The sequence below is a fragment of the Aulostomus chinensis genome, chromosome 21 (assembly GCF_037954235.1).
Source record: "Aulostomus chinensis isolate RoL2024-O1b breed Wild chromosome 21, RoL_Achi_v1.0, whole genome shotgun sequence".
NCBI lineage: Eukaryota > Metazoa > Chordata > Actinopteri > Syngnathiformes > Aulostomidae > Aulostomus > Aulostomus chinensis.
The window spans coordinates 6,112,177-6,400,534 of NC_141340.1; the positions used below are offsets into that span (position 1 = coordinate 6,112,177).

At 43.4% G+C, this 288,358-nt stretch overlaps 8 protein-coding genes and 2 long non-coding RNA genes across 25 annotated transcripts; 5 read left to right on the forward strand and 5 right to left on the reverse strand.

Moving 5' to 3' along the window:
* Positions 1 to 2,340: 2,340 nt before the first annotated feature.
* On the forward strand, positions 2,341 to 11,431 carry LOC147241458 (uncharacterized). The gene is made up of 17 exons (XM_086190731.1): positions 2,341 to 2,536; positions 3,234 to 3,340; positions 3,433 to 3,548; positions 3,954 to 4,114; positions 4,262 to 4,420; positions 4,501 to 4,948; positions 5,031 to 5,126; positions 6,507 to 6,597; positions 7,292 to 7,515; positions 7,591 to 7,833; positions 7,925 to 8,023; positions 8,182 to 8,375; positions 8,458 to 8,632; positions 8,706 to 8,862; positions 8,970 to 9,123; positions 9,639 to 9,750; positions 9,885 to 11,431. The coding sequence occupies exons 1-17, from the start codon at positions 2,516 to 2,518 to the stop codon at positions 10,058 to 10,060; spliced, it is 2,733 nt and encodes a 910-aa protein (XP_086046857.1). The 5' UTR covers positions 2,341 to 2,515; the 3' UTR covers positions 10,061 to 11,431.
* An 8-nt stretch (positions 11,432 to 11,439) lies between these two features.
* On the reverse strand, positions 11,440 to 17,640 carry abcf2b (ATP-binding cassette, sub-family F (GCN20), member 2b). Of its 2 annotated transcripts, XM_086190735.1 has the most exons (16): positions 17,534 to 17,640; positions 16,818 to 17,375; positions 15,955 to 16,105; positions 15,619 to 15,831; positions 15,308 to 15,490; positions 15,058 to 15,229; positions 14,725 to 14,820; positions 14,548 to 14,650; positions 14,331 to 14,426; positions 13,515 to 13,634; positions 13,331 to 13,420; positions 13,142 to 13,252; positions 12,992 to 13,054; positions 12,760 to 12,888; positions 12,073 to 12,276; positions 11,440 to 11,985 (listed from the first exon to the last, which is right to left on the reverse strand). In XM_086190735.1, exons 3-16 carry the CDS (start codon positions 16,091 to 16,093, stop codon positions 11,869 to 11,871), a joined length of 1,836 nt encoding a protein of 611 aa, XP_086046861.1. In that variant the 5' UTR covers positions 16,094 to 16,105; positions 16,818 to 17,375; positions 17,534 to 17,640; the 3' UTR covers positions 11,440 to 11,868. The 2 variants fall into 2 exon arrangements, with proteins under 2 accessions (XP_086046861.1, XP_086046860.1); XM_086190734.1 differs by having other exon boundaries at positions 16,818 to 17,591.
* Positions 17,111 to 23,414, forward strand: chpf2 (chondroitin polymerizing factor 2). Of its 2 annotated transcripts, XM_086190733.1 has the most exons (5): positions 17,111 to 17,514; positions 18,217 to 18,456; positions 18,911 to 19,475; positions 19,563 to 19,745; positions 20,933 to 23,414. In XM_086190733.1, exons 1-5 carry the CDS (start codon positions 17,507 to 17,509, stop codon positions 22,202 to 22,204), a joined length of 2,268 nt encoding a protein of 755 aa, XP_086046859.1. In that variant the 5' UTR covers positions 17,111 to 17,506; the 3' UTR covers positions 22,205 to 23,414. The 2 variants fall into 2 exon arrangements, with proteins under 2 accessions (XP_086046859.1, XP_086046858.1); XM_086190732.1 differs by having other exon boundaries at positions 17,112 to 18,456.
* Positions 23,415 to 25,757: 2,343 nt separating this feature from the next.
* On the reverse strand, positions 25,758 to 68,013 carry smarcd3b (SWI/SNF related BAF chromatin remodeling complex subunit D3b). 6 transcript variants are annotated; one of them, XM_086191657.1, is made up of 15 exons: positions 67,687 to 68,013; positions 46,544 to 46,761; positions 42,563 to 42,652; positions 39,646 to 39,688; positions 37,399 to 37,521; positions 36,452 to 36,577; positions 35,772 to 35,867; positions 32,676 to 32,777; positions 32,400 to 32,561; positions 30,973 to 31,070; positions 30,543 to 30,678; positions 29,904 to 30,026; positions 29,066 to 29,167; positions 28,419 to 28,472; positions 25,758 to 28,138 (listed from the first exon to the last, which is right to left on the reverse strand). In XM_086191657.1, the coding sequence occupies exons 1-14, from the start codon at positions 67,696 to 67,698 to the stop codon at positions 28,419 to 28,421; spliced, it is 1,485 nt and encodes a 494-aa protein (XP_086047783.1). In that variant the 5' UTR covers positions 67,699 to 68,013; the 3' UTR covers positions 25,758 to 28,138. The 6 variants fall into 6 exon arrangements, with proteins under 6 accessions (XP_086047783.1, XP_086047784.1, XP_086047780.1 ...); XM_086191658.1 differs by lacking the exon at positions 67,687 to 68,013 and adding an exon at positions 66,382 to 66,482; XM_086191654.1 differs by lacking the exon at positions 67,687 to 68,013 and adding an exon at positions 55,082 to 55,244.
* A 1,586-nt stretch (positions 68,014 to 69,599) lies between these two features.
* nfx1 (nuclear transcription factor, X-box binding 1) lies at positions 69,600 to 82,424 on the reverse strand. Of its 2 annotated transcripts, XM_086192134.1 has the most exons (23): positions 82,136 to 82,422; positions 80,565 to 81,431; positions 79,623 to 79,784; positions 79,219 to 79,296; positions 79,015 to 79,120; positions 78,140 to 78,211; positions 77,900 to 78,039; positions 77,616 to 77,715; positions 77,317 to 77,534; positions 76,517 to 76,614; positions 76,405 to 76,435; positions 76,223 to 76,305; positions 75,189 to 75,297; positions 74,831 to 74,950; positions 74,671 to 74,750; positions 74,361 to 74,591; positions 73,823 to 73,896; positions 73,643 to 73,744; positions 72,828 to 72,965; positions 72,644 to 72,710; positions 70,665 to 70,810; positions 70,472 to 70,576; positions 69,600 to 69,971 (listed from the first exon to the last, which is right to left on the reverse strand). In XM_086192134.1, exons 1-23 carry the CDS (start codon positions 82,152 to 82,154, stop codon positions 69,896 to 69,898), a joined length of 3,222 nt encoding a protein of 1,073 aa, XP_086048260.1. In that variant the 5' UTR covers positions 82,155 to 82,422; the 3' UTR covers positions 69,600 to 69,895. The 2 variants fall into 2 exon arrangements, with proteins under 2 accessions (XP_086048260.1, XP_086048261.1); XM_086192135.1 differs by lacking the exons at positions 69,600 to 69,971; positions 70,472 to 70,576; positions 70,665 to 70,810 and adding an exon at positions 70,824 to 71,617 and having other exon boundaries at positions 82,136 to 82,424.
* Positions 82,425 to 84,406: 1,982 nt separating this feature from the next.
* Positions 84,407 to 147,849, forward strand: asap1b (ArfGAP with SH3 domain, ankyrin repeat and PH domain 1b). 7 transcript variants are annotated; one of them, XM_086192128.1, is made up of 30 exons: positions 84,407 to 84,809; positions 85,092 to 85,218; positions 105,855 to 105,927; positions 109,513 to 109,658; positions 113,114 to 113,188; positions 113,711 to 113,760; positions 114,895 to 115,024; positions 118,254 to 118,339; positions 120,423 to 120,498; positions 121,479 to 121,565; positions 122,615 to 122,715; positions 123,413 to 123,482; positions 128,218 to 128,305; positions 128,501 to 128,549; positions 132,458 to 132,624; positions 134,837 to 134,970; positions 135,241 to 135,332; positions 135,423 to 135,609; positions 137,702 to 137,787; positions 138,497 to 138,612; positions 138,700 to 138,767; positions 139,483 to 139,590; positions 140,203 to 140,431; positions 142,493 to 142,561; positions 143,129 to 143,290; positions 144,399 to 144,477; positions 144,569 to 144,633; positions 144,711 to 145,240; positions 145,714 to 145,836; positions 146,524 to 147,849. In XM_086192128.1, exons 2-30 carry the CDS (start codon positions 85,093 to 85,095, stop codon positions 146,596 to 146,598), a joined length of 3,447 nt encoding a protein of 1,148 aa, XP_086048254.1. In that variant the 5' UTR covers positions 84,407 to 84,809; position 85,092; the 3' UTR covers positions 146,599 to 147,849. The 7 variants fall into 7 exon arrangements, with proteins under 7 accessions (XP_086048254.1, XP_086048255.1, XP_086048256.1 ...); XM_086192129.1 differs by having other exon boundaries at positions 84,407 to 84,615; positions 85,067 to 85,218; XM_086192130.1 differs by having other exon boundaries at positions 84,407 to 84,615.
* A 753-nt stretch (positions 147,850 to 148,602) lies between these two features.
* eef1a1l3 (eukaryotic translation elongation factor 1 alpha 1, like 3) lies at positions 148,603 to 151,532 on the reverse strand. The gene is made up of 7 exons (XM_086191959.1): positions 151,298 to 151,532; positions 151,050 to 151,229; positions 150,310 to 150,606; positions 149,666 to 149,816; positions 149,308 to 149,564; positions 149,005 to 149,239; positions 148,603 to 148,934 (listed from the first exon to the last, which is right to left on the reverse strand). Exons 1-7 carry the CDS (start codon positions 151,439 to 151,441, stop codon positions 148,834 to 148,836), a joined length of 1,365 nt encoding a protein of 454 aa, XP_086048085.1. The 5' UTR covers positions 151,442 to 151,532; the 3' UTR covers positions 148,603 to 148,833.
* Positions 151,533 to 153,901: 2,369 nt separating this feature from the next.
* On the forward strand, positions 153,902 to 188,589 carry cyribb (CYFIP related Rac1 interactor Bb). 2 transcript variants are annotated; one of them, XM_086191613.1, is made up of 13 exons: positions 153,905 to 154,054; positions 156,283 to 156,363; positions 164,298 to 164,389; positions 175,192 to 175,275; positions 176,623 to 176,744; positions 177,588 to 177,693; positions 181,200 to 181,339; positions 183,287 to 183,364; positions 186,712 to 186,828; positions 186,907 to 186,986; positions 187,111 to 187,237; positions 187,312 to 187,382; positions 187,786 to 188,589. In XM_086191613.1, exons 4-13 carry the CDS (start codon positions 175,203 to 175,205, stop codon positions 187,847 to 187,849), a joined length of 978 nt encoding a protein of 325 aa, XP_086047739.1. In that variant the 5' UTR covers positions 153,905 to 154,054; positions 156,283 to 156,363; positions 164,298 to 164,389; positions 175,192 to 175,202; the 3' UTR covers positions 187,850 to 188,589. The 2 variants fall into 2 exon arrangements, with proteins under 2 accessions (XP_086047738.1, XP_086047739.1); XM_086191612.1 differs by lacking the exon at positions 156,283 to 156,363 and having other exon boundaries at positions 153,902 to 154,054.
* A 13,964-nt stretch (positions 188,590 to 202,553) lies between these two features.
* Positions 202,554 to 264,778, forward strand: LOC147241466 (uncharacterized). The gene is made up of 6 exons (XR_015110984.1): positions 202,554 to 202,647; positions 252,878 to 252,999; positions 253,964 to 254,014; positions 257,274 to 257,371; positions 263,355 to 263,529; positions 263,715 to 264,778. It is a non-coding gene; the product is annotated as an uncharacterized LOC147241466 (long non-coding RNA).
* Positions 263,071 to 264,328, reverse strand: LOC147241467 (uncharacterized). The gene is made up of 2 exons (XR_015110985.1): positions 264,181 to 264,328; positions 263,071 to 264,051 (listed from the first exon to the last, which is right to left on the reverse strand). It is a non-coding gene; the product is annotated as an uncharacterized LOC147241467 (long non-coding RNA).
* Positions 264,779 to 288,358: the final 23,580 nt, after the last annotated feature.

Here is a 288,358-nt window from a genome sequence, read left to right on the forward strand (position 1 = left end):
TTTACTCAGCGGTACCTGGTACTCACCTCAAACTCTCGCTGAATGACTCGCTCAGCCGGCGTCACATCACCTATATGAAAGGAAGACGCACTTCCGGTTTATCGTTCATATTAAAACAACTTGTGTCGAGACAAGTGACATTTATCGGCGTCAAAACATAAACTTGGGCTTGAGGATTTTTGAAAATAAACAGAATCATCAAGGGAACCTCATTTCAAGGTTATACAAACCTTGTCATCTGCAAGATGGCGTTTTGTGCTTTTATTTTGATAGCAAAACAATGGGATTCCGGTTTATCGCTGATAGTTTCAAGCAGCTCGTCACCGATTCCTCCAGACTGAGGTCGCTTGCGCCTGCGTAAAAAAGATGATTCATATTTCTGATGAGGGCCGGATGGAAGGCGGTCTCGTTCCGTTATAATGCCAATGACCTCCTCTAAAAATGGAAAACCTTATTGAATATCATCCAAGGGGGGCAGAGTTGATGCCAGCTAGACTTTGGAGGAGATACTTGAAGACATTTGCCCTGCAATTCAATCCTCCTTGGTTATCCTTGACTTTGGTGACTGAGAATGTTCACACACATCTCATCTTATCGTCCAACTGCATTGCAAGAAACATGATTTTACAAGGAGTTATTCAGGAGGACAAAAAAAAAGAACACCTTCTTTAACGTGCAGGTTCAACTCAAGCAGCAAGATATATTTCATAATTCACTGATTTTTAACATTTCTTGAACATCCCTTTCTCCCTGTTTCTTCTTTTGCACATTCAGGATTAAATGAAACAATTATTGAATTCTTGGCTTAGAAAAAGAAGCAGTGTCTTCATATGAGTTATCATTGATATTTAAAAAAAAACATAATTCCAATTTTTAACTACTTCTTGTTTTGTTGATCACCCGTCAGCATGGCTGGACTATCAAACAGGAGCTCCAGTGAAGCTAAATGATCATGTTATATTCAATAATGTACATAGCTTAGACCAAGTGTGTTGGCATAAAATTGACTGGCCAATGTTCCAGAGCAAAGGTCACTTTTACTGTTGTTGCTCAAATTTTAGCCATGCAGATACTTTCCAGTCGAAGAGCAAGCATTTTTGAAATAAGCCTGAATGATTGCGGAGATGTGACTCTTTTTCATTCTGTTATGGATTAAATAAAATGTGACAAAACAAACTGTATCAACACTGAAGGAAGAAAGAAATAACCACTTTTTTTTAAAAAAAAATGCACGTTGCGCTTTGAGGAAGGTTAAAAGGACCTAAACACACTTAAAGACACTTCTTTTTTGGCACCCTCTTCCATTCGTGTTATTACTTTTTGGAGGTATTGCAAAAAAGATTTATCAAACTATTTCTAACTTAATATACTTAAAGTTGGAATTTTTTTTGTCCGTTGGAACCGATCTGTAACAGTCAGAAGGGAAAATTCAAGGACAAACTCTTTAATATTTGTATTTAATAAGTTTGTATCTTTCTTCGTGTGCTTGTGTCTCACTTACAGTTCAGTACATGCACGTTAAACATACGCTGTACACATTCGCGCATCACATCGGCATGCACAGGTTTATAGTGACCCCTACTGGTGACTTGCTGACACTGAAACCAGGAGCTACACACCTGATCAAGCTGTAATTAAAGGGATAGACCCTCTCATTAATGACCTTCAGTTACTAATAGAAACATAAACATTAACATAGAAATACATAATAAGATAATGAAGTGCCTCCATACAGCTTGTCTGGAGGGATCCAGGCATCCTGAAGCCTTAGCAACATTAAATCATGGCGTCAGTGACATTTTGAGGCTTCGGGACACTCGGATCTCTTCAGATGTGCAGCTTTGAGACATTTTATTGTTTTATTAAGTATTTTTCAAATGTTTGAAAACTGGTCCCCTTTACTTCAATTGTTTGGGAGATTAGTGAAATGTCATCTCTTTTGTAAACTCCAGCAGGTGTTTTTTTTGTTGCTGCTATTTTTTTTTTAAAACTTCACCTTAACATCCATTGTCACGACAGCCAGCAGACAGTGACTTAATTGTCTTATTTTTTTTTTGGTGAACTATCCTTTTAACACAACCTTGACTGGACATCTAGTTTGAGCAGCCTGCTTGCATTCTCACCGCTGTTTTCCTGATGGAATCGAATGCTAGGATCATGCCTCTGAGTCACATACTTGTTTTGAAGAGATCAGTATTTTTTTTTTTTTGTTCAAACCTAATCTATGAAAATATTTTGCCACGGATAAATCAAGTTATTGTCGGTCCCTGGGATTTAGATGGGTTGATCATTATCTGCGATTGAGACAAGATCTGTTGTGGTGAAAGCCAGCTGAGTGTTGGTAGGCTGGTTTGTTGTTGTAGTCCTGTCAATCCACAAATCACAGGGGGGGGGGGGAGAGGTCAGCACAGCTAGCTTAGCAGGTTGCGTAGGACATCCAACCAGGAAGTCAAGAAAGTTGCTAATTAATATCGGTTTCACTTTGTATTTTGTACCGTGAGGCTAACACGGCGCCATGAATTCTCCTGCTTCTCCGGTAAGCTCCAAACAGCCCGGCGGATATTTTAACGTAACATCGTAAAACACAGTATTAGCCAGCTAGCTAGCAGTCTGATTTAGCATTGCTAATCGTCTCCAGCAGCTAGCCGTTCGCCTTCATGCTAACGTCTTTTGACAGCCCTCATTGCCAGAAAGCTACAACAACATGTACAGGCTAGCATTCTAGACGATCGTTGAGTTTCATTTGGAAGACTTTTTTTTTTTTTTTTTTTTTTTGCAATTTAGTGTATAAAGCATGACGGAGGCTAACTAACTTCAAAGTTTAATACCAGACATTAACAGAGCATTTGGGAGTTTAAAAGCTAAAGTAACTCGCTTAATCAGTTTTGGTTCCGATTTACAGCAGGACACAGAAAGACAAATGGGCTGTTCTTGTTATTAATAACGCCAAGATTAAATCAGTTGGTAATGATGCATAAAGCTGAAGGCAACAGCTTGATAATCGCGTCTTTCTCTTTGTTAGACTGTGGATAAGCAAATCAATAAACACAGTCAATGGAAGACCATTGATACTAAGAGATATGCATTTTCGTTTTAGCAGCAGACGAAGGTGGATAATACAGACAAATTGTTCCCTGTTCTTGCCTTGGTGATGGCTGATGAAGTGTAAAGCAACATCTGAGGCATGTTTGTGCGACAGCTGTCCACTTCTCTGTCTTTGTTTTGTGTTGCAGACTATTGGGGAGCTTTTCCTGACCCTCAGGGAAATGGGTTTCACTGAGGAACAGATCCAGGCTGCTGTACAGGCGGGACATTTCTCTGTGATCGAGGCAGCCGAGTGGTGAGTTGTCCCGTCAAATTATCTTACAAACGGTGTTTCAAACCGGCGGCCCTCTTGGGTGACGCTTCTTTTCATCTCTCGCGCATTGACAGGCTCTTACAGGGTCAGCATCCCCGGCACAGGTTGGTCAAGCAGTCATCGCAACCAGCTGAAACTGCATTTTCCGCCTTCAACCCTCCCAAAGAATCAACAAGCACCTCTGAGTCACGTACGTCTCCTGCTGATATTAGGGGCATGTTTCCAACACCTACGACTCTGACTCATTTCCAATTTACCAAAATGTAGGAATGAAATAGAACTGGATAATTCTGTTCATTTTAATTGTACTTATTAGTGCGGTGCTTGGTGTTTGAGGGGCCATTGCTTGTGTGATTCTGATCTCACCTCACAGCAACAAAGCTATCCAGAATCTTACTTGGACTCTTGACCCTTAGATTCTAGACCTTCAAACTCAGTACTGGGTGCTAGCAATGCTAAGTTTGAGATCATCAAAAAACAGCCAAACATACAGAGATTTCTTGTTTTAATGGATGGATAAATAGTTTATGTATTCAATAAGGCCTAAAAGAATAGCTAATTAAAGTCACTGATTAGCTTGTTTTTATCCCTACAGCCAGTGCTTCACTCGTCCTGAGACCATCACAATCCTGCAACCTGTCCCCAGGCCCCCAGCCAGTCGAGTCCCGCATTAAACAGGATAAAAGTGACTTTGAGGAGCAGCAGAGACGGCGTGTGGCTCAGGAGGCCCGGGCAGAAAGAAGACAAAAGAAACAGGTCAGCAGTACCGACCAGTATAACTGTGTCAGTGCCAACTCAGCCACACTGGCAGTTTATCACACAGAGAAGAAAATCTCTCAGTCAGTTGCTTGATTCATAATCTTAGAAGAGAACATCTTGTTTTGTGTTTTTTCGGTCTACCAGGAGCGCGAGTTGGTGTTAAAGCGGATAGCTGAGGATCGTAGGAGCTTGCAGGAGAAGATCCAGACGAGTGCTGCTGCAGAGACGTCTCAGCCGGGGGGTCAAGCCCCGAAACTTGGAGGAAAGGTTCAGACTAATGTGGATAACAACTGTATCCTCATGGTGAGGCTGTGGAGAACCTGAATGTCTGGTCATGTCAGGTTGACACAGCGTCGTTACCGTGCTCTTGTATTTTGCCGCAGATTCGACTCCCATCTGGCGAGTCCATGCGAGAACGTTTTCCAGCCGACGCCCCTCTGCGTAGTGTTGTGGAGCACATCGCAGGACGTCACCCCTCCCTACCCACCTTTTCTCTCCTCCAGGGGTTCCCACGGAAACGCTTTGGAGAGGCAGAACTTGCATGTTCTCTGCGTTCCCTTGGGCTTACACCTAATGCTGCACTTTGTATTCAGACCACTCCCCCAGAGACACCCCAGTCCCCCCCCAGTCCAGCAGAACCTTTGTCAGCGGGACAGAACAAACCGGCTCCGTGTGCTGCGCTTCCTCAGCCACACATCCCTGTCCAGGAGGGGGCAGGACAGCCGGACCTTGATGTACCCCCTCCGCTACCCAACGATCTGTGGGAGGTGGCAGTGAATTATGCAGGGATTCCTGGGGTTGGTCCTCTGATGGGGCCATCTCACTCCTGGGGTGAGGATCACATTGAATAAAACCAGCATAGTGACACCAACTGAGGCTGATTTTCTGTTGTATCTCACTAATGATTGAGCAGGGCGAGGTCAGCGATTGGTTCCTGGCAATCCTGACGAAGCTGCTGGCGTAGAGGTCAATGAAGAAGAAGAGGGCGAACCACCTCATCTGCTAAATGGTACTGCTTTTTGTCTATCAGCAGGATCACACAAAAACCGTAAGGCTGATTGTATCAAACTTGGTGGTGATGTGTAGTCTGGGCCAAGGAGGAACCATTAGATGAGCAAGCGTCATGTGATACATCAAAATGACACTGTTGTCCTTATGTGATGTAGAAGCAACATGATATTTAGAAAGTGTGCATTCTGTAGCGCCACTTAGTGGACACAGGAAGTCATATTTGCGCCACAGCGCACGTATCAGTTGCTGCTTGCAGCCATAATAAGGGTCAGAGCATGAAAGTGCTGGGGACCAGAAGAACCCCTCAGTGGAGGTACGCATGCGCTGAGTGCTTTCTAGGTTTGCATGCGTTTTCTCATTCTCCTCCCCACTAAATGCTCTTCTGGCTTCATGTATCCATTCATTTATGTAACTTTTTGTTTGCTCGTGTCAAAAACAGATGACCTTTGCCTCCCTTTCTTTCAGTTTCATGCTGTACATTGCATAAGTCTCTACTGTACTGATCATTAAGCTGACTGCCCGGGGTGGGGGTTCACTGTACACTTCAATTCAGGGGACCACAATTTTGCTAAAAGTGGTGTGTCTTGATGCACTCTAGTCTTTAAGTTATTCCATAAAACATGTAGTTTTTGTGTTGCGAATTGCGACTTTTAAAATATGGTGTATCGATATTGATTTATCGCTGAACACCGTCGTCCCGAGTGCCTTGTCAGATCCCAGTTGTTTGTCACATTAAAAAAAGAAAAACTAATCACACTTGTTTGAATTATATTTGAAGGCGTGATATTATTGTCCGTTGGAGAGATGCTTTGCCAAGCTAGACATGTTGAATCTCTCCATCTGTGGGTATTGCAGACTGTCGGTTTTCAGCTACGATGTGAAACAATATCATATTTTGTTTTCTGGCCATGCAAGCTGCCCTCAAACACGCCGCTCTGCTGCCAAGCAACTGTGGAATTACGGTCAAAAATTTCATGAATCATTTTAGGTTTATGATTATCGACTTTTTTTTTAATGGAGAAATAATTTTTCAAGTGAGAATCGACCCCCCCCCCCCCTCCACCCCTACTGACTGCCCTGTTGTTGTATGTTAGAGAGATTAGGATTAGGAAATATGTAGGTTAATGCCCCTTTCTCTCAAACATACAGTACACAGGGTCAGAACTGCTTACAGCCAATCATACAGCATCTTCTGAAGCTTGTGAGGGTGATGTAGTATTCTAAATATGACCAGAGCTCAATCCCATTACAAGTTAGTCAAGACCCAGAGACCCAGAACCCAAGATGTTGATTCGAGGTGTGTAGTAGGATAATGGAAGAGTGTGTAATATATTGGCTGGTTTGGATGTTTTCTTGACCATTTATTTGATTTTGACAGGAATGCAGAGGCTGCCTTTCTTCCCAGAGAACAGGATCCGTGGAGGGTTTGAACCCAGGCATCACTGGCCAGAGCAGGGCAACCGACTTAGGTGAGGGCCTCCTCGCTACGGCACTGATGCACATTGCAGTTTAGTACCATTATGGATGGGAGGGTTGTATTCAAACTTTGAAATGAATACGTCTATTCAATCTCCTCAAGCTTAGTTGGACATTAAAAATGGCTTCTAGTCACAAAATAATTCTGTATTTTAGTGTTACTCAGACGACGTGAACGCGCTGATGGATGGGCCTAATTTGGCAATACAAATTAAATGTGGTGTTTGCTCAAATCTGAATGCAAGTTCTTCCTTAAAAGTTATCACGCTGTAGCGCATTTTCCGCTGTCCGTTCACTTTGTGCTGCCGTTACACCTCGTTATCTGTATAAAAATGCAGAATAGCGGGACAGAACGTTCTGCCATGAGCTGATGGGGCTGGAGTGTGGTTATAAAAGCCTTTGCTATTCTGTTCATACGTCACCCCTCTGGGGCATGCTCACACACCGGGGTGGCAGGGGTGACACCAGTGTTGCTCGGTTCGGTGTTTACCCAACCCAGTAAAAGCTCTGCAAGTAAGAAGAATTTCAATCCAACTGTCACACCAACAGCAACGTCAAGGATGTAACGTCCTTGACCAATTCTTGTAGATGTGTCACTACTGACTAAGTTTCCCTCCACTGAAATTTGATTAATTCATCCCGAGTTGTCTTATTTCTGTTGAAGCAATTCGGGTCTTTGTGTCTTAGAGAGGCCCCGGAGGAAGCTCAAGCAGAGCCAGAGGACGAAGGCGTCCGGGTTGCGCCCATAGCTGCAGGCCTGGCTGCGGTTGAGCGACTTCAAAGAGCTGCGCAGCAGGAAGACGCCCATGCCTCGCAGGGGCAGCCGTTACCCCCTAAAAGACCCTTCAGAGTGCCCAGCGTCTCATCCCTGTGTGACCTGGCCACCCACGCCACGGTCCAGCTCATGACTGGTGAGAGAAAGATCTTCTTACTGAGCATGAAAATGATTTGTTTACATTTTTTTTCTACTCCATGTATTCTTCCAGCTCCCAGCATGCAGTACGCAGGCAGTCTGGCAGGCCTGACCCCAGAGCTAGCACAGCTTCTGCTCAACCACATGTCCCATGAGAGGCTGCTACGTCCACGCACCCTGGAGCTCTTCTTCGGTTGCCCGCTACAGAAGTTTGACCTGGACTGCTACCCTTACACCACCAACGAGCTCCTGCGGCAGTTACGGGCTTTCACAGCACTGAAGCATCTCAGTCTGGTCAACTCGCCTCTTATCACGGGTAAAATATTACCATCATAGTGTCAGCTGATGTGGATGCAAGCTTATCAAGTTGATGTGTAAACTTTTATTGATTTTAATATCCTGTCCAGACTCAGGCCTGTCAATCTTGTCCAGTCTGGTCAAACTCCAGTCTCTCAACCTGGCCTCCTGTAGCAAACTGACCGACTCCTGTCTGCAGCATATCACAGGTCAGCCTTTTGTCTGAGCAAGGCTCAGACTGCTACGACAAGCGGATTAAATCATAGATTACACAACACTGCTGTACGTGCAGTTACAAGATTGTGCATAATCTTTGAAGTCAGAGAAATATTGTTACTAATGTTTTCTTTCATACTGCGTCCTCAAGGTTTAAAGAGTCTGCGTTTCCTGTTCCTGGACCAGACCAAAGTGACCGATGCTGGGATGGTGCTGTATCTCCAGTCAGCTCCTTCTTGCCTCTCTCAGCTCAGCCTGAGCCAGACGGCTATAACTGGAGCCACGTTGGCAGTGTTGCCCAGGTGTGTGCCGCAGTTGCGACTCCTCAACATCAAGCTAACGAAGGTACGACACTTAACGGAGCAGTCGCCTCTTACGACGGTTTGTCCATTTCTTGAGCTTTCCTTTGTCTCAATGGATTTGCCAGGTTAAGGACGTGTCAGCTTTAGCAGAGCTGTCCAGCTTGCAGACCCTCAACCTTGATAGGACAAGTGTGACGGAGGCGTCTTTAACACAGCTGGCCACACACCCCACACTGTCGTCTCTCAGTTTAGCCGGCATCCCCGTCGCAGATGGCAACCAGGCCTTGCAGCTCGTCTCAGGTTCGTAAATGGGATTCTTGAAAAGCAGATGAGACGGAGTAAATCTCAACCAAGATGTCAACCTTTCCCTCAGGTCTGAAGTTGACTCAGCTGACCCTCCCCGGACGCCACCTGGTGACAGACAGCGGGCTCTCCTTCCTCTCTAGATTATCTCTGCTGTCAGAGCTGGACCTGACTGACTACAGACAGGTCACAGACCAGGGGGTCGCCCATCTCTCCACCCTGATCAGGTCACTCCTACATTTATTCCCACCTCAACTACACAAGTTTGTACATAAATATATACATATATATTACAGCAGGTTGTTCTAATAGGAATGTTGTTTATTTTGTGTAGTTTAAAGAAGCTGTCACTCAGCAACACTCAGGTGACGGACGCAGGGCTTCCGTCTCTACGGGGCCTGCTGGAGCTGCAGGAGCTGTGCTTGGACCTCACGGCGGTCACCAGCCGAGGAGTGGCAGCCCTCGTTACCTGTCTGCCACACCTCCAGGTGACTTTATTGATGACGTCTCAGCTGCAGTCATCCATGAATCCAGAGTTAAAGCTGCTGCTAACCTGCTTTCCAAAGAAAACATTGTACTCTATCTTTGAGCGTGTTGAATGGGGGTTCACAGAGCTGCCTGGAACGCTTCTCTTCATTTTGTTAGCAAATTCAGTAGCTGGTAATGATGGTGTGTGTGTGTGTGTGTGTGTGTGTGTGTGTGTGTGTGTGTGTGTGTGTGTGTGTGCGCGCGCGTGTGTAAAAAGGAGATACTCGTAATATGATAGCATATCGATTCCTCTACAGGAAGCATTTGTGATGTAAGCTTGCTCCTATTGATAGATTAATAGCTTAATTAATGTCTTCTTAATGACTGGTACAGTAAATTCTACCCCGCTGCTGCAGTAGGATCTTGACTGACTTTTTTTATTGCCATTGCAAAGTTCTAGTAACTCGTCAAGATGCCTGGTGTGATCCTCTGTTGTCTGCATGACATTTGAGTGACATGAGTCTCTGTTTTCTAGATGTTGGGGTTAGCCAGCACTCAGGTGGGAGACACGGTGGTGAGGAAAGGTCTGATCCACTGTCATCAGCTGGTTTCGCTCAATCTCAGCCGCACGCGGATCACAGATCAAAGTAAGGTCACACGCTAAAACGCTTTATTCTATGAGGCTACGTGAAGTTGCCCAATTTATGGATTGGAGGTTGGTGACCTGTTAAGTCACTGTCTGGATCAGTAATGTGGATTATTCACGGTTTCTCCTCCTCAGGTGTGAAGTTCCTGAAACACATGCATCTCTCTCAGGTGAACCTGGACGGCACTGGTGTGAGTCTGATGGGAATCACAAGCCTCCTCACGTACACCAACATCAGAGGCATTCGGGCTATCAACATTCGCACCATCCCCCTGGATGAAGTGTCAGACAAGGAGTTTGATGACCAGTGAGCACTGAAACCCTTAGCTTGGTACCTGAGCTCTGGCTGCTGTGACCATCCCCTTGTAACACCCCCACCCATGCTGCCACCAGGAAGGCCTGACAACAGCATGTACGAAACACTCCTCCTCCTTGCACTGTTTCAGCTGCAGCTTGTGCCACTAATTGGTCAATCATGCACGCCAGCGAGTTGAACCTTGAATGGGAGTGCTTAGAAACTTGACCATTTACATGAATAGAACCAGTCAGTATTTAATCACATAAACTTCAGCTCTTTGTCTCTGGAAACCTCCACCTGACGAACTATAGCTTCACATGCAGCCTCATCGGTTGGAAGACGCCATGTTTCCTTTGAGCGGAGCCAGCAAGCAGGAACGCTAACATAACGTAGAACAGCGCGCATTTCAAGACTTAGCGGTCAGATAAAGGCACCTAGAGATAAAACCCTTATTAACAGCTTGTCCATTCAGCCAGATGAAGGAAGCCTTATAGAGGTAGTAATGATGGCTACTTCTCCTTGAAACTAACAATCTCAAAATGCGTTCATGTAACAGAATTAATAGCCTGCTGAGGTTTTGTTAGATTTAGTTTTTCATTTGTGAGCTCCACGGACAGCAACTGTGCAGTGTTGCTGCAAATGATGTCCAGCATCGAAAGCGATTACAGAAAAATTGACTTTCAGTACACAGTCTGAAGCTGGTGTGCGATTTTCTTCGAATGGCTTTAAAAAATAACATTCGCGTCGCTCCAGTATGGCAGCACATTCGTGCCACCGTGACAAAAATGTGTTTCAGGCAATGATTACGGAGCCTCGAAAGGGATATGAACTAAAAATAAGCTTCTTTTTTTTTTCCCCCTCAGCCATGTACTTTAGAGGCTCCTCAACATTACCACATTGTTTATAATTTCTTACTCCAAGTCTTAACAGCGAAACAAATCAAGGGTTCGTGTTTCATTTCGGGAACTTTCATAATTTGACAATGTTTCAGTTTGTACTAAAATGTAGTTACGATAAGAGAATTGCATTAAAATGACAATCTAACTGATTTGTTACTAGTTGTTGCAGCAGTTGTACTTCTGACTTGTGTCCTAGTTTCCTGCAACTAACAAAGGTTATTAAACTGCGTCCTGGCGATGCACTGAGCAGTTTGTGAATGGTTTTTTTTTTAAACTTTTTGTTGTACCAAGAATATTCTTGGAGTAGTTCTGCCTCCATGATGTAGTGGTTGTTGTACTGAGGTGGGATCCGTGCAGCCGTCATTCTCACTATCCAAAGCAGCTTATCCTCTTGTTTACAGAGTTTATTTTCTGTAAAAGCTTGTTGATTTTTTCAATAAACATTGTATTCATTGAGTTTAAAATGAAAATAAAAGTCTTCTCAACCCAAATATTTTGATGTTCTGTTTATTCAGACAAATTTTTTTATTGCATTACATTGTTAAATAAGGCAGAAAAAAAGTCAACTCTTAAATATCATAAAATATGACCTAAAAGCTGCTGTGGACATGATGGGATAAAACAGAACATTCGGGAAAAAAAATAAAAACTTTTCTATAAAGACAGCACAATGGAATGCATTCCAAAATGCACTGAGACGCTTCAGGTGAGTCAGCCAATCAGAGTGCAGCCTGAGGTGAAGGGGGTGGAGGGGTGGGGGCCTGGGTCAGCGTGGTGCAGCACTGTCAAACCAAGATGAAATACAGTATAACATGTACAACAGACATGTCCAATAAGATGCATAAGAGATTGTATCAGTTCTAGTTAGTTAACGTTTCCTGCTCATCGTGTCAGGAACGGCCCCCCGAGTGATGCTGCTGCTTTAGATATCATGCGTTTGCTTCTCAATCTTTGATTTCAAGTGCTCCTTATATCCCAAGATGCCGCTGCTCCACTTGGTGATGGTTTGATTCTCGCACACCCAGATCTCCTGAGCCACCTGGAGGACGGAGACCAACATTAGTTAGTAGACTTACGTCGAAATACAACCCATTCATTAGAAATGTCCAGGAGCCGCCGTGTGTACCTGCTGGATGAGCCTGAAGTCGTGGCTAACTAGCATCATGCCGCCCTCAAAGTCGTTGATGGCGTCGGCCAGTGCGTCAATGGTCTCGATGTCCAGGTGATTTGTGGGCTCATCGAGGAACAACATGTGAGGGTTCTGCCAGGCCAGCCAGGCAAAACACACCCGGCACTTCTGACCATCCGACAGGTTTCTGATCGGACTGACCTGCAAGACGTTGAACCACGAGTGAACGCTGAGCAACGAACGGGCACCTGACAATAACCTGTACTCTGCAATTAAGAGTAAAAACCCTCAAGGTTGCCCGTCTGCAGCACGGAGAAGAAATACGACACGACTATTCAGACTGAGGCAGCTCGACAAACTACGTTGAATCGATTTTAAAACCAAGAATCTAAAGCTGTGAGATTTAAGTTTAACAAAAACTGAAGGATCAAAATGCTCTTCGCCGCATCTGCTACGTTCTCATTTAATCCCTGCTTTGTTTTGTAAAGGATTTGGCAGAAATCGGCAAATAATCCGGCCTGACTCCACTCCAAGTTGCTGTTTACTTCTAATTGAGGCATCAGATCATGAAATGAGCATTACGAAGATGCCCGTCAGCGACGTAATCATTCATAACCGTAAAGCAAATCTGCTAATCTGGTCAACAACTCCACTCAGTTGTTACCATTCAGATAAGAGTCCAACCTGCTGCTTTCCTGTGAGACCATAGCGCCCGATGATCTTCCTCATCTCCTCCTTCTCTTTGATCTCAGGGAAGCACTTCATCATGTACTCCAGAGGTGAAAGGTCCAGCTCCAGCTGCTCCGTCAGATGCTGCAACGCAAGAGACGTGATTGGAGTTAGCGTAAGATGGTAATCTGGGTTGTGTCGAGGTCTGGATGAGCCGGTCCAGAGCTGGGCGAGGTTGTTCTCTTACCTGGTGATATCTGCCGATCTTGACGTGAGAATGTTTGCGGATCATGCCGTCGGAAGGAAGGAGCTGCACAGAGGAACAGAATGGGAGCAAATATGAATATCCTGATGTGCGCATGTGTGTTGCTGCAGGCTGTTAGGTGAACAAACCTACCTCTCCCATCAGCAGCTTCAGCAGTGTGGATTTCCCTGCTCCGTTGGGCCCCACCAGAGCCACTCTAGTATCCAAGTCAATACCAAACTCCAGGTTTTTATATATGTACGGCTACAAGAGAGAGAGACGAGTGTGAGATGAATGAAGCACTGATGGGGGGGGTTAATGCTGACTGTGGTGAACACTCACTGTGTTGTCGCTGTACTTGAAGCTCACATTCTGAACCATGATAACAGGAGGAGGAATCTTCCCACAGGGAGGAAAATAAAATGACAGAGTCTGGGGGTGGGGGTGGGGTGATAGGGAGGTGTCAGTATCATGATGACAGTGTCGGCTCCACCATTTCAAGCCCATTGACTGGTCATTACGCTACCTTGTCATTCACAACTTTCTCAGTCAAGCCTGAGGCCACCATCTTCTGCAGTGTCTTCTCTTTGCTCTGAGCCTGTCGCGCCAGCTTCGCCGAGCCGTGACCGAACCTGGCTATATAATTCTGGAGGAAGTCAAACAGATAAAAGAAAAAGACTCATCAGGGCTGTCGCACTACTACAACATGCTCAGCAGTTGCCAAGTTCAAGACTGGAACTTGACTCTCACAACTGCCCTGCTCTGTTGGAGACTAGGGGTGTGCGCTCTGCCACAACTTCTCCAGTGACTCCGCCCCCATTCAACGTGTTTATATAGTGCTGAAGTTATATCAGGCAGCTCTACAAATAGAGCAGGTCTACGAGGACAAGTCATCACTGGTCACCGGGTAACCAGATAAGCAACTATGCCCTACGGCCAGTGTCTAATGGTTGGCAGAACTCTGAGATGCACTACTGCCATCTCCTGGGAGCACTGACATGCTACTATCAGGTACAGGAGGAAAAGGTGTACAAGACCTTTAGATGATACACAAACTACCATTTCTGATGGGTAATATGGACCAAATATCACAAAATCTTTAACCAAAGGCCTTGATTTGGGGGCTCTGATGTAGGGCTGACTATTGGTTCCTTCACAAAACATTAAAACAAAATATCAAATTCGATAAATAGTCCTCAGTCATGTTGATATATTGGCTAAGTGGGGAAAGGCAAACAACTTCAGGTTCTTGTGACAACCTTGCAAGTCTCAGTTTGACTGGTAACAATGGGACTTTGTCACTTTTTTCCAGTACTTTTCATTCATTGGCATTGTTCTTTACCTTCATGTGTGCTATCTGGTCCTGCTCCCAATTGAAGCGCTTCATCTGGTTCTCTTCCAGCTCCTCTCTGGTCTTCACATACTGGTCATAGTTACCCTTCAAATAAAAATAGATGCTGCATGTCATCCACCGTGGGCAGACTCAGCTCCAGACTGCCCTGCTGTTTAAATTTGCTCTGGCGAACTTTGCTGTACTGCATCAGCAGCAGCCTTCTTACCGTGTAGTATTTCAGTTTCCTCTGATGCAGGTGGATGATGTTGGTGCACACACCATTCAAGAAGTCTTGGGAGTGTGAGATGAGCACAAGGATACGCTTGAACCTGACGACAACAAGCGGGAGGGTCAATATATTTTTACCATTTGGGACTATTTTTTTGTTCAAGTGCGAACTCACGATTTGAGCTCCTCTTCCAGCCACACACAAGCATCCAGGTCCAAGTGGTTAGTGGGCTCGTCCAGCAGTAGCATGAACGGCTTGATGAACAGGGCCCTGGAGCAAAAAAAAAAACAGACTGTCAAGACTCATTTTACTGCATATAAATGTCACTTTTCCAACTTAGTTGATTTTATATGAACTTAGCATAACTGAGAAAGAGGAAACTGTTAAACTAAATCCACAACCAGCACCTCTGAAGCTCACTGAAACACACTGTTTAATTTCTGCAAAGATGAACGTCATTTTACATTCTTACGCAAAATATGAAATTAAAGTGTGTTTTGTGTTCACCTGGCAAGAGCAACACGCATCCTCCACCCTCCACTGAAGTCCTTCAGCTTTTTCTGCTGCATGGCAGAGCTGAAACCCAAACCATGGAGGATCCGAGAGGCTCGTACTTCTGCCTTGTCGGCATCCAGCTCCTCCAGACGCTCGTACAGCTCCATCAGCTTCTCACACTCCGCTATGTGGAAATTGGAGACAAACATTTATGACAAATTTGTGTGTTTTGTTTTTAAGTGTGGCGCTTCACGGTACTCACAGTCTTCATGAGCAAGCCGCTCTGCCTCCTTCTCCAACATGATTCTCTCCTCATCTACCTCCATGACACACTGCAGGGCTGTCTTGTCGCTGGGGGCCATCTCCCTGGTCAAGTGATAAATATCTATGTGCTCTGGAATGGGAATTTCACGATGCCCGATGGCTGACAACAGCATGGACTTTCCTGGTAGAGATAAGATGAAAAGATGATCATGTTCTATTACAGAAATATCAATAATGAACTCATCCAGCATCCACTCCTTTACTCCAGGAAGCTGCTGTCATTGGGAACACATGTTCTGCTTTGGCTACCTGTGCCGTTGAGACCGATGAGGCCATAGCGTCTGCCCGAGTTGAGCTCCAGGCTGGTGTCTGCTAGCAACTCCTGGCCGTGGAAGGTGAGGGACAGGCTGCTGATATGGACATCAGTGCTGTTGGGGTGAGAGGCCAGAACACCCGTCACTGCCCGAGCCTCTGTCTTCCTCAGCTCAAACTCATCCAGCTCCTTGGTCAAGCTGGCGATATCTACGGGCCGACAGACAGATGGAAAGGTGAAGCTCAAGCATGACCTAATGACCTAGGATCCATCTTGGGTGAGGGACAAATACAGATTGTTTTGAGAAGTCAAATGATCCATCGTCCTCTCACCATTGCTCTCTGCTCCATTCCGCTGGGTCTCTGGTTGTTCACTCTCCCCATTCACCTCATCGGGTTTCTTGGTACGCTGGCGGGCTTTGGCTGCCTCCTTCTTCTTTGCTGCCTTCTTCTTGGCTAAATCAGACGGCATGGCTGTATAAGGCTGTTCAACAACAAGAAAAAAAAGGAGACAAAATCAATAATATTAGTCTAAAATGATCCATAGGGAACCCCAAACGCAGACTCGAACGTTTTCAATACTTTGAGCTCCCCTTCATTACATAAATGTAATTTATTCATAGCACACATCATGGTGAACTGATTAGAGACTTTGACATGAGGAGAATAGCACAAGCAAGTCAACCAGGAACCACTTACACTTCATATCATGAAAACATCTACAAATTTCGGTCTTTTTGTTAAGGCAAATGATTATTTCAGGTACCACCTGCTTGCACGTTGGGCTAGTTCATTAGCCAGAAAGCCTGATAGCTCAGCTGTTAGCAGCTAGCTGATGCCGCTACACTGAAGGTACATACAACATTTTCAGAGTGAACCGGTCGATGGCAATGTTCAAAAAGTATAATATTAGACTAAGACACGATACTGAACATAATAACAGATCATAAAATTTATCATACACTCGCTGTTGACTAACCTCGAAGCTAACATACGCTAACAACGGTAGCCCCAAATGACAGGCCTGAGCCTGGGAAGCTAACTTGACGCAAGGCCCAACTACCTTAGGTCTGAAGCGACTAATTCAGCGATAACTAGTCGTTGTTTTCTTTCAAGCCAGTGTTTATTTTAACTGAAACCCCCGTCTAATATCTCTTTACGCCGTAGTTGTCAAACCCAACCGATGTCTCTCTTACCGGGATAATGAATTGCTGGTCTCTGGAGCACACCGACGTCTCGTGTCCACTTTTCGCCGGGTGGATGTAGCCGCTCTCCGGACCGCCAGACAGACCATATATGGTCAAGAAGGGCGGTGAAAATAAATGTATCCTCCCCCTCTCATGGGACTGCAGTAAAATGACTCTTTTCTCCTAATTTAGATACAACTTGTTTGTAAATTTAGTAAAAAAAATAAAATTATATATTGAAGCTGCTGGTGGTCAGTCTGAAAACACTAGAAAAAATTAAGCAAGGGTGAATAAAAGTGGCACTAAAATGAAAGCTGGCTAACTTTGTTCCTCCGTGTTTATAAGGGGTTAAAGGCACTATTTTCAGCTCATAATATGAACTCCTTTGTTGACCTAACGTTTGCTCTTATGCAGTGGACTCGGGGTTATTTTCTTATGCCGCCCGCTACGTCTTGTGCTAGCGGATCCAGTTAGCGGTGATGCTCGGCGGCGATGAGGACGACCAGGATGTGAGAGGAGGGTCCAACGTAATTTTCCTCGCTCGAGTGTGCAGTGTGGCATCCGATTCTGGAGGAAGTCGAGAAGAACAACTCAGGAAAATGGATGACACATTCATCGTCAGGGTTGATGACTTTTCTGACAGCCCGAAAAAAATGATAATTTTGAGATAAGATGCACTCCGGGATTCCTGCGCGAGGATGCAAAAGTGAGATATGTGGACTAACATCTGAGAGGCGATGCTAGCCTGCTAGCTTGTCCTTTTGATGTTCGCTCATTGGGCTTAAAATGTCAGAGAAGGCAAAAAGTATATCGCGATTGTCATTTAAAAAAAAAATTTTTTTTTAGAGCAATGTAACGGTCAGCTTCACAATATGACACATATTTACGCTAGTTAGCCGACCGTTGGAGTCGCTATCAGCGCCGCCGCTAGCCAAAATTAGTTAAGCTAATTAACGTCAGTTAGCTCAGAATGTAACGCTGTTTTACACTGAGTTGAGCAACACCAGCCTTTTAGTTCCTTTTTAATCCTGAAGTCAGGGTTGTAACTTATTTTTCGTGTTACACATTAATAGATGAAGCCTGACATTCACGATGACGATAACGGGAATATTTGAATCATATTTAATCTGTCGTTGAGCAACTTTACCACGACTACCTCTCGAGTAGGTTTGAGAGGGCAGTGAATGCACCTTTCTGTCTGTTTGTAGACAACTTATCCCTCATAAAGGTTCCTCATTTTTTATATATATATAAATTGATTTAAAGGCTTATCGGGAAATTTTGACACATCAAATGATTTTGAACAGTTTAGAGAACAGTTTAGTAAACTTGCTTAGATCGACCTCATCCACTGCAGCTCCTAGCGCCTAGATAATATGCGTCTGTCCTCGTTTTTGGCCGTGTTCAGGCCTGCTCTGCCCCTTATCCTCGGGCTGTCTCTGGGGTGCAGCCTGAGTCTTTTGATGGTGTCCTGGACTGAAGGGGACACCGATGAGTCCTGCAGAGATGAACTGGGGAATGGTAAGCTTTTCCTGGGTAGAGGAGATGCTCAAAGGGACTCGAGGGACGGAGCTGGAGAAGAGGACTTCCAGCCACGTATAGTACCCTACCACAAAGACCCAAACAAGCCTCACAAGAAAGTCCTCAGGTAGGTGTGGAGGACAGGTTTTCTCTCCTTTGTTCACAGGTGCTGACAAGTTAAAAACGTTCATACTTTCTGTATATAGATGCCAAGAAAGGCTCTGTGTCAGAGATGTATGCGAGATATATTTGAGACTGATTTAATAGATAGATTGTACTTTTGAGACCATTGCATAAAGAGAATATTCTTTGTTTTGTTTATCTACTTATCTGTTATTTCAGTCAGGTTAAAAACAAGAATTAAATAGAACTGTCAAATTCATAGGCAGGAAACTAGTTGAAGAGACAACAGTTACAAAGTAATTAACCCGCTATTAATTAAAACATGTAACTTGAGTGCTGGCAAATGAAGACCCATCAATTCACTGGGAAGTAATTGACAGAATAATCAATGAAGAGTTTTGTCTCGTCAGTAGTTTTGTCTGTAACTTGTCTCACTGTTTTTTTGTCCACCTGTCCAGAACGCGGTACATTCACACTGAGTTGGGCATCAGAGAGCGACTTCTGGTGGGCGTGCTGACCTCTCGGGCAACTCTCAACACGCTGGCCGTGGCTGTGAACCGCACAGTTGCCCACCACTTCCATCGCACCTTCTTCTTCACAGGTCTTCGCAGCCCCAAGGTGCCTCATGGCATGACTGTGGTTGCCCACGGTGACGACCGTCCCGTCTGGCTGATGTACGAGACGGTGCGTCACCTCCATCAGCACTACGGTTCAGACTATGACTGGTTCCTGTTGGCTCAGGACGACACCTACATGCAGGCGGATCGTTTGTCGGAGCTAGTAGGCCACCTGAGCGCAGGTCAGGACTTGTACATGGGCAGGGCGGAGGAGTTCATAGGTGGGGAGGAGAAGGCACGTTACTGCCATGGGGGTTATGGCTACCTGCTGTCTCGCAGCCTGCTGGCACGTCTGCAGCCACACCTTGACACCTGCCGCAATGACATTCTCAGTGTGAGACCTGACGAGTGGCTGGGTCGCTGCATTATTGACTACCTGGGGCTCAGTTGTGTGGAGGTGCACCAGGTAAACCAAAGCCACTTGTGTACCAACAAAACTACACATCAAAATAATTCCTTTCGGTCTTAATGTTTTCTTTCTTTCGGCTCACAGGAGATGACCTATCGTTACTTTGAGCTCGGGAAAAATGCCGATCCAGAACGTGAAGACAGCACTCAGTTTAAAAACGCCTTCACGGTCCATCCGGTGTCAGAACCGAACCTCATGTACCGCCTGCACAAACGCTTCAGCCAGATTGAGCTGGAGTGGACTTACTTGCAGATCCAGCAGCTGCAGGTTAGTAAGACTTTAAATACTTTGAGTCAACTACAAGTTTGTGTTTACAACCCTCCACCTGTGTGAAAACACACCGCACCCACTTTTGGATAATGGCTAGAATTCCTAACTGATACTGATATTTATACTTGTCAGAAGAGGCTAGCTTCATATAAACGATCAGCCGCTAACGGTGGCTGATCAGGTGTTGAACAGCGTTTAAAGCCAGCGGTCGTATGTACTGGATAACATCAGTCTACTCCTCCGTCCCTGCTGCCGCTCGGCAGTCTGACACCCTCGTAAATCAGCTGCCACAATCAGAGTGTGTTTGTTTGTATGAGTTTTAAACCATCTCAGCGAAGACCATCTGAAAGTGGAGACATTTTGGTGAGTTCAAACTTTCCGAGAAATCTAGAAAGGTGGGGTAGAGTGAGAGTTGGCACAGGCTCTGAGTTGGGATGGTTCGGGTAAACGGCTAAGGAATGCATTATGCCAGTGACTGTCCTCACTAAAATAGCTGTGCAAATGTCTGTGTGTGTGTTTTATGTGTGTTTGCACTGACTGAAAGTCGTCGGCTGCTGTTATTTATTTTCTCCTTGGAGACGATTGCTCATGCCGCATGATTCTCTCTCTGTGCTAAATAAAGCTTCAAAAGCCAAGTCAAGACAATTGCTTATTTTTTTCATTTGGCGAATGAGTACGTGTGTTTTCCTGATGTGAGGAAAATCAAGTTATTGTGTTCGTCCGACCACAGCTGGACTTTGGAAATACTTGTAAACATGGTGATCTGACCCATTGTGTACTTTTCAAAGTCGGACAAATATACTTAGCTAATGTTGTGAATCGGTGAACTCCGGCACATTTGCTGTTCAGCCAGACCAGAGTAGCCTGATGTTCTGTGCGTGTTCCTGAGGACCCGCCGCTGTATTTAACCTGGAGATTGAACAGCACGCGGTCAAGGGAGGCACCGCCATGGCGGCTGCTGGGCAAAATCAACACATTCTTCAACAGCCGGCCATTTGACAGGGACCTTGTTGGTTAACTCGTTGTGTTAGTGACGCAAAAGGTGAACCGGGAGAAAGTCTGATTGAATCCAGCTTTTGGGGGGGGGATCGTTGCTGACTGTGCATTTGCCAGTGACATGACCTGTAGCTGGACTGCGACTTTGCCCCCACCAAGTGATGTTGTGGTTTGTTTGTCCTCTCCAGATGCAGATCAACAACCTGAGTGACTTGACTCCCGAGGGAAAAGCTGGAGTCACGTGGCCTATCGGAATCAACCCCCCCTTCAAAGCAAGAACCCGTTTCGAGGTTATAAACTGGGAGTACTTCACTGAGGAGCACATCTACTCCTGCGTTGACGGCGCCCCCAAGTGTGAGATGAAGGGGGCTGACCGTGCTGATGTCAGTGCAGTTCTTGAGATCGCAGTGGAGCGTCTGAACGAGCGCTACCAGCCGCAGCTACGCTTCCGCAAGCGGCGTCTACTTAACGGATACCGGCGCTTTGACCCCACGCGTGGCATGGAGTATGTGCTGGATCTGGCACTGGAGGCCTATACCCAGAAGGGCCACAGCCAGGTTATTGCCAAACGGGTTAACCTGCTGAGACCGCTAAGTGCAGTTGAAATCATTCCAATGCCTTATGTGACAGAGGCAACACGGGTGCAGGTCATCCTGCCTGTCACGGCCCAGGACCAGGACTACGTCGGGAATTTTCTCGACATGTATGTGATGAACACATTGGACACTCATGACAATGTTTTACTCACATTCTTGTTCATCTACGATCCGTTCGATGCTCAGCGGGTCAGCCAGACGGATGTGTTCGCTGGCATCAAAGCCATGATCGGGGAAGTGGAGAAGCGGTACGGAGACGTGAAGATCCCCTGGATCAGCGTGAAGACAGAGGTTCCCTCGCAGGTGAAGCTGATGGACATCATCTCTAAGAAGCATCCAGTGGACACGCTGTTCTTTCTGGCCAGCGTGTGGACAGAGGTCAACGCTGACTTTCTGAACCGCTGCCGGATGAACGCCATCAGTAACTGGCAGGTCTTCTTCCCCATCCACTTCCAGGAGTACAGTCCAGCTGTCGTCTACCGTGACCAGCAGCCCTCCGCTGCCTCCTCTTTCTCCTCAGAGTCCCTGCGCGATGGCCACTTTGACCGCCGTGTCTTTGACGAGGCTTGCTTTTACAACGCTGACTACATGACCACGCGGACCAAGATGGCTGTTGACATCTTGGACAACGAGGAGATGCTGGAAAGCATGGACGTTTACGACATATTCGTCCGCTACTCTGGCTTACACGTGTTCCGAGCCGTAGAACCAGCGCTAATCCAGAAATACGTACGGCGGGTGTGCAACCCGCGCTTCAGCGAGGACATCTATCACCGCTGCGTCCTCAGCAACCTTGAAGGTCTCGGGTCACGCTCCCATCTCGCTATGGCTTTGTTTGAGCAAGAGCAGGCCAACAGCACCTAGGGGGTGGATGTCTGGGGTGACGTGGGACCACTGTACTGTTGAAACCTCACACATGCTGCCTGGAGCCGACGCTCACGCAGAATAACCCTAAAATAACACATTTCTCATCCGTATGCTGAAATCCTTGCCCATGTTTAGGGCAACAGGGTTCCTGGACGTCTCAGCGGTGAAGCCTGAGGTCATAGTTGCAGCTTGAGCTCCCGTGTTCAGAGGCCTCCTGACAGGAGGCTGTAACTGTGAAAGTGTCACGTCAGGAGGAAATGAATACTAAGTCATGGAGGCGTCATCTCTCACAACTCCCTGAACAGACCAACAGATTACTGAGAAGCTGGAGATACAAATAGAAAACATCTGTCGACTGAAATTCTCACTGTTGTTACAGGCAAAACTGCTCAGTTATGCCTCGTTTCCACACGCGTCTGATGTCTGTAGTCGTGGGTTCTGTACGGAGCAGGTCCCTGCAAGGCGATAGACCCGCCCACTGACCAGCCCGGGGTGAAAGGCTGATTCGGACTGTTTTTGTCACGAAGGCAGAAAAAGCATAGCTTGTTAGCTTGTTTTTGCTAGCGCGCGATTCATTGGCTATCCAGAACTCACCGCCAGTGTTCAATCTTTTTTTCTTTTTTCAATGTACTCGAGACAAAGTGGTGTGGGAGGAGCTTCACAAAGATATCAGAGGCTTCCACAGCAGACAACTGGACTAATTACAGCGATTCAGGGACTCCGGACGTGTGGAAACGAGACATTTGCCCAGCGTCTAAATCAAAGACCGCATTGACACACGAGCGCGTAGTTTTTATCTGCAGCTCTCAGCTCAGCACTTTTGGGTGCTTCTGACATCTTGAGTCTATCTGGCAGGATGTGAGTAATGAGCCTCAGAGGCGTCATCTCTCACTACCGACTGAACAGACCCTGACAGATCTCTGAGAAGTAAGAAGTTTCTTGTAGTCCTGCCATTGACGCGCAGGGGCTGAACAATAATATTCCAATCTTATAAAGTACAGGACAATCTGTCTTGCAATATTAAACCATTGTATTTTGCTAATGTTAAAAAGTCACTGAGGTAAAAAAGAAAAAGAACTTGAGCCATAAGTCTTCCTTCGTGAAGATGATTTCAATGATACTGGAAACAAGGCTGCCTTTTCTTTAAGACGTTTTTCTTTTTTTTAATTTTTAAAAAAGACATTAAAGAGGGACATGTCTGCTCAGAGTTGTTTGGTCATTCGTGCTGTTGCTCAGAAACCTGCATGCTTGAAAATATCCTCTCAGCAGAGGTAAAGAAAAGGCAAAATGGCAGAGAAATCTGAATATCTTGTATTGGTTCCGGGTTTCCTCAGAGCTTGAAGCGCAGCAGCAGGAAGCAGCGAACAGTTTGTTCCAAAGCAGCCTGCCCCACCTCGTCTCCCAGCATTGAGTTCTCCACCCCTGCCCGGGCCTCCCTGGGTTTTTGACGAGCGTTCTAATCTGGATGTCTTCGGGGAGAGAGGTGTCCAGAGGGAGGGTCGAACTTTCCCAGCCGGCTGTGGCGTGGGTGGATACAGTGGGACGGTTGAATAGTTTGCTTCACGTAGCCTCCTCCTCTGTGAAGGAGGAGGGGTAAATACAGCACCCTTTACCACCCCCAGCCCCACCCGCAGGTCCTGTCCATGTGAGGGTTGTCTCAGGAGAATAGCAGAGGGGCTGAGTGAAAGGGGCTCTTTCTGAGGTAGGAGCACCACCTGCTTCCAAGTGGTGAAATCGGAGGACAATGAGATGCCTGTCCGCCACCTCTGAGCAACGCCACGCCGGGGCAGAGCATGAGAGCGTCCTTTGAGTGGACGGGACGCTGTACGATTATTTGTATAATTGGATACTGCACTTTTAGATCCCGCAGTCAATAGTAGAAATCAGTGGAGTTCATTAAAATCAAAGCAGAAATTCATTCTTGCACACCGGGATTTTTCAAGTCTTTTCAAACGTCATCAGACCATGCAGGTCATGTGACACTCAACATGATCGACCTGCTGCTTTTCAAAGCCCCACCGGTAACAGCGGAGCCTGTGATGAGATGTTCCACACCACAGCAGGGAAGTCTTTGCCAGCCTGGATGACTGACAGCTTGGAGATACAAAGTAGGTCACAAAGTTCCAAATACCCATCGGGCTTTGCTTCACATCCGTAAGATTAAATTGAGGGTTAAAAAGGAAGATAAAAAAAGACCTTTTGTGTGGAAGAACAGTTCATGAATGACACACTTGGGGCTGTTACTAGCTCGCTGGACTTGTTTCAGCTGAAAAATAATGCTTTAAAAAAAGAGAAATTCATTAACTTGAAAGTGTCAAGTTTGATTTTGAGGCCTCAAAATAGCAATCGAGGGGGGAAAAGATGTATGTTGTGGCTATGGATGAACTCGTCTGAGGGAACAAATAACATCTTTTAGCCACAAAATGAATCCGTTTTTCTCCGCAGCATCTCCAGGGCTGTGTCGTATCGCTAATGTCAGACCACACAATCCAGAGCCATCGCCCTCAAATATAAATGACAGAACTTACAATTCTTCATCCAAACTAAAAGCATTTGAGTGCAGAAGCTTAACAACACAGGGAAAGGGATACCGTCGACTGAAAAACTGCAGAAAATATCGACAATAATAAATATTTACTGCAAATATGCCATCATGTACCATATGTGTGTTGTGATCTTGAAAAAGTGTGTGTGGGGGAAAAAAGACACTTTAGATAGCATGGCATTTACAAACTTTGGCAAGCGCTTCTTTATTTACATCCAAGCTGTCTCACAATATCACAGCTGTTTTCCCTTCCCCCCCCCCCCTTTTTTTTTTTAATCAAACGGCATCACCAAAACAAATCTGCCCTTTTCCAGATAAACAGTGTCATGGATACTGTTTCTCATCCTGTCGCTGACTCTCTGACAACAGTGTAAACAGAAAGAGAGAGAGAAAGAGAGAGAAAGAGAGAGTAGTTTTCACTCTTCAGGAACATGCAGGGAGTGAGACACACATGTCAACCATATGTATGTATGAACGTTAACAGACAGCAGATATTCTGTGGTGCACAAGTCGGTCACCCAGGAGTTGCAGCTTCTAGTTTCCTCCACAAGAGGGTGCTAATGAGTCAGTGATGTATGACAACAATGTGAATGCCCTGGCCATACAACAACAACAACAACAACAACAACAACAAAAGAATAAACACTCAGGGTCAGACACAGGACTAAAATACTACTGATAATCACTCCCCTATAGAGGTCAGTTAATATAACTTAAGAGTCCTGTCCTAGTAACAAAAACACAGTTCAGAGAAAATCACACCTACAGTTAGTTGCTGGTAGGTCGTATTATTTTTGGCAAAAAAGTTACAGAAGGCATTTCAGCAAATGCGATGTGTCCTGCGTTTGTCACACAGGCTTCTATGCCCACATTTGTATATTTACACGGTTTCATCAGATAGATCAGTCCATGGAGCATGCATAGGTCATTGTGAAGTCATCCAATCACGTTTGTGTATGCTGGGATAATACAGAGGCTCTCTCCCCCCCCCCCCCCCCCCCCGTCATTAAGAGAGTCCCCACAAAGAATTACAGCACAGTGCAAAGAAACCCCGTGAGGTTTCAGCGAGAGACTGACCGCTGAGAGAGAGAGAGAGAGAGAGAGAGAGAAAATCCATCTGACAATACAACACATACATACAAGTCGTTAAAAAAGTGTAAAATGAGTTTGGTGTGGATTATATTGTGTGTTTACAGCTACTGAGATTCCACGTAGATTGAAGGAGACGGAGCTCGCAGCTTTCCAGCTCCCATCACAGATAAAGAAGATAGTACACTGAGGAACACTCACGTTCCTCCCCGACGAGCCCAAAGCTCACGGTGCTCCCACCCCCCAACCCCCACCCCCCTGACCCGATACTGTACAGTTGACCCTCGTGAGGGGAGAAAAAAACAAAACATATTTACATTCACATCTCTAGAAAAGAAAAGAATCTTCATGTAACATAAAAAAGGGTAGAAATGGACAAAGATCTACTCACCCGGGCTCAGGTTTTACTGCAGTGATACATTTAGGGTTTGGAGAACAGTACTACAGAGGGAGCTAGAGGGCACCTGGAGAGCGCATACCTCCGCCAGACTGAACGTAAAAACAATGTCAGTCAGGACTACTTTAGTCCAAAACAACATGTGATTGCTTTTGTAGTCAGTTTAATTTGGTGGTATGGCTCTGTTGTGAGAGCCAAAGGCAGGGAGAGCAGCAGGTGAGGTGCAAGACGAGTACTGAAGCAGCTTATTGGGTGTCTTAAATGACACTTTCTGAAAGAATATTTGGACAGTGACAAATGGCTCAGCTGGTCCTCATGAGGTCGGACATGTAATCGCAGCCTCCTGGTGATGGAAGTCTGAAAATTCCAACTTTATGAGGAGCACCCGAATGCAGCATGTGGACTAATCTTGGCACAATCTTTTAGCAATGCTAAGAAGATTTGTCCCCATTTGTACTGGGTTCCTCTTTGGCCCACCCGAATAAAAAAGTCACACCCCTTGTTTGTAGATAGCATCACTGTCCAGTACGTCACGCTACTTTGCTGGTGTAATGAGAACAAATGCAAGCAGTCACGTTTGAGCTCATGAAGGAAAGTTAATTGCCGTTGCAGTAATTTGTTGGTGTGTTCAGAAACTTACTGTCCTTCCATGAGCGCACACGGAGAGCAGGGAAAGGCAGGGAGAGCAGTGGGGGAAGCACGAGGCAGACGGCAGCAGCTTAAATAAGGCGCCTTGACTGACCTTCTCCAGTAGAGGTCACTGGTCTGTCAGCCAAGGTGTGCTCTCTTGCACTAATTAGTAATATAACATGTAGTTCCCACACTTTGTACCACACATTCATCAGGCAAACACTTTTTCTTCATTATTTTTTGCCTAATGAAGGTCAAGTACTGGACAACGTACATGAATATTATATAGCAGGAAGTTGCAGGACTCTTTTTTTTTGCAGCTGCTTGGTCTCCCACGCACCGTCTAATAAATGTGCAAAGTCTTCTTTTGTTCTAAAAAGGATTTGCCACAAAACTGAATGTGTTCTTCCTTGGTCTATCCTACTTCGCCCCACCAACTTTGGTGAAGAGCAGCTGTGTAGTTTTTGCGTAATCCTGCAAAAAGTCAGAAAAACAGCAGCAGAAATATTGGCTAATAATTTTGGAAACTCCACCCAGATGCGTTAAACGCGTCTACAAACGCGTTCCCTAAAACAACATTTTGTGCAGTTACTTCCGAACTGAGGTTGATATTTTTGTCCATTTCTACTGAAGTGATCTCTTCTTCTTTTCTAACCTTTGGTAACACCATCATGACATAAAATACTACGCAAGGAAGAGGCAGTGAGTCTGTCCAGTCGCAACATTTATCGGCATGTTTATCACAAGCCTTCATTAGGATGATCGGAACTTCTCTCCATGGCTCTACTTCTACACAGGCAGCTGCTTCGCTTGACTAATACTGATGTACTGTAGTGAATGGAAGATGAGTGATTCACTCAACCCTAAAAATAAAAAGTCACACCTCTGGTTTATAGATAGCATCAGGACCCAATGTGTCACACTACTTTGCTGGTGTAATTAATTTAAGAACTCTGCTAATGAGAACAAAATGCACGCAGTCACACTTACCCTCAAAACATCTCTCCCATGAATAAAATCAGTTCAACAAATATGAAGATGATTGTGACACTGGGTAATCTTCCGCGATGAGATGCAGCGGAGGAGTGCAAGCAGCTGGTTTGTCTTCAAAGAGAGGCGGCGTTCAAGTGACGTATTTACAGAGGAGCGGCGAGAGGGAGTTCGGTCTATTAAGAAGTGAGTCTGAGGATGCCTGCGGTCCCAGAGGTCGACCTCGGAGGTTCCACCATGCAGCTGAACACATGCGGTGAGTGACGACGTCCCCACAGTCCTGAAACAAATAGGCAGTACAGCGTTGAGCTTCCATCCATGAACGTTGCTGTTGTCTCACTCTGATTATATTAATGTGTCCAAATTTGATGACCTCTACGACCTCTGGGATTTCTCCAAAAAAAGGGAAAATACCAGAAACTGTATTTTCATCTCTTTTCTTGAGCTATGTACTGTAAATAACTTTTAGAAGGATTGTCACTTGACTGCACCCCCCTCCACACACACACACACACACATACACACATAAACAGACACACAGACGTCAGGAGGGTCTTTACTTAGGTGTTGCGGACAGCTAAGGCCTGTTCCAGCTCCTGTCTCCTCTGCTGGATCTGTTGGGACAAAGAAGACAAGAACATCAAAAACACGCCATGAGCGTGCTTGAAAAGAACACGCCAACTTCCTGGGAAATTTTCTTATAATCCATCTTCCCCAGAGCCGGACAATCAGAAAGAAACCCTTCCCTCATCTGTATGTGCATTAGGGAGCTGAGACCCAGAGGCTGGCTCACCGCTAGTTAGCGTAGTGCAATGAATGATGGGAAGTCTTAGCATACTTCTATCAAAAGTGAACAAATACACTTCTCCAAAGCTGTCTTCAGTATAACTAGGGTCATACATAACTTGCTTTACAAAATCATTTTCAGATGACAAGGTACTGTAATTCTAAAATCAGACACATGATTGGAACTACTTTCCTAACTACCAGGAATCAATGCCACCTGTATGCTAACACTTCCCATCCCCTAGCATTCATTGTGCTAAACTAACTAGAGGTCTTTCTCGGTGGTCCTCTAGCTGAGAGAAGGGTAATTATCTTCTTGTCTGGCACTAAGGAAGGTGGCAAAAGAGTGTATTTCCCAAAAAGTTTTACTTTAAGGATTTGGAGGGCAAAATCCAGAGGCGCTGAGGTGCTGTTTCCTCACCTTACAGTAGAAATAGCGGCTAACAGCCTCCTGGGACCAGGGCTCGTGGTAGAACGCTGCCCTCCTCTCCTCTTCAGGGTTCCCCACCACATCCGTCATTAACTATGAGAAGACAATCATTAATGACAGGACTAAATATTCACCACCGTTAATATCATATGGGACAAACATGAAGTTTGCAATAAACAAAACTTGTCTTCTCTATGTTCTGCCAGATAGTTTCAAGCTTTGTATGTTTAACTGAAGTAAACACAATTAACACTTCTTGATCCTCCACAGATATTCTTCAAGCATTTCCACCTCTCCATCCATCCATTGATTCATTTTATACTGCTTATTTTGTTAAGGGTCGCGGGGGGGGGGGGGGTGGCGCCTATTCCAGCAGCCTTCAGGTGAGAGGCGGGTTCACCCTGGACAGGTCACCAGTCCATCGCAGGGCCAACACATAGAGACAGACAACCATTCACACTCACAGTCACACCTACAGTCAATTTAGAGTATCAATCAGCCTCGTCCCCTCTTGATGTCTTTGGACTGTGGGAGGAAGCTGGAGTACCAGAGAGAACCCACACAGGAACAGGGAGAACATGGAGACTCCACACAGAAAGATCCTGTGCTGGAGCCGGGGTTCAAACCCGGAACCCTCTTGCTGTGAGGCCACAGTGCTGACCACTGCACCGCTGCACCGCCCCATTTCCACCTCTCTCTTCTTTTCAATCATTTACCTTCATTTTGCATCCCTACATCTAGAAATCCTGTCAGATAAAAGCAGCCAGTTGTCATTTCAATGGGACTGGAAGCTACATCACATGAGTGGATATAAATAGCAGGATGGAACCTTAAGGTCTCTGCTCTGGGATTTAAGCCAGTCCTGGATGTAGCCCTTGGGATCTCTGGAAAAACTGAGCATGAAGTCCCTCTGGATCTTCAGCTGGTTGATGGACTCGATGGTCTCATGGATCTGAAAAAGAGGAAGTTACAGTGTATAAATCAAAGGAAAAAAAACAACAACCTAAAACAAACAGACAGCGTCCATGTGCCTTTGTTGCCAATAATTCACAAAACTGTGCTTAGAGCTGAGTTGGTAACACTTCCTGGATGCTGGACCATACTTTGTAAACCAGTTTGACCGCATATGTGCTGCAAAATGCTGCAAAAACTCTGGTAGGACTTCGTTGTAGGTTGTTAAAAGAAAACTGTTAACATGGCGGCGTCTTGTTCAGAATATGACCCTCTGTATAAACACAGTCCCACCCTCTCTTCCTGCTTGCTCAGTGCAGCCAACTCAAAACAACATTGTTAAAAAGAGTCCGTTAGACACAAATCTTGTTCCAACATTGATAACTTCCTACTACAAACGAACAACGGCCGTAACATAAAATCAGCGGTTCCCACGAGGCAGCTCGCCTGTCACCTCCAGGTGATATACAGCATCAAAGATTTGGCTGAGTTAATCCGGGGCTGTCGGTGAGCTCACCTTGTTGTCGAGCGTGGCGATTTCCTGCTGGTTGGCAGTGGAGAGGAGGAAGCTGCTCATCTGGCTCTTCAGGGGGTCTTCCACCTCCACGTCGATGTCGTAGCATGCGGTCTTTTTCTGGTCATTGGGGTCCACACTGACGGCGGAGAAAGCATTGGTGAAACATTCATTTATGCACATCATGTGTTTAAGAAATTCCTCAGAGAACCTGGAAGGAGATCTTTGAATAAATCTTTGATAAGTTATGTCTTTCTTTTTTTTTTTTTTTTTTTACAAAAATATTAACAGTTTCAACTGCTAATTAGCGCACGAATATGAGTTGATGAGCGTCCCGAGGGAGGGGACGCCAGCAGGCATGTTTTGAATATTTTGAAAGAACCAGAGAACTTCACAGAACGTTCCAGAGGGGAGAACACGCTGGAGGATCTACCTGATAACGTGGTTGATGACGATGGGATCGGGGGGCAGGAGGAGGTTGGTGAGGCGCTGGGGGATCTCAGAGAACTTCAGCCGAGGGCAGTCAAAAATCTGAAGGGGAGCGGGTGAGAAAATGAGCTCTCAAATTAACACTGACGTAATGAAGCGAATGACAGAAGGACATGTTAGCGTCTTTTGGTTCGTCGTTACTGCCTACAAGATATTTTCTGACCTAAAATCTGACGTTAATACTTCTATGATGAGCGCATTTGCATGGACTGGAGCATCCCAGTTATCAGGACTGTGCATTATTGTATCATCTCATATTTGAGCTTCACATAAATATTCTTACAACATTTCCACCTGTTTTTACCAGGGTGATATTATTAGATTTTTCCATTTTCCTTTGAATTTTGATTTGTAAATCAGGGTTTAATTCTAATTTTCGGCAAACTTTATGCTGTTGTGCATTTGGCAATAATTAAAATGAAGAGTTGCTTTGTTAGATTCTTGTTTGTGTGGCTCTCAAGACTGCACTATACTTTTTTCCATATTGCATATTATATTGTTACGAAAAAAAATGCCATAAAATATCCAAGTACAGTAAAAAAAAAAATATTGCTCACCTCTGACAGTTCTGATCTGGTCTTCGAGGAACCCTGTTTTTGCATTTATACATGTAAACAACATATCCTGCCTTTAGAAACCTGAATAAGCCATTACCGGATTTTTGAGGGAACTGGTTATGTTCTCTGGACTAATCAGAAACCTGGATACTGGAGTATGTATATATATATCTCATTGCAGATTCTGACAGCTGATAAGTACCTGCACAGGTGTGCCTTCACACAAGTATCATAACAGAGACGGGACAGCAAGTGACAGAACTGAATATACCTGGCGGTTTAGACGGGAGGAAGCATCAACACGCTGACCTTGTCAAGACAGTAGTACACAGGCGACAGGACGCTGGTTTCCCAGCAGTGGAGGGAGTCGGGTCACGATGGAAAAGATATATTACAAGATCAAAAAGAAGGTTATGATCCAGCAACTTTCAAATGTAAAAGGAAATCCCCCTCAGAACCACTGATCTCAACGATGACCATGACTCTCTACCACTGTACTGCTTCCTCGTCCTGCACAGCAGCAGAGACAAGGTCAAAGGTGAGGACGTCTTTAGTACAGCCTCTCACACTCGCGGATGAGCTGACCGGGGCTTTGTAAGCCAAAGTGGTCTCATTTAGGGGCAGTTCAGAATTATCGGATTGTGTTGCAAACATGGCAGGCGCCTGTTCCCAGAGCATACAGGATACCAGGATACTATCCATGTACTCGCTGTATCCCAAATATGATCAAATCCAGGATGAACCTGATAACCGGGATACTGAAGTCCATGTAAGCGGAGTCTCTGTGACCCGTGGCTGTGAGCGACTGCTGTACCTGTTGGAAGTACTTATCACAGTTGATGTACTCCTTGTCATGGGAGTCCTGCAGCTTGTTAGTCTTGACGTACTGCCAGAGAGCCTGGATGATGCAGGAGCGAGTCTGCGTGTGAATGCCGAGCAGGCGAGCCAGGCGGGGGTCCAGCTTAAACTGGGGTGGCTGAGGAGATATAGCCATTTACCTCAGAGTCTTTACAAGAGCCCCATCTAACCTGACAGCTACAAAACACGTCTAAATGTGGACAGTCTGCTAAAGTGACATCCTCCTCCTCACCTGGTAGTCCAGCATCAGCAGCAGAGTACAGCGCACGCTCACGTCTCCCGGCCTCTTCACCTGGAAGCCGTCCGTCTCCTGGGTGGTGGCCGTGCGATGCCACTGAAAGACCAAAACATCCACTTAGCTCCCAAAATCGCATAGTTTTTTTCTGGGACAGAATTTATTCATCAGAGTGGATTCTTCCATCTTTAAACCTGCACTTTTGTCTCCCCCTACTGGTACTAACAGAAATTACAGGCACACTATTGATGCTAAATTTGATGACACATTTTGAAATCAACTCAGGTGATCTTTTACTGATGTACTGATTTTATTTTTTTTATCTATTCTTATAAACTCGGCAGCAGTTGAGGAGAGGGTCTCAAACCTCGGCGTGTCCCCCGAGACAATAGTTGTAAAGTGAAATGCAAAGTTGTCCTTGGCAACACATCAAACCTGGGGAAACATCTGGTCAAATACAGCATCAGCATCTCTAAAAGCTGAGACCTGAAAGGTGCAGCTACCATCAGTTTTGGAATTAACAATTAAAATGCCTTTACTGTCCTGGAATGATCATCTTAAGACTTTTAAAACAACATTCCTTCAGCATCAAACTTTCATCAGCGTGTCAAACAAAAACCTCAGAGGTCAGAGTTTTTTTCAAAGTCTAAAATGATCGTGCCACTCCAACAAAAGCATTTTAAGTTTTTATTTTTAAATAGACATGAAATATCTAGCATGTTTGTGTCTATGAGCCTCTCAAATAAACCTCTCTACTCAAACATTCCTGCATTTTTAATTAGAAAGACAGTGAAGGGCCTAATACAAATAACTTGGAACACCAAATTCCAGGCACTAGCGCTGATGTAGATTCAACCGTGAACGTCAGAGGTGCTTTATAAGAGTTTACATTTCTGCAAACAAGTCATGCATCATGTGCCGAGTTACCAAGATAAGAAAAGTTCAATCAAGCAGCCGCACTCAGCTGAGACTCCTATTTAAGTCACAGTAAAACCGAAACGTCAGTCGGCGTGTCTGTATCCTACATTTAACAGAGGCTCTCCTTCCTCTAGCTGCATTTGAAGAGTTATTTACATACCCATATTCATTTTACTGCTCAGAATGCTAAAAGAAAAGCACTTTAAACAGGAATTACATACAGGGTAATGTTTCCTCCAACTACCGGCTGACTCAAAACAGATTAAGTGCTGATTGTACCTCAAGGTGGAGAAAAGTGATGGAAGACTATTCAGGATGGAGCACTTGAGTGCCTTGTTAAAATACCCTCTTAAATGGAGGAACCTTGAGAAATCATAATTTTCTCTCTGAACTCCCTACAGTGCCTTTTTTTTTTAAAATGTCGATACATTTCGTGAGGATACAAAGTGAAAGGCAGCCGCCGGTTGCTTTTAATAAGCGTTTGTTTTATCCTGCGTTCCCACCTGCACGTTCAAACAAAACTGGATTATTGGGAAATAAAAACACCTTTCCAGTTCTCTACAATGGCTTTTAAAAAACAGAAAGGGAGCAGGTTAGTTGGGGTGAGATGAACCGTTCCTCCTCGGCGTGGTTGACCCTGACTGCATACCTGAACACAGACTCGCTGATTGTGCAGCGTACAAAAGCTCCGCGTTTCTAATGTGATGTGATGGAGGAAGTAAATAAGCGCTTATCCTTCCAGTCGACTGCAGAGAGATATTGCATACTTGGACATTACACAGTTTCAGTTACTCTGAAGATGACAACGTTACTACAGAGAAAACAGAAGTCCTGCACACTGTAAAAGTTTGCAGATAGATCTGGCTTTTGTAAGTTAAATGGACAGTGTTTCAACTGGAGCTGATCTAATTTAGATCTTCGTGAGGGACGTATATCTTCTTTGCTAGCCGATCTGTTTTCTGAGTCAGGCTTTCCCAGAATTTTTTTGGCTCAGAACCACGAAAATAAAGATGATAAAGACCCCCACTACCTCCAGATGTGGTTAAAGCACACACACACACACATACACACTAGTAGCCTAGTCAAATTTAACTAGTATTTTCTGTAGTAGTTATACTCATATTTTCTCTTTTGAAACAATTATTGGCTTTTTAAATCAATTTTGAATCTTTTTTTCATTTCCTGGAAATCATCTTGCAGCCCTTCATCCGTGTCTGGGTCGTGACCGCCACTTTGGGAACCCTGATCTAATTTCTACATGCAAGAGTGCAGAGAAATCCCCTTCTTGTGGCCAGGATGGAGCTTTAAAACATTTTTACAATTTCTTTGACCACAGTTAGTCATGTTAGCTCCTCCCACTGTACCAACTTTTCAAATCCTTTCATACTCAAATGACACTCTGTCCTCCTTTTAGGGGAAATAACAGTGTTAGCAATGTTAGCAGTGGGAAATGAGTGCCCATGACAGCAGTAAAACCATATGTCTGTGGGGGGCGCTAATACCTTACTAATTACTAAAATTGCAACTGTATTGCAATTATTAATCATGCCTTTTTCAATTTAATGATTGTTATTAATTATGATAATGACATAGTGTGCTTAGAAAATCCTGAAATCGTCTGCTTATCAATAAGAGGCTGCCTTTTTATTTTTGCTAATTTACTGCATGTGAGTTTCTCTGTTTCAGCTTTTTGTTTCCATCTAGAAACAGCCAAACCGACAAAATTATTGGCTGAGTTGCATGGGATTATTAATAATCTGTTGTTCCTGTGTGTGGTCAGTCGCTTCATTCTGGCAACAGGCCTGGGTTGGCCTATTTCAAGCTGTTGAAAATTTGTTTTTGCAGTATTGCAGACATGTCGGGTAGTTTCGGGTTGCTACCATCTACTTGTTACAAATGTTACAAGTAATGGAAACTCCTTTTTTTTCTCCTCTTTCAAGGAAATAACAACCATTAGATTGTTGTTTATTCATTTTCCTCAAAATACTACTCACAATTAAGCCCCCCACAAGGCAAAAATTACAAACTGAGAATTTCAATTATTCGCATGTAAAATTAAATGAGAACCATGTAGAATGTTGTTTATCTATGACCGTGATGATAAATGCTAAAATGTCAGCTATCATTTTGGAGGAGCAGGCTAACGGCGTGTGCAGCCGCCATGTTGGAACTGACCTCCACCAGGTGGTTGTCAGGACCGTACAGGTCCTTGTCCAGCTCGATCACAAGGCTCTTAAAAAATGAAGAGAACTTCTTCTTCTGTTTCCCCGGCTGTGAAACAGAAACAGCTGGTTGGTTAACATCTAAAATCAGACGCAGACGTACATACGTACGAAGGAACAAAAAATGCAAACATTTTACTTATAGCAACATTACTCATCAAAAAACCACAAGGAGCTGAGTGAGATTGAAAGAAAGTGAGACATAAGACATTCTCAGGGTCCACTTCCTCTAAGCTCAACCAGAAAATATTTGTGGTTTGAGAGACCTAAATGGTTTCTACCGCTGTGAAATGATGGCCTTGCCTGGACTGCTGAGAGCATCAGAGCTTTTTGAAGCAAAATGGCGCAAAAATAACATCTTCCTTTTCATGCTGCATCTACAGTCCCTGTTAACGCTCTTCAAAACATCAATCATTCATTACTATTCCAAATCAGCTGATCATTTTTGAATCTGTCGAGTCTGACAAGGGGCCAAAAACACCCCCTTGTGTGGCTTTGATTCTAAATGGGAAGATTATGATCTCAGTTATTTTTAGAAGAGGAATTTATTGGACTTGACGTGCACCAGAGATGACATAATACTAAACACTACACCTCACAGGAGAGCACAGATGCTATATTATAATCACTCACATCATCCAGCAATTTCCCCTCTACTCGAAGCTCCCAAGATGCAATGCTGCCATCGGAGTCATCAGCGTCGGGTCTGGCAGGGTTGAAGGTGTTGGATATGTAAAGCCTCAATTTACGCTTTTGCTGCTGACACAAGTGCACATGAAATATCACAGTTTAAAGAGATTTGAAATGTTGTCCAGTCTCATCAGACACTAACAGCATGACAGCGGATCAAACCAGACATAATTTACAGCCTCTGGGTTTGTGCCTGTCACAACGACCTTCACCTCTGACCACCGAAAATGTCGTCACTTCATCCTCGAGTCCCAGTGGTTGGTTGTGCCAAATCTGAATAAACTCCATCAAGACAGAGATATTGCTTTCACGAGAATGGACTGGTGACAGTGACCTTGACCTTTAAGACTTTGACCTTCGACCACCAAAATTGCTTTAGTTAACCCCCCGAATCCCATTGGACGTTTCTGGCAAATTTTAAGAAACCACTTCAAGGTGTTCCTGAGTTTTTGCTTTAGGGAGAATGGGACAGATATCGCATACATGAGAGGTGACAGTGACCGTGACCTTTGGCCACCACGACCTTTCTGTTCATCCTTGGGTCCCGGTCAACTTTTGTGCCAAATATACTAAACTCCATCAAGGTGTTCCTGACGATGACTTTGACTGTTGACCAACAAAATCTTTGCAGTTCATCCTTCATCCTTGGATGTTTGTGCCACATTTGGGGTAATCCACCCGAGAATTGACTGAGATTTTGCATGATAGAAAAGGCATGGACAACCCCATGTTAAAAACTTTGTAAAAATCAAGAATACGATATGGCCGCCACAGAAAGTTATTTCAGCAAGTGAAACAGAGAGAGAGAGAGAGAGAGAGAGAGAGAGAGAGAGAGATATCCATGGGGGAAACCTGTGAAGAGGTTACCTGGACACATGAATGATTCTTACCTTCATTGGTCTCTTCAGTGCTTCCTGGATGTCCACACGTTTGCGCATGATGGTCTGGTCCAGTTTGCGCTCAAATGCCAGCAGATCCATGTAGGCCTGAGACTCGGGGACTAGCTCGCGGATCTGGGGAGGAACATTAAATTCATCAGATCAGTCAACAGCAACATTTGCATAAACACAGCTTTTACAAGTCAGATTTTCTCCACAAACACTACCTGAATATCATGTTTAGTTGTAAGCAGATTAGGTATCTGTAGGGGTCCACTGTCTTGTTTCAAGGACATTTCACACCTTAACATGATTAATTTAATTTCCCCTTTAAGCAGCTTTAAATCTAGATACGATAATCCTGCTCCACACTGACTGTATCATCTTGTTCTTATTCCTCATTTAATCAAATCCAAGACCTTGTGCTTTAGCTGCAGCATTTCATCAAATGTAAATATTCTAAATGTCATGTTGTGCTCATACCAGTAATTTAAAGCTTAAATCTAGTAGTGGTTCAGTGAGGATCCCTCTTCAATAGCTACATGACTTCTGTGTCATACTAGCAAGTATGAGCAAATGCCCTCAGTAGTGTTTTACTCCGTTTGTTTTGAACTCAAACCAAAGTGACTGTGGATTACAACGGACAGTGTCTTCCACTTTGTACAATTTTTGGATGTAGCTGGTTCTTTCTGTTTTCAGAAGTCACAAAGAAGTAACGTAATGAAGAGAAACATCTTCATGAGCTCAAGACACGTTCTTGAGAGTACTTGAAGGGCAAAGTACAATGGAAGTATTGCTTTAAGAATACTGTGACTTTGAGGAAACTTTCTCCTACTAAAGATGCAAGTAGGTGCCTTTATACCAAGCAGTTCTAGGAATGCAGTCATGAGGACTAACCAGCAGGGAACTACTTTCACTCAACGGCCTGTTTCAGTTAACAGCAGGGGCCACCAATATGGGGGTGTAGCAGGGTCTGTTGACCCAGGCTCTGGTACAGGGGGAGTCCACAACTGCTCCCTCATCTAACCTATAAATAATGTACCATAATAGCTGTCAAAATTACACGGGGAGTCATCTTCCCCCAGACGGTGAGCGAAAAAGGTGGCAGCCCTGGTTACCGGGGCTGTGCTGGCTTGTCCTCAACCAGTCAACCAACACTTAAATCACTCAAGGTTCAGATTTTGCCGAGGAAGGACTCTGAGCTAGGAGGGTTCCCTTTAATGGGGTTTCTAGAACTAAAACAGTTACCAGCTTCTGCAATCTGGACACACCAGGAAAGAGGGGAACTGTCTCCAACAGTTGCAGGAATTATGAAAAAGTTCCCTCAGTTCCTAAACCAGCTATATTTTATACATAACAGTTAGTGATTGACAGTGTTTGCCCTGCATGAGATGTATTTCCCTACTGAGGTCGTTTCTATCCTTAAAGAAATCAGCTGCCCGATCCGTCATTAATACTGGAGGTCCACACCATCCTGAGGGGATAACAATGAGATGCATGTTATGCAGCCGACCAGCCTGCGCTGAGACATTACCATACCGATGAAAGTCCTCTGAGCATCAAGGGCTTCTGCTTACCAAACTATGCACCTACACTCCTAGTTAGCTCCTTCTCCTCCCTCCCTCCTCTTTCATGTTTCTTTCTAAATGGCTGCCTTCATTGTTCCCTCTCATTGCTCCTCTATCTCACCGCATTTCAGCGGGCCGAGATGCCAAGCAGACAGAGGAGGGTGGCAGACATTCCCTGTCCCTGACTCATTCTTGTGGCATACTGCTATCTCTCTCCCGTCTGGGTTATGTTAGGGGATAAGACCTGAACCCAGACGCGCCAGACCTCCACAGTGTCAGAGTGTGTGCTGGCCAGGACGTGGTGAGGTGATGGCGTGGCACTGGGCTGAGACCGCGGGATGAAAATCATATTCGGCACGGACTCACCTGTGGTAACGTGGTGAGTCCACTGTCTCTTTTAGTTCTACTTGTGGTTGCGGCCATTTCCAGCTGACTATTCCAGTTTAAATCAATGAGCACATCCAAATATATTAAAAAAAATGAACCCTTCAAAAAAATACCCTAAAACCTCCGGATCACTCCCCTCACCCATCTCATTTGGAAAAAACACATAATCATCTGGCCCTCTGCGCCTTCCAAGAACCCCTGACATCAAAACCGAGCAGGATTTTTTTTCCGGCTCTGCACACAAAATATAACAACAAACACAGAGAAAAAACAGAGCAACAAAGGTAAAAATATGCAGCCTCACCCTTTGCGGAAGAATCTTGTCTGCCATTTTCCTTCTCTTAGCACTAGAGAGAGGGAGAGAAAGACAGAGAGAAAGAGGAAAAAGAGAGCATGTTACTATGGTGACTGATAGCGTAGCACCCAGGCCATCTGCTAAAATGCTGGGCCATATCCAGCACCCCAGCGTCCCAGCTGTGTGTGTGTGTGCATGTTCGAGTGTGTGTGTCTTCTCTGAAATGCAGCAGTCCACCTAGAGAGTGAGAGCCTCTGACGGCCAAAAAAGTGTCATCTCACACATGTTTTGCCTGACATACGCACACACACGCACACACACACACGCATGCACGCACACGCGCGCACACACACACACACACACACACACACACACACACACACACACACAGGGGCATATCACTGGGGGACGCTGCAACAGGACTGGAGTGGTGACAGGATGTGTGTTCAAGAGCCTTCATGAATGCATTGTCTCCAAGATATTCACTTAAGAACATATATACGTGTGTGTGTGTGTGTGTGTGTGTTCATTCATGAATGCCAGACATTTCCTGCTGTGTGAGGACAGTTGTTTACTGTTTTTTTTCTCTTATACTTACCAGGAAGGTAAAAAGGACAAAAGCTTTTATCGTGACTTTTTAACATTCAGCTCACTTCCTATTCTACCCAAATTCCCTTTAAAATTCAGTCAAAAAGAAAGAGGGAAGGAACATCTTGTGATATGTGAGCCACCATTAAAATTCATGCAAGTGTTGCTGTCTGCCGAAGGACGCTGCCTAAAAGCAGCTGGATGACAACGCACTGCAAAATGGTCAATTCAAAAAAAGAAAGAAAGAAAGAAAAAAGTTGTGATTTCTTTCTCAAGGACGATTTAGCCACATTTTTGTGATCGCCGTTAAAAAAAATCTTTTCTTACGTGTTACATAAACTCGTGTGAAGAAGATGTAAAGAGGCAGTGAGATTCATGATTTATTTCAAGGATTTTGGCCTATTCTCTGCGGTCCTAAATTGAGACATGCGGGCTACTTTATCTTAAATTTTTTAACTTTAAATGCTTTTATCATCGATGTTACTTCACTAATTCAAAGCAGCGGTTCAACATTTAAGGACGTAGCCTATGCTTATTTGCTGAGCTGTGGATGAGAACGTCAACACTACTCCAGCATCTCTGAAGCATGCAGGAAGCTAAAGATGGTTCGCTCAGCATAAAAAAATAAAAACAAGCGGTCAGAGGAGCATGTGATATGTTGCTGGTTTCAACATATGTCTAACTATTGGAGGAGAAATACAATATTTCTCAACTAATTCCCTAAAAATCTGACTTCTTCACAATGAAAGTATCAAATTGTTTCTAAATGACATGGACTAGTATGGAATCTAGCCTCACTTCCGATTTTAGTTTGTACAAATTTATCCCCATGCATTTTAGTCTGCTTTACTTCCTGCCATTGTTCAGTTTCCCGCCAGTGTTTCTCATCACCTGCATCAATCAATCAGATTTCCCAGGACCCATACTACTACATACTCACTCCCCAGACATTGTAGTTCATGTAGTTCTCTTGTCTAGAACCTCAGCTTGTTTAATGCTAGTGACCCTGAGTTTTCGATTGCTTCAGTCTGCTTTTCTTGTTTGTTTTTTGTTGTTCTTGTTGGTGGTGGTGGTTTTTTTCACCTGTTACTGCAAGTAAACTTTGGAATTCAGTGATTTTGTTTGACCTTCACTTTTTGAGTGAATCTTTGGGTAATCACAGATAATAGGGGTGAGCTATACTGGGGAAAAGAAAAGAAAAGAAAAGAAAAAAGTCCATGACAGACATAGTTTTATATTCTGTGATGATATTCAAACTGTGATAACAATTTTTGTCTAGTACAAGATTCAATCGCATGAAAATCAACAATAATAAGCAGCTGATACGAGATTTCAGTTCGTGTTGACTTTGGCGGCCCCTCTGGCCGAAAGTGGCAGTTTCTCCTGCACTTAAGAATGCATGATGCGCCACTTCGGACACTTCCTGATCTCTCTGGCTTCGGCTGGTCAGGACACACATTTTTTTTGTGGGAGTGAGTGAAAACTGAACGCAAGATTTTTAGCCTGGTGACATTTTAATGAGTCTTACTTTTTGACTGTGCAAGATAAATAATATGACGGTGACATGCAGCTTGTAAGCTTGTTTATTTTTATTTTTGTGCAACCAAAAAACAGTTACGTGCAAATTAACTCCTGCTTTGTTTATGAATGGTTCAATTTACATGCCTTTTGTCAACAGGAGGGGATAAACATGCACACCCTAAAAACGTTGATGGGCCGGGGGGGGGGGGGGGGGTTATGCTCTTCCGCACTTATCGCTCTCATTTTTTAAGATTTTGGTCACACCAGGACTTAAGGACTTTAATCATCTATGTGTGTGAAAAAGCTGACAAAAAAAGTGAGAGCAGTTTCTTTTTGTTGAAGATGCATCATCACACTGTATTGCCAAGCCCTGTTTCCTGCCCTGCAAATGTCTCTAGATTCTTTTCTAAGAGTGTAGGGTGAATTCCTATCACAGAACACAACAATTGTCTGTGAAACAGTAAGTTACATCAGCATGCCAAGTACTGAAACAAGCCTGCTGCAAGGAGAACTCAAGGATCTGGGGGTGCATTGCAAAGGAAAACACTGCATCACAACATCAGCCATTTTACAGAGTCTTACAAGGGACTGATATTGGATTCTACTTTATTTTTCTCTTCTAGCTGCAGAGAATGGTTCCCATCATGCCATGCTCCAGTCCAAAGCATGCATCACTACATTTTTAGTTGTCATCTAGGAGCCTGTATGTATTTTAGGCCATAACAGCTCATTCAGGGAGTGCTGGGCTCAGGTGAGAGACTAAAAAAATAGGCTATCAAATGTAAGAAAATGGACATGCAGCAGAATAAACTCCTACTTTGATCCGAGCGTGGGATCTGATTGGGGCTCTCTCATGTCCATCTGCCTCGCTGGCATCTCATTGGCTCCGGGGAATCCAACCGGCTTCCTAAGAATTGGTGAGGATTCGAAGGTTGTCCGATTAGAGTTGCGGTGAGACACACACTCAGTGGTAGAAATGTCAGAGGGGTAACACCTGGTGGTCCTGGCTGTTATCTGTCTGTATGTGTTGGATGTGTGTTAAGTTCAAGGGTCTGTTAGCAGGTGACAAGGGCAGGCACTGGGATGGGCGTGTAATTGTGTCCATGCACTCACAATGTGTAGCGGAGGAAGACCTGGGAGTTGTCCTCCTTGTCTGAGGGACACACTCCTTCAACAAAGTTTCTCCGTGAACCAAAACAATCATGCTTCACACACAGACAGACAACACACTGATAATGGACACACTGAAGGGGTGGACCGTCGACGAGCAATGCGAGGTCTCTTTTATTCAACTCAGGGTGGCGTTCCCCGTTACTGATGAATATACAAACTACTTTTTTTTTTGCCAGCACCCAGACCAAATCTCAAACATTTCAGTCCCTTTCATTAGCAATAAAAGTAGCCCTTGATCAGAAAACCTTGAACCAGCAAGCACCAAGAAGCCTGTTTCATCACCACATAAATTTTGCAATGTTCCTAAGTAACCTGAAGTGCTCTGGTTTGGTTGAACCTCAAGGACAAATATGACAAACAAGCATAAAAGAACAAAGCTGAGGGGAGAAAGATGAATGGATCGTGTTGCTTTGGCTGATTCACTCTAGGGCGTGGTTGGTTACAGGTGCAACTGAGCTGATGACAGATCAGAATATTTCAAAATCACCAACTTCACGGCTTTAAATCAACTGAGGCTGTAAGGAATGGAACAGACGTGAAATTCTAAGACGAAACATCGATTCAAATGTGTAAACTACTATTCGAACGTGACCTGATACTGCAAGACTGCCACAGCCAACTGTGTTTTGAGTTCTCGTGTGAGTCGGAGCTGCTGTCATGTGACATCTCTTGTTAGTTTGATGACTGTATGTAGGTCAAATGAGGGAAAGTTCATAACCAAAGTTACCAAACGTATCAGCAGCAGATGCAGAGAGAGTGACCTGCAACCCCGAGCCATCTAAAGACCCCGTATTAGACAGTATCGAGATGGGAGTAGCGATGGTGTTCGGGTCAAGTCTTTTATTTACTCCCAAGCAGCGGCCTGCTGGCTAATCTTCAAAGATTTTAGAGTTTTTCTCTTTTAATTCGCCTTACTGGCCCATCCAGTGGACTCCACGACTTTTCCTCATGTGTGTTACTTTTAAACTCGGTGTGCAACAGTTCAGCAAACCCATGTTTCAGTGTGCACTGAGGGTTTTTTTGGGGGGGGGGGTCACTATTTCATTTTTATTTGTTTTGTCTTGTACATTAAAAAGGAGAAAACATAGTTGCATCTGTATTTTAACGTTATATCTGGGAACTGTTCCTCTGGTATCTGTACTCTTATCAGCACTTTCTCAGTGAAGGAGGAGGAATATTTGTTTAAGGTTGATTGTGTATCACAATACCACTTTGAATAAATATTGTGGTGCTGCGGAGACGTCCTGCTGATACATCATATTCTCTTGGCTTGATGCATATTACCACAAAAATCACACCTTTTCTGTTTTAATGGGGTTTTCATTGAAATGAGAATAATGCTGTCAGAACTGCTATTACCTCTAATATTACAAATCATATTGCATTTACAATATCAGTCAAAATAATCTCAAGTACACCTTTTTTTGTTTTCAAAACGGTGCAGCCTTTGCAGCTGTAAGAAAAAAACAAAGCTTATTTCTTATGGTTTTATGGTTCTGACACCAAACCGATCCTAGCAGTTAATGCAAAGAAAACAGAGGTGAACCATATTTTTAGTATGAACTCGCTGGGATGGTAAGGTCTCAATGACACTGCAAACACAGGTGGCCTGCTCAGCTGGCAGCTGTGTGGGGTCCAAACAGGATGAAGGAGTGCAGGGAGCTCGGCCATCAACTTGTTTGCCAGAGGACGCGCGCTCTCACAACGCAACCGAGAGTGAAAGAGACACCTGGATGGGTCACCCTGGACCATCGATCAGATGCTCCGCAGCCAGTCCGGCCACTCTGGAGGTTGAAGCCCAGACACGGGACAACATTTCCCCTGACCTGTTCGACAAGCCTGCTTAATTGCGAGTGGATCAATGGTGCTGCAGATACTGAGAGAATGAAAAAGCGAGAGAGAGACGAGGTCCAGCGAGTGCGCATATTGATCGTCTTTTTAATGACCGTACCTGCCACCCACTTGTCTCTGTACAGACCTTCCACTGTGTTTGTGTCTGGGATGCCGGTGTTCAGATCTTATTGAATAGACGACAAAAATCTCACTAGAGATTGAAGGAACAACTGAGTGGATATGCCAGGGATGTACGACAAAGCGGACAACAAGAAGAGGGTAGCAGACACACTCGTGTCATGGTGACAGGGATGCACAGAGCAGTGAGTAGGATGCAAAGAAGCCTCTGAACAAACAAGACAATAGAACTGAAAGCAGAACACACATTAAATTAACAGTGAATTGATGTGATTCTGAGGATTAGATTGTAGGAGATCATTGTTCAGGAATGGCTGTTAAGCATACTGTGTCTACTCTACTATTTTGAACGATCCATGATTATAATCCATTAAATCTCACAAAAATTTAAAAAAAAAAATTCCTAGGGCTACATGAGGGCTGGAAGTAACCGTTCATTTAATCATCAATTTATCTGCAGTTTATTTTCTAAATTAAATATTTAGTCTTAAATGTTGTTGGGATCCAACCAACATTCCAAAACCCCAATGCGCCAACTTTTTTATCATAAAAGCAGCAAAAAGTTGCAAAATCCTTGTTTTTAAGACTCTGAAACACGAACGCGACGAACTGAGTCATTAATTGCTGCACCTCCGCAACAGACCATTCCCTAAAATATTCAATTTAAATTGGTAAAAAGTCGCATGCCCAAAATGATCAAGTTTGTGGCTGGAAATGAAAAATATTTCACATTTTTAATCAGCAACATTAATGGTCGCTTCACTACCTCGGAGTCAAACAGTGCATGGTAATTACTGTTGATTCATAACTCTCTTTCATAGCTGATGATTAAACATCTACCACATTTATTTATTTATTGTCTATTAATTTCATGTCCATTTCCTCACTAGTTAGCCCACAATTCATTTTAGCTCAACTGGAAAACTGACAGCCTGAGTAGCAGAGCTGTGTTTTGTTTCAAATCACCTGATGTCTTTATTTTCAACGAGAATGTGGCAAACTTCTCAAATTAAGCGCATTTAAAGTAGAATTAATGTATTTTTGGACATTATTCTGGTTGAAATGATCAACACGGAGGGAGATTCACAGATGCGTGATGGAGCGAAAAAGAGCAGCGTACTGCAGAGTAATGATACCAGGCAGTTGTACACTAGTACATCCTGCAAAAGTTTGTATCTCTACTGCGATCCTTCTTTAAAGTGCCACTAAAACTGTGTTGATGTTGTGGTGGGAAGCTAACATGTTTACAGGAGAAGCAGAAATTAATCAGAGTGGGAAATTTAGCAGCCTGCGCTTTAAAAGAACTGCTACGAATGTTTATTTCAAAAGTCGTGGATGAATGTTGAGCAGATGTAGCAGCCATACGAAGAAAAAAAAATGCATATCATCAGAAAACTAAAATTGGCAACATTTTGAACCACAGTGCGTGATCAAGGAATATTGTTACTTTTTTATTATTAATGAAAAAAGTATTGAACGTCCATATTAATCATTCATGATTCTTGGTTGTTTTATCTTTAGAGCAAAATATTGGGTGTTTGGTTCCAGTATAACCACAGCCGTTGCACACTCCATGATCTTTTCCACAAAAGCAGACACACGAAGATGCGAGCCATGCAGGGTTCCGAGAGGAGTTACAGGTCGACAAACTCACTTTCTGGCCCGGTTCTGGACGGCCTGCTGCTGCTGCTGCTGCTGCTGCTGTTGCTGCTGCTGGACCTGCTGGGAGGGGGCAGGCCTCTTACGACTGGGCTCCATCACCGGGGAGGGCAGTCCGGGCCGCACCGCCGGGCTCCCTCCATACGGTGGACCGGGGGGGCCCATGGGAGCTCCCTGGTGGGGCATTCTCGCTCCAGACGGCATGCCAGGACGCTGGTAAAGAGAGACCAGAAGGAGGCACATGTTTGTAGGAAAGACTATCAACTGTGATTAATTATAATCACAAACTACGACTCTAAAAATACAACAAAGGCGAGCGACATGAAACATCAGTTCAGCTTTTATTTATGTCTTTTGTCTAGAACTTGACAAAATCGTGAAGGAAAGCTGCAACAAAGAGCTTCTTCACATTTGAAATGAAATTCTTCTGTTTGCTGGATACAGTCAAAAAACAAACCGTGTTCGGAGCCATAAACACACCATATTATACCAGATATTCTCCCGCCTCTGGTAACGTATCTTAAGAGGAGTTATAAACATGTATTTGCTCTGCACGATTTCCTGATGTGACTCTTCTATTTGGAGCCGCAGAGTCTCCCCAGTGAAATTTTGACAGGAAGGTCGTGCGTCAACAAGATATATGGAGCACGTAACTTGGAAAGCTCTGAAACTGTCAAATACATCTCCCAGTTGTGTGAAATCCATTAATTTCAGCTGGAATTAAATCATTCAACATTTTAGAAACTAACAAGGAGCTGTCAACTGCTTTTATTTCCTCTTTTAAGATACGACCACAACATGCAGAATTGTAATGTTTCTTTCTCTGTAAACAAAAACCCGGTGGGAAAAAAAAAAGACGAAATGAAGATATTTCGCAACTTGTTGGCTCACACACACACACACGCACGCACGCACGCACGCACACACACGCGCGTGCACACAAACACACACACACACACACTAAAACAATGCAAACAGTGTCAGAGCCCACAATCCCACACTACCATTGAGACGCCTGGGAACAACTGGCGAACTCTCACCTGTGCTTGTCACTCCCATGGCAACAGCTGCCTCCCGCCTAACTTTAGTGCCTGACACCAAGCAGGCGTTCGCATGAAGGAGAGAAGTCTTTGACCTCATACTGTACATAAAAAAGCCAAACAAAACTCAAACAACGCCACGGAAAATAATCAATCCTCTTATTCAATACTAAATAAATCCAGACGCTATGTTAGTAAAGTCAAAGACCCATTCTAGGATGGTAAAAGTAGTAATTCTCTATTAAACGTACTGCATTCAACATTGTACTTCAGCCCACAGAATGTGATTTCCACGGCTTGGAGCCTCTCAATCAAAAAAATTGAAAAAGACAGCGTGGGATCATGGGAGTTGCTGTCTACACTGTTAAACACTCCCTGTTGGTGATTAATTTATCAGAAAATGTGTTTAAGTTGTTTCATTCTAGAGAAATAGATGCAAGCAGTGTAAGCTAATGGTACGTCAGCTCGCTAATTTACAATTAGCTAGTACACGATGTGGTGCTGGTTCAAATGCAGGGTGTCTCACCCAGGGCTGTTATCCATGGCCTTTACAATCATTCTAAAAATAACTTATACATACACGCGCACACGCACACACACACACAAATGTTCTACCAGCCAAATGACAGATAAATGTTTGAGCCACTTAAACCAGAATTTTGCCTTTTACAAATTTTACACCCTTCCAACAGCTCACTTTGACCATTTAAGACAAATCTAGTGTGACCTGTCCAGATTCATAAGACAAAGAGAGTTTATGCGTGTCATTTTAACCTGTGAAAGGGTCATAGTGGTATAGCTGTTTGGGACAATCAGGAGTTTGAGTTTTTCAAAGTTTCATGCTGTTTGTCACTTCTGGACGGAGATCTCGGCACGTATGTCCACATATCTGATTTGATCTTTAGACTGTCCACAAACACGTGGAAAAAAATAATCAGCGAACAAACAAAGAACGGGGTGATAAACAGTAGGGAAAGCAAAAGAAAACATAAAGCGGTATGAATAGGGATATTTATTAACTTGAGCAGCACCAGAGATTATGACAGCATACAAAAGGCTTGCGTTATGTGACCAAGCAAGAAGAGATCCAGCGAATAGAAGCCTAAGCAGGCGCTGCTGTCACTCTGGCTGGCCGTTTGGTCAGTGGGGGGCGGGGATGCTGGGGTCAGAGCAACTTAGAGGGGTCTCCACATGGGAGAGGATAAAACAACATATGGTCAGGGCCTCCGGCTCAAATGTCGTCACCTCGTGGAGGCCCTCTTCTTTTTGTCTTTACTTCCTTCCTACTTAAGCCAGACAATGACACCCCTGTATCCTCAGAGACATCAGAGCCAGACCACTACAACCTCCTGACTGCATGGAGAACCTATTAGATGACAACAAAACATGCAGCTGAATAATATATAAGATTAATATCCCCTAACAAAATAAGAGCTACTCCACAGTAGAATCTGACCTGCTGAACTGACTCCAACACTCTGCCCGGAGCCCTGCCAGCCAGCCAGCCAGCCAGCCAGCCAGCCAGCCAGCCAGCCAGCCAGCCAGCCAGCCAGCCAGCCAGCCAGCAATCGAATCTGCCATGTGGATGGATATCTGAGAAGTGTGCTGGCATCTATGGGAGGGCTGGAGGGATTTCAAGGAGCCAAACTTAACCCGTAGGTTGTTGTGTGGACGGGCACTCAAAAGGCTTCACCTGAAACCTTGAGACCTTATTAAACTGAGCATGAAGTGGGATATTTTCCCAAAAAACTATGTTGTAATTCTAATATTCAATGGTATATGTATGTATTAAAGGCGGCATGGCTCAGAGGTGGTGGCCGTCTAGCAACCAAAGGGTCACTGGTTCGATCCTCACTTCCCCCGGTGACCGTGTCCAAGTGTCCTTGAGCAAGATACTGAACCCTAATTGCTGCTGATGGCCCTGCGACCGACTGGTGACCCATCCAGGGTGAACCTGGCCTCTCACCCAATGTCAGCTGGGATAGGCTCCACCCCCCAACCTTTAACAGGTAAGCTGTATAGAAAATGGATGGATGGATGGATTTTTTTTTTTTTTTTTTGGTGTGTCAATGATGATGTGTCATCATCTAAATTTTTAAAAAAGGTGTCTTAGTTTTTAAGAGAACCAAAGTGTTCGTATTTCTCCCATTCAATTAAATCCCCAAAATGATATTATATAGGGTCATTAGTGTTAATATCATCCACGGACACACTGAAGGGGTAATTCTGGGTCACGGATGTTTAGTATAATAATTTCTTGTTGCAGTTCTTATCAAAACTGATGTTTTTTTTTTTTTTCAAATACCTATGTTGTTTACATTAATCTTTATTTCCTCTTTTGTGCCAGGGTTATTGAAAATCCCTGTGAAAAATAAGATTCAAGAATTGTATCATGCGGTAAAAAAAAAAAAAGAAAAAAGTGAGAATAAAATTTTTACATTGCTTTTCTCTCCCTTCATGCAAACAGTAATAATAGAAAATGGAAATAAAAATAGTAAAAAAGGTTCTCGGATAAAGTCAATATAATCTGAGTTCAGTAAATATAACTGCAACTATTTATATTAATGAACTGCTCATTTATTTATTTTTTAATTTTCATATTATTTGTGCTCATTCCCACATGTTCAACTAAGTTCTCAATGGGGCTGGGAGATATGACCTCTTATATTTTAGGACAACTGGAATCCATTTATACTGACATAGTTTGATCGTTTCCATTAATCAAGAAGCAGGACGCTTTCTATGGTTCAATGTTTATATAACTATGGTGTCAGTGAAACCGTGAAATTTCAGTTGCCTATTTTCTGATTTTCTCCATTATTTTGCAGTGGTTTTTGTGTGCTGAGATTCTGACACTTCTATTTGAGCTGCCTCCCCCCACGAACACAATGAAGGTGAATGGAATGTCAACTGCAGAGCGCGCATCATTGAAAATTTATAAAAATTTCAGCAGCAGCAGCTCTGCCTCAAAGAAAAAGAAAAAAGTGTCCCTGTTACTCTGATTAATCTGCAGAACACAGTGTCGACCGTTTTTATGGAGATGTTACTTGCTAGGCAGTCAATTCAATGAGAAGTGACAATAGCAAGGTCTTGAGATGAAGCAGGATGAGGACGTTCATGACAAGTTCTTATTTTCTGTATTAAATTTTGAACCACAGCTGATTTTCTATTCACTTCCAATGTATTGGGGTGGAGGCAGAACTCTCTCTCAAAAGAGAGAAACTGCAGTATTGACTCTGCTTGATACTGGAGGTATAAGGAATGTATAGTCGTTTATTATGAAACCAAGTAATACAAGTAATGACAATACAGATACGAGCTGGGGAAAGGTGATGTTTATGCTTTTTTCCCCCTCAAAATATTGTAAGAACTTGTCCAGCTAACTAGCATGCAACATCAGATGTTTGTAAATGGACAACTGAGGACATGACGTCAAGTGACTGAAACTCACCAAATGTTGACGCCCAGACAATGACGAACTACAATGTTTTTGGATGTGATATTTTGTCAGAATTTAATGCTGCATTTTCATCGGACCTCAGGGGGTCGGTAATGGGAATGAGATCCTGTCCGAGGTATTGGTGTTCCTGTCAAAGTTATAACATAGCAGCACATGGTATTATGTGCATAAAAACCTCACAGCGACAAGTCTGGAGATAGAAAATATAAAGTACTATGTGCACAACTGATGAAATGTGACAAAATAAGAAAGACACGCAAAATACAGTATTTCATCCAACGCTCTAGCTCTTGTCTTGAGTTGAGATCTCGGTGGTTTGTCAGGTATCGCAAAATTTCCGAGCAGGAAGCCTGCCCTCAGCAGGGGTTCCAGTTAAAAATTTCCAACTGGGAACTTGGAAATTCTGAGTTCAACTGGAACGCACCATTAAACTGGTATTGGGGTTTTATGCCAGACCAACACGAACGTCAACCCAATTTAAATTTTCAACTAAAATTCAACGTCTTTCTGACAGTAAATTGAAATCCAGTTCCAGCTGGGAATTCTCCAAGGGGGTGGGGGGGGGGGGGGGTGGGGTGGCTTTTCCAATCACCACAACCCTTGCTGACCTCCGAGTCAGAGAAGAAACACAGCAGGAGGAGGTAAAGAAGATAATGAGAGAGAAAGAGGAAGAAACCTCAGCCCACCCATCAGTAGGAGAACCAGTCCTGAGTTGGACACTCCCCCATTACACACACACACACACACACACACACACTGATGCGAGGCCAGATCACTACGACCTTCAGTTACCACAACAATTTTTACATGTACTATACCTAATATCATACAGAAGAAAAGTTCCTTTCCTGGATGTAGGGTAACATCATTTCTTGCCGCAAGTTAAAGAAAAAAACAGCACTGAGTCACCCCCTTATCCTGAAGTATAAATATTTCTCCATTCTGTAGTACACACAAGGAGGAACCTGCCGCAACTATTATAACAAGACTTTTCCTTCTTCAGATGTGGCGGGAGAGCAGTGTGGGAGACGCAGCCATGAGAGAAAATAAGCGGAGGTAAAATATTTGGCTTGGAGCAGCCACAGTCTCATCAAGGTTAATTGGTCTGTTGAGAGGACACACTCCTCTGGCTCATCAATCACCTGGTCCATTGTTGCCGAAAGTCAGTCTCTCCGCGCGTGGCTTCGGCACCAAAGCCTCCGTGATGACCGCTTCTGTCACAGACACAATACCTCATCCTGTTTCGGTATATAAATCTAGCTGCTTACCCTACACGCAACATCAGCACTGATTATAATGGAGTTATATCTAAAAACCAGAAATGTTGTGAAGCCAGCAGTGTGTTGTTTTTTTTGTTGTTTTTTTTTTTTTTAACGGTCTTATAAAGTTTGCCAAACAAATACAGTGAAGTCTTTTTTGACCTTCCTGATACACTTGAGGTTTTACAAAGCCATGCCAAGTTTCAGGATCCGTGTAAAGGTGAAATTCAATTGAGCTGAACCAAAGGTACAGTCGGGGTCAGAATTATTGGCACCTGTGAATTTAGGAGACCTAATTCAGAATATATTCAGACATAAATGCGACTTAACCGATTTTGCTGAGTATTCAATAAAATGCCCAAACAAGTAAATGCTTCCTTTGGTGGGAAAAAAAATAAAAAAAATAAAAAATCTAAGAAATATTCAAGGTCCTGAGGGTCTTGTTTGTAACGTTATTAAAAGGTTTCACACCGCTCAACAACTGGAAGTGTTGCTCTGAAGCAATTCATCGAGAAGTCTGCAAATGTTGGAGAAGACTGTGAGAAAAAAACACCTTGCAAGATACCCGTAGAGCTGTTTTATCAAATAAATACACAATCAGAAATAGAGGTACTCGTGTATATCTAGAAGAGTGTAGATGCTTTTCGCTTGGGACCTTTTTCAAGACAATTTTGCACCTTTCACTGAGTTTTAAATAACTTTGTATTCATTCTGTTACTCAAAAGCTGCACTTCTGACCTCTTGAAGGCCATTATTGTATGTTTGAGGGAACGTTTTCAAAGGCGTGCCTGTCCTGCACATCCGTCTTTGAGAGCAGGCTGTACTCAAAACCAAGAGAGCTCCATGTGTGAAGGTCCAGGAGGGCTTGCCTATTGGAGGAAGGGCTCAAAAAGGCAATAACTTTCCTAGATAAGCAACAGCCATTCAGGGCTTGTGTTCTATGGACAAATTAAACAGAAATAGAACTCTTCGCAGCACATCCGTGAAGAAATGATGGCAGTGAGGAAAAGTACAGTCCACGTATCCATAGTGAAACCTGCTGAAGGTTGTATATCGCGGAGCTGCTGAGCTGCCTCTACTACTCGTGGTAGTGAATGTATAAAAGAAGGTTAGAACCAGCAGATTATTAAGGTGTCTTGAAGCAAAATGTGTTGCTCAGTTTCAGAAAACTAGGTTTGAACTGAAGGTCTTAGGTCTTTCAAGAGGAAAACGAGATACAGCAGCATAAAAGGACGGTTGTAAACGAAAAGATGGGCTGTTTTGAACTGGCCAGAGATGAGGCCAGACCTGAAAACCTACTGAAAACCTTTGGGGATGAAACCTGCCGTGGCAAAAAGGAATTCTACAAACCTAAAAGAGCGTGATGGAAATGAAAGCGATTACTGGCAGAGTAGTACAAGAAGCTTCTACAATGCTAACAAAGAACATTAAGAGGCACCAAATGTTAGCAAGAAAATATCATTGAATGCTAAGTATATTTTATGATGGTATTATTGTAGTTATTATTGGCAAAGTTAACTTCATGGAAAAGTTACTGATAATTGTATACATTGAGCATTTTAGCATTTTTTGTTATTGTTATAAATAACTGTGGGCGTTTTGTAAGATATTTTGATTACAAAAGAATTGAGGTACTATTTGGATTTACTCCTGAAGATTAGGAGCTTGAATTTAAATGATTCCGACACCTACAGAAGAAGCATTTTCCAATGGAGCAACATGAGCCAACTGCGCCATTCAGCTGCATGTCAGTTCCTGTCATATCTGTACTGTCAATTCAACCTGGCTTGATAAATGAACTAGTTTTTTTCCAAACGTACCGGTCAAATGAAACAATCACACATTCTTCTTAACTCTGTGTTGAGGAGGCACAAGAAAAAAATAACACGGGGAACCGTTGCCATAATGACCGATATATTTACCCGCCTGAATGAATGTCAAAGTCACATCTGTAGGAACTTAAAAGTGTCAGTGACATCACTTTTGGAGCCTGAATTCTCTCATTAATCTTGTTAATTACCAACACAAACCACTAATGTATTCCATGAGCAGTAAAGTACACTACTGTATGAGGCTTATGGCAATAGTTGCCTAACCTCTAACCATAAGCAACACTTGACTTGACATTTCACGCTAGCTCCACATGAATGGACTGATTGTTCTGCACGATTTCCAGGACTGGCCGTCTGCCTCGGCTCTGTCTACAATACTACGTCCATTTGTCTTGTGACCTTACAGGTTCAAATCCTTCCACCGACCAACAACACGCTGCCTGGGAGGCTACTCTGACTGAGTGTGTTGTTTTGAGTGGACTCGTCATTTCCCCCCTCTGTCTGTGACTCCCAGGGAAGCATGCTCAGTGAGCTCCTCTGTTAGCCAAAGGGGGAGCTGGCTGCTTTTTTGCTGCTGCTGCTGCTGCTGCTTAGCTTCTACATCTACAATTATCCATTTTGATGTGAGAACCCTTCCGCTCGCCATCCTTCTCCTGCTCAACTCCATCAGTCCATGATGCACAGCTTCTCATGCTCTCAAGCCATCTTCCTAGCAGGCTGGGATCCAGGGGGCTGGAAATAACCTTCACATGGCCAGCTTACCCAGCTATCTCTCACACACAGAGCTGCTGCTGCTGCTGCGCCGACTCATGCACACACACACACACACACACACACACACACACACACACACACACACACACACACACACACACACACACACACACAGATGCATGCCAGAGCCCAGCTCCCTTCACGGGAATGACGGACAGCGCCACTCACCACTCCATGGACCAGGAACTCAAACAGTTTGCTCTTGGTGGCTTTCCTGGCTCCCCCCGCCGTCTCCTCCGTAGCCATTTGCTCAGTCCCCTCCGTTCACCCTGCTATGTCTCCCCTCTCCTTCTTTTGTCTTTCCCTCTCCCTTCACCCAGCCTCCTGTTCCCCTCCCCTGCTCCACTTTCCTTCTCTTTGTGCTCTCCTTTTCAGCACTGCCTGTCCCTGACTCTCCTTCTCTCTCCCTCTCTCTCTCGCTCTCTCTCTCTCTCCTCTCTCTCTCTCCTCCCTCCCTCTCCCACTATTTTGAATGTGGAGCAGCCCTGCCGAGTCTCTCAGCGTGTCTAGCTCACTTTTTAGTTGAGCTGCCTTTCAGGAGCCCGGAATGTCGCTTAAGGAGGGGGGGGGGGGGGGGGGGTATGCTGTACGGGGGTCTGGCAGGGGGGTTTCAGCCAGCCCACACCGGCTCTCCCCCACACAGCTGTTGCATTCCATTGGTAGATAAGGACATGCTGAGTGGTGAGGCTGCCGTTTGGTCTAAACGGGGGCTGGGGAGGTTAGAATCAGTTAGCCCTTCCTCTGCTGTAGTTTCCCCCTGGTGACCAACCCAGAGGCCATGGTCAGAGCTCCACGACTGGGCTCATTCTCAAAAAAAGGACATTTGGCTCTTAAAGGGGCCATGCTTCATATCATTAACACATGGCCGTATGATCATGAGGATTTTCCTCAATTGAAAGCCACTCAAGTCAAAGAACTGCACCTTTGGCTTTGGAGTGCAAAGTAGTTTTCACAATGGGTGAGCTAATGTGCTTAGAGGCCACTTCACAAAAAGAGAAGGCCATGTCAAGAGCACCTTCGTTTCCTGTGTTTCAGCACTGGCCTTTGTCAGAGTGCATTCATAGGTTACGAGTGCTTCCTCCACTCGCTTCATTAGCTTTACCTTTCACCCACTAGCCAGTCAAGAGGATATGTCCAGGCTGCATGAAACGGCAAATAAACACAGCGAGGTGACAGCCTCTTCATACGCGTAATTAGCTGTTGATTCCTTGCAGGCTGCTTCTTTTCGTCTAAAAATATAGGAAACCATAGGTGGAAAAAGCTGATCATCTCCTCAAGGATAGAAGGATGTGATGTGAGGACTTATTGAGGCACTGCAGAATTACACGCACAGTAAATACTGGTGATTTCTGGGTTGAGATGCCTGTCTCACACAAGCTTCGCCCGTCAACACACATGTCATTACTCTGACTAGAACTATGCCACGGCGAAGATTATGATTCTTTCATGTCTCTGTGCCTCCACATCCTTCGTCTACAGACCTCTTTCTCGCTCCCGTCAGATCAGGATGGCTGAAATATTCATGAGGTTATTTGAATGACAAAGGAGGTGAAGTCGGGGTAGATTCAAAGGGGGCTTGTCTTGTGACACATGGTGGCAAATTGCCACCGTTATTGTTTCCTCTTCCTCTGACGTGCTGGTGTGACAACAACAGAAAAGTGTCAAAACAGGTGCTTGAGTAAAGAGAAAATCACCTTTTAAAGTTTTAGAGTTAAGTGAGAGATATTTAAAATTTTAAAAAGCACAAAAGGCGGAGAATATTTTGATGTTATTTAACAAATGGCAAAACGAACTGATGTGATGAGGAGGTGTTGTTCCAGGTCTGATTACAAGAGTGTGCAGACAGCTGCTTAGCGTGCCTGTGACCTCTAGAACAGAGGTCACGACCTTCTGGAGGATGCCTTAAAGACACATACACGGGTGGATTTACAGAGTTTGCACACATATTCATCATCACTTAATGTGACCGTCACAAACAGAACATATTTATGGCAACAGTCTCAATGTTTGTCCTTCAAACTTCCTTCACACCACTGGTGATTGGAACTGACTTATTGAAAGGCAAATGTTTGGCCCTCCCCTTTATTGCTGGCGGTCTCGCAGTATTAGTTTGCTATCTGGTGACACCTGCTGGTGAAACAAAACTACTGCCGCTGTCATTTATTCAGGGATTCGAGGAACACTAGGAAGCCAAACCACACAGCAATATTTCTTACTGCCGCCTCCATGTGCGATCTCTCTGCGGCTAAAAGCAGCAATAATAACAGTCAACGTTATATTAGATTAACCTTGTTATTACATAATAGATGACATGGCCTTTAAATCTATTAGTCACACACACACAGACAAGGTAGGAATTTTCTGCAAGGTCACCAGCTCAACACGCCAAGCTATATCCATGCAGATTCAGAGTTGGTGTCAATCCCCGTTCCTCCATCAACGGCACGTGGGCGTTCAATGATAACAAAGAGATCTGGCGGCTCAGGCGATGCAAAACAAAGCTTTGAGCGCAGGAGTACCCCCTGCAGGACCCCCACCGTCTCCCTCACCAAAGCCAGTCAGTCTCACCAAATGGTAATGTCCCAGTGTGTAGCAGACAGGGGGTAAAGGGGGGCTAACAGGGGGTAAGGGAGCAGCAGTAGTATAATTAACGACCAACAGAGGGAGCAACCAGGCAGCTGGTGAGGTGTTGCATGGGAGAATGAGTGAAGAACAATGGGAACAAATGATGCATTATAGGGTGCAGTAAAATAATTTAAATATCTAATATCAGCAATTACACTTGTTCCTATCACGGGTTTGAATTTCTAAGCATCAACCAATGTTATTTGCAACATATTCACTTCAATATATGACCACAAGAGGGGAATAAAGAGCACAGAGAGAGAGAAAAGAGCTTTGCTAAATGTAAAGTCTGTTTTCTCCTGTCATCATTACTCCAGTTTCTAGCAATTACAGGCCACAGGGGATTTAAGAAATATCAACCGCCTGATTCAGCCCTTCAAGCCTCATCCAGCCACTAAAGGCCAAATCTTTGTATCAGCCCAGATCATGTGACGAAAGGTCACAGGAAAACTGAGGTCCACTTTAAGGAGCATCGAGCCAAACCACTGGGTGAATAGATCCCAAACAAGTGTAAATATCAAATTAAATTCTGTATAAAGTCTAGTGGTAGTTCCTATAAAACCAAGTGGTAGTTTTCTCTGTTTTCTTGCCTGTAGGCGATAATGCAAAGCAACAAAAGGCTGAGCTGAATACAAGACAGAAGTGGAATTCTACAGACTGAGAGAGAAAGGGAAGGGAATCAGGAAATTGTACACAAAGAATAAGAATTCACCCTCATGCTGATGTACAGTGCACGGCGTCAGTTTACATACCAGAAAGCACGAACCTGCCCTCGTCAACATTATTGTCACAGACAGATGGGGTGCACTAGGGGGAATATGGGCCGTACTGTGGGCAAGGAATAAAGTCGGACTCCCTCCCGCTACTGGGCCCCTCTCTTTCTTCAGTTTAAGAGCTGCACACAAAACCCAGCTCAAGCAGCTTAAAAGGCCGGGGCTAACGGAAAGCTACTCCATGGCCATCAGCCACCGCCGAAGGCCTGCACCTTCACTGAGGCAGATTAAGGAGAGGTAGATTTTAGGGCCGATTCTGATTCTAATTACCTGAGGAGAACCTGATATTTTGAGGTAATTTTGCATTTTAAAGATAGTTGCATAAATCAACAGCGCCCCTGTGGAAATTGTTATTCTGAAGGCATGATCAGCACCTAAGAAGAATCAGATAAGGAGTTTTGGGCGGGGCGACCTTGTATTTAAGGGCATGCTTGGTACAAACCATCTATCCCCACTTGGACAACACTAAAAAATGAGGAAAGCAAACAAAACTCAGCAATGAACTGATTTTTCCCTGCAGCAGCAACTGAACAGCCCCTAAGCATTACCTGCTTGGGGGCATTTCCTGTTTGTTGTAGCCATGACAACGAGATAATCTGCCTTGCGTTGAAATCTAGCAGCCAATCGGGTGAGAGCAAAGCAGACTGCAGTGACTTAAAAACTGGAGCAGCAGCTGGTGAACTGAGGGAGGAACTATTGCAGAGCTTCAACTGTAGGGACTAAAGAGATTGGGGCTTCAGTTAGCCATGTTAGCCTGCGCTGAGGTCACCAGGGTCGGCTTTGACACAAATAAAAACAGTCACTCGCTATGAACAAAGTGAAGCCAGCTACCATGTAAAACGCCACAAGATGAAAAACAAACCTGGCAACATACGCTCAATAATTCCTCTAAACTCTCTCCCCTCGCCGCCAAGCCCCTCCTTCCTCTTTCCTACTCTGCATCCAGGCTACGTATTAGCCATCTTTCAGCCCCGCTCTGCCCATGCAGGATGAGAGAGCGTGCCGACAGAACGAGGGCAAGATTGGTATGTGCAGGGGCATATCAAGACGACTGTGAGTATATGAGAATCAGACACGGAGACCCACAGCGGGGAGGCCGAGATGAGCACTGCGAACTATGAATCATCCCACCACATATGGCTGAACACGACAGTGAATACAGGAATTTGATCTAAAAAAAAGTAGTCCTACAGGGCTTCAAAGGGTTACTTAAAAGTCAGGGGGGAGGAAGGTTCACAGCCATCTAATTTTAAGTTTAATTTTAACTTTTGTGTAAATGCTTTAGCACAAGAAATTCTATTATTAGTCCTGTAACAACTAGTGAATCACATGTGACACTTGAGTTTCTGTGGCCTTTATATCACCAGTGAGATTGTTGGTTTTTGGGTTGTTTTTTTTGGCGAAGTTGTAGTTTGTTTGAAGACGACATGCTGTGAGCAATAAAATCTGGATGTCAACGAAAGGATACAAAACAAAACATATTTCCAAGTGTTTTTTTGTTGTTGTTGTTTTCTGAATATCCACTAAACCTCCAGTTTCAAAAAATTTGAAGTTTGAGGTCGATCATCTTATGGTTCAAGTTATACAGGGTTTTTTTGGGGGGTAATTTTATGACCATTTATTTGGAACTTTGTGCAGATTTACAGCTGATTGTAAGGTAATATTTTGACCATTTGGCCTTTTTTTTTTTTTCAATTTTTCTGACACAAATGCGAACTTGGTCGGGAAAAATGATTAGTAAATTAGAGAAAATTTACAAAATTCCTAAAGAAACAAAAATACCAAGACAATTAGCAATTCAATATGACAGCAAAGAAGACAAATATTTCTAAATATGATAGATTTCTTGTATTATAAAATGTCAACCAAATTATTAGTAGATACTAGAGTTCCCTATTGAATGCATTTTATTCAAATTTGAGAGTGTGGCATGGAATGGTTTGAGAACCCCTGCTTTTGGGACATGGAAGATAATAAGATGCGTGAATTTAACACAGTTATATTCAGGTGTATAAATGTGGAAATAAAGAAGAAATGCTTTATTTATAATGTGTTTTGGGTGAATATGAAAGCCATTTCAAGGTGTCATTGCGCAAAATGGAATTTCAGAGCCAAAAACAACATTAAAAACACTCCTCTTTTTTGGGTGGATGATAAAATGTGTTTTAGGAACTTTTGCGTGTTAGACTTTGTGAAATCTAACTAGGTTATAAAATGCTCTTTTTACCCGTGTCAGCATTAAGTAGTGAAGTCCAAACAACTACTTCAGCACAAAAACAGGATTATACAGTATATTCAGCCATAGGCTTTTGAAAGAAATTTCCAAACAGAGGTGGTATAAAACAAAATAAAATCCTGCTTTCTCAATGCCCACATAATGTACAATTACTGATGGGAACTGCGCATTTAATGAATAGAGCTGAATTAATACACAAGTAGATCACCAGAAAATTATCTGTAATTATCTTTAATTAATTTACAGCAGATTCTAGCTTCTCAATCACTCTAATTTGCGGCTTTGTTTTGTATAATGTGATAGTATATTAACAGGACTTGATCTGATGATCCGACTTGAGTATTTTCCATAATTTTCTACACATATTTTAGAGAAAATGTTTGACTGATTAGTCCAGGAAGTGTAAAAATAAAACAGATCTTGGTGGTCATGAAACATGCATGAATACATCGCTTTCAGGAAAAAATATTCACGATGAGGGAAGGTAAAACCTTCAACAACATTTCTATTATAATTCTTCTGTTGCTATCCTTTAGTTAAAGCTTCTACCACAATAAAGATGTGAAGAACCATCTCTGTGTTATCACCATTTCAGAGGGTCAGCTGCAAAAGTCTACAGCAGAATCTGGTGCAGTATTGAGCGTTAATATCTAAATGGGTCAGCCAGCTGCTCGGCGAACTGTAGCTCAATTTGGACCCGGACAATTTGTCACAGAGTTGAGGGTAGAATCTCATTAGACATCTTATAAATGAGAGTAATATGCGACTGAAGAAAACACAACCAGTGCTTTAGGTGAGATCCCAGTGATTAGAATCACCGCTGTGATCAATCAGTGGGCAGGACATGAGCCTTGTTTAATTAGGTTACTGCACTCTGTTTAAAAGCATGAAAATCCATAATGTCACTGCGCAAATGACACAGCACTGGTTTAGAAGGAAGCTTGGAGACTGTGCACCCCTTTTCTGTAGTGAGGCTGTACGTGTAGGTGCAAAATCTGTTGCATCTCTATATTCAGCCAACATAGTAGCGAGTCCCTCCGTAGGCTATTCTCACTGCTGACATCTTGTCTTGTAAAAGCAGGAATAGCAGAGGCAGAACTACACAGCACTCAGAGAGCGTAAACCCCCACCACGGCAAACTCAGCCTCCCCTAATGTAAAACTAGATGGCACTAGAGAACACACACCATACTACATGTTGCTGTACACAACGTGAAGAATCAAATGAGGTGTGACGCTCCCTGTAGCCACTAAGTAGCGCTAAGACTTCAGCTCAGCTTGTCATCAAATGCGTCAAGTTTGGTAAAGAACTATCCACGTGGAGTCCGGTTAAGACGGTTTTGTGTGCTATGGCAAATGACCAAAATTGGCTGAATTGCCATGGTAACAGTGTTCATGAAAACTCACAGTCTTCACAATAATTTATCAACAAGTTCTGAAGGTGTTTCTGACCAAATCTGAGATGGATCTGGTTGGCCCACTTGGAGGAGTGCAGGGGGGGAGAAAAAAAACTGTTATTTCCTGTTTCCACCAGGTGGCACTACGACTGCTCTGCCCCCAAGTACAATGGGCTCCTCCTTGGTGCACACTACACCCCTACAGCATGTTTGGTAGAAATCTGCCACATAGTTTTTGCATAATCCTGCGGACAGACAGACAAACAACAGTGAATACGTGAACTCCTTGGTAGACGGAAGTACAGGTATCGGATCAGAACTCCTCATCAGCGGATTTGCAGATTCAGGTATCAGAATCTGACTCAGGAAGAAAATAAAGGATCTTATCTACCTAACTGTTTAAACCCTTGTATTTAGTGAAACCACTGCATTCATATCTTTTACCGTGCACCCGTTTGTTTCCGGGGTAACAAACAACCAACGAGCCAGCACATTCTTTCCCAGCTAAAAGGGGAAGTGCCCCATTGTCCATTTATCCCTGCAAAATAACACAAAACACAAAGCCAGGGAAGGTTTAATTTGGGTGTCCTGCTATTAGGAAACAAAGCTAAACTTGTACAGAGTTCAGTCTGCCTGATCAATGGCACTGCTGGTGGAAAAAAACAGCATGAAAAATGAAGTTTGACAACCTTATGAGAACTCTGTAAAACACTGGCTGGCCTTGATGAGACTCCCAAACATCAGTGAATAGAGTGAGTGAGTACTGGGGGGGGGGGGGGGGGGGAATCCTGTGCGGCTTTCCTTAAAAAGCCAGGTCAAGCATTCAGAGGCAGACTGAAAAAGGAGCTGATCCTCTGATCAGACCTCAGGAGCTGTGACGGTACCTTGCATACTAATGGGACTGTTCTCCTTTTTTCGCTGCTGAAGGGAATATCTGTGTCAGCAGCAGAACCAGGGAAGACTGCACTTGGAATTCAGCTCGTTTAGTTTACATAGAGAGAGCCAGACTGCTTGGCTGAGGTACGGGAGCCAAGAAAGGCCCTACTTGTTTTACTTCACTAACGTCGTTGTCTCGTGATTAATTATGTTGTTACTTCAGTATAGCAAAGCTCGTTATCTCGAGGTAATTTACGGGACAATGGCACAACTAACTTGTGACCGAGAGAAACTGGAGATTCTCCTGATCGAACAGGTATCTAAGTAGGACAAAGTATCGTAAAGGGCATCACCATACAATACGAATCCCGATTTTATTACGATATATTATGATACCCGATATAATTTACGGAAAATTGCAAAACAGAGATGAAAGGACAACTTGCTGTCTTACAATACGTCACATGATGCTGTAACGATAACAGAAGATTTAGCCATTAATTTCCAAGTTTCCACTCCAGTTTATCATGAATTCGTATGCAGAGTGAAAGTTTTACTTAGCTAATGAACACACTGAATATAGCTGCCATGACGTCATACAGAGAATAAAGTGCATGTAATTTCTTGTGGCAGTCACTGAAGAATAACACACAACAGGAGCTGCCATAAGCTTCAGGGTACAATTTTATGGTGATATCAATATGATATCGATATTAGGGGCTGGAATATTGCTATACTAATATTTGGAAAAGAAAGTGTGACATTTTGCTGTATCATTATTATTGTACAGCTCAAAACAGTAGGAATCCACAAATTCTCAATTGGGTATTTCTAATGTCCCACATTATCAGTACTGCCACATTTTTATCGGCCAGCCAATCTCTTTTCATGATTTTGTGATGTCATACCAAAAAAACAAAAAAAAACCTTAAAAATTGTTCTGAATTAAGTCTGTAAAATTTGCAGATAAAACATTCTCATTTCTCATATTTTCCAAAGATTATCTTCACTGAACATATTATTGTTATCTTAAAAAAAAACCCCAACAACTTTCAATTGAACGTTAATTAGGGGCAGCCTTGTGTTGGAGTTTGTTCTGCAGTAAAGCCCCGGACTGGAATTTTAACATTTACTGGATATTGGCCACAAGTATTGGTTATTGCCACAACAGAAACTATCGGTCAATTTCTAATCACAAGAGCAGCTATCACAAGATAACGAGATAATTAACACCAGATAAGGAAACTGGAACGGCTGCTACAATTCCAGCAATTCTCAGCTTCGGTAGGAAGAGTCAGGCACTGGCGGGACAAAACTGCATTGAAAGTATGTCTCAGTATTTATGCCTCATCATTTAAAAACTAAATTATTCAAGTAGCAAGTGAAAGAACTGAGAGTTTAAGAAAAAAGCGTTAACCGCTCGAGCTACACCATCATGCATGGGAATGTGATGTGGAAAAGGCCAATTCACGTGGGAAATATGAATGGAATCACTCAGAAATGTTAAAGCAAACATCCATCCAGGCAGGTATTTTCTGTAATACGAGTGTTTGTGCAGGATTTTTTTTTTTTTTTTCCTCTTGGCAAAAGTTCCTTTTCTCATACCGAGCATCAAACTGAAGTGCTCTTCGAAATCAGCAAGCAGCTGAGTCACCGAGTCCTCCATAACTCAGTAGTTCTGGTCGTGAAACTGGAGGAGGAGGAGGAGAACGCGAGGCTGAGATCTGAGAGGCCTGTAAAATGTGCAATGAACTCAGTGACAACACATTTACACTTATTATATGAGGATGAACGCCTCCTCAAATCAACCACATGCTGACTGGAACTTTTCAGCACTCTCAAGCTCCTCTAAGGTTTCAGCTTTTCAGACCAGCCACTTACACAGTGGGAGAAAGAATGTGATGATGGAATAATTAAATAGCAAGAAAAGAGAGAAATAAAGAAAGAAAAGCATTGGTAGTTCTCTAATGAAGTGAAATGACACCTGGCCCAACAAGTGCTGAGCAGAAATCACCAAATCAAGCAGCTTGGTCAATGATTCTGCGTGCAATTCACTGATAGGAGAGAATAAAATGCATCTATTTTACTGCTACAGGCATACCAGCATTTTAGCTTAGCTTATCATAAAGACTGGGAATAATGCATTTAGGCGGAATTAGTAAAGTTCCCATTTAGCAACATCTAGATATCTAAAACACAAGGCAACGTGGAAGGAATTAAATGTGCTATATTTCTGTTGCAGAATGTATTTAAGTGACTTTATTGGCCATAAAAACCAAGACCAGGACAAAATGAAGCTCAGGGATTCAAATTCTGAACAGATTTCTGTCACTTACAATTTTGAGAGCTAGTTAACGTTAGCTAGCCAGAAAGCTAACATTACATTAGCAACACGAAAAACTAGCTGTATGACAAATTAACTGAAGTGCTAAGGGCTGTTTGACATCATCCGGACTGAACAAAAACGATAGTGACTTCAGGAGAACAGAAAAAGTCCATTTCTGTTTAAACAAACGGCACACTCATGTCAACTGACTTCAAAACTTCTTCTCAGAGCTCTCTAAATCGTTCCACTTTCCTATTGGGATATTCCAAGTTCGGCAGGCGTGCTCCACCTCCGAGGTTGGAACTTTCCCACTTTCCAGTTGCTCATAAACGTGAAGTTGGAGAGGCAGACGTAGCCTCCCTGACGGAGTGTTTGGAAACTTCAAGTCTGTCGTTCAGGCAGTCGCCATCTTGTTTTTTGGGGGGGGCAGAAATAACCTTGAAATGGTGCCCGCCTTGTTGCCTGCGCAGGCAGGTGTCAATTTCAAGACAAAATGTAAAAGCACTGGATTCAAGCAACCTGTCAGGATAGCAGGCCTTTGAGGATGCTAAGCTAACATTCGCTAGTTGCCAAAAAAGGTGCTTCTCAAACATATAATGACTTTTTTTTTTTTTTTTTGGTAGCAGGGTTAAAAGGAAACACATTAACAAACGTAGCAACACAAAAAAAGTTTCCAAAACATTTAAGTTGAAAACAAACTCACTTTTCCCGGAGTTCAGTCCACCGTCTTTGTTAGCTATTTTTTTTAGCCTGTGGAGTAACCTATTTTAAATAGAAGCCAAATCAGACATATAGCTAAAATGGCCCAAAAAGAGTTTTTTTTCTCCCATGAGTTTCCATAATGAAACAATGGATACATTGTATGTTCCACAGAATAACTTAAGTCATTAACATTTTGAGAGTTTAGAGTAGCCAGCGGATTAGCATTAGTTAAGAAGTAGCGCCATTTTCTCATTGAATTCTGCGCAATCTGCCGACCCGCTCCGGTCATTACAAATAATGCAGATTTACTGTATTTACTGCTTCGCCCTCTCTTTCCTGAGGCGACCGACATCGCAGGAGGAGGAGAAACACCAAGCTAGCACCTCAGCGTCCCAGCTAGGCTAACCGTTTCACCGACTGCTGCTAAGCCAAATTAGCTGACAGTATCTTCATAGCCTATTAATGACACTGGAGCTGAAAAATAAGTTTATCCGCAAAACATGTATCACTCGAGGGCATTAGGAGAGCACACACCTCTCAGCGAAGTCAAACTCAGCCCAAACTAGTGTAAAAACAATTTTACTCTGGTTAAGTTCAAGGGTTACTGGGTTCCTCCTTGGCTAACGCTACACTCCTCCACCTAGTTTGGGGAAATTCGGTCTTGTAGATTTTATTATCCTGCTATGATGTGAGTTAATGACATTGCTATTTTACGGACATCACCATATAAATGATTATTAATGCCTTTAATTTTCAGCGGAAACAATATTTCATTTATTTATTTTTGCAGGGGTTTGCAACAGTAGCCTACGGTCCCTTACATCTAGATAATAATATTTGTAGCCCCAATGCTTCAATCATGTGTTCTGACCCATTTTACCTTTAAAAACTCCATCTCCTACAAGTAGGATATTGCACTTGGCCATGCTGTAAATACAAGAATATTGCAATCAATCATGCAGCCCTCATATTTACCATTTCTGCAGATTCATCTTTTAAAAGTTATTCTCCACGCATTACTGACACGATTCCATCCCTCTTTTCTTTTTAATAAGCATTAAGGTTCTAATAACAATAAAAAAATGAGATTTATGTCCAATGAAGTCAACATTTACAGCAGCAATATAAAAATAAAAAATAATATTTTTCCTTTGGATCAAAGAGAGCAGAATTCCTCTCCCCCCCTGCTGCGCCTACAGATTTAACACAAACTTTTCCTGCAAGATCCCGACTTCATTCCTACATGAACACCATTATTTGAGTCAAAGCGAGAAAGTGGGTGGAGGGGTGGGGGTAATGGGGAATGAATTAAAGGCATGAGGCGAAGGGATGGCGCACACTCCCAGAGCTTCGCCGTTCATCCCCCCCTTTATTACTCCTCAAGTGTCTGTTTCCCACACCAGTCAAGGTTAACAAGCTGGTGTCTGCGTCGGCTGCAAATCGGGGAGGGGTGGCGGTGGTGGTGGTGGTGGTGGTGGTGGTGGAGGTGCTGCAACTGATGATGCAGACAGACTGGAAGAGAGGGGGCTAACTGTAGCCTACAGCCCCCTTAAATATTCCCAACCACGTCCCACTCCCAGCTCACTATTCCCAAATACATTGTGCACCATGCGGCTGCACCTCGGAATGAGCCAGCCCCAAGGTGGAAAATAACCCTAGCAGGTTTATTTTATTATAATTATAATGATCATAATAATTATTATTTCTAGATGCACAGTAAATTACGGCAAAGGGGGAGTTAAAAAAAAAAACTCAGAATAAAGAACAGCTTTAATGATGAAGTGATGAGGAATGAAACAAATGTGCTAATGTATCATAAGGTAGCATAACCATCCATACCTTTCTCTCCATCACTATGCGCTTTTTAGGCTACTCAACAACAGCAGGATGTGTCTCAGTGGAGCGGTCCGGTCCGGCGCGGCGCTTCCGTTCACTCCTCAACTTCCTCACGGCGTTCAGACACAAGAGTCTGCCTATCACTTCCCCATTATACTGGACAGCTAGGCGACTTATTAGCGTTGGCCTGTGGGACGCCGAGCCGGGGATGGAGCCTGAGCCAGGATTGGTGAAGCCTTGTTCGGAAGGGAGCAGGAGCGCAGGCGCGGTCTCTGCTGGAGAGTCGATAAAATGAAAAATTACCAGTGGCAGGCAGGGAGTGTCATCAAATTATCCTCAGGAGCGTTTTGTTTGGGGGGGAGGAGATGATTTTATTTTATTTATTTATTTATTTTTTTACAAAGAAGTTAAATGTCGACTACAGGTTTGTGTTCAGGAAAGGTTGTGATTTATGCGCAGGAACAAAGAGATTTTTTTTTCTTTTGGGAGGGGGGATACAGAAAGCTGGTGAAGTGAATGAAAGCTCTTTAGTACAAAGATATATGGAGCCCTAGAGAGGCCATAAAAAGAAAAATATGGAGTGGTGCCGGACAGAAGAAAATAGTAGTGTTAAAAAAAAATACAACAACAACAAAAGACTAATTACGATTAGTTAATTATAGACAAAAAAAAAACAGGTTAAAAAATAACAAACGTGATTAATCGCACCCTTGACCTCATACAAGGATTTAGCTTGTAAATAAAGAGCTGCAACTAACCAATGGAGGGCAGCAACAGACATCAATACAAGAGGAAACCTGTAGGCCATTGAACATGCTTTTCTTTTTTTTCTTTTTTTAAAAAGTTGATTCATTTATTCAAACATTTACTAAAATGTGTTCAAAGGAAATCTTTTAAATAGCTGTCATAGCCAAAATGAATCAATGTGATGAATCTAGATTAATAAAAAAAATGTAAGTATATTTCTTAAAATTGATTGCACAGAATGCAAATTATAACTTGTTCCCTCAAATTATTTATTTACAAGTAAGGTCTTTCTTTCAATTTAATCATATTGAAGTCATATAATACAATTATATATATATATTTTTTTTTACCAATCTTTGATTTTGTGAGAACTAATTGTAGTGTCAAAATGACTACATTACTAAACAAGGGATATCTTTTGACCATACATTATTAATTAAATTGAGGTGAAAAATTATATTTTAAGGCAATAAAATTATTCCCCCCCCACTCTATGGCCACCCCCCGGGCTCCGTAACATTCAACACACACAGGTTTTGACATTTTAAGCATATGTAACAAATTGGCATCTAAAAATCCAGATTTTCCAAAATAGTATCCACAGACAGATGTATTCACCTTAGATGAACTTCAACTCATGAGGGCTTCTGTCCAGTTCATAATCCCACTTATGATGTAAAATATTAGATAATGTTTGCACATTTTGAAATAAAAAGTCAGTGCCGAATCTTGTACTCAAATCAATACTTGACGGTACTGCAGTCCAAGTGATTCAAGTGCGAGTCAGCCTTTAAACCATACGTCAGCAGATGTCAGCAGGGTCCAGGCATCACCCCGACTAGCTTCCACCTTGCTGAGGCGTCCCAGCCCCCATCAGGTCCGGAGGTGCTGAGGCTGTAGAAGAACTTTCAAAGTGCAGCACATCTGGGTCGTAGCTGTGTTGCAAACAATGATTTCTTAGCGCAGTGCAGCCCACTCCCAGCCACCCACTCAAAAAAACCCTCCATCTGCAGGGATTTGCTACACAAGCCTGGATTCAATACCAAAAAACATCACACGGCCCCAAAAAACTGCAGCCTTTCTGAATCGGACTCTTCTGCTGAGACACCTCTGCAGCCACTGCAACAAACAGCCTGGATACTGAAGACCATTTAATAACTTCATAGCAACTGAGACTACAAATTGAGAAGAATTCACTCTTTATTGGCTTCAATGAGGAAATTGTTGCATACAAGAAGTAAACAAGCTTTCCACTAATTTGTCTTAAGTTTAATATAATAAATCAAGAGCGTTTCATTTATTCAATTCATTCTCCAAGAATTACCAAGAGTGGGTGCTTCAATGCAGCAATAACAGGAGTATTTAGTGATTTTTTGGGGGTTTGAAAACAAAACCAAAAGAAGCTTTCAGATGCTTTGGCAGATGCAGAGTGGCGTTTTCCAGTAGAGGTGCCGAGGTCTTCATTTTAGTCCTGGACATCAAAATAATCAATCACAGGTTCTTCTTTCACCAGCTTTGACCAAGTGACGCCGCTGACAACCCTTCAAGGAGGAGGGAGAGGAACAGGAGTCATTAACCAGCAGTTAGAAGCTATTAATTCCGTATGACGCATTCATGAATTCATCCACGACCTGAGCAACATGAGGTGAGCAGGACGGAGTTCTAAGTCGCATTCCAGTTACAGAATCTCTATCGCCGCCCTCGTTTGGACCTTAGGTTTAAGCAATCCTTACAACATAGAGTTGGCTAACCTCCACATTCCCCGGTGCGCTGCGAATGTTAGCTGCGTCTGCAGCTGCTGCAGCGAGGAACTTCCAGACATGAGACACTCTTACTCATTTTGAGTTTGACCAGGTGTTTCCTCAGGTTAGCTGTGTGGCCAGGCCAGATTTACATTTTGAAATATTAGAGGAAGTGTTGTCGCATGATACCTGTAAATGTACTGAGGTTGGTACCCAACCCTTATAAAACCTACAGCTATCCAGCTGCGCTGCCAACAGAACACACACCAAAGATCCGATAACTGGGGCCATAGTCTTACTTGCTGCTGTGCTGTTTAATGTGTGCAATGGGAACTGGGGCCCGTACGGCCGTCTCTCTCTCGATCAGAGATGTCAGAGTGGATTTAGGACAGACAGACTTCCCCCTGAGAATGAGAAGATATCCTCAACTTATTTGTGAATGGCTGCATTGTGCATGCCACCATCTTCCTGTACGGGCAGATTTGGTCTTACTTGATCGCTGTGATGACAACACTGCGTTTGGGCTCACTATCGTAGCTCACGCTCTCCATGCCGTAGACCTCGGCCAGCTCATGGATGATCTTCCGGTGTTCTCGGTTCATGGGTTGGAAACAGTGGGTTCTCTTTGGCTGTTTCCCCTGCAGGGATCAGTAAGGAAGGTCCATTACTTAGTCCATGAGGCACCTAACCCAAAGCCAGGCCCTAAAGGGAAATGGATTTCCCTGTTTGAACCCCTTCCAAAACTTTTAGAATGACTTGGAGCAATGATTCAAGAGCTTACTGCCCTACAAAGGGGCGGACGTCGCTAATACGGCAGTAGCAGAATGTGAGAAAATCCCTACAATCAGTTTAGAGAAACAGAAATGTATTTTAATGACTTTCTAAGGCTAACATACTTTTATTTTGAGCATGGTTATGTTTGTGTGGCCTGTATACAGGGTCACTAAGCCTGATTTAATATAATAGTATAGTACAGAGGAAGAAGAGGGAAAATAACTAGTATAGAGTCGAAGCCCACACAGGAAAACCAAGGGCAGATGAAGTCAGCGAGGGCAGAGTAGTATGCATGCGGCAAGAGAGAGCCAGGAGACAAAGAGGCTGAAAAGCTTCACCCACGTGATTCCCAAGAACTGGAGATAAACAATCCTTTACATTTAGTAAAAAAATCCACAGCAGCAGTGACCTTGACAGCTTCGCTCCTGATCGCCTCAATGCATCAAAAACATCTGAAAATAGAAAAAACACTGTTCTTCTGGCTACTTCATAAGGTAACTACCAATTTAGTCTGGTTACTAAGGAGGCTTTGCCAACCTGTCAGAAAAACCCACAGCTGGTTCCATACTACAGGACCACTAGAGAACCGACAGGGCTAGGAGCAGAATGTCCCGAGTCTCTGAATTTGGCACTAAATGTGCGTTTTCTCCTGGTTTCCTCCTCCAGCTCGACTGAGTCCAAGCAAGTGAATGGACAGGTAGTGACACAGAGCAGAAACAGTGGTGATCAGACAACAACTTTGGAACCAAACACATGCAAAAATTAGAAGGCTTTGGCCTTTAGTTGTGCGTCCCCGTGGTAATTTAAATCCTGAATAATATCCAAAGATATTATGTGACATGCAGCATCCATACACATTCCTACCACTGAATTTCAATAACCATTTGAAGAAAATTCTGATGACCATCCATTGTACACAACATCGGTTTACACATGAAAAATTAACGGAAAGCCATCAAATGTTTGTAAGTTAAAATCAAAGCCTCCAGCAACGTGGTTTGCCAGCAGCAGCAGAAACGGTCAATTTCAGGATTGTTTTCAGTACCGTATGAACTCTTGGACTCAACAGAGGTGGAGGTTTGCCGTACTTGTTAGCAAACAAACAACAAGTTATTAAAGTGCTTCAGTATCTCCATGATGAGTTTAAATCATTGTCCCTTAAGTTTGGTTTGTTTTCACAAAGAAAAGCTCAAGCGAACCAACATGCGTCACTACAAACCACATGAGAACGTTGACTTAGCTTATCAGTCAGACATGTCTCATATGGAAGCAAGACAGTAAGTACAGGGGGAAAGGCATGTGTTTGGTCTGGTGCATATTTCCACAAGGTTTTTAGGGCATATATTTTCTGTTTTCTCCAGCCGTAAAGGCTGTGTACTCATGTGCTCTGCTGCAACACAATGAAGAAAAGCACGATTGATCCTGGGAGCTGCTAGAACCTGGTAGTCGGGTCATGTTTGGTTCACGTAAATAACACAACCATACACAGGTTCCTTTCTAACTGTCCTGAGACCACAAGATCTCGATCCAGTTTATTTCAAACCCGATCACACTTGCAGGTGTCACACCCGCCCCAAATGAACCACACTGGAGGCGAAAATGCAGTTTTAGGTGGGCTCCCTAAAAAGCCACCAGAGGGAGCATCACATGCTGAGAGCCGAGCACTAAGTCAGGACACACACGCTGTACCATCTTACCTTATTAACAAGCTCAACCAGATTCTTGATCTCCTCCTCTACCTCTGTAACAAATTTCAGGTCTTTTCTGGGAGACAGAGGGATACAGAGGCAGGTTTGCTGGTGGTGAGGAAAAAGTGCACATAAAACAAACCAGTGCAATAAATCAATGGTGAGTAATAAACGCTTGGGGCTATAAACGGACCTGGCGTCATCTTTCAGGCTGTCGCTGTATACAGAGGTGGAGCGCACGTTGAAGGGGTCGGACGATGGGTCGATCTGTAGAGCCTCCGCCAGGCGCCGGTTTCTTTCCAGTGTAGCGCACTCCTGGTCACATTCAAGCCTGAGGAACCAAACTAGATCCTGTCAAGACACTTATTGGATAGTTTCTACAATGAAAATCTACACCACAATTGTCTCAACTCAAAGAACCAAAAAAATAAATAAATAAATAAAAAAAAATCCCTCCACAGACAACAAACCGATCTTGGATGGCTGAATCATACGAGTGGCGGCTAAAGGAAAGCTCGCTCAAATACTAATGCAGCAGCAAATAAAGCCTTCAGTCGCAGTGAGCAGGGAATCCATTAAAATAATGCTCCCTCATTGATTAAAAATAATTGCCTCATCTCAGGCATCAAACACCTCTTACACTGGGGGGTTCCCAGTATGAGGGTCAGGACGTCTGCGGGGATCGCAAGATCGGAAAAAGATACATAGAAAAAAAAAACACTTTTCTAAAAGGCCTTAGTTTAAGTAGTAAAACTGCTATGAATTTTAGATCAGTTTAACTTTGGCTGTTCTTTGACAGGCCTTTTAGTCGGTATGTGCCAATGACAGAATGGTTCTCACACCTCTGGGGGATATTAGGGTTCTCTTGCACCTTTATTTTTGAGCCCCTGAGATGAGAAGATTAGGAATCCCAGTCTGATACTATTGAAGTCACTGCACTCATTTTCCTGTAATGATTTGCAGTAATTTCTTGTCATTTCCATCAGGTCTTCTCCTCCATTCCTCTACCTGGTCTGTTTTAGCTCTTTCTTCGTGAGGAGAGGGCCAATGTCCATCGATTCACCGAGCTGCATGTCCGACAGTTTACTGGCCATGGCGATGGCTGCATACCTGCACCATAGAAATGTGAGGAAGTTTTAATGGCATTGTGTTGAAAACCCACCCAAAGAAACACAAAGTTCAACTGACCTCTGATACGAACTGGCCGCCTCTGTGCACACCACTGTCTCCTTTCTGCGACCACAATCACACTGCAGCGCCACCTAAGACACGGACAGAGAATTAGACTCCAGGTTTTTAGAGGAATATACGCTGCTTTCAACACCGCTCCTGTGAGGAATTCCTGCAGCTGTGTCTCATTATGTGTAGAGTTCTTGAATTTCGAAGGACTTGCCGTATTATTATTATTTCATTCAAGTTAAACATTTATGACAGTTACGCTCTGTTGCAACGGATTGAGTCGACTGCTGGAAGCCTTCATGTGGCCAAAATGAACAGAGAGAACACACAGCTGGACCTTCTCTTGCTACATTAATAGAACAAGATTTATGACTCAATAAGATTCTTTTTTTTGGTAATCAAGCTAATAATTTAGAACACTGAAGAGAGCCGTTTAACGCTGAGTAAATATGTCACATGAACCCATGTCTTAATGTAACGCAGACCATCTGCAAACACTTTGTAAGCCCTGTTTAAGCCACTGGAGGTCCAGCTGCTGCCATCGTACCTTGGCAGTGCAGGTGGTGCGTGGGCAGCTGCTGCCTTTATGACAGGGAGCAGAGCACAAGTGGCCGCAGTCTGGACGAGGCAGCGTGCAAGGCTGATGGCAGCCGTTGTCTGCCAAGCACTCCCCCCGGTGGCAGATGCGTTTGCAGCGGTGCATTTCACATGCTAGCACTTTGTTGCACGTTAGGCCGCAAGAAATATCTTGGAGATGACATGGGATGTTGCTGCGTTGCTGTGGGTCAAAGAAAACAGTTTGAATGTTATCCAAAATGCATGAAACAATAAATTATGCAAATGTGTGCTTCAGAGACCTCGTGCTTCCCCATGCACCATTTCTGGGTGAGGTACGTGCAAGGTGGACACTTCTCTTCACTGTGGCAGTTGTGAAACACTAATGAGAAACAAACGTGAGGAGCATATTCTTTTCACCAATGAATAACGGCAGTGTGGAGGCTCATTATTACATCTTACCTGGATGGTCACACTCGTGTCTCCTCGTACACGTGTTTTTGCACTCAGGTGGGTTGGTACCACAGGGGATGGGTGGGTACAGGACAGACAGCCCACAGTGACACGTCAACTCATCGAAACCTGCAAAACACGGGGGGGAAAGAAAAAAATCAGGACACCGCCAAGGATGTGAGCAGTGCGGCAACATCACGGCACATTAAAACCAGACATAATACCACACGGGGGAAAATATGAAGTGATGTAAAAAAAATAAAACAATCTCAAAAGAGTTTGTTTTCAGAGGAGAATAACAAAATGGTACTTCTGAGAGTCGTAAATATAGCTCGGGTGGACAGGAGCGAATGACGGCGTGACTCACTGGATTGCCAGCAGGGTTCACAGTTTCCACGGTGACAAGGCTCCTGGCAGCGGTGGAGGCCACAATTGAGCTTGTAGCCGCAGATCAGAGGGCACTGATGATCCACATTCTAGATGGAGAGAGGGGAGCAATGAGTGACACCACCTCTTGTAAACATTCCTTGTTCATATGACATATTAAATCATTTTGGATTGATTGTGAGAACATTTTCAAAACACTTGTGGTGAGCACATGCTGCAAGCTGAAATTGAGTTTTGGTGGAACATCCAGATGGCGTAGAGGTGCAGAGTGCGATGATTAAAAAAAGACCACAATTGGCTCTAGACCGTAAACAAGTCATCATAACCTTCCTTCACAGTCAAATTGAATCCAGATCCAATTAAACTGATTGAAAAAACAGACAGCAGCAATTTGATCACATGATGAAACTGAGAATAACCTGGTGACAGACTGGAATTGGTGATGATTGTTGTTTACCTGCATGAAGTTATTTCACCGCACTGTCTTTATCTTCTTTGAGCACTTGGAAAAGCAGTATATTATGCAACTTATTTTTGTTATTAATTCTTTATCATTATTGTTTGAACTGTTACAGCCGCTGCTGTCTTGGTCTTATCTTTTCTTAATTTAGAGCAATTTGTAACTCAATACTAGATTTCAATCCCTAAGCAGTAAATATCCCCCATGCCGTTCATGTGTCATCTCATTAAAAACTGCTTTGAGTGAAACTCTTGATCAAACTTAAGACTTAAAATGGACAAATGATAGTTAACCACATTTTGGTGAACTGGTTCATATTTTAGGTGACAAGATCATCTTAAATGTGTGAAAATGCCAAAGGTTTTTAATGTATAATGCAACTTTGATGTTGTTGAAATTGGCACTGAGAAAAGTATCATTACGGGGTTTGGGTGTCGAAGTCAACATTTTAAACTGTACTCAGTTGTAGCTTGACAGCTTTACATCCATTTGTCAAAACTACTGAAGGTGTTAAGACTGCATTAACTGCACCGGTCTGACACAAACCTACTCACCACACAACACAGCTTGCCACACTTGTGTCGGCCACAAGAACGTTTCTTGTTGCAGCGCTTTTCACAACTGAAGACGAGCTCCTCTGGAACACAGAGTGACAGACATTTAATACACAAAACCCCTCAGGTAAGTTGTCATGATGCATTCGCTTCATTTCCCCTCGGACATTTGTTAAACTCACCCTCTTTTTGGATTGTGGCACATGGAACCTCCTGAAATATAAATTGTTTGAAGTCAGAACAAACAGAGTGGCAGCAAGACAGCAAACAGATGTTGGGAGTGTTCTGACCCACCTTGGTTTTGGACCCACATCTGCATCTGACCGTAGAGGTCAGGGAGCAGGGCCCACAGCTGCCCTCATGGCACAGCTTCTCACACAGATGGATGGTGTCTGGAATCAAACATGCTTGTTAACTTCTGACTCCATGGAGGAACAATGCTCTTCAAAAACATACATGAACACGATACTTTAAGAAAGAAAAACAGAAGAAAAACAGCGCCCTCTACTGCCACAGGTGGTAATTACAGGACACTTCTGAAGCGGGACAAGAGAACAGACTGAGGTGAAATTTTGTTTATACTGTTACGACAGCACTCTTCTGGATTTGGGTCAGTGATTCGAGACGTGAGCATCAGTGGACCTGGCAGCATCAGTGCCTTCAAAAACCGACATTGCCAAAGTGCAAGAACTGTTCGGGGCCCTTCTCCCCGTTACAGTTATTATTTTACAGTAAAAAGTAGCATAGTTTTACTTTTAGAATAAGAAATCTACAACAGTTTATTTGTTCCAGGATTTTAACTGTCAAATAGTCGGTGAACAAACAGAAAAAGGGAATCAAGATATCTCAGAAAAAGAACAGCATAAACTCTTCTGTGTGGTATGAAAATGCATTTGTTAAAATAAAAAAAAGGATGATGAACATGTTCTTCAAATAAATGTTCAAAGCTCAGGCTTGACAAGACATCACAACATTCGGCAGTGTAAGAGCCGAACACACCGCTGGGACAGTCTGAGTTAAAACGAGGCGTACAGGTAGGAGTGTATCCATGTTATAGGTTCCTTTTTATCATACACACATTTCCTCTTTCTTACCACTGGATCCACAGGCCAAGGGTTTGTTGCATGTCTTCCCACAGGAAGGGATGGGGTCGGAGCAGCTTTGTCGGTCCGGGTGGCCCAGCTCCAGGAGTTTGATCAGCGGCGTCTGACCACAGGGACAAGTCTTCACCGCGCTGGGCGAGCGAGGGCACGGCTGGCATGGACCAAGGTGGCACACCTGCTGGCAGCGATGAGCTTCACAGTTCAACATCCTGAATGGAGGTGAGTGTTGTTAAGTGTCAGCAGGTGCTGTCAACCATCCAAGTGAAGGTAGTGTAGTAGGGTAATCTTACTTTCCACAGATTTTTTGACAGGAGAAATTTCCCACACCATCAAATCCGTCTTTGTCTGTGCCACACAGAACATCCTGAGTACTGACGCCACAGTAACAAACTACAGGAAAAAAGACAAAATGGAACATTCTGTCAGTATTTTATGAGAACTTGAGGAACTTGAAGCAAAGGGAACACATATACACATTATATAATGTATGATAATGCTCATATTATCATTATTAACAAGGTCTATATCTATCTATCTATCTTTTTTGAACTAGTTTAGGCAAAAAGAGACGGACCCTGCTGAACCTGTAGCTGGCAGGGCTGACACGGCCCGCTGTGGCACACCTGAGCACAGGTATGTTCAGCGCAGTTGAGTACAGCCCCGCACACCTTATCACACTGGAGCACCGAAGCCTGGCCGCAGCGCATCGGCTGGCTGCAAAGACACAGTTCAGTCAAATATGACAGAAATCCAAAGGAGGAGAGTCTACAGGTACCAGGAGAAACACGGAGAGAGACGGATATAATCAGAGTACCTGGTCTTCCCACAGATGCAGGATTTTGTCACAAAGGCGGGACACTGAGGGCAGGGTCCAGGGTGACATAAGCTGAAGGAGACACAGAAGACACCATTTAAGAGCTCAAGGACACATTTTTACCTCTATGAAGCAGTGGGGGCTTTTTAGTCATTAGTATTAGAGATGGAGCGATATATTTTTTCAGGGCTAATAATGATTATTCTAAGATCAAGGAGGTCGCCAGCCGAGTTTTGTTGGTAAAATATTGAGTTGCAGTAAAGTACATTTCTATGCCATAATTATTTACAAGATCATAATCCCCACACGGGGCTGGCCTTGAACAAAAGTACGTTTCATGAAATAATGTGTAAAACACAAAATACTTGGAAAAATAAAGTGTGACTTTAAATGCACCAGGATTCTTATTTAAAAAGAAATAACATCAACAACATTAAAAAAAAACCTCAGGTAGGCTGTTTTAGTTATGAGAAAATTAATGCATGACCGGATTTTCTTCTTCTTTTTAAATTAGCCAACAGATAAAACATGTGCCAATATTTAATTAGGAAAATGACAAACATCCAAACTGATTTTCAGGCATTCAGGATAAATTTCATAACCACAATGAGTACGGGTGAAAATAAGAATCCATCGAATCCTACACTTCCCATAATGCAACTCCATTTTGATTTTTCTATAACTATTTCACACACCTCCTCAACCATCTCATCGCATAAAAACAGCAGCTTGATAAAATCAAAGATGCCTGAACCGGCAACACAATGAAAGGCTTCTTTCTAAAAGCTCGAGAGCATGAGCAAATAGTGTCGGTGAAAATCTGAGCCGGGAGCTCCATCCAGCAGATCCTGGAGTTCCTGGGATGTTTGTCTCACATGTTACAGGGGTGGTTGCAGTCCACGCCGCTCCTCTTCTTGCCACACATGTCACCGCAGCTGTGAGGAATCTCGCTGCGCTGCCACTCTGGATTGGTCACTTTACCTACCCAACAAATGCATGAGATGTAAAAGGAGCCATGACACTTTTAGTCAGATTTTAAAAGGGGACAGAAGTATTGCATGAAGTAAACAATCCCTCACCACAGAAGCAGGTGTAGGAGGTTGGGTGTTTCAGAGAAACATTCTGGCAGGCTGGACAACGCCACCCCTCAGTTGAATCTGAAAGACATTTTCACTTTAACGTCAGTATTCTTACCAGCAGATATGACGAGTGGCCTCCATGCAACACAAAACAGTGTTGATGCAGCAGGAACATCTAACGCATGACAGCTGTGCTTTTGTTATTTTGTCAATGGGGTCACGGCGACCTTTGAAACAGCAGCTGTACCATCCAGTATATGAGTGTGTGTTGTTCTATTGTGTTGTAGCCGCACACACACACACACACACACACACACACACAAACACAGACGACCACACTGAAAAGAGTCGAGGTCAGTGCTATCTAAACCCATAGGTGCTACACATCCAAATAAGCCTGTTACCGTCTGCCTGAGAGGCCGGGGATCGAGCCCATTTCTTGATACAGTTCAGGTGGAAGACGTGGAAACAGCTCTGACAGCTCCACACCGGAGCCATGAGCCGGATGACATCACAGCACACCATGCACTCGTACTTCTCCTCCGACAGCTGTTCAATCAGACACCCTGGGGTGAGAGGAGATGGGAGACTTAGAGCTTCATTAATGCAGCTTTCAATTCACTCAAATTTAAGATCACTTCTCATAAACCTTGAGTAGGTGTGGGACAAAATACCGATAGAGCAATTTATGCTACTTCCTGTGTAGTCATCGACACACTTGTGCCAAATCTAAATCTTTTTACGACAGCAACTAGGTGTTCGAAACGGAGTCCCTCATCTATGGCCGGATACCAATTAGGGAGGCAAAGTACTATCAGCACATTATCTGTAAGAGTAGATACTGGTAATTCATTCATATATTGGTATCGTTCCCATTAGCAAAACTAGGCTGACCCCTCAAGTCTCCTCTTCTTTGGTCATCATCTGTTGTCTTCTGTAAATATATCATTTATGGAATTATCCAAATGCTTTGAGAGTAAAGAAACAATGTGTACAACATGTAAACATATAAACTTGTTTTTATAAGGATATCAACATCAGTAAATATCAGTTATCGGCCAGATATCGACCAAAAAAATCCAAGACTGAGCTTCCCTCCCTGGTACCAAACTGTACTTGTGACTGCCACCACTATTCTTATGACACCAGTGTTGAATTTCCCTACAACTGAATAGACACGGAATGACGCCATTTTTAACATTTTACATTTGGCAACAAGCAAAACAAAAGAGCTTTAAATTTTCATTCAATTAGGTGCTCCAACAAGCACAAATGAAACTGAGGGTCAACATGAGTCCTGTGTGGTTAAATAGCATCGCAGACCAGGACACAGGACACAGACTCACCAGTCTGGGTCTCCTTGCTCTCTGGCATCTTGTCCCAGTTCCTCTGACCGGGCCTGTGGTTTTGATGCAGGGGTCTTCGCTGCCCTCTGGAATGGGGGGCTGGTTGTTGTCCCAAGCCTCGCTCAGATTTACAGCTAGGATTCTGTCTCCTGCCATCCTGGAAACCGGCTCCTTTCTCTGGACACACTTCGTCTTGAGGTGGCCGTTTGTGTGGTTTGATCGGTCCGTGCCGTCGTTTGGTTTCAGAAGGATTCTTTTGATGACGGTCGTCGTGTCGGGAGTCCCGATTGCTCCGCTGAGATGTCTCTCTGGTTTCTGCAGTTTCGTTGTCATCTGACTTCTGACAGTCTGTTGTAGATTTGTTCTCCTTTTTATCAGCGTGCTCTCCTCTCTTCTGCTCTTTGTTAAACCTCCTGGGTTTTTTAGCCCAGCCATCCTGGCCTTCGCTGGCAGAGTCAAGATTTTTACCCGTGTCATCTCTCCGCCAGTTTGGCCCATCAGGTCCGTCAGAGGGATGTGGACCTGACTGGTAGCTACCAGGTCCTCTGTTGTTGCCAAGGGACCAGTCGCCTCCAGGTCTTTGCCATCGTGGGTTTGAACCACCAAAATTCCCATTAACGCCTCTGTACCCATCCCTCCTTCCTCGACCTCGCCTTCTGGCACCCTGGTCTCCTTGATAGGGAGGATGCTGATGCCCTACATAGTGTGAATTATTATGGCCAAAGCCCTGGTGGAAGTATCCATATTGTTGAGAAGGATCTGAACTATTCAAGCTTCTGTCGTTGTTGAGTCTTGGCTGATCCCTTTTAGATTTGTACTGGTTCTGCTGTTTAAATGGTGGGGCCTCAGGATTGAGGTCAGGTGGGCCTGCAAACAGAGAAAGTGACAGACCTCTAAATAAATACATGCGCAAATACACCAACTTAAGGGGATAATTGATTTTAACAGTGGGGATGGAAACATTAGGCAAATTCAAGTTTTATATGACACAAACACTATCACACAAGCCGTAAAATGTGTATATGCCTCTTTGATATCTGAATGACTGTTCTTTTATAAAATTGTGCATGTTGACAATACAAAAACAACACCTGGATAAATAATTAGCCAGTAGTTAGGTAAAATTCTGCACTGACATGCAGTCTCAGCTACTTTTAAGTTTCAAACTAATATGAGCTCACACACTGGTGCCACCTATCACCTGACAGAGTAGTTGCATGACTGTTAGCTCCAGGCGTTACTGTATAAGATCAGATATGGCTGTGCAATTTAATTGTCACATGTTTTCACGTCACCCAACAGGTCACGCAGACAAGCTAACATGAAGAACCACTCAGCTGCGATGTCATGACGTTGTAAATAAACAGCTGATAAAATCCCAGGTCGTTAACTAAAAGTTAAAGCTAGGGTTAGCTGGCTAACACAAAATGTGAGCTATTGCTTACATGTTAGCAACGCGCTAATAAGGCAGGCTAACCCTTTACGTGTGAATTTAACTGTTTAACACTGGTTAGGTAACACTGGTGACCACTGGCCTCAGGTTTAATTTGATTTACGACACGTTCACTTACCCGAGGAGCCTTCAGCCATTCAGACTCAGCTGTGTTAGCTTCCACACCAAAAGTTTGGGGTCAGCAGACTGTTTTCCTGAGAGGTGACAACCGTTGTCAGGAATTCAGCGACGACGCCCCCGTTTTTCCACCCGAGTTCTGGTTCTTAAACCTGTGACGAACTCTCCCGAGGACAAAAACGGCAGACCGGCCCCTGACTTCTGCTCACCTTTCTGATGAGCTAGCGGCTAACTCAGTTGAGTTAGCTAAAAAGTCAAACTTCCTGTCCACCTTTTTTCAAAATAAAACGCGATTGTTACATATCGCGAGACATCATAAAATATAATTCAAGAAAATATACTTAACCCCCAATGAAACCCTAGCTAAATTTATAATGGTTGAAAATATCTATAGTACTACAGGTTTGACTGTGAAATAAAGATATTTGTCAATAGGAACCGTTTAAGGAACCTTTGGTGAAAAGATGCATTTGACGGAAAACACAATGAGAAAAAACACCACAGGGTGGCGCTTCATGTTTGGATTTGTGTGACAAAAGGCAGAAAGCTTTTCAAAATATGGAGAAAAAAACAACACAATTTCATGCCCACTCGTAAAACATTTGCATATATATTGTTTTGTATTCTCTAATTTGTTTGTTACAGTACCATGTTGATCTTTGAGTGTAATCAGTTGCTTCAAAAATCTGAAATCGGATGAAATTAAAGAACAGGATTGGTTGATATGACTTTGAAGCAAACTCAAATTCACTTTTTGTTTGTAATTTGTATTAAAGTGCACGTTTTGGTTGCAAATAGCTTTGCTTATCTGGATGCAAACCTGACTTCGAAGGAGAGATGATATATCTGGGCACAATTTTGGAGGGGTATCGGTTTTACCTGAATTCTCTATTGTCATTTTAAAGCTCAAACTCATACATCACACTTGGTCTGCCAACAGAAACTCTCTTATGATGAATACAGCAACACTGAAACACCATGCAAATGAATGTCATGCCCATGTTCATGTGGGAATTGGGATAAATAAATCATTTAGTTTAATACCTTATCAGACCGCGCTCTGTTTAACACAGCCAACACACATTAACAGCTATTCAAATATAAAAAAAGACTATGATGAAGCAGCAATCCAAGCAAATCCTTTCAGTGGTGTTTTTGACATATTAAATGACAAAACAAAACAAAACAAAACATACTTCAGCCATAAGGGAGGGTTTTAACCTTTGGCATTAACAATCATTTAAAGCAATGTAAGAAACTAGTGTTGATTAAATAACTGGGAAGTAATACCCTCAACTGTAAAATTCCTCCTAACTGTCCCTAATAGCAGAAATAACTGAAGTATTTTCTCAGTAAAACGCTGTTTTCAGTGACAGTATCAGATCAGCTAAAAGGCAGCTTTCTCTGCAGTGAGATTCCAGATCACGCATGCGCAGTGCCCGTTCCCGTCACCCGGGCGAGGTGGGTGGGAGAGAAAAGCGACAAGTTCCTGTCAATTAATAGGAAATACCAGGAGACGCGTCATCTAATTTACATAATAAGAGTTAAAACCACTTTTTATTTGACTTCTGATTTTTATAAGTAGTTATATTACCACTGCTTGCCTCCAGATTTCAGCAGAGTCTTGTTGATTTATGCTAGGGTAGACAGGGTCTGGATGGATACTAAGGTGTGTTACTGGATATGTGTTTGGATATTTATTGTGGGTTATAGCTGTTTTTACAGTTAAAGTTTTGTTTTAAATGTATTTGGTACAGATATTTAAAGAAAAATGTTAAAATGTATATGAGTGGGTACGAAATCATAAATTCACTCTTCCTCCTACCCTTTTTTTTGACTGTGATTCTTGTTTTGTCTCTTTTCTTTTTTAATCAGTTTTTTATTGTTCATGTTCCAGGAGCCAACTTATTATTTTAGTCTAACACATTGTAATATTCTGTTAGAGGCAGAATCTATATTTATAGAAACTGTGACTTTAATATAATGTTTAACACCTTATTTTCCAACCCACTGTGGCTTAATACTTGAGGTACAGCTGAACTATTTTGAGAAAAAATATTGAATTGAAATTATTTCAATCGTGATGCCGATACAGTTTGCGACCACTGGCCTTAATTAATGCATTTTACCCGTCATAATCACCTGTTACAGTGCTATTTATCCATATATTTACGCCAAATAAGTACCACATTATTGCGGCAACTGGTTCCACCTTTTATTTTGAAACCCTTAACCGGATGTTGTGCCCGTCCTCTGCGCTAGCTTGACGGTGGCTCTCGGGGCAGCAGCTTGAGCGCGGCGGAGCAGGGAGAGAGTAGCAGTGGATGTGTGTGTGTGTGTGAGTGTGTGTGTGCGAGGCAGCCTACAGCGTTAAAAAACACCAACTACGGCTGAAGAAAAGAGGACCAAAAGCCCGCTGCGGTTCGCGATGACCTCGGCCGACCGTGGACTATGATCAATCCCGAGCAGGGGCCTGTAACGGTGGGCTGTTTTGACGACAAGCGGCTGATTGAACATCTGTAGAGCATAATGTGGGCATCCGCTATTCTTGACGGTGGTTTTCTCTGCGAGGTTTAGTCTCAGACGCAGAGTGACACTATTTATACATGCGTCGTTTTTAGACATCCTCTCAAGGAATAGGACGCGGCGAGTGGACACAGCCCGTAGACATTTAGGTAATTCCCTCCTCCCATGGCCTCTGGGGAAGAGTGAAGTCATTTGAGAAGTCACCGGAGAAGAGACACGTCTTAATAATCTCCATAGTTTTGCGAGGAAAATCCTCTCTCTCTCTCTCTCTCTCTCTCTCTCTCTCTCTCTCTCTCTCTCTCTCTCTCTCTCTCTCTCTCTCTCCCCCCATCGGTCATTTTCATCTTTTTCATTTTTTTTAAGTCTTACATGGTTTTGTCTCTTTGATTATTAATCACCCAAACAGCCGGTGGGTATTTTCCCCGTTAAAGGATGCCAGATCAAATATCGGTGTCCGAGTTTCTCTCGGAGACAACTGAGGATTACAATTCCCCGACCACATCCAGCTTCACCACCCGACTGCAGAGCTGCAGGAACACCGTGAATGTGCTGGAGGAGGTAAGGCCTGCAGGATGGAGGATGCTTCATCTAACAACACAACACAACACAACACAACACAACACAACATACACACACACACGCACGTGTTATTGCAGGTGAAAATCCACGTCATTTTGACAGCATTCCAACATCTTAATGCTTTGTTATCCTGCATATTTACACACTGAATGTGACCTATTGAACTCTAGGCCACTAAATGCATTTTTTTTAATGTTGCACTATTACCTCCACAGAGCTGTGTGTGTGTGTGTGTGTGTGTGTGTGTGTGTGTGGGAACCTACCTCTTCTTTCTTGCAACATAAAGAGTAACAGTAACAGAGGGGATGGGGTGGCTTTGATGGAATAGTGATGGAAAAGGAGGATGTGCACTCAGGCCTGCAGCTCTATGTGCTGGCTATTACATAACACAGCTTCAGAGCATGCTGCCAGGCTGTAGCAGTGTGTGTGTGTGTGTGTGTGTGTGTGTGTGTGTGTGTGTGTGTGTGTGTGTGTGTGGCAGAGAGAAAGACCTCTTCTAGTCTCTGCTTGGCTGTCAGATCTGGATTTAACTGTTAAAGGATTACAGAGAGTCTTGTTGCACTTATAACTGATCAGTTTCTTCTGGCTGCAGTGAAAATACTGCGCACACACACACACACACACACTGACACTCAGGGTCACCTTATATGATGCTGCTGCGTCTGCTTTGATCATGTCAGCGGAGTGTAATCAGGTCAGGCAGGTGGGCTGTGTGTTTCCCCACCTCCCCACCATAACCATCCTCCATCACCATCCTCCCCGGCCTGATTAAAGGGAAGCGTCAAGCCAGGGAGGCACACACCTTAACTGTTCTGCCGATGCCTAAATTTGACCTCGTTTTAAAACACATGTGCCTCAGGGTTGACTGGTAGGAGCGAGTGATATTCTGCGATGTCGTGCTGGAATACACAAAGAATTCTGACTTCATTTTGCCAGCCATGTCTCTGAGAAAATAAATCGTAATTTAGAGAAAAAAAAAGAAAATACTCAAGTTTGAGTTTAAAGTCCCAACTCTGAGGAGGAAAAAAAGTCAGAATGCTGACTGTATTCTAAAAATTCAAGTATTTTTAGAATTTCACATGTTGGTTGTGGCCCTAATCCTCTTCTGTAAGGATGGAAACCAGAGATGGTAAAAAAACAACAACACAGGCCTTGTGCTGAATCAAGTTCCCTCCTCCGTATACTAACAACTACAACACTTCAGCCACTGCTCTCCATCACTTCTTACTTCTGTCCCTTGCATGTTTACTAGATCATAAAAATATGAATCGTATCAAAACAGAGCCAAAGCTGTGTTTATTTTCAACGTGGTGCACACTTTCTGTCTGCTGACTCTAACAAGGAAAAGGCTCGCATCATGAATCACCTCTCTGGCTCCGTGCCTCTGTACCGAGAGACTGCAGCACAAACGAAAAACATCTGTTGGAAGGGCGGCCATGTGCGCTGGGCTTCAGTAGCCGCTCTGGAATTTTTGCAGCGATCACATGACAGGGAAGACCATTATACTGGCACCAAAAGAGCCAGCAACATGCTCTTCACTGCTTAAACACAGGCGAGATAACCCTTAAATGTAACTCAAACGGGGATACACCCTTCAGATGTAGGCGAAACCCAGGAAGCAGACGACCAGCTTAAAGCCATGATTACTCTTAGATTAGAGTGCCTTTCTTGAAATTAGCATACAGGGATTCGCTTGCATCATCTACCCTGTAGTGTGGCTTTGCCTGAAGAGACTTCAAAATGTCCTGGATTTCTGTAAGTGTCTGTCCTCAAATTTGGAGCATTCACACCCACTTTTTTTCTTCTTCTAACCAAGTTATTTCCTTGGTATGTTGACAAACTAAATTATGTAAAGGGAGGCCATGAATATTTAATACAGTAACCTGAGGAAGAGAGCTGACCACGGGAGAGATGTCGTTCTCTGCGTGAGTCATCAAGAGATGCGAAGAAGGAAGAAAAAGTTGTCCCAGCAACATATCATTTAAATTCAGCACCACGTAATTATTGATCTCTGCATAAGGACACAAATGTACTCATGAGTCACCACCACCACCACCACCACCACCACCACCACCACCAGTCTCCGCCTCGTAATTTCTCTCTCTGTGGCTGCAGCAGAGCTCTCAAGGATGTTTACTTTTGGATCAGTGCAGAAATGTAGAAAACAATGGAGAGATAACAGCTGAAATATAACCTCGCTCCTTATCTCGATGGCTGGAGACACAAGAGGTGAGGGCATCTCTGTGTGTGGGAGGTATCAAGGTTTTATTTTGGTGCCTTTTTTTGGTGCCAAAACTGCATTTCCCAGAAAGCACTTGGTTTTAATTCTGTAATACTAGTGTTTATTCCTGCAAAGCACATTTTTTCCCAACCAAGGGGATCATTTTTTTGTCTTTTTGACCTCCCGCCCTATTGTCAAGTACTACCTCAGGATAGATTTTTAGCCCTACCCTGCTGGTGAACCCTGAGGCGTGTCATACGCTGGTTACTAGTCTGGTTTACTGGAACAATGTTGTGGATACAAGCTTGTCATTGGAGGTTCTTTCGGTTGGTATTCTCAGTCCCCTTCAGTCTCCTGCATGCTGCTGTTTCCACCTCTGCTTTGTGAAACAACAAACTGCAAGCTAGCTAGCTAGTAGGACCCTACACACTGAAAAGGTTGACGAAAATGTGGATTGTAAAATAAGGCGGTCTGTTTTAAGTGAGGGAGCGGCATGAGACCAGTGTACAAGTGCCTGAATAGAACAGGGTTTCCCAATTTGATGTGACAAGCAAGGGCGCCATGACTGTCGCTACATCCTGGGCTAAATGCTGCTAACAACAGTCATCAAATCAAATCAAAAGCCTTGTGTAGCATACAATGAAATTGGAGTGCAACTCCCTTTGGTGCAATTTTTTAAACCACAAGAACACACAAAAAAGTATAAAAAATATGCACCAAACTGGAGAGCTAAGAGCCGCTGCATCCATGCGCACCGGCATCTTGCCTCGAAGCTATGATTATGATATGTTGTGATTAGCTTTCAGAACCACAAGCAAGCAAAAGTGTTTTTCTTTTCTCCCTAAGCAGAACATGAATGGTTTTGTACAACGGAGGGACGTTTAGCAACACGTTACTGCCTGGTTACTATATCTACAGCGTAACCAGGCGTGCTACTAGCTATGTGAGGCTTTACTTTCAGCTAAATGCTAATGTTAGCATGTGAATGTGATCAAAAGTGCAGTATTTTTTCAAGGTTAAGGGCTGGGGGGGGTCAAAGGGCCAGTCCATCTGCTCTCATGCCAGTTGAAATTAATTCTTAACTACATGTAAGAAGTGTATTTCTTCCTAGGTACCAGAGGACCAAACACAGTAACTTGTGTTTTCTGTTTAGCAGTGGAGACTAGTAGAACTGACATTCGCTAATATGAAAATGTCAGAGGTGATTAATCTTAAGACGCCGCTAATTTCTTCCCTGATTTGACTCAATATTAGCTGCAGGCACTTGCTATTCCCCCGTGGAGGGTGTATTGTCTCTCTCTACCCTACAGATGGTACTCTGCGTCATTGGCTTTGCGTTCCCTAAACCACAGAGAGCCATCGGCGCAATACAAGGGAAACCCTCACTGCATTGGCATTCCTTTGAGCATGCCTCTCGCACCACATCACATGGGCTGGACCAGAAAAATGTTGACTTTTCACAGTCATTCTATTCAAGCATGGCTGGGCTTGACCTAATAGGCAGAGGCCTTTTATATTTTTTACTTTTATATAACAGGCTTTTCAGTCAAAAGCATTTTAATTCACAGTCTGATACTTCAGGGGGGGAAGTGAATGAGTTTTATTCCAAACCGCTGCATATATATATTGTGAAAATCATTGCCTGAAGTTGCGCTAGGGTTATTTTTAGATTATAAAAGACCCTGTTTGTTAAATGTTACACATGTGAAACATTCCTACTGTTCTTGTGAAATCTAGTGTGTTTATAACATTTCATCCGACTGGGTGAATCATTTGTTGGCTCTTCCACTTTGGAATTTTCTTTTTATAAAGATTCCCCCAAGAGATAAACTCAAAGAAGAGTCCAAAGGTGACGACATCTTCTGCATTTGGTGATTGTTGGTTTGAAAATCTTTAGGATTCGCCAAAGATTTGTCACTCTGAAATCCAGACGAGTAACAGGAAAGTGTGTTTAACATAACAGTAAACCCATTAGATGTAGCCATAAGCTACTAGCATGGGAGCACTTGACTCCCTCAGCGATTTAACAAACACTAGCTTAGGAAGAAAAATCATAACAACGACTGAAATTTGAGATTGACACCCACAATCGTACTGCTCTCGTGTCGAAATAAACAGGGGCACATAACGTCAGCAGGGCAGTGCAGGTTTTCTTTACCTCCTCCACTGCGGGGCAGGCAGAACAAATGGAGCCAGCTCCATGGCGTTTCTGTCATTATAGAGGCCTGGGGGAGCTGTGTGGTCACGTGGCGAGGGGAGAGGAGGGGGAAAAGAAAAAAAAAAGACCAGCCAATCCATTGCACAGCCTCACACTTGTCTTGCATGACTAATGTGATCAGTGTAACTGCTCCAATAGATAACAATGATTGCAGCGACTGCCGCTACGCTCACGTTACTCTTCCTTCCCTGCTCTCTTTCTTGGTCGAGGCAGATGGCCGCCAGCATAGGTTCGGTGCCACTTCTGCTAGCTTAAAAGCTTAAAGCTAGGTTTTTCTGTTGTTACTGTTGCATAACCCTGCTAACAAATAAAATGACCTCCATCTGAGGAAATAGTCAGAGAGCTAACTTTTGGTCGTCCCTCAGCTTTCACGAGACTTCCTGTTGATCAGTGTGTCTTGTAGATTGTTTAAATATAGAAAAAAGGATACGCGGCAGGGTGTCAGCTCTGAGGCAAAAGCTGGTGCGAAAACTACAGTAAAATGTGTATTCGAACAAACTGAGAAGATGTTTCCTGTAGTAATAGTCGTGCATGACATGTTGCTCCTCTCTCTGTGATGGAGGTACTTTATTTTAAGGTTCTACTTTACTCATCTTGTAATGGCAATTAGAACAAAGTACAAAACACTTGGCTCTCTGTTGTCATGTATCGTGCTGATTATTTTCGTGCATGCTGTGTCTAAGGAACTGAAAAGACACGGTTTGTTGGAGGAACGGCTCGACTAGTGATGCTTCGGAGAGCAACATTTTTATGAGTGAATTGAAAAACACTCTTTTTGTGTTTTGAGTTTTTGCTGTCACAAGGACAACCATAAACTAAGGTGCCACAAGTGTTCACACCTTACACATTTAGGCTCACAATAGATCATAGAATTCTTGACTTTTTAATTTGGGAAATGGGCTGAGCCAAAATATCAGTACTGCAGTATACCGCAGTACTTCCTGGGTGATACTTTACTGACCTGCTGGAACCAAATATTGATTTTTTTTTTACTGAAACAGCTGATGTTTATCCCTCTCACCACTTTGACTCATTTCTTGTCCATTTATGGTTATGCACTTGCCTTTTAGTGGTATTTGTACTTCAGTTACGAATACAGCATACCCTGATGTAGATTAGATTCATTGTCTTGCAATACAACGTGATAACTGCAGAAATGCTGTGTCTGCCCTGCTTAAAAGCGATTTAGTGTTCTTAAAGTTCTCAGCTTTTGGAGATCTCATGAGCTCATGTTTTTGGTAATTGATTTGTTTTTTAGGTTTCTTCTTGTGTTGATTTACAAAATGTTGCTGTTTCTTGAAGGATTCAGTGGCTCGTAAAAGTCGATATAATAAAATCGACTGTGACAAGGATAATCTGAGCATCTTCATCGTAAAACAAATACAGATTGTGTTTGTTGTAGTGGCTTTGTGTTCGTCTGGAAAGTCCACAGCACCTGAGGCTATAACCTAGATGACGCATCATGTGAGCCTTCAGCCCCGTCACATGTAACATCCAGTCCACCAACAAGGAGTTAATTGTTACTGTCCACACAGTTTGTACACAGAATAGTGGCTCATTTATGAAGAAACGATTTAAAAGTCATAAATGACCAAAGATTTTCAATGTCACTATTCAAAACTTAAGGGCAGTTGTGCTATGATCAACACAAAATGCATATCAATATGCACTTGAAAAGATGAAGTTATTATATTTTCCACTATTGTAGGTCAAAATCTGAATTACTAATATACACTGTAATAGATTGGATCATTATTTTTGCTTTTTCCATGTCTTTGCGTCATGTGGTTTCATATTTTAGGGCTGCTTTTAGAGTTGCCCCACCAGAAACGAGGCAAAAACAATGAATAATTCAATAGAAAGAGACTTTTAAAAAAAAATCATAGCCTGCTTGGCTTTACATAACAAAACTGAATGCAAGCTATTTAAGGCTCCATTCTGCAACAACTGCGACTGAGGAGCACAGCTGTGTCAGATTCACTTATGAAAGAAGGTACGGCTTTTTATTCATCATTTGTCCCTCGTGTCACTAAACCATTGAATTATACGGTATGGGAGAATGGGAGCATTTGTTGTCTCTTGGCACTGTTACTCACATGACATCCTGTTCCAGTTACTTAAAAAAAAAATCATGGTCATTTACAGGATTCTCAGACTTATTTTAAATGACATTTTCAGGGCTGACTAATTTAGTCATTGTCAGTGTTGATACTGTGATATTATGTGTCTTTGGATTTTCTGTTACATAAATTGGATTTGTTTAGGTGAGTTTTTATCTACCTGCTGCCATGGACATACTTTTCCATCACTCGTAGTCAAGTAGCAAAACTGACCTACTTTACTTGGAATTGTTACAGACTGCAGGCTGCATAGCCAGGCAGACTTTCAAAACGATTTCTCATTAGCAGAGCTGAAACACTCAAAGTGGAGTAATTTACTCAATTCATGGTTTTTAATTACATGCGCTTGCCTAGATAGAAGCCTTTTAGTTCAAGCCAATGAACAGTTGATCAAAATTGTCCACCGAATGTGAAGGAACAACTGTTTAAATGATGAAAGGTACCTGTTGTGCTATAGAGGTAGTTAGCCGGTTAGCATGCTAACACGCTACAAGATGAATACAAATCCAAATCAATCAGGAGAATTAATTTGGTTTCATTTGGAAACAAATGGCTACAACAATAATAATTAAAAAATGGCTAATATTGGCTTCATTTCAGTTTAGCTGATGTGACTAGCAAGTAAACAATAGGTGTGTTGGAGGAAAATGACTGCTATGAAACAATGAGTTTAGAAGCCCAAGAGGGGAAACTGGAGCATTTTTAACAACAGTGCCGCTACCATTTTGGACTGAATATGTCAATAGAAACAGCGTAACAATAGGATGTGACCAAAAAGGAAGTGTGTACTCAAAAGTGGAGTCAAGTTTTTGACAAGTTTCTGCATATTTGCCCTTTCATCTTGTAAGATTTTAGTTCCAGAATGTCTGAGAATGCTGGGTGCCAGTACTGAAATGGAGCAATCAGTTAGCTTGTTAATTTAAGTTTGTTGGTATAAATGAAACAGTTATAACAGGCCAACCAGCTAGCCCCAGTCTGTTCCATATCATAATACCTCTTTGTTTGTCAGGAGGAGATAGTGAGAAATAGTTAGCTGGTCAGTATGCTTACCAGTTAGCCTTTTTATCTTAATATCCTTTTGTAGTGTGAGAGGATGTGGTGATAGGTTAGCTAGTATAACGTGGGTGCTACAATTTTAGGTAGCAAAAAAAGCCTGCATGCTAACCTCATTAAGATAATTCAAAACCAATATTTACAGCAGCAAATGACAAAATAGAACAAATAAACATTCAGAATGATACTGAAGCTGAGCAAAGAAAGCTGTAAAAAACGTTCCGCTGACGCTATAATTAAAGATTCTAAAACGGCAGCATGGATCATTTGCTGTCAGATTTCTCGTTTCTCCTTAGTTGGTTTACATAATTATTGATTTTAAAATTAGGTTGTTAGTAATGTATGTAATTAATTGACTGCTGCCTCTTTTTTTTGTACAAATGAAATGATAAGCCAAATCTTACACATAGTGTCTTTAGAGCCAACATCCTTGAAACAGACATTTATTGTTGTGTGTTGAGTGAAAAGCAGACAAAAGCAGAAGAGTGACATAAAAAGACATAATTTTTAAATACCAACACACACACACACACACACACACACACACACACAAGTTTAACCCATCATTTAAATCTGGCAGTATTTGAACTGCTGTGTTTCAGCAGGACTAGCAGCTAATGCAGTAATGCATGCTAAAGTGCTGCTTTTAGCTGTGGAAAACCCTGGCTTATGCTGATTTCCTGTCATGTCAGCAGATTGGAAAGAATGGGAAAACCTCACATTATTCCATGGGGACCTTCAGTCGTTATTCCCACCTTGTAGTCAGTTAACCAAATTGAAGCCTGTATTAGCTTATTTTATTGTGCAACACATTTGTAGCTGTTTCCAAATGAACTCAATAGCTGAATTTATTACATATGTGTTAATAGTGGAATTTCTTTCATTTTAACTGCCTACAATAGCTCCATGCCAATGTCTGACACGTCTGCGGCTCTCCTCAGTAAATTCAGGATAATATTTCTGTCAAAGATTAAAGATCTCTGACTCCTATTGTCATTCATATGAGCCCATGAATGAGTGTGCTCTTGTATGACACATTTCATTAAAGGAGCATAATTCATACCATATTTACTGTACTTGATCTCAAAGAACTGCAATTCTTATCCAGGTTTTCATTAACTAAATGGACATTTTTTTTGTAAGGTGTTGTTACTATGAAAGACCAAGTGTCAGTTGTACCACGGTGGTTGCTGCACCGCGGGCCTGCTGCTCTCCATCAGAGATTAAAATGGCTGTCGATAGAGGCAGACAGATGTGAACACTGGCCCACTCTTCCTCGTCTAAATCTGGGGAAGAGCAAGGGATCAGGGTGCCAGAGCAGAGTTTGGGTTGGGGGCTAATCCACTGCCGGCTAATAGCCCTTGATGATATACGCAGTGCAGCTGTGGCAGGACGGCAGGCCAACAGCTGTGGCCCACAGACCGATTATCAGATTTCACCCACAGACGGCAAACAAGCAACATAACGGTGGCACCTCCTACTGTGGGACACAGAACAAATTAGAAAATGGCTAGAAGGTTTGTTTGTCTCTACATTGAGAGATTGAAACCAAAATCCTTCCCCTTTGGATGTACTTTTATTGAAGATTTCATCAATTCTAGTGCGATGCATGATGCTTTGGGATGTAGCAATCTAGTGAAAATGGAGAATAATGCATTTCACAATCGCCTGAAGACCCAGTCGACCTGAAATGGTTTGATTTGACACAGTGGAACTTCAACGCTTAGTGTTTTTCCTTGGGTGTCAAAGCAACCGCTGGAATTCTGGTATTAAATTTGTATTTTTCCACTGCTTTCTTAAAACCTGCTTTGATATTACTGATCAATTAATCTGCAGTGGAAGCCATTACACTCTGTTAAAATTGGATTCAGTCATGTTGTTTTTGTTTTAGCGAGTTTTTAGTTTTTGAATAGATCTTGGGCACTGTGCTACCAAAAACAAGCTAATATGCTCAGACCAAGCTACCAGGCTCTTGCTATCACTACATACTTCATATATACTGAATTATAGACTCCAGCCGTGCATATATGCAAATGAGGCCTATATGTATATGTGCATAAAGATGTACAGGGTTCAGAACAGAAACTTAAAAAAGGCCCTGGAATTTGAAAGTAGTGGGACTGACCTGTGCCGAGATGTTTAATATAAAGTGAAAATTCTATACCTCATGATAGGAGGATTTATTGCAGAGCTGCATTCCTTCGATCTGGTTATGATCTCGGCAGCATCTGTCGGTTCGTCCACGTGCGAACAGGACTGTTGCAAAAACTACTTCGCTGGTTTTAACAGTACTCGGTGGAGGGTTGAAACACCGGACAGACATAGAAGAAGATATTTGGGTTTCAGATCTGTTTGACAGGATGAAAAACTGCGTTTTTTTTTTTTTTTTTTTTTTAATAAAGTGGCCTTGGTCTGAGGTATCTTTCACTTCAGCTGAAAGAAAACAACCACACATCCTCGTCATTCTCTTTGTTCATCTTCATCTTTCGATGATAAAATCTGTGCTGTTGTCCTGAAGGACCATCCTGCCGGACCAGGAGACAGTGCTGTGCTGTGACGGCTGGCTGTTTTTGTGAAGGCCTGAGGGGTAAACAAAGCATCTTTCTCGGTGAGCTTTGATGGTGTTTGGCCCTGGACTGTGTCTTTTGTGTAGCTGTGTGTTTGTGCGTCCCACAGCACTTGATTCAGCTCCTCAGTGTCTGATTTTGAAAGCCACCTTTCCTGCAAGTGTCCGCCGAGGTTGTTAAAGCCAGCCAGAGCCGCACTGAGAGTCCTTATTTTACCACTTCTCCAACTGCAGGTGACCGTTAGCAACAAGAGTTACATCACTTCCTTTTCCACCCTGAGACAACGCCCATCATAGCACCAGCATAAGTTGCGAAAGGAGCAAATCTGAGTGAAAATGTGCATCTACAGATGCGGTTCCATTCCTTTGTATCCCTGATGGTTGGCCGATGGGAGTGGATACACCTGTGGTTTCTCTGGTCTTTCACTCACGAGTCCCGTAAAGTGTGAAATTCAAGACGTGCCTGCAAAATAAAAAGACCCCCCCCCCCCCCCCCAAAAAAGATTGAAAGAATGCTGTAAAGCACCCTGCAGACTTCAGCCAAGGACTTTCCAGGAACTTTACTGGGAGGCTTGAAAAAGTACTTCTAACGCTGCATGTTTATCAAGGATCCTATTATTTGGCTGTGTGCCCTTCAGCTTTACTCTTTAGGTGGCTGGTGTGAAGGAGCTGGTGCAGGCTTATCAGCTGATCAGCGATAAGCAGAGAGATCAGTGATTAAAAAAAAAAAGAAAAAAAGCCAGCGCCTTTTGAGTAGAGTTGTTTGGTCTTTGATGAAAGTGCAGAGCGCTGGTCGTCTGCCAACACCACTTGAACACACAATCGGTGTTAAGATTGGATGGAAGCAGCTCTCATGTCATGTCGCAGCAGCTTCACTTCAATGGGGTCACTGAGTGCTGAACATATATTATGGTACATTTTGACAATTAATTGTCATTTCACGTCAAAGGCTATGAATCTCTATCCAGCAGCAGTCTCATCTTGCAGCACACGAGGCATAAAGGACGTGAATATTAAGAATGTGTATGTATTTGGTGAGAAGTCTGATAATGATAATATGACATGATAACTTGTCACCACTTATTGATTGATGATACTGTATGTTTCCAAAGTAAGTCAAATGGCTGGGTAAAGTCTCGCAGGACTAATATCTATACATGAACCATGGCCCCCGTCCATTTAGTTGGGCCAGGGGTCTGGAAATGTACCGACTGACTCCAGATAATTCATCTTATCAGTTTATGACATGTCAAAATCTGACTTCATGCAATAGTTAATCAGGAGCTTTCAACTGTATTGGCACGTGGAGTTGTCAGGGATAGATGATAATATTTTTAAGAACAGGCCAAAAGCATAAATGTAGTGGCCAAAATACACTTTTTTATTATCCAAGAAAAAGCGCTGAGTCTGATTTTATCACATTCACAGTCGCGTTTAAGAGCTTCATCAATTTCTCCTGCCGTCTTCTTTCCATTCGACATGTTTTCCAATTTTTTTCCTCTCCATGGGTGCATCAGGTGACGCAACCTCCCGATGGAGGGCGATATTTGCCCGTTAACACATGCAGTTACTTTGATATCAACTTGCAGTGAACAACTGCAATTTAGTTCCACAATTTATTCTCGATCTCTGAAAAAACATGAACTTGAAATCATGAGCAGGAAGATTTTTGAGGTTAGCGTGTTCCACTCTCAGCAGAAATGACTAATGGAAGATTTACACATGCGCTGGTGACTGTTGCTTTGTCATTGAGTTCCATTCCTTTCGCAAGAGTGTTTAGACGATTGTAGCCCTACGAGAACAATCCTTATCCAAAATATTTGAACTCTTACATCTGGATGATTTAAAGTGATGCGTCCTGATCGTCCTACTCTTGATTCTTTCGTTGAAATGATCAAAATGTCAAAACTGAAAATGGAACTTCCCCTTGTGTTCAGTTAGTTTTAATCACTTAAGGTAGGAACAATGAGACTCGTACTTTATTAAAATTGGCATAATTGCGACAGCTTGGTGTGTGTGTTTCTGAGAGGATTCGTTCTCATTTTTCGCAATGGTTTGTGAGTTTCTTCCCTCTGTTCTCCTGTCAGAGGCCCTTAACAGACATATCACACCTAACAGCTGTTTCACATGAATAATGACTTCCTGACTGGTTAACATAATGCCGATAAAGAACATGCTGCTTGTGTGTTGTTAGTTGAGCGCAATCTAATGCTGCACGTGTGGGTGTGATGGCGAAAACATGCACGTTGCTCAAAACAAGCGGTGGGCTGAGTGTGCATCTCGATCTAGGGGAAGCCGCCAAATGATGTGTGAATGTAACACTGCTGCATGCGAGGCTCGACTTTTCGCCGGCCGGTTGATGCTTGTCAGTTCCTGCGCTTAGTCTCTAGAGGTCTTCTGCAAAAAGCTATCATCTGTTCAGCTCAGGAAATTGGATTTTTCCGCTGTGTGGCCTCACCAAACTGGCCAAAGACGAGCTGAGAGTGTGCTGTTCTGTCTGAAGGAAGGTAGAAAAGGACTTGTTTCCACGTGACATCTCCAAAAAAGACAGTGCTATATATTTTGTTGAATTCTGTACCTCTGTTTTCTGCACATTTTACATTGACTTTATTCCGTCACTTTGCAGACGGCCCCTGCCCCTCATTTCACAGCTTGCTGAGGAAAATATTGTCTAGTTCAGGAAGTTAAAACTAGAGAGTTCACACTTTAAGCTCACTGCTGCTACTGCAATGTCTCTGTAATTCACACAATAGAGAGTTTGCGTTTGTGGTGATAGTTCCACGCTGTCGGGGGGATGCACACTGAACACGCACACTAGAGGATTTGTACCGGCGGAGTTGGCTACCACCTTTAGCTGCCTGCTAACTTGAATGTGGATAAATAATTGAATCATGTTGCTTTTCTTGACTTTCCAAATGTAATCGGACAAAATTGATCCCATTTAAATGTTGAAATAAGTCATTTTGTTGGGGTTGTTTGACCCTTCAAAACAATCCCTGTTTTACAGCCACAACGGTGACGACAGGGAAGCCTACGGCGGAGCCCGTGACCTAAGTGGCCGGTAGTTTTATCATGATTGTAACTGCCAGAAGATTCAGAATGAACTACAGCACCTTAGTTTTAAAGAGCAAATATACCACCAACTCCAGCACCTGTCCTGCAAATTGAGAACTCTTCTTGTCGTGTATTAGCATTTTTGAGTTTATGGTGAGGCTTCATGGTTGAGGTTGCAGCAGCACTGAGAACAACAACCCTTTGCGGTTGATGGTGCCGCTAAAGGGAGAAAGAGACTCGAAGTGCTTTCAGTTTTGGATGCAGTATTTCCAAATAACTTGCTTTCTTACAAGCCAAGTTTCTTTTCCTGCAGCGTGCACACTGTTTCCCATTCTGAAGGAACATGTTAGTAAGTTTGTGCGCAGAAGGAAGGTTGTGGCGCGGATGGGCAGGTAAAGGAAATTTCCTTCACTTTTTTTGGAAGAAATGTGTTGTATAACATTATTTTAACACAATACCAATCTGTATCAGTCGAGCCAGTATTGGCTTGTATATTCTGTTGGAAAATGCATCAGTATAGCTTAAAAATATGCCATCACACCCAACTCTTATAGCAATGTATCAGCTGGCATTTTGGACAATTCTGGGCATCGCTGGTTACAATGAACCTACAGAGGATCCTCACCCTACTCTGCTGCTCGCTTCAGATTTGTAGCGACTAAATTTCAGCTCATTGTTTCGACTCTCCCAGCTGCAAACGTGTGCTTCACTCTTACTGCTCTCAAAGTGTCATTTTCATCCACAACAGGCAGCTGTTTTCAGAGGAAAAGCTCTTAACACTACCCTCTTAACACCAAATGGCAAACAGACACAGTTAGCTGGTGGAACATTTAGCTGGAAGAAAGCGAGATATTTCCGTGCAGAGCTTAAAGACACAAACTCTTTCCTGCAGTGAAATACTTTGCTTTAAGTAGGCGTTAAATGTAGTGTATAAAAACATGTAATTTTCTGTTTTCTATAAATTTGTCCTTTGGTGTCAGCCAGTTAAAAAGGTTTAGAAAGTATTGACAATAGACATCGTTAACACGCTCTTGACCCTCTTCCGTTTTCTGTCGTCTAAGTCAGAGTTCACATGTGGTAGAAGATGCATCATTTTTTGGTTTCCATGTCATATACGCTCCAAGTGGGCGTCTTGACACTCTTTTTCTATCAAAATCACTGGCAGTTGATGGCTTTCTTAAGAGCTGTGTGAGAAATAGGCCATCTGACCTCAGCTGCTTTTAGAAATGTTTCGATCGTCTCATTTTTCCCATTCCACATTGAGAGCTGAAGTCTTCTCCGGCTGCAGGCCCGGAGAAAGGGATGTGCATTTGTTTCCTGCCAATGAAAACGGCTCCCCACCCTTCCTGCTTGAGTCATGTCACATAGACTCCATCGACAGACGGACTGACCTAATCTTTTCTATGAGTTTTTCATTCTGACATAACTAGAGGATAAACTAGTCCGCAGATGCTTCAGTACCTTTATTATGCTACGTACTGCCATTGTGCAGGAGGAAGTAAAACACATTGTTCATTCTAAAAATACCCATGAAGATGTTTTTAAGGTCTTGGCACTTGGGAAGTCGTTTCATAATCATGCTCTTTCCTGTTTTCTTCTTCAAGGACCTAATTGGCATATTAGCAATTCAGAGCGCTTTGGTGTCTGCTTTCGGTCGGTTGAATAGTAAAAAAATCTGCCACTGTGGCACAGCTGAGTCTTAAAACAGAGAGCTGGCTGGTTAGTCAGAGCAGCTTCCCGCAAACTCCACGGTGGAGAATTTGGAGCCAGCGCGTGAGATGGCCTGATCGCGTCTCCTTGGTAACCACACAGTGGGATGCCAAATGCCGGGTTGGAAGAGAAGAGTGTGAATCAAGAAGCTGGGAAGGATGAATTCTGCGAGGAAAGTAGAGAATCTTCATGAAAGAGACAGCAAGAATGAAGACAAACACCTCTCAGACAGCCGGCCTCCACGTTGTTTTCATTCCTCAGCTGTCAGCGAGAGCAGTTGGTGTCATTAGACGGAGTGTTGCCGACCCAGGACAGGACACTGACAAGCCTGGCCGCTTCCTGCTTCCTGTCAAAGCATGGCTGCAGGGGAAACGGCAGGGCTGCTTTGGGAGGATAAGGCCTCAGGCAGGAAGCGTGAAGCGGAGACAACCTCCAGTCAGTCATGCTTAGTCACTTCAACCTCCAATTTCCTCAGAGGCTTTGACCTTCTGGGCATGACTGGGTGGGTGGTTGGCGGGGGGGGGGGGTAGGTTGTGTGGTTTTATGACCTACTGGTCACATCTTTTTGTTGTTGTTTCCTTGAGGAGATTTTTCCGTCTAAACACAGGAATAAGAACTTGCTTATAAATTCAGTTTGCACAAGTGTCACACCTTTTACCCTCCATGAGCATTATCACGTTGATTAAGTGGACTGCGTGGTGAGTAACTTCTCTTTAGGTCACCCAACTGCATTTGATCAGGGATTTGTTCGATCACTCAACCACTGAGAAAACTACTGAAATCACATGACAATAGAATACCAAGGACCTCCTCCTCCTCTGCTAGCATGCTAGCTGACTGGCGGCCAGCCGTCTGGTGGGGGTCTGGAGCTCCACAATACACCAGAGAGGAGACAAGTGCCTTTGGTTACAGCCAGCTGCCACAATAAACTGAGTGATAACTTGAGTTTTAGCAGTTTGAAGCCAACCCAACAAGTATATATGCACAGAAAGTGATCAACGGCGGGACGAATGTGTTTTTTACGAATCAATCCCGTTGAAAGACATAAATCCAACCACCCCACTAACAAAATACCGCCCACACAGACTGTGATTGACATTTCTTGATTTCAGATGTGAATATTTAAACCAGATGAAATGGCTGATCGTTTATTTTTGAACTTTTAAGGTCATTAATCGACTCCCATGATGACTTTTGGAAAAAATATGATTTTACTGGCCGCCAGCCTTTACTTGACCCTTGATCTCGCTGGCTTCCTCCTTGACCGACTTTCTACTTAAAAGCATTCTGATGCTCACATCGACTTTCACAGCCCAAATGTTGTTTTTTTTTAGGAGGGATGTTTCTCGAGGGAAGACCATGAAATATACTTTGCTTCCTTTTCTCAGCAGCACTTAATAAATAGTCCATATGCATCACACTAACTGTTGAGGTGGATAGACGAGCGGCCGCAGATGTTTTGGCATTGTCACACTCCTTAATCCCCCCGGGGCGAGAGGAAGCTTGCCATTGGTTAGAGGCAGATAAAAACAATCCTTTGACTTTATTCAGTAGTAGTCGGCCTTTTAGCGAGCAGCATTTGGATGCATTCTTGCTGTTGCCAAGGGTTTGCTAAGACAGTGTGCCAAGACAGAGCTGCTCCATTTATTCGTTTTCTCGTCTTTGAAAAGCTGATATAAGAAGTCCATCTCGGCGCGTTACATCCACCGCGTATACCATGATAATAGAGCTGCCTGGTGTAATCAAAATCAAAGATTAAATATGAATATGTAAAGGATTGTTTAGAGTAAACCTGAATATGTAATTAAGAGCAGAGACATAGAGGATTATGGGGTGACCCTTGGGTGGCGGCGGCGCCAGCTGCTCTCAACATGAGCACCAGCAAAGGTCAATCTGCTTGCGCGGCCTGTTTTGTGTTCTTCATCCTAATCAGCACAGCAACACTACAACCCCTGAATTATCACAAATTTGCTGTGAAGCTGCACACCCAATGACGGAGGAGGGTGGAGCTTGGTGTGTCGCAACACGGTTGCCCTTAAGGAGGAGACACGGGTGTTTAATGACTTGAATGTCTTGGGTGTTACAGCAGAGACCAAATCTACAGCTTTTGCAGTAGAAAGTGCCTCTATGTTTGGACGAAGTCTGGTTGAAAACAAGTCGTGCGTTTTGAATATTTTTATTAGTTTATTAATCGCATCTTCTTCAAGCGTGTGATGCTGAATGTACAATGTCAAAACTGCAAATTGGACAGTGCGTCACAATCACTACACTTAATTTGAAGACTAAAATCTTCTATTAAATGTCACTTTTTTGTGACAAAAAAGTACCATATTACATCATTGTTGATTATTTTCTCCTATCATGGTGTCAGGATTACTACAGTTCTACCCCTACACCCGTATATAAGCCAAAAAAAAGTCTATGATTTTATTGAAGGTATTTTTGATCCCCACGGAAATCACACCACTATCATTTTAGTCAAAAAGATGTAAAAATGAACATTGGACCCTACATTGAAACATCTGCTGTTGGTTTTGCCCGTAAAACACGCATACCTGTGACAAGACAATATTCTTGTTTTAAAATGTTAATTGTTGTGTGACAACACTTTTACTATTATGCCATTCTGTGTCATCTCTAGGTAATTATTGTTAGCATTTTTTTTTTTGCGAGGAACCTTTCTTACAGCAAGGACCAACACTAAAGGGATACAAAAAGCCATTTCATGATTTGAATTGCTGCGATCTCGATAATTCTTTTTTTTGTGTGTGAGAAGAAGAGTTGTGCTCAATGAGGGTAATTGTATGCCGGCATCTGTATCACTCCAGAGCCCAGTATAGTATTGTTTGTCCGGGGAACTCCTTACTCCTTCTAAATGATAACGACGTAACGAGATTACTCTGGGGTCTGGAGCTCATCTCTTTGCGACACTTATCTTCCAAAGTCTCACATTATGATTTAGCAAAGGCTTCGATCATGATGTCAATTCAGAGCTCGCCAAAAAAAAAAAGAAAAAAAAAAGAAGTAGTACAACAACAAACAACCAACAACGACTTCGCAAAATTCGTCTAGGCTAGTCCGGACCAAAGCAGATCTAGCTTTTCAAAGCTGCTCAGACACACCTACACTGATACCAACACTTGTTCCCCCCCCTCTAAACAGCCCTGAAAGAGTTCCGACAGGGGTGGGTTCCTGTGGTGGAGCACCACCTGCAGCAAGACCCCCTTACTCATGTTATCTGAGAACAAGGATTATGGGAGAACTCTGAAAGTTTCATATTGGTTTTCGTTATCGATAATTTCATACACAGAGACCATATTGCCCGAGTTAATGGCGCTATACGAGTATGAAACAGTGACAGACAAAGGGTTGAGTAAATGAGCCAGTGGGGGAAGGTACTGGGCTGCAGAGGGATCAAAGGGCTCGGGCCCTGGCAGAAAAGACCCTCTGGCAACAAACTGCTGCTGCTATAATTGGAGAAGAGCCATGTAAAACTGTCCAGGGGAGGCCAAGGACGGCTTAATTATGTTGTGAAATTTAATTAGCCTACTGTTGTGTGTGTGTTTCTGCTCTTAACCAACTGACCTTGATGTAATGGTGCTTTGCTGGTGTTTATCAGCTATTATGAGCGAACATGGCAGTTATGCTGGCTTTCCCTATGGTTACAGTGGGCTGCCTGGTAAATGTTCGGACTGTCGGAATACATTATGGTGAAAACCACTGATACTGGCTCAGTAATGAGTCGTTGATAATTAGGAACTAATCATGTGTTTCCTAATTGTGTTAGCTTTCATTGCTAAACGAAGTCCTACAGACTGATGGCATTCAGGACGACAGGCGATTTTCATACCATCGTTGTGTTGGAACTCTTTCCATGTAAAAGCAAACGAAAAGGTCAAGTAGCACTTAACAATGTAGTCCTCTCAATAAAGGAAAGGCTGTTGTTTAGCACGCCACTTGTTCTTTCCATCAACGTATGCGCGTTTGCACGTATAAATGTGCGTTTGCACGTATAAATGTGCGTTTGCAAGTATCGATACGCGCTTGCAAGTATCGATGCGCGCTTGCAAGTATCGATGCGCGTTTGCAAGTATCGATGCGCGCTTGCAAGTATCGATGCGCGTTTGCAAGTATCGATGCGCGTTTGCAAGTATCAAATTAGAAAAGGGTGATGGGCATGAAAACATTTAAAAGTTTCCAAGTGCTTGATGTGTTGTTTTTTGTTTCCTTGTGCAAAAAAAGGAGGGAATGCTTAGAATGGGAGATGGAAACCCCCTTTCTTGAATAAGCTCTGACGTAACAAATCTTTCAATCAAATGACTGACCAACTGATCCCGCAGCAAGTGTGTCCCCAATTATTCCTAAACTTAGTTTTTAATCTCTGGACATCATACAACCTGGGAGATACCAGCTGGCACGACAGCACAATGACAGCGTGCCCAATAGAAAGTAATTTTCCTCTTCCACCGCTTGTTCCACAGCCACACGCGATGTCGCCAATACTGCCAACATCATGGCATCATTATGGTCCAAACCAGTGTACAAAAACGCACCTGATCACATTTCTTTCTGCTTAAGATTTCACTCGCCAATTAATCGAAAACACAGCTAATAACAAGCAGAAAAAAAACCCTGTGAAGACCTGATAAGGATCACAAATGATGAAAAAAAAAGAGAAAAAGTTTCATAATGTTAGCGAGAAAACTGAAGGAAGATGAAAACAAAGCTGAAAATAAAAATGGCGGCTAAAACAACAAAATGTTAAAAACATAGTGATTAAAAGCTCTGGGGAAGTGAAGGAGAAGGCTGTAGAAGCTGGAAGGCCGTTTCACAGTGGAGCATTTCTCTTCATCCAGGATCGGAAGAAGCCTCCCTAATGAAGTGTGTTTAATCAGGCCACAAATCAAACACGCCAGCACTCTGGCAGTTTCTTCACCGCTTCAGCCCGCTGCAGCTTCCTCTACAGCTCCGTAGATCAAACAAATGAAGTGTCGCTCATTCATTTCTGTATGAATGAATGACGAGGAATGTTTGAATGTGCCGTAACTTCCATGTTTTCTCTGGCAACGGGTGAGTTCGGCGATAACCAGCCACGTGACGGGTTTGGTCTCGTCTGCTGAGGATGTTAGCGATGATGAATTTTCCTTGTGTGTAGTTGTTTTTTTGTTTTTTTTCCAAGGTTACGCTGGCACGCCTTTATACAGTTTTCTCATACAGTATACATGTATTAAATGAGAATTCATACTGCCTGTGTTTCTTCATTATTTTAATTACTTTGGATGTGGAACTCTTTAGAATTCCTCAAGGAAGAGACTCAGAAAGGTCGCAGTGTTTATTCTTCATCGTGAATGATAAATAGCAGGAAAACTCCATACACCACCGGCCTGTTTGAGAACACAAGGGCTTCGCTGCAGCAGGCAGCACTGTTGAAATAATGATTTATGCCACATTCAGGTCAACCGCTTTATCGCGAGCTCTCTGTCTACGCTAGCTTCATAGAGGATTTATGCTTTGAATTACATTGCAAATATTGTTGTTTTTATGCTATAAATCCTTCAGGTTCGCTGTACCACTAGATGAAGGAAAAAAAAAAGGGGCTGTCTTGCGATGGGAATATTTCCGGTTTTCATAAAGGATGAAACCACTTCAAATGCATCCTCTGTCTCCCCTCAGGCGTTGGACCAAGACCGAACCTCCCTGCAGAAGGTGAAGAAGTCAGTCAAGGCCATCTACAGTTCAGGACAAGGTGAGAGGGACTTTTATCTAAAAGCCTGTTCATGCTTCAGCCTAGTGCTCACAACTCCTTCCAGAAGAAATCCCCGGAGGAAAGCCCAGGATTTCTTTAAATATATCTAATAAAAATGAGGTCTGGAAAATTTCCTTTTGTGGGACAGATGGTGTTTGTGGAGGCCGTCCCAGAAACCAACACCTGAGTTTGTTTTGCTCGTTGCTGTGACAGAGAACCAGCAGGAATTTTCCACTTCTTAGAGACGCCTCCTCCCTTTAAATTGACAGTTTCAAATGTTTGTCCCACAAAAAAAAAAAAAAAAAAGATTTATTCTCCACACAAAAGACATTTTACCTTCTCCTTCACGTTGTGATGTGCTGAGTTAGAAATGGCAGTTCTCTCGGGAAAAGCAACGAGGATGGCAGATGTGTTTCGGGTTTATCTGGTAACAGTTCTTAGTCAGCTTGACTAGATTCAGCATTTCGTGACGGTGACACAAATACTGATCTCAGAATAGAGGGAGTGTATCTTTGTCATGGCTGTGGCCAGGATTTTAGGGACTCGTGACGCTGAGGTCACAAAAGGCCGCACAAATCCTCCCTCACACTGAAAAGCTTTATTCACTCAATTAACGCTTTCAGTTTCAGCAAATTTCTTTTTAAGCATGAAAATTTTAATGTTTTTGTCACATTTTTGCAGGAATACTTAATTTTTTTTAGATATCCCATCCATCCATTTTCTATACCACTTCTCCGTTAAGGGTCGCTGGGGGGTGGAGCCTATCCCAGCTGACATTGGGTGAGAGGCGGGGTTCACCATGGACGGGTCACCAGTCTGTCGCAGGACCATCAGGAGCAATTAGGGTTTCAGTGTCTTGCTCAAGGACACTTGGACACGGTCACCAGGGGGAAGTGAGGATCGAACCAGCGACCCTTCGGTTGCTAGATGGCCACTCTATCTCTGAGCCATGCTGCCCCTTCTTTTTTAAATATATATATATTTCTTTTAATCTAAATGTCCTGAAGGTGGAGGTTAAAAGTGAAGGAATTAGCCCGTAAAAGAACCAAAATGTGAAGGTTCTGGGGTTTTAGGGACATAGTGGCGGGTGGTTTTAAGAGTTTTCTTCTAGCACCCCCATAAAATATCTAAAATATTGCCCCTTTTAGGCAGAGTTAGCATCTAATCAGTTTAATCTACAGGCAAATCAACATAGTCCCCCCACACATCTATTAATTAGGGCCTGAGCCTGAAGGTACTTTATTATTATATCTACAGTATTATGTTTGCTCGGCAGAGCAACACATTAGCAGCACTAAAAACACTGAAAACACACACTAAACAGTGTCCCAGCCCCCCCAACACCCATGAGGCAGCTGGTTTTTACCTGTGTTTTCTGTCTGTATAAACCCTTTTATAGATTATGACTGCTTTAAGGTGCAATTTCTACCTAAAGAACTTAGTACCTCAGAGGTGACAGTGTTGCAGTGAGGGCTCCATACCTCTACTTCTTAGGGCTCCAGAAGTAATTAGCGTCTTGTGACCACGTAAGTCTCAACTGAACCAGAGTTCAGCAACCATAACCAAATAGCAACTCTGAAATTTTTTATTTTTTTTTTAATGCCAGCAGTGCAGAAATTGGGATGATGCCAGAGTTGCGGTGTGTTTCATAATGTCACACCGTGATGTCCAGACCAGCCAACTTACAGAAAAATGTCTCAGTCAAACTTTTACAGTCACAAACAAAAGCCTAAGAGACTATGGGCGTTGGTTGGAATGTAAATCAACTGGTACACTGAGAGTTTCACCCTTAGATCTAGCAAGAAGTTTGCATTTCCTTTTTAGTAACTTTCTGTGAAAAAGGAAACTCAACTTATTCAGGTCAGCTACAAATTGTACCTTTTAGTGTCAATATGTTGGCATTGTCATTGCGAAAGTGTTACCATGCTGAGGTGGCCTAGTAAAGCCCGAGCAAATGTTTTATAAAACCCTTTCAACAATTCCTCCCAGAACCTAGAGGACCTGACCTCCGTGTTCTGAACAGTATTTACAGCCTGACTGGTCTGTCTTTGCACGTTAAGAACACTCATCCAGGATGATGAATGTTCAAAATGGCTGCTGCAGGAATACGCTCCACAGTGGTGCTTGTTTCACCTGACCTCCCTCTCACGATCCCTCCCGAGATCACCACCCCCCAACCCCCCAACCCCCCACCCCCGGCTCATCTCCACCTCTGATTTAACGACAAGCACAGATGGGTGCTGGCTGTTTGAACGACGGCTCCCGCTGTGTTTCGCAGACCCTGACCACCGCACATCTTGCTCCGCTGAAATTTACCATGTATGAAGATGAATCACTGTATTCAAACATATAAAAGTCTCTTTGGAATGGCTCGGATCAACAGTCATGGGTTAAAGTCACATGTGTCTCTTATTAAATGGCTTGTGATGAAGGGAATTTCCATTGTGGGATCTGTTAAGTATTTCCGTCACATCTTTGTTATTGTGGACATTACAAGGAGGATTTACAAACCTTTTTAGTCCAGGTGTTTGTCTCTGTTGCTGTGGAGAACAAAGCCGGGTGTATGACTGTAATATACTAATTCTCTTCAACCTCCTGTTCACTTTTCTCATGACTTAACTTTTGCAGTACAGATGTTGGAATTTGTTACAGATCTAAACATTCCGTGAGCTCATGGTTGGATTAACTTTACAATATTGTGTTTTACACTTCTTTTTTTTTTAACAAAAATTAAATTATCAGTGGAAGGAAAAAGATTAACGAATTCTTGACTATGTTTTAACTAAGTCTTTTTTTTGTGTGTACTATTTGTGCTGAATGAATGGGTCCGTATCACATGTTCCAGCCACTCTCATTATGTTTCAACAACCCAAAATTCTAAATACATTTTTTTTAAACGGCTTTGTCTGTAAAACATTAAGAAACAACTACAATTATGACATCCTTTCAGAGAACAAAAAAAAAGAAGAAGAAGAAGAAGAAAACAAGCTAGCTTCTACTTTTTATTCTGAAAAGATTTCTTTGGGGGAGAACACAAAACCGTTTTTTATTTTAACCAAAAAAAAGTAAAAGTTGATATGTTAAAATATAAATGAACACAATTCTTAAATTAAAGAAAAATAAATAAAACAGGCACTACAGGGAAAATTTAGCGAGGATGTAGCTGCTAGCATTAGCCTGCGTTAGCCAGTGTTGCTGTTAGTCAGGCTTGCTACGTGAATGTTGGGGTTAGGGTTTTCTACTAATGTTCTCCCCCCCCCCCAATCTTGATGGTTACTGCTGTTGTAATTACTTATTTGTGTGTAGCAATACTCAAGCTATCCATGCTTCAATAAGCTTCCCTTTTTTTCACTCTTAGTCCTCCAATGCTCTCTGGTACCAACATGTTTCTGAAAAAGTACAATAGATACCCGTAATAGCAGCTATGGACGTGCAATGCTTCATGTGAATCACATTTTTTTTAAAGATTTTTTCGCTTGTTATCTGTGTGCTCTATATGCTAATGCTAATCATTAGCCCGAGTTCAGGGCAGGTCGGCTGACCACAAGTCAGTCATTCTTTCCTTTTTCTCTCTCTCTCCAACAGACCATGTTCAAAATGAAGAGAACTATGCGCAGGCTCTGGACAAATTTGGCAGCAACTTTATTAGCCGGGACAACCCTGACCTGGGAACTGCCTTCGTCAAGTTCTCCTCCCTAACTAAGGAGCTGTCTGCCCTCCTGAAGAACCTGGTGAGTCCGAGAACACTCACACTGACTTTAAACTAAATGACCTGAACTGGTGCTCTGAGTTTGTGGAGAATTATCCATTAAAATTCTCCAGAGATTATTGGTTTTGTCTTCACTTGTGTAATTGGTTTAAAGTCAGGATTAGGATTACTGTAGGCTAAAGGTTGGGTTTGGTATGTGGGGAAGAAGGCCAAGAAGTTATGGATAAATATCCAGTAATAGTCAAGGCTTGCCCCTGAAACGTGTTCTTCAATCTATAATCTTGTGCTTAAGCGTATAAAATTCACCCACACAGTTGGAGCAGTCATCGCAGCCAGACGGTGTAGCGTTGTTGGCTACCGGCGGCAATATCTACCTCCTAGCCATGTATATTTCTTCCAGACGAGGCTCTTATCTGCACGCTGTGGATTTCCCCTGGCGTTTCTGTTGAATAATGTGTCCTGTTTGAAACCACTCTGAGTGATTGCTGGAAGAAGAGCAAGTCTCTCTCTCTCTCTCTCTCTCTCTCTCTCTCTCTCTCTCTCTCTCTCTCTCTCTCTCTCTCTCTCCCCCCCTCTTCCTGTGTGGCTGGCCGCGAGATTAGACTCCATAAATACACATGGCAGCACCACCGGCAGCTGTGGGTGTATGTACTGCCCATGCGGCGACCTTCTTAAGTCGCCCACCTGTCAGCACAACCTGCGTGTTGCAGGAACACTACAATTACCTTTTCCTGTTCTTCTCTTTATATCTCATCTTTTGTCTTCGCCAGTTCTTTATCGAGTGTATATTTCAATATTTCCGCCTCGGGGGCTGCTGGCGTGTGCGTGCGCTTCAAATGAGTATTGACGCCTGTCCTGGATGTTGTTACATGTGTTATTGGGTTAAATGTATGGAGAGACATATTTCCCTGATGGCATCTTTTTTTTTTTCACTGTGTATCCTACAAAAGCACGCAAAACAGACAGTTTCAAGGATGGTCTGTTAGAGAGCGGTGGAAGATTGATTTTGACATTGGCCATATGCTGGACAGGCACTTAAGAAACACATTAGCCCCCATTAAGTGTTGTTTACTTCCCTGGCCGCTGCTGTGTGTGTCTGTGGACTTGGCTAATAACAACAGGGACTTAAATGCTTAGTAGTGTTGTAAATGACCTTGCTGATCCTAATGGTTAGAGCAGCTGAGTATAGCTGTGGCAACCTGGGATTCTGGCAAGCTTTTGCTAATTCTTCAATAGACTAACTTGCACTTCTGCTTGTCTTTTCTTCTTCTTCCTCTTCTTTTTTTTTTTTAAATATTGTTTTCGCTGATTCCTCCCTTAAGTCAGCAGCCTTAGATAAAGGATACGGCCGGTATTTTCTTATCAACAAATTCCTTAAAAAAGAACAAAAACAACAATGGAGGAGATTTTCATTTAAAGCTTAATAGCTTCCCTTACTCCTCTGTGTTACTCAGCACATTCATTCTCACCGAAGGAACTTGCATTGAAGGGTGTTTTGACTCGAGCCGTATCAGCTAGGCAGCTGTTCTCAGCCAGCAAGACCTCTGATAACCTCGCTGCACTAGACGAGTAGCAATCCATAAATCTGCATCAGTGCATCCACTAAAGGGCAAAGGATCCTGATGCATCGGTTTGATGCATAAAACACTTGAATAGTCGAGGCTACCATAACTGCTCTCTCCAATGATTACCTGTGAACATTATTTATGCGCTAAAAAGTTGTTTAAGTCAGGTAGATTTTCTCTATTTAGGGCCACATTACCTCAAAAGCGATTCCATGACACTTTCCAAATGTGGGCAGGTCAGAGACAGGACAGTCCTCCTGACTGAGCGCACGGCTCCAAAAAACTGCCTTTTAACAGGAAGTGACGTCGTAGCAGACACGGCTGTTGGCATTTACAGACGAATGTCCACGCTATCTTTTGTTGGCTCCTTCAAAAGTTCCTCATAGCCAACAATTTCATATCGAGTTCAGAGCTCAAAATCTGAATTATTGATGAATTTTGAATAAAAAAAAAAATCATGTTTGGTTGCACTTATCAGTGCAGGAGATAGCTTCACAGTAAAACTAGATTATTATTACACACTGCACCGTGTGAGCTGCACGGTGGTGCAGTGGTTCACACCTTCGCCTCACAGCAAGAAGGTTCTGGCTTTGAGCCCCGGCTCCAGCACGAGATCTTTCTGTGTGGAGTCTCCATGTTCTCCCTGTTCCTGTGTGGGTTCTCTCTGGTACTCCAGCTTCCTCCCACAGTCCAAAGACATCAAGAGGGGACGAGGCTGATTGATACTCTAAATTGACTGTAGGTGTGACTGTGAGTGTGAATGGTTGTCTGTCTCTATGTGTTGGCCCTGTGATGGACTGGTGACCTGTCCAGGGTGAACCCTGCCTCTCACCTGAAGGCTGCTGGGATAGACTCTACCCCCCCGCAACCCTTAACAGGATAAGAAGTAGAAAATGGATGGATGGATGGATGGATGGACTGCACCGTGCACAAATGCTAATTTGCATTTCTTTTCTTTTTTTTACAAGTTCACATATATTTTGTTTGAAAACACGCAACTGCAGTCATTATGGAGACTATTATATTATAGAATATAATATCTACAATCACACAACTCAACTTGTCAATATTGGGCCTCCTGATGGTTCTGTGGCCCCTAATAATTTAATGCTACTTATATAATAAGCACAAATATATAGTCTCATCAATTCTTTATGTCAGGAACTCCTTGATGAAGTTTCTTTACATTTGGCACAAATGTTCACTGGAATTAAAGGATCAACTGGAAAGATTTCCGCGGTCAAAGGTCAAGGTCATCGTCACCTCAGGTGATCACGATATCTGTCTCATTCTCAGTAACGCCATGTCTCTGGAGCACCTTGAGAGAGCTCCTTTCTAATTCGGCTTAAACGTCTGCTGGGATTGAAGAATGAACTCAAAAAATGTTGTTGATGAAAGCTCAAGGTCTCTTTTGCTGCGATGTTTATGCTACATGTTTATCACTGTTGTTAACGTGATATCTTAGGGGAGGGAATTTCTTCAAATTTGGCAAAAATGTCCACTGGGATTAGAGGAAGGACTCACAAATGAACTGAAAAGAGTTTAAGAACTAAAGTCAAGGTCACTGTGCCAGGCACATATCGCAGAGGCATAGAACTGCAATGCAGTAGTTTTAGGTTGTGGGGGGGGGGCTATGTTCAGATGCAGACTCAAACTAAATTTCTGTCTGCATGTTAAATGTAATGACTTTTACTGAGTTTGTGTTTTTGGATAACAAAGCAGGTCCACGCAAGCGAGAAATAAGCTGCATCAGAGACAGGAAATGCAAGCGCTTGGTAGAAAGATTCCAGTGATTTCCTAAAAGTATAACTTTTCACTCCCACACTTGGTGTTTTTAACTATGTTTGTCATGACAGATGCCACATCATAACTGCCTGTGTTCCTTTCTGCCCGTCTCTGTGTCCCCTTTTAGCTCCAGAGCCTGAGCCACAATGTGATCTTCACCCTGGACTCGCTGCTCAAGGGAGATTTAAAGGGTGTAAAAGGGGTAAGATTTACTGTAAAGCAGTTTCTCTTCCTGTCCTTCTTCTCCCTCAACCCTCTCTCCCTCTCTCTCTCTCTCTCTCTCTCTCTCTCTCTCTCCACCCCCTCCTGCCCCTCCCATGGCTCGACTCAGCAGTGGGGCAGGGGAAGTAGATGCCTCGTCAGCACATCTCGCTATTCATCTCTCAACTTGTGCATGTTGAGTGAGAGACAAGAGACCAGACAGATGGAGGGGGGGGGGGGGGTTGTTTAAAACTCTATTTAAAAGATCGCTGTGTAAATCTTGCAGAAATAAACACTGTCTTTGTATTGGGCTTGAGGCGAGTGGCGAGGAACTGGGTCATGAACCCTTCATGGTGTTGGCACAAGAAGGGGCGTGGTCACTCGCTCTCTGTCCAGGGCATAAATCGAGAGTGAAGAGAGGCATTTGCTGGGCCTCTGGTAGCCATCCAACTCTGCAAATAACTCTGTCCTCATTGTGACCTCTTTGTAGTGTGCTGATGCCTGTTCTCCTGTGTTTCTGCAGGACATCAAGAAGCCCTTTGACAAAGCATGGAAGGACTATGAAGCCAAGTTGTAAGTAGATAATTAAAGCGCATATTTTCGCCATCTAGCTCATTATACGGAACGGAATCACGCATCAGACACTGATCATGTGTGGCAACATTGTTTCCTCAGGTCGAGTAATTGCATGAATTACTAGACGGGGAGGATCTAGTCCTCACAGAGGGAAATTTATTTTTAGAATTCATCTTCAAATGCATGGCAGCAGGGAACAGCAGTATACCAGAATAATATAAATTAAAGTAGGAATGAGTCACGTTCCCTCGTCTCAAAGTTAGTGAGGTTTGTTGAACTTTTTTTTAAGGTTAAATGCCTGAAATAAGGTCTATGGTAAACACTGGCTTAAGATATGTTCATGTTTTATTCTACAGCATATAATACGTCTGTATAATACATCCATAACCGCACATGTGAAATTCGATGTGTTAACAAGCAGTTCCTGAAAAGTGGCTAACGAAACTGTAAAGGTTGTAGTTGACATGATATCAAAAACAGAAAAAGCACAATGCTAACTCAGACCTATGAATCCAATCCCACCATGACGAGCTTCTGACATTTACATATGCATTGATTTAGAAATCCTAAAAGTGGTGTTAATTAGTGCAGATTATGCTGTATCATATGAGAAAGTCTTCATGAAAATTTTTATTTACTGCAACAATCCAAAATTCCATTGGCTTTTGGATTAAAGGATCCCATGAGGATGCTAACTTCTGGGTCAGCCTACAAAAACACATCATCTCTGTCGCACTCAAAAAAAAAAAAAGAGTATAAATTCAGTTTCTTAAAAACAGATGAATGCAAGCATAGCTTGTTAGCTTAGCTGCTAACAACAAACAAGATTTGTTTGACTTTCGGTCAGAATTTTTTTTCAGAATAAAGCTCTTAAATTCAGCTCTGACAAAACCATAGCAGTACAAAGCATTGCTACTTTTATTTTGAAGCAAGATCACTGCTCAGGAAGTGATTATTTTTTCGTCGACAACCGATCCACAAGACAGACAAAATAAATAAATAAGTAAAAGAAAAAAGTTCCCTCATTCAAAACAGCGAGGGTCCTGAAGCAGGGTCATTACGGACCCTCCAGGAGTCTCACATAAAAGAGAAAAGAAGTGCATCCATTAACTGTTCTCTCCTCTGTGTCAGTACAAAAATAGAGAAGGAGAAACGGGAGCACGCCAAGCAGCATGGGATGATCCGTACTGAGATCACCGGAGCTGAGATCGCTGAGGAGATGGAAAAGGAGCGTCGCCTGTTCCAGCTCCAGATGTGTGAGGTGGGTATCGCAGTGAAACTACAAGACATTTTTGGAATTGTTTGGGGTCTGACAAGAAACCTCAGAGTCTCCGACGGAGGATTTTGGTTGCATGTCATCCCCACATCTCCTTCCTGCCTTCTTGCTACTGCTGATTAGTAAAGAAAATTATTCTCAAAAAAAAGAAAAAAAAAAAGTTTAATCCGGCTCAAAATTTGCTGCAGCTCAATTTAAATCCGAAACCGTCAGATACTCGTAATCAAACAAATGGGAGATCTTTTTTTTTTTTTTTTAATTATGTGAATTTTAATGAGTTATTCACCTCATAATGGAGAGTAAATACGAAGATCTTTGGCATGCTATTTTCTAGAATTTTGTCTCATTGTTTGACAAAACCCTGTGCAGTGTTTTCACACCTGACAACCTGTCAAAACCTCATCTTCTTGTAAGCTGCTGTACCCCCCCGCCAACTGGAGCTATTTTGGGTCTGGACACCCACTCGTTTTTGAAAACTTATGGTATTGTACATGAAGGCTACTTCAATTGTTCTGTTCAAATAAGATTCTAAGCTTCAGTCGATTATTTTTTTTTCTCTCAGATGATTTTGATCGTTAATAGAGAACCTGTAACGTTTCACATTTAGGGCAACAGCGTGCGTTTGCTGTGCTCTCAGATCAGATCACACCTCTGACATACAGATGTTTCACTGTTCCTGTAAACTTGTTTGCTTTGGAACGTCTTGTGACACTGTCTTTGTGCTCAAAGGCTGCGCTTAAAGAAATCTGACAGTGAGAATTAAGTGTAAAACAAATGTGAGCTCGGTATGTGCCCAAGAGAATTCAGAACAAACTGTGAGAGCTCGGTCTGCGTTTGCCAAACACCTCTCTAGTGGTGGGTGGTGACGCCTACGCCTCGCTCCCTGTTTTATCCTTTTAGGATTTGTTACTCAAATTACATAATGGGCCGATGGCTGTTGCACTGCTGTTGCTTGTGTGAATTATTCACTACAAAACGTGCTACCGTCCTTTTATTTATTTATTTATTTTTGCTCCACCCTGCTGATCTTCCCACTGTGACACTAAAATACTTCTTTGCCAACGTGTTGCACCTCCGTTCAACCTTTTTGTTGTCGTTTTTGGTCGTGTTTGTCCATCAGCAGGATTATTAAAAACTGTGAGGCTGGTTTTCGCCACATTTGGTGGAAATGTTTTATATAAGTTTGGGCAAAACCTGGTAGCAACAGGGTGCAATGTTTTCTTCACATTGTGGGGGGTGTAACATAAGATTAGACATATAGCAAAGAGCACAAACCATAGATGGAGGATGCTAGTTTGGGTACTTGCAACAAACTAGCAACAGAATTCTTTGACCTCCTGTCAGACTTTTTCTTTCTGAAATAGGCTGTCAACTACAAATAGGCCCATATAGACGGTATGGAATCATTAATTAGTCTGCAACTCAACCAATAATCAATTAGCTCCGTGATCCTGCTAGCATTAGCATGTCAACAAAAAAGCAGAGAAGACAGGACACAAATGAAGGCACGAGTAGAGAGAAGAGGTTATTTTATGTTATATGTTACGTTGTTACAACAGGAGAAGGAAGAGGAAGTGTGTAAAAACACAGCACATGGAACAAAAGATTGATAGTGAGGTTCGCTTAGCTTAGCTACTAACAACAAGCTAACAACAGAGTCGCTGGAATTCCTATGAGAATTTTTTTTTTTTTAGAATAAGGCTATTAGATCCAGTTCACGTGAAACTATAATCATAAAGTGTTGCTACTTTTATTTAGAAGGCAAGATCACGTCTCTGGATTTTTTCCTCTCTTTTTTTCTTAAGTAAGTTTTTTTTGTCTTTGATCCAGACAGAAACATCAGAGCATGTCGATCGTCTATGGTTTTATCCACAAATCGTCTTATTCCGATGCTATTGATTCACTATATCACACAAACTGAAACAGTTAGTTAAAGTATTAAACATTTTTCACTCAAAAGTATGAAAGCTTCTCAAACCAAGTTGCGTATCAGTTTTGGCCTCATGAAAGAAGCACTATTAGTAATGCGATGTGAGATTACGTATGATTGCGGATTCAATCTGTACCACCCACGGTTTTAACCTAGTTTAGTCTGACATACCGGATATATGAATCTATAGTGTGCTCCAGTATATCCATTAAGGATATAACAGAATAATCACAAACTCCAGAGATTTCCTGAATCACAACTGCTGCACTAATGTCAGTGGGGCAGTTGCTGCCCTGAGTTGTGTGTTCCTCCCACTTAACCTCGTTTCTCTCTGTTGCGTGTTTTCTTCACTCTCATGGATGCCCTCTCTTTATATTACTCCATCACCAGATTACCGAGTCCTCTCACCCTTTTCATCCTACACTACCAGTGAAGGAGTACGGAAAGGCAGGGCTCAGCAGGCTGCATTATTCTCTCCTGGCACGGCAGCAGCGCGAGCGACACTGCTCATGCACACAAAAGAGTCCAAACACGCACATTGCTGCGGCAAAACATTGGAGCCACAGAAGGCTCAGACAAAATGTGGATAATCTCCCGTCCAGCAAGCACTGTCAGGGAGACAAAAGCACAACACACTGATGTGCATGCACCAACACACACGCGCACGCACGCACACACACACATGCAATCATGCGTGTACTTGCACATGATAGGAAGTAAATTGAAATCGTAAGATTGCGTCAGATGCTTCAGAAAGCCATTGTGCAAGAGATTAAATTTTAGCTGAAAGTGGTCTTTAGCTGTGACTTTTAAATCTCTCCGGATTGACATACTGTGGGATTAGCTCAGATTATCTTTTATACATTTGTTCATTGGAAGTCATTTGTTGTGAATCCTCAGACACCTAGAGCATACAATCAGCAAAGCACTTCCTCTCGAGGCTCGTCTCTTCTTTTATATAATGCTAATAAAATATTACTCATCATCCTTTTGAAACTTTATTTAGATCAAGGCGGCGCGATGTTCTGCTCTGGCACAAGGCGTTTTCCACTGTTTACCAGTCTGCTCCCCACTCCCACAGTGTCAAGGCTGTATTGGCTCTTACATCAAAGGCTTTGGAAATCATATGTGCACTCAGATGAGATTATCATAATGTAATGTGTTCTTTTAGTCGGTGTCCACGGTGAAACAGCTCACCGCATCTCGCTGCCATGCTGTACCTCATTAAAAGCAAAAAAAAAAAAAAAAAGGAACCTGAACCCTGCACCTCTCTTTACTTTGCAGTACCTGATCAAAGTAAACGAGATCAAGACCAAGAAAGGAGTGGACCTTCTCCAGAACCTGATTAAGTATTACCACGCACAGTGCAAGTAAGTACTGCAGTAATCCCCTAACTTGAATGTGTGAGGTGGCTGCGTCACTCAGAAATGTGTGTGTGTGTGTGTGTGTGTGTGTGTGTGTGTGTGTGTGTGTGTGTGTGTGTGTGTGTGTGTGTGTGTGTGTGTGTGTAAATATATATATATATATATATATCTTAAATATGTAGCAGTTGTCATACAGATACGGTGTGACAGCTCTGGGGTTTGGTAGGTAAATAAACAGCTGCTTCACTACTTCCTGTGACAGAATGACAAATATTCTCTAGCCGGGTAGCCGGGTCCTGTCATAACACCGGGGCAAAGCAATATACTTCCCCCATTAATCTGTGCAACCTGATGTGGAGAGAAATTGTAGTCGTGATGGATTAGAGGCTTAAAGGCCCTGGATTGAGAGCGAATGCACACATCCGAGTAAGAAGGAAACGATTATATTCACCAAAGGAGGAAGTAGGGTCATGAAAGAAGTTTGGGTATTTGTCAGCCTCAAAGGATGACTGATCTTCTCCTCATCAGTTGAGATGTAGGAAATGTGAAACACTGATGCGCATGAAGGGCATGAGGCTCAAAAATATCCCGACAGAAATCACTGTAAAGGTTTGAATCAAAATGAAAGTAAAACAGGGGACCTGATTTGTCAGCAGTTAACCACAGCTCAAGTGCATCGGTCGGGGGCTGGCAGTGAAAACTGCATCATATCTTAAAAGTTTTTCAATTTGTGGAAGAACTCGGGGTGGCGCCAGATCATATGGTCCGCGATATATCGCTGTGAACCTTCACCTCCAGATGTTTTCATGTTCTGTATTCACGTGTCTATTTCCCGCTGTAGAGTTTGGTTTATGAAACTAATTCAAATTCATTTTTAGTATGTATTTGGGTTCCCCACCCCCCCCACCCCCCCAAATTTCTGTTCACTACATTTCAAGGGAGAAACCCCCCCCAGAAACTTCAGCCCTCTTTTTCTCTAGCAATGAGATAACTCTTTCATGGAAAAAGAAATCTAGTAATAAATGACATTCATTCTAATTTCAGTGTCGCTTAGCATTTGATGATGAAGGATAAAGTCTTACTTTTGTGAATGGATGTTTGTCTTCCCAAGACTGTAAACCGATGTGATTCATTTTCACATCGCCATTTATATTTCTACTGCAAAAACATCACAAAATATTGCAATAGAGTTATAAATCTGTGTTGCCTTCCTGTGGAGAGACTCAGACTCTGAACCCTGCTGAGATCTAAACCTTCTTTTCTCAGGCTTTCATCAGTGCTACTGCAGGAAACAGCAACTTTCATTGAGCAAATAATTTTTTCTCATGACTTACAACTTTGGGGGCGGGGGGGGGGGGGGCAACATGAGAAATGACATGATCTGTCAAGAAAAGCTATCAGTGCCGTATCATGTTGTTGTACTTCCTGTGTTTTGATTGTATTACATCTGCATCATCACTGGCCCACTTTCAAAATGGATTAGAACCGGACTCTTGCGTGTTGTCATGTAACTTAGAATCCTGAACCATCTCCATATGTCCCTGGCAACCGCGCAAGCCAAATCAAATGAGCTGTTGCTTCCCTCCTCGAGCGGCAAACCACCGTTAATCAGCCTGGCGAGTTGACAATGATGTTACTTGTGTGGCATCTTCAGGGCAACACCATAAAAACAAACAGCAAAGACGTAGCAGAGAAAGTGATGAAAGGAGCAAAGCAGAGGTATGTTCCAAGAAGAGAGCGAGGTCATTAGTGGTGATTTGCGGCCGCAGCACTAAATAGAGGTGTGTACCGCTGACAGATTTGTAATGGATTTCAGGATGTGCTAAGCACTCGTACAAATCTGCAGTGGACACGGCCAGACATGATTTCTGTGCCAAGAGCCAAAGGGCGCCAGAACAAGTCAGGCTATACATTAAACATAAACTGCACCAAAATCTCCCCACACTCCTCCTTCTGTTTGACCTTCATAATAGCCAGAACGTTGCACCGGCTGACATTTGCAAAAGTAGTAATTCTCGTAAATGACTCGGCGGGTGTCACTTTGATTGCAATGAATATTAACATCAGTGAAATCAAATGTGTTCTGCAGTTTCTTCCAGGATGGCTTGAAGACAGCAGATAAGCTGAAGCAGTACATTGAGAAGCTGGCAGCTGATCTCTACAATGTAAATATTTACCTCCTCATTCACACGTTCCATCCCTTTCTTTTTCTGCAGAATCAGCTGACATTCTGAACGTGTGACGTACGCGCATGCCGATGAGTTATTTTTATCTTTTAGAGTTTTGTTCTTATCTCATATTAAACAACTGTTGTTCCTCCTCCTGAAGTAGAATTTTAATCAGGATATAAAAATTCCACTGGCCATTTTAGACGTAAAACTCTCGGAAAACACCCAGAGAAGCTTCTGAAATCGTGGTAAATATCTTCCCTAAAACCTGAGGGTTTTCTGAAAAATAGATAAAATTATGAACGTCAGCTAAAACCTAGTTTCTCATCCTCTTTAGCAGACAGAGACATAACTTAGAAACCAAAACAAGATCCGGCGTCTCCGTAACATAACTTGACTTTGCTCTACTCTTAATTGTATTTTTATTGTAAATAAATAACCTGAACTGGCATGGGCGTCACACCAGGTCTTAAAAGTAGAACAACCCTCGTTGCATCATGTCTTAAATTGGGTAAATGAGGAGTTGAACTACTTCCAGCAACAGTCACGATCTCCTGGAAAACTCTTAAATGTGAAACTCCGTCGTGGGATTTAGCAGTTATCCTTTAGACTTCCCCTTCCATTTGCTGGTTATAGCTTCACAGCCCGATTAGCAACTTAAGCTGCGCGAATGCAGCTGGAGTTGTAGGAAATCAAAATTTTGCTTACACATGAAGCCCCTTTCACATTCAAATGTTTACAGAGACGAATGCTCTGAAATTGGCTGCTAGTGTGAGAAACGGCTTGTAAATGTCAGAGTAATTCAAACATGTCCCAAAGAAGGTGGGCGTGTAGACACAAATCGTATTGATTGTTACTTTCAGACTTGTCAGATGCTGTTATTCAAGGTTTCCACACGGGGCTTTTTATTAGTGCAATAAATGCTCCGTATGAACAGAGATTGTCATTGTTTGTTCACTCTTGCATTTCTCCGTCAGATCAAACAAACTCAGGATGAGGAGAAGAAGCAGCTGACGGCCCTGCGGGATCTGATCAAGTCCTCCCTCCAGCTGGACCAGAAGGAGGTAGGCTGGTCACATCTGGTTACAAATTGAAAACTTTTACCAGGTGACGTGTTTTTTTTGTTGTTGTTTTTTTTATTAACCAAGCTGCACTAAACACAGCCATGGCAGACCTGGTTCAGTCCCGTCAGCCTTGAATCCCAATACCGAGGCTGATGATTTGACCCGTATCCTCCTGCTACTCTGGCCTCTACTAGGTTTGGAGCTTGTCTCCTGCAGCACAGAGCGAGTGCCCAGTGCTGTACCATGCTGGTAGCCAGTGTGTGGTAGGCTTTGCTGGTGACCAGTGTTGTGCCTCACTGGCTGCTCAGTGGAGAGCCACTCACTGTCCGACTTAATACCACGTCACATACAGACGCTTAAAATGCTGCCAAGTCTGGCTTTGATCAATCAACACAGGCTGCTGTGGCTGTACGTGGGTTTTCACCATCGCCCCGGTTCACTTAGTCACTCTGGTGTTTTGCATGGTTTTTAACAATCTCACGCTAATTCACACTTCCTGTAGCTTCTGGATAACAGCACCCACAGTAAGCACTAGTTCTAGCAAGTAAACACGAACCAGAATGTGGTTTCAGTAGGTGCCCAGGCAGGCGACACACTCTTTCACAGCCACCGCCTGCACCTGGGCTGGATCTTTCACACCTCTCCCCTCTATCTCCCCCCCCCCCTCCTCTGCCTTCTGCTTGTCTGGAATCAAGTCTAGAAGAGTAAGTGCTGATGCATGTTGAGCATGCCAGTCTGTTCTGCTTGATGTTAGAGTGGATTGGCCCTTTAGAGGTTTTCCAGCATGCTTTGTAGACTCTTTGATTTATTTTTTTTCTGGTAGCACTCCCAGTTTGACAATAGAGTCTCACTTTGAAGTGTTGAGGATTGCTCCGTGTGTGTGTGTGTGTGTGTGTGTGTGTGTGTGTGTGTGTGTGTGCTGCATGTCTGCGAGGAGCTCCCCTGTTTTTTCCATGTGTTTAATTTGTGTGTGTGTGTGTGTGTATGTGTGTGTGTGTGTGTGTGTGTGTGTGTGTGTGTGTGTGTGTGTGTGTGTGTGTGTGTGTCAGGACTCACAGAGTAAGCAGGGTGGCTACAGCATGCACCAGCTGCAAGGAAACAAGGAGTTTGGCAGTGAGAAGAAAGGCTACCTGCTGAAGAAGAGCGATGGGTAAGCTGCTGCGAACACAGCTGTTATTTGAAAACCAAAGTTCATGCTGTGATCAGAAATCTGAAAGCAGCCCCCAGTAGTGCAGTGGTTTACTACACCGCCTACCAACACAGGGGTCACCGGTTCGAATCCTTATATCACCCCAGCTTGGATGAACAGCCGTACAGACACAATCAACAGTGTCTGCAATTAAGAAACCTGGTTAGGGTGTGAGTCCTGGTCGATGCACCAGCGCCGACTCTGGTAGGCTGAGGGGAGGTGAACGGGGGAGAAATGCTGTGCCATATCTCCCCCAGTGAAGCTCCTCTGACTGGGCTCGCTCAGAAGTAGGGTGATATTAGTGACGTATACACACACACACACACAAAAAGGTAAAAGGTAATGTGATTTGAAGATGGCAGCAGATACTTGCATGTCAAGATCGACTTCTCGCTTGGTTAATATTAACTCACTTTATTGCTATGGTAATGTATCAAACCGCATAATTTGTCAGTCACCTTCAGTACGTATTCACATTTTGACAAGGATTTCTTGATTTTTTGAAAATTTTCCTCAAATGGAATGGTCATGGCAGAGTAATAGAAATTTATTGGTATAGAGCCTGCAGTGTAGCATTTATGATCGGTGTTTAAGAGACACAGATAAAAAAGCATGACATCCCCTTCACTAATGTACCCCCCCCCCCCGTCTCTCATAGGCTGAGGAAGGTGTGGCAGAGGAGGCAGTGCTCAGTGAAGGGGGGTATCCTCACCATCTCACATGCCACAGTGAGTAGAGGATAAACACACACACACACACATACACACACACACACACACATGCTCATACGTACTCCCTGACCCCCACGAGTGGCAGCGCGGATGAAAGTGAGAACATCATGTGGGGAGGCTGTGCTGGGCTTTCTCAATCTGGAGGCTAGCAGAGTGGAATTGACATAGATTGGTTGCCACGGCAACCTTGTCTCCACCCCCCCACCCCCCCGCCTGCTGTGCCTGGGTGACTCATCTCACAAGGACTGTGAGCATACTGTATATGCTGGCGCTTCTATAGCGCCATCTCTGCAGTAGTGTGTTGCTTTCTTTCTGGTGCACCGCAGGAATCTGAAATTCTAAATGACATTTTGTTACACGGTTATTGAGTTATAACCTTCTGGGGCAAAAAGATGGAGAGCTCCTGGACTCATGGTTTTGTTTTTTTTGCATAACCAGTCGCTTTAGATAATTGTTGCAGAGAAATGACATCATCAGGTTTCTCAGTAAATCTAACTGGAGACTTCAAGATGTGAGGAAATGTTGTTTTTGGATTTAGGCCAAGTACTTGGAATGAAATTCTTTGTACTAACCCAATTATCTACACTTTAAAGACCACCATTTAATTAACTGCAGTGTTGTTATTTTACAAATGAAGCCCCTCGTGTGCGTCGTTAAAAAAAAAAAAAGGATTAATCAGGCTAAAGAAAAAGGATGTTAAACTTTGAGACTGAAACCTAAACTCTTGGCTTTATTCTGACACAGACCACACCAACATGTTGGCTCTGAGTTCGTCAGTATGCAGGGATGTCATCTGATGACCTCAGCGCCTGACAAATTCCATTACTGCTACCTGATTGGTTTAATGCTATTGCAGATAAAACTTGATTAAAAATAGAGCAGAAGCTTTGTTTTTGATCATTTCTCCAATAAATGAGCTGCATACTATTACTTCTCATGCAGTATGATACAACTACGCCCTTTTGACTCTAACTTTACAATGTGGATTGGGGATTTATTTTCCAAACACTGCTGAATTACAATTATGTGACAGTTCTATTAAATAAGGATAGGTTTGTATACCTGACCACATGCTGAACACATAATTTTAAGTGGTGTGTACGATGGGGCAGAATCAGTTTTCCAATCGAAATGTTTTATGAAATTCATCCAAATTTTCAGAAATTCTGCAAAAGAAACTGTGGATTCATAGACATACCCATTCACAACTGGTATCAAAATATTAGGTGTTTGTTCATCGAGCTGGCAGTAATCAGTACACTCATTCAAGTTGATTCAATTAAAAGAGCACCAATCGAACCACAAACGAACACGAATAAAGAACAAAACAACAGGATGGATATAAAACTGACTGTCGGATAGTGAAAGTTTAAAATACCGCAAATTACAGCATTTACTTCCTGAATCCGATTCACTTGGTATTTATATGTTTTTATTGTTTATTGATACACCAACTTTTCTAAATCTCCCAAGCATAAAAAAAACTTTGAACATTAACAAATGCACATAAAAAGAGCTGGATGGAAACACATCTATAGAAGTCCTTGTAACTGATCAAAAATTCAGCAGTGGAAAATGTCATTTTACTTCTGCCCAGATGTCTAGCAGACATCTGGGCAGAAGTAAAATTCCGTCCTTTCTCTTTCATTTCGTTTTACGTCGGAAACAGACAGTCCGTAATTCCCAGTGTTTTGGTTTGCTTCCTGCTGTTGGTTTGCAACAAAGGCCCATTACTGCTCTCACAAGTGCCCAAAGGAACCGCAGCAGGGTTAGATTAAAACAAACTAAATGCTGGGTTGTAAAAGCGTCGCTTGCTAATTACAAATGCACTTGCGGACCTCTTCTATTATGCAGATCTGCACTGAAACCATCGGATCTGTTAAAAATATGCCTGGACTGCCCAGTGAGTCATAACCCTCCATCCATCGTCAACATTCTCCTGGCAGCATTTTAGCATGGTCACTGTTAGCATGCTAGCAGGGTCACAAGAAGAAGAAGAAGAAGAAGAAGAAGAAGAAGAAAGCATGACTGTACTGTTATAGTTTGCGTATTTTTTCAGTTACCAGCGTCCTATTTCGATCCTGCTCTGTATGTTTGTTAAATTTCCTATTGGGCCTTAAAGATGACTTCATCTCTTGTAATCATGTAAATGTTTGAATTCAAGGGTTGAGGCAGTTTGTTACCGTCACCGTTGAGGAATGTCAGGGAACCAACTTTCTGTTTGAGCTGGTAAGCCCGGTGAAATTAGCTCCCAGGAGGCTTATTTACTAAAAGACACAGTTTTTCCAGCGAGATGTAACACTGTGCAGAGGGTAATCTCTGGCTGTGCATAATGAACGTGACTAATGTAACCGTTGGCCTCTTTTATTGTTCACAGTTCCCATTTTATTTAAAGTATTAGAGTGTGAGCTTGATTTGAACCCTAGCATGCACTCCAACATGATGACATCACTGGTGTCTGCAAGAACCGGCTCAGGGGAAGCGGTTGTCTCCGATATGAAAAGACAGTTTTCCTTTTGTTCTGTTGAACGATGAAGACACTGAATCTCAAACTATCTGCATGCTGCGGTCCGCTTGACAGTAGTTATGAGAGAGCGTATAAGAATTTCTTTCATTTTCTTTTTCTTTTTCAGTGCTTGTAGCAGCTGAAGTCGAGGTGTCTCTTGGAGGGTTGCCAGCAGGCTCATCACAGCCTGTTAGCATTTAATTAGCACGTGCCCAGCCCCTCCTCTGCCCGAGCGCTGGCAGGAGACAATGCTCAGTATACATGTGCCAACTAGGCCCATTAGTACAGTTCACAGCGCATCCAGTACAGTCCAGTTTCTTACTGGGAGCTACCGAGGCCAGGGGTCCAGTTTGTGTCTGTGTACCAGGGTTGAATCGCTTTAATTATGTCTGGTTTTCACCTGCGTTAGTTTAGTGGCGTTATCAATAAACAACCTGGCGATTTTCACATTGGGAAAGAAAAACCCATTCAATTTTGCAGCGGGTCCATTTGACATAAGGTCACACTTGTAATTCTGTACATAATCCCACGTATGCATAGATTTGATAACGGCACAGTTGACAGAACATCTTTCAGTGAAAAGAACCAATGAAATCACCTGTATGTTTTAGCTAGCAGGCGGCATGGTGGTGCAGTGGTCAGCACTGTCACCTCACAGCAAGAAGTTTCCGGGTTCAAGCCCCGGCTCCAGCACAGGATCTTTCTGTGTGGAGTCTCCATGTTCTCCCTGTGCCTGCGTGGGTTCTCTCTGGTACTCCAGCTTCCTCCCACAGTCCAAAGACATCAAGAGGGGACGAGGCTGATTGATACTCTAAATTGACTGTAGGTGTGACTGTGAGTGTGAATGGTTGTCTGTCTAGATGTGTTGATGGACTGGCGACCTGTCCAGGGTGAACCCTGCCTCTCGCCCGTAGCCACGGGGATAGGCTCCAGCCCCCCCACAACCCTTAACAGGAATAAGCTGAAGACAATGGATGGATGGATGGTTTTATCTCGCTAGCTAACGTAGCGTACTGGTTGTCAGTAATGAGCTAATCAATGTTGCAGTGATGTGATGTCAGAAAATCTGAGTTGTCCTCGTTGGAGAGTTGTTCTCCTGGCGTCATTGTGTTCATGAGCTTGTTTTTCGTGTTGTGGGAATAACATGAACCCTAAAAAGAAGCTGCACTTTACTGTTCTGAGCATTTATACCAGACATTATTTATAGCTGTGTAGAGTGGGTTTTTTTGTTTTGTTTTTGTTTTTGTGACAAAGAGCAAAGGAAAAGAAATATCCGTTACCTGTCATATCCGCTAATAAATAACTTTCATAGCTAATCAAGCTCACTCTGTACTTGGACAATAGTGAACATTAATACCATGATGCACAAAAAAGACATCAATATTTGAGTTCATGTAAAGAACACTTACCTTTAACCAAACACGGACCTTTGTTTGCATATATGACTTAATCTCATCACCTTACAAAACGATCTCTAACTCCATGAGTTATTTTTCCAAATTAATGAGAATTTTCCCTGTTTTAAATTCATTATTCCAGCTAGTTCAACGTCACATGAATGCAGCATAAAACTGTGAAAAACTAGCAGCAGAAAAACTCAAGGTTTTGATTTGATTTTTTTATATAATATATATTATATATAATGGGGGCAGACAAGGATATATAAAATCCTTAATGATAATCCTTTAAAGTTCACCCTCTTATTACCTCTTATTTTTAGGACTCAAACGTACAGTAACCCTCATCGTGTTCCAAAATTGTTTGATTGGAACACCCATAAACGTGACGAAACATACTGTGGGCACTGTTGCAGTGTGAGTAACGATGGCCTGCCCTCTATTCGGAAAGTGCACTGTCATGTTATGACATATGTTGTGTGACTATTATATGCCGGAAACTAATAAAGAAGTTGTGGAAATGTGTCAAAGATCTTTTTGGTTTGTTATCAAACTGCTACAGCTCCTCAGTTTCTTTTGTTTTGTTTTTTTCCCCCAAGTCTTTTGTGTCGCCGCCTTTTATACCTCCTCCACTGTCTGCAGTGTAATTGAGGGTCTCGGTGCATGATGGTTTAGAATCAGTGTCGCTATTTTCTCATATTCTATACACTTTTGGACAAATTGACAAACAATTCGGACGACACTCGTGAAATATGTAGCATTTTTGTTATCAGATATTTCCAGCGTGACCTGTGCGGTTCCCATTGTGATCTTGTTTTTCTTCTTACAGTCCAACAGGCAGCCGGTGAAACTCAACCTGCTCACCTGCCAGGTCAAGCCAAGTGCAGAGGACAGGAAGTGCTTTGATCTAATTTCTCGTGAGTTTTTCCACACAAATCTCACAACACGCATAAATGTTCTGCCCTCTGAAGGAGGTGCTTCTATTCAAGTTATTTATCCTGCTTGAGCAACAGGAATCACACATAGTGATACTTCATGCTGTCTTGTTAGTTCTGGAAAAGTTTGCATATGAGATTCTCTTATCTAACGTCATGGCTGCTGTATTTCCGCAGATAACCGGACATATCATTTCCAAGCTGAGGATGAGCAAGAGTTTGTCATGTGAGTACTTCAGAGTAACTGAAAAAAAATACAGGACTGAATGACTCTGCTTATTTTTGCTCTCATGGTCATGTGAGCCCCTCTGTGCGGTAACTGATCTGATCACCTGAATCCAGAGTTCAGTATTTGCGTGTCTTTGTGGGCGATCACAAGCTTATTATTTTTATTAAAGGGAAGTTATAGCCACTCGTCTTAAATTTTGTCAAGAGACTGTTGAGAGTGGGTGGCATCAAGGGTAGCAGTGGGATTTGTGGTCTGCAGTAATTCAGGTTGCGCTAACCTCACATCGCTGGTTCCCATGCAGTCGCACACATGCCTAAAACACACAGAACCAGAGCAGAATTGGAGCCCTGACTCAGTTCTTTTATAGTTAAGTGGATGTTCTAACTGTTCATGTATGATTTTACTATTCAGTAAAGTAGAACAGTTTGTAAAGCATTCATCAAAGGGCTTTCCAGTGAAGGACTGCATATTAGCAAACAGAAAGAAAGAAATGACTAGAAAAAAAAGATTTATTTTTCATCTTGTGACCGTCCCCTGAACCCTGAGACCGTTCCTTTCTACCCCAGCCCTCTCTCTCATATTCCCCCCCTGCCCCAACCCCTTAAAAATACCCTGAGCCCAGGGCAGGCCCTCCTGCAGTATTAATGGTGAGGGGATGTGATGAAACAGCAGGAATGACCTCCCAACAGCAGCACTAAAGTCTGCCATTTTCCAGTTTTTGGATGAATCTCAGTACCTCTGCAAGATGGCGGTAGCATAGGTGTGTCTCACAAGGCTGAATGTCTCGATTGTGAACTGCGATGTTGCTAATAAGAACGCTCGATGAACGCTCCAACAAATGAACACACAGAGAACATCGAGGGTTGGGCCACACCAACCACCTTGCACGCTAGCAATGAGTCAGCTGGAAATCCAATATGGTATAAATACTGAAATAGTCCATCAACATGACAGCCGACATAGGTTTGAAGTATTAACTGAGCTGTTTCAGTATCTGTCAGAACACCGGGTAGAATGTCTACCCAACCAGGGACTTGATATGAATTTATTGATACCAATGCGATTGGTGATTCTATCTTAGGCCGGATTCTTTGTTTCCTGAAAGGAACATTCAAGTTCTGATGTGTCTGAGTCTGAACACAGGATAGAGTTACTGTAGTTAAAAGGTTTGCATTTGTAGCTGTGACATTTGAAAATGGAAGAACACACGGCACAGACTCACAACATCCTTGTTTTTCAAGTGGCGACTGTCAGAAGAACATGCCTGCATTAATGAAGGAGTTGATGAGGTCAGAGGCGAATGCTGTTAAGTTTCTGAGTTCTGAAACGAATCCAGCTCTTGATTCTCTAGTCAGGTGAACGTAGGGCTCAGTACAGTTCTGGACTTTTTTAACTCACTGATTCTTATTTATTTAGAGCTTTCTGTTGCAACCAAAGTACAGGCAACAAAAATTCTTTGTTAGGTTTAAGAAAACATCATGCTTTCGATTAAAAAGAATAGTTTGCAAAGTCAACCTCGTATGGCTGAGGCTGAAAACCTTTAAGACAAAATCTCTAGCAATTTACTCACTCATCAGGGGGGCTGTTTTTGTTTTTAAATGATCTGGGAGCTCAAGCTTCCATAGTCCTCACAAAATGGAGGCGATATGTGTATCCACGCCAACAACCACATCTCTGGGTCTTTTGTATACAAGCCAAAAAAAAAAAGCTCTCCAATTATAGTAGTCAGATGGCATAAAAGACGTAAAATCATCCATTATGTATAAGCAATCAGTAACAGTAGAAAATTAACTGGCTGTAACACAACAGAGTTGCTTTACATGATCAAGCCAATCTCTCCTAGAACGAAAGTCTATAAAAAACATTTTAGGATGGTTTATAAGCTGATACAGTATCATCAGATCCACTAGTAAATGGAAGACACACTCCCACTCCCACACACACACACACACACACACACACACACACACATCCTTGTACTTATATCTTTGTGAGGACTTTCATTGACGTATTAAATTCCCTAGCCCCTCACCCTAAACCTAACCATCTCAACTGACTGCCTGACCCTAATCTTGACCCTAAACCTAACCTGAACCTGATTCTAACCTCGACCCTAAAACCAAGTCTTGACCTTCAAACGGCCCTTTGAAGCTGTGAGGACCGGCTAAAATGTCTTCACTTTCCAAGAATGTCCTCACTGTGTTGGTTAAACACGTAGTCTAGTCCTTAATATGTTACAAGTACAAGAACACACACACACACACACACCCTCAAAACTGATTTCCGTGCCGTTATTTTCACTGTGGTCCAACATTGGAAACGGGTTCAAGAATTTAGAAGAACCTCAGGCTAATCTTTGAAATCAAATATTATTTGAGAGGCTATGCTAATGGCGTCATGCAACAAGCGCAAAGTTGCTTTAATTTTTTTCCATTGCTGAAGAAACTTGATTAGTATGGACATTGGAAAACCCCGTACAATTCAAAAACACTGAATCATCAAAACAATTACGCTGAACATTCTTTAGCTGTCTAGACTAAAACACAGCCTGTAAAACCTACAAATACATGTTAATTACACCCAGCCGGTACTTTGATTTGTGACACTTTTGTTCTGGGCTTTTGTTTTCTGACGTCTGAAACTTTGTTCCAGCCCTGTGGGTGCATCGTGCTTCAGTGCAGCTCGCGTTCTCCACGTACACGCCGTCCTTTGGGATCCAGCCCGCTGCTCGTCTCGGCTGCTTCTGTTACGCACTTCAAATTGCAGCAGCAGCATCTTGGGATGGGATTTTACATGAAATATTTAGTATTCCATAGGGCTGCTTCTTTGAGCGGTTATGCCCCCCCCCCCCCCCCCCCCCAATTAGGCTGGGAGAATATTTTAATCTCTGATGTAAGCAAACACAACCGTACACCTACATACATGCTTGTGAGTAAGAATACCATAAAAACAGGTAAACAATTTGGTTTCTATGCCCACTGTCTTTCTAGCCTTTGAAGACAGTCTTGATTGACGATGACAGAGGAAGTGCTGACGTCAAGCAGGCAGAGATGTGTGTGTGTGTGTGTGTGTGTGTGTGTGTGTGTGTGTGTGTGTGTGTGTGTTCTGCAGGAGAAGATTTTGCTGTGTGGTGAACTGCATGAGGTCGTGTTTGAAAACCCGCTGTAGTGTTTCCCATCTGTGATTATTACTGCGCGCAAACCCGTCTGCCTTTTCAAAGGAAACGAATCTGGGAGGCATTCAAGGATATCCATAATTAACCTTTTAGTGACGCACGTCCTCATTCATCTACACTTGAACCGACCATCACATTAACACTGACAGCTATGTATTGATTTTAATTAATTTTCCAGCCTCTCAGTTGTGAGGATTGCATTAAAGATCACCTTGGTCATAAATTAGGAGGATTTTCTTCCTTTCTTTATCCATTGGGATTGTAAAGTGAAAAGGGTTTTGGATTGTTTGTTGGAGGGCAATTTGAAGATATCATCCAGGGAAGTTTTAATTGTCTGTTTTCATATTTTATTGGCCTGGCAAATATGGCACCCGGGATCTTTATCTATAACCTCCCAACCTGTGGGTGGCTAGTTTGGATCCCTGTGTTACTTCTCTCTCCACGAGTATCAGAGACAGAACAGTTCTTTTCACCAGCTTGGTTCTCGGTTCTGAAAGGGACAGCTTGGTAATAGAGTGATTAACAATGTATGGCGGGGGGATGGGGGTGGGGGTGTTGAAGGACAAAAAATTGTAAACCAATTGCGGATGTCACCATCCGAGCAATTAGAAGTTCAGTGTTTTGCTCAGGGACAGTTTGACCTCTGGAGAGACGCTGGACCGAACCAGTAACGTTCTGCTGCTTTGTTGGAGTAAAGGTAAAAGCCATTCTGTCCTCTCATGTGGTGCAGCTGGATCTCAGTGCTGACCAACAGTAAGGAGGAAGCGTTGAACATGGCGTTCCGTGGCGAGCAGACCAGTGGAGGCGAGGATGGCTTGGAGGACTTGACTAAAGCCATCATAGAGGACGTGCTGCGGATGCCCGGCAACGAAGTGTGCTGCGACTGCGGAGCTGCAGGTGCGTCCCAATAGTGTTTGTGTGTCCATCCTCCTCCTGTCTTGCAGAGTCAACCTTCACCTTGTCGTGGGAAAAGACAAAATCCTTCGCCTCAGCATTTTCTCGTTTAACCGTAGGCAAATCTTTTAGGTAAACAGCGTTTTTTGATATCTTGGCAGTATCATGGCAGCCTGTAACCCGTCGTCCTTCAATTGTGCGATAATTGAACGAGCCGCGCTGCAAAGCCTCCTGCCATCAAGCTGTTGTGTGTGTTGTTAGCATTCAGGACACAACCCAGTCCTGATCCTCTCCTGCATGAGGAGGCAAAGACTCAGCACTCAGGAGTGACAGAGACGTTCAGGCCCTCCGACACTCGACACACACTGAAACTCTCCTTCGTCGACACAAACACACAGCAGCTCAGCGACGGGCGGACTTACGCTTGAAGGGGAAAAAAAACATTTCTGCGCTTTTAGAAACAACATCATTACATCACGTTGTTACATAAGTCACACATGCTCTGCCGACCCCTGCAATCTGCAGAGAGGGGAGGTAGTTTCCCTTGTATATACTCTTGTTGCTGCTTTTGATAATTTGCATGGTTACAGGAATACCTGTTCTCCAGATTTGTGATTGATTCCTGTGGATTTTTCCTCATCAGATCACAGAAGAGGTTAGCAATTCCTGAGGTGGCCGGCTCTGATTCCTCCAAACAGAAAATTAACATCATATTTGAAATGCTTTGGTTCTGACTTTTAAAGGTCGCCTCTTTGTTCTCTCTGCTCTGAATGGATTCCATCTCATTTGATAGTCTCCCAGGACCCCCCCCCCACACACACACACACACACACACATAAGGCACAGCTTTGCAGCTTTAGTATTAATCAGATATAGAGGTCACTCATCATGCTCAACATGCTCTTTGTGACCTATCGCCACTACCCTGCATCTGTTCGTTGTGTTGTGTAAATGTGTGTACGAGCACACGCCTGCCCTCAGTGTGTGCCTGTATGTGAGCTCTCATTGACGTTTTAACCAGCCGGGTCTTCGTCAGATCCGTGCCGTGATGCCTAACTTCCAGTCAGAAACTGTAGTAATAATACAGCCTTGCTGCTTTTATTTTGAAGGTGAGATTACCGCGCAGGAATTGATCCTGTTCAAGGACCGTGTCAGATAAGACACTGACGCCGACAACAACAAAAAGATTTCCAATCACTCATTTTACTATCGACATGAGCGTTTGTTGACATTTGGAGTCAACAGATGATAGCTTCCCTGGCATCATTCACATGAGGATGTTAGCGTTGGCTACTGACTGAGAGATTGATGATACGAGCTGCTGAAACGCGCCTCCTTTGTTTGGTGTCTGGGAAGGCGTCACCGCCCCTTCCCACTCATTCTCGCCTCCTGTGGAACAAAGCGGTATGACAACACCAGTTGGATCTGCACTAGCTTGTCCTGATGCCTTTACTCGGCCCCTGTAAATTAGAATCCGCTGGGGAGTTGAAGCCCTCTCTGTCGGTCAGCTGACTGACTTGTTGAACAGCCAATTAAATCCACAAAAATATCATTTGCACAGCAGAATTTGTCTATAATGAGAATAGGAGAGATGTTGGTGTTATTTTTGAATGCCTCTGGTACTGTGCTGTTCATTGCTGCCTTCTTGATCCCACGGAAAATGAAGAAAGTGTTCTATCAGATCTGGACCATCACGATGCTTGTCATCCACTATTCAACAAATAGCGTCTGTCTAGGCTTACCATTCTTCTTGCAAGTACTTCAATAATATAGGGCTAAGTGGTGTAGGGACGCAGAGAAACCTTTTCTCTTCTAAGAGCGGCCTTAAAGGACTAGACTATAACCCTGAGAAGTGCCTTGGTGTATTTTCAGTGAAAGGGTGGAACTGTCACACTTTATTGACTCGTGCTGACACCCTTTTTCTTTCTTTGAATACGATGCATTTGCCTTAATTTAGCATAGCCCTGGCTTTCTGCGAACTGATTTGTATGATTTCCTAGTATTTAACTTACTGTGTCGTACATTGGCTTTTTGCAGCTCATTTTATATTCTGCGTGTTAAAAATATGGATCATATACTCAATTTTAAGCGGTTTTACAGGACCTGAACAGCCCAATTGCACTGACTGCTGCAGCAACAATAGAACATGGAGATGATGGAGAACATGCTTGTGTATCAATAACACGTGTTTTGTTCTGTCCATCTGTGTTTCTAGACCCCAAGTGGTTGTCCACGAACCTGGGCATCTTGACCTGCATTGAGTGCTCTGGCATCCACCGAGAGATGGGAGTCCACATCTCCCGTATTCAGTCCATGGAGCTTGATAAACTAGGAACCTCAGAACTCTTGGTGAGACATTTCGTACGGAGAAACCAAGTGAATAAATAGCTTCTTTTTTTTTTGAGGCGGGAAACCTCCACACCCTTCACTATTTCCATCTCTAGTGAATTATTAGAAATAATGACAGGGTAGTAGAAACACAGTAGAGATTAGGATTTGGTGCCTAAAGCAGCAGGGATATAAAAGTCCCAAAACCAATTTGCTCATCTGTCTCTAAAAAACATGTTCTCCTTGTCAGCAGAACTCCGATCTTCTAACTTGTCTCTGTTTCTCCCCCAGCTGGCCAAGAATGTTGGGAACAGTAGTTTCAATGAGATCATGGAGGGAAACCTCCCTTCCCCTTCACCAAAGCCCACTCCCTCCAGCGACATGTACGTTGTCTCTGAGCTAAAAGATGCTTTAAAACTACTGCATCCAACAACTGACCGGATTCCTCTTTGTCCACAATCTTTTGCCCACAGGACAGTGAGGAAGGAGTTCATCAACGCCAAGTATGTGGACCACAAGTACGCGAGGAAGACGTGCACGTCTGCGGCAGCTAAAATGATTGAGCTATTTGAGGCAGTCCAATCCAGGGACCTGCTGGCCCTGATCCAGGTCTACGCAGAGGGGGTGGAGCTTATGGAGCCTCTTCCAGAGGCGGGGCCGGTGAGTGTTGTCTTCTTAACTAGTTCTAACATTTGTCCTCAGTGGTCCAATCACAAGTGGACAGCTCTATTAAGTACAGGCTGATCCCTCAGACCAGATTGGGAGGTGGTCTGGACCACATGAGACAGAATTGTTTTAGCAGTGTGACACACTGTGAAGACCTCAGGACCAAGAAAGAGTCTTGGATGGAGTTCATGGTGCTGCAATCGATTGTGCACGCCAAAAGTGAAAGAGGTAGTTGTGTGAAAATCTCAAGAGAGAACTATTCTTTCACTCCTACACCTGGCCAAGCACGCGGGATTGATGGATTGTTGATTTTGGGGGGGGGGGGGGTAAAAAGAAATTATGGGGTGTTAGAAGATGTTTGAGGAGGTGTTTCAGATGCTATTCAAACATCCTACAAGCAGTTCAGCTGGAGCCTCTTTACCAGAGGTGGCAGAAAATATCAGTCCTGAAATATATCACAATACACTGGTGCCAAATACTGATTTCTTTTTTTAAAGAATCAAAAACAGATGCTGCTAAACTGATTAACCCCCACTGCAATTTAGATCAGGTATTCATTATTTCACTGCACTTTGCCTTGTTTTGCAGCACCGTCTTCCATCTTTCCTATAAAACCCGAACTTAATCCGCACCCATGCTTTATGACCGTTTAGTGGCGTAATGTCAAATCTCCACTTTCCACCAATGTTTGAGGAAATTAAGGGCAGAGACAGAAGAGGGCGGAGGGAGCACTTGTTTTGTTTGAGAGAGGGAGCAGACAGAGAGAGAGACAGAGAGAGAGACAGAGGGAAGGTGCAGGAGGGACAAATTAACAACAGTGGCAGTTTGTTGATGCCAGAAATGAAACATATATTCCTCCAACTGTTTTGCATCATGTATTAAATATCAGAATAATATCCTTCTCATGGGTAAAGTATCATGAGAAGATCATATTTGAAAGCACTGTCCCTCCTCTGCTCTGCTCTCTCTCCAGTTTTGTGAAAATTCTCAAATGTTTATCTAGAATGGTTTCAAATCCACCTGACCTTTATTGTGATGGATTAGCAGATCACGTTCTAGAGGAGGATACCGCAAAGCCACATTCTTTGACTTTAAGAGAGGCGTTTAAACAATCAAACTATGTTTTCCTGCGGCATCTCATGTTGATATTTTCATCACACGTGACCTCACACTCGACTACAGGGGCTAGACAACTCCAGACCCAGAGCTCGACACATTTTTTGATCCAGTATTTCGTCATCTCAGGGTGAATTAGGCGAATTATTCGGTGTGTAAAAATGGGGGGGGGGGGGCTGAACGTTTTACATCATCCAGATAACTTCACCAGCAGGTGGTGATATCCAGCAAAACCTCCAGCTCTTTCATGTCTGAGGTCGTGTTTACATCCATGACTGCCTCATTTATTTTTAATTTGTCTTTTATATATATATATATATATATATATATCTAGATCTAGATATATATCTTTAGTTCATTTCGTGTTCTTTCTCCTTCTCCTAATACTGCGCTGGTTTATAGATGAAATAACAAGCAGTCGATGGTGAAGATTGTAAACAACACGAGTGATCAGACTTAATGTGACATAAATGGGTCAAAGGGTTTTGTAACACAGACATGGTGCTTCTGTAATGAAAAATTAAGTGTACAACGCAGCAGCGGAATAAAAGCAGATATCTTTTAGTGCTGCTGCCTGTGCAATGTGGTCTGACTCAATGATATCTGATCAGCTCCTGTCAGTGGATCTGAGAGCTGCGGGCAGCGCTGTGACGTCCCACTCGCCACCTCAATCAGGAGACACAGACAGGAATCCATGACAAAATACATGCACTAATAGATAGCAAATAGTAAGGGACATATATTCTTGATTTTTATAATCATCTTTACATCTAAATAGATTATACATGCAGACAGATTTAAATCAAACATCAATCTTAGCATCGGTCTAGTGGAAATATTATCTTTAGGAGCCATTTTGTTTACTGCAGCTTGTTTAAATGCTGAAAGAGACAGAGAGGGAGAGAATACAGAATGGATGCTGCCCAGATTGTCTCACAGTGTCTTTGCTGTCTTTGATGGCCCCCTGCAGGAAGCCGGGGAGACGGCACTGCACTACTCTGTACGGACTGCTGACCAGACCTCGCTGCACTTGGTGGACTTCCTGGTGCAGAACAGGTACTTTGTTTTAAAATGTTTTGTTCAATTCTAGAACAGTTTTGTATTCGGATCACTTGGGGGTTGTCGTGTAAGTTTACAAACCCCCAAAACAAAACACATCCGCAGTGGTTTTCATTTCAAATATAGGAACACTTTTTTGGAAAGACGCAGCGTAAAAAAAAAAGGGATCTCGCCTGTTCCTCTCTTCTGTCTGTGTTAAAGCAGTGGAAGAGCAGCGTTAAGCTTAGTGCTGCGCAGCTCAGCCCCCGATTCCCACAAGGCAAAGAGAAATGGGTCAAGCACTTGTTCTCTGCCTTAATTTATTCCTCTCTTTTCAATTGTTTACCCACCACTGCTCCAACAGCCTCCAACAGAAGAAGAGGAAGCCTCACGTTAGCCATCATCTTTCTCAGAAGACCCAAAAAGCTGGCTAATCTAATATTAGCTCATTTTTCTGAAGCCCGTGTTTGTCTTGGGTTGTGATTTACACTCCCATAAAAATCCCAATTCTGCTCTTCTCATGGACTGATTAGATTTTCACTTTAACATGTTTTTGCTTGCACCCTGAAGGGTTGAATCAAGAGACTCCTTTCATGTTAAATCAAGAGTCTGGGTGATGATACATTAACCTGAAGCTGCAAGACTGTGGAAAACACCCTCGGGCTTGTGACCCTTTGCCCTCTCTTTATGTGTGTGTGTGTGTGTGTGTGTGTGTGTGTTTAACTAGCGGTAACCTGGATAAGCAGACGGAGTGGGGGAACACTGCCCTGCATTACTGCTGCATGTACGAGAAGCCAGAGTGCCTCAAGTTACTCCTGAGGGGCAAACCGGCAACTGACATCAGTGAGTCACATGTTGAGGTTCATCGTCTCCTTAATGTCATCAACGTGTCACACTCTTAACTGTTGAATATCCCTTTCGACCCGTCAGCCAATCAGAACGGAGAGACGGCGCTGGATGTTGCCAGGCGACTGAGGAACACTCAGTGTGAGGAGGCAGTAAGTATTTCTCACCGGCAGACACAGGAGCTGCAGATTTTGGATATCAGAGTGGTAGTAGAGCTCCATCAAGCCTTCTACATTTAACAAATCCAGAGGACATATAACCACAGTGCACTGCAGCAGCAACCGTGGTGGATCTGATACATGTTGAGTGGTTATTGGGTGGAGAAGTCAAAACACTAGATGGCAGTCCGAGGTCTGTCTCCAGCCTCGGGCAGCAGTGACAGCAGAGTGGAAATAATTGTTGATGTAGGTTTATTATTAACGCTAGCATGAGCGTGCAGACAAAAAAAGCTTTATTGCAAGCTAAAATATACGGCTAATGAAAATTAGATGCAAACCGATTTGCTTCACAAATACATAATTCATTTGATTTTCCAATAGTGGTTTTCCCCTGTCACCTCAGCAAAGAGTACAAAGATGTTTACAATTAAATAACTGCTACTGTAACTTATCCAGTCTTTAATATTTTCTGTCTGTCTCACATTCATGCCTGTTATACAGTCTAGTTTTGTTTTTCTACATAGATTATTGCATATTCTAATTTTATTGCGTATTCTTAATTATTTGTACCGGTAACTGGTTTTCAGAGAAAAATCCACCTGTAAATATGAATCGTAGAGATGAGAAATGAATCGCAGCTCACTTTCATGGGTATAAATATAATTTGTGCGTGTGTGTGTGTGTGTGTGTGTGTGTGTGTGTGTGTTAGCTTGTGCAGGCTGCCGAGGGGAAATTTAACCCTCACATCCATGTGGAGTACGAGTGGAGCCTCAGACTGGAGGAAATGGACGAAAGCGATGATGATCTGGATGATAAGGTCCGGACTGACTATCAGTGTGTTACTTGTTTGAGCTTAAATTCCATCAGATCGTCTTTGTACCCCTCATGAGAATAATGATGATGATGTTGTTGATGATGATGATGAGTCAGTCTTATCGTGCAGCACAGAAAAAAACATTTTTATCTGACGAACACATCAATTTATTCTACGATCCACAATGCAAAACATCCTGCAGGATTTAATTCATCCCCAGACTGTTTCTCTTTCCTTAAACTGATTCTTATATGCAAACTTTTATGTATTACAGATACGTAGTACTGATCCGATACCAGTCTGTTAAAAAAATGTGTATATGTACATTAACAACTGTATATCCTTCTATTCGTTTATGGATGTGATGTCATCATTGTTGTAGAAACTTTGCTGACATTGTGCTATCTCTGTTAGTGTCTATCTCGATCAAATAGTAACCAAATCCGTCTTCTAGCATCTCTAAAGCTGCGTGGATTAATATGTCACCTATCTCTCTATATGAAAATCAAAGAGAGTGACCTTTTCCTCTGACGCTGCAAGAAATCAAATGTGTGCTTGTGGTGTCTGCATCTTGGTGTCAGCAGTTTTCATGTCCCCTCCATCCCCTCCCTCCAGCCCAGTCCCATCAAGAAGGACCGCTCCCCCAGGCCTCAGAGTTTCTGCCACTCCTCCAGCCTCTCCCCCCATGACAAACTCTCTCTGCCGGGCTTCATCAGCCAAAGGGACAAGCAGCAGCGTCTGTCCTACAGCGCCTTCACCAACCAGATGTACAGCGCCTCCACAGACCTCACCTCGTCCCCTGTGGCCGACGGACCGCCGCTGCCTCCCAGGAACCAGGGCAAAGGTCAGATCTGCCTGCTCCAAGTGCTCATGAGCCCCCATCCAGATTTACAACATGACAGCTCCAATGTTGATAATGGTTTACTACTGTATTTGATTACTGGAGGGAAAATAGACTGAAGCTGCACTTTATTGTGTCCTCTAATGTTTGATTATATCAAGGACAGGAATAACTGCGTAGGAATGCTGTGTAATCACTTTTCTGGAAAGTTTCCTCTTAAAGCTGTCATTCAATCTACACACACACACACACACACACACACATTTACACTCCCTGCAGTGGAATGTAATTTGTCAACACACTGATAAGAAGGCAGGTGTCATTTAGATTGCTTACACAGCCATTCCTCAGGAAAACGTGGCTGCAGGAGAGGGCGGCGCGGCCACAGCGAGTCTGGCATGTGAAAGGGAAGTTAGACACACACATGTCATTATCAACGTCAACACAATTTACACACACTATTTGTGGGTGGGCTTGCTGTCTCTGCACTAATAGAATTAAAGATAACACTCCTCCCTCTGAGGAGCAACAACTTCTGTTGTGGTTAAAAACATCACTAAGGCTTACAGTGCAAAACACCCATTTGAGCAAGTCATTTGATTCATTTTTGAGCATTACAATCTTATTTTTCTTTAGACAAGAGATGTGGGGTTTCACCTGTTTCCAATGAAAACCAATGCCATTTAATCAACCTTTTACAACTGAAGGAGCCCGGGAACTTTAACTGCTTAGTCTGATTGTGTGTTCCAGAATAAGGGGTTCTTATTTTTTTCTCTCAAAAACTTCACCCTCACTCTCCTCCAAAAACAAAAAAAACCTTTGTCAAAATGAAAAGAATGTGATATGTGATAAAATGAAATCAACAAAATAAAATAAAGTTGCTTATAAAGTTGGAGAGGGCAGCACGGTGGTGCAGTGGTTCGCGCTGTCGCTTCACAGCAAGAAGGTTCCGGGTTCGAGTCCCGGCTCGGGCACCCACCACCCACCTGTGATGGACTGGTGACCCATCCAGGGTGAACCCCGCCTCTCGCCTGAAGGCAGCTGGGATAGGCCCCAGTCCCCCAGCAACCCTTAACAGGATAAGCAGTAGAAAGTGGATAAAGTTGGAGAGCAGGGATGTCCCTCTTAAGAACCTCAGTTCAACAGTCACAACAACATAAGGAGGCGGCACAAATAAACAAGATGTCAGTAGTATGATGAAACTATGCAGCAAAACAGAGAGGAAGAACTACTCCAGCGATTAGACCGGCCCACTGCTACAAGAGAACCTGTTCTCTTAGGGAAGCCTGAGAAAAACTGACACTGTAAAAACTTTCTAGCAAACTATCCAAAGATATTAGTTCCTGATTAAAGTCCCTGGAGCTCCGTGATTCTCGGGAAAATAAATTTGTGTAGGAATCCCAAAGCCCAGAATTAATCCGATGTTGTTGCACATGTGGTTCCTTCGTCTACCAGACAACAGAATTCTTTTTTTAAGCTTCAGATATTTCAACTTTTTTTTTTTCTCCCCCAGCATAAAATACATCAGTAAACAGCACACTTATGAAGTTCGAAGCTAATGTGGTGGTGGTGGTGGTGATCGCATCACGTTAGCTTTGTATTTTAGGGATGTATGCATTTATGTTTCAAAAATCGTAAAAGCTGTTTTCAGTTTTTGGAGATTATCGAAAATTCCGATGTAAAAGTCAGCTACTCGAGTCTAAGTCTTGACAAAAGCATTGTAAACAAGTGGAACTTCATGTTTTGTTTCATGCAAAAATAAGATGATAATCCTGAAATACATGTAGAATAACATCCCAACTCTTCAGGTGCTCCAGATAAGCGGCGCAGCGGCTGCTGAAGAGTTCATCCCGGAGGCCAGCCAGCTTCACGCAGCTCCTCCTCTTTTTTGCTTTGCTTGCTACGGACAAGACTTCATCTTGTCGTTTTTTTATTTTGTTTTTGTTTTTTTTATACTGTGTGGGAGCAGCTCTTTTTAAGACCTGACATGCTGTAGATTCTCTCCCACACTCCTCCTCATCTCGCTCTCCTTTCTTTCTCTTTTTTGTTTCTCTATTCTTTCAGCTCCACACTTGGCATTCCTTGGCTCTCATTCGCACTACGCCACACTGGCTGGCACCCGACCATACATCAGTGAATATCCTGATTTTATGTTCTCCCCCATGTACAGTTATCCCTCAGTTGTTTCTTCCTTTACCGCTCACATTCACAGGGTGGTGGTGTTTTAATTAAGAATATCATTCAAGCAAGTTTTCCTTGCCTTTTTCTTTTTAAAGATTTCTCAACTGGAATCATGTCCCACCATCCTTGAGCTGTAAACTCATATCACAGCTGATTCCTCTCTGGCTGAGCTCTCTATTAGCTGCTCTCCCTCTTTATTAGTGCCTTGATAGACACACACACAAACACACACACACACACACACTCTCCCTAAGATCACATGTCCGTTAATTATTTCACACTTCCGTCAAGACCTCTGTTATAATTTGCTTGGAGAGTTTGGCGTTCATTATTTTCAGTCTCCTCATTTCGTCAACACAGTCTACCTTACTCCTCCTCCTCCTCCTCCTCCTCCTCCTCCTCTCCTCTTCTGTGCTTCATCCTCCTCTTCTCTACCTTCTGTAGGTTTTTTGGGGCAAGGGTTTCTAGTCTGATTGGGGGGCCTCATCACCTCATTTGTTTTATGTATCACTCCTCCAGCTCCTCCCCCATCTGGCCCTTCCTCTGCACACACACCAGGAGGCAGCTCCACCCTGTCCAAGAAGAGGCCTCCGCCCCCCCCTCCTGGACACAAACGCACCCTGTCAGACCCACCCAGCCCGCTCTGTCACAGTCCACACAGTAAAGGGGGCTTGACTGGGGGTGAGACGCAAGCACACTTTGCAATGGGACTTTGTATATTTGATACTTCTACATCTATCAGTCATTTCCCTGCTGTTATCAGGTGACCACATGATGATGACCGAACGACAACCAAACTCCTTTGACCAAGAACACAAGATACTTTTCACAGGCTCCAAAATAAAAACTTGTGCCCAGAGATAGAACTATTAAACAAACTTCCCCAAGTTTAAAGGAACACATCAACTTTTTTGGAAAAACACTGATTAGCCATCACCCCCAGAGCCAGACCAGTATATACATCTCCTCTCTCCTCTGTGCATGTATTAAAGAGCTTATACCCAGAGAGACCGCTAGCTAGCTTAGCGCGATGAATGGTAGTGGATGGAAAGTGTTAGCCTACACTTTCCTCTAAAAAGGATTTTTATCTGCATTTATATTGCTAGGATTATGCATTAAATTATGACAAAATAGCTATATAATTTGAAATTACAAGACAGTCTAATTTTTAGAAACAGACACATTGCCGGAAGTACTTTCCTGACTGGGTGCAGTGATTTGACTCAGCACCTGAAATGCTTCTCTATAACTTTGGCATACAAAAGAAAACATTTTTTCCTGTCTACAAGAGTGACTGCTGCCATTAATCATGGCTGACTTTGTAAGAGTGTTTAACGAGGTATGCTAACACTTACAACCAACTACCATTCATTGTGCTAAGCTATTTAGCAGTAGGCCAGTCTCTTGTGGGCGCACAGAAGAGAGAGGATATTTAGCCTCTTGTCTGAGTCTGGAGAGAATAGCAGATGAGCGTACTTCATAAAGAGTGTCAGCATTCTGTAATCCAATGAAACGCCTCATTAATTTTACTGTATATCAGGGCTATTTTTACTGTTGTTTACTTGTTATCATTTGTCCTCTGTTGTGTTTGTACATACTGTCACACGTTAACGCCCCGCTGCTAATTTAACACTTTATCTCGGCTCATGGAAAGCTCAGCCAGACGACGCCTCCCTCATTGTTTTCTCAACCATCGCAGCATGTTTATTTACTCCACATTTATATCAAATTAATCTCTTGGCTGCTGCTGTTACAGCGTTGAATAATGTTCATGATATTGACACTGTAGGAAGCGACTCCACCCCTCCGCCCGTCAGCAAGATGTCTCCTGTATCGAACAAGTTTGAAGGCATTCCTCAGCAGCAAAGGTATCTTGGAGGGAAAGTGGACTTACAGAATCACTTTATTGAATCCTATATTTAATGTTCCATGCATTTTTAATTATTAATCTACTTCCAGCACTACTTCTAGCAACACAAAGTCTACACTTGGTCCAAGGGTTCTTCCCAAACTACCTCAGAAAGGTAAAATGTCTGCCTGATTTCACTTTGATAAAACTTTTAAATTGAAGAAGTTATTCATAAGTCTGTTTTCACTCCAGTGGCATTGCGGAAGATTGACACCATACACCACCCCTCCATGGATAAACCACCTCCAGAGGTCTTCCAGAAGTCCCCACCAGGAACCGATGCCCCGCAGAAGGCTCAGTTACCAGACAAGCCCCAGCTGGGAGACCTGCCCCCCAAACCGCAACAGTCTGACCTTCCACCTAAACCTGGAGAACTCCCTCCAAAGCCGCAGCTCTCCGACCTCCCCCCTAAACCTCAGCTGGGAGACCTCCCACCCAAACCGCAGCTCAAAGACCTCCCTCCAAAACCTCACCTCACTGACATCCCCCCAAAACCTGGACCGGCTGAGTCCACTCCCAGACCACCTCCCTCAGAGACGGTGACCAGGCCTCAAACGCAACCGCCTCCTCCGCCTCAACCGCAGCCTCAACCTCAAGACTCGCCATCACCAAATCAACAAGCAAATACAGCCACGCCCTCTCAACAACCTGTGGAGGACACTAATGGGACCCCGGCAGGAACCGCAGAGACACCGGTGCCCCTTCCAAGGAAGATCAATGCGGTACGCTCACTTTTTCTTTACAACCAGTCAGGGGCATCATTTTAACTGTCTCCTGATGTTGTTACGAACTCACGCATTGGCGTTTAGTTTTCCGATGTGACTTCCACTGGGAAAGGTCTGGAACCGGTTATTTGTCACGGTTGATTACGGAAAGAAACAGCGAAAAAGAAACTGTGTGTTTTGGATGTACATTAGACCTAATACTGAAATTTCAAGGGGATATTTCTTAACCTTCATTCATGTCTGAACACAGTGTTCACATAGACAACAGCAATTTTGATACTTTGAATGCTTGATGTGGCTTTTTAAAGGTTATTTCTGATGACAGTGTCTTTCTGAAGAGCCAGGGATCCAACCTTCCTAATACTAGACGACCCACTCCTCCTCCTGGACCACAGCTGTCTCTTATTACCTCGTGAAGTTATCCATTAGCGTGTCTGTATTAACAGTGACTTTCTTTTGTGTGTGTCCAGGGGAAGAGCAAAGCCCGGCGTGTGAAAACCATCTACGACTGCCAGGCTGACAATGATGACGAACTTACTTTCGTTGAAGGAGAGGTGATTATAGTTACGGGAGAGGAGGACCAGGAGTGGTGGGTAAGTTAAGTCCAGTGGAACCAGCGTTGTTGCCGTGCGTCACCCAAAAAGTTTTTTTTTCTGCCATTCCAGTTCTCTTAAATAGGAGTTTTGAGCTCACAAAGATGTTCGTTCCCTCCTGTATTGCATCTTTGTAACCAAACACGTAACTTTAGCTCAAAACTAATGGCCGACAGCAAAACTGTCAGTATCAGTATAACAATGTCAGTGTGTCATGCATATCATCCGTCCCATCTTCTTTACCCACTTGTGGGCTCAGTAATCCAAAAAAAACACTGAGTTAAAAACAAGCCAACTGTAGCGCTTCCAGTTCTCAGCTACCATGAATGTGCTAACAAGTTGATACGCTGGTAAATGTATCTCTGCGGGTTACTGAGCATACAGCTGGATAAAGAAGATGAACATTATATCAGACGATGCACTGGAGAATTTACAAATTAGCTTTTTTTGGTGCCGTTTTGCTGCCGTGAGCCTTTAGTGGGTATTATATTTTAGCCAAATATACATAGCTAGCTTACTCTACATTCTGGAGTCACAGAGAAGCAAATAGAAGGGGGGGGGGGACTTTCTGTGCTTAAAACAGAATCAGAAAGGCCAAATGTACTTTTTGGGTCAAAACATAATTTCCAAGTGTGCAAGATGAGCAACAAATGCCACATTATGGTCTTTTCTCATTTCCCTATCTAGATCGGGCACATTGAAGGAGATCCAGAGAGAAAAGGGGTGTTCCCCATGTCTTTTGTGCACATCCTGAGTGACTGACAGAAAGACTTGCACTACGCCTCTCCCTGAATGGGGAGCTGCTGTAAATAGCTATCCAAACACCTCTTGTCACAAGACATGTGTCGTCAAGGAAAAAGAAACAAAGAAGAAAACCAAGAAGGCTCATCTAGCTGTGGATGCCTCATCCATGCTGTACAAAGAATGTGTGTATTCCTCCTCTACCAGTATTATCTTAACCCTATAGCACGGCTGCGAACAAGCCATTCTCAAAACCCTAGCACTTACCTAAAGTCTATGTTTATGCTGTTACTGTGTATATATGTATGTAAATATATATATTTGTGTGTGAGTGTATATACATGTTTTATTGTACAAAACATGTACCGTTGCTCTCTACCTGTCGTATTAAACACCAGGGCAGTAGAGGTGGAATTTTATCTGTATTAATTTTACTGTCCCTCAAGTAATTATCAACTTATATTTCTGGAAAAAAAAGGACAATTAAGAAACGGAATGTGAAATAGATCATGTCACTATTTGTGTCTTGCATCCCTGTTTATCACCATAATTGACTGAAGAGGCCGACGCCGTCTCCCACTAATCTTCCCGAGGTGATCATTAAATGTACTCCTTGTTCTTGCTTGCTTTGTGTGTACACGTGTTGTTTTACAGTATAGAAACCTGCTGCTACTGTGTGGTGGAATATCAAAGCCTGTGGTTCACTGTCAGTCACTAATTTACTCCTTGTTACACTCTTCACTCTACGTTTGCTCTGTGTGCGAATCATCTCCACAGTGCTTGGAGCTTCTCTGTGCATGGTGTAACAACGACTGGAATTGAGTGGAGTGCTGCAGTCAAGATGCTCACCTCAGGGTTTGAAGAGCCACTAATAAAGCAGGAAGGTATCCTGTTGTTAAAGCCACTATTAATGACAAGTATTGGAAAGTCAAGAGGACATCTTAGCAATAACTTGATTTTCTGACAGGCTTGAGATTTCACAACCTGTGTTCACAATTCAGTGTCTTGTAAAACCTCATGAGCTTGAATTTGTTTTTCCTTTTTTTTCTTTTCATTGGAGTCATGTAATATCATTCCATGTTACTGGATTCATTACCAGGTTTGCCTGTGAACCGAGATGTCTTTTAGATGAAGGATGGACTTGTAAAAAAAACAAAAAAACAAGGCTGGAGAGCTGATGTGTTATCACCCAGTCTTCACTGACTTGCAGTTCATCCCATGTTAAGGAACAAACCCACCAACCCATTGTATCATTAAAAGTGCTGTACTTCACTTTGCGTGTGCCCGTTTACTCAAGTCGTCACGGTTTATGGGTGCCTCTCCCTCAGTTTTAAAATGGAACATGGCAGCTCTGTATGTCAAATACCGTCCTAATGAAGTGTGGTGGAGCAGCAGCGGTATCCCTGCATGTGAATGAACTCCAGGGAACATCTTTGACGCAGGTCACTGCAAAAATCACTTCAGTGATAAAATGCAAATAATCACAATTCCTTATATTGTGAATCATTGTAATGTCATTTTTTTTTTCTAAATTGCTCAGTTCCAGAAAACTAAAATGTGATTACAGGTTGAAAGCGTGATAATCAGTGCATCACTTCTTTACTGGAGCATTTACACAAATTCCAGCCAGTTATTGGACTGCAGTCATTTTAAAGGCTCGGCCTGGAGCCTGCTCACCTCATTATTAGCATCTGACTAGATGACAGCTTTACCATTAGTCAGATTTTTGCTTCTTTTTTTTTAAAGTAGCTTTGAAGTGTTTTCAGCGCCACACCTCCAGGGTTTAATATGAGATTAAGTCAGTGCTGCATTTTAGTGTTGTGCCCTAAACAAATCCTCCCACTCATGTTCCTCCAAATTAAAGTGTATAATCCCAGCGTGTCTCCTGGCATCTCAAGTGTCACGTGCCAAGTATGTTTATGATAGCGTTGATATATTAAAAAAAAAGAAAAAAAGAGGGGGGCTTCTGTTTAACTGCATTTGTTTGAAGTTTATACCATAAAGCTGAACCTTCAAAAAAAGAAAAAAAAAATCAATAATTCATCTCCAACTCTTTATTTTGGAAGCTCAACTTCCGATTTCACCTTTTAACCAAAATAAACCATCCAATTCTGCAGCTCCTTTTGGATTCAATATTAAACACAGAAATTAAAACTAGGACAACGTAAAGATTTTGTGTCACAACATAAAAACTGCATCTTACAAAACCAAACTGTTCACATAAAGCAGTCCTACCAGAATACTGGTAACAGACACTTATTTACACACTTGCACTTTTCTGGAGCCTTTGTCCTTCTCCACTGACTTGATGACCCCGACGGCGACCGTCTGTTTCAGGTCTCTAGCAGCAAACCGACCTGTTGGTGAAACCTGTTAGGGCGGGCGAATGGTGGGATGAGCATGTATACTCAGTAGACCCGTACAAACCTAGAGGAGGGTATGTGAAGAAGCTCTCCACACACATGGGCTTGATGGGAACCAGTTTGACCGTCGCAGCATCTCCAGACATCAGCAGCTGTGGGCGGTCCTCCAGTTTCTTGCCGGTTCGGCGGTCCAGCTTCTCCATCAGCTCTGCAAAGCGACAGGTCACATGGGCGGTGTGGCAGTCCAGCACAGGGGAGTAGCCAGTTTTGATCTTCCCTGGATGGTTCAGGATGATCACCTGAGAACCAGAGAACCATCAGTGCAGGAGGCTACTCAGGCGTAAACGCGGATGGTAACTGGACCGACCTGAGCTTCAAAGCTGTTGACATCTGAGGGAGGATCGTGCTGGGCGTTACCGGCGACATCCCCACGCCGCAGGTTCTTGACAGACACGTTTTTAATGTTGAAGCCAACATTGTGTCCCGGCAGCGCCGTCTCCAGCCCCTGGTGATGCATCTCGATGGACTTGACCTCAGCAGTGAGCTTGGCGGGGGAGAACATCAGCGTCATGCCAGGTTTGAGCACGCCAGTTTCAATCTTGCCCACGGGTACAGTCCCAACTCCTGCAAGTGCATTTATGATTCAGCATTTTTTCCCTTAATTTGGTTCTCAAATCTTTGAAACCACAACTCTGAAGGGCAGCACGAGACGAGCGCCATCCTACCTCCTATTTTGTAGACGTCTTGCAGAGGTAATCGTAAAGGCTTGTTGATGGTGCGCACTGGTGGTTGGACCGAGTCCAGCACCTCTAGTAGCGTCCTCCCACTAGAACTCCCCTCTCTTCGTCTGACTTTCCAGCCTTGGAACCAGGGCATCTGGACAGATTACTGCTGCTGAATGCCAGGAGTGATTTTAAGCAGAGGCAGGCAGTACAAGCTCCTCTCACGCAGCTCCGCAAGTATTCTCTCAACTTTTAACCTACGTTTTTAATTACAAAACTACTTTCTAACTGACATTTTCTTGACATGCTCTTCACTTTTGTTTTATTGAATGAGGTTAATTGCATGTTTACCCATCATGAAGACTATCCAACCAAAACAGATGTTAACCATAGTGATATTACTAAAATGAACACTTTGTAAACTTTACCTTTTTTTTTCTTCAAGGCAATCTGTTTACTAGATTTCAGATTTCATTGAATTATACATCTTGAGGGCTGTTTAGTTCTTTTTAGTACATTTAAGGGCCTGAACGTCTCCCTTTTATTTGGGTCAAAGGTTAGTTTTTATCCCCAGTACTTTTGTGTTTGAACTTCTGTTTATGTGTACTTCTGCCATTCAACTTGAGGCCTAAATCATTCATCATTACCCTCTGAGTTGCAGTGATCATGTTCTCTCCAGTCCAACCAGATATCGGAACAAAGGGGACAGTCGCAGGGTCATAGCCGATCTTCCTCAGGAACCCACTGACCGCTCTGACCACCTCGTCATAGCGTTTCTGGCTGTACGGCGGCTCGGTCACGTCCATCTTGTTCACGCAGACGATCATTTGCTTGACCCCCAGAGTGTAGGCCAGCAGGGCGTGTTCTCTGGTCTGACCGCTTCTGGATACACCGGCTTCAAACTCTCCTTTGGCAGCTGAGACCACCAGGAGGGCGACATCGGCCTGGGATATAGCATAAAAGCAGGTAAATAAACCTGAGTTGATGCCAGATTTACAGGGCGGAGGCATTTGTCAGAGGGCGTTCAGAGGTGACTGGTCACAATTTAGCATTTAGGATGAGCATTTCAGTTTCAGAACCATCAGGTTCCATCTGAAATCTGCAGCCGGAGTTGCCCAGAGACAAATTCCGAACTATTGATGAAGATAATGGGGGGGAGCAGCTGGTCAGTCACATGGGTTTGTAAAGCTTTTTTGAATTCAGGGTTCTTATCCCTCATTTTGCTCACTGAGCCTTTAAAAAAAACAACAACACTTAAACTGAGTTTCACTTCAACTTTGAGGGCACTTATGAATTCAACCCTGTCTAACTCAAATATTAGAGGTACACCAGCACCTGTAGCTGCCCCCCCAATTATAAAACTCTAGCAACAGAAGGAGCTGCTCACCTGTGACGTTCCGGTTATCATGTTTTTAATAAAGTCGCGGTGTCCCGGAGCATCAATTATCGTCATGGAATACTTCTGAGTACTGAACTTAAGCAGCGATATATCGATGGTGATGCCTCGCTCCCGCTCAGCCTTCAGCTTGTCCAGGGCCCAGGCGAACTTGAAGGAGCTCTTCCCCATCTGTGACACACACAGTTTCCTATTGCAGGTTGTAGTCTAGGGATTTTTCAAACCGTCTCGGTCCTCACCTGAGCCGCCGCCTTCTCAAACTTCTCCAGCCTCCTCTGGTCGATGCCGCCGCACTTGTAGACCAGGTGGCCGGTGGTGGTGGACTTGCCGCTGTCCACATGGCCGATAATCACCACGTTGATGTGAGTCTTCTCTTTAACCATGTTTGGAGGGTTAACTGTTGGACCGCTGAGATGGAATTACAAGCTCTCAATTTGATTTGATTTATTTAGGTTATTAAATGAGCTCGGCAGCGAGTCCGGGGAAGCTTTATAAGCTACAGGTGGATGATAACTGACAGGTGTGCTGCTTTAATTAGCTTAATTAGCATCTGTTGGCTCCTTCTCAACTCCATGGTTGTTGTTGTTGTTGTTTTTTAATTTAAATTCTTAACTGTATATCGACAGAAAGGTTTCTCCTTGAGTTGAAATATCTAAGCTGCAAAAACACAGATAAAAATCATCACAAATCCAAAATAACAGCCAGCTGTGAGGAAGGGTAGACAGCTGGAACCTCCAGCATTCACCTCTGTACTCAAGAAAGCTAAGCTACAGCTAAAAGGTAATTTATTATCAAAGAAACATGTTCTGTTTTTGCTCTTAAATTAAATAGCAGTTGTGTAGGAGCCACCATCAGACAGTGTAAGCTTCATGAAAGCAAAGAATATATATATATATATATATATATATATATATGTGTGTGTGTGTGTGTGTGTGTGTGTGTGTGTGTGTGTGTGTGAATGAATTTGGACTATGCATGCACTGCATCATAGCTTAGAAATTGGTGACCATAAAAAAATGCAGAAATTCATTTCCTTTGTTAAAAAAAAAAACAAAACCCAAAAACCTGATAGCAGTGAACGTTTGACCCAAATGTTCTCCACCTCTGGTCTCAGTTCCCTTATGGTCCCAAAAGGTCTAGAATAATGGGGTTTCCTCCTCCATGTCTGACGCAAGTCGTGTTTAGAACCGTGCGGGTGTGAGCCCTGAGCGTCAGAAGCGTCCCAGAGCAGGCCCATATTTAACTAGTGGGGCTGTTATACTGGGAGGTGTTTTCCTTCCAGCGGCGTTCAACTGCACCACATCACATGTGGCCGCTTTTAATAAGAGTTCAAGGTGCTCGTGTGCTGGCGTGATTATTTCTGACAGGACTTTTACTTTGGGAGCAAATCATCATCCAAAACACACAAAAAAAAATAAATAAAAAAGTTGTAAAGTAAACACTGTGATTTGGAAATATGGATGTTCCCATACACACACACGTGCTGAAAATGGACTTTCTTTTGCTCTGTTGAAACAAACAGTGGTGGAAGATCTATACTTTTACTAAAATCAGAATCAGACATCCTTTATTAATCCCTTGCGGGAAATCGTTGGATTGCAGTGCTCCTTTTCTCAGTAAAGATAAATAAGAAGGAAGTAGCCTCTCGAAGGTATAGATAAAATAAGATGAATAGAAATTAAATGAAACACCATCTCAAAAATGGTAATTCAAACAATATATAATAAAGAAAAAATAGAAAATCAAGAAGATAAGGAGGTCTCTTTGTACATGTTTACATAAGAAAGAAATCAAAAATACATTTAAATTAAAAGTGCTATGAGAAAATTCAGCACTACAAATTCCTGTCCTCGTAGTAAAAATAGGTTTCAAAAGCGTTGGAGGTAAACTGAGTGAAACTCAAAGTACGGATTTGGTACCTGTGACTACAGCTTAATGTGGTTGTTACAGTTGGAGCTGCAGCTGGAACCAGTTTGGATTCATTTATGTTTTACTGGCTGGAGACACGAGATGAATTAATCTGAACGGTTGAGCGATTCACAACGGATAAGGACAGAGGCAAAAACCAAGTTCTGATTGCTTTTCTACAATGTTGGAAAAGATTTGAAACCATTTAAGACTCATTAACTATGTGGTTGCATTTTTCATATCCATTGTGTAAAATATTCATATTAAAAGTTACCGAAGCTGTGAAATGCACGCAGTGGAGTGGGAGGTTTCATATTGGAGTGGGGTTGTCGTATGAAGTAGCATAAAAAGGAAATACTGAAGTACCAGAACCTCAATAAACACATCTGTTTATTTGTGGCACCTGAAATAAGATAGAAAAGTCCTTTTTTTAGTCCCTCGGGGGAGAAAATTCCTGTTGTCGAAGCAGCAAAGGGAAAGCACACAGAAATAAAGCGTTACATCAAAATGAGACAGTAAAGCAAACATGCATTGTAACGGTGAGGAGCTTTACCAAAATATGGGCAGCATAAACACTGACTAAAAAAAAATAAGGAGGCCTCTCTTTTCACGTTTTTCATTTTCCTCAAGTGGGGAGATGGAGAAAAAAAACTGGAAACAGCGCCCCCTGGTGCTAACAATTGCTTCAGTGCGTTCCTTGCTCATGGGCACTTCAGCAGCGAACCTTGGCCATCTTGTTCACGACTTCGAACTATCACTAACACGAAGTAAAGCAACGGTGTGGCCTGTCAGGTGAACGGCAGGCTAATCTGAGGAAGACTCGATGAATACAGCCTCGGAGACGAGGCGAAGCGGGCGGGATCATCTCCAGTGTAGCTGGGAAGGTGAAGAAGCCCCCCTCCCCCCTCCTCCGCGCTGCATGGTGGTACAAACCGAACTCCCCTCCGGGTTGACTGTCACAATGACGCTCAATTACTAACCCGGAAACAAGCGAGAGCAAATCGCTTTTCTTCTTCTTCTTCTTCTTTGAGCCCCCGGCCGCTGGCTTCTCGCGTGGTGTCCACCCGTGTTTCTCTGCGAGCATCAAGGTAAAGACACAAATTACAACTTTATCCCTCCGTTTGTCGTCACCGCGTCTCGGCGGCTTTACTGTCCACCAGTTGCCATTCATTCCGGCTGCTTTTTGAACGTTATATTCGCCCCCACACCCTCCCTTCCGCAGGTAAAATTAAAGATGAATCATGAACGTGTGTAACGGAATTAAATCCGTGTTTAGTCGGAGGCTGATGAGAATTATCAGATTATTTAGTTGTTGTTGTTGTTTTTTTTAATCTTCGATACACCGTTAACTTCCTCTTTTAACGGCTGGCGCGAGGCTACGCTCCTAGCTACGTCTTGTTGGCAGGAGACTTGTGAGCGTGCCACGCTCCATCTATCATTAATGTCTGGGTCCTAACATGCGATTGGCTCCGTTGACACTACAGAGGCTGATAATCTAGTCGCAAGCGAACCGTCTGGCCTGGATTAAACTGCTCGTTTGCAGGCTGTAACTGATCCATCAGGGTGTATTAGAGGAAGTGATCACACTGACAGCTGGCAGTTTATCGCTCACTCTCCTTCAAAATGATTCATTTTATACTCACCAGGGCGTGACAATTAAAGAATTCGACCAGAGGTTTATTAATAGTGGTCTTGATAGTGTGGAGGACATATTTAGATCACGGTGGTGGTCGTGATAGTGTGGAGGACATATTGAGATCACGGTGGTGGTCGTGATAGTGTGGAGGACATATTGAGATCACGGTGGTGGTCGTGAGAGTTGTAGATTAATCCTAGACTCCATGCTAGGACAGGTTTCGGATGTTTTAATCTGTAATAACATGCAACTACACCTGTCAAGTACATGTAGTTGAGTAAAAGAAATGATTACAAAGTTGCTCAAAACTGGAAGAAAAACCTACACGTGCATCAAAGTTGGACCGCAGTACAGTGAATGAATATGAGAGGTGGCTCACCGACCTGATGGATGTCACTGTGGATGTTTGACATGTAATCCGGCAGGAACTGATGCCGAGCTTGATTTTCCATTTGACCCAGGGAGGGAAATGTCTTGTAGCACCTGAAAATCACAGCTTAGATTTAATCTTGTAATTAATATCGGCTGATACCGACGCACAGCTGAAGTATCTGAGCATCCACATCCAATACAATTCTGTTAAGGATCCAATGCCGCAACCCTCGGGTATCTGAAGATGGATGTACTTTACTGAACTAGTAATAATAAACATCACACGGCCAACCAAACACGCTACTTAAATCTGTGGTTTTCAGCCTTTTTTTCCCGTCAAGTTTATGCGACTTTTCCTAGTTTCTCATTGCGTGCGCACTTGGCCTCTCGTACACTCAGTAGAATTTATGACACGACGATCAATAGCAGTGTCACAGGCAGTAAAATATAAAAGCAAATTGATGATCTGGTGACCCCCCCATGGAGGTCCTGACCCCAGGTTGAGAAACACTGCCCTAAAGGAAGTCATACATACACATGCACATGTCCTGTCCCAGTGACATTAAGTAATTGCCCAGCATTGGGCAGTGCAACACCCCGAGCCTTTTTGCTGCTTCAGTACAGTGTTTCTGAAGTGGAGGTACTTTCTCAGCACTGCAGGAGATCTTAAGATTTATTTTTTAATGTTATTTTAAAAAAATCAGTCTTGCATAATAATCAAAAAACGCCCTTTCCTCCTTGAATAATTTCCTCAGTGAAGCAAAGCCTTGTTATTTCTCACGAAACTGAGACTCAAAGTCGTCAGTGAGAAACTTCGTTCCGTGGGACGGTTTTGTTGTTTTTGCAAGATGGAGAAAAAAACGTTTTGCAGTACGTCCTTGCGTCTTGTTGGATTAAACGCAGTATTCAGGTGGTACTTGGATAAGAAGATACACACTATTGCTGTGTTAGTGGAGTGAAAGTTCTCTGTCATTCACAACAGTACCGCGGCAGCAGCAGCGCTTATTTCCTCTCTGCCTCGTCTGCAAAGCTCCTGAAAGTGGAAGTGAAACCTCCAGAATTTGACATTTGTGAGGCAAATTGTGTCTATGATGCAACATCTCTCAAAGGTTTCCAGTTTTTTTCTTGTGTGAATTAGGCCAACTCTGCTACACTAATAATGCTAGTGAGGCAAGTGTGAAGAATGAAATATTCATCAGTCTGATGGTTGACTTGGTCCCGCTCAGGCAGCAGAGTAACTTGATTTAATTGCAGACACGTCCGTCAGTTCAGAGCGTTACTGCAACCTTTCTCTCCCCCCGTCATTAGGAAATAAACAAGCTCTTGAAGGACGTGCGAGTGGGCGCGGAGGAGGAGAGAGAGAGAGCTATCGGTGCTGTTCTGTTAATGGTAGGTTGCACTTTTACGTGTCAGTCAACCTGCAGCCAGATGGAGAAACAATGTACAGGAAAGCACAATTCTAAACTTATACATTGAGAATTTGAGTGCTTCCACGCACGCCTAACAAACGTAGTATCCAGATTTAGTGTATATGTAGGATTTTTAGGGGCATATTTGTCTATTTTATGTTGTGAGTGAAATCATGGTGTCATAATAGCACTCTGAGTGCTGTAAATACAGCTTAGGGAGGACCAGAACACCTCAAGGACGCCACTACCATTCATTCATTCATATTTTTCGAGACAGGTGGCCCCTCCCCCCCATCTGTGGCTAATCCATCGATGTGCTCAAAGACTTTTTTTTTCTACTTTGTAGAACATCTATAGCTCAGGATTAATGAAATGAATTCTTTCAGTCACTTTTTGCCACCATTATATTTCATTCTTTTGGTGGTGCCAATGCCGGGGCTGTCAAACAACCTGGCGTAGGGTGTGTGTGACCTGCTCAGAAGTGGATGTTGGGCTTGCACATGTGCAAACATGTACACAATGATTGAGATTTCTCAGCCAGAACCATGCACACACACAGTTTTATGATTCTGACTGAAGGAATGTTGCATGTGTCCATCTTTCTTTGTGCTAGCGCAGTTTTATTCATGAGTCTTTACCTTCATGCATCGTGACCCTGGATTAATAACGCGCTTGTTTACTGGTAAGTTGTTGTTCTCTCTTGCTATCTGCTGCTGCATGTCCTGAAACCTTGTTGTCCTTTCCTAGATGCACTGAAACTTCTGGAATTTGTGTTGCATTCAATGTCAACGCAAGAAAAAGATTGCGTGACGAGTTTTAGGACAGAGAAACGTGGCGTGACTGGTCTTTCTACAGGACCGTGAACTGATGGGATAAGAGATGGAATGACTTCTGCATTTGTTCATTTTAGGCTCGACTGTTGTCAGTTTTGCAAGCGAGCTCTTTGAACCGTCCTTATTTTGACAGGCGATGAGTTGAGAGTTGCTTGTAACAAACGTTGTAACAGCGAGCGAAAGGCTGCTCGCAACAAGAAAGTGAAATTTGTTGAGGCGTTTCAAGGCTTCAGGCTGCAACATGCAAGAGGGTCTATCTGTCAACGTCCCTCTGTTGAGAGCAGCTCATGGGGTGGGGGGGGGGGGGGCATCACTCATGGGCCCCCGTCTGCTGCAGCAACATGTAGGTGAACTCAGGTACAACACGGTGCAGCAGCAGTCTCTGTAACAGCATATATACACCTCTGCTAGACAGAACTGCATCTCGTTACTGCAGAATGCATTGGATAATATTGTATAACGTGTCCTGCTGGAGTGGCGGATGAATGTACTTCCAGGTTTGGAATACTCTTGGAAATTGTAGTGGGGACAGTATGGTAGTTAATAGGAATTATTCATCATTTTCCAAGTGTCTTTTAGAGAACCTCGAGGCCACGGCTGCTCAGATGTCTTCATGTCACTGACCTGCAAACAGATGCCAACAGAGCATTGAGAGGGCAGCATGGCTCAGGGGTAGAGTGGCCGTCTAGCAACCGAAGGGTTGCTGGTTCGATCCTCATTTTCTCCGATGGCCATGCCAAAGTGTCCTTGAGCAAGATACTGAACCCATAGTTGCTCCTGGTGAGTAGGTTGGCCCCTTGCATGGCTGCCTCCACCATCAGTGTGTGAGTGTGTGTGTGAATGAGATGACACTGTAAAGCGCTTTGAGTGCCACTAAGGTAGAAAAGCGTTCTATAGAATAGAGTCGATTTACCATTCATTTCTGGTAGGATGTAGTAGTACTTAAGGTTTTCTGCCATATATTGAAAAGGAGGGAAACCTGTGATTACTGTAGAGCGAGACGTGCCATCATTTTGGGTCCCATCCAGAGCCAGGTAGGTCTGTCGGTCAGCTGATTTTATTGTCCGATATCGGTCAGACTTGTTTTTTTAGTACAGGAACGCTGAGAAAAAGAAGCTTTGGCCAATTTGGACTTTCTCTGCTGGATGAACTGTGTCATGATAGTTTAGTTCAGGAGTCAGAGTTTGCTTTTCCCTCCAAAACTGAACTCTTCCATTTGGTATTTTCACAGAAGTTTTAAATCAAGTCTGGTTTTCCTCATTGAAACTTGAAACCAATGACAATAATACATTATCGTTTGTTGAAAACTGCTTATAAAGCTGTATGGACGTGATATAAAATAAACCATTCATCCATTTTCTACCTCTTATCCTGTTAAAGGTCGCTAGGGGGGGGTGGAGTCCATCCCATCACCCTTCGGGTGAGAGGCCAGGTTCTCCCTGGATGGGTCACCAGTCCATCACAGGACCAACACATAGACAGACAACCATTCACACTCACAGTCACACCATCAGTCAATTTAGAGTATCAATCAGCCTCGTCCCCTCTTGATGTCTTTGGACTGTGGGAGGAAGCTGGAGTACCAGAGAGAACCCACACAGGAACAGGGAGAACATGGAGACTCCACACAGAAAGACCCCGTGCTGGAGCCGGGGCTCAAACCCGGAACCTTCTTGCTGTGAGGTGACAGTGCCGCCCTATAAAATAAACCATAGAACTTCATCCTGTAGTCTACTTTGACACTCGTCCCTCCGAACTACAGCCTTGATTTATACCAACAAACTCCTGTGAGCCTGAGCTGACGGCTTCAGGTTCTAGTTCTTCTCTCTATGAATGTTGTCTGTGGTCTCCATTTCTGACAGCCAGACTATTTATTATATACCCACCGGTGAGAGTTTCCACACACACACAATGTGGCGTTATTGTTGTAACATGTTCGTATATTGTGTGGTTCGACGGTTGTGTCATCTCTGGCATCCATCACGTGTTTACTGTACAGAGACAGCATGGCGCTTTAGATTTATGACAGGAAATTATTTTCCGGAGTGAAAATGTTCTAAGCATAGATTTTTGAGCCTTTTTTTAACCTAGTTATTGAGGCTTTGTTTCATTCTATATCAAAAAGCTTCTTTTTTTTTTAATCTGTTAGAGGGGAGAAACAATAACATGACTGCAATTTAAATGCAGCAGCTTCAAAATGTAACCACAGAGTTGAAGCAACACCTGTCAGTCTCTCTAAACCTGTTACCGTGACCGTGTGTTCTAAAGGGAACGCGCTCCATCAGCTGCTGTGTTTATGAAGCTTTATTGATCTCTCTGTGGCATAATGCTGTTTGTGCAGTTATTTGGACCAACTTCCTCTTACTGACTTCAGCGTTCTGCTCCATTATCATGACTCCAGCATCGTGCAGATAGAACTCAGCAGTGACTGGCTCAGGGTACGGAAGTAAATGTTGCCTTCATTTTTTCCAAGTTTCATGGCAGGAACCAAACCCAACAGCCAGCAGTTGAATGACTACTGTACAATATTTGATCTGGTGCAAAAAGGAACAAGGAAAACCAAGGAATAGGCAAATGTGCAAGATTGTGCATGTAATTATCTGAAGAGTGATGGAATTTCTTCACTCGTAAGCCATTTAAAATTATATTACTGACCCAACAATCTTTCTAACTACATTTCTTGACCGACCAACCTGTTTTGTTTTGTTTTTGTCATTGCTAACTAGATTGATACTGTCGTCAGTGAACATATTTATCACTTATTTCTCTCCAACACATGCAGGAGCTCTTGAAACTCAAAATGCCTCACCCCTATTCTGAGTGGGATTGTGGATAAAAGCTGTTGTGTCCTATGGTCTTGAGGCGTCTTCAGGAGCGCTGTTCCACAGCCTCCTCCATGGAGAATATGAGATTTTTGCTTGCGGAACCCCACCGCTGAGCCTCTGAAAACATCTGAACTTTCTGTGAAGCTTCAAGGTTTAGATGATGTGCTGGAAAGTGTGATATCTGTCTACAGAGAAGGTAAGCGGTCATAGACTTTTCCTTTCCCCGCTGAGACGACTCTCATTCGTCTTCTCGAGTACCTCGAATTCTCCTTCTCCATTGCATGTCTGCTCTTGTCCATAAGCAACAGATCGCAGCTGAAATGATGACATACTTGAGTCACTCTGTTGGAAAAGTTGAATGTGGCCCCTTCGAAGCAGGTCTGCCTTTGTCTACACACTGAACTCCCCGCAGATATCACAAACAGCTCCCGGATCTGTTTTAACCAGCTTATACGAAGAGGCGTTGAATGCCGCTCAGCCCATATCAGATTGATTTAACAGTTTGGTGATCAACACATGAGCAGACAAAGATGGTTTGGAGCCGTGGAGGTCCCAGTTGTGTTGTTTTGTGGCCTCTGGTGAGTAATGCACGTTTGATGTATGAATCAGCATGTGCTACTTTCTGATCTGTGCTTGTAGAATCCATTTTTCACAACTTTCTCACTTCCGTCCTGTCGCTGTGTATGATGCCCTCAGTCAGCAGGCGCATAATGAGAGGAGGGAGCAATCGCATACTCTCTCGGCCCGTGGGCAGCCTATTCAAAGGCCTCCAAAAGGATGCTTTCATAATTGTTGGAGAGAAAATGTGGGAGGAGAAAAAAACGCTAAGTGGACTTTTACATAGAATCACTCACACGAGAGGTTTTATATAACCTGGCCCACTCAGGAGCTGCGACTTTGTGTCCTTGCACCTTTCACACATGCATGATTGAGAGAATCCTACCGCTGATGACTTTATCCTCGTACGTTAAAGCTTTCAGGCACGAGCTCCTCATGTAGCTGCCGGCATGTCAGTGGACGCCACGGAGCAGGGGTGTCACCACAGATGGCAAATCAGCAGGGTTGCAATTCTTTTTCTCTTTTTTTTTATTGTTGTTGTTGTTGGTGCATGTATTAATGTGTGGTAGTCCTGCCCCCGCACCAAACCTCCACCCTCGCATGATGTTCCAACGTTCATATAGAGGTGTGGTTACGTTCCTTTCCGCACAGCTACTGGTTTCTAAAACACTCACATCTCAACAAGCATTTATTGCACAGATGTGTTTTCTGTAAGTTCCGTATCCTGTCAAATTTGTTGTAGTGAAAAGATTTTTTTTTTTGGAACAATAAAAAGCATGTTAGTTAAAGCTGTTAAGCCCTCAAAAGGCTCCTGAAGACTTTCCAGACATCCATAAAAAAATGTCCTATAAAAGTAATTTGCCCCAACTCTCATTACATAATGAGGATGTTGAATTACCATATCATAAATAATTAAAATGCTTTTTTTTAAAAATGGTTAGTGTGGTCTGTGTTGATTTACGGTGCAGCCAGACTATTTATTATGACAATTTCCCCCCTTTTGGACTGTAAAGTTCCCCACATCTAGTACAGAAATACACACTGTTGAATAGTTTTGACATTCCAGTGTCAGCGTGTCTGGTCCATGTAGCTGCTCGGAGGGAGATTTCTTGATGAAATTGTGTTCATCAGCGGCTCCTCCGTCCCTCGTGGGCTTCACAAACTCCTAATTGCACCCAGTCGATATTCTTGCTCATCCCTCGGCTCCTGTTCACCTGCAGGGAGTGGGGAATACACGTTATGGTAACTGGATTTTTTTATACAATAATGTCTGATTTTCATTTCAGTTACTTCTGTGTACTCAATGGGTGATCCATTGCTGCTAATTGGCAAATGTTGCCAATGCACAGCTAGTCAAGAAATACACTGACTTGTTGTCCTTCCCAGAGTCAAACAAGACTCTGCTGCATCCGTGAGCTCAGACGCTCAGAAACCATGGCAAATTTATTGTGCTAAGCTAACTAGCTGGGATGGATGGTCAGGTTTTAATACCTGTCTTGTGTGTTCAGTTTCCATCCATCCATCCATCCATTTTGTACTGCTTATCCTGTTAAGGGTGGCAGGGGGGTGGAGCCTATCCCAACTGTCTTTGGGCGAGAGGTGGGGTTCACCCTGGACGGGTCACCAGTCCATCACAGGGCCAACACATGTAGACAGACAACCATTCACACTCACAGCCACACCTACGGTCAATTTAGAGTCTGGATTAACCTCGTCCCCTCTTGATGTCTTTGGAGGTATGTGCAAGGAGAACATGTAAACTCCACTCAGAAAGGTCCCGCGCTTCAATTGGGGCTTGAACCCAGAACCCTCTTGCGATGAGGCGACAGTGCTAACAACTGCTAACCCACCTGTGTTTCCTCTTCATTGTATTCTGTTACAAATGGATCAGGTTCTGGATCCTGGTTTTTCCAGATGTAATTGGCCTCATCCTCACTTACACAGTGGACCGTGATTAGTATCAGCAGTCGCTCTTCTAGTTGTTACTTTGTTGACCAAAGTTTTGAGGTGCTGCATCAAATCGCACCCAGTCAGAAAAGTAGTTCTGTGTCTGATTCTGAAATTACAATGTGTCGCAATTGTAATAGTTTTGAATATTTTTGATGACCTTTGACAAAGGTATGCTAACCTGCCCTTCCATTACCATTTATTGCGCTAAGCTAACTAGCACTCAGATGTCTCTGCAGGCCTCTTCTGCATGCACAGAATTATTTATCTTCTTGTCTGGTGGAGGATGGACAAATTTCCAAATAGTTGTTGTGTTCCGGTGACTTATATTTACATGCTTGGATAGTCACATGCTCTATGCTGTAGCCTAGAGCGTGGCTTGACCTGCACCTCCTTGGAAATGCTTCTATACTGTTTTGTGTAATCTTAGACTGCAACAGCTTTGACTGTTACACTTTGTAACATCACATTTCCTCCTACTAATTTCCATGAGCTCATTTCCTACCGTTTTCTGTTCACCACGTAACACAGCTAAACATTTGTGAGCACAAACAGCAAAACCATTTCATCTGTTTCATTTAATGTGCTGTTCCTTGTACCACGGTCTTGACTGTAAGCCACATAACCTCCTGCTTATTGCAGGACGTTATGCTATGGCCCACAGCTGTGGGCCTGATGCATAACCAACTCCCATCATACTCTCAATGCCCCCTCTGACACGCCAGCTCTGTTGGATCAGGAAACTGTGGTGTGTTTCACAAACAAAAGAGAAAAAAAGACATCTTATTATTTTTTTGTAGCTCAGGACAAGTTGTTGTTCCTGGGTCATCTGAGCTTCAATTGGCTTAAATTTCATTTATTTTTTTTAAGGCCCTTCTCCAAATACTACCTTGTCACAGTGTCTCATTGGATCATGTAGTGCTACTTCTCCTGTCTGACACCCCCTCAGCTCCCACCGTTCTTGTGGGTTTGAAGTCTGATCACATTCATGCATGACCAACACTGCTGCTAGTGCTGTGCATTTGTATGCAGGCGAGCGTCGGCAGAACTGGTCCTAATGGTCTCACAGTCTACTGAGCTTGTTCTCAGGGCACAAACGGGCTTACAGCAACTCAGCCATGTTTTAATTTGACCACTGATCAACTGTTTTTGATCACATGCCTTAATCATAAAGAGCAAGCTTTCCGTTGCCTGTTTAGTCAAGAGTTTGTCATGAAACTCTTACAGGAGGAGCAGGGGAGCCTTGCAGAAAACCCGACATGCTCTCTGAATCAGAGGAAGTGTTACACAATAGGAAGTGGTGTGTGTGTGTTTTTATGTGCGTGTGTCTGTTCCATGTTTTTAAAGTCTTGTTGCCTGAGTTTCACAAGGTAGGCAGTGCGTGAGAACCACCCAGCTGTTGCATGCTCATCAAGGCATCTGCAGCTTTTTCTTTTTTTCTTTCCTTTTTGGGTAATTTTTAAACCTGACGATGAATTTTGTCACATGTCAGCTTTTATTCTGTGGTGTATGTGGTGTAGCGTGTGCTATTCTGAAAATGCAGAAAGAAAGAGAGAGGAAATGGAGCGTATCTGAAGTTTTTGGATGTGTTTATTTTTTAAAAATCACGATGTTTATTCCACAGTTAGATTAACAATCATGTTTTTTTTTTTCCCCACCAACTGTGTGTTAAATTCTAAAATCGTAATTCGTTCAGTGCCCGGGTGTTTACACACTTGGGTGTGACGTGTCACTGTCGTCTTGTCTTTCAGAGGCTGACCTCTGCTGCAGGACCGTGACCCGAGGCCACCTGCTAGGCCGGGCCTCCCTGCTCCTGACTGACAGCTGTACAGCTCTGTTATTGGTAGGTCCTCATTACCAGTTAGATTAAGCTTTTATCCATTGATTTGTTAACATGATATCTCACACCTGGAGGAAATCCCTTCAAATATATTACAAACATCTGCTGGGACTTGATGACGAACTTCGTGGTCAGAGTTCAAGTGCACTGTGAAAGGCAAATACAGTAGTTCTAGTTTCTAGAAGTAATGTATCAAATAAGGGTAGCCATGTTTCCAGCAATAATCTTTTTTGGGCATTTTCAGTTATGGGATAGGTGGCACGGTGGTGCAGTCGTGGCAAGAAAGTTCCGGGTTTGAGCCCCAGCTCCATCACGGGATCTTTCTGTGTGGAGTCTCCATGTTCTCCCTGTTCCTGTGTGGGTTCTCTCTGGTACTCCAGCTTCCTCCCACAGTCCAAAGACATCAAGAGGGGACGAGGCTGATTGATACTCTAAATTGACCGTAGGTGTGGCTGTGAGTGTGAATGGTTGTCTGTCTCTATGTGTTGGCCCTGTGATGGACTGGCAATCTGTCCAGGGTGAGCCCCGCCTCTCGCCCATAGCCGCTGGGATAGGCTCCAGCCCCTCCGCAACCCTTAACAGGAATAAGCGGAAGAAAATGGATGGATGGATGGATGGAAATATGGGATCAGAAATTGTGAAGGACAACAAAATTTCAATAATTAAAAAAAAAACAAAACACTTAATTTTCCCAAAATGTTTTTACACTCTCTTGACCACGCAGAGGAGTAATTCTGTCAGTTTAGCTCCAAGCAGGATAACTCTAAAACATTTGGATTTATTCCCATGAAACCTGCAAGGATGGTCGAACTTCTGCCCAGCAACAAGCAATTAGTTTCTGGAGTTGATCCAGATCAGATGAAATTGTGCTAAGTATGCGCTCTGACATGAAATAATTGCATCATAACCTACTGAAAACAAAATCATAAAGATCTCCACACAGATGCTCCTCCTTCTATCACTGTAACTCAGTTTATTACAGCCTTGCTCAATGCAGCCTACACAGCCATCTTTCCACCAAACTATAGCACCTGTAGCCCTCTTTATTTCAGAAGAGTGCGTCTTTCCATCCATCCATTGTCTACTGTTTATCCTGTTAAGGGTCGGGGGGGGGGGCTGGAGTCTAATCCAGCAGCCTTCAGGCGGGAGGCGGGGTTCACCCTGGACAGGTCACCAGTCCATCGCAGGGCCAACACATCTAGACAGACAACCATTCACACTCACAGTCACACCTACAGTCAATTTAGAGTCTGGATTAACCTCGTCCCCTCTTGCAGTGAGGCAACAGTGCTAACCACTGCACCACTGCACTGCCCAGAAGAGTGTATCAAATGAGCTTAATAGTTAGCTTTTGCTAAAGTGTAATGTTAGTTGCATCAGCCTGTAATGATTCACCTGGATCCACAGCCCCCCCCAACGATTCTGGGGTCTTCCTGCTTGTTGTTTTTCCAGTCAGCCATCAGCTTCTCTGGTTTTTGGCTCTTTCTCACAGCTCACTGTTCTGTTATTGACTCTCTCTTTTTTTTTTTTGCACTGACATGATTCGGTGGGCATGGCTGTCATCAGTCTGTTCGTTCACACGAGTGAGCAACAGCTGCTCTTAGGTGCTGCTAGTGACAGCAGAGTTGCACTTTTTGCCATCTTTGGTGTTGAAGTCACCACTTTTTTTTTACTTTTTTTTTTTTACACTCACACACTCATGTTCTCAGCAGCTGTGGTAGAGGAGAGCTGCACCGCGCCACTGGTTGGTCTGGGTGGACGAAACTGGGTAGAGCACAGTAATGAAAGGCTTGGATTGTAATCAGCTTTCTTTCAGCTGATCCTTTAAAATATGCCAGGATGCTGATCCAGCTTCTTAATGCAGTTCCTTTTGTAAGAGGCACAGGGACCAAATCTACAGTCCATATTTTGTGCTAAAAGCCATGTCAGTGCTCAGCTTTGAAGCTTGAATCTGTTTTTGTGGCCGTTGACATGGAAACACAGTGTAAGGAAACAAAAGGAAATGAATTGCGCAATAAAATAAGAAGTCTAATGTAGATGGCACAGGCTTCTCGTTGGCCTCGAATGATTTTAAGAACATATTTGTGTCTGAGTCCATACATGAAACCCTGGATTCTACCATCAAGTAAACGAACTATTTTGATCCTGCCGACTCTCATTCTGACCTCCAGATCACTATCTCCACAGCTGTGTTCCTCCGTATCTATTCAAGGATGGAACACACATCTAATCCTAATTTGAATAGAAAAGCAGGTTGTGGATTGACGAAACGCAGCGCGTCACTCTTGTTTTTGCGCCTATGTCTCCTTCATTGTTGCACCCTCATTTAGGTCACAGGACGTGCAGGAGGAGTGTGAGAGAATAGCTGTCTTTCTCTAAATGGCAGTTGAGTCAGTGGCTTGGCTTTTTTTTTTTTTCATTAGTGGTGTTTTCATGCTAATGTGAGTGCAACACAGGTGGGAGGACGAGAAGATGATAACTGCTCGCTCATTGACTGACTGAGTGTTTTTTTTTTTAATGTCCAAACACATTTGATTTCATTCATCGTCGATCATCTGCGAATGTTCTTAAGAGCTTTGGCAGGCGCAGTAGCTCGGGTACACAGACCGCCTGCAGTGCACCTCTGCCTGCTGTAATCTAAATGTGCCGTGCTGCTGGTGTATGTGTTACGCTGGCTCAGGAAATGAAGTGCATTGTGGGCCATATAAAGGAGTTGAGTAATGTAGTCCCTTTGAGCTTCCTGCCCCCCCCCCAAGGCCATGATGTTTATGTAACTGCAGGGCGCAGGGGTCAGTGCCCCGCCGTCTCTGTACGTGACCAGCTGGCAGCTCGCACAGGAGCTACACTGCTACTGAAATTAAAGAGGTTTTGAAATGTTGTTTGATAGTCGGCTGCTTTTGCGGTTTGAATGGAGGCTTGTTCTAAGCAGCAAAGAAAAATGAGATAAAGGTTTTAGCCTCGGAAATTACGAGATAAAAAAAGGTCTGCATTATGAGTCATGATTGGGAGGTAATATTATGATAATAAAAGTTAAAATTATGAGGAAAAATGTAGCATTAGGGAGAAAGAAGACCAAAATAATGACGATTATGAGCTTAAAAATCATAGGAAATTAAAACATTTCGGCGTTACAGTTGGAAGATAAAAAGTTAAAGTCTGAGATAAAAGTTACGAGAGAAAAGTTTAAGTTAAGACTGTTGAAATTGCGTGAAAGCATTTGATGAGTGTGAAATATAATTTTGACATTTTATCTCAAAATTCTGACTACTTAGTTCATAATTGTGACTTTCTAGTATCATCACGCCTACATTTTTGTCTTTTCTCTCCATTTAATGGTGTAAATGTCACTTTTAACATTCCCAGGTGAATTCCCTTTTTCTGGAGCAGAATATTTTAGGAACATGTAGGTTTATTTGTTTAATCTAGGTTTCACTCGTTAAAGCGGCATTCATTTTACTGCCAGGGTTTTTCATCTCACCCTGTAAACCATCCATCATTTCTCCTCGGTTTCCCTGTCAGTGTTGTGTATATTCCTCCGTGTCTCCTTGGAGATTGTTACCATGACACACAGCTATCATTTGATTGGCTTCGCTCTGGTGCTGGAATGCTCTGACTGCTAAGCCTCAGGTGGTTCATATATATGTGTGTGTGTTTGTGTGTTTATATATATATGTATGTATGTATATATCTTTGTGTGTGTGTGTGTGTGTGTGTGTGTGTGTGTGTGTGTGTGTGTGTGTGTGTGTGTGTGTGTACTATATAAAGGATATGTAGGGTCACTAAGTCAGTGTATCCCCCTTGTGAGATCTTTTGCATGTGTGTGTTTGGAGACTAATGCCAAGCTGATGTAGTGCCCAAGTAAGACTCCAACCCATTTATTTAAATAGCCTGAATGGCGTGCTATTTTAGTTAGCATGCAGTAGTACACAAGCTGGTGGCGGAGAAGGCGAACTGTAGACGTGTTGCATTATGAATGGAGAATGGAGCCGAGTTAATGCAGCAAGCAGAGTTTTCTACAGGGTGGATTAGCCTCGCTAAGCCAGGGGAGGTGTGGTACAGTAGCCTGAGGTGAGGCTTTTCTTAGCTCTCCTGCTGCTGTGATAGTCACTGAGTTGATGCTGCCCCCGTCTGGTGAATCCTGGTAGTGTGTAGCTGGCAGATAATACATTAAATGCTGATTTGTGTGTGTGTGTGTGTGTGTGTGTGTGTGTGTGTGTGTTTTAATATAGCTAAAAATAAGCATTCACTAACTTTGGTTTCATATCTTTTGTTATTTTCTTTAAACCCAAATTACAGTTTTTTTGGGTGCCACATTTCAAAATTAGCCAAATAAAGAGTGAGTTGTTTTAATTTATTTCATCTTACCCAGTGGAAATTCTGATAAAACGCTCACACTGCATGTCTTTTCACTGCATGGAAATATTCACTCTTGACTCAGCAGATGGAAAACACTCCAGCACCCCTCCCACTCACTGAATAGGTAATTGGAGATGATATGTCTGAGTGGGTGTAATATGTTGGAGTGGCTTGTTATGTCAGCTAAAAGCTTCCCCTTGGTTATATATTATTAATGCCACTGGAAGGTTGACACTGTGTTACTTCCTGACCAGGTTCCCTCGAGTCCGGCTGCTGTTATTCCAGTGCAGGGAAAAGATGTCAGACAGCCTTGGGAGGATTAGTATGAAAATGGAATGAACAGATATGTCATTTGAATTCCGTGTATGATAAATCCCTCGCTTATAGTACATGAAATAGCTGGAAGTGACCGCTAGGTGGAGCTCTTTGATTAGCTATTGATGCTGCTCCTCTTTTTTTTTTTTACATCCTTTTCTGCAGTGCACTCTCTTCCTCTACAGATTATTTTGTCATTGGATTTTCTAAATTTGATCAAAAGCATCACTAAATCAGCTATGTGATTGTATCAGTTTTGGGAGTGGCCTTCCTCAGCAAGCATGCCTTCTGTGCACTACTCTTTTCAACCTCCAGATGGCACTCCTCCCTTTGGAATAAATATACAGCTACTTCTCCCTCTCATATCATCCCTCCAAAACCTCCACTGTGCCCCACCCAAAATTCAGTTAGTGATATTTTGCATGAAAAACATCTTAAGGTGATGCTGCACTGTTTGTTTGTTTTTTAATCCATCTTGATCAGATTTTTATTCATACTAATACAAATGTAATCACTCCTGAATATGCATGAATGGGTGATCTCTGAGGTTGCAGTCAGGTCAGTCATGTAATGATGGTTTATGGAGTTGTTCTAGTAGAAGAGTTTGGGCGCTGTGCGCAAATGGCTCCTCTACCCTGAGGGAGTGGCTGCTCAGATCCCCAGCAGAGAGTCAATATGCCCTCAATGATTTCCGAGCATCCTAGGAAGGATTGTGAGGACTCTCAAGGGCAGGGAGGGGTGGGTTTGCCAGGGTAGTCTTTTCCCTCTGAGCCAGATGTTGAGCCGATGCCATAGAAGTAAATTTGAGTGGGATAAAATTCATTTTCTGCAGCTTCCAGAATCTGCATCTGTTTAAAAATAGAAAGCCAGATGATCATTTAAATGCATCGATTTGAAAAGGAACCCAGGCTGTAGACATGTGTTCTGATAGTATAAAATGTATCAGTGTGACACTAAGAGGCTCTTCATGAAGCTCAATTTCACTGGCGCCTGCATTTTAGTTGACTCTTGTGTATGTGCCTGTTGCCATGGTTTCCAACTTTCATCAGGTGCTGTCCAAAGAGAGGGGCTTAGTGGAGGATGAGGCGCTCCCACTTTCATCCTCCTCTGATCTGCTTCTTTGGACAAACTGCCGGTTTCACGTGTGTGATTTGATGTGGGAAGCTTGTTGTGTGTGTGTGTGGGGGGGGGGGGGTGAGATGAGACAGACGATACTGGATGTCGCCTCAAGTGTCAATGATTCAGTCTTCTTGCCGTGCTGAGGTTTGTTTTGATTTGCCAGAATGGGGTGAGGGGGGCATTAGCTGATGTTTACGTGGTTGTAATAATACAGAGGCGTGGCTACGAGGTAATCGAGTTCACCCCCATAAACAAACAAATGGCACACCCCTCCCTTTTCTCTCCATGTACCCCCTAAGCCATTTTTAGTCAGCTGAGTGGGATTGGCAGGAGATGGTTGGGTGCATGGGGGGTGTTGGGGGTGGGTGGGGGGCGGTGGCACGTCAGCCCCATTGGGAAGTGCTCCCCCATTTTCTGCTTGTCGAATCGGGCCACTGTCAGCGAGCTCCAGCGGGTCCGGGTCTGGCTGAGTGGGCTAATGCGATGTGGCGTGTCACCCGGGGAATCTAGGTCAAGTTTAAAGCTGCCTAGCTCTCCCCGCCTCTGCCGCAGTGTGACGCTTCACAATCCCTCCCCTTTCATGCACGCAACGATACTTAGCACCCATGTCTACCTGCGCCAGACTTCTTAAATACCATATAGAGATTAATATGAGCTGCGTCTTTTCTTTTATCAACCCATATAATCACTGCTGCTTCCATCCCTACCCCACCCCCTCCACACCCCAGGCTCAGCCCTCTCCACGACAAAGCCCACGTGATGCCGTGTGTGTGTGTGTGTGTGTGTGTGTGTGTGTGTGTGTGTGTGTGTGTGTGTGTGTGTGTGTGTGTGTGTGTGTGTGTGCCTGGTTGGGGAGGGCGTTGTTTTTCTTCCATAGTAAAGCAGCAGGGCACGTGGATCCTCATGCTGCAACCGAGTAGTGGAATGTCAGCACTATCCCTCGCCTGCTTTAGCCAGCCAACAAACTACGGGCCGTGTTTCTGGGGCGCTTGTCGCAGTGCTTGGTTTCAGCTGCTGGGGAGCAAGTTTATTAGAGGCAAGCGCAGGGGCTACGAGACACTAAAAGGGAGTGCCATGCAGAGGTCAGGCTGCTGCATGGGCGTGGCACGGCCCTGAACCAAAATAAGCCTCTATGCAACATCTGTGAATATCTGGAATTTTTTTCACTACATATTCAACATTTTTGAATTTTTGTAAATTGTATATTTGTCAGTCGGAATAAAACAAACGTTAATGATATTGTGATAATATTTTTTTTCAATTTCTAGCACATTATTTTTTTTTTCTGTAATTTATCATCAAATCTTGCACGTTGAATATTTTTTGCCTTTTATTGAATATAATTAGTTGGGAGAAAGTGGGAAATGGAAAGTGATTTTTTTTTTAATATTTACCAGCATGTTTTATTTAGCTTAATTTTTCATCCAAAATCTGATCATGTTAATGTAAATTTGCTGAGCTGCACAGGAAAATCCCATCAAATTAAATCAGCAAGCATTCAGTGGTGGAATGAAATATTCCCCCATTATTTCTCGTTGACTTCACTCCTCTACTAATCCTCTGTTTTGGGTGCATTACCTCATCTGTATTAACATATTCATGTGCTCTCAAGTCCTACTACTACTGTACTCACTGCTCACGAGGAGCTGCCGTCTGATTGGCTGCTGCAATGTTTTCAATGGCACCAAATTTTTTTTGACTCCATGGATACAGCGAGCTGTTGGGTAGATTGGCTCAGCCAATAGGAGAGCTGCGCGGGCTCCTGCTTGTCAGATTCTGCCCCCGGCCTTAGAAGCAGCCCTCCCTCCCTCGCTGCAAGCACGCGATTGCTCAGTGGGGGGTTCAAAACAACAACAAGGCTGCTGTTGGGCTCTCTGTGGTGCCCAGGTCATGCCAGTGATACTGGGTACTGCTGCAGCCACTGAGGGAGGGGTCCTTGAGCCAGCATTTCAGCCTCTCTCTATTGCTGTGTGCATAGTAATAGTTGCATAGTAACACATTTTTTAAATGCATCTTCAAAGCTGTCCTCATAAGAATATGAAGCAGCAGCGTCTGTATTCATCTGTTTAATATTCTCAAAATTAAATTTAAGGAGAAAATGTAATCCAGTCCTATTCAAGCACGCTTGAAGATTCTCTGTTGGACTTGCAGCCACGCAAATCCCTGTCCTTAAAATGACCTCATTTCAAACGGCGCAAGGGAGCGCCATTGGGCCCACACGACTACCCGCGCCCGCACTGACGCCGCCCAGTCGTCGCTCTGCCAGCTGGCCGGCCTCAAGCCGGCTGAGAGGTGGCGGTAGAGGCCTGGCGACGGTTGGCAGCGACGGCATCATCCAGCAGAGTGAAGTCGGTGACAGCTCTCGTCCTCTCTTAGGCTGGATCAGGTGCCTTTTTCCGACAGCCAGCGAGGTGCCGGCGTTGGCACAGTCAGACATTCAGGTCACATTAGTGGAGGCTAATATGACGAGGCTGGACAAGGCAGGTGGGGCTTTGCAGGTGGTCGGCGAGTTTGACTGAGGCACGGTTTTCAAAAAGTAAACCGGAAAAAAAATGTCTGTGTACAAAATTGAAAGTGTAGTATGCAAGATGGGAAGTAATAAATTAATAAAAACGAATGTTCACCAATTTATGAAAGCCCAGCGTGTAGAGATGCGTGCTTCTCCTTTGACTTTACTATTAATAAACAACATTTCTTCTGGTAGAATAAAAGATATTGTGTTGGCATCTTTGTGTACTAAGGATTATTTCCTCTTTAAAATAAGGACATGACCCACTGCTAGCTTTTCATATTGCAGCCACAGGATTACATGTCACCCCGCCTGCATCTCATGTATTTTAAACCCACTCTACTCACGACTGCTGAGTTGGTACTTTGTCACAGCTCCTCCCTGTCTCTCGCTGTTACCTGCGTCGGCATGTCACCGCTGCTTTTCACTCTGTCACTTCTCACCTGTCACTCTTCCCATGACATCTGGCTGCCTGCTGAACTTTAAATTAATCCCCACCGGCCCTCTTTTCAACCTCTCAAGAGTACAACCTGTCCGTCTTCGCTCCATCACTAAGGGTTAAACATGTCTCCACTGATGTAGGCTGCCGCTCTTTCTTCTCAAACTGTCTCAGATCTTAAACTCGTCATATGTCTGCTGACCTCTGCTCGGGAGAGAGCTTGGCTCTGCTCTGTCGCTCCTGTGACTCCTCGATAGCACCAGGACTAAGAGCTGCCAGTTCTCATGAACACAGCCGAGGTGACTGCAGATATATACATCAATGCTTATAGATTACTAGCTGACAGCGCCAGTGTGACATCACACATTGGTTCACTCACCCGAAGGATGGCTAGATGTGACGGCATCTACCACTCACAGAAGCCACGCCCATAACTTTGTGTAGCTTTAAAGTGATACTTCACCCTAAAAGGGTATTGTGTCTTTTAAGTACCCCCCCCCCCGAATTTTTTTCACCAATGCATTGCTTCTGTGTGGCTCCAGAGTGCAGAAAGAGCCAGCCACAGATATTTAGCTTGAAGCTAACGGCAGTTTTGCTGCCGCTAGTTGTTGATCATATTTAGCTTCAAGGTGAATCTACGTAGCTGCATTCAGGAGCCACAAAATACATTTTTTTGGTAAAGTATCACTCAAATCTCTAAATGATCTGTGATGAAGAGCATTGATGGTGGTGTTGATAGTCATTTCATTACTAATAGGATGATAATGGGTTCAGTTGAGCTGAGCTCTGAATATTCTGTTAATTCAGCCCTCTTTCACTGTCTTTTTACTTTGTCTCATAGAGGCTACAAGCTCTGATATATGAGAAGTACATTTAGAAATAATAAATGTATAGTAATGTTCAGTCTCAGAAGAAAAGTGACAGTCCAGTCACCAGAGGGTTCCTGGTTTCAGCCTCGGCTCCTCCAGATGTCCTGTCATAGGATGCTGAACTGCTAATTGCTCCTGATGAGCAGGTTGGCACCGGGCATGGCCAGTGTGTGTGCCCGTTGAGTAGCTAAAGCTCTTGAGAATTGTATTGGCAGGTTGAGTACCGTTCTTTGTATAAAGGCCAATAAATCCATGAAACTTTAGTAAAATATCCTCTGGTTCTTCCACTGTTTGCCAGGAAGAAAAAGGAAAACAAAATTATTATTACTGTTGACACTTAAGGGTTAAACTAAGAACTCGTCGTGCACCCACTTGTTATAGAATTATTTGCACAAGACAGTAAATGCATGCAGTCTAGTGTTTTACAGGGGCTTTGAAAAGGCCCAGTGAATGGAAGGGAAAGAATACTAAGCATCAGGGGACATCATTTAGTTTTAGGGGAATTTGACTGGTTTTCTTGGAGTTGGAAAATACCACTTTCATATATTTGGTGACTGAAGTTATATAACACAGCAATATTAAGCTTGCTCAGCTAACTAGATGACTGTCTAATAACATAATACTATTTACTGTAATGTACCATAGTTTATTTCTTTATTTCAACATGTAGGACCCCTGGTGAGTGGCTGTCTTTGCTCTCACAGTTATACAGCACACAAACTGTGTTCCAGTAAGGAGATTTAAATGTCCAACGTACAATCGTTTCTCCCTGCCGGCTTTTTATTGAAAAAGTTGTAAATAGATCTGTTGTGTATGATTCTGTGTGACGTCCCTGAGGACACTTCTGTCTGTAAATGTTTACAATTGCTGGGAAGAAACTTAGCAAAGCAGAAAAAAACTCAAACTGATTTGTTTTTAATTTTGGGGACTTTTTGGTTTGACATCTGGTGGGAGAGAGCCTGGGTGCAGGAAACACACATTAGAGAGGTACCTGGGGGACGCTGGTGTCTACTGAGCACTAGTAAAGCAGAACGAGGGTGAGGTGTGCTGTAGCACCACTCTGCGACACTCTTCTCATCTCTCTCTGTCTCTCTCTCTCTATCTCTGTCTCTGTCTCTGTCTCTCTCTCTCTCTCTCTCTCTCTCTCTCTCTCTCTCTCTCTCTCTCTCTCTCTCTCACACTCATGTTTCCTCCGCAGGTATACGGAACATGGGGAACCTACTGAAAGTTTTGACATGCACAGATCTGGAGCAGGAGCCCAATTTTTTCCTCGATTTTGAAAGTGAGTACCCCCCCACCCCCCCACCCCCCCATATTGATCACATGAATATCTTACCATACCATTATAAACTCTTACATCTTTTCACCCCTTATCTTTTACACTAAGTTCCTCCTAGAGGCACAAGGAATCAAATCTAGTATCGGAGCTTCTTTCACTGTCTTGTGCGCGCAGAATATCAATCATGGCAGAGTTGTAGCAGCCCCCCCCAAATATAAAGCAGTGAAGTTCAGCTGCTTTGTAGCCTAAGGCCCCTTAACGTGGCTTGATCCTGAACTGTAGAGTTCTCACACTTGGCAAAGCCACAGATTCAGTCACCACTTTTAGGGAAAACAGAGCTGCATAGTCTTAGACTCCCTTTGGAAAAATTGATTAAAAAAAAAAATATATATATATATCACTGAAGTCTATTTTTAGTTCCTTGAAATCACTCAATATGAGCAGTGATTTGGAATGTTATCACAGTGCGTGCTTTTACTGTAATACTGCATACTGTAAAAGAACTACAGCTGCCAGTGTGCAGGAGTGCATTACAGTCATCACACTTGGCAAGGTGTTTTCGCTTCAGGTGGTGAAAGAGTTCATAGTGTTGCATCTCCTCGTTGGCACTTCTCTGCAGCTGAAATAAAAAAAGACAACTCCAAAATGTGCACAAAGCTTCAACAGAGCTATTAGAATGTCCATGATACATGATACCTACTTTATCATGAGGAGAGCTGCCACAATTAATCTTTTAGTTGATCAAAGAGAAAACCATTTCCACTTATTTTGATTGTCTCAGGCTTCTCTCCAGCAAAAATCATTTTATGTATATTTTATTTGTAATGCGGCTCTCTTTAGAAGCACGTCTCAAAGTGCTACAGTGTGTGAGAGGTGCAATCCTGAAAAAGAACTGTACTGAAAAACAAACAAAATAGAAAATATCAAAAGCTGACCAAATATAAAGATTTGCTGCTGTTTTATCATGTATGACAGAAAACGAAGAGTTTAGGGGGGCTTTGTACAGTTGGATGGCAAAAGATGTGATTTCCACACCTCAGTTTGGGTTCTGTGAGATGGTTTTGATTATTATTCACGTTCATAAACTCAACTGTTATTTGAGTAATTATGAAAGTACACAGCAGGTCCCATAAGTGATGAAAACAATCATCCTTTTCAGCCCTCACCTAATCTTTTTTCCTCCCTTCAGCTACAAAAGCAGGTTTTCCAAAGTTGAGGAAAGATTAGATTACCTTTATTTACATGAAATAAATAATAGCATTTCAATTATATCTGAGGATTTGCGCCTGTATATGGATTAGACTCCAATCAGATTTGCCCCGCTGACCTCGTTGTTGTCGCCCCTTACAGACGCCCAGCCCACAGACGCAGAGCGCGAGGTGTGGGAACAGGTGGACGTGGTGCTGAAGGACGCCAAGGCCATTCTGGACGAGCTCCAGGCGTACAAAGGAGCAGGACAGGAGATCAGAGAGGTACAGCTGATAGAAACATCTGACCGACAGAGGGTCAGGAGCTGGAGCAGGTGGAGGGTGAGATGAGGGAAGGCTGGAGTACGCCAATGCTGCTTTTAAGGGCCATATTTAGTGTTTGTGAGCTCATGAGGAGTGTAGATGCTTCCTCTTAAGTGCAGCTAATAACTATGGATTCTGTCTTTGACAGGTCACCATTTGAAAAGAGACCTTAGCCTCTCTCACACTGAATAAAAAGCAAATAGACAGATGATGGAGACAAAACGTTACACCGCTGAGCCGGCAGCGGTTGTAAAACTTCCCTAGATACTACCATTAGGAACAATTCAGCAAGGATTATATGATTGTTAAATAAATTCAGTTTTTAAAATCTTTTTAAAAGCGGCTGCCTTCAAATAAAATCTCCCTCCAGAGAACAATAACATTAAAAAAGGTTTTTTTTATAAATGACTAGGTACAGTTCACAGTTAAATACTTTCAGTAGCCTCAGAAACCACCAGAGCTGTAATTAGGAGACGTTTATGGCAACTTCAGGAGAACAAATTCTCCTCATGCTCCTGTTGAGGGTGGGGGACATGGCTGTGTCTCAGCAAAGCCTGGAGGGAGTCTCTGCAAATTTGGCACAAACGTCCCTGGGACATAAAAGATGAACTGCAAAGATTTTGGTGGTCAGAGGTCACTCCCAGCACTGCGTTAAGCATCTCCACAGTCTCTGATCATACTTTATCACATCTTATTATTTTCCTCTTTCAGTTTGAAACTTCATCCATGCCAGCCTGTCTTTCTAAAACAGTAAATCTAACATTCTCCTGCTTTGTACTTTTCTTCTGGTCTTTCGATTTTCAGGCCATCCAGAACCCGAATGACGAGGCATTGCAGGAGCAGGCGTGGGCGGCTGTGGTTCCCTTGGTGGGGAAACTGAAGAAATTCTACGAGTTCTCCCAGAGATTAGGTATGTATCGGCCCCGGTTAGTTTCCACAGGAAAAATAGCATCATTGCTTCTATATGGATACAGTTTCAAGTGGAACAAGCTGAGGTGTCCGGGGAGATTTGACTCAACCGTCAGCAACGTTATGTGTGATTCTGTTGCTGCTTCAAGAATTTCCAGAGCAGTTTGCTATTGTAATTTTCTGCACGATCAAAGTTAATACCATGAAGGACAAGAGCTAATGTTTTCTATAGGAGGCCATATAGACACAACATGACCTTAATATTTGGCGTATTGGCTGCTGAGCTGCAAAAGTTCACAGACATGCAACACACACACACACACACACACACACACACACACACACACACATAGAGCACCCCAGCCTTATATAAACACTCTTAAACCCCCCACAGACCGGCTGCCTGCGTTGCACTGTGCGCTGACCCCTGAGTCGAGTGGGGCTATAGGTTGTTTAATTAGCATGGATACAGAGGGTGGGGGGTGCAGACGTGGGGCTCCTTGATCTTCTTATGACCCTGAGGCTAGAGGTTGTTGGTGGGGGTGGGGAGGGGTTGGGTGCTGCCCGTCATAAACCCAATGGCGGTGGCGGAGAAGGTAGTCAATGGGAGTGGTGGGCAGCGGCAGGCTGGCGATGACTGTTATGTAACGAAGTAGGTCACCTCGCAGGCTTGGCTGCTGCTCTATTTCACTGCCTTGACTTTAGGCTTCAGGGGCCACGGTGGCCTCGGCGGCCTGCTGTCCCATCTGATATGCGTGAGGCTTAAAGTCCATTACTACCAGCGGGTGGAGTAATCTGACGAGCACGACTAATAAGATCAGGATGGGAAGTAGGTGATATTATGGTGAGTAGCTTATGTAATTGAGTGTGCATATAAAATGTAGTACCTCCACTCCTACTGCCCCGAAAAGTCACTTTTTTAAACATTTTCAAGCAACAGAATCACACTTAGTCACAGGCAACCTCTAAATATTTATTTTTTCATTGATTCCTTAGTCAGAAGCTTTGAAACTTTCACATAAATATGTGAATTGGAGGAAATATTGCCCCATTTTGCAGCCTTTTTTTCTTAAAATGCCTTAAATGTGTCAGTAATGCATTCACAGAAGTCATTGATTCAATCAGAAGAGGTTTAACCTTTTCTGATGTTATCTTTGACTCATACGCCGCTGAGGTTTCCCCTCATTTACAGAGACGACGAGTTCACACTTAAAACAATCAGATGTGAGAAAATGAGTCAGATAGAATAGTAACTAGGTGACGCCGCAGTCAGAAATCATGTCTTAATGCAGTCAAAGATGGAAAAGTCTCTAATTTCAGTGATTGTTGGAGAAAATTCCACAAGTTGGAGGCATCAAAGGAAAATCTCCCAAGTTCAGTAGACACACAAGAGACCTTAAGAAGCATCAAATGACTTCATCCCAAACCCTCAGTTCCTCCTGTAAATAGTAACATTGCTGACAGGGTCTGATGGGCCGGTATCACAGCCTTGGTGTGAGGGATTGTGATACACCCCTCCCCTCTTTGCCAGTAAAACGCCTCCATGTCCGCATTCTGCTTGCCTGCTCTGCCGTGACCTGATGAGTTCAGACATCACCCCGCCTCCCCCACCACCACCACCCCCCCTCAGCCCGCCATTCCCTGACTTCCCGACATACTAGTGTGGCTCATTTCTGAAGGTCTGAAAGCAGCTCCATCTTAACTTCTGTTTTGACTGGAACCTACGGGGTGGGGTAGGATGGGGTGGGGGGTTGTAATGCACCACTAAGGCCGATTTTAATCAGCTGCTTCCCTGTGCAAACGCTGGCCCAAGCAGATGGGAGTCATTACCGAACGGCAAACGTGCTCAATTTACTGCCCTGCACCGCCAGCTCTCTGTCCGTCTTCCAAAAGTCGCCTTTTGATTATTTGAAGTGGACCGCTTTCTGAATTGGCCTCTTTTTTTCTGGGTTACGCTGACATACTCATTGTCAAATGTAATCAAGAGGTTAAAATTTTTCACAAAAAGGGGGCTCATTTGGTTCCACGCAGGCTTATTGCATCAGATGTTATGTCATTATCGAAAACCTCTCTTCACTGACTGAAATCTGCATCTATAAATAAATCTTCCCTCCAGGCTCGGAAGGTTCGCCGACTTTTCCTTTTTTTAAACTTGATTTTTGGAGAGACATATTTGTTAAATAATATTTGATGAAGAAGAGATTTTTATTCAGTCTTGTGCTGGTTTCCCTGCTCCGCGTGCATGCTTAATGATCGGTCCATTGGTATGTCAAGGAAAAGCGCAGGCTTTGTATTTACTTGCTGTCAAAACAATGAGTGTAATCCTGCTTGAATGAAATCCTGTTCCCCAAACCCCCCATTTCATGCCAGTGAGATAATTAGTCCCATGTCTCATCTGCATCTGAGCGGGAAAGCCTCTCAGCCCCCCCTCCCCCCTGGACTGGCACTGGGCCTTGGGCAGTTTGGGCACCACCGCTGTCCCATTATCTGTCTCCGTCCTAATCAGGACTCTTCAGCTGAGTTAAAAAATGCAGCTGTCCTCATGATGCTGCTCGGATTTGTCCTCAGACACGCAGCAGACACAGAACAGTTACGTCTGGAGAAAACTTGATTTCTCTAGAATGTATTTGGTCGTGGCTTGTAAGGTTAAATCAACCTCTTGTGTTGCCTGCGTTTGATCAGGCAGATCATCCAGTCATGTACTGAATAGTTTTCCCTGATCTGATGTTGTTCAATCAGACAGTTTTCTGATCGACAAATAGAAAAGCTTTCAATTTGCAATGTAATATAGCCACAAAATCTTCAAAGTGATTTCTCTAAAATATGAAAATACGAAATAGGCTCAAAAAGCCCTCAGAATTCCAGATTAAAGAGGATGAGATGCTCTCATTTTTATTTGTAATCTGAATCTGTTATTCCTGCCTCGGTGTCAGCAGCAGCTGTGAGCTTTCATGCTTTTGTGTTCCGTCTGTACTTCTGACCGTCCATCTGTCTAAATCCTCACTGGGACTCCCGGATGAACTGGTTATATTTGGGTGGTCAAAGGTGCTGGCAGGTGCGGATCTCGTTGCTTCAAATGCTTCAAATGTTACTCATAAGGATTTGATAGCAGAGCAGTAGTCACTCAGATAAACTGCACGTTTCTGTCTCTTTTTGAGCTTAGCATTTCCTTTTTAATTGCTAGTCACTCAAAAAGTCTTTAAAAACAAACAAAAAACCTTCTTAAACTACAGTCTTGCCTTTAAATGAGATGTTTTTGTCCGTCCAAATAGAAAATCAGCACATCCTCATGAAAGAGCCGCAGGAGCGGTGAAATATTCTCCATTTGTCCTCATCAGATACATGATTTCACCGATTAATTGACCGTCAAAGTAGTTGCCGGTTAGTTTTCAGCTTGATTAGAAGTACTACGTACTAGAGAGAGTAAGTCATTGACACGCACGCTAACGTTGACCTGCCGTTGTGCACACTCTTGAGCAAGTGTGTGTTGCGTTTCATCTCTCACAGAAGCTGCGCTGCACAGCCTTCTGGGAGCTCTGACCAGCGAGACGTACGACGACTCCACTCAGCACCTGGAGAGGGAGCAGGCGCTGGCCAAGCAGTTCGCCGAAATCCTGCACTTCACACTTCGCTTTGATGAGCTTAAAGTAAGACACCCTTAATTTCTCCGACCCACCCCCCGGTGTCAGTTCCAGCTTCTAAACTTGCCTTCTCAGACGGAAACTCTGCACGTTTTTTCGCTGCAACTGGAACCTCTCGAGTCTAACAAGCTGCTGATGCCCTCAGATTGATTTTAACTCTGCAGTTTTATCTCCGAGCAGCGAGCACATGATAAGCATTTAATTAGGATCCTGATACGGCTCCGCTGTTTATAATACAGTGGATGTCAGTGGAATGGCTATTAAGTGTTACTGAGGGGAAATGGTTGTTTAAAAGCAGAGATCTGCATAATGTGGTGGTTTTTATAAATGATGGCTTAAATTCAGACACACGTTGGTGATTTGCAACCCAGAAAACACCAGGATGGGGCGTGGGTGTTGGTTGAATGCCCATTGTCAAAAACATAATTGTTTGAGCCTTCATCTGGTTAGACAGCGGGTGAACTGACTCCCCTACACCCTCGCTCCTTAGATAGAAAAACTTAAGAAATGCACCCAACACCCCCAGGCCATTTTCTGCAGTGCCCCAATTAGTGCCCACTACCCAGGCTGGCAGGATAAAAACACGTAGGTAGGGGGTTGCAAGGTGGCCTGCCAGGTCTATTCATCAATCTTTCACACCCATGCACAAGCTTCTGACCTAGTTTAAGGGTCTGTGTGGCATGCAGCCCCTCCCTAGTGAAGCAGCTTGGCGCTCCTGGAGGACACGGTGGACACAGACTGATACCAGTCTATTGTAGCGGGATTAGCATGCTGCTATGACAGCCTCATACAGCCATGAGGATAATTAGCCACATGATGAAAGCGCACTGATGTTTAAGAGAAGCTCTGTGATTGGCTCGGTTTGATGGGTCAGTTCGTTTTTTTTACTTTAGACCATTAAGATCAGATTAAACACGTTTGACTTGACATGAGCGTGTTTTCAGATGTTTAATGCTGTTAATTAATTTTTAAAAAATATGTAAATGAGCACGAGGGAAAAAAAGAACGGCTTCCAGTTAAAGCTGCACATCATTTAAGCACTCAAATACTTTTGTATTTCATGTTCATGTCATCGAAAGCAAAAATGAAAAATGGATCAATGGAAGGTTGATCTCCATATCAAAAAAGACTCTTATAGCGCGAAGATGTCTTCAGGAGTTAGCATGTTTATCAGTTAGCGCTGGCCCATCCTGTCCCGTTGAGGGTGATTGTCTGCTGTGGTTGGTGTGAGCCAGAATACTCAAGTCGGTAAACACATCAGCACAAGGTCGAGAACTTCCTCTGGAGAAAAGATGGAGCCGCCACTCTGTTGGCGAGTACGTTTGTCTGGTTCAGCACTCGTGTTCATGTTTAATGTGATGCTTCGATCTGGAGAGTTTTTCCCGCCTCCTCTCCCCTGTGATTGGATGTCTGTAAGAAACGGTAGTGAGCCGCACAGAATAATACCAAATTTTTAAGTTTTTCAACTCATTTACAGGAAAAATTGTTGTGTATTCGTTCATCATTGTTGGCTTTTCCACAGTGAGAGATTGTGAAGTTAAATCATATGGACCCAAACCAGTGCTGAGGAATGAAATCATCTAACGCCTCCAACATGCTTAGTCGGCCTCCGGGAGCTTCATGATTGTTGACCCTCTTGTCACACATCAGAGAAAACCAACCAAATTTCTCCTAACTAGGAGCAGAAATGTAGATAGAAATGAGGATGAGTGTCAGAGGATTCAAATCCACTTCGACAAACAAAATTTAAATTGTATCCGTGTCCTTTTCATGTCGTTTCCACCTGAAGCTACGTTTCTGCCTTGTTGGCTAAAACATTCTGTCAGGTTGATGGTGTGTTTGATCCAGAAGTGAGCGTCCTGCTGCGGGCTGAGCCACCTACAGACACTCTCCATCTCCCTCCCTCTCTCTCTCTGTATCACGAATCAGGTTTTATTTATTTATCTTTTCTAGATGACGAATCCCGCCATTCAGAATGACTTCAGCTACTACCGGAGAACCCTGAGCCGCATGCGGATCAACAATGTACCGGTGAGTCCCAGTCTTCCTGTCCTCATCAGCAGGTTTTCCACACCGACCCCCCAGATGTCAAACTTAGCCATTAACTTGTGAACATACTGAGGACTGGCTGAGATGTGTTGTCAGGACGACGGTGCGGAGCTGCAAGGTTTTAATTCAACAAGCAGTAACGATGTACTGTATATTTCTCCTTAAAAAAAAAAGCCTCAGATTGTCTTGGTGTTTTCTCATCAAGGAATTACATAAAAAGTTGCTCTGAGATGATTGAACATGTCCCAGGTGCTAATTCTTGGTGGAACCTGACACTGCACCGACTCAGACGATTTACTGTTGGCGGTTTGCTGCGGATCTTTTATCATTTAAAACGTTTTCCGCTCTACTAAGTAGCTGATAATCATTTTTCAGCATCATTTAGCTTATTTAAATGAGCACTCGAATTAACTGCTGTAACTACATGATAATACTAACCATGAACACACAAGTGAAGAGGAATTTGAATTTGAATATCTTCATTTTTCAACTCACAACTCGTCTATAATCTATTACAGAGATAGAGATCAGAATAGCAAACGAGCGCTTGTCATAAAGGGGTTAATTAATATACTGAGGCAGTATTTTAAACAATTTTTTCGTTTTTTTCATCAACCGGAGCTTCATCCTGCAAACTGACTGGAGTGTAATAGTGAAGCCTTCACTCCAGCGTCGTCAGGCTGCCCCCACGCTGGAGTGTGTGAGATGAGAGTTTTCAGGAAACATCTTGTAACATGAAGTTGGAGTCCCTCCGGGAGCGTCGGGTAGTCTGAAGCACAAAGTGGAGGCAGCGGCGCTCGGCGGCAGAACCTGTTCCCAGATCAGTCACAGCGACAAGAATCCTCTCCAGATAAAACTCCCCCAGTGATTCTGGAGTGGATTCAACATTAGACGACATCCTCTGGGATGTGTTCTACTTAACCCGTCCTAACAGTGGGCTGGTGCAGATGGAGGCGCTTACTTTTGTTTGTTAAAAAAACAACAACAACAAACGATTGGTTAACGTGCATTTAATGTCTCCTTTTTCTTTACATACCAGATTTAGAAATGGCTGTGTTCTCCATTTTCAGGCTGATGACAGTAAAACTCCTCGCTGATAGGAGCCAGTTGTGGTTCAAGAGCAAAGGAAATTGTTTAAAAAAAAAATCCACATAACATTGAATATGCAGAACAAAATTACAGATTCCTCATTTACATTTACTGAAAAAGAGACAGAAAACTGAGGCCACTTTTCATCACCACGTTGCGATTTTAATTTTGCTCTGAAGGCTGAACCTGTGCTCCAGAATTCCCAGAATTCTCTGTCAGTGGTTTTGAGTTCTGGGAACATTTCTACCAGGAACGTGATCAGAAGTCTTCAAAACTCCGAATGAGGGTTTTTAAATCCCAGTTTACCAGGCAGCAGCACGACTTCCTTCTGCAGCAGGAGCTGACAGAGTAGATCAGCCTCAGTGAGGCTAGATGACAGATGTTTTTCAGATGTTACCATCAACCTTTGGATGAGTAACGTGATCCTCGAGTGAAAAGTGTTGCTCATAGGGGCGATGAGGGCTGGGAGTCAAACTCAGCTCATGATAACAACACGTCTGTGACAATCGGTACAGGAAGACATTCAACCTACGATAAATCAGGATTTCTGAGTTACTGACGATGGAAAATAAATGCAAGAGCAGGAATGAATTCACATTTATTTCTCTCACACTGTTGCTTGGGCTTCATGACCTGCAACTTTATGGCTGTGGTCCCTTTTTGGCAGCGACAGGTGGCTGAAATGGTTCATCTTCTGATGATGCACACGCTCAGCCCAGCGAGGGCTGCATTATTCTGATCATAATGGAATCTGCAGGTTATTTTTTATCATTTAGTGTATAAATGTCAACAAAATCGTGAAAAACACAACATCACAAAAAAGTGTTCAGCCAACTTCAGTCCAACCCGAAGACTCTTCGTTTTCTGCTGTAAATGACACAAATATGAAACCAGCAAATAGTTGACAGTTTTATGCTTGGAAGAAAAAAAAAAGAATCGATGGAAAAACAAATTTTCTTTTTCCTCTCGATCTATGCGTACTACGCGTGTGGAATTTCACCAGATACGTAAATTTGCTCTCACGTTACACATGAATGGGAATCTGCCGTCAGATCCAACAGGAGCTTTTATTCTCCGAACCAGAATAACCAGCCTGCTAGATGGGCCGGTGTTTGTCGCCGTTTGTTAAACCGGGAATCCGTTCGAAATTTTGGAGTGAGTTTATTTGAGGATCCGTCTGTGTTCCCATTAAAAATCCAAAATAATAAAGGTAGGACGTGTCCATATTTAAATAGGCTGGCAAATTCAGAACGAGCTGTTCAAGAGACGCCTCGTTCTTTGTTTTCTGCCAGATGTTTAAGATGTTGGAAGCTGTAAAGGAGCAGGCGGCGTTCGTCAGCTGGGGGAGGGGGAGGAGCCGGGACACGCTTGAAATCAGTTTTTCATATCACTTTACCTCATTAAATAGCTTTTAGAGGCAAAAATGTGTCGCGTAATGGAATCACACTGCAGGGGTAGGTATGGGTGTGATGCAACGTTGGAAGAACACTTTCATGTGTCTTTTTTTTTTTCCACCCCAGGATTTAATTTAGGATGTCATTGTTGCTGTTCTGCGAAAATCATTTCTAGTATGTTCAGAAAAGAAAAGAAAACACCTTCAATACATTTTAAATTGAGTAAATGTGTTTTGAAAAGCTTGTCTAGTTGAAGAACCGATTAAAGGAGGATGTTCTCCTCCGCACAGAGAAGTGTCACAGTATAAATGTAGCAAAGAGTCATTTATACTGCCGCCAAATTCCTTTTCTTTAAGCGATACATCACCCTCAAGTACTCACAAACATGTGTGTTTAGCTTGTGCGCGTATTTTTTTTTTTCCCTCCTGCATCTCTTCTTTGCGACCCCAGAGTCTAGAAAGAGCCAGCCATGTTTATTTAGCTTGAGGCTAATGGAGACTGATTGCTAACAACCACAAAACTGTCCAAAAACGTCCAAGTTGGGTTCAAGTCGAAGTGTTTGTGGAGAACTGAGCAAACGGCTGGAGAAAGACGCAGTGGGTGACCAGCCAGTCTGCTGGAGGAGCTCAAGACGTCGACTTGGGTGTACTTTTTTTGGTGAAGTAGCACCTGGTTTGGCCCCTGAAATCTCCTGTTGTGTGTTCAACGTACATAATGACACGTGCTCTTGAGGATATTTAAGGCAGTACAAAACCCACCCTCATCTCTCTTCTTGACTTTTGACCCAGATGCAAGATAGAAGCCAACCTTAGAGTGAAGTGTCACTTTTTCTGATGTTTTGTTCAGGCGGAAGGTGAGAATGAAGTCAACAACGAACTGGCCAATCGGATATCGCTGTTCTACGCCGATGCCACCCCCATGTTGAAGACATTAAGTGACGGCACAACGAAGTTTGTGTCTGAGGTAAGACTGAGGGCGCCGAAGAGGCTTTGAATAGACCTGCGCTGGAATATCTGTGAATTCTGTCTCTCCTTTTTAAAGAACAAGAACCTTCCAATCGAGAACACGACGGACTGCTTAAGCACAATGGCGAGCGTGTGTAAAGTCATGCTGGAAACGCCGTAAGTGACCTGTCGAGTTCATTCGTGATAAATACGAACAAGAAGGACTGGTTTTACTATCAACATTGTCAAGTCAGAAATGGATGCCGTCATTGGTGTAAGCCCCTCCCCTTTTTCCTGACAGTGAATATCGTAGCCGCTTCACCAGTGAGGAGACGGTGTCATTCTGCCTCCGAGTGATGGTCGGCGTCATCATCCTGTACGACTACGTTCATCCTGTCGGAGCATTCGCCAGGTCGTCTAAAATTGATGTGAGTGCCGCCACGTCGTCGCTTTACTCCCCCGTGATGTACTCATAAGCTAACAGCGATTTGTTGTCCCACAGATGAAAGGCTGCATCAAAGTCCTCAAAGATCAGCCTCCCAACAGTGTAGAAGGCCTTCTCAACGCTCTCAGGTAACCTTGCACACACCCGCCCCCCAAAGACCAGCAGCAAGTTATTAGATCAGAGCTCTGCCTCTTCACAGTGACTCAGTCGCTACTCGGTCCAGCTGTGAAACGTCTACACCAGATTCCGGTTGGCTGTCGAAGCCTCTCTGGAAAAGCGGAATTCGTTTGACACCTTGTCCCCTTGGCGCTCTCTCAAACATCACCCCCCCCCCCGTGAGCTGACAGGGACATTTTGAAGTCATATCCATGGTGTAGCTCTGTGTCGGGCTGGAGGCAGACTGGTGCTTCCCGGTCGTATGAGGTCACTGCATGCAAAGCGCTCCAGATTTACCCTCAGCGACGCCGTATCTACCGCCAGATGACCACATATTTCTGTTTTCCCGTCTTTTTTCCCCCCTCCCACCTGCAGGTACACGACCAAACATCTGAATGACGAATCAACCAACAAGACTATCAAGAGCATGCTGCAGTAGAGCTGCTACGACTGCTTGCCTCACACCCTGCTGGGGGGAGATGCCACTCCCCCGACTGATAAAGGTGCACAGAATGTTTTTTTTCTTTTTCTTTTGTTTTCCTTTTTTTGTTTGTTATGGAACAAGAGCAACAGCTCCGCCCTCTTTTATAATGCAAAATGCTACTGCCGTTATAAACGTCTTTTTCTGTGCCAAAAAGATGTCGCTGAAATATAATGTTTTCGGTAAAAAGCCATGCAACTGTGGCAGCTAATGAAAGCATTGTAGATTCTTTTTAAATGTCTTTGTTTTTCCCTGTGTAAGGGACGGGAGTGCTTTGACTTGAAAATTTAAAACCAGAGAGATATATAGAGAAGTATATATTATTTTGTTTGATTCTTTATTTAATATTACATCTTCTGCATGATGAAAATGATGTCTCTTTTCCTTCTATTTAAAATGAAAACTAATGGTTCAGTTGTCTGCTCAGTTGTGTATTCAGTGTTTTGAAATGGTACTTGTTGAAATGAGATTGAAGAGTACTGTTTTTATATTTTTTATAGGTTTTAATTTGTGCATATGTCGGTTTTTTTCATAGTTGTGTTTTGTTTTTTTCATTTGAAAACTTTAAACTGTGATGTGTGCAGAATCAAATTAAACTGGGAGTGTGTGTACTGTAAATGGACAGTATGTTTTTGGCTGGAGGAATTAAAAAGGAGAACTCTTGTTTTCTACAAACTCACGTTTGATCTGTATCTTTGTCTCGGGGTGAGTGATGGGAAGTGTCTGAGAAAAGCAGTGAAACACGCCGTTGTTGATTAAACAGACATCATGACATTTTTTAGTTGCTTCTTTTTAATCTTCATTTAACACAAAATGACTGATTACAGAATCCCAGGTGAAGTCCAGCAGACGTCTGCACCACCAGTGATCAGTGGGTTTCTTAGTTTACGCAAAGCTACGGGACTGATTTGGGGGCTGATTAGTCACAGCGCCACCTGGAGGCAATAGTAATTGAATATTTTTCTTTCTTTATATTGACACATGGACGTCCTCTTCCTTGCGGGTCAAGCAGACTCCTCTCCGAGGGGTCAGTGACGCCTGAAGAACTTGGTGATGCGTCACTGTGAGATTTCGTTAAACGTTCTTAGTGGAGTGAGGCGGCCATGTTTCATATTTCACGTGATCAGATTTCATCCAAACTTCGCGTTTGAAGAGAGTCCTGACCAGTAGACATCTGTAAGCTGAATTTACATCAAAATTCAGTTGTATTCATGTGACGCACGGCAACGTCACACATGGTCGGTGTCCGCTCTCTACTGCCACCTAGTGGATGCCAGATGTGACGTTTGCGTCACAGAGAGCGTTTTCATCATGCCAAACCCAAATACGGTGTCGGAGCCGGCGTCCCACAGCCATGCGTGGAGGGCCCACACAGTAACAGTGGGTTCTGCGCGCCTTGGCGGGAGTTCGTATTCTCCAACTGCCTTGTAGTTTATTGTTGGAACTTGGCAAGAAGCAGAAGAATCTTGGGTGGTGTCAGGATTTAAAGGACTCGTGATCTGAAAAAGGGAGACCAGCTCGCTGCACTCCCTGGACGACGTGTAAAAAAAAGAATCCAGAGTAAAAGTCCAACCCTCAGCCTCTGTGACTTATTTACGGCTCCAGATAACAAAGGACACCAAACTAAATGGGAAAAGAACAACATTTTCCCCCAAAGAGGAAAAACATCCATTCGTATATCCGTGATAGAGTTTGCTTCTACATTCTGAGCTGCTGTTTATGATCCCTCTGTCTAATGGTAAAAGGCTCATTAAGACACATAATTGCATGATGTCACAGGCAAGTCTTCATCTTCCTTTTGTTAAATAAAAGCTTGTTTGAATCCATTATTCCTTTCAAAAGCGCTTTTTCCCTTTTTTTTCCACACCCATCCCTCAGCAAGAAAGAGCAACACACAATGTCCTTTCACTTCGTTGTCAGTCCCTTAACCTTTCTGCTGTTTTTTTGTTGGTTTTTTCCCCCTCCTTTAGTGCTTTAGAGTGAGAAGGGGGGCACTCCTGGGTGGGCACTGCAGCACGATCAGCAGTGGAGAACTTCTCAGGGTCAAAGACAGGGAGATGAAGCAGAGTGAGGATGGGTGTGTCCCTGCGCTCTGCAGCATCACTGCGCTCACACACAGACCGGGAGAAATAAAGTGGGTTAATCTTGGGTGGGTTTAAAGTCCTTCGGGGAGAGACCCTGCTGCCTGTGCTGCAGTCTGCTGAATGAATGAATGAATGAATGCAGCTCAAATGGTCACAGTCAGAGAAAAGGCTCCTGGTCGTCACTGTGACAAGTTCTCAGTGGGCAGCGCCGGCGGATCTCCCACTGCGACCCTCAGCAGCTCTCGCTCATCCTGCAGCATCAGCCGCCGCAGACATAAAGGGTTTCCAGGGAGGGGCTGTTGCACTCCAGACCATCACACTCTCCTACGGAGACACGCCATGTGTGACTGGAACTTTGTGATGAAGGCTGAAGATTTGTATTAAACTCCAAACTGCCTTTTAGGTTCTGACGTGACTCTTGACACGTCAGGAAACGTTGCTTTAACATCTTTACTCCAACACAGAATTCCCAAACATGAATATTAAACATCATGAGATGACAGCAAAATGACAGCAACCGTGTTTGGCAGGTTTTACTTGACGTGTTATCACATGCACATGCAGATGTAGGACGCAGCCCCGCCCCCCCCCCCCCCCCCCAAAAAAAAAGCTTTGATGAAAACATCTGTATTTCAGTTTCTTTACTGGGACTCTCCAGTTTTCCCTCCAACTGACCACGAAAAGTTGCTGTAGAGAAACATTTGAAGCAGCATTTCTACAACCGTCAGGAGCCTTTTATTAATCAATAACAGTGAATCCCGTGGCACCTTTATTCCAGTTTCACACAGAGCCGCCGCAGGATTGCTGGAAAAGCGAGCGAGTGTCGGCTCTTAAACGTGTGTTTTGGTCTTAAACACACTTTTGTAGAAATAAACCAACGCTGATTTCATCGGAGAACACCCAGCTAGCAGTTGTGCGCCAAGCCTGGGCCACTCTTTTGAATCTTCTTGCCGGTATGGACTCGATGTTGGTTTTCAATTTTATTTAAAGTGCGCCTTAAAAAATGGAACTTGTTCATACCTGTCGATGACCCCTCTGCTTTTTTAAAAGTTGTGTTTCTACACAGAACCGACCAGTGCTGGTGTAACGCACCCCCCCCCCTTTGATTTTACAGAATTTCAGCCTGTGCGACCAACATGACAGTGCTGGAGTCTGGAGGGAACGGTCCCGTCGTTCCAGGTGGTTCTTTTTATACGGATCTTGAAGTCAGGCCTCGGTGGCTGAAGGTTGGGGCAGCGCTTCATGGGAGGGTTCCCGGTTCGATCTGTGTAAGCAAGATACTGAACTCCCAACCACTCCTCAGGGTTGAGAGCTCCGTTCACAAAGTCTTGTGAATGCAGGGAATTTATGCTGCTGTTTCGCCTCGCCGTCTGCATCAAAGTCAAGACGGACTGAGCGAGGGGACGTAGCAACAGCGCCAAATCGGCATCCGTAGGAAGCCAGAAGGGCGGAACAACCGGCGCCACGCTGGCATCTTTATTGATTCTGTGCAAAACAAGCAAAGCGTCGTGACAGCGCGACAATTTTTACAGCGATGTTACAGAATCTCTGTGTGAAAACGGCTTGGGAACTGGTGTGCGAACGAGGAGAATATGAATGAAGTCCATGTGCTTTTGTGGATTCTCTTGGTGTCTCACGTCGCTCGTCAGTTTGACATTTGAACTCACATGTGCCGCGTCGAGGCAGCACAACTGTCAGTTATTTCCGAGTAAAGAGTTTCTTCTTTTTATTCCAGTGAAAAGGCTCAGCAGCCTGAGAACTGAGCTCCGTCCATAAACCACAAGGCCCTAACACATTGCTCATCTGTCTCTTGGGTGAGACAAGTTCACTTTTCTGAGAAAGACAACGGCTACCCTCTGAGACCACCCCTCTCCACCACCCTCTCCACCACTCCCTCACACACAAATGCACAGATGGAGAACCCCCCCCCCCCCCTTACACACACACAAACACACACAAAAAAATCCCACTTCCTTCTGCAAGTTGCTTTAATCGGGGGAGTCTTAGTTAATCAGTCGTGTCAAAACATTAACGGCTCATTGAGGATCACATTTCTTGCCAACAAAACTGAACCAAGGGTGCTGTAATCTCGGTCCGTTGGGCAGATAGGACTATTTGCTTGGGCAAAGCGTTGGAGCTTTATCAGGAACTAAGAGTCACTGAAAGTGTTGCTACACTACAGAGAGCGTTCCTCTCGACTGCCGTGCCCCAGAGGATATGAACCATGATGAATATGTTCTATTTGTTTTGCGGGTAAACATGTTGGGAAAAAGAAAACGCTTGCAGCACTGAAATTTAGAGTTCCTGCGTCATAAATAATCCAGTTAGGATTACAGACTAAATGAAGCAGCCTTTTTAATCGTTCAAATTTTTTTGACGCAGAGATCGTGAAGGTAAATTTCTATACATTTCACACTTGACATTCCCAGGATGGGGCGTACTGAGCATGCTCCGTCGGTACTGCTTGCTACTTCTAAATGGTGATAATAATAATTTAAAAAAAACAAAAATTGAATCATGCAGCTCTTCCAGACTTTCTAAATATTATCAGACCAAATGGATCGAATTCCGAGTCCAGGATTGTGTGACATTCAGAGTAATTCATCCATTATTTTGCAGCACAGACTGCAACAGCGAAGGCTGTCGCTTCCAGTTAGCTCTCTGCTAACTTTAACGTGGATAAATAATTAAATGGTGCAGCTCTTCCAACTTTCCAAACGTCACCAGACCAGACAGGTTGAACTGTGACAGCGACACATGTCATTTCGTCGTTGCCGTGCGACTCTTCACGCTGCTCACCGACTGTTTTTCCAGTTGAAAGAGTAACGACAGAGAAGCTTCAGCGCAGCCCTTACCCTAACGTTGGCACTACATTCAGACAGAATCAGGCTCTGTGGTGAAGACGCTTTGGCATTTGAACCAGGGTCAAAACACCACCTCGTCACACTGCGGAGGCCAATCACATCAGACCCGTATCAGACCGGAAGACGCATTCTCTTGTTTCCCGAGCAACGGACAGAGAAAGGGAGGAAAGGGTCTGAGTCGGGGGTTTGAGAATTGTCTCCCTCCCGCTTGTTGTGTAATGGCGGTTGGCGAACATTTCATTTCATGCATCACACAAATAGTGACTCGCTCATGCTGCTGCACAACTTCCTGGTTTGCTTCATCCCGTATGTATTTATGAAGTGATAAAAATGTCAGGTGGCACGCTGGTGCAGTGGTCGGCACTGTCGCCTCACAGCAAGAAGGTTCTGGTTTCGAGCCCCGGCTCCAGCACGGGGTCTTTCTGTGTGAGTCTCCATGTTCTCCCTGTTCCTGTGTGGGTTCTCTCTGGTACTCCAGCTTCCTCCCACAGTCCAAAGACATCAAGAGAGGACGAGGCTGATTGATACTCTAAATTGACCGTAGGTGTGACTGTGAGTGTGAATGGTTGTCTGTCTCTATGTGTTGGCCCTCTGATGGACTGGTGACCTGTCCAGGGTGAACCACGCCTCTCGCCAATAGGCTGCTGGGATAGGCTCCAGCCCTCCCGGGACCCTTAGCAGGATAAGAGGAAGAAAATGGATGGATGGAAAGATGTCTTAGCAACTGCTCACCTGGCGCCTCGTACCCGAGGTCACTGCTGAAGAGATTCAGACCAATACCAACCTGAAAGCTTTGCTCAGATTATCGTCTGACTCGGACATCGTCATTTTTGTCCATGTATACAAAACTGTCACATTCACTTCCACGTGCAGTTTCGATACACCTTGCCTATTGCAATTTCCTCCGACGGAGGTCCTGAAGGGAGTCGACCGTTTTCTGTCTTGCTGCAGGACCATAAATCGTTGCCCTGAGTCCTGATGACTTTGCAACTGTGGTTACAGTCTCCACCGTCGAGGTTTGACTCCAGCCATCCTGTCACTGAGTAATATCCGACAGAACAGCAGAACTTTCAAACAGGAGGCCGGACGGTGTGTGAAATCTGCTGGTGTGGTCTCACCGAGGTATTGGGTTTCAGTGGTCGTCCTGTTATAGCAACATGTTGAAACAGATCATTTCTTTACTCCTGGAATTGGGGAAGTTGACACAGTGGAAATGTTCTGTAGCCGATTAGTAGTTTTAGACAAGCACTTAAACGCTGCACTCATCTTGTCGATATCACAGCTCCATTTTTAATCTGGATTAAACAGTTGTTAGTCAAAATCAGGCTAGCTGTTACCCCTATCTTGTCTTTATGCCAAACTGAGCTAATCTTGTGCAAATCTGAGCGAATAAGCTGCTTTCTCTAAACATGAGTGTTGTTTCGATCTTCTGATCCAACTTCCAACAAGAAGGAAAATAGAAGTATTTCCCAAAAGAGTGACCAAAAAAAAAAAAATTAAAAAGGGCCGCTCGTGAAGAGGTTAGCATAGATGCTACTATAGCACCAGTTGTATCGGAATTGGAGAGCATTTCTTTTTCAGGAGAAGAGCGGAAAAGAACGGCACAGAAAGTTCTTCTTCACGGTTCTGCAAGCCACCTGGTGCCTCAGGTTAAATCAGGCTAGCTGTTTCCCCAGTTCTAGCGCTTATGCTAAGCTAAGCTTTATGCTGTAAGCTAATTAACTACTTGCTTCATTTTAATGTTTTGCCAAAAAAAAAAAAAACATGAATATGGTATCGATCTTCTCATCTAAATCCCAGCAAGAGGGCAAATGGGTGAATTTGCCAAAATAATAAATGCTATAAGATTTGGAATCAGCGTTTACAGAAATGATCAGAATCGGATTCTCTCAAGAGAGAATACAGTTTTATTTACACATTCACAATTTTTTTTTAAATCCGTTATAATATAACTTGTGGACACTTGATTAAATAAAAATATATATGATCTTTACAGTCACAAATTTTAGTTTGTACAGCATTTTCACCAAAGGCTGATGGGGTTTGTTTTTACTGAGAACCAGACTTGTGCAGAGTGAAGGGTGTGTCAGCTGGTGCAGTGGGATGCTGACTTTACCCGGAGACGAGAATCTCCAGCCGCTTCAGAACGTGACTGTAATCAAGCTCTGCTGGCAATCTGGTAATCTGCTCCTTATGCTTAAAAAAAAAAAACAGATATAGATATAGATATAGATACATATAAATATTGTGCTGTAAAAGAACTTAAAGATGTTCTTTACAAGTGCAAAAGTCATCTTGAAAAGAGAAAGACAATAAAAGCAATATCAGCCAAATGTATTTCCTGCTGTAGCATGTAAGATGCAAGTAGAAGTAAAAGGATATTAATGTATTTTTACTACATCCTCTTCACATCATTTCTCTTTTATGCTGGCGCAGCCTTCACCAGCGGCGCTCATCCCTGACCCCTGAGTGCTCTGCAGGGCGTGTCACTCCACAAATGAGTGGACACCAGCAACTCCAGCTGCTGTCTCTCCTGATATATTTCTATCTTGGATGTGTTTCTCTCCCCCCACCCCACCCCCCCCTTTAAAATTGAGATTAAACATCATGACAATCTTCTGCCGCCAATAACAAAGGTCGCAAAATTGTTCCCCGTGTCCTTGGCAAAGAAGTTCATAGTGTTGAAATCATTTTTGACTTCTTCACACCCACTTTGCAACACACACACACACACACACACACACACACACACACACACACACACACACATTGGTATACACACACATGCTGAGTTTGGTGGTCCTGCAGGTGGTGCAGTAGCATCAGCTTTGGCTGGCAGCGCTGTCTGTCGGCCTCTCCCTGACTGCAGGAAGAGCTGCTGACTGGAACACATTTCCTCGGCTCTGCGCTGCAGAGGGAAAACACTGATTCAGCTCTTATGGGAGAACCCCGTCTCTGGGATTAGTGGGGTCGGGATAACACAAGCGCCGCTAAAGGCAGCCACATCCCTTCCACATCACTCTCTGACACACTAAAGCACGCCGTTGAATTTTCACTATCATATATGTATTGATTTACTGTTAAAATCGTTCTTTCTCTTCATCAGCTGCACCAAATCAATGTTGGCTTCTGATGACGCTGGAGATTTTTATTTCCTTTTTTTATTGGAATATATTAGATTAGAAGTTCCCCAGGCTCATGTGTCTAAGGGAGATCTTGCTGAGGGCCTCGGGCTGATGATGGCTGACAGCACCCAGTAGCTGGATGGGCGACCTTCTCGGGTCTTTACCGCCTGGCAACACCCTAACACCTTCAAATGCCCCTGCAGTGCATATCATCCCCCCCGTTTCCTTCTCTTTTCTCCTTTACAACACCCCTCACCCCTCCACCACTTCCACCACAACCTCGTCCTCGTCTGCTACACTGCATGAATAATGCAGCGGGCCTCCTCGATCGTCGCTACCAACATGCCACTGCATGTTTTATTCACAGGAAACTCGGATGTGCTGCACACACATCTAACCTCGTCACTGCCCGCTTCTGTTGCAGCTTCCCGACCCCAGAAGACATCGGCTCATGTGTGTCTGCTCACTTCTTGACCTGCGCGTCCCCGCGGGGACGACCGAGCCCAGTCTTAAATGAAAGTGCGGAACCGGGAGTAAATATTTGCATTTAATTCTGGACGCCCTGTCACATCCTGCCGAAAATAAATGCTCCTGAATCCATTTTCCATTCCATTTCGCTGCTGTCTTTTCATTGTTTTCACTGTGGCATTGTCTCCAAAGTCCTCCAGACACCATGAAATACAAAGACTTTAAGTTGTTTTTCTGCCTTTGTCCTTGTCTTAACTGATCCTTTCTTTTTATATATATAAACCAAGCATGTAAAAAACCAAAACAAAAACACTTCTAACTATAAAATTTTGATGAGACAATCTGCATTTTCTATTGGTGCAGCTTGATGAGACCCCTTTACTGATGCTAGTAGTCTTTGGTCAGCTCTGCCGAGTCAGCAATACTCTCCTCGACTGGGAGACATTTGATAGGTAATCATTAACTAATCATTTGTTTCTGATTGATTGGTTGCTCATTAACTAAGAACATATTGTGTTAATAGTCATTAATAACAGCAAGTTTTGGGTTGCCAGGTTTGTAAGAGATCTTGACAAACTAGTAAGTAAAACACTTCTGGAAAAGAGATCCGCACCAAAAAAAAAAAACCCTAAACAAAACCAGAAAAAAAAATGTATCATCAATGTATCAGTTTATGTAGAAACTCATTGATAGATTATTAACAGTTATAACAATTTTACTTGTAGCCAGAAAATTTAGTAGTCCATCCATCCATTTTCTTCCGCTTATCCTGTTAAGGGTCGTGGGGGGGTGGAGCCTATCCCAGCAGCCATCAGGCGAGAGGCAGGGTTCACCCTGGACAGGTCACCAGGGCCAACACATACAGACAGACAACCATTCACACTCACAGTCAATTTAGAGTATCAATCAGCCTCGTCCCCTCTTGATGTCTTTGGACTGTGGGAGGAAGCTGGAGTACCAGAGAGAACCCACAGAGGAACAGGGAGAACATGGAGACTCCACACAGAAAGACCCCGTGCCTGAGCCGGAGCTCGAACCAGAACCTTCTTGCTGTGAGGCCACAGTGCTGACCACTGCACCCCTTTGCCGCCTCAAATTTAGTAGTCATTCATGTGATATCACAGGAAATGTCTTTGCAGTTGGCGCAAATGTCCAACAGGGTTTGTAGGATGAACTAGAAAGATTCCGGAGGTCAAAGTTCACCATCCTTGTCACCTGACACGTATATGATAGGCGAGCAAGTCTCGGGATCAACTCCAGAACATCTTGAGGGAATTTCTCTTAAATCTGGCACTGAAGTCCACTGGGTCAGGAAGGTTACAGTGACGATGGCATTCAAACACAAAGTACTACTGCTAATTCCTCCGATGAAATGTAGTTAATTAAAGAATGACTGACCTCCCCAACCACAAACAACTTCGCCTGACCCCCCCCCCCCCCCCCAAACATTTAGGTCATAGAAGCCGGTGGAGTAATAAATCACGTGAGTTGAAACAGTAGTGACATAGATGGTCAGTCTCTGCAGGCAGGTGTTAAATCAATCCCGCTTAGAAGAGATCGAATCATGTCCCCGAGTGATTAAACCAGTTCCTTTTTTATATCATCAGCATATCTATTTCACACGTTCCCATGAGGATACGTCAACATCTACGGCCAACTGTTCTGTGTATCATTTGAACACGCGTGCAGTCATGAGCAACCACCTGTGTTCCTGTTTAAAAAACAACACGCTTCCCTAACTTTAACAGACACTGTTGCCACATCAGAGTTTTTCACCCTTATCTGGCAGTCCGATCACCTCCGCTCATCATCTGGGCTCTGTCTGAGAGCGTCCATCCTCCATGGCCACATCAACCAGGATGACAGCGCTTTGATGACCCATTTGTTACCCTCCAGGTCTGTGCACCTCTCGGAAGCACTTGATTTATTATTCATTTGTGTCCCCACCAGGGCTGAGCAGGCTTTTGCACGAAGGTCCAAGGTTCCCTTCCAAGGGTTTCTGAGCAGGTTTGATCCACAGACTGTACAACATGCGCTGACATGGTTCACGGGTCGGGAAAGTGGCGCCTCTATGCAAAAGTGTTGTATTCCAGAACTGTGGCATTACAGACGTGCATTCACCTGAATCGCGCCGTGAAGTTCTGCTGGAGTCTGTGACCCTAATAGAACTTAAAACAGTTTGATGATGCAGCTCTAACTTCCTGTGAGTGTTGGGAGTGTGGCGACAAGGCTGTATCAGTCCATCCATCCATCCATCCATCCATCCATTTTCTACTGCTTATCCTGTTAAGGGTCGTGGGGGGTGGAGCCTATCCCAGCAGCCTTCAGGTGAGAGGCAGGGTTCATCCTGGACAGGTCACCAGTCCATCACAGGGCCATCACATAGAGACAGACAACCATTCACACTCACAGTCACACCTACAGTCAATTTAGAGTATCAATCAGCCTCGTCCCCTCTTGATGTCTTTGGACTGTGGGAGGAAGCTGGAGTACCAGAGAGAACCCACACAGGAACAGGGAGAACATGGAGACTCCACACAGAAAGACCCCGTGCTGGAGCCGGGGCTCGAACCAGGAACCCTCTCATTCATTCAAACTTTGGATATTACAAGACATTACATTAGTTGGACTTTGTTCTTTCACATGTACATGTTTATACAAGCAGCTGATGTAAACACCTTCCTTCATGTTTTATCTTATTCAGAGCAGGGTAATTACTGCGGTCACTGAGTAACTGTATACTATAGCATACTGTAACTCTGAGAGTGGTTCGAGTCTCGTCCCTCCTTCACACTACACTGAGTAACAAAGTGGTTTTATTAAACAAAATGGAGTCATCTACACAAGATAAGACACTTTCACCTTTGTTTTATGCCTTGTCTCCTTGGTATGGATCCCCAAAATCAGCATGTGAAACGCAAGTGGCCTGCTTGGCGTCATCTTCAGCCTTGAAAGCAAAGCAACGTCCAAAGGGGCAGTGAATAACTTTCCTGAACACATAAAAAGCCACCAAGCCACTTTGCTTGGTTGCGCTCCTGTCCTGCCCGCCGTTTCTAAGCAACCAGAAATGTGAAAAACAAAGATAAGAATGTATTTTCAGCAGATTCCTCAAAGTAGTTTTACTGCTAGATTTGTCTGTGGAAAAGAAACAAATATTATCTGTTGCACTTCCATCTTGGTCAAACTTTCCATCTTCAGCTAACTGGGTGTTGTAGCGTGGTTAAATCTTGTCACGTGATCAGCTGTGCCGCGATTTTCACCTCAAACTGCGCTGCTTTTTGTCTTTGTTTTGAGCGTACTTGTCCAATATCTTTGTTTAAAACGACGATTTTGTGCACCAAAGTGATGCTGAACCTACGTTCGGTTGGTCTGAAGCGAAAATGTGTTTAATTTTGCAAACAAACTGCCATCCTTGACATTTCAGTGACAAAAGTCACTTATGTTAATGCAATATTTTCCCTCATTTGGACCTGTCTGCGGCCGCCCTGGCCCACATGCAGATAGCGCTTTGTTTTGCAACAAAGACTTCCACGGCTACGTGCTGTATTGCTCCTGATAATAACAGTTCTTCAACCATGGCGTGTTTACATCCAGTAAGTAGGTCAAAGGTTAAAAACTGTACGTTTAGAACTGTTTAAACCTATTAACGCCTTTTCCTAATGAGTAGGTCATATTTTATAGGGAGCATCATGAATCTGCTGCATTTCAGGCAACCCGATGCTTCTATTTATTTTTTCAAATCTACTTGACGACGTGACAGACTTGACGCAGTTAAGTTTTCGCTGACTTTAACGACACAACATATGACAGTCCCTCCCTGACAGACAGTTAAAGCCCTCTTTTATGTCGAACATGCCTCATTTTATGGATTGTGGATGCTTAAATGCCCTGGAGGCCCCAACAAGGAGCCTCCTCCTGTCCTGGTTTAGTAAATACAAACCTGAAAACAGATGTCGTTGCTCAGATATCTATCAGGAAAAAGCCCCGTGGAGCGATGCGAGCCGACAGAGGTCATGTTCTGCGGTGGGAGAGTGCCGAACTTGACTGCGGGTGAGTTATTGTGTTAGCCGCGGCGCTACAGTGACACCATCCAGCAAGCACGTCTGCAGGTGTAACGTCTGTTGTTACGGGGAAAGTTCCGTACATCAAGCTCTTCCCTTTCTCCTCGTACAAAATGTTCTCATTACTCAAAGCTTACTTGAGCAGCGGAGTGGAGATGAGATTCATTTGAGTACTCCCAAGATCCTTTGATACACAACCATGAAGTATGTCTTAGAGCTTTCAGCATTCCTGACTCTGGAAATCAAGTTGTGTAGGGTTTTGGTTTGTTTTTTTTTGTTTTGTTTCCCCGCTGAGATGCAGAAGAGAACAGCACATCCTCACACTTCTCCAGAGTTGAGTGTATGTTGTTAAACCAAAAAAAGTCAGGTAGCCCGCAGCCGCCTAATCTTACCAAGCTTGCTGCTGCAGATAGTACAACTGAGCGCGCTGTTGTGCGACCGTTGTCGAGCGTTACGGGTGAAATAGATGCGGCGCTGTTTGTTTGTGATAATGTGCAACAGTTGTGCATTGTTTTCTCCAGATACGGCTTCCTATCACGTCTTCTCTATTCTGAACACAGCTGTCTATTAGCTGAGCTCCTGTAAAGCTTTTTTTTTTTTTTTTCCCTTGCTCTCAGCGTTTTGTCAATTCTATGGAGATTTGGGTAATGGCTTCCTCTCATCTCGAGGAACAGCTATAAGTGTGCAGACAGACTCCTCAGCGGGCTCTGCTGCTCGTTAAAATGTGGAGTCTCAGAGGTCGCTCGCCTCTGCTTGGACCCTCGTGGTCTCAGCTGTTCAGGCTCTGGAGAACATCAGCTGTCTGTTCCCGTCCCGCGTCCCTCCGCTAACCACCGGCAGTACGCTGTAACCCCCGCCAGGATTGACAGCATCTGTCAGTGTCATTCATTCAGCAGCTTTTTGATGTCTTGACCTTTTCAGATGGGAAAGTGCTAGAATTGTAAACATTGTTTGTTTCGTCATTTCCCTCCACCGTTCACGTGCTACGAGGCAATACTGTTGTCTCGCGTCTGTAAAAATATCACATATAAGCAGTTAGTCACCTGCACAATCACTTCTCATTGACCTTTTCTTTTCGAATGGAGACAGACGTGAGGAGCTGGAGGGCTGAGGGCTTCACGGCGCTGTGGATAAGATCACGCCTTCACCCTTTTTATTAGAGGCGCTCACTGATCCACAGGCTGTGTTCCCCTCACGGGGGAAGTCGTTTGTCAAAGGCAGATCCCCTCAGGAGCTCTGCTGGATTTAGGGGTTTCCTCCGCTGTTCATGGGGCACATTTCCCAGAATTACACTCATTCACCATGAGTGAAAGCATCCAGAGGAGAGAGAGAGAGAGAGAGAGAGAGAGAGAGAGAGAGAGAGAGAGAGAGAGAGAAAGAGCTGCTTCTCGCCTTCATTCAGCAGCCCAGGCCCCTAATCTCTGCTGGGACGGCCCACTATGAGAAAGGAAGGCCTGGACTCACATTAAGCACCAGAATCCATAAAGGCTCAGTGACAATGGACAACTTTCATGCCTCGTGTGTGTGTGTGTGTGTGTGTGTGTGTGTGTGTGTGCGCGCACTCATTGGAACTACCTAAAAATTATGCTACATTCATTCAATATTGTCTTCCTCTCTTTAACGATCTCATGTAAAAAAAAAAAATTGGATAATTGGATAATTTCAATGAAACACATTTCTGTTACTTCAAATATAAAGACAGCACATGGATGTGTGTCTCGCCACTGAGTGATGCTATTTGCATAAACCCAAATGCATGTAAGGTCCCAAAGACTACAGATGTAATCTACCAGTGTCCAAAGCATGAAAGTAACATTAAATGTGCTTTATGTAGTTTGTAGCATAGAAAAGAGAAAATAAATCTATGGGTAGACCGTGGAAAAATATCAGTTTTGACGTGTTCAAGTTGGGTTCCAGAGAGACATCTCCTGAAGTTAGAAAACTAACCCGCGCCTCCAACCAGCTTATCTAGCCCATCATGTAATACCACTGTGTACCCTTAGGGGCAATAGTGAGTCATATAGTTTCCTCTCTGCCCTCAGTCCAACTTGAGGATGAAGAAGTTGCGCAAAGATGGCCGACGCTATTAGCGAGTGACCGTCAAGCTAATATCGCCACCTGGGCCTAGAAGACAACATTCGGGGACTACTCTCAGTGAGTCCAATGACAAACAGACTAGCTAGAACAGCTATTTATACTAGCATGGACTGTGTAGCTTTAGCCTGTAAATGTGGCCATCCGTATGAAGCTACTGGCAGTGTGTTATGCTCATGTAGCATTCCTTGTTTCCCCAACCTCAGCTGCTGCATTTTGTTTACGTCTTTTGGCTTTCTGTTTACCCGTAGTTAATTTAAGTGTTCAAATTAGTTTGTTACACCCTGTTTGTCAGCATTATATCTTAGCATGGCTTAATGTAACTTAGCTTGAATTATAATGTTTCATTTATCATTTTCATTTATCTCATTGAAAGTTGCTATTCGTCTCATTTGGATACACATTAAACTGCACTTAGCAACATCCCCCCCCCCCCCCCCCCAATAGATAAAGTTTTCTGGGTTTGAATCACGCAAGGAAACTGATGATGTGTCAACAGGGACAATATGTGGAGGTGTTAATTAATATTTTTAATAGGGAACAACATTGGTTTTAATGTAAGCATTTCAGGATGGAAAAAAATGGCAGGAGTTGCTTGAATTAATTCTAAATTTATCTTGTCATTTATTTAAAGTTAACTTTTTTAAATAATAAAAAAATACCAAAATAAGCAGCACTATATACAGCCTGTAGTAGTGTAGAATTGGATAGTTGAGAGGACGACAGCTATTATTTTTTATATCTTTATTATGCATTTTTGACATAAAAAGGGGACATAATGTCTTAGATGAATTGCAGTTTACATATTTTGACTTCAAATTGTGTTCATGTATTAAATTGAAGGGTAAATTAAGACTAACACTTTACGATGCTATGATGTCACACTGCAGTCTTGGCAGTGCACAACATCAATGCCTGTCTGTTGAATTAGCTACATACTGTACCTGGATGCGTTGATTGTCATTTAAATACATTCAGCAGGCTTTGCATATATAGTGAATGTATTTGGAACCAAAATGGCAACCTGGGAATGTTGATTACATTATGAGGGGAATCAATGGTCTAGCTGAGGGCAGCTTGCTGGATATCAGGCCAGGAAAACACTCTGGGACCTTGCATCACCTGGGAGAGGAACATCCTTCACACACACACGCACACGCACATTCTGTAAAACGCATACATGTTAATACGTCTGCACCAGAACCGTTGGCCTAGTTTTCACCAAAATAGCCAAACAAAGCCAGAGGATGTTTTGGTTCACGGCAGTGGCCCTCCAAGCTGGTGGAGCTCTCTTCTTCCTCTGGTGTTGTTGCTAGGAGACAGTGGGTCTAAAAATCTGGCGTTGATGAGGTGCACCTGCTTCACGGGGCCTGGCGTGTTCGGCGTGTGCATGTTCAACACATGGGAGGGAAAAGTGATTTTCCTCCTCCTTCTCGTGATTAAATAATAATTCAGAGTGGAGTCAAGTCTTCAGGGACAGATGTGGCTGAGTGCAGATGTTTTGTACTTTTTTGTGCCAATACAGTAAGTTACAGTTACTCTCCTGAAACTGCAAATGATCCTTCCTCTGCCTCTCAAGTTAACTCGGCGTAAAATCAAGCCAATCATTGGGTTTCCATTCAGCTGAACTGTGAATGTGACATAAAATAGGAAAGAAGTATAAAGCGCATTTCCATTTGGAGCAGATAAACAGGCAACTTTAAATATGGTGGCGCTGCAGCAATGTCCTGCCTACACATTGTGATATACGGACTTAAGAAAACATCTTTGTTCACGATGTAGACCCACAAAAATCACACCGTCGGGATTTTGAATGAAAACTTGAATGATGATGTAAAAACTTAAGATTCCCTCTAATGTTGCAATCAGAGCCATAACACACACACACACACACACACACACACACACACACACACACACACACACACACACACACACACACACAAAAGGTAGAAGAAGAAAATCTTCAAGTCCTCAGGAATAACCTTCAGTTGGACTCATTGGTGCCTGCCAGTATCGCACAAGTTTGACAAGTTTCGAAAGAGCTGCTCAGCGGCGTGAATTAAAGCTTCGCTATGTCAGAGCTCAGTTCATTTGGCCATTTTGTGCATTCGCTCTTTTTTTTAGAAATAAGGCAAAAATCATTGTAAACTTGGCAAAACTTTTTTCAGGTTTTGCTGTTTCACTCAACATTTTCTAATGCCCGTGTTGATGGAAACCTGACAAATAAAGGCTGAGCAGAGCAGGACATCCTCTCTGACCGAGCCGTCGCTCTGATCCCCTTCAGACTGAAAAGACAGCACTTTTGTGTAAATGGGTCAGTGGCATTATAAATAACGGACATCTCCTGTGAGCTGCGGTGAATGTGTGATTATATAACTGGGAGGGTAATCTCCAGTTGCTTTGACCAGTCAGCTGAGACTACCACCTGCCTGTTGTAACCCCCCATCATTAGGAGGAGCTGTACTGTAGCCATGTGGGAAAACCACATCTGCTCGCTTCACTTGAAGACTTTCACATCTTTTTCATTCTGGCAGGTAAAAATAGATTCCACCCAGACATTTTTGAGGAAACTAAGGAAACAAAGTCTTCAAAGGAAGCGTTTGAGCATCACTCCTCCTCTCTCTACTGTACATGTGTCAGACTGGAGCTCCTCCAGCTCCAGTCTGGAAGATGATCAGCTGGACTCCACAGGGTCCATGAGGGAAGCAAAGCCAACAGCCTATAAACACCTCCGTATCCTCACGCTGACCCGCTGAGCTGCCGAGTGTTAATTGTGCTGTGGGTCATTAGGCTGAACAGAGGCATATTTCAGACCTGACCTCTTGGCAGGCTCTGACCTTCTGCTCTGCACCCTGGGTGATACTTGATGTAGGTGCCAGTATCAAACTGACTGCTGTGAGCTGCCAAGCTTAAATTATCACTTTCATCATTAATAATGATGAGGGTAACTGACCTAGTGGCCGTGTTACCAGAAATATACTGGAGTTTGTCTTCCTTTCGTTTCTGTGTTGCTGCTGCCTTTGCACAGAAAACATTTTGGGAGTAATTTATTGAGGGAGAACCCCCCCCCCCCCCCCAAAATGTGTCAGAATAAAAAGGTTTAGCAGTTATTTCACATAGAAGATGCTTAGATGGTGTAAATCACTGCAGGTGTTTTCTTGTTCTAAAAAGTGAAGCCACGCAGAAGTACTTTAGCGCAATACTTCACCTGAAAAGTGTACTCACAAATATGTGCCTTGAGCTCACAAAGATGTTTTACCCTCCTGCATCAGCGTGACGCCAGACTGCGTGAAGATCCAGCCACATTTATTTAGCTTGAAGTTAATGGCAACTGATAGCTAATAGCAAATCTGACCAAAAGTGTGTTGTCATCGCTTTGGTGGGTATCCTGAACCAACCAACCCATGAGCGCGACTGGCGATTCGAACCAACACATTGAAATTGTTTTTGCTGTGATTTGTTCAGTTTTAGTCTGGAGTTTCCAGTAACACCCACCAAGTACAGGGGCTAAGAAAGGATAAAAAAATAAAAATAAATTGAAAAATGCACAGGTGCATCTCCCTGCGGATGATCAATAATATATGATATAGTTGTCATATATGTATATAAAAACTCCTCATCATCCGTGGTCTTACCTGCAGTTGCATATCTCTATGAAAGACAGTTGGCTTCCTGTTTGTTTTTGGTTTTTTAACTAAATTGGGGGGGGGGGGCACTCCCCCCCCCCCCCCCAAAAAAAAAAACAGAAGACTCTTTGACCCCTTTACCTTGAGGAGAACCCACCTCTGGAAGGCATCACGGTGATTTATGAGCATCACTCAGGTCAGTGGGCAGCTGCATTTAAGATGCTCAGTCAGGCAGATGGAGGGAGAGTACAGTAAAACTTCAGGGAGGCCGGAATCATCCACTCGACTCATTTGATGGGTTCGTCTGGTCCGGGGAAGATGATACTTAAGGTATGTCTGATGGCTGCTGGTGCCTGCTGGGTGTTTTTCCTCCAGTTTTTGGGAACAAGAAGAAGCTGTTCTCATTTGCTCAGTGGGGCTAAAGGGGTGAAGGAGGAAGTAAAGTAAAAGCCCGCAGCTTCAGACCTATTTGAGCTAATACCTGCTGCTCTTCGGGGCTTTTCTCCTCCGTTGGTCAAGGGGGATAAATTCTGCCACTAATCAAACTTCCAAAAACATCTGAAATAGTTAAATAAACTGCTCAGCTAAGCTTAACATAATGTTTAAAAATAAATTTGCTTCAACATTTGCATGCATGATTAGAACCTCTGGGGTGATTCTTGGTAAATGACAGACCAACAATGTCAAAAGAGACGGCGTCTCTGCTTCTTTGTTTTCTGAGAGACGCTGAGGAGGCTTGTTGTCAAGTGCCACTCCCACATCCTCCTCTCCCACTGTGGCACGAGCCTTTTAACCTTGACTTCTTCCTCACTAAACAGCATTTCCATCAGATGGAGCAGGGGTACTCTGGTGGTTTGCATTGATGTCGCAATCAATCTCCTTTTGCCAGCCAACAGGGACCTTTCACAGGGGAAAACGCAGAAATCAAACACTGAGGAGCTTCCCTGAATCCCATCATGCTGAGAGCTTCATTCAGCATTCACAAATCTCAGACGTTTGTTTTATCTGACGTGAGGAACCAGACAGGATGTGGAGGAATCTTGATGAGTACCTGGAAGTTCGGAATATTGCATGAAACTTATTTTTTTTTCCCTCAAAAAGCTGTTTTTTTTAATATATGTGTATAAAAAAAATTAAGTTGCTTTGGTGAGACGGTGCAATTTTAATCATAGTACAAAGCACATTTTCATGGCAATTTAAGGAGCTTGAAATGTGACAAAGATGAAGCGAATGAGGCAGATTTCAGACAGAAATCTGTTATGGATGAACTGCATTTGAAATATGAAAAATTAAACCAATAAATTACAAGTTTGTGCCAAATGGTTATCAGCTACTCATCAAGATAGGACTTAATGTGTGAAAGGTCATCTTGAAGTATAGAGGAAGAAAAGGTTGATGGATTTTTGGCCTTTTTTCCAAAAAGCGTGAAATGGCGGATGGAAACCCTTAAAAAAAAAAAAAAATCTGCAACTTTCATCGTCACCGATTTTTCCGCGAAACGTCAGTCCTCAGTCTTCACTCCCGTTGCAGAGAGAATATTTGAACATGGTGACTGGAGCGTTTGCCCTTTATTCGCCTTAAAGCACAAAACTGACAATTCTGTCAGACCGCAGCGTTTCCTGCGCCGTCGTTTTGGCACGGGATCAGTGTGCTACCTTAGGTGCACCGACGGAGGTGTACTGGTACGGATCAGTTGTTTTGGAACCATTCACAACATCTGACAGTTGAAAAGGATCGAATTGCGTACCATACCAAAGCAAACTGTAGTGGCAGTGTGGCTTTTGACCTTTGTCTCTGGACAGCATGCAGAACGACTGATAGCTGCCACAAAGGAACAACTACGACTTGCTCAACTGAAAGTAGTAGTTATTCTCCATTTTTCGCTGATAGATGGTCAAGATGAACTCTTCTTCTTCTTCTGCTCTCTTACAGTCATATGCAACATTGTGTTATCTTCTGACAGAAATTTTTATTAAGTAACCCAGTTTAATTCACTCAAATCACATTTCCTTTTTTCGCATCATGTTCAAACTTCGCTCAAAATGGAAACGCCACCACTGACGCATTTTCCAACAAGTCCTTCAGCGCTCCCTTATAAGGTTTGTAGTGGTGGCACATTCCTGTCTGAGGTTTAGGCTCGGTGCCAGGGTCCAGATCTGCAGTTCCACTCTATTCACGCGTCCCCTCCTGCTCGCTTCCTCACCTGCCACCCAGCGCCTCATTCCTCAGGTTCCACTGAGGTCAGACCCAGGACCAGATGCAGGTCTTCCTTCACGAAGTCCATCAGTACTGGAGCTTTCAGAGAGGTTAAATGACAAAGTTAGTCAGGAGAAAGTAAATTTATGATGTACAGGGCAACTTGATATCTTGAGATTGAGTATCAGCCTCACGAGTTTGAGGACCCTTTTGCGTGTCACTGCTAGGCGTTGAGCATTTCAACTGCACTGACCCCTTCAGTAATGACGTGGCTGCATTCAACAATGCTTTGACATCCTTTGATAACGTTCTATCTTCCTACTAAAAAAAACCTTCTGTATGCAGCGCGGCTCAGAAGATTTCTTTCAAAGCAGCAACAGGACTCGCACACCACCAGTGAGGAAAAATACAAAATAGAATCCATCATAATTGCATTAACAAGCAATAAAACATCAATTATAATTTGCAAACTGGTTTTAGTTTGAAGCGATTTGTAGCTGATTGATGCGTTCCATATGAACGCTGCTCTAAAAGGGCCAAAGCATCGTAAAGCTTTAATCTGTGTCTTCCTGCCAATCTGGCAACAAAATGCAAATACAAATTTGCAGCCGTCAATGAATCTGGATCGTCCCACCAGCCACATGCAGACATCTCAGGGCTCCTCTGATAATAGGAGTTAATAGGCACAACAACCTAATCACACTTCATAATAGAGATGACTAGAACGTCTCAATAACACAGAGGGGGGTCCTCCACGGACAATGGGGTCCATCGCCAGCGGGGTGGAGACCTCCTGACTGTGACCCTGACACATTCACCCACATCAAATAACTCCAGACAAACACACGGCCGTTGCTATACAGGAGGAAGCTTTTAGTGTTTTTTTTTAAAGCACTGAGATGCCATTCCACGTGGTCGACGGTCTTTAGTGAGTCTGAGAAAGGACTGGAGGCAACAGAACATGTTTTCTCGCATAAACCAGGCCAATTGACTGAGAGCGTTCACGACTGTAGAAGCTTGTGGAGGGAGCGTAACAGAAACTCTGCTATGATAAGCAACAATGAAACATCAGGTCAGCAACACTGAGCTGCAACATGAATGCAGACGCAAAACTGATATGAAGTTAAAACCATCAAGGCTTTCAGACTAGGGGGATAAGAAGGCCACAAACTGGAGTGTAAAGATTTTGCACATTTTTAGTGTACGTACTCCCAGTCTACCCATATAGATGTTGTTGTTTTTTTTACTTCCAAACAAACCTTTTATCACTTAAAATACAAATGGAATGACCATTTTTCCAAAATTAAAAAAAAAAAAAAACTATGACGAAACCATGACCTTTATATTGCTTGTCGGCAATAATCCATGTGTCCTGAACCCTTGAGTTGTTTTGAAAAATGTCACTGGTGCCATGTTTTTAACCTCACTGTTCACTGTAGCCTTCAGCTCCCAACTGTGACGCCGTGTTCTTAATGAAGCTGTGACCGGTGGCGTTGATCACGTGATTAAACTACAGTGCAGGTTAACAAAGAGCGCTAGCATGAGTGAAGATAAACAGAACAAGAGGGTTTCTACACTTGAAAAAGCACATAAAATCTGACTTCGTGACGTGGAGGGGTAGGTAAGAGTGAGGTCTGAGTTGAGTATAGGGTGAAAGTTAACAATTTCAACTTCGTGGATCGGGAACTCAAGATTTTGTAACCTGAGGTAACACGTTGGAGCTAAACAGCTCGTTAGTCACGTTTGATTATAGGTTACAAACTGAACATCACGATGCACCGAAGAACACTTGAAACCAGCTGACTTCCAGGTTTGATTCGCTGGACCATTGGACACCTACTCTGTTCTTTAACAGTGAACTCTGCAGAAGGAGGAGACTTGACTTGCCCAGGGAAAAACGTACCTGCTTGAGACCTGGACCCAATGACTCGTGTCACGTGTCTGTTGTGTGTTTAGATGTGTGAACTTCTTTTCTCACCGTTCCTGTTCAGGATATCTGTCTTTCTAGCTGCTGTTTTCTCAGCTGCCGTGTGTGTACAGAAATTTTCCCCTAACTAGCTGATTTATCGGGCTACACAAGCATCGTACAAACCCAAACCTCATGTGAGCTAAACCTCCTCTTACCTTGGGGCTACTCTTTTCCGGCCTCTCATGCCCCCTTATAGAAAAATGCAAAAGGTTGTGGGGTCAGCAAATTCATTGCAGTGAAGGTGCAACAAGCGAGAATGACTTGTTTGATCTCAGTATGGTGCTTGTCTCCAATAAATTAAGCAGGAATAGAGGCTATTTAGTTTGGTTGGGGGCCATTTGTGCAGGCATCATTAACTGGCCAAATTCACATATTTATGGGGAAAGGTGTGCTTTGTCCTTGTTGAAGCTCTTTGTAGAACATAAAGCTGCAGTGCAGGGGTCCTGCTTCAAATGGCTGTGACTCAGTACCCGGATGATGAACTTTCAGGAGAAAAGTATAATAACTTTTTTAATGAACACATTGTAGAGGTGGTGGGTTTTTCCACTTCAAAAGCCCCTTGTTTCTCGTATAAATGAAAGGCTCTTATTGCAAACAGAAGCCTCTGCAGTAGGGTTGTCTGAATACATCAGTCACTTTGCAGTCAATAAAGACTCCAGATGTCTTAGAGGCGTTTTTTTTTTTTTTTGTAATTAAAAAAAAATGTACTGGAAACTGTCTAAGAGAACCCTCTACACTTCTAGACTTACTCCAGTGCTCTTTGCTAACACCCACCACAAACCCAACACTTCCCGGCTATGCTAAACCTGAGACGACGCTTCCTCCCCTCCACTTAAGCAATGATCAGAATGGGAGGCTTCGACTCCCTCTTCACGGTTTCTCTTTTCTGCCGTCAGTGGATTTCACATGAGCTTCTCTCACCAACACTCCATTACAGGTGGTCAAGTCTGTCACCCACGTCACGGCAGCATTTTAGTTGTCTGTGAGCTCAGGCAGAGGAGGTTTCCATGAGGAAGATCGTGTAGTCTGTCTGAAGTCACATCATCTGGGCGGGTTTCCTGCCTGGTTCACAATGTGTTCAGACATAGAATTGAAGACAATCAGGAAGTCACGCAGGCGGACTCATTTGTTGCTTTGAATTTTCTCTGGTCTTGTTGCCATGAAGGTTTTTTTTTAATGTTTTCTGTCACGTATAGAAACTATTACTGTTAAACTTTAATTTGAATGAGGCACAAGTTTCAAATTAAGTGGTTAACAACACGCTGATGCCAGTTTGTGAATGTATATGATTGACTTCAGTCAAAAATGCTGCCCCTCTGAAGGCTTCCAGACGTGGACCAATCAGAAGCACAGGGCTTTTTTTTCCTTAAAGAGACAGTAGCTCATAAAACCTGAGGGGCTTGCTAAGGATTTTTCTGTAGGTTGAATCATTCAAAGCTACTCAGTCCTATAAATATACTGCTTTTCTTCCCCAGACTCAGTTAAAATAAAGAAGATGAAAATAAAGAAATAGTCTGCTACGGGTGAAAGAATAGATTGGGTTGTTTTGCAAGTTTTAACAATATTTCCAAATGTGTTCACTATTTATAGCCAGTGTCCTTCAGGGACATCCACTCTGGTCTTTTTTGCGCATGCACATACAGAAACAACATCTCCTTTTGTTGCAGACGACGCCTTAGGTTTTCTCTCACTTTAGTCGTGGCTGTCACGGTTGAAGCTTGTCATTGACTCACCAGATATTCAGATTTATCCTACTCATTTATTTCATGTGATATATTAACATGTAGTGTTTTAGGCCCAACCTCTAAGCTGGAGATATTGTCAGTGAGCTCAAAAACCCAACAACATTCCTGGAAAATCAGAGCTAAATTTTTATCGTGTGAACAAGGTAACACACAGCTGAGCAGCCTGTGCAGTAAACAAACCCTCTCCAAACCAGGTGACCTGTCGAGGAAGAGCCTATTGGGGTCAGTTCCAACTCTACTCCAGTGTAACCCCTCAGCTGTCAGATTCTCCCCTTGTTGGCTGCCCTCGGTGTCTCCGTTGGGACCTGCTGATGTTGTTGTGGCCTGGGAAATGATTTACAGTTGTGAGGAAAGACTGGTCCATAAACGGGACACCACGTGGGCCGACACGTTTCAGGGAGGAACATGTCTCCAGTGAGAGTGTGAGGGGATGTTCCTACGGATGAACGTACGTGACTACATGTCCAGAAATATCCCTAAATACTTGTGCGTAGAGTATATATGAAACCAGGTGTAAGGTGTCTACTTGTAGATCGCACAAGCTTATCCCTGTATATTTTTTCCCTGTGTGTGTGTGTGTGTGTGTGTGTGTGTGTGTGTGTGCGCGTGTGTGTAATATGTACAGTAACATAAGCCAACTCAGCGTCTGCAGATTCACCCGCTAAAAATGGGGAGAAGTCAGCGATGTATGGGTTCTTGGAAACAGGAATTGCTGCGCCGTGTAGTTTGCTAAGTTAGGACACATCTGTCTGTTTTCACATGCGCAGACACACATGCACAGCTGAGATTTATGAAGCTGTTTTCGTGGAATGTGGAGCTGGCTCAAAAATTTCTCTCACATTGCAAGTGTAAAAAGACACAAAAGTGCCAAGAGGCCGAAGCTCTTTAAGTGTCATATGTCAGGTTTAGGTTCATGGGAGTCAAAAGCCATAAAAGTGTGAGCAGTTTAGAACAAGGTGCATCTATCTGGTAGAATCCTAGAGTGATTCTTTTAGCCATATATATATATATATATATATATATATATTTCCAGTGACCACTTATAAGCAAAGGTCAAAGGACACATTTTAATAAAGGTTATCATTTTAAAGTGCAAATATATAAACCCAGAATACTTGCATACCCAGGATTACCTGAATGTCTTAATTAGCAACTCCTGCCCATGTAAACATTTGCACCCTAGCCAGCTTCAACCAGCTTACACGGCACGCTGCCACCTACAGCGCTGGAGAAGCTTCACCCACACAGACAATGTGGAGACTCTTAGAAGTGGAGTGAAGCTGAGTACGCAGGCATCGATGTTCATGTGTCACCATGATGACTTGGGCTCCTTCTGTGATTGATGGATCCCGATACGGATCGATGGCTTGTTACAGCCCTTCTGTCTACTGTAAGGTAGAGGAGGCAGTTAAAGGCAGTAACACAAGATGTGTCAAATATTTACAGTCTGGTTCTAATATTTGATACTGATTTGGAGTCATGGAAGTTATTGGAAAAAGAGAATTTTTACTTTGCATCAAAATGCTACTTTGTATCTATTGCCCCCTTTTGTTTAGGTTTTATTTGGCAGTCAAATTACCCTGCAGTAGACTTGGGTATTTATCGGCTTGTATCAGTGTTGATGTCAACATAAAATGTGGGTTATAGTGCTAATTTGCGGTCCCCATCCATCACCGTTCGGTCTACCTTTAATTTGAAAAAGCAATCTGGAGGACAAGATGTAAAACAGTAACCATCAGAATGATCTCGGCATTGAACAAACCCCTGATAATAAACCTGCAAAATAAACTCAAGTAATAACTGTTGGAATACTGTCGCTCTGTAGGATTGGTGTCTTTACAAGAAGGTCACACAATCAGTCAGGTGAGCCGGCTTTCATTACACAACACAAGGGTCCCGCCACCAGTGTCACATGTGGATGAGCAGAGAGATGTGAGCGGACACTGTCATGATAAATATAGGAGTTCGAGGAACACATCCAAACGGGCAGCTGCACATTCATGGCTCTGCTGGTAACTGGATACAACAGGACGTTTGCTGGAGTGACACATAGGAAACGTGACATGTATATGCACGGTTTGTAGGATGAGCTCCTGTGTGCTGATTTCGGCTATTTATGGTAAGACATACCTTCGATTCATGTATGTCCAACTCTGATTACGGACTTGAACTTCACACCGGTTGGTTCAGAGGGGGTCAGGGTGAGAGGCCGTGGAGGAGGGGGGGTTTTGGGGGGGGGGGGGGGTGATGGTCACAGTATGTCCTGTCCTGGCCTCTCTTCTGCAGCGAGGCCCTGCTTGCTGACAGTGGAATGACATCACCAGGGGGGCCCTTTGTCCCCCTATTTGGGAGTGTTGAAATTTTGCACACAAAGGCTGCGTGGCGCTCCTATCTGCCGATCTGAGTGGACGCAGCACTTTTGAAAATCCCTAACAAGATTAAACCATAGCGCAATCAGCTGTCAGTACACACACACACACACACACACACACACACACATAGGCACACACACACACACACACACACACACTAGCTGCTACTCAGAAAATCATATGGGATCTAAAGGCCCTGTTGCTGTTCAAACTGAACACCCTTCATCCAAAACTATAGTGGTGATTTTTTAAAGATTCACCTCTATAGTAACACAAAGCAGTTCACCTGACAGAGGTTTTAAGAATGTGTAAAAGTTTACAGAGCGTAATGTCTTAATTTCTACGCGTGCTCATTTGGTCTATTAGAGCAGAACTAACAGCGAACCCATCAAAACCTCAGCTCTGCAGATGTAACACTTAATAGTTACACGCATCTCTGCTCTGCCTCTCTGTCTCAACTAGTTTTACTTACTGAAATCAATAATGAACAAATCTAGCTAATTGGTGAGTTTTATCAGTAAATTTGCTTTGCTTTTAGCTTTTTAAGGCCCATTTGGATGAGACTCCTGCTGCTAGAGGAGCTACGATTTTAATGAAGTGTATACGTACGTGCGTTGTATTTTTTTTTTCAATACAAAAGTATTTTTGATTGCTAAGTTGCTAGCATCCTAACTGCAGTATACAGGAGTGTATGGGAGCCAATTTTGACAAAAAGAAAACAAAACACAAAACAATAGGGTAAAAGTAAAACCACATGGTTCATAGGTCAGTTAGCAGTATTCTCCTCTTTTCGGGCCAATATTTTCCATACTTCAGCATTTCGATGCCATTAAAAGCATGATGAGCTATTAGCAGTTCCTGTTTGCACTGCAGTCATTCATGCGTCTCCAACTATTACTGGATGACCAATCCTTTATTGTCAGCAAATACATTTTTGGCCATAAAGTCAGTGTGTAATTAGCCTGTGTTAGCTCTGGGTAATTGTTAAATTAATATATATCTCTGGCTTTCTTTGTCTTAATAAATCTGTCAGGCTTTATTTGTCTAATCTGTGGCTGTGAGGGAATTTCACGTGCTATTATTTGTTCATGAGACTTAATTTATGTGAAATGCCCAAATCTCTTTGTCTCACGTCTTGGCTGCACCTTCAGTTATCATTTCTTCATCCGAATGTTTTAGAAGTGAGGTAAAAATGCAGGAGAGTTTTTAGCTGTCCTGTTTGTGTTGGCTGCACATTTTCATGGTCTGCAGGACCCCTCGGTGCATATCCGTCCTGTGACATCACTGCGCCCTTGAGAGCTGCTGACTACACCTAAATCAAGGCCATGCAAGTGGGAGCCGTCCTCTCCTTTTCATTTCAAAGAAGCGTCTTTCCTGTGCCGACAGTATCGGCCCGATACACTTAACCTTTGTGCTGGTCTTCAGAACCAGATGAGAAGCTGTTGCTGCTGCTGTTGTCCAGATGTGGTCCTCGGGATCTCAATGTTTGGACTTTGTTCTCAGCTGTCTTCTGCAGTTGCCTGATTCTGGGATAACACATTTGCCATTTTATAAAAGAACACACGTTCACGTTGTCTCATCGTTGGAGTTTTGGTTTTATAGATTTTGAGTTATTTATACACCAGTAACACATTATACGCCCTTTTAATATCTAAAAAAGAGTTTTGTTGCCCCCTTAAAGGGATAGTTCACCCTCACATGAAAATTCAGTAATTATCTTCTCTTTTCTCTTTTTGGGTACAGAAACCTCTTCTGGAGGTTCACAGGAAAAGGTGTTGCAGTAATCTCCCAAACAATCGAATGGAATGTAAAGCAATTTCCTGACATAAAGTATACATGAATTCTTTGATTCAAGTAATCAAAGAGTCCTGAAGCCGTGACATGCCAAGTTATGTCCATTTTTGGTCGAACAATGCCTTTAATCCCCACATTATTTCAGTTACAGACCGAATGCATGGAATTTTTCATCCCTATTTTCATATTCAAGCAGATATTCCCCCATTGGGGCTGACTCCGATCGAGTATATCTGCCTCTATACTGATTGCCTCAATTGCTTTTCAATGCTAATTTGTTTCCAGATGAGTTACTTGGTGTGCTTTGACCGTAAACACTGAACATCTGATGTCATGTGCATATTTACATACATGTTCAATAGACTGAAAATCCTTTTCAATGGATATTTTGATTCTGATTAGGATCTCACAAATAAAGGTGATTTTTAATATGAAATAAGACCTGATGCTCGTCCACACCTTAGGCTGCATTTTTATGGATTTCCATTAAATATATATATATATTTACATACACTTTATCTTGAATTTTCATATATGGGGGTTGTCTTAAATGAAGGACCTGAGACATTCAGAGGGAGATGAGCTGACGTGAAGTCCTTAATGAGGCCAGCAAACAATGGCAACACAAATAGGTCAGATTAATGCCACTTAATGAAGGTAAAGGGCCGCCTTTATCAGTGAGGGCATCATTGCTAATAACAAAGTGTGTCACTGGGCATCAACTTAACACATTTTAAATATGAACACCAGCTTTTTAGACAGTGGGTGAAGATAAGAGTTTCGTGACTCAAAGCACTCATTATCTGACGGTAAAATAAGTTCCCTGTCGTATGTGATGATCTCGCTCGTGTCACTGAAGCTACTTGATACAAAAGTTAAGTCACAACAAAAGCGCTCAACACAAATCACCACAAACAAGAGATCCAAGACCTATCAAAGTATGCATGACCTCTCCACCCTTGTGACCTCGACACCGCCGTCTATAGATTGAGCAGAGCGGGTCAGACTGGTGTCAAGCCCTGCGGTTCAAAGGTGAGAATACGACCACTGTCATCCTAGAAATTAGACCAAACTAATTGTCCATCAGTCCATTTTAATTACAGACGAATCAAAAGCGAGTCCCGTCTCCCCGTTCCAGGGCCATGACACCAGTTAAGGGTGGGGGGCTGGGGGTTATTACAGATGGAAAATTAGATTATGTATGCTGCAGTGCACTGGACACAAAAGCAAATTCACAATTAACAAACAAAGGCCCTTAAACAAGAAGCATGCACTGTAGTTGGGTTATAACTCGGCATGACCTTTAAAAACAGACCTGTCTCAAAGAAGTCTGCTCTTTCTGTTAACGTAGCAGGCATGGATTTCCTGAATTTATTATTAAGTGACTCATAATATGGGTTAAATTATGCATGGGTCTTTTGTCTTTTTATACTCTGTAAACCTGAGCATGTATTTCTTACGTCTGACCTCGCTGTTTATCTATCAGTGCTGCTTTAATTGCAGCCGTGTTTATCATTCAAGGTTCTCCCAGAGGTAAAACCTGACCCTTGTTAAATTGCTCATTGCCCAGGCTAAACTATCCCCCTGCAAGTCTTATGATTAGCATATCCCCATCTGTGAATTAGCATGCCTACCTACTGCTAGTTAACAATCCAGGAGCTCTGGAGAGCTGCTATTGAATATCATCCTGCAAGCAATTCCTCACAGAGTGGAATGCCTATTTTTGGCTGGACCTTTGCATTTTTCTGCTTGAAAGAAAACAGTCAAACCCTCCTGACAGCGCTGACTTGAGCAGCCACAAGCAGCTGTGAAGTGTTGCTGTTAAGACTTTACTGTAAAACATGTGGCTAGTTTTCTTAAATCAAGCTATTTGTGGCTGTGTAATTACAGTCTAGACATGCTTCTGCGTTATAACAGATCTATGAAGTAACAACTGAATCTACAGTTGAGGATACTGTATAGCCTACTGTACAGGGAAAACTGCTGCCTTGTCAGGCAGAACTGGGAGAAAGCTTGGTTGTACGTGGAAACACACCAGGATGCTGTTCTCCAATACTGTCCTTTGGGACCTAAAGGAGAAAATGCATTCCACTTTGGCATATAGCTGTTAAAAGGGATTTACCTAAAAATAAATATTCAGTCTTTATGTACTAACCCTCACGGTAATCCAAATGTAAGGAAGCCTTGACATGCCAAGTCATTTAAAAAAAAAAAAAAAAAAAAAGCCCTCCAGTGACGCCATGTTCTTAGCCTCCCTGTTCACTGTAGCCTGTAGCATTAGCAGTCTGTGAGCTAGCGCTGATCATTTTTATCAATTGCGTAAAATATGTCAACTGTTTTCATGCCTCAAAAGTGTTGGTTGCTAACAAGCAGCTAAGTAAGGCTACAGAGTTTGAGGTTTATGCCAGAAATAGAGGAGCTAGCTGTGGTGATGGTGAAGTCACGTGTCAATGGTGTGGTTTAGTTATAGCATAACGTTAGCTTTGCACTGCTAATAGTAGCATTTACACTTAAAGAAACATATGAGCGGCTTTCATTTGAGAAAACGATCTTGCTGAACAAAATATGAAATTCTCACAAACGTATTTCGGTAAAAATGCAAAATTAGATGTAAAAATCCCATTAGCTCTTGAAAAAGGGAATCCATGGGGATGCTAACCCGCTACATTTATTGCTGTAGCACTCTTTACTAGCCTTTCTTGCTTATTGTCAACACTAGTCAACAGAGCTGTTCAGTGCGTAAACCTCACTCCTAATAGAGCTAGCATCATGCACTTTAGCTTCCTTGCTAGCACGCATCCCCCCTCCCCGTCCAATTAAATGTCTTCATGCAGCTTTTTTCACAGATAGAGAAATTAGGATTTAGAATATTAACAGGGCGTTCAAGGGTGCTGCAGGATGAAAAAGGGATCTAAAAAGTTTTATTTCTGCTATCAAGACTGCAGGAGGAGGTCCATGCATGTTTTGAAGACGATGATAAAAAGAAATCTTATAAATGACATGTCTTATTTTAATGTCACAATCACTGAAAAATATAGCATATCATAACTTGCGTTAATATCCTAACTTCATGTGCCTCCTAAAAATATATGGCGGAATTTAACAGCTACCAATTAAATACACATGAGCGTGATTGAGAATACACCCCTGAGAGGACCCGAGAGCATCAGTACAGGTCGCCCAGGTTAAATAAGCAACATGTGACATTAATTAATGGAGACACTTAAATAGATCTGCTTCAACAGGGATTCAGTTACATTAATGGAGGTCTTAAACTCCATATTTAAGAATATTTCAGATTGAGAACAAGATGTCTGTCTGTCTTGACATGCATTTTCATATTTAGTCGCTGACAGAGTGTAATGAATTAATCATCATAAACATCGCTGATCACATGTCGTCCTTTACACTTCGTATAAAAGGGAAAGTCCATCAATCAAAGTGTCCTGGAACTATGAAAGACTTGACGTTACGCAAACAGTAATTTGACTCGTCCTACCTCCAAGGGGCCTGGGTGGTGTCACGTTGTCCCCCTCCAATGAGGTTCACAGCGGGTGGCTTTACAGGCCTGACCAGGATTCCTGCATCCATCTGGAATTGTCTCCTCGTTCAGAGAAGAGAGGCCTAATGGGAAAAAATGTACCACCTCATCACCACCTCCCAGGGCTGCCATAATGGAGCATCCATGGTCATTAATGGAGCGTACCTCCCACCTCAAGAGTCTCTATTCACTCTCTGTCATCATTCACGGCCATCACTTCCTCAGAATTTAATGGTTTTGGAGCTCCCTTTTATCCCATTGTCTCTACGCCTCTGTGTCCCTTCACCATTTAGGAGCCCAAACTAGCGGACGGGCCTGTTAGTTGGGCGTTGGGCTGACCTCTGCACCCCTTTGCTGGAGACTCCTTCAGCTTTGTTTTGGGCCTCTGTCCCCCTTGCCAAGGCAAATCAGACCCCAGGCGGGTCATGGAGAGAGGGAGCCACTGGGGGTCTCATTGTCTTCCCATTCACATCATAGACAAGTGGCCCGGAGTGGACATCAGACGCTCCCTATAGCCACACACACTGAAGGGACAATGTCCACACAAAGTGACAGCTCCTATTGGGAGAGGAATGCATGTGAATCGAGAAGGTTCAAAGAAGCACGCCAGCAAACCAACGACATGGGAATATTTGATTACCAAACGCTATTTCTCCTTGATAGCGTTCATGCAACAATGAGAAAGATTACAGTCAAAACGATTTTTTAGCATCTGAAGTCCATCCTATGGCATAGTTAATGCATTAAAGTATCCATAAGAAGCTTTACATTGAATCTTCCACCTGCTTCATTCATGCAAGCTTCCTTCCACCTGGTCAACACAGACTGACCATCCCAGGCCGATTCTTGTTTTTGTGCTTTAGGGGGCAGGAGAGACCCAGTTGAGAAGATTGGCTGGACCGCACAGGCAGGGCCGAGGTGTCGCAGCAAGCCTGCGCTAGGGGTAAGATTAGGAGGCAGCTGAGAGAGGGCATGCGGCCATCCTCGAGCACACATTCCCGCCATGGCTGGCAGCCAGGAGCAGGGGATTAATAGAGCCTGAAGAGAAGGGCTGCCGTTGGCAAGTCACTAGTAATCATTTCCATGCATTTTATTAGTCGTCTTTCTGATGACAATGTGCGTTTGAATGCATGCACATTAGGGTGGAAGGCTTAATTTAGAGGACTGTAATGAAACTTATGCTTATAATCATAGATTCATTCAATTACCCTCTTGGACACTTGGCAGGCGATGCACACTTGCAGATTGATTGCCATGTAAAATAGGTGGGTATGTCGCTTTTGCATGCACTCTAAAACACTGGTGTTTTCAGGGTGTATCTCTTTTGCCACTGCTGGAGATACTGTTCCTTTTCTCAACCCTCATTTTCTCATCTCTTCTCAAGTGGGAATGTTGGAAGATTAAAGTACCAAAACCTCCCGCAGATCTATTGACCAGCGGTTCATTGGCTCATCGCAGGACATATTTCTGTTTGGTTTTGTTTGCCCTGTGAAAAGCAGCTTAAGACGTTCATCCTTGGTGGTACCTGCTGAGAGTCAGAGCTAAACCTGAATAGCCGGCTGGAATAGTCTTGCCAAGTGTCTGGAAAAGGTTTCTTCAATCCAAGTGTAATCACATCTAGAGCAGGAAACTGGAAATTCATGTCTCATCGCAAGGTAATTATGTCTATTTTCAGACTGTTGCCTTGTGCGTAGAGCTAAACAAGATGTAGATGGGCGATGTAGTAAAACAAAGGCGTTAAATATTTCTTCATTAATCATACCTCAGTCAGTTCATGTTTGAAGAAATTCTGCCATAGGGAGATGAAGTGAGGCACCAGATTCAAATGCAGATACTCATTCTTTTAAGTCGTTACCTCCATTAAGGGGGTGGTGTTTTCGTTGTCATTTGTCTGTTCACAGAATTACGCAAAACCAGGTCAATTTCCAAATTCCTGATGAGAGGATTTAACCTCAGCCAAAGAGGGATGTGGGCGGCAAGGCTGGGAGGTGGAAAGGCCATCTAACAACCAAAGGGTCGCTGGTTCGTTTCTCACTTCCCCCCGGTGACCATGTCAAAGTGTCCTTGAGCAAGATAGTGAAACCCTAACTGCTCCTGATGAGTAGGGTGGCACCTTGCATGGCAGCCTCCACCGTCAGTGTGTGCGTGTGTGTGTGTGTGTGTGTGTGTGTGAATGAGATGACACTGTAAAGCGCTTTGAGTGCGGCTAAGGTCGAAAGGCGCCATATAAAAATGAGTCCATTTACAATTACCAAATCGATTTTGTTGTGGGTCAGAATCAAAAAGTGGTGACATAAATTATTGGCCACCTCTGGTGATATTGTGAGATTTGACAAATAAAGCTCCTTTCCCACTGGCAAAAAAAGACAAAAAACAAAACCCTGCCAGCATCTGGCTTTTTGTAATCCAATCTCAGGTCTAATGACCCCGCAGTCGACACAGGTATTTATTGTCATCTCAACTACAAATTTACCCTTCTACATCTTTCAGTATCTGTTGAGTTTGAAAGACAAACTGGAGCAAAAGATATAAAATAGCAACCAGAGAAACACTGTCACTGCTCTCCACGCTGCTTACTACTGTATGCTTGTTTACCCTGTTTTTACATGATGATGCACCGCATAAACAACAGAACTCATCGACTTGTAATGGATGTAAAAAAGGTAAATTTTCAATGAGTTAGCGTCACATGTGACTGCAGTTCTTTCCACCCATTGGTCGTGATTGAAGGGATGGTGTAGTGACCGTATTTCATCCTAATCTTGACAATGGCTAAATTAATACATTCATTTTTTAACGTTTGGAACTATCTACTTAAAGCATCTGTAAAGTAGCTGTACATCAAAACACTCAGAAATCCTCCTGTAAAAGGAATATTATTATCTTATGGTGCAACGCTGTGCCATATTGCTGAAAACCCCTTATGAATAATATTTAAAAAAAACAACCTATTTTAAATTCCTTTGGTTTCAGTTAGTTATTTAAATTACATCACAAAAAAAATCATGTAAAATATTGCATTTGATGTATTTGTTCACTTATAAAACTGGTATTAGTCTTAAATAGAAATGTAACGGAGCTTAAGTGAATCACTGGATTATACAGTACGCGTGTTATTGGCGGGCGGTGAGGAAAAGATAGATAATATTAGGAACAACAGGGTTTTCCCTTTCTATGTTCCCACACAAGAGGATCAAGTTAACACGAATGACACTGAGATGTTAGAGTTCGCCCCCTCACCTCTCCTCCACTCACTGTTGCCATGTCTACGTCATGGAATGTATGATGTAATCGCCAGAGCACAAACACACAGCACATGTTCTCACCTGGTTCCCACGGTAACCAAACCACATCAGCTTCCTCCCCTGCACATGTTGAGCGAGGTGTTCAGCGAAAGGCCGCATGTGCTCCCAGAAAAGACGGGAAAATTTAAAAAAACGAAAAAGAAATGTCACGTACAGCATCCGGGATGTGATGGACAAGAGTCACTTTATTTTTATTTGCTTCCGAAACTGCATTGTTCTGCATTCACAACAGCAAAGCCTAAATGTCGAAAAATGTCAGATCCCCCCCCCTCCCCCCCCCACAAAAAAAAAAGGTTTCACAGCTTTTACATGCATCAAAAGAGTCAATTTGTGATATATTTTGGGCTGCGGTTGCAAACTCAAGACCTGGCTGAATGCTCACGGCAGTAATACTGAATGCTTTTCACGTCTCTCTCACCGGAAAGTCTTCAAAAAGCTCAGTAAAGAAACCTTAGCAATGAGTGCATCACATGACCGCGTTGCTGTGGCATAACAATCGTCTTTCATGAAAAACCTAAAGCAACGATGATCCATCCTTTTTTATTTCTCTGTACCGTTGCATTGAATTCCATTTTTTTAATGTTTTTTTTTTTTCACAAAAAGGACTGAACTTGAAAGGAATCAGCCGCACTGTTGAACTAGCTGACGTGTTCTTTCATCACCATTGATGGATTTTGTGTTTTCAAGAGATTTCTTCATGTAACGGACTCGATTTCAGGTGCTTGATTTCAGCGCGCTCTGATTGCAGGCTCGGGTCCGGTTGCAATCGGATGAGTGAGTGATGGTCATGAGTTTGTGCAGATTTGGGTGTGAATGCTGCAGCATCAGTAATCAGGTCAATGACGCACCAGATGGATTAACTGAAAACTTGTTCGTTGTGAGGATCCAGCTGACAAGTGTTTTGATAGGACAACGTTGAAACAGTGCCATAAAACTGGAAAAACAAATTAAAGTGACTCTGTTAACAATCACATTTTTAGCAAAATGTATATGTCAATGACCAAAGATACAGTACCTGAAATATGCTCTTGTGTGGCTGGCTCTTTGCCACCTCAAACCCTGTTTTCTTCAGGCTTAAATTTATTCAGTTTGAGGAATGTGGTGTCTGTGGATGCTCTGGAATATGAGAGGCATTTTACAGGAGACTGTTTCTGCAAGGACATGGAGTTTAAAAAAATGGTCTTTGTCTCCGTTTACCTTTCCAGGTGGCTTGACTAATGTATTGTTTTGACTCACTCTGGGTTAACTCACCTTTCCGCATTCCAGTCCAAATTCTGTGCGATGCTATTTCCCAGCTTTCCTGTTTCACTTGGAAATGCATCACAAACCAGCAGTTAGACATTCTGAAAATGCTGTTTCAGCTGCGATGACTTATAGTCAAGAAAAATGAGAAAACGTCTCTAAATGATCAATTTAACAGACTATTTTCAATACATCAAACAGCCAAGGAACCTTTAAAAAGACTAACTGTTTAATGGGAAACCTCTATAAATATTAGGCTTGTTCCCTGGCTTAAAATCATCCGACCAATTTTTTTTTTTTTAACACATTGTGTTACACAAGCCACTTGAATTCACTCTGGAAATCCAGATCGCAGCCATAGCTGTAAACATGGGACCCTTTATGTAATCCAGGTGAGAGAACAAAATGCCGCAGGTGATGCTGACGTAACTTTGCTGCTTCAGATCTTTCAGAGGATGTTTGCCGTTCATCACTCCTGCGCTTGCAGGCAGTATAAAGTGCTGCGCAGAAGTTGTGATCTACAAGTAGAGAGTCAGACAAAAGGGTAGCTGACTTTGGCCGGCTCTCCCGTGTGCATTGTGTGAAGACAAAAACGCAGAGAGAAATACTGTACAGTGCTTAACCACTTAACTGGCTCAGACTGACAAACAGCTGGTAATGGCAGTTAATCAAGAACCTTTTTGGCAGTTGACAGACCACAAGGTTTGACTTCTAATAATACAGACACACACTATCCAAGCACATGCTGAACACACACACACACAGGCACACAGTCTCCCTACACACGGCCTGCTCGGCACAGCGCCAGGCCTTATGTGTTACTGGCATGACTGGTTATCTCCATGGCGACGGGAATGTTGGTCCTGGCAAGTGCCAAGAGAGCAGCTGGTAGGTAGTGGCAGATTAGTCTCCAAACAGATTTACAGCCAGTCAAGTACTGCATGCCCTTTGAACAGAGGAAGAAATGATAAAGAAGCTATTAGAGTGAAAGGAAACAAAGAAGGGATTGTAGCATAACCGGGCGAGTCCGCCGACTGAGGAGGGAAAACCTTTTCCGAGCGGATCTGCCAGCTCGCTACACGCCTGCAAGATTTGGTTCTCTGCTGAGACTCAGCACAGCGGGGTCTCGTAGGGACAAAAGAAATATATTGATTATGTTAAATTGTGTTGTCACTCGGTTCTGTTGAAGGAAAAACGACGGTATTTTGGGCTTCTTTTTGTGAGGCGTTTGATAGATGATGAAATTATTTGAATCGCTGGAATATCAAGTGAGAACACGGTGACCAAAATGGCTGCATCCTCATCAGTCTGTCTGTTCTCTCTCTTGTTTTGTAGTTGTCCTGTTGTATTTTTATACGTCTCAATTGCAGTTTGCATTTGCACATCTTACCTTCATTTTTATTCTGCTTTTACGCCCAGCTACAGGGACTGCAGACGGATATGAGCTAATATCTGTCGCTGGCGTTATGCAGCCTCTCTCTTAAATCCCAACTGTTGGACACTTGTCGTGAAATCTTCTCAAGCTCAAATTTGTTCCTGCACACTACGATGTTTCAAGCCTTCACTTGGGTTCTGACATCTACTGTGTACCTCCTGTAACTGTCAGTCACCCAAGCTTCCAAAGACTTTTAAGGGTTAAAAAAAAAAACTTAAGGAAAAAAAATCCTTAAATGCATGCGCTTGTTTATTTGAAATTTCATGAATGAGGCCCCTCCTGAGTTTCTCTGAAAAAATAAACATAACAAACATAAACAAACCGCTGCTATTGGCACATAGGTTGCGGCCGCCAGTCTCATGCTCTCACTTAATCAGTCCGAGCCAAACACAAGGGAAAAGAGGAGCAAAGTTGAAAGCACTGGGATTTCTCTTAAAATGGGTGTATTGTATATGTAGCTTCAAGGAAACTCCGGATTTGCACAGTCACTGATATCGAATTTTAAGTCAATAAAACATTTTTCAGTGTGTTGAATTCAGGGAGGGTGGAAAACGAAGAACAGCAGGTAGATGTTTTGGATAAACCCAGGAAAATGTGGACGTCCCTGTAGATCATTTAGCTTTCCTGTCCTCGGCAGTCTGAAGTGAAATGAAGTGGAGTTTTCTGTCACACAACTCCCAAATCAGCTCACAAACTTCATAACTGGCTGTTTAAAAGTCTACAGAGACATTTTTCCTCGAGCCTTAATGTTTGATTTCCTTCAAAAATCTGTGGCAGGCTCGCTGATTGGTGGCTGGTGGCAGTCATTTGCGAGATTGATCAGTGATACCTGGTCGTGTCTTCCAGGCACTTGTATCAATAAAAGAAAGTAGGACGCTCTCGCAGAGGTGGTCTAAATCTTCCTGCATGGAAATAATGATGAGCGCGCTCGGAGAGGTCACACCTCCACCGAACACGGATTTGTATTTCCTGACAAATTAATGAATATTTCGAGAGGAACGAGCCAGTCCAGCTTTAATAGCGTTATGGGGTTTTACATATCATGACCAAGTGGTTTGACGAATGTAACTATGATTACATCATTAATGAGAGCAGCAGCGATGTCTTCACACGCTCCGTCATCAATACTCAAAGTATTCCAGGGTGACACATTGGGCCTTGTTCATTCATCAAATGTGAGAATAAGCTAGCAGGGCCACCAGAGCGTGTTTTGATGATGTCACTGCTCCCTGTGTGAACTCCCATTAAGTGAGACAAAGATTCTGCAGAGAGACGCATCTCAAACTCTGGGCTTTTGCTTTGAGATTGTAAGTTGTGGTTTATTTTTTTTATTTTTTTTTTTGCAGTGTCACAAAAATTGGGAAGCACAGCAAGTTCAGTAAGTCCGCTTTTTAGTTTCACTCTTGAAAATCCTGGTCTGTGGGACGGTTGGAAGCTCCTCCATCACTTGGAGAATCATGGTGGCTCCTTGCTCAGAGATGAATTGGGCGACAAATTTTCCCTCTCTTCTAGCGACAAAATATGATTGAATAGAGAAAATTGTGTTCGTGAGTTACATTCCATGCAAATATTTCCAGTCTCACGATATTAATAAAAGTGACAAATAATTTGTTTATCCACCCTGTAATTCGGATCCCTTCCAAACCGTAATGGGTTCTTCTTGAGCTCGTGTTCCACCCCCACACCAAGTCTCATTTAGGGCCTGGTAGTTTTGCACTGAAAATACAACCTCCTTGTTGGATGTTGAAATACTCATTCATGCGCTCTTTATAGCTGAGGTCAAAGGTTTGGTTGAAATGAAGACGACTGCTGAGGGACAAACGTTTGTCCTTGTGCTTGCATGGACCAAACATCTCGGCTGACACCTTTATCCGTCCTAACCTAACCTGTCATCCCTGAGTGAGGAGGATGAGCTCCACTTCCAGGAAGTAGACTGATCCCAAAGCTGGTCTTCCTAAGGTGTTTGCATTGATAATATAGTTTAAACATCACATTCTATCATTCAAGCACATCAAGGTGCATTAAATGTAAGGGGAAAAAAATTGTCTGCAACCTTACCACATCTTCAAAACTTGAAACTGAGACAATCGGATGTGATTCAGCCAGTGGAAAGTAAGAAGAGAGCAAAAGTGATCTAGAAAAACCACATAGCACTTGTATGTCTCCACAACTTTGACCTTTGATCGTCAAAACCTTTGCAGTTCATCTTTTATTCCCTGTGGACATTTGTGCCAACTTTGAAGAAATCCCCTCACGGCGTTCCTGACATATCGTGTTCAAATAAGACGGAAGTGACCTTGACATTTGAGCGCTAGGATGTTGTCGTTCATCCTCCTGTCCCAGTGGACGCTGAAGAATATCCTTCAAGGTGTCCCTGAGATGTGTCAACAACAATGGGACAGATATCATTTACACATGACAGCGACCAATGACTCTTGACCTTTGACCGTCAAAACATGAGTTTATCCACAAATCCCAGCAAAGGTTTGTGCCAATTTTGAAGACATTTCCTCACAGCACTCCTGAGATGTTGTGCCTGAATGAGGTGATGGTATAAGGTGACCTTGACCTTCGATATTTGTAGTTGATCTCTGAATCCTAGTGGACATTTGTGGCAAATTAAAAAAAATAGCATGCCATCATGTTTCTGAAATATTACACTAATAACAATAGAAACATAACGTCTCCGGCCCGTGATTGACAGCATGGAAGCATAAAAATAGCGTGTGTCAGACATAATAAATCTGCTTTAATTGCAACCAAAATTCAGCTTCTCTGGAGATGTCAAGCTGTTCAGCTGCTTCCTTCAATTTATCTTGTATATTTGAGACTGGTGTGTTGTTTGTTGTGTCTTGCTTTGTAAAGTTTATTAATATAGATACAGAAACCAATGCAGCATGTAATACAACGTTGCAGCGAGCTATGCGTGCCTTCCTGGTTTAATGTAGTTCTGCATATGCAATTGTTTTTATGACTTTTATGAAACTAACAAAACACATTTCTCATTCTGGCATCCGGTGATTTAAATTCAAAGTGAGTCTGTCACACAGGAGTTGGTGTCCATTAGAGTGTTTTATGTCTGACTTTAACTGTCTCCTCAGAAATAAAATAAAGAGTTTTGAGTCGAATCCTGTTCTGATTGCTAATCAGATCCTTGGAGCTGCTGATGCAGAGGACAGAGTTGTTAAATGGTGATATGACCGTCAGCAGCGGTGGTCAGGTTTGATTTGACTGGAGTCGTCCATTTTATCAAACATTAATGGAGGACAACTTCATCTCCTTTTTTAAACATCGTTTTCTGTTTTCCGGCATCAGAAAACTTGTCATCTCAGTGGAGGAACGCGTTAGTTGGTGAAATTATTCTTAGTGTCTCCTGTTCTCTTTGCAGAAATGATAGGAGATAGAAGCGGCAGCAAGTCAAGCTTACTGATCTTCTGTAACATAAATTATACTTTATTAGCTATAGCAGTCGCCTTCCTATGATATCACACCTTCTACCAAATCTTCTCATTCTGCCGGACCGGGAGAAAAGATTTGAAAGATCGTATTTTTTTAAGAAATTTCTTCTTCTTTCATGTTTCCATTGTTACTTCAGTAATGTCGCTGAAATGTTGTAATGTGGGTTGTTGTTCTTGTAGTTTGAGGCTAATGGCAATTTATGGCTAACAACAACAAAACCGTCAAAAAAAATGTAAGAATCCCATGCTTGTCATTCAGTATGATCCACTAACACTTTGAATTTGAGCCAAAACCCTAACGCAAAACTATAACCCTTCCAGGTCGGTGCTGTCGTGAACGTCAGTCTCCATTAGCTCTGAGCTAACCGCGCGTGGCTGGCTCTTTCTGCATTCTGGAGTCACACAGAAGTGAATTAGCAGTGGGGGAAAAAAAAACACCTCTGTGAGCCCAAGGCACTGTTACTATTTGTGTTAACCTGAGAAAAGTACTTTTTCGTTGAGGTATCGCTGTAAATGCATCTCGTTTCAGTTCACAGTTCAAGAGACAAATTTTCATGACTTAGAAAATATGTCTGAGTTAAATTTTGCTGTTTATAATTTCTATTTAATACAGATGAATGAAGGCGTGGGCTATGTTGATTGTTTATCCGTCTCCATTTGCTATGTGCTTTATTTCCAAACCAGCTTCATCAGGAATATCTGCCCTCGTTAACAAGCTTCTGTTTAGTGGAGTTGGTTGCGCCCTGCTGCACGCTCCAGCAGCCTGTCAGCCACACATATAACAATGAAGGTGGAGCTTTCTTATAAATATAGACAAGGGCTCTTAATGTGTTCAAGTGTCGGTTAAGCCAGCGGTGCAAACACCTCGATGCAGGCTGTGACTACACCGTCGTTACCTCGATGGCAGCATGACGGGATCTCGTGGGCTTATCACATATAATCACCTTCACGCTGAGAAGTGATGTGCACTTTTGCTGATGGGGGAGAAGAAAAAGAGGAAGAAGACTTGAACCCCCTGATGTACAATTAGGAACAAGTCTAGGCATGTCCAGCGTGCACCCCCGTTACCGTCCTGTCAGCGGATGAGACTGAAGACGTGCAGCATGAACCCTCAGACTGTTGGGAGTTTGCAGTGTTTCTGCTGACCGGCAGCTGCCCCGTGCAGCTGTCTGGGGATGCAGTCCTCCATAGATGCTGCTCGAAACAACACAAAATAACAGGTGAAAAAAATGCTCGCTGCACAGATTCATCCAAAGAGGTCAGTAACTGAAGCATGCTGGGAATCCAAACTATTTAATTCAACTTAGTCGACTTGGTCTCACCAGTTCTCCTTATTTATCAACCAGAACTCTAAAATATAATGTGGAAACACACTGGTAAAAGCAGTACTTCACCCAGAAAGTGTATATTACCTTTCAGATACTTAGAAATACTTGTTTTGAGCTCAAGAAGGATGGTTTTTTCACCGCTACATCTCATCTTTGTTGACTCCAGAGTGCTTAGTCAGCCAGCCAGTTAGCTTGATGCTAAAAGCAAACAGTAGCTAACAACAGCTAAACTGTCAGGAAATGTCAGTTTACAAGCGAGTAATCCACCTTTTCTTTATCCAGCCTTATGCTCAGTAATCCCTAAAGACTTTGATTTGAGCTAAAAACAAACTGGAACAGTTAACCCACCACGTTGAGCTAGCTAAATGTTGCAGCTAGTCACGCTTGGCTGTCCCTTTTTTGTTTTAGCGCAAATCCAATTTGATTTCTGAGCATTCGATTGGATAAAGTAGACATGGATTAAACCGGATCATATGCTTAAGAGTATGTAAGTGGACATATTTGGGCAGTTTTGCTATTGTTTTGTTGCTGTGGCTGTTGTTAGCATTATTTAGCTTCAAGTTGAATACACATGGTTGGCTCTCTCTGCATTCTGGAGTCACAAAGATGTGATGCATCACTGGAAAAAAAAACACATTCGTGAGCTCAAGACATTTATTTGTTTGTATAAAACAGACTTTTGGATCAAGTATCACTCTGACTGAAAGGACGAGGAACAGTGGCTCCTGTGTTGCTTTTATTCAGGTTTTAATCAGACAGATGTGCAATTTTGAATTGCAGGTAAATATTCTCAAATAACGGATTAAAAAAGACTCGAGCACATTGATGTGAAGCTCACTGATGCCTGAGCAATGCTAATCATCAAACTGCAATGACAGCGTTTGCAATTTATCAGCTCAAAACCGCGCGGCGTCCTCTGTCTTAACGTAGCTGGTCTCGAATTGTAAATGGCTGCTTCGTTTGATTAAACTCACTTACTTCTTTACATGTTGACGAAAGTTTGCTGCATGTGGGTAAAAAAAAAAACAACACAACAACACACACACACACACACACACACACACACACACGTGCCGGAAAAGGAAATAAAACCACATTTCTTCAAAATTTTTGTTATTCGCAAGTGTGAATCACATTTTTTTGTTCTTTATTTGTTCTATCGGAGAGATTATTAACGTGTTACCTGCATTTAACGAGGCAGAATTTCCCCACTGTGTAATTAGATATTCTGCATATTTTGAATCTGTATGTGGTTTTGGTATAAAGTGGGAGAAAAGTGAAAAAGCACAGGCGCGGTGGTTTCTGCAGCAGCGGTTAAGGGATAAACAATAGACTGCATTCTCTGCTCTCCTTTTTCCTTCTTCCTTGTCTTTTTATAGATGCCTTTCTGTCTTTTCAATGTCTCCCTGCCTTCCCCTTTGACATGGGTTTAAACCGAGCCATATCATTAGAGAGTCAAGAGCATCTCTGTTGTGCCTGTGAGGTTTCACCTCTCAGTTATATAATGATCTTCCCGTAGGCCTCTTCTAGTGTTGGCGGCGCTCCCTGCTAACCCGGTCCAGCTTTGGCCCAGCTCCAGTCCAAACAGAACCCACTTTGTCCTCGACTCTGTTTTTGGCACCAGCTGTTTGTGCACGACTCCAGCAGCTGACTCCTTTGTTTTACTTACAGCCAGCTTTTCTTCTTACATCACTGTCTTCTCTTCTTTCTTTTTTTTTTTTCCGGCCTGATCTGTTTTTCAGGCCTTTCTGTTCTCACTCATCGTCTCCCACTCGTTCTGTTTTTCTCTTTCTTTCTTTCTTTTTGTCTCAGTTCTATTGACATTTTTTCCAGCTCTCTCGCCTGGAGCCCTCCCCCCCCCCCTCGTCTGCAGAAGAGGCTGTGATGTATGAGGGCAGCTGACACCCACCTGCTTCCCAGCAGTCAGTCTGGAGGGTGTTTCTAAGCTCCACCACCAGCTATTGGCTATTCACTCGGCTTTACGGATGAATCGATACCAACTGTCACACCTGTCGCTGCTTCTGGTAAACACTGGCCCGCCTCGCTGCAGTAGAAATGAAGATATAATTGAATTTTTTAGCACTGCTGACTAAGTGTCATGATTGGTTATTCTTTTACATCTTTCATGATATCCCACTAAAGATGGATTAAGTTGTTTTTAATGAGGAAGAATGGCGGCGCCATTAAAAATGATTTACAGCCTCAGTAAGCGCTCCTTTGATCATGGTTAATTTGAAACAGTGAAATTCATAACGGGGAGAAATTGGCTTAATAAGCCACATAGAGACGATTTTCCAATAATTACCCTCCTGTCGTCAGTAGAATAAGTGACAATCCTCCTCACTGTTATCTCAGCTTTGCACTGGTGAAATGTGACCTTCTCCTCGTTGAGAATAAAAAATGAGTGGTTGACAATCGCCCTAATAATTCTAGGGATTAAACCTAAAACTAGAAAGCCAAACTTCTCAAAGATGGAGGAGTGTAGAACCAACCCGGCCGGAGGTCTGCAGTCTCAGAGTTCCTTTCTTGTCGCACAGTTTCAAACCCTATTAGACCGTTTAATTGGACCGCTGTATACAGGAGGGAAGCCGACCCAGGGGAGTACTGATTTATTGATGGCAGTATGTGCGGTTCCTGACCTGCAGGTGGCAGTATGTCCCGTACAGCTGGTTGCGATCACACTGTCTTCTGATGACCTGTCGGCACATACCAAACATCTTAGCAAGCAGCGAGTAGTGTCCCTGTTGAATAAAGAAAAACGTTAATTCAGAGATGGTTAAAGAAATTAAGAGGTCACATGACCTTTTAGTGAATGTGCGAAGTTGCAATGGGCCTTTGACCAGCAGCGTCTGTGCATCTCATCCTTGTTAGCCGCAGGACGTTTGTATGATATTTGAAGACATTCACTCAAGAGCTTCCAGTAGTTTTCACATTCAAGTTTAGTGGCAGTAAAAATTGAGCACCAAAATCTTATCAGGTCATCCTTAAATCCCACTGGACATTCCAGAAATTCCCTCGGGGCTTTCTGGAGATATTGTGAGGTTACAGTGAATTTGACATTTGACCAGCAAAATCTCTCCCTGGGTCCCAGTCGAAGTTTGTGCCAACTTTTAAGGAATTTCCTCAAGGATGAGAATCTTATGGACAAATATACGTACGGAAAAAACAACAACTCAAAAACCTAAGGCCTTCAGTCCATGACTGTTGCTGACGTGTTGGCTTAAAAACACACACACACACACACACACACACACACACACACACACACACCTTAAATTGAGACAACATAAAGTTGCCTCCTTGTCCACTCAAAAATGTGCCATTTTCACCCTTACACCATTTGACACCTCCCTTGACTGCTGGACTTCCAGGTTAAATACCGCAGCGCGACCTATGTAACTTGACCAAACTGCTAAGCCAGTTTGGAGAAGACTGAAATACGAAATCTAGATCTAAATCTGACTTGGAGTGGAACCATTCCGCGCGCGCTGGCTTGTTCACACAGTCCACATTTAGTCACACAAACACAAGGATTTCGACAGCTAATGAAGCCGTTTCAAGAGAAGCGCGTGCAATGGAGTGTCCATAAAAGTGCACTTCCAGAGAGGAAAAAGTCCAACTACACTCAGTTCCTCTGCAGCTGTTTGTTTTCCGTTTTAACAAAAGTAGCTTTCGAAGTGGCCAAACTAAAAAAAAAAAAGAGGAAGTCAACCAAAAATCAGGTCAAACGTGGGCCCCATTATGACTCTATTATTCCCTCCCTCCATGTTTGAGCATCACTCAGCAGAGGTGCATTGATTTGATGCCCAGGCTAATTGAGTGTTTGTTGAACAGCTGAGTAACCCGCAGACGTGACATGTTTAGGACCTGGTGATGTATAAACTTTGTATTTTATGTAGTACATCTGTCAGAAGGAGGTGAAACGTGTGTTCAATTGATTTGTGCTCTGGGCGTCGCTCCTCAGTGGGCTGTCAATCTTCACTCATACGTCCTGCGAGCTGGATTTACGCAGCTCGTTCCGTTATGTAGTGGGGGGTGTTTTGTTTTTTTTTAAATTGCGGTGGCCGCTGCTTGCTTGCTTGCTACACCATGCGTGTTACAATGTGTTTATACACAATATTAAAGCATTGTGTCATTGGCGAGTGTGTTTACATCATCTCCGACCTCAGATCAGCTTTCAGTCATTCCTCTCCTTCTGTATTTGATGTTAGGAACATCAGACTGTCACTGTCACACAGCAGTAAATTGCAATTTACCCGTAGATATACTTGAAAACGTAGAGATGTTCCCGCCAATGGGACTTTTATATATTTTAGAACTAATTCTAACATTCAGGCTGAACTAACTCAAGATCATCATTTAATCTGCAGGTTATTTTCAAAGTTAGTTCGTCTGAATGTCAAGAAAATTCATAAATCTTCTTCACAATATTCCTGGATTGTTCCAACAGCTTCTTAGTGTCAGTCCAACAGTCCAGGCTCAACATTGTCGACCAAAAAAGCAGCAAATCTGTACTTAATAATCCAGAACCAGCAAATGTTTGACATTTCTGCTTGACAAGAGACCGACATGATTAATCAAGCATCTAAGTAGTTGTCAATTCATTTTCTCAATTACTCTACTTTGTAAACTAAGATGGTTGCCTGCTGAATGCACTTATTATTTTTACACTTTTACATAAAGCGTGCTTCTCGGGTGGCGGTTAAGTCATATTTTGCAATATAAGATAAAATTAATAGTCTTGTTTATGTTTTAAATCCCAAATCGCATGTTTTTGCTCTCTTTTGCAGCATTTCTGTAATTGGTTTAGTCTTTTTTGTCACATTTTAACTTCTATACCATCACAGTTCCACACATCTTATCAACAGCTACGCTACGGCAGTTTTCCATCACTACATCCCTGACGGCCGCATGACGTCACTGTTTTTTGTCCCCAATCGTGTTAGCAGGTGCTCTGTTTGTTCATGCTATAATGAAATGACCAAAGCAGGTTAAAAAAAAGAGAGAAAAAAAAAAAGGTCAGAAACATTTAATCTGCGCAGGGTGGAGAGATGACACTTATCAGTCAGCGACTGCTCACACTACTAAGAGAGATTAGAGTGAAAAGGAAACTCAAACACCGACACCCTCTGCTCTGCAGAGACACACTTATTCCCAAAACGTTCCATTAATGGCTACCTCTGCCGCCTCTGTGTGTGTGTGTTTGTTTGTGTGTGTGTGTGTGTGTGTGTGTGTGTGTGTGTGCATGTGTGTTTGAACGGCTCTGCCTCTGCCTCCTCTCGTATCACTCAGCAACCCTACTTAGAGAGTGATGAGGAAATGGCCTCTCGCTGGTGTACCTTGACAGGATGAGGCAAAGTGTGTAAACGTGTGGTTACAGTGTGTGTGTGTGTGTGTGTGTCTTTGTATGTGTGTGAGTGTGTTTGTACTCTGCGAACATCTACGCTCAGCTGCCCGCAGGGGAGAATTTACTGTGTAATTACAGAGGAGAGAAAATGAGAGAGACAGCCAGAGATAGGGACAAAATAGAAAGTGTGTGGAGCTGAATGCTGGAATGTGCTGATTAATGGTGCGATCGAAGGCAGGAAGCGTTCCTAAGCAGCCCGCCACATTACCGTTCAGTCGGACCCGAAAGGCCCTTCATTAGGCATTAAAGCAGCCTGTTAAAGCACTGCCCGTGTGTGGTATCCTCATTAAAGACACAGACTAACAAAGGCTAAATTCCCTTTTGTATGATCCAGACCGCTGTTTCAGCCAAAAAAACACAAAGCAAACCAAAAACAGGCTGCTTTGTATTCTCCTCTATAAATAGGTTATCTCTCTTTAATCTTAAAAACAGACACAATTTCATAACTGTCATAATGAAACAGCCAGATTTAGTTCATGTGACCTCCCCCAGAAGAGGCGGCATGGCTCGGAGGTAGAGCCGCCATCTACCAACTGATGGGTCGCTGGTTCGAACCTCAATTCCCCCGGGTGACCATGTCCATGTGTCCTTGAGCAAGATACTGAACCCCTAATTGCTCCCGATGGTGGCACGTTGGTGCAGTGGTCAGCACTGTCGCCTCACAGCAAGAAGGTTCCAGGTTCAAGCCCCGGCTCCAGCACAGGATCTTTCTGTGTGAGTCTCCATGTTCTCCCTGTTCCTGTGTGGGTTCTCTCTGGTACTCTAGCTTCCTCCCACAGTCCAAAGACATCAAGAGGGGACGAGGCTGATTGATACTCTAAATTGACCGTAGGTGTGACTGTGAGAGTGAATGGTTGTCTGTCTCTATGTGTTGGCCCTGTGATGGACAGGTGACCTGTCCAGGGTGAACCCCGCCTCTCACCTGAAGGCTGCTGGTACAGTAGAAAATGGATGGGTGGATGGGTGGACTTCTCCCAGATTGCCCCTCTGACTAATTGTACCTCACATAAAGAAGTAAATTCTTGCATTCTGTCAACAAAAACGACCCTCGCCAGTGCTACGTGATTGTTTTCTGAGGTGTTGTCAAGGTTTGATTTTATGTGGAAAGAGATTTAATTCTTAACTGATTGGAAAAAAGCTGATTTTTAACATTTAATTGTAAGAAACAAGATAATTTAGTTATTCCAGGGATCTCACATAATCTTGCGTGATCAAACGGGACTTCAAATAAGACGGGAAGGAGGAGAGGTTCGTTCTAACGTTTGAGTCAGAGATCAAGCTAAGTTGTCGGTCTCAGATTTTGCTAATGCTAGCTTATGCTAGCTAATGCTTGCTGATTCCAGCTCATGCTAGAAGCTAAACATTCGGTGGGTGAGGTCATCCAGCCAGCTGCTCAATATTCCACTGCTGCTCCGTCACACTTCACGTCATGTAGGGAATTTTTTTCAACTGCACCTCAGACTGATTTAAAATCTTTTAAGAATGAAATCAGAGTCTCTGCAGTGTCGGTCACAACTGGACACCTACAAGCTCTCTGACACTGGAAACATCTCACCTTCACTGCAGTGCTTCTCTTGGTTCAGTGGAAGCTTAAGAGACACTTCAGTTGAAGCTGGACAGTAAATCTGTAAAAGCTCCTGCTGGGGTTCCGCTGCTGAGGAAATTAAGAGTAAACGTGAAGAAGATTAAGATGGAATTTATTGCAACGGGGCACAACAGGTCAGCAGTGACAAGAGCAGTTAGAATGACGGAGATCAGGTCGAGGCAATAATTTAGCGTTTTGTATTTGCTGTGGTCTAAACCAGGGGCGTTGGCTGAGCTGTGAACCACCAGGGGCTGGAGCCCAGATTCTTCTCCATCAAAAAACGTACCTCTAAATAGACTCTGTGTGTTTTACTTGTGTGTGTCAGGGCTACGCACGGTTTAACAAATGTGACAGTTGGAGAAGGAAGAATGGATTGGGATTATTTAGGTTGGTGGCTGCTGAAATAATCCAACCACAGCTCAGATTTTATTATCTTTGAGAGAAGGCCCGAGGGGACGAAACAGTTAATGGGACAGGTGACAGTTACCAGATTTGTCGATTTAATAACCCACTTTTTTCTGGTTCTCATGTAAACTGTAAAAGTGTTACAGTAATTTTTTTCTTTTCTTTTTCCAGGATCAGTTGCTTCCAAAAGTCGTAGCCATTGCCAAACAAAAGCAGCACAGCTTTACCGTAATGACGGTGATTTGATAGAGGTGGCTGTGAGAGATTTATTCTGAAAAATTCTCACCAGAATCACGCAGTTTTAGCTTAGCTTATCTTCAGCTTATTGCTAAGCTAACATCGCTCCACCTTACTTGCTCACCTCTCCTCATGTGATAAAATCACATGCAGTAACAAAGATCACATGACCCTGCCCACCATGGAAAACCCAGGTCTACTTAATTTTTTTTTTTAAATTATTTCGGGGGGGGGGGGGGTAAGTCAATGATGTCAACATATTAAGTCTTTTTCATTTATGTAGCACCAAACCACAAACGTAACCACATGACACTTTACAACTAGAGTGTAAGTCTAGAACCACACTTACTTAATGATTTAATGTATGGACATAAATAACAGGTTCAGTTTTTTTCTTCATTAAAAAAAAATGCTGACGGACTCATTGGTAAGAACAAAAACACACAAAAACAAACCACCCACCTCTGACAAGTTAACTCGCAAAAACCCATCGTTCTCATCCCCAGTGAGAAATTTGTCATAGTTTGTTTTTAGTGAAACCGTAAACTAACGTGACGGATGTTGCGTAAAGTGTGCCAATCTTCCTTCTGGACAACCTGCTTTAGTTTGCTCTGCTCTCTCTTATACACCTCCAGTCATTTCAAATATTAACTTCATGTGAATATTTGAGAAATATCGCCTGCTGTTCTTTTACTTACACTTAGAATCACTGTGGGCTAAAGATATCCAGGTGAAGAGTCGAAGCCCAGAGAAGGTCGTGCCCTCGGGGCCCTCAGATGTTGGGGAAAATGTCTTTATGGATGATGACTAAGCTGTGAATGTGAGCTTCAACACTGATCCCCTACCTGCTCAGTCACAGTGCGCCCTCCACATCTAAATCCCTCAAATGTAAAATGTCCTTTCCGCCACCGTCAAATAGACCATTTGATCAATCGTGCGGCGGGTGCTGTCTGGAGGATATATCGCCATGGTAACCGAGTCGGCTGCGCTGGACAGTAGTGGGGAAAGACTGACTCATCACGCTCAATAAAACAAAGAGCAAACAACATGTGCGTCAGGGACGGATGTGCCATAGTTATAAATGTCAAAAGCATCATTTCCCAGGGAGCGGGCTGGTGGGATCACAACACAGCTCTCCAGGTGAGATGTTGTGACAGAAAATATGTTACAGCCCGCTGACCTCATGGTCGTTTTCCACGCCTGAGAAAAAAAGACCTTTAACACTTGGGTGCCAACAGGAGATGGGAGGACGAGCTTTAACCTCTAGTTGGCAGGACTTCATGTTGAGATGTTTGACTCGTCTTCTAAGAATACTGCTGCACTGGCTGGTACCTGGCTAGCAAGGCTGATCGTGTGCTGACATGGGTTTCCTTTCTTCCGTTGTGTCTTAAAATAGCTGCGTAGACTCGACGCTATGATCATTAGGAAAAGCATGACCCCACTGACAGATGCAGGAGATTATCTTATTCACTCTGATGGAGCAAAAACAAATCATGAAGTACTTTTCATAGATTATATATTTGTTCCTTCCAGTGCTTTTAAAGGGGCAAGTTTATGTAAAGCAACAGAGATGTGGCTGCTGTCCTGCAAAGTAAAAAAACACCAAGATTAAATTTATAAGTTGTCAATTGTTGGATCAACGCTAAAGTTGAGGAATGATGGTAAATAACCAAATAGCTGTACAGACCATGTTCTCCCAGGCCTAGTATGAAATTTCACGTTTCACAAACCTGAAATACCCAAACAACGAGCCACGCGAGATTCCTAGCGACTTTTCAGTTCAAGTTGCATGGCGTTCGACATTTGACTGGCGATGCCTAGTTTCCCAAGATGGCCGCCGCCTGCAGAAGCAGTGTGCTGTCCTAATGAACTTGTCTTTTTAATAAATTTCTGCACACTTTCAAATTTCTCAGTGCTTCGGTTTACATGTAGAGGCCTATTTTGAGCGTATGTTATTGTTATGATTCGTCCGTTTACCCGCTGCCCCCACAACCTGCGTTGGGAGCTAATTAGCGGTATGCGTCAAAACCGGGTTACATTTGGACGCTGTAAAAGAAATCCCTGCAGTCGCTCGAAATCCTAATAATGCACGAACACACCTCAGGTTCGTTTTGCCCCAGAATTGTCCCTGAATTTAATACCAGCATTTATCTTTCAAAATTAATAATTCATATATAAAAGCTTGGCTACAACTTAATTAGAAGCCTTGGAAAAAGTTATAAATGAGGTTTTATCATAGAGGTATTTAATGTGTGAAAAAAATATTGTTTTTAAAAAGTAAGCAGCTGTTGTTTACAGAGCATCTGGCCTTAAACAGGCAAGAAGTTGTGGGTTGGAAAGTCCTGTAAAAAACAACAACAACAACAACAACAACAAAAACCAACTCAAGATGTAAACTGCACATGTGCTTCCACTCTGAAACGTGGATTTGTATCTGCATGTCCCAGAAAGGCATTCAGAAGATGTTTATTTCTGAAAAACCCTCACCGCTCTCATCGAGTCTGAAATTTGGTCAATGTCTGAGCAAAAGTGAAATATTTGCATGCGTGTAGTCACAGGGGCTGATGATGAAAGACATGGATGTTGTTGCCATGGTTATGGCAGCGTCTTTGATTTAAGGTGGTCAGGCAGCTGAATTATCTTTTAGCAGAATGTGATGCGAGTTTTACTCAGTGGACCTCTATTAACTGCTAGATTTAGGTCTATTTTATGTCTCACTTAACATTTATCGTGAAATAAACCACTGAAAAAGCGTCGTGATGCTGCTTTCAGCCACGCGACAACAAGAACGTCTGGTTCAACGCCAGTGAGTCTGCCAGATGATGCATTTCGCGTCACACTGCAGACTTTCGCTCGCAAATGAGCTGTGGCTCTGGGAGCAGGCGACTTGGAGTGAAGTTAAACATTGTTTATTTGCATGTACTGCTCACGCTGTAATGACAGAAACTGGTTAGAAATCAGCTGAAATTCCCTTTAAATGCTCTCTGAGTGTAAAGAACGTTCCGGTGTGTCACGCTGCAGTGTGACACAGCAGAGAGGTTTCCTGTCGCAGCTCAGCATCGAGTTTCTATACCACGAAACCTGAACTTTTAATGAAGTGTTACATTTCTGATGAAGGTGGGAGGTTTGTGCTGGTGGGTGTTAAACATGCCCTTTTTTTGGATTCTTATACGAAGCACCCGGTTACGTCATAAGCAAAGCACAATATGAAAAAAAAGCTGTTTTTGTTGGGGTTTTTTCCCCTTTTGTCTGGTGTCAGATGTTTGCCTTTGTCTGTCAGCTCTGTCAGACACACTCTACTGTACTCGCTCGCTTTTAAATACTTGATTTTAAAGTCTTCAGCTCTGGGAAAATCAACACCCACCCACTAACTTCTCTCCCTCTGTGTTGTAGACCTGTAAAATTCCATTTTCAGGCTCTTGAGCTTTACAGCAATTAAAGCCAATGACTTCACTTTTGCACCTCTGACTTCCCGTAAAAATGTTTTATTGCATTCAAAGTGTCCTGATCCTCCCTTTTTCCTCCTTACGGTGCTACGATCTCCTTCTAAGTTTTAAACTTGAGGCTTAAGTTTGTCTTGATTCTTCGTTCGGTCATGAGATGCAACAAACAATGTCTAAATTATGTATATATGTCGATTTTGTGTTTGTTCTCATATATCTCCTATATGGTGGGGGTTGGGAGGTTATAGGGGTGCCGTTGTTGGGGAGGACACATGCCGTGAGGACCCTCCCAGAGCCAAACATTGTGTTAATGTGCCTGAGCATCACTCAGACTCAGGAAGGGACCAACTAGGCTGATTTTTGGTAGATAGAGGGAGCTACTGTCCTGTAGTTTGCCTCATTGAACCTCTGCTTGATGTCGTTTCATAAAACAGCCTCTCCTCCAAGCTCCAGGTGTTTCCGCTCCTCACTGAATTTTATGGAGCGCTGTGCAGCTCTATCAGTAGCAAACTGTCTTTTCAAATCATTAATTTCATACCGTGTTGGTTTTTAAGATTAATCACCTCATACCAGCTCTTCTTCTGACCCTCCTTGTTGAATATTTAATGAGAGGAGATGGAATGGTCAGCTCCTGCTCTCGCTCGTCCCCTACAAGTAGCGGCATTGGCTTTGTTTGATCTGAGGACAGTTCAAATGAATGCTGTGTGATCTGAATGGCCATCTGGTCTAACCTTGTTTCATCGACCATAAACAGGCCGGCTCCATCAGTGAAAAATGGTCTTGGCCAAATATTTGCTGCTCTTCGACCCCATTTGGTTTAGTGTGTTCTCTGTTTGCATTTCAATGACCCGCGGTCAGTGTCAGAACGATGGCACGTGTGTCCCTGACGAGCTGTCCCCTGATAAGACGCCAGCAGAAGAGAAAGGCGCCGAGGCCTTGTGGGATAAGAGCAGGGTGAAGGATGGAGCAAATGTAGACAGGCTGCTGGTTCACACACACACACACACACACACACACACACACACACACGCTTCTCTGGTATCAATCTCCTCACACACACGTTACACACCCTGCTGCACCGCCAACCACCTCTCTGATAGCTGCTGAAGTCTTCTTCATGTCTTCAAGTCTTCAACAGCTTGTATAATATCACCACTGATGTGTCGAGAGAAGCATCGGGGAGCAATTCTTATTCATTGCTTTATTATCTGAACGGCACTTGTCGATTAAGTAACACCTCCCACTGTGTGCATCCTCAGTCAAGCATACTGTTTAATCCCCAAGCCTCCTAATTACTGCTCATGCAAATCACAGATCAGTGCTGGAAATATTTTGTGAAAGAGATAAAGAGAGGGTGTGTTTGTGAGAGGATAAGGGAATGCAGGATTGTGAGTGTGTAGCACTTTCTTGAATTGCTGCAGATATGGAATTAGCTGCGGAGGACGGGATTGTCCGGATTAGGCAGAGAGATTTTACCAAATGTGGACTCCTATGTGTAATTCATTTTGGCGTCCTTGAAATTGCTACTGTGAGAAATTCAGCAGCTGCAACAGCAGCACTGAGAGTCCTCAAATAGGCAGAATCCAGCCCCCTTACAACCACCCACAACACCCACATCGCCACCGCCACTCCCACGTTTCTCTGAAGCAGGATCGCAGGAAAGCTGTTGGGGGTGTGAGTGCCATGCTTTGGGTGTTTTTTTTTTTTTCTTTTCTTCTTTTTGTGAATTTTGCAGTTCCTAAAATATTCAAGTCTCCATGGGGAAAGGATGACATACCAGTGTGCACCGCTAATCCTGTGAAGCGCAGGGGTTGGTTCACCCAAATCACTAGGAATGTGTACGTAAGCGTGTTCAGACGGGTGACAATTTACAAGAAAAAACCTGCGTACTTGAAGGGATGAGTGGCTCTGGAAAGACGTGGGAGGCGCTTTCCTGGCACGGTTAGGGTCTGCTCGCCCCTTTTCACTGATACCAACTCGCTCACTGAATGGTTTGAGGGGAAAAAAAAGGTGTTGATCCCTAATCTATGCCCAAATCTTGACTGGACAACGTGAGATTTTTTCCGTGACCTTGTTGATTGAAAATCTGTTGCATTTCACACAACGTGACATCATTTAGGAATTGCACAGACATTTGTAATCAATTCCAAACACATTGAAGCTGCTGTAGCGGCCTGTGGTGGGCTAACACAGGCGTGTCTGATCCATTTAGATTAGTTAAACATGCATAATCTGGGTGGGGAGTAGGGCGTAAGGTGTGGCGGTCATTATTAAGTAATCATGGGCGCTTTCCTATCTGAACAGCCCTCATTCATGAAATATGTTCTTATGGATGAAATTACCTTTTTTTTTTTTTTTAGCCCTTGATTTGATTTATGCACAGGAAGCAGAGCCTGACGGCTGTTTGTAAGTCCTTCCTCTCTTCATCTATTGTCTGGTAACTGTCAGTCACAGAGGCTGGCAAAGACTAAGAGGGGACAATAGTTATCTGGAGCAAGGCGTTATAAATAGCCATCAGGCTTTGCTTCCTGTCTGTAAGACTAAACTGAGGGCTGAACCATTCTCACACTGTGTAAGAACATTTTGTTACCCTCCCCAGCCGATCCTGGTCCCGAACTGTAATTAGGGAACTGCTGGTTTTCACTAGCTTACTTAGATGGGCTTATAGCTGGTAAAAAGCATCAGGTGAAGGTCCAGGATGTGTTCTGACGGTGATCTGTCACTTTATTTAGGTGAATAGTCATTAAACCAGGTGCACAGCTCATTGGCCGTGTCATAAGCTACTCTTGATTCTAAATTAGCCGTGAACGTTGGCAGCGACTGATGGGAGCAACGCATCACTCGGCTCGCACGTGTCTTCCTTCTCACACCAAAACACACTTTGTTACCCACAATGCAACTGCCCTATGGGGCAAAACTGGGGTCACACTCCCTGGTTTATGACAATTTCATGAATGAGGCCAAATGTACACATTGGGGTCACAATGACATTTGGCATCTCAAAATCATGCAGTGTACAACAGGCTTGTACACACTATGGATGGGCTAAGAGGTGTTGGTAGGTCAACATGAGGACAAAGCAGTGAATTTTTTTTCTTGTCAGAACTAAATAGCTACTGATGTTAGCTTCATATTTAGCACAGTCTTCTCCTATGACTGTCAGCAAGGAGGCAAACAAGTGTACGCCCCAAGATGTCGGACCCTTTTTGTAGAGACGAATTAGACAGCAGTTGTTGTTGGTGGTGCTGCTGCTGCTCTTCCTCTGGTGTGTCTTCAGAGTGCCGAATGCAGACTTTAGTCGCAGCCTGATGCAGGGAAAAAAAGAAAAAAAAAAACACACCTGAATTATAAAAGGCCGTGTCAAACATAAATGTTAGTAGCAAAAGAGGATACACAGCTCAGGTGTTCATAAAACTGTAAAACACACACATAAAATGTCATTGCACTGCAGCTGCCAGATAAACACTGTCATATTTCCTCCCTTGGCCACTTAGGGAAATTTACAGAATTGTGTGTGTGTGTGTGTGTGTGTGTGTGTGTGTGTGTGTGTGTGTGTGTGTGTGTGTGTGTGTGTCTGGAACAGCATTTGATGATGGTCACAAGTTGCAGCTTTCAGTGGTTGATGAAGAGCGGCAGTTCAACTCACTGTCAGCATGGCCAACTGTGATAGGGATCGTAAAGTTTTCAACATCCATTCCATAAAAGAGCTAAAGCTGAGAACAAAGCATCTCGGTTTGTCTGCTGTGTAAATTCAGATCCGCCCGTTATCTTTGTCTCTATCGCCTCTGTTCCTCTGCCGGGTAAGAGCCTGGAGATGTCTATCCAAAGTTTACCCATCCCATTACAGCATACAGTGTGTAGTAAGAGGATTATATCACCAATCCCCTGATGTCACTGTAAAGCCTCAGAGGCCTTAGCTCATACTGGAGAACGCCCCCCACCCCCACCACCCCCCCATGAAAACCTCTTCCCCTAGCCTGAAATGTTCTGCCCATCACTGTCTGGCAATCAGTTCACAGGTTCAGTCCATTCTCCCCCAGGCTGGTGATGACAGGCGCTTCTGCACATGCTCAGATGGTTGTTTGAGTGGCACAACAACTGACAAACTACCACAGGAAACAAAGGCCCATATGGTGCGAGCAAAGGTGCCGTATAAAGCCATCAAGCCATTTGTTCTTTTGACACTGAGGTGCCCTTGGATGGCCTGAAGAAGATTTCCCCTGGAAATGGCCACTTTGTTATTTTCGTCCATCTTAAAAGACCGCCACCATGATTAGCTCACCATCAAATACGCTTTTCATTTTTCATGTTAAGGATGATTCCGAAATCTTCATCCACTCTGCTCGTCAACCGAAAACTCTCCAAAAAAGCAGCTTCAAGGACAAAAAGGAAAAACTCGCAGACTCATGACTCATGATGCAAAAATCTCACCATCTAAGGATCAACATTTACCCCTCTGGAGGATAATTTTGTTTGCTGAAATGTCAAACCTTCTAAGAGAAGACAAATACGACTTGTGAGAGAGAACTTTGTAAGTAGACACTGATTTATATCAGTGGGTCACAAGCCAAAAAGTTCAGAAATTATTGTTTTAAAGGATAAAACTAAAATAACTATGTTTTACCATCATTGATAAATCCCCTGAGAAGTCCGCAAATGTAAATCAGGAGTGGCCAAACTTTTTCCCTTTAGAGAGTCAAAACCGAAACCTACTAACAGGCCAAATGAAACTCACTTCCTGTTGTCAAAATGGTTCTAAGATCCCACGTTAACATTAACATTATGAATTATATTTAAGCTTTTATGTTACATAACTTAGTGCCACACATTCTAGTGCCAGTAAAATGCATTTTTGTACTGCTTCCATTATACTACAAGTATATTTTTAACTGCAGGTAACATTTTTTTTTATCATATTTTTCAAATTATTAGTCCTATTTTTCTTTTTTTGTGCTTATCTTACGTGTGGGGGGCAAAATTTAATTAGTAAATATACTGATCTTATCGAGGCAATCAGTAAATGACCACATTATGTGGTGGCGCCACAGAATATACAGTATAATATAAAGCTAATGAAGTTAAATTTAATAAATTTACGCTAGATTTGAGATTAATGCCTAAATTAAACTAAACAAAGTCTGCAGTCACAATTTTTACAGCGTAATAATCTTCCCAAATGAACGTTAATTTTGACTGAAGCATAAATGCAAAGCTAACGAATAAAGCTAATGTACAATGCTAACGTTATACTACAATGGAACTACACCACAAATGCCTGAATTTGTCAGCATAATAAACTTTGTGCTTCTCCTGTTTTTGCTGCCATGACAATGGAAACGGTGGTGCAGTGGTCAGCACTGTCACCTCACAGCAAGAAGGTTCTGGTTCAAGCCCCGGCTCCAGCACGGGGTCTTTCTGTGTGGAGTCTCCATGTTCTCCCTGTTCCTGTGTGGGTTCTCTCTGGTACTCCAGCTTCCTCCACAGTCCAAAGACATCAAGAGGGGACGAGGCTGATTGATACTCTAAATTGACTGTAGGTGTGACTGTGAGTGTGAATGGTTGTCTGTCTCTATGTGTTGGCCCTGTGATGGACGGGCGACCTGTCCAGGGTGAACCCCGCCTCTTGGCCAAAGGCAGCTGGGATATCCCCCCCTCCATGACCCTTAACAGCATAGGCAGTAGAAAATGGAGGAATGGGACATTTAATGTCTGTGTGTGTGTTCCCATTTAGCCACATTTCAGCATCCTCCATCTCAAAGACACATAAAAACCCTCAAAATTCCCAAACACATCTATTTACTGCTGCATTTTATGCTGAAGAGCAAAGCGATAAATGTCTTAAGCTTGTGCCAACCACATGACCGAACCTTATCCCAGACATTTAACCAAAAACTCACTCAAAATTACCTTTGACTTTGAGATAAAGGAACCGTACGTTCCGAAACGCTAAGGCTTAGGACTCAGTTCTGTTCCACTCTGCTAGGGGTTTGCTGCTGTCGTCAAGTGTCAAAGACAACAAGGATCACCAAAGTCACTCTCTTTCACTCACCTTGGCCTGCACACAGCCATCCAACGTCCTGCGTACACACCAGCTGTATACCCTCCCACCCCCACAATCCAGTCCGCTGCTCTTCGGCACAGATGGCCCTCAAGAATTAAATTTGCCAGGTGAGGGAGACTCAAGGTTTGCTGGCTCAGCATTATGGTTGAGGTTAAGTGAAGGCTGTTTATTGTGTTCTGGGTCCAAGCATCCGACTGCTACCTGGGATTATGTCCCTCCATTAGTTAATCACCCTTATATTAAAGCTCCTAAACCCAGCACTTGAACAATAGAGCGTTTTACGGCGGTGCTCAGAGGGATCACTGTGCCGGGTGCCGTATTATTCATACGGGTGATAAATTGGTGACATCTGCTGAGTTTTATCTCTGCTTCTTGCAGCGATGTCTAGCATAACCACGGCAGACGTTTTAGGCAAATTACTAAACACATTCCCCTGCCAGCGTGATCACTTTACTGTCATGAAAAAGGTTTGCTGCTCCGATGTGTGAGGCCGTAATTCAGAAACGCTCAGCCGGCAGTTAATGTCCGAAAGTGGTACGCAGTTATGTAGGTTAGGATAAGAGTTTCTGTTCTTTTTTAGATGAAAGTCCTGTATTGCTCACACATGTTTGTCCTATTGCTCATTTACCCAGAGTTCAATGCAGTGGGTCGCATTGACCTGATGTTGTGGACACACAAATCAAGGGAAAGCATGAGCTCATTGCATAATGATTAATCATGTTTTCCCAGACATCATGACATATTGGACTTGGTTGTTCACATTATCTTTTGCTCACTTTTGTGACATCAATGCTGAACTTCAGCCACACAGTCATTTCTGAACATAAGACCAATTTTTTAAAAAAAGAAGGGAAAAAAAGTAAGAAATGGCAAATTAGCCGAAGCATTTCCTGACAGTAAATTCTTAAGATTAACAACCCCAGAGCTGTGCTTTATCCCTGCTGGGCTTTTCCAAAGTGTGAGGAGAAAAAAAGGAAGAAAAAAAAAAGTCTGAGTGTTAACTGTCTTCTGTAGAGCCATTCATAGTCTCACTACGGCTGCGGAATTCAGGGAATGCGACTTCTCGGCAGAGATCAAAAGGGTTGAACATTAACTGTGCTGAACTCTCCAGCCCTCCAGTGCTGCTCCCAGGGACTGCCTCTCAAGTTCAAGGGTCCCGCAGGAGCCCTGTTGAATGCAAAGTGTCAATAACAGGTACGTCACATGGAGCGCTTACACGTGAAGCTGCAGGTCATCGCCTTCCTCTGGCCCCTTCCAACCCGCCTCAAGCACACACACTTAAATACTCAGAAATATACAAATCAGATGCTCGTGCACACCTTCCACTGTGGGGCAGTGTAGAGGTGAGGCAATCTCAAATGTAGAAACATGATTTATGAGTAAGGCACAAAAATGTCTGTCTGTGAGGGGAGAGTAAAAAGCTTAGTGCAAGCGGAGGAAGCTTTTTAGGGTAATTAAGGTAATTCCTTGGCAGTTATCTAAACTTTGCAATTTTGCAATAACTGAATATGAATTTCACCTGAGGTGACAACTGCTCCCCAGCTGAGCTCACAACACCAGTCTAACACCTGCGGTATTTAAGGCCTCCAGATGTTTGTCTTTGTCGGACACTTTGAATAAGCCCGAGTGAGTGCCCCCTCATATCTAGGAACTGTCAGAGCACATGCAAATGGGTGAGCTCAAAGATAAATCATCCAGATTAAGGGCCATAAAGAAGTGATCTTTGTACAGAGATGTCTCCAGTTAACCTGCTTATGGTAGTCAAAGGACGGTTATGAAGCACTGGAGACAAGCTGCTGCCTTGGAAATATGTTGCAAGATATTTAGAGTATCCACCCCTATTGTAAGAAGCTAGGAATTTCTATATTTCTTGAATGCTCTAAATGTACCAGATGATGTATGTTCCAGCTGTCGCTCATGGTCGCAAGCTTTAGAAGAATGACAGTGGAAAAATAGGATTGTAGTACAAACCAACAGAGTGAGTGATCATTATTGTATGTGGCTTTTTCTGGACTTTTAGGAAAGTCCACCAAGCGTATGCGCAGACTCCACATCCTACATGCAGTCACCCGCATCTTAGTGGAACAGTAGCCCAGGGCAAGCAAGTGCGAAAGTGCGATTACAAGCTATGCTAAAGGCTACAACTCCTGGCCAACTTTATCAGAAGTAATTCCCCCCCCCAAACAATAGTGATCGATCAAGATAGAGAAGCACATCACAACAAGGCACCAAGGGATGTTGTTGTTATGTCTGAAGCACAACATTCCCAAGGCTACCATCGAGCTAGCGGGCAACTGAACTATTGCACCAGTTGCATTTTTAGAGTGTGCGCTCCAACGTCCCAGTTACCCGGATGGTGGGCATATCGGAGAAACTGGGATGTAAATAATCAAAGGGAAATACTGTTGTCAGCAGGAAAAAGTGCAGTATTTTTAAAAACTAATGTTGAAATGATAAATACGAGCTGGACCTTAGTCTTGGAGCAGTGATGAAGCGACAGTTCTGCCTTCCATATCCTAAACCAACATAGTTAACTACTTTAACTGCACTCCATTTAGGGGAACAAAATTACAGACGGCGCTACTGTAGTAGGCTATTAAACAAAACCAGGTTCAGGTCATGTTATTCAGCCAAGAAAGCAAGAAACGGCAGCTTAATAACAATATGCAAGCACAGTATTACACGATAGATTTAGCTGAGTTCCTCCATTTACAGTTCCCCTACCTGGCAAACTGGAATATGCAAAGGTTCTTGTCCTGGTTATCCCGATCAAGTTTCACAAGTCAGAAATGCCTCCTTTCCTTTGGCCAAGTACCATAAATTCTTTCCCCGGTCTGACAAATTAGCACAGCCCCCCCCAAAAAATGGCAGGAGTTGACCGTTCTGAGCGGGAACCCTTGCAGGTTTGGTTCTGTCAGGTTGCATTGTTTTCAGTTTCCCCAAGACGGCCAACTTCTGGCTTACTGTGTGAGCGCGGGGGTCCATACAAACTGTACGACGCTTTTAAAAGTCAGTCATTCAAACCTGAATTAGCATAAATTAATTTCACTTTAAAACCAGTAGGTGGTATATTTGGAGAATAAGACAGATGAAAGAGAGAGTCTGCATCACACACACATACACACAAGTGAAAGTACGTACTCATAATAGAGCCGAGGAGGGATTACCGTCAAATGCTACAACTATTGTACACACAGTGTCTCTTTGCTGAAGTCCTGGCAACATTCCCAGGTAGTGAGCAGCCACTGTACTGAACAGGACTCTGGGTGGGAGCCATGTTTTGACAGTGAGGGATGGAGGCGTCCATGCAGCAGCTGTGGGTCTCTGTCACAGGCCTGGATGACGCTGCGGCGGAGGCGCCCTGTCTTGTAAGAGGCTCAACCCAATTCCTGCTGGGGGGCCACGGACAGATTTATGACAGAACAAATGAAAAGTAAAAGCAGGTTGTGATGAGGAAGTGGAAGCTTTGGTGAGGACATGTCTACTATGATTGAATGCAATATGCACCAAAGAAATTGCAAAGACAGACTGGCCCTGTGTTGTTTTGGGTTATTTTGTTTTGTTTTTTTGCAAACTTTGTCAACACACTACATCTACAATATATAAGAATAAATAAATATAAATCCATTTCTGGACCTCTGGCTGTTTGACCACCTTTCCCTGGCAGATGTTGAATATTTATTGTTTCAACATTTTTTGCTTGTGTTGCTGTTGTTTGTCCTTAGATTTGCAACATAAAGTTGACAACTGACAGCTTGAATTTAATGCTCTTCCTCTTTTACTGCCGCGCGCCGTGACGGGAAAGCAGAAGTGACTCGGCATTTAATTGAAGCTTAACATTAATTACAAACGCAATGACAGAATTTGAACTCTGAATAGCCACTCCATTCATCACAAATGAGATGACTGTGTTGATATTAATCTAAATTCTAAAATATATGTATATTCATGGTAAATAGCATACCAATAAGACGTGTGCGCTACTGCTTCATGCTGCATACTCAGCGAGTATCTGATCAAAAGCTCCTGAAGACCCCTTTAGTGTGCGGGACAGTTGAGGCACCTCACATGAATATTTGACAACCCATCAAAGACATGTGAACAGGGTGAAATGCAAAAGAGGCTACTGCTAATTACCAAGGGTGCCATTTGCCCCTTCATTTTACTGTCTTTTTATAAACCTTCAAGGGCACTTTTGCCCCAAGCTCTTGTTAATTACTGACCCTGGTGACTGTGTGTGAGGGAGTGTGTGTATTGGTTGGATTTAAACCCCTCTCAGGCATACAAACTAGACTTAAGACCAGTTAATTGGGACTGGCATGAGCACCTCGGAATAAAAAGCAGTGTCCCCGTTTGGTGAGACGGTGATTCTCGGGTCACTGGTGAAGTTTTGGTTAAGGGGGCTACTAGCACCGCCCGCGCAGTTCCATTCACACAATAACTGAGCTTCCATGTCAGTTTGGCATTCTACGCATGTGCAACCTGAGCAGCTTTTTAGTTGGGGTTGGTAGGAAGCCACAGCACAGCTCTTTGTCAATTGCTACAAATGTTGTTGATACTGAAACAAGAATTTAAAAAAAAAAAAAAAAAAAAGACTTAATATTTGACTGCTGAATGAGACTAAGACCAGGGTTGAGAATACAGTACGCCGGTGCAAGATTGCGGGTATTTACAACCACCTTCTCTCTCTCTTTTTTTTTTTTTTTAAATTTTGTCTCGTATATGAGAACAACTGTGGACAGTGTGCTAGCAAGCCAACAAGCTACGTCTCAGCTAACGGGCTACCGCTTTCTCTGTAGCTATTTATGAAGAGTTTCACAGATATTACGCACATCTAAATGGCAAAAATCAGATAATACGAGCCTCTCAGATAATCGTAGCCTCTCACACAGGGCTAATCAGGAGGTGTTTCTCTCACCTTTCTGGAGCTTGATCCGTAAATAATTCATAAGTACCGACACTGGACATATGTGTAAATGAGGTAATTCTTCAGGAAATAATTGAAAGTTTTTGTGAATATTTTAGCCCAAAAGTGAGTTAAGCATGGATGTGGGGGTGTGTGTGTGTGTTACTTCCTCATTTGTCATTCACTCTAGTCATAAGATAACCGGCTAAAAGCTCCACCGTCCTCTTGACAGATGGTGATCAGTGGCAGGATCTGTTTTGCTGTTTTGCACTAAGACTTTCCTTGAGGATTGTAGTGCCAACACGCAGCGGCGAGGAACACGGATGATGTTGGAGGGTCAAGTGTGCCGACAAGGTAAGCACCTTAAGCTTGAAAAACTCCTACGTTGTGGAATTATTCCAGTCCAAAGCGGGTAAAGAGACGCACACTTGTGTGCATGGCGGAGATACAGAGGGCCCTTCATGTACACGGCATCCCCGAGTCTCCTCCTCTGTGAGCTAACACAGCCGGCCATTCACTGTCTGTCACACTGCAGCACATGATCCTCACACCCACAGCCGTCCAAATCAGCTTATTTATGAATGTGGTGGCATATAAAAAAGACATTTCGGTCCCGTGGCTGTGATTGTACACAAAGACGATATTTAACTAATTCAGTTTAGATAATAAAAGCTTTTTCATGAGGTCAAGGGCGTTATTCCCCCGGAGTCACCACACAGGACAATTACTGCATGTTGAATCATCAGATGTTCTGACCGTTTCCTGCTTCTGCATCACTTGATAGTAAAAGGAAGAATGTGAATTAATTTCAGACGTAGCAGACTTGCACTCTGTGACCTCTCCTTTTTCCAGGCCCGACCTGTCATTTGTGGATGCACATGATTCTATGCTCCTTCTCCAGGACTATACTCATCCCGAACAACAGGCGCTACATTAGATGGGAGATGCCTAAATGCCAGTATGCTGAAAATTACAAGCTTTGATCCAATTGTGGTTTTTGTGTGTGTGTGTGTGTGTGTGTGTGTGTGTGTGTGTGTGTGTGTGTGTGTAAGAGAGAGAGAGAGTGAGAGAGAGCAACTCTGAGCTATTTTCTGGGTCCAACATCACAAGATCTCTGCCCATCAGATCACTTACCAACATGGTGGGTGGAGAAAGAAGCTGCCTCTCTGTATTACTGTTGTCTCCACCATGTCTGAGACTCCAGAGGTCAAGTGAGCATCGCGCTTATTTAATAAAACAGACGGATCCACAGGGAAGAATATCTTGAAATCTATGCGATAAGATTTGATATCAACACTTTTCTGTCCTTTGATTTCAGGCTGTGTTGGACTAGAAGTAAAGCATCGGTGGAGCAACTGTTGACAAACCCGTACGTGTGACCTGAAAACCTGACATGCCAACACACACGTGACAGGAAACAAGTTTCTATGAATCCTCCTCTTACTATCTACGAGCAGGATATAGACACTGGGGAGATTTTATTGCAGATGAATCAGATATAAATACATTATAAGCTTTTTTCCAGTCTTCTCATCGGAAACATCTGTAACAGGAAGTAGTACCACAGCTGTAATCATATTTAATGACACAGATTCACACATGAAAACTTATAGTGGGTTGTAACACTTTTATGTGTTCACGCCAGTTTATTTTTAACGTGCTGCGCCAAAGAGGCTACATGGACAGAGAATATGAACATACTGTCGAAATCAGTTCGTAAATTTTCTTCCCGATAACAAAAACAGGTCTTCCACATCATCGATTCAGAATGCAGTTCATACCATCTCCTGAAGTTCATTACTTATACCTCCAAATAAAAAAAAAAACATTGCTTGAATGAATTTAATCAATATAGACTCAATTTTTTCCCCAGGATATCAAGCACTGATGTAAAATATCAAGGTGATTTAGGAAGCTGAAAAGTTCTTCTTTCAAGTAATTCGCATGAACTTGAGGGGTTTGATAAAAATGTGCCCATCACGAGAGGAAAACAACTTTACTACTGATGGCTGTAGATCCTGCTAGTGTCCTAGAGTAGCCTTCAGGATGGAGTTCCTACTCCTGGATCCAGCACTTCCTCCTTCCCGTTAACCTGTTGGAACCACCAGATGCCCCCCCCCCCCCCCCCCCGCGACCCTGATTGGATATGCGGTATAGAAATTAGATGGATGGATGGATTCTGCATACAGTTGCTTTTTTTCTTCCCCACAGGCTCAAAATAATTTCATTCATATTTCTCTCCACACACGATTAATGTGATATTCACTTTAATAGTAAATCTCAATCAACTAATGCAAATCTATGTTCACCAGATTTATGTCAACTGAGCTGATCGATGCTAACGTAGCCATTTGCTGCTAATTGAGTGGTTTGTTGCTCTGCAAGTAATGTGTTGGCTTTTTTGGACAGCTTTTCTTTTTTTTTTTTCTTTTTTTTACTGTCTAAAACAGCTTTCTGCTTTGTTCTTATGTCACTGTTAATGTGGTAAGATTAAAATACAACAACTTAGCTCCGGCTAGGGAGCTAAACGACATGCTAAGAGTCAGTAAAAGGCTACACAGTCATGAGGAATTTTCCATCATTTGAAACAAAGCCTCCGTTACACGGCGTCGTTTCTCTTACTGTAACAAAGAGCAATTACAAGATCATTAAATGTCTCTGGAACTTCCAGATGCACCTCATCAGCACTTTTACATGTCAGCCCCCATGTATTCAAAACCACATCGTAGTGTGTTCTCACGTGACTTTTGGATTATGTTTACATCCTGCTTATAAAAAGTACTTGAGAGGTGAAAATAAAAGTTAGAAAGTTACAAATACATTATCCAACCTGCCCGAACATGGAAACGAAGCCCAAAAAGCCACAATGATTTCTCACTCGTCTGTAAAGTCAATCCTCCCCGTGTAAACTTCAAAAGGCTCGGTCATTAATAATTCTGATTTAGCAGCCAGTCTGCTCGCTATTTGCAATTCAGATAACCGATGCCTGAACTGCAGGAGCAAACAGGAAGTGAAAGAGGGGAGGATGGGTTTGGGGAATAAGATTTGGGGAAGTGGGAGACGTCTAGCGCAGCAACTTTTTCCAAATTACACCTCAAAAAAAAAATGTTGACACCCTTTGGAGCGCCGCATACACATGGGAGCAAATCTATCCCTCCCCTGAAACTGATATATGCATATTTAATTCACCACAGGGGTTAATCCTGCATACTCCTCTTTCTAATTAACCTAAGTCAAGATACGGTGTGGAATCTCTTAGACATGCAGAGAGGAAGTCGCAGTTGTATTTTTACATCCACGTTGCAAAGAAATTGCAGTAGATTCAGCGAAGATGTGACAACCATCGTTCTGAGAAGTGTCGGCAATGTGGAGCATGCTGCAGCAGGTTCAATACACATGCAGACTATAGCTTTCATTTAAGACAGATATTTAAAGCTGAAGCGTTAAAGTGGTTGACCACAAAATGTATGCTGGCTTCCTTCTGCAGAGTCTGTGAGGCCGTATCCTTTACTCTTGTGCAACTTAAATGTTACAATGCACATTATCTTTTAGCCCTAAAGATAAAAGGACACTCCCTGTCTGATTTTAAAAATCTGAAAAGTGTTCCAGTTTAAATTCTCTCAGCTGTGTTTTCAGCAAGCGCCTCCAGCTGTGCTAAGTTTGCTTAACCAACATTCACACACCCTCACCGGCTGACTGACCCATTCCCAGGGTGAGACTCAGGAGGCGGGGGGCAAAGAGCAACATTCACACCCACTAACGCACAAACCCAGCAGGTAAACACACAAGCGAGAGTGTCCCATCCTTCCACAAGATGTTTTGTTAACACACTCCCATAAACACAGATGATTTTAAGGCGCGCAAGATGATGCTGCAACCTGATCAGCCTGCCCCCCCCCCCCCCTTCTCATGGCCCCCGTCTAAATGTCAGCATCTGTGTAAACGCCAAGGTAATTCACTTTTCAGATCCCTGCTGCTACTGTGGCAGGAATCACTTTCAGTGCACCTCCTCAATCTCCTGTTACCGTGTTAATAACCATTAAAAGATAATAAATTCCTGTAATATTTAAATATTATGCAGCTGCTCAGGACAGACCAGTTGTCTGCAGATGAATAATTCACAGTTCTTTTCCCCTCCTTAGCAGTACAATACACCGGCTCACTGAGGTGTGACATAGAGTAGTGTGTAAAGACACAACTTGTTTAGCAGAACTGAGAGCTGTCATGACCAGGGGAAGCCCCAAGGTCCGCTCTCTGACTTCTAAATGCGCCCCCTTTTTTTCTTTCTCTTTAATACAACTATCTCATCTGCATAACCATGACTCAGAGCGAAGCTGCTGAACCAAATAGCTTGAGTAAATATACATTTTTCAATACTGATTTGGCTTTGCAATACTCTCACCAAAGACAGATGTCTGTGGAAAATGCAGACAGTTGGGAGGACACCTCCTTTTCTGCCATTCTGCTTTTTGACGTTGTTTCTCTCCTCCTCCTCCTCTTTAAGGGCGATGACACACCCAGCTGACATCAAGCAGTGGTGCAGGTTTAAACTGACTGTTGTGTTGCCTGTGTAACAGACAAAAAGTTGCCCTTGAAAATGAGTGTGAATTAACTCTCCCTACCAGCAGGTGGCAGAAGTCTGAAGTCATCCAACCAGCCATCCATTTTCTTCCACTTATCCTGTTAAGGGTTGTGGGCGGGTGGAGCCTATCCCAGCAGCTTTCAGGTAAGAGGTGGGGTTCACCCTGGACAGGTCACCAGTCCATCACAGGGCCAACACATAGAGACAGACAACCATTCACACTCACAGTCACACCTACAGTCAATTTAGAGTATCAATCAGCCTCGTCCCCTCTTGATGTCTTTGGACTGTGGGAGGAAGCTAGAGTACCAGAGAGAACCCACACAGGAACAGGGAGAACATGGAGACTCCACACAGATAAGATCCCGTGCTGGAGCCGGGGCTCGAACCAGGAACCTTCTTGCTTTTCCGGCGACAGTGCTGACCACTGCACTGCTGAAGTCTGAAGCATTCTTCCAAAAAAGGGTTATTAGAGGACTATGAACTGCAGATGTGATCATTTATGAGAGTTTGCCAACCAATTTCTCCAGGCCGTGTAATATAATTTCTATTTTAGAATATGCCTGCCAAAAATTTGCAAACAGGAATGAGTTTTTGCAGAAACTCTCTTATTGCTTTGCTCACTTCTGTTGAGTAAATTGTCTCTATTGTCCGGAAAAGCTGGTGTCAGGGTCAACCGGTGCCAAATGAGGGCCAAACAACAATGACTAGAGCCACAGACGCTAACGGGCACATTGGCATTAACTGATGGCCCACCGACCCACATGGTGTGGCTCTGACCCTGATCTGCCTCAAACCAATCGTAGGCAGAGCAGGACCAAGGATGGGTCCTGTGGGGATGCGCACCCAGTAGTCCTGTACCCATTTCATCCTGGGTCAGAAAAAGTAAGGGCCTCTAGGACCCAAATGTTGGCTAACTTGCTCTGACATGGATAATGACTGAAGTGATCTCACCCCTCAGCTATAGACGCTGTAGCTGAAGACAGCGACTGTTGAAACCATCTGCTCCGGGGCTTCCTGTGGCGTTTCTGACAGAGCTAGCACTCATGTTAGCGGTGCTAGCCTAGCTGGTGGTGCTCAGCAGGAGGTTGAATGTTTCAGGGGAGGCGGGGGTTGGGTGCAGGACCTAGAAAAAGTTAGAGAACAACTAATCGATGATATAAATGATAGTTGAGCACAGACGAATGGTGTGTACCTCCGTGTCTCCTGTATGGATTACACAGAAACTTTACATTAACATCAGCAGTCTGTTGGAGAGTCTTTCTCTAAGTGTTTGCGAGTGGTACATAAAGTTCTAGCTGACAGTGTTCTGGGATTAATTCCAATTAGGACTGGCGTTGTATGTCCTCAGTGAAATCCTCTCTGAGTGAAAAGCAGAGCAGTCAAGGATGTGACAGAAGCCGTATTTCATTGCCAGGAATGAGGAGGGCTCTCAAACGGAGCCTTTTGATACAGAGCGCAGGGCAGTTTTAAGTCTATACAGTCAGTGACAGCTCTATATACTGCGGCTGGTTCAGCAGCGGCACTCAGATCACTTTTCGGTTGTATCATCGTTATTCGTGACTTCCAGCCAGGCTTTGATTAAAGACCGCTGTTTGAATTTACATTGGAACTTTATAGCCTTTTACCGAGCCTTATGGTACTGAATGTTATTTTAAGAAATCTTTTTAACCTAAACAATGTGATGAGTTGAAATGAAATGAGTGCCTTTGCTGGTGTGTTTGCAGGAAAGGTGGTGGTGGGGGGGGCGGCATCGGTAGAGCGTGATTCCTGGAAAGTGCTTTCCCATGTGTGGGCGGGCAGATCAGTTGGACAGGAGCAAGTAGCAGCCTGTGTCGGTGTGTTTGACTGGAGAGGGCATACTTTAGAACGCACTCCTGCCAAGTTACAGGACCTCCCACTACTTTTTTTTTTTTTCTTTTCGGCGAGCCTGGGAACGCAGGGTCAACAGCTCACCTGCAGCATGTCAAGGCACTTTTTAATCTACACACACTCTCTGCTCTCTGCTCCGGGGAGGTATGGGAAGTGTTGTGCCTTTAAGATCTGTGCGAAATGGAAAAATCTGATAAATGAGATAGCGTGTAATAGGGGCAGCTGTATAATGTTACCAGATGAGGAGATAACAAGATGCAGTCATATACAAACATTACGGTAAATATATGTATATTGGTGCAGTGGACCAGATCTTGTAGATAAAAAGAGATTAAATGACCAGTGATCTGAGCTGCTATTTTAATTGAGGATTTGCTGATGAAGACATATTACGCTTAATGGGTGGCTTCTATTTTTATCTCAAGACAACCTCGCTGACCTTTACTTGTTGAAGCGCCGCATGGTCAGAGCAGATGATGTTACGGACCGAAGTGCAACAAGATAATTTGAAGGTGGAAATGTGACGAAAAATTGGAGATTTAGCTTACATGTCCTTGGCGGAAGAAGCTGCTGTATTTTCCTCTGCAAGCTGTAAGTCATCTGTCAGTCCCACAAGGGCCACTTGGTGCTGTCATGAGTTCACGTTTGCAAATTTGTGAATGAAGAAGCTCCTTCCATTTATGGTGCTAAAGGGGTTGTCAAGGAAAGAGGAACTTGATACTTGATGGTTTCCTCTCCTCGCTCAACGCTGCTACACCGTCTTGTCAATGAATTGTAAAATGATGGCGGCAAACGTTCACTACGGCACATGCTGAGTTTTTAAAGTTTTTTTTTCACTGTGATTAAGCAAATAAAAACGTTGGCGGTGAATCATTTGAAGTCGGCCGCAGTCACACTGTCTGGAATGTATAAATGTGTGACTAAACAGTGCTCCAGATAAACCCTTTTTTCTGTTTTTCTATTCCTGTAAGTGATGATTCATTATATGTGAGGCTTTACTTGATAATTGTTTTATTATTCTTATTCTTATTCTGACTCGTTTTTCACCTCCAACAGTTTGAAAAGCCTGTTTATGCATCATCAGTGAAACGCGGCCACCATGTAATCTTTGGTTTCACAATAGAAACGTTTTCACTGAGAAGTTTGAGTCACCTTTCTTCTTTTTTTTTTTTTAAACCATTTTTTGGTTTCCCCACATGTACGCAAATTTGTTGAAATTTTTTTGATCTGACAACGGGGAACTACAGGCATCAGCACAGATGGTTAGATTGAGGGGGCGGCAACTCAGACGAGAACCCGGGGGTCTGACAAGTCAGACTGGATTTCTGCAGAATGAAGTCTGGGGCGGGACCAAGGCTTGTGAGGTGAAAATGAGACAGCCTGTTTCTCACCTCCTGGTGAAAAACGCAATCGGTGTTGGTGTTGGTGTTGGTGTTGGTGCTGCTGCTGCTGCTGCTGCTGCTGCTGCTGCTGCTGCTGCTGCTGCTGCTGCTGCTGCTGCTGGTGCTGCTGCTGCTCCTCCAGCCCAGCCAGAGTGTGAGAGTGAGGGATTTAGCAAGAGTCAGATTGTTGAATGGGAGCGAGCAGACCGCTGGCGCTGGTGAACAAACAGAGAAGCCACATCAAAAGGCAGAGGGCGTGAACCAAGGCTGGACCTGTGACGACAAGGTCAGACGGTCAGGACACTCGACCAGACCAGAGGGTCTCGGCCTGTTAGTTATTACCTTCATCAATAAAGGATTCAGTTTCTCATCGACCTGTCTGGCCATTTTCTGTGACAATAGAGGGCAGAGCAGACGGGGCCATATTTATTCTAGATTAGATGAGATGAAACATGGGCTCGTAAATCCCAAATTAAAAGATTCTGGAACAAATCTGACTTATAAGGATGAATTTGGAAGTGACCAATATCTGAGCTGGTACTATTCATCATCATTACATCTTTTTTTTCTTCTTTTTAAAATAAAGAGCTGGACTTCTGACCATATTTGTTCCTGAAGATGTCTACAGCTGAAGGAGCACTAAATCTTAAAAAGAATAAAAAAGAAAATTCAAATGCATATTTATGAAGAAAGATCGGAAGAAACAAGATATGTGATTTTATTCATCTTTAAACATTCCATTCGTCATACGTTTATTCAGATTCACAACAGTAGTTTCAAGCAAGAACAGTCCCAAGAAGAGTTTAAAGGGTGAGAAAGGCCTGTTTTACACCACATAGCAACAGTGAAATATCCCAAATAAACAAGGAGCAAGAACATGTTCCACATTTTGTGTTTCTTTTTTTTTTAAATAAAAAAAAAACATACATGGACATTCAAATTCACACAGATAAAAGTACACGTGTGCATACATGACGTCGCCTGTACACGGTGAGGCTGATGAAGCTACAACACACACTTCATTCATCTGCTGCTGTCTGAAAAGTGTACCTGTAACGTCTGTGACTGGTTCGCCATTTCCACGCACATCAAACTGATTTAACAAGAATCGCTGTGAGACGCCAGAAAGACAGAAAAATTCACCTCCTCTGGGACGTTGGTAGCTACAGACTTTTAAAATTAGTAATAAAGGGAAGTTTTAGTTTTCTGGTGTACAGACATCAAAAACTCCCTTATAACTGTATGTATAGTGTGTGTGTGTGTGTGTGTGTGTGAGATGATGATGAAGCAGCACAATGGCAGTAATCAGTGCTCCTTGACCACCTCTGACAGTCTGGTGTTGTCCTCTTGCTACAAGTGTGTATTCGATTACTCGTACATAAAGTACATGAATATGTTGAGTGTATATCTGCGCCTGGTAGTTGTGGCTGTACATTTGCGGTGTGCACACCCGATTCCATGTCTCACACTCAGCCAGCAAAAGTCAATTCTGGCTGTGTGTTTGTTTCCTGGTTGCTGGGTGGTTGTTCCCGCTTCACGCGTCCTACCTGACGTCCTGTAACTCGGGCGTGGGACGTGAAGCGCATTCCTCAGGGAAAAAAAGTGAGTGGGAGTTGACAAGAGGGTTTATTTGAATGAGATTAATCTGTGTTTCTTTCTTCAAGATCCAAGCAAGAGGTTTTTTTGGAGTTTTTTTTTTTTTACATGAAAGCAAATAACGGAGAAAATCTGACAGTTCCACGCCATCGGAGTGAAAGAAGGAAACGAGGAGGATACCCAATCCGGCGAGCGTGACTGACCTCTCAGATGACCTCATCCGGAGGTTCCGGATGGAGGCGAGAGCGTGAAACAAGACACCTGCTCCAAACCAGGATTTAACCAGTTCTTCTGGTTTACACAGCCATGTTTGTAGTCTGGAGTGTCCTAATTGTGGCTCTGATGAGATTTTACTCACCAAACAAGCAACAAACCGAGATCAGACTTGGAAACGAGCCTCGGAAAGTTGGTAATAAAACTCCCCCACTGCACTTTCGTATGCACAACCATATCAAGCTCAGAGGGCAAACCATCCTGCTGGGCTGGGTTACAATCTGAGTGTTTTTCTGTTGGGAGTTTTTTAAAAAAGTTTTCACCATTTTCAACAGCAATCATCAGCCAGAGGTCAGGCTAAAGTCTTTAGCTCCCTTTTGAAACCATGTTCTAAAAATATTTTACTACATTGTCTATTCGGGCCCCGTCGGCCTAGGTTTCCCTCCCTTATGGTACAAGCTATTTTTAATGTCGCCTGCATTACATTTTCAGGTTGTCCCTCCGTCTGTTACGTCCTCGCCAAGACAATATTTCACCCCATCAGCTGTGAGTCAGGTTTAAAACACTTACTGTACAAACACCCACCTCATTCATTCATTCATTCATCCAGCAATACCTCTTAGCTGTAGTTGTAACAGTGCAAATATTTGTCCAACATTAAAATGACCCTTGTGAATAATTGGAGCTCGAAAACCGATAAAAGCGCTTTGACTCAGCAGCTTTTGATGCTTCAACACATTTCCTCCCCACACTGGATCCGAAAAACGACAACAACACGAGTCAGACTGAAACATTTAATCAGATGGGTGTGCAGCTTTTATAAAAGCATTCAGCAGTACAATGTGACACACACACAAAGATGGTTTACATACAAACGTGTATGGAAAAATAGCACAAATTCTCAGTGTTCTGACCTCGGCAGTGACACTTTTGTCCAGTTGTATGAGTTTGAAGAATCCAAGGTCCAAAACTACAAAAAATAACAACCTCCATTCATCGACGAGCTGCTACACAATATTCAGTCTAACAATGAACCACTTCAACTGCTTTTTTTGCTCTGATAGGTAACGAGGTAAAACGTGCAACAAGAAAAGAAAAGAAGGTCAAGGAGGCAAAACCTTCAACAGGGAGTTTTTGCAAAGATGTACCAATATGTCGGAGTCGTACTAGGAGCTCCAGCCATCATCGGAGGAGACACTGGTGACGGGGAAAGGAGGACGCACTCAAAAACTGCAAAAGGTAAACACTGTGGTGAACCGTGTGTTTTGGAAGAAGCTGATGACGGCAAGATCCCTCACTCTATGTTTTCATGTAACCTGAGTCCGGGGAGATTGACCCGTTGACAACAGACCGTACACGGTAACTCTGAAAACAACGTTACATCCACAGACGCCATGTTTTGGTTTTGTTTTGTCGTTCTGCAGACGGAGCGTTTTCACAGAGGTTTGAACGTGGCCGATCTGGACGCGGACAGGCTTCCTCACTGTACCTCTGGAACAGTAACTCTTAGAAAGAGCTGCTAGCAAAGGCAACGATACCGCCGCGCCTGTAAATTGATAACCATGCCGACTTTAACAGACGGTAAAAGCTGACATCAAGTTTTTTACCCAAGAGGAGTCATATGACAGGTCATTACAAATCAGGGAAGAGTGAGTCGAAACTGATAAAACCCCGGCAAGATTGGTTGTCAGGCTTTGAAAATGCACGAACATGAAGCGCAACACAGCAAACAGTCAACGTTCTGCATTTTTACAATGGAACCTGAAAATAAAGCAGAAGTACACGTTTAAATAGATCAATAGGGGACCACATGGAACACCAAAGAGGCCCAGTTCAGGGTGACTGTGTCCTCTCAGAGAAACAAGGAAGTAGATAGTATTAAAGTCTTACTCTGTGTGTGTGTGTGTTATGTGTGCATGAAGTTGCAGTGAAACTGAATCCAACGGTGCTTCCACCTTTGCATCCTTCCCATTCAGATCTGTAGCTTCAGCCTTCAGTGAGTTTAACAGCTGCAGCAAAAGACTGGACTGTACGAAGGTCTGCCCCCCATCCCCCACCATCAACCCCCCACCATCCTGCAGAACAGAGAGAAGAACATGTTAGTCCTGCTGTGACTGCTTGTGAATAAACTTTCATTTCAAGTGAAAAAAAAAACCCCAGTCTTTCAGCTCTGCAGATGAGCCACTGCTTTCATTATGAGTTGCATGAATTGTACACTTGGGTCGGACCATCGTCTTCACCTACCTTTGGAGTCAAACCACGACTGTACACTACAACGCCGTCTAGATTAGGGAGGACTTTCCTAGAACATGAACTGAAAGTGCGAACAACTCATACGTTTAATGTTGCCTTTCACTGAAATATCAGAGCAGCATTTTCAAGGAGAGGCCCAACAGATCTGTTATACACCCTTCCTCCTCCTGCACACCCCCCTGCATGTATGTGTTGGACCAAGTCGCTGGAATCCAAGTACACAAAACCTTATATGACAGAAGTTCCTTCATGTTTAAGGAGGAGGGTTAAGATAAAAAGAAATGAAGCTCCTAATTTACCACAAGCCCCGTCTCACTGCAGTGCTTCAAAGGCCTACATCTTAGAAACGATCCACACGTGCACTTTTCAGAGCGAGGAAACGCCGCTGCACCAAAATCAGGAGCTGAGAGTCTCGTTAGGTAAAAGTTTAAAAGTCTGTTTGCTAGAGGCACAAGTATGAAGAGCAGGAGGGTGACATCACGGACGAGATGCTTCTAGTTCTCGCTAATGATGGATTTGGTCATTTCTCTTAATTGTAAGTTTCACGGCTGTTCAAGGCATCCGGCCGAACCATTGTATCATGTAATAGAAATGTCTCCGAATCTCAGCCGCGGGGTCATGGGAGAACCCTCTCAGGAACAGAGCCGCAGGAAAGGTCAGGGGATAAATCGAACCAGGATCATGAAAGAAAGAAAGCTTTAAGAAAGTCAACTGGTGCACTAATGAACAAGTAAAAGAGCGCAGAAGAAGAAAAAAATATATATTTAAAAAAAATTTGAGGGAAATGTATGTGCTAATGGTAACGTGTGAGTCATTGCTTGAGCTAGCGCTGCTAACGTTAACACGGTTCGCTGGGGGGGTGAGCGAGACAAAGGGGACAATTAATGAAACCAGGATTCAGACTTGTGAGCCAACAACATTCCAGTCCAAACTGTTTTTACACAATAAGGCTGTCAAAGACAAAACCACAGTATTAACAAGTCATGACTGCTTTTATTTTGCAGAGAAAGATCCCTGCACTGGACGGCGTGAGGAAGTAATCCAGGATGACGCCTGACAAGACGGCAAAAAGGGGAAAATGTTCAGACAACTCAAGTCATTGACAATAGGTTTGTTGAAAATACCACAGCGTTATTTTTCTTTCTCCGTCAATCACTGACGATCTTTATTTTAAGTTCAAACAAAAAAAGGTCCATAATTCCAAATTGAAGCCCTATTTTTTATTTTAATCATTTTCTGAAGAGCTCTGGTGTGGAATCATCTGCTGGTCCCCCCATGTTTATCTTCATCAGACACTCTCTCAAACTCTCTCTGACCTCTCCAGATTGAAAAGTAGCCTGTTGGAACATTTAAGCCTTAAACCCAAACTGAGATAACCCTGGACACGTCTTTTTTTCCCCCCAAAGTTTTAAAAACCCCTACCAGAGCCTCAAAGGACATTATACAACACGGGCTGAAGAGAGGATCCTGCCTGACAGGAAATCTCTATTTCATGTGTAGGGGGAAAAAAAGGAAAAAACAAAACAAAAAACAGCATCCTTTTAAACATCAGGTATGTTCCAGTATCAACCTAAAGAGAATGCGTGGTTAAATAGGAGAGGAAGTCTTGCATTACGTCTCTTCACTCCTGACATATTCAGCGCTTCCGTCAGGGTCCCATGTGCCTTATAAGAGCATTACATGGTTCACCCAGAGGTTGACTTCTTGGGCAGCTGAGTAGCCGTAAAAGCAAAGGAGCCACGTGTCACAGGAAATGTATTTCCAGGGGGCTGACAGTGTATTAGAAGGAATGTGGGCGAGGTTGTAACCAACACGACCCAACTGGCACGGTGCCCTGGCTGCCGCCGCTCTCACGTGATCTCACCCTATTTGTAGAGGTCTGGTATCTGAGCGCGGCCCGGCTAAAACTATCTCTGACATGAGATCCGCTCGCTGCCAGTCGCATGTACCTTTATAGTAAGGACACACTGCTCACTCCAATCAGGGCCTGGCTTGGGCTGATATTTATACATGATAAGCACCAACTGCTGGTGAAACACTGAGGTATGCAGGAAAGCTTGCAACACTTTTCCCAAAATTACTTTTTCTTTCCCCAAGGTGGGAAATCCCATTTCATCTGATGTAGATTAAACCAGGTCAGTCACTTGATAACGCCGGCGCTCACAGGGAAAGTCTGGTCTACAATAGGTCACATGGACTTCTGCTTGGCTGCTGTCCACAAAGACCAGCTCTAAGACTGCCTCTCTCTATGATCCCTTTTGAAGTATTACATTCTCCAAGTTTGACGTCTTTTTTTAACATTCGAGCACTTAATTACCTATAAAATCACATTAAAACTTGGATTTGATGTGTTCCTGCACAGTGGTGAAGAATTATGAAAGATCTATGCTTTAATTTGGTTTCCAACAAAGTTTTTTTTTTTTAACATCTGCACACAGAGCTCAATATAAGAACAACTGAATGAGCCCCGCCGCTGAACCCCGTGACATCGCCTACCTCACCAGAAATCAGAACACATTAGTTTATTTTGAGTCGCTCTCACATTCATCGACCTGCTTATATCGCCAGCTGAAAATAGATCCCAACTAGAAAGCACTCGGAGAGCGGATAAATTCCTCCGCCAAGGCAAACCCGGACAAAACTGGAAGCCAGGCCGGTCCCTTGTCCCCGGTTGAAGCTGACGAGCGGACCCTCGCATCCCTGTGCGCGTCTCCCTCTCACAGAGCGGGAAGGTGGTGATGATATCTGGATTTTGCAGGAAGGGCCAGAGGAAAAACATCTCCCACCAGATGGAGATCAGACTCACCACCCCCTAAATGTTACGGGCGTGACCTCGGCCCTTGATACACCCCTCCACCGTGTTTGGTGAAAATCTGCCAGACTGTTTTTGCGTAATCCTGCCGATAGACAGACGTTACACAAAAAAAAAATGAAGGAAGGATTTCGGCCCCTTGATCAAACTAACAGTACCTTTTCGAAGCCTTAACCACACCCAGATGGAAGTATTTTCATCCTGATGTGCATGAACTTAAGTCACAGTCGTGATTTTTCTTCGCCCCCATGAACCCATTCCATTGGGTACTGGGTCATGGAGGATATGAGATCCGCAGTGAGCTGCCTCTAACTAGTTGAATGAAAGCAACGTCAGCCGCTTTGAGTCACCAGTTACTAATCTCGTCAGAGTCCAGCTGCTTCATATCTCCGCTGTAACGTGAACCAGGAGGAATGTGCAGCAGTGAGTAGCTGCTGGCCGGCTGCTCCCCTCATGATGCGCAATCCCTCTTTCATCGACGACAAGCTCATTACCAGAAAACCTCTGGATGAGTAGGAGGGGAAGCATCAACAGGGCCACAGCAACACTTGACGGGGGGGGGGGGTGTACTGGTTGTACTGGGAATGGCTTTTTTTCCCCCCTGTCCAGTCCTACTCAGGTCAGCAGGGATGAGGGCTGGCTACCAAACTCTTAAGGCCAAGGACCGAATGACGCTGGTACTAGTAAAGAACCTGATCAGGTTAAATCTATCTGAGATTATCTGAGTGAGAACAAGTAAATGAGACCGTGTGACGTCACCCCTGGAGTGCAACACTTCAGCTTTTACACTGGAGAGTGAACTGGATTTAATAGCCCTGCCTTCCCTGTAGCAGCTGTGGCTAGTGTTAGCAGCCCACCTGGAAAACTGAGAAGTTTTCACAACTGACAGGACATTTTGTTTTTATGGAAAAAATAGTTTTTCAAAAAAGAACCACAGCTTTGATATAAAATGCAGGTACCTGATAGCTGTGGTCGACTACCCATTGGATCAGGATCAGGATCAGGATAGGACCTAGTCTGATGGTTGTGGGACAGGGTTGATGTTGCTCCAGCTCGACCTCTGCCACCCATCAAATCCCCCCTACTATGGTAAACTCTGCATTTAGAGGCGGGGTCAGAGGAAGGTCCAAGTTCAATGTTAAAGTACACACACACACACACACCACTAAGGGGTTAAAACATGAATGGTATCCAACCCTGGAGTTGACAACATGAGATGCTTTCATCAGACTGCTAACATCAATACTCTGAACAACGGCCGACATCCAGCCATCTGTCACTCAAGTCTTCTCCCCATAGTTAGAGATGCAAAATATTGGACTTAATTTGCTGATACCTGACATGATATTCTCCCACTGAGCTGACGATGGCTGATATTTACTCACGTCTGTATAGTCTGTGTGCAAACAAACGTATACGCTATTCATAATCACACAGAAAAACACATTTGCTCGTCTAAAAATGACAAATAACTGCCAAAAACTGTTTGCGCGTCCCTAAAATGAGTTATACAGAGTTCTGAAAAAATATAAAATGTGAATAGAAAATACTGGGCTGCGCCAGCTGGCAGACGCCGGCCCTTAACGTGTAGATGACAAAATGATCTCAGTGTAACCTGTGGACTGAGCACGGCGCTCGTCCCCCGGGAGGCAGCAGGGGACCCTTGTCACTTTGCACTGTGTGATGCCGAGTTCAGGGTCAGGCCTTCCTAGAGCTCCAGACTCATTAGCGATCTGTATTTCACAGATTACCCACTGACATGCTGACCGACAGCTGCTCCAGAGCAAAGCCAGCAGGCGAGGGGAGCTGCCGGGTAATGGGGCACTTCCTAAAATCATCCATTTACAAAGCTGAATTTCTTCTGATGTGCCGTTATCCAGCGGGAGTGAGCGTCTGTCACTGCCAGAGCAGAAACTGGCACAGCTAGGCTTCATAATGAGTCAGCGTTGCTTATGTTACTCTTCATACAGCTGCCAGCCTCAAAAAAAAGAAAAGAGTATTAGTCCATTTTCTGTTGCCAAGGACAAGACATGTGAAAGCAGGGTGACATTTTAGTGGCCTCTTCCTGCCTCTCTTTGAGTCAAATGAATAGATAGAAATGAGACCACAGCACAAGCATAAGGAGACATGAATGTCGCTTTTTATTTCTTTGTAATCGGCTCAATGAGATAGAAACTAACAGCTGATGGAAGCGCCGTGTCAAATCAGGCTGCTATCAGGTTCAAGGTGCAGAGAAAATGTGAGAGAGAGGGAGAGAGAGAGAGAGGGGGAGGGAGGAAGAGGAAGAGAGTGAGAGAGGGAGGAAGAGGGAGAGGGAGAGCCTCTCCTCAATGTCGCTTTGCACAAGGAGCCAGTGAAGTCATCACAGCTGCCGCGACTCGCCCATAGAGACGGCGTGAAAGGTCGCCCCTCCAGCTGAGGGCTGTAAATTCAAGAAGTAAAACGGGTAAGACGTACGCGCCGCTCAACAGGTGCAAATCCGGCATGAATGGTCACCCTCTCCCCCCCCCCCCTTCTTTTTTTTCTCCTCCTCTGAAGGAGCAAGGACAAAGAGGAGGAAGACAGGAGCATTCAGCCTGGAGAACTTACGATGCTCCAACGCGCCTTTTAAAACAACCGCCGTTCTTCACAAAACCTCTGGAAACGGCAGAAAATTGGCTTCTACCACTTAATGTAACGTGAGGAATGTTCACAGTCGATGCGGTGTTTGACCACGTCACAGTGAGAAAAACCAGGGAGATCCAAGCGATAAGAACACTTAATACGAATGATCCTCGAAACTACAGTTGATTAATAATGAGCGAATGATTATTTTGTTTGGGATTTTCTAGCATAAATCTACTTGCACAGTCAGATTTTATTTTAATGCCACTCAACGCTCAAAGGAATCCGAGCATGAACGCTGCCAGGACGTTCACTTGTTCTACTCTATAAAAACAAGTCGCGATGGAGCTTTTGCAGGAAAAATACTCCATGTGAAATCTGTGCTCTCGAGCATTTATCAGCTGACACTTCAGGCAGTGGTTCCTGTCCCTCACGCGGCTCCTGTCACTCGTAAGTGAAATTAAAGCTCTTCAAGTTTTCTCGGAACGTCTTCAGGAAACTGCTTTATTATCTGATGGCCAGCATCGGTGTCCCTGGCTGCTCCGACACACATTGCTGGGCGCCATTTACATCGCAGCACCCAGGCATACCGCTCCTTTAAATAGAGGATATTCTGAGTGCATATTCAGTTGCCAAGGTGACCTCAGCCAAACCCAAATGTAAAAACTAAATAAAACTACAAACTATGTTGTGGTTTGTTTTGCCATGTTTAAACACATCTGTCCCAAATTCACAATGGCTTCTTCCAAGTTTTGTGAAAAACTGCCTCATGTTTTTTTTCTTTTTGCACGATCATCCAAATGCAAACCAGAACCAAAGACATCGAGGTAAAAACATAACAGAGAGTAATTAAGAGTTCCTTGATGAACCCGGTGGTGTTCAGCTAGGATCTCATGCAGCCCTGTGTCAAAGTGGCCTTGAGCAAGACACTGAACCTAAGTTGCTCCCGAGCAGGTTATGGCAGCCATCAGTGTACGAATGTGAGTCTTGCTAAAGTAGAAAAGGTGCGTAAAGAAATAAAAACCCATTTACCGCAAATCATCGTTGGAGAAAAAGACCCAGGAGTGAAATAACCTCCACTTCAACAGTCGAATGAAGGTTGAATACAGAGGTTATTTTTGCCCTTAAGGAGCACTGATTCGGATACTCTGAAGCAGCGGAGAATCCCTCATCATCGCTCACCTGGTAGAGCGTGTCGCACCTATCAGGTCTGTACCGCAGCGGCATCTCTCTCCCCTGTTTTCTGTTTCCCTGCCCGCTAAAGCAGAAATGGCCCAAAAAAAAAAACCAAAATCAAAAAAACCCTACGTACTCTATGTACTCTCGGAACATCAGGCAAAAATGTAATTGTCATTGTAGTTGTTTTAAAGTACTTTTACGTTACGCACCAAATCTAGTGTAACAAACTTCTCCCCGTATTATGGCATGCGAGCCAAAATTAAAGCAATACTTCACTCAAAAATTGTAATTTGCTTTGCAATTATTCACCTGGAAGTCTCGAACACAAAATGACATTTTTTTCCCCCTTACAGGATTCCTCTGTGACTCCAAAAGCCAGGAAAAAACACCTGCCACGTATTTAAGCTTGAAGCTAATGGAGCTTGACTGCTAACAACGCTAGACATGCGTTTGTTAACTCATCCACCCGGTCCATTCTTAGCTCAAATCAAAGTGTCTGTGGATTACTGAGCTTACAGCTGGGTAAAGAAAAAGGAATGCACGTTTCTGACAGTTTTGTCGTTGTTTGTAGTTAGCCTCAATTAGCTTCAAGCTACAAAATGCGTAGCTAGGGTTATCTGAATTCTTGAGTCATTAAGAAGTCATCCTGCGGGGAAAAATGTCTTGGTGAATTCGAGACACGGCGGTGAGTCACAGAGGCGAATTATACTTCTTGAGTGAAACATTGATTTAAGTGCCAAAGCTGACACATCAACTTTTCCCTTTCCCTTCTCATAGTTATCCAGACAAAAAGGAAGAAAAAAAAAAAAGGAGAAAGGCTCTAACAAGCTCAGACACTTGACACTGTTCTTTCAGATGAGCTCCACTGCCTTGAAAACTTTACCGGACTCTCAAATTCACTTAATGAAGAATTGGTGCATCATATGTTTTCCTTTTTAAAGAAAGACCCTAAGAAAAACATATAAGCCCATGAAGTGCAATAATAACCTGAGCTGGCCAACGCACACCGCCGGCTTTGTCGACTACATTTGTGTGAAATTGTTCTCGGATACAGTAGATGTAGTTAGAGGAGGCAGATGATTCCTACGGGCAGCTTGTCATGGTGATATAGGACCGACTGTTCTCAGTGACATTCATGGAATTTCACCCTACTTATTCGTCTTTCATCTCCACTTCCAGCTATTAAGAAACATCCCACACAAATCCAATAAATGAACAACCGACTCTCACAGCAGCAGCATGCTGATGGCGGAGTGTTTATTTCCTGCTGTAAGAATGACACCATTATCATTCTCAGAACATCAGGCAAAAATTTAATTTAGGTCTCTTCATTCTTAACTCCAGATTTGTTCCTGACAGATTTAAACTGATTGCATTCTTCGGTGCTGCAGCATTTTTCATTCAGGAGAAACTTTCCAGCCTTTAATAAATGTTTCTGTCACGGTCTTAAAAGTTTGCCTTTTTTTTTATTGACATTTTCAGTTCATCTGATAGATCAAACCCGACCTGATTCTGTAGATAATAAAGAAAGAAATATCTGATGTGTCTAAATGTCAAGAGGAATTTCACAGTGCTTTTGGAGCCAGAAAGAGTCTCGGCGTGTCCTGCAGATGATGGGAGACAGCATAGTGCCAAATGGGAGAAAACTGGGTGGAACGCCGGGTGAAGTTCAGCGAGTCAAAATGAGGAAAGTGTATTTGCAGGCCAGTGGATGCCGGCCTGTGTTCTCCAGCAACAGTGACCCAGCTTGTGACCTCTCACACTGCCTCCTGGCCCTAGACGGACTTCAGCCTACACATCCCGGCAGATCTGTCACTCTGAGTAATAATGAACACCGAAAACACAGGGTAGTGGATACTCTGAAGCAGGGGTGATTGTGTCCTACAAACAACGAGCACAGAAGAGTTCTGAAGCAGCAGTTGCAGTGGATGCTGCTGTGGTGTGCAGGCACATTTAGGGAGCTGCACGACATCAGGTGGTGTAAGTGGATCGAGCGTATTGGCCTTGATGCCCCGTTTCCAGTTGTGGCACCTTGAGGCCGTACGTCAGGAGACCTACGGGAGCTCTGATGTGTTTGTGAGCCTCCTCTGGTTATTTTTGGTCAAGTTGTACCCCGACTACGTTGAAGAGCTTGAACTTCGGCATTAGATTTTGGATCGATGGTGACACTTGTGCTACCAACAAGCTAACAGGCTACAAGTGAGCTAAGGTAGCAGTTTTTGCGAGCTGTTCCATGCAGATGTATTCCTCAGGTCACGGTGTTGAAGAGCACCAATGGGCGTTTCTATGTGGAGTTTCACATTTTGTTGCATTCACTTGACAACTGATCACCACACTCGTAAATTTCTGACCAACCACAACTTTCGTTCAATATACAGTACTTTTGAGTTCAATGTTCCAGCAGCTTGCACCTGGTGTCACCCCACTGGATCCGCCCTTGATATTGATGTTTCTATAAAAAGGTACTGAGATGACACGTAGGTGAGCATCTTAAGAAGAGTCTCCGGGGGTTAATGATCTGAAGCACTGCATTATTCATAAAGAGTGGTGGGCAATTCCAGGGACAACTTTGTCCTCTGTTCTACTTTGTAGGCATTTTTCTGATGAGCTGCACCTTCAACAATGCAGGTGTAGCATGCAAACGTCCTCACGGACGTTTAGCTCAGCTTCTTTTATCAAGGTTGCATGTCCAGCCAAGTTGAACGACCACATTCATTTCTTCGGCTGCTTTGAACTCCCTCAAACGTAGAAGGCTAAATATTTACACGTTGGCTCTTGCTTGTTTAATGTTAACGGCACACTTCCACAGAACAGTAAATGAATGAAAAAGCTTTAGACAAAACACCTCCAGCCGCTGATGAGTACCAGGCCACTTTAGCGCGCCGGTCCCACAGGTTCAACCTCCTTTTCAGGGCATGGGAGACAGGGAACTGGGGTCTGCTCGGGGGGCTCTGCCGAGAAGCACAACCCTGCTGACACTGCTGTCTGCCTGAAAAGAGGTGATCTGTGCATTTAGAGTTGGCTCCGGCCCAAAGAGATTAAACAGAGGTAGAGGGGAACACCATGTGAGGGCATCACAGACAAAGACAGCAGGCCATCTGATCAGCTGCAAGAACACCATTCATGATGCACGCAAGCGTCGTGTGCACAAGCTTTTAATTTTTCTTAATTGACTGTTTGCTAAATCCCTCCTCCAAACATAGATTGTCCAATCAAAGCTTAGCAACTGTAGCCAGGCACAGACAAACCGAGGATTTCTGTTGAAGCGCAGCATGCTGGGAAGTGCAGTACATTTAGCAACTAACAAGCTGGAAGGGATGGACTTGTCTTTCTAAAACAAAAATAGTGTATATATATATATATATATATATATATATATATATATACATATATACACACACACACATACATACATACATATCTACATACATATACATGTATATATATGCATACATGTATATACAACTACATATGTACACATATATTCCCAAATATACATATACACACATTTATACATATACATACATACATATAAATACACCTACACACACACACACACACACACATAAATGTCTTGCTCCTGGCTCATTATTACTCTGGTTTGTTTTCCATGCTTTAATATTAGCAAAGTTCCTCTTTTGGTTAAGATCTCTAGTATAATCAAACGTGACCACACCACCCTGACAGTAAGTCAGTGAACACACCCTGGAGTCTAATACTGGGTAATTAGTTCACTTTTGGTACCACAACCACTGTACTTCTTCTGACTCCATGTTTAGCACCCCCTCGGCGTGGCTGAGTGTCATCACAATAACACATAAAACTACTACGGCTTCATTTTCAACACAACAATTTTTAAGATCCAAAGAGATTTTCACACGTCTAATGCTGCCATTTGGCGCCTACTAAACTCAGGTGACCGGGTTAATTGGCCACTGGCTAATCCGCCTTCTTTCGTTTTTTTTTCTCCTTTTTTTTTTTTTCTTAAAGAGGCATTAAAAAGACGCTTTCTGGTGCTGTAAAGAAAACTGGCTGTACGTCATTTTTCAGTCAGATCACGTAGCAATGCAAAAGCCTGGTGGGAAGAAAAGTGTTACAAAAAGATGCATGTTGCAGGGGAGGAAGAAAAAAGAAAAGGGGGAGACCGAGGACAAAGGCGAGTGAGCGGTGAAGAGAGAGAGAGCTTTGGAGAGCGGGATTTACTCCTCTCCTTTACTCTTAATCCATAATCAGTTTACATTTGGAGATCTTGCTAATTCTTTAAAATGAAGCGTCTGTTTGACTGGAAGTGTTAAGGTCAGAGAGAGTCAGATCAGAAAATAGACGGGGGAAGCTGTGAGTACGTGTGATCACGGAGGGAACTTGTGGCCAAATGTGTCACAAATGCATTGGACACAGTTTTGCATCAAACTTGTAAGACAACGTAAAGGCCTTCTCTCATGCGCGTTCTAAGCAGCCGTGTGCAGTATAATGACAAGCATTATATCCAGCACTGTTTAATGCTTCATGTAACGTGAGTGAAACCAAGCAATCTCACACTCGCAACAGCAATCTAATCTGCGGTGAATCAGCAGCAACTGAAAAAGTCCCGTCCTGCTGCCTGTCCCTGATAGTGAAAAGAACAACAGCCATCAGCAGGAAGAGGAAACAATGTCCAATGTCATCACAGAGGAGGAGGAGGAGAGAGGAGGAGGGAGGAGGGAGCACAATGCAAACGTTCAATTCTTAAAATCTGAAGGTTAAACAAAGGATCTGATTCGTACATTTGCAGCAATTAACAGGGAGTTTTTTCAAAAAAAAAGAAAAAGAAACTGTCTTCTCCATCCAAGATGCGGAATTTATCGTGAATCTCAGACACACAATGGACAATCTGCTGTGCGAATGAAAGGCTCAGACGTGGCGGAGCACAAGCGCTGCTGGGACAAGGCTTCTCTTTTTTTTCAGTCTGGTGAGGCATTTGTCGCATTTGGCAGAACTTGATGATTAGATTCACAAGTACAAATGAATAATTTTATTTAGACGGGGGGGGGGGGGTTTAGAAAATCTGGCACAGAAAAAGTCCCTAAAAAAAAAAAACTCTAGGAGCTCTGTTGAATTATCAGACAGTATTACTTGAGAGACACTTATATCTTGACTCTAAGCTGTTGGTGTCTGAGCCACCTCTGAAACTTAATCCTCTGGAGTTATCAGACGTAGATTATAATCATGATGATTATATATGCTGGAAAGAGCACCTATAGAGTTGTAACTATTAAACTTGGCTGAGCAAAACTGATCAATCGGCAATTTACTGGTTTTCTTGGGGTTTTTTTTTTTTTTGGTTTAAATTTTGAGCTTGGTCAGTTCGGTTTGTACTCTACAAGCGAAAACAGTCCGTCAGATACGCGCCAGTCTACAAACCAATCAACGTGCAGAAATGGCAGCCAAATGTAGGTGATGAACGGGGCTGGTGTCATGCAGAGGTCGTCAGTGCACTGGCAGAGCTCAAAGTCACACCAAAACCAAGCAGATCAACACAGAAACATGACATTTCGCTTTCGTTTCAAGTGTGGGAACACCCTCATGCTCTCCTAATACTAATATGAATGTTTAACGTTTAGAGAGTCCATCTCAGATGAAGCTGCTTTTAGTAGTCAACAAAAAAAAAAAAAAAATATATATATATATATATATATATCTCATAATTTTTTTTAATTGAAACTTTGTGCTTCTCTCAGACCCGGCCCAGGGAGATCAGAGCCAGTTACAGTTGGTGATAGCAGTGAACGCCCGCGGTGGCGTTTCCTTCATTATGTATTTTATCCAACCAGCAGCAAAATTTGCTCAATATAATTTTTCCACTTTTAGCCGTCTTTACTTTGTTTGCAAATGGAGGGAACGCGTCATTCATGAATACTACTGTACAGATGAAAACACACGCGAGCCAGGGAAGTGTGCGCGTCACATGAGAAGACGAGGCCCGACTTTACTGATTATTATACAGATTAGAAGAAAAAAGTAAAATGGCAGCCAACCATAACCTACACACACGCTTTGTCATAGTAGTACATAAAACCACACAAATATCCTACATGTTGACACACTGATTGGGACACCGCCCTCCTGCAGCGACCATTCTACTACACCACCGAGCTGGTGAGAGCTTGGAGAAGGTGAAAAAGTCCCCGAGGTCACCTGGAGGTCAGGTGGTTTCACTCAGGAACCTGTTCACTGATAAAGACGAAGGATGCCAAGCACATAAGTTAGGGTAGTTGCAAATGAGCCTGGGGCCCCAGGGGGCCCATCTGTTGTGAGCAAATAAACGGGGCCCTCATTCAGCAGCCCTGCGAGGCCCCGCAGACAGCTTCCATTAATCAGGCCCAGGATGAGCCTGCTGAGTCCCTCCTCACTCTGGAGCTCCATTAGGGGCTGGAGGTGTCATCTGGCTGCTGTTCCTGTTCCTCTCTTGTCACTAGCGATGTTTTCACAACTGTCCTCCAAGAATAACTGAAAAAAAAGGCAACACGGGAGGAGCGCCGGAATAATTTATGAGCTGAAGTTAATCCCGCCAATAAATAAACATTTGTTTTACTGCTCGTTTCAGTCAAGAGTGAACAAATGACTTCAGCCTGAAAACGAGTACCAGTAAATGTTCTTCTAAGAGGAATCCATCACAGCTACTCCATTTGAGGATGGAATATTTGCCCAAATGTATAAAAATGGAATCAATATGTTTGGGTTTTTTTGCCACTATAGTACAAGACAACCTGACCACTCATAAATAAGACATTTAAAAACACTCAGGAACAAAGCTAGCGACTGGTATTCATCTTCGCCAGTGATAACTGATGCTTAAGTTCCTCACCCGTTTAATTTTAGCGGTTCGAGTAACACAACTACGTGAACTGCTTATAATAAATAAAAGCTGTTGCAGGCAAATGCAGCATAAACCAATTTCATCTTTGCAGATGGAAATCGTCTTGATGTGATCACAAGTGGCCACTCGAGACGCCTGAGGAGACGCATGCTAACGGCAGCCAGGTGTGAACTCGGGTACTTAGAGCTGTCCGCCGGTGACCCGCTGGCTCAGGACACATGTCACAGCAGGGTTGGAGGAGGAGGGCCCCGCTGCCCACTGACACCTAGACGTGTACTTTCACTCTCTCTTTGTACCCCAGCCAGTCAGGGGTGGGAGGGTCGGCTTTATTTGTGGGAGTCACCTCGACCACGCAGCTACACGGGATCAGGCTTTGGCGGTGATTATTTCAGGAAACTAAGTATGGCAAGCAAAAACACTGTCTTATCACGGTTTAAGTACTCATTATCCAAACATGGTTAGCCAATAGGGCGGCACGGTGGTTAGCGCTGCTGCTTCACAGCAAGAAGGTTGTGGGTTCGAGCCCCGGCTCCAGCACAGGATCTTTCTGTGTGGAGTCTCCATGTTCTCCCTGTTCCTGTGTGGGTTCTCTCTGGTACTCCAGCTTCCTCCCACAGTCCAAAGACATCAAGAGGGGACGAGGCTGATTGATACTCTAAATTGACCGTAGGTGTGACTGTGAGTGTGAATGGTTGTCTGTCTCTGTGTTGGCCCTGTGATGGACTGGTGACCCGTCCAGGATGAACCCTGCCTATCCCTGCTAGGATAGGCTCCACCCATCGGCGACCCTCGACAAGATAAGTGGTAGAAAATGGATAGAGAGATTGTTGATATTTGCAGATGCCGATACAATAAAGCAAGAAAAAAATGTTAGTTACGTTTTTTCATGCTGAAAACACACAAAGTGAACAAATCAAGCACAAAAGTGATCCATTCTAAAAAAAAAAAAAAAAGACCATTATCTGCTGATACTACTGATACTATCCCTGTGACCTGTGTGACTTTTAAGAGTTGTAGAACTGTGTCTCACTTCATGATCACTCCCATGTTCTCACACATTTTTGACCCAACGTCTGGTTTGTAGCACCCCAAATCTGGTCCTGGTCCTGGTCCTGGCATGGTTGGAAGAGGTGAGCTTCAACACGCGAGGGCTGAGTGGAGAAATTCGACAGCGGCCCATGCGCGACGGGTAAACTAACAGACGGAGCAGCAAGTTGTCCTGATGTCACATTTAATAAAACAGATTTGCCCCAAAATGTAATGGGTTCCTCCTTGATCTGTGTTACATCCCTCCACCAAGTTTGGTGAAAAATCAGACACAGAGTTTTTGTGTAATCTTGCTGATAGACGGGGAGGGGAGGGGCTAATAAATCATTCATTTCTGTGCAGAAATGGTGGCTGTTGCGTGTCTCCACACTCATTACTGTATAATTGAAATGTGACTATGTTGTTTGAATGTCACGAGGCGGATAAACAAACCCTGCCATTTCTGTTTTTGTAACGCAAAGCTATTTTCCATGGTAGAACATCCACAGCATCCAGCAGTAAGATAAGACCAGCCCCCTCGGCCCAGCTTGGGGGAGAGGCGGCGGGGGGTGGGGAGGCTTGCAGGGGTGAGAGAGTGCAAGGAAGGAATATGGAGGAGCACTTTAATAGTATGATTCAGCAGAGGTATCAGTTCCCACAGATGGCAGGCTGGATCCTATTGACTTACATAGGAAGGGGTGTGTGTGGGGGTGGGTGGGTTAAGAGGCAATCAACCCCCCCCCCCAGGACGGACAGTCAGCACATCAAAAGGAGAGCTATCAGTGCGCCCAAGGCTGTCCATTTGTGAAAGTTAGGTGAGCTATTCTTTGTGGCGTAAACTGCTGCTACTGTAAAGCGGTTTGGTTGCAAGTGATTTAATTTGGAGGCAGTAAAATCTAAAGCCTTTCAATGTCAGGCAGCAACCTCTTACCTCCAACTTAACGCAGCTTCATAAACGTGATTAATAAAGTCCCTCGCCTCCGCACCGGCTGCATCTATTCTACCAGACGGTCAACTACAGGGTCTGACTGACAACCCAAGGCTGCTTCAACAAGGACTGGGCTATTTTTAGGGAGGACCAGGTGTCAGGAGACGTCCTACGACACTTTAAACACACACACAAACACACACACACACTGTACGACAGACGCCGATGCTTTCACACTTTTCCAAAAGCTGCTTTGAATAACACAAGAGAGGACAAAGGCAAGGTGAGGAATTTGTTTCCACCTGCTGAGGCAATCAATGAGCCCCCCCCCCCCCCCAAAACCCCGGCCCCACCCCCCGCCACTAAAACACTTCCTCATCTGACTATTACTACTACACGACAGTGAACAGGCGGGAGAAAACTACATTAACCTTTCAAGGCTTTTAATCAGTGTAATGAATTCTGCCGGACAGATAGAAGCCTGACCTCTGACCCCTGATGAGCAAGTAACGGAGCGAGTGGACAACATGATTAATATTTCATTAAAAGTGCTTTAATGATCATTAAACCGGGCAGTGAACTCTACAGGCAACATGTGATCCTGTGTTGTTCGGGCTGCCGGTATAAATAAAGATGATTTAGCGTGTACCTCAGGGGCCAGTACTGTACTACGTAGCAGGATTAGAGGGTTGAAGAGGTAACTTCAGGGTCAACACGGGATTTTCTGTACTACCAGGGTGGTTCACTTTTCAGCTGAGTATCACCACGGTAACATACGCTGCAGGAGCTGGCAAACAGGTATAAGATGTCAAAACATACACAAGCACTGTCACTGACAACGCTGCCACCGATCACCCTGGTAGGAGACCCCAAAAGTTGGGAAGCGTGATAATTAAAGACGAGGAGATCGACTGTTTTCATCTCATCTAACTTACAAACTCAGAGGAAGTGGTGAATTTTTGCCATATCATCACCCGGTTTAACCCCCTCAACCGCGTGAGAGCCAGATCTCTGATATAGTTTCACTTTCACCGGACAAGGCCTCAGGACACTTGGATTATGAAGAGTGGGGAAAAAGTGTGAAAATCGGTCTCCATTCACTTCAACTGTGGGCATTTACTGCAACACCTTTTCCTGTGAAACCCCAGCAGTATTTTATGGACTAAAAAAAAAAAAAACTCCATTTAACCTTCAGTTGTTATTAGGGTGAGCAGATGAAAGACAGATTGTTTTGGGTTTTTTGGGGGGGGGGGGGGGGGGGGTTATTCCTTTAAGGTCCAGAAATCAAATAACTGCCACATTAGATGTCAGAGGTATCAACCGACAGGTGTAGAAATCATCTCCAAAGCAGCTGGCGACATTAAAACACACAGTTTGGACTTCACTCTGCATACCAGCAGCACATTGCATTCATTCATTTATAATATTTCTTTTTAAAAGAGCACAGGCAGCAGCCAACCTGAAGCCCGCCCGCCAAGGCTCGGCTTGGCTCGGGTGTCCACTGATACTCCGCTAGCTGGACTGATTGGACGAGTGGTTGCAAGAGTGAAGCAATTACAAAACCAGACCTGTTAGAACTACTCAAAAAAACCAACAACAACAACAACAACAAAATAAAACCCCCAAGCAAAACAGAGATGCGGGACCTTCCACCTCCTCTGACTCAGGTGCAGTCAAAGTCACTGGTACGGTATCAACTCAAAACCTGAGCTGTGAAACGCCTTCGGTGGCCTTTCCTGTCACCGCTGCGAGAAAACACAAAGGTGGCTGGACTCCCTCCTCTGCTCCATCACATGAATGATGACATCTGGAAACCTGCTTATAAATCATGTGGGCAAGTTTCCTTTCAAACACGAGTCCCTCCACTACTACGGTGGCAGGACGCATAAACCCAGAATGTAGGTCAGTCTAACAGTTTGTTTCCTCCTCTCCTTCCACGCCTGAGGTGAGCTGACAGCAAAATCAAACATACTGTTATGCGGTGTGTGTGTGTGTGTGTGTGTGTGTGTGTGTGTGTGTGACTCATCTCAGCCACAGAACCTGGGTGGATGAACGAGGTTTGATGTTGCCATTGTTGTGGGGGTGTTTGGTGTGAGAAGCCCCCTCTAGTCTACCAAACACTGGCACAGTTTGCACCCACATCCACCTGTGGAGCTGCACGGTAATACCGCTAGCTGACTGTTGACTGTGACTAAACTCTGCTTTTAGGCTCTCTCTTTCAACAAAGCCATTTACAAACTGGCATCTGACAGCTTAGATCTTCCCTGATGGAAATGTTGAGTAGCGGACATGCTAACTTTCACCCGTTTCTCACGCAGGGTTAAAATAAACTCTTTTAAAAACACACACGTGTCGCCTGACCACCAGCGTGGTGTTAAATCAGACACACCGCCGCATCACTTTCTCTGTTTAGCTACAAGAGACCCACAGCATGGTATGGCGATGCTAACAATGCACGCTAACTAGCTGCTAGTCACCACTGAGGGGGGGGGGGGACCTGCATTAGTGGAAAAAGCCTCATTATAAGTTTAAAAAACAAAATCCTCCTGCCATGCTTGGCCCCATTTACACAGCTAACGGTGGAGCCATTGTTACGGTGCGATTGTGCAACCTCGGCTAAAAAGTGGCTTACGTGTGAGATGATGTTTTTTTTTTTTTCTCTCTTTAACGGGAAGCCCAAGTTTCCAAATTCTGTCATCAGCTATAGTATCAATATCGCAGGGTGGAAAGTTCTCATCACGGGGAGGAATTGTAACAAAATATCATGAATGATACCATCTGACACAGCCCTAATATGGGACAGGGTCATCCTGTGGGAAAAGCATTTTGGAACCTCAGTGAATTAAAAGCAACATTCATGTGGGAACCAGGGGGTTAAAGCTGATTTGTTGCCATTAATAAGGTGCTGTTGAAAATGATGAGCTTGAAGTGGTGAAGATGGGAGAAACTACATTTTTCTTGGAGGTTCATCTGAGGATACAGACTAATTATCGTGTCCCAACTTCTCAGGACAGTTTGGCAAAAATAACAAGGCCGGACTGCAATAACACTGCTGACATTTTAGCAAAGGTTTGGCTGAACGTCTCGTCCTGGTCATTTCAGGACAAGGGAGGGCTGTGTTTATATTTCTTTACTGTTCCATTCCTCAAATTAAAGCTTTTTCTTTTTTTCCCCCCGATTCAAAACGAGGGTCCGGTAGCAGAGGAGTGCAACACAAGTGAATTAAGGTCATTTTTACACAAGATGAACATTCCTGATAGGAATGGTGACATGAGTTGATATCTGGTTCTAATTTTTAGTATCCGGTTTCAAGCTGACAAGGACATTAGAGAATTACATTAGATTGCTTAGGAACATGAAGTTCTGTTCAGAGTCTTTGAGGGGGTCAGATGATGAGGCGTTCATTCACTCCAAGCATGATATCATCAGTGTGACTGATTGAAATACTGAGTCGGTAATTCCCGTAATTCCCATCTCTAGAGGGAGACGTTAATGTGGCTGATTGATTAACATTGAGGGTAATTCCTCCTTAATCTGGGTACTCTTGCTGCAAACTCAACACTACCGCGCTGTGAGACGACCTGTAAACAGGCGCAACCCAAGTCTGTGGCTTTTTTTTTTTTTTTAAAGAACGCAACTCTCCGGTCCTTAGCCAGTCCGTCAAAACTCGGAAGTCGAGTGTATCGGTGTGAACGCGCGCATTAAGGCGCTCACAGTGGTTTGTCCTTCATCAGTTTTACTGGAATGTGACAACTGATTCATGACCACAATTAGTCAGTAAAATGCCTCAGGCACACACAGTAGCATCTTCAAATTTCTTAATATAAAGGAAGGAGTCTTTGTCTGTAAAATTGTTCATTCCATCGACTTCATACTTTAGTTCTGAGGGGGATCCAAAGAAATGCACCTTAATGCTAAAATACTTCCAAATGTCTCTGTTAAATCTCCTATTTTACCTTAAAGCTAAGAGTATGGGTGCACTCTGAATGTTTTGCTTTAAATCTACACTGCAATGGTCAGTCTATAAGGTGACGGTCATCATTGGAATAATCTCCTTACAGATATTTAGAAAACTAATGTCAGCCTTTAAGATTTGGTTAAATGCTTAGTAACTGTGCAGTGGGAATGTTCCACGCTCCAAGGAGGGAGAACACTGAACCCCTGTCTGATTGGAAAGTGGCAGAGCTCCAAGAAATAGTTTTGACGTCACGTGACGTGGAAGCGTATGTGTTGCAGGACGAGAAAGGTACTTTCCCTGAGACGAAATAAGCCTTTTCAAAGGTAATTTGTAATTTTTCACATCAACTTTAATGATTTTTTCTTCGGAGTAGCTTCTTTTTCCTGTAGCTATTTCAATGTTAGCCTTCCAGCTAGCTGAACAACATCACTTAGGTGTCGTTCCTTTAACTGTCAACCAACTTAAAGAGTTCTGGGTATTTCACTGGACTACTGCTGTTATTGAAAGAAAGAGGGATTCGTTGATTTAAAGATGGAAGTATTTCATCTGGATTAAATGAGGCTTTCTTCAGGTTCACCTTTTTTGACTGATAGCAAACAAGCTAGTGAGCAGCCTCCATGTAAAATGAATAACTTTCGTGAAATTGAAAAGCCCAGTTTTTGTCAAGACTACCCATTAATCAACTTTCACCAACATCGTACGGGACGTTTACCCCCTTTTCTGTGTTCTGACAGCAGAAAAAGGGGCAGATGTTTTTTGGGGGGCCACCATGTTGTCATGTGAACTGCTCTTACTGGGAAGCAGCACTTTTCCAGAGGGGAACTGGTATCCTCTGATCCATAGACCTGACTTCAAGAACCTGCCCAAACAGGACATCCGCATGGAGGGAATCTCCTGTCTGGGTGATCCTGCTGCCAGCACGTCCTGCATTGACGAGGATGGCTGTTACATGACGGCGAATGACAACGCTCCGCTATGTTCCTGACGTTCCCTGCATGCAAATAGGGAAAAGAGACTGGCTATTCAGCATCTTACCCACCCCACCCCATTAGTGCTCCGTCTGCAGCTTGAAAAGTTGTAACAATGAGTGAGAACTAAATAGCACAACAATAAGACAGAGGCGTTAACTCTAAGCTGGCAAATTAGCCAAAAAAAAAACTTTTCACAGACTGTTCTCTAATCTGTAAATCTTATTTTCTTTAACATATACTCGAAGTGAAAGTTTACATTCTAAAAGCATATGAGGTTAGAGGGTGACATCATTCACCGGCGGGACCAATACTGTTATATAACATTCAGACACGAGCGCCCGAAAGCAACGTTCCTAATGGTTCCCCTCTGAGGCTCCAAACATCCTATTAACCTGAGGAATGAACGCTAAAACACACCATCTGCAAAATAAGAGCATGTGTGCTGCCGATACAAAAAAAAAAAAAAAAAACTATGAAAAGGAATTACGTGGTGTTTCATTTAAAAGTACACGTGTCACATTTCTTACATCCCTGAATGGTCCGTCTCACCCTAAAAACACTACAGAAAAGAAGTTGGCAGCTAAACACAGGTAGTCACCGCCAATAGAAACACACTGACGGCTCAGTCTCTCACAGAATGTGGCAGCGACCTCCCAAAGAGGAAAGTGATGTCATTTGATAATAATGAGATGCAGCCGCAGAGAGAAACATTTCACTGGCAAGCAGTTTGACTTCAGGAGTAGCAGCAACTGCTTAATCTATTCCAGCTTCCAGCTCTAAAAAAAAAAGGGGGAAAAAAAAGCAGATTACATAACAGCAGAGCTCCGTGTATTCCTGGGCCACTGAAGTATCTGAAAAGTATGTGTGGCGTCCTTGTGGCGAGGCTGTGAAGCTTGGCCGACTGTACGTTTGCCTGGAAAGCACGCAGATCCGTAAGACACACTTCATCATACACAACATTTACAGCTGAACATCTTCAAGGAGGGGGCCTCGCAAAAGAATCGAAGAATCAGTCGCGCCTGGAGCTGATGAAATCATGGCAACGCAGTGGAAATTCCCTTTCTTATTCCAGGAAAAGTAAATAGGGATCCCACCAGACCGGACCCACACTTAAACACTGTAGAATCACATCTATTTTGTCTTGTGTCAACAACCTTTCAAGCTCAAAAACCTCTTTAACTGTCAACTGCTGGTGTTTGATGTCTCAATATTTGTCTTTTCAACATGGAATAAAAAAATTATTCTGTCAAGAAGAAACACGGCTCCAAAAATCTTACAATTAATTATAAACTGGCGTTCATACAGCAAATTATGATTTGGGTTTTACATATTTTGAGTTTTGGGCTCTTGGTCCAATATCTGAAAGGTCCAATAAAGTTTTTTTGCACACAGTTTAAGATTTTTTTTTTTAAATAAGTCAGATTCATCAAGACATTAATAAAAAAGTAAAGCCATCCGTACTTATAGACCTTTGATTCCCAAACTGTGGTAAGCAAAGTAACATGAAGGGTGTACGCCAAGAAAAATCTATTGTTTCCACGCAAAATCCTTCATCAAAATGAACCCCTTCTGCCTACAGCCCTACACTTCCTGTCACTGACTCTGACCCTGGTCCACCTCATCCACACACCGAAGACACAGAGTAGTAGCCAGTCAAAGGCAGAGCAGAGCCAAGATTGGGTCTTCAGGCTATATGAACCCAGTAGGGCTACAACGATTTCCATCTAAGTTTGACAAAATAAGGCAGATGAGCCAATATGTTGCCTAGCTTGCCTAAATATGGTCGAGTGAACTAATCCTACACCCATCGGAGCAGCAGAGGACGCAGTAGCTGGAGACCAGAGTCCACCAAATTCCATATCTGACCGAGCTAGCGTAACGTTAGCTGTACTAGCCTAGCCACCATTGGTGCTAGTGCCATCTGAGGACCATCATCATTGGGATTTTTCTTTATCTATTTTAAGAGTGACATATTATTTGGAGAACTTGGAAATGCTGTGACTTTTTTTAAATAGTCCATCTTTGCTGAGCAGTTGGTCCGATGTTCCTAAAGCTAACTCTTCAGTCACCTCCGATAATGGTGGGGGCCCAGAGAGTCTGCCACTTCTGTGTTAAGGGGGGTCCTGAGATTTTGGAACCCCTGGTCTAACCCAGGTTATACCCGTGTACATTTTGTATTTGAATAAATTGACTGTGTCAGCTTTGTGACCCAGGAAATGTGTTGAACAAGGATCTACTTCAGTGTCAACTAATCCTTAATCTACTGAATATATATTCACTTTTAATCAATATAATCTTTGAGTCTAAAATTATCAAGAACATTCTTGAGGATTCTTTTCGTTTTCCCAGACTGTCCAAAACCAAAAGAATTTTCATTTTTCTGTCACTAATGCCCCAAAAGCTGTAAATCCTGATATTTAAAAGTCTGGAGTCTGGAAGTATGTTATTTTTGCCTGAAAAAGACACCAAAAATCTGATAAGATTATCAAAACACCACTTAGCAATTCATTTTCTTTCAAACCACTTATCATTTAATCTATGAATCATCCATAATATGAATACCAGGAAGTGAACAAAATGGTCAGGAAAAATTAACCTTATGAGGTGTTTCAAAAACTGTCCCGACAAATTACGACGTCGTTCCCCACGACAAGTACTGCTTAAGTTTTGACCTCTCTGGCATTTTTCCTTTCCTGTTTTGCACCTTGGTTGAAGGTGAAGTTGGACCAGACGCAACTTCTTTATCTCTGAAATGTATCCGCAAGTTACTTGGTGCACGTCCTGCATCGAACTTGGGAGCTTTTTCTGCCAACCCGTGAACAAATACATGGTTGTTGGCACTGTTAATCGCGTCAGCTATTAAACGAGCCGTTGCTTCGATATTTGTATGCGCAAAATAACGCGTAGACTGTTTTCCATTTGTTTGGGCCTTTTTACATGTTTCTTCATTTCTAGCGGAACACCGTTAACTCCAGTGTTATGTTACTTCCAGTTCCAATCTCTGAGTTCAACAGTAGACGGAGCGCAGCCTAGGTCCGAGGGTTGCACCAATTGGGAAATTCTGGTCCGTCGTTGATATCGATGCTAGCTGATACCTATATATTTTACATTGTCTTGTTTACCTTCATTGCATCCTTTGCACTGCAGTAACGACGATGAAAATAATAAAAACTATTTTTCACCACAGTAAAAACTGGCTGGTGGCCATGTAAATGAGCATCGCCACTGATCAACGATCCGGCTGATGGGATGATGACACGTTCACTTGATGCGTGATGTCACGGGGGCTTGAACCCAGGTCAAGACCACTCCGCCCACCCACAAAAGTCAATACAATAAACACACACTAATCCCACTTTTTGTTTTGCTGCCTTTACATTTAGGAGGTCGGGAAAATAGAAACGCACAAACCATCTCCATAATTTAAAGATTAGGAAATCAGCATAAAGCCCACATGCCTTTTATCCCCTCCTGTGATGAT

Excerpts from the sequence above, each read along its gene's own strand:
- chpf2 (XM_086190732.1), top strand. The coding sequence starts at position 18,185 with ATGCGTCTGTCCTCGTTTTTGGCCGTGTTCAGGCCTGCTCTGCCCCTT. Across the intron at positions 18,457-18,910 it reads CCTCACAAGAAAGTCCTCAG|AACGCGGTACATTCACACTG; the intron begins GTAGGTGTGGAG and ends CCACCTGTCCAG. Across the intron at positions 19,476-19,562 it reads GTTGTGTGGAGGTGCACCAG|GAGATGACCTATCGTTACTT; the intron begins GTAAACCAAAGC and ends TTCGGCTCACAG.
- asap1b (XM_086192128.1), top strand. The coding sequence starts at position 85,093 with ATGCCAGATCAAATATCGGTGTCCGAGTTTCTCTCGGAGACAACTGAG. Across the intron at positions 118,340-120,422 it reads TATTACCACGCACAGTGCAA|TTTCTTCCAGGATGGCTTGA; the intron begins GTAAGTACTGCA and ends TGTGTTCTGCAG. Across the intron at positions 120,499-121,478 it reads TGGCAGCTGATCTCTACAAT|ATCAAACAAACTCAGGATGA; the intron begins GTAAATATTTAC and ends TTTCTCCGTCAG.
- cyribb (XM_086191612.1), top strand. The coding sequence starts at position 175,203 with ATGGGGAACCTACTGAAAGTTTTGACATGCACAGATCTGGAGCAGGAG. Across the intron at positions 175,276-176,622 it reads TTTTTTCCTCGATTTTGAAA|ACGCCCAGCCCACAGACGCA; the intron begins GTGAGTACCCCC and ends CGCCCCTTACAG. Across the intron at positions 187,238-187,311 it reads CCAGGTCGTCTAAAATTGAT|ATGAAAGGCTGCATCAAAGT; the intron begins GTGAGTGCCGCC and ends GTTGTCCCACAG.
- abcf2b (XM_086190735.1), bottom strand. The coding sequence starts at position 16,093 with ATGCCGTCTGATTTAGCCAAGAAGAAGGCAGCAAAGAAGAAGGAGGCA. Across the intron at positions 14,821-15,057 it reads ATGCGTGTTGCTCTTGCCAG|GGCCCTGTTCATCAAGCCGT; the intron begins GTGAACACAAAA and ends TTTTTGCTCCAG. Across the intron at positions 11,986-12,072 it reads ACTTCAGGCTCATCCAGCAG|GTGGCTCAGGAGATCTGGGT; the intron begins GTACACACGGCG and ends TCCGTCCTCCAG.
- smarcd3b (XM_086191654.1), bottom strand. The coding sequence starts at position 55,159 with ATGGCTACGGAGGAGACGGCGGGGGGAGCCAGGAAAGCCACCAAGAGC. Across the intron at positions 32,778-35,771 it reads CTGACAACCACCTGGTGGAG|TGGCATCGCACGGCCACCAC; the intron begins GTCAGTTCCAAC and ends TTGGTCTTTCAG. Across the intron at positions 30,679-30,972 it reads GTCATCAACCACGTTATCAG|TGTGGACCCCAATGACCAGA; the intron begins GTAGATCCTCCA and ends CTCCGCCGTCAG.
- LOC147241458 (XM_086190731.1), top strand. The coding sequence starts at position 2,516 with ATGAATTCTCCTGCTTCTCCG. Across the intron at positions 8,376-8,457 it reads TCAACATCAAGCTAACGAAG|GTTAAGGACGTGTCAGCTTT; the intron begins GTACGACACTTA and ends TGGATTTGCCAG. Across the intron at positions 8,863-8,969 it reads CATCTCTCCACCCTGATCAG|TTTAAAGAAGCTGTCACTCA; the intron begins GTCACTCCTACA and ends TATTTTGTGTAG.
- nfx1 (XM_086192134.1), bottom strand. Across the intron at positions 76,306-76,404 it reads TGCCACAATCCAAAAAGAGG|AGGAGCTCGTCTTCAGTTGT; the intron begins GTGAGTTTAACA and ends TCTGTGTTCCAG. Across the intron at positions 69,972-70,471 it reads ATTAAACAGCACAGCAGCAA|GGTTGTCAGCGGCGTCACTT; the intron begins GTAAGACTATGG and ends TCCTCCTTGAAG.
- eef1a1l3 (XM_086191959.1), bottom strand. The coding sequence starts at position 151,441 with ATGGTTAAAGAGAAGACTCACATCAACGTGGTGATTATCGGCCATGTG. Across the intron at positions 151,230-151,297 it reads TTGAGAAGGCGGCGGCTCAG|ATGGGGAAGAGCTCCTTCAA; the intron begins GTGAGGACCGAG and ends TGTGTGTCACAG. Across the intron at positions 149,817-150,309 it reads TGATCACTGCAACTCAGAGG|ATGCCCTGGTTCCAAGGCTG; the intron begins GTAATGATGAAT and ends TAATCTGTCCAG.